Source organism: Mytilus galloprovincialis, chromosome 6 (genome assembly GCF_965363235.1).
Source record: "Mytilus galloprovincialis chromosome 6, xbMytGall1.hap1.1, whole genome shotgun sequence".
In the NCBI taxonomy this organism is placed as follows: Eukaryota; Metazoa; Mollusca; class Bivalvia; order Mytilida; family Mytilidae; genus Mytilus; species Mytilus galloprovincialis.
Window position 1 is genome coordinate 8,477,659 of NC_134843.1, and position 288,358 is coordinate 8,766,016.

At 31.9% G+C, this 288,358-nt stretch overlaps 8 protein-coding genes, 1 long non-coding RNA gene and 1 pseudogene across 13 annotated transcripts in view; 5 read left to right on the plus strand and 5 right to left on the minus strand.

The window, feature by feature from the left end:
- Positions 1-15,624: 15,624 nt before the first annotated feature.
- Positions 15,625-21,112, plus strand: LOC143077975 (uncharacterized). The gene is made up of 4 exons (XM_076253018.1): positions 15,625-15,684; positions 16,471-16,728; positions 17,464-17,682; positions 19,193-21,112. Exons 1-4 carry the CDS (start codon positions 15,627-15,629, stop codon positions 19,981-19,983), a joined length of 1,326 nt encoding a protein of 441 aa, XP_076109133.1. The 5' UTR covers positions 15,625-15,626; the 3' UTR covers positions 19,984-21,112.
- A 3,904-nt stretch (positions 21,113-25,016) lies between these two features.
- LOC143078855 (pre-mRNA-splicing factor ATP-dependent RNA helicase PRP16-like) lies at positions 25,017-132,889 on the minus strand. 2 transcript variants are annotated; one of them, XM_076253862.1, is made up of 26 exons: positions 132,276-132,889; positions 125,079-125,272; positions 124,212-124,367; positions 123,135-123,285; positions 122,323-122,438; positions 121,555-121,769; positions 120,920-121,105; positions 119,345-119,503; positions 118,139-118,291; positions 110,340-110,420; positions 108,855-109,016; positions 108,298-108,444; positions 107,093-107,303; positions 106,709-106,771; positions 104,685-104,840; positions 102,678-102,778; positions 101,830-101,876; positions 97,414-97,576; positions 96,249-96,413; positions 73,044-73,192; positions 47,994-48,048; positions 42,462-42,596; positions 39,960-40,085; positions 27,675-27,770; positions 26,664-26,785; positions 25,017-25,479 (listed from the first exon to the last, which is right to left on the minus strand). In XM_076253862.1, the coding sequence occupies exons 1-26, from the start codon at positions 132,602-132,604 to the stop codon at positions 25,407-25,409; spliced, it is 3,711 nt and encodes a 1,236-aa protein (XP_076109977.1). In that variant the 5' UTR covers positions 132,605-132,889; the 3' UTR covers positions 25,017-25,406. The 2 variants fall into 2 exon arrangements, with proteins under 2 accessions (XP_076109977.1, XP_076109976.1); XM_076253861.1 differs by having other exon boundaries at positions 122,323-122,444.
- LOC143078857 (uncharacterized) lies at positions 75,602-88,910 on the plus strand. Its single transcript, XM_076253868.1, has 2 exons — positions 75,602-75,715; positions 82,408-88,910. Exon 2 carries the CDS (start codon positions 82,411-82,413, stop codon positions 84,184-84,186), a length of 1,776 nt encoding a protein of 591 aa, XP_076109983.1. The 5' UTR covers positions 75,602-75,715; positions 82,408-82,410; the 3' UTR covers positions 84,187-88,910.
- On the minus strand, positions 114,305-116,144 carry LOC143078861 (transcription factor AP-2-alpha pseudogene; annotated as a pseudogene).
- Positions 132,890-133,098: 209 nt separating the features above from the next.
- LOC143078862 (uncharacterized) lies at positions 133,099-147,873 on the plus strand. Its single transcript, XM_076253882.1, has 9 exons — positions 133,099-133,309; positions 135,043-135,169; positions 135,579-135,651; positions 136,910-137,105; positions 137,599-137,670; positions 138,725-138,826; positions 139,231-139,271; positions 143,748-143,886; positions 146,164-147,873. Exons 1-9 carry the CDS (start codon positions 133,133-133,135, stop codon positions 146,272-146,274), a joined length of 1,038 nt encoding a protein of 345 aa, XP_076109997.1. The 5' UTR covers positions 133,099-133,132; the 3' UTR covers positions 146,275-147,873.
- An 8,052-nt stretch (positions 147,874-155,925) lies between these two features.
- LOC143078864 (fucolectin-4-like) lies at positions 155,926-164,928 on the plus strand. The gene is made up of 4 exons (XM_076253885.1): positions 155,926-156,051; positions 159,452-159,697; positions 163,759-164,010; positions 164,691-164,928. Exons 1-4 carry the CDS (start codon positions 156,000-156,002, stop codon positions 164,894-164,896), a joined length of 756 nt encoding a protein of 251 aa, XP_076110000.1. The 5' UTR covers positions 155,926-155,999; the 3' UTR covers positions 164,897-164,928.
- Positions 164,929-168,431: 3,503 nt separating this feature from the next.
- Positions 168,432-192,148, minus strand: LOC143078865 (uncharacterized). Its single transcript, XR_012979286.1, has 3 exons — positions 192,018-192,148; positions 186,728-188,652; positions 168,432-168,840 (listed from the first exon to the last, which is right to left on the minus strand). It is a non-coding gene; the product is annotated as an uncharacterized LOC143078865 (long non-coding RNA).
- A 15,780-nt stretch (positions 192,149-207,928) lies between these two features.
- LOC143078859 (T-cell activation inhibitor, mitochondrial-like) lies at positions 207,929-224,418 on the minus strand. The gene is made up of 9 exons (XM_076253880.1): positions 224,271-224,418; positions 219,477-219,603; positions 218,823-218,937; positions 218,151-218,379; positions 217,444-217,667; positions 212,306-212,397; positions 211,709-211,950; positions 210,733-210,864; positions 207,929-208,791 (listed from the first exon to the last, which is right to left on the minus strand). Exons 1-9 carry the CDS (start codon positions 224,321-224,323, stop codon positions 208,548-208,550), a joined length of 1,458 nt encoding a protein of 485 aa, XP_076109995.1. The 5' UTR covers positions 224,324-224,418; the 3' UTR covers positions 207,929-208,547.
- Positions 224,419-224,455: 37 nt separating this feature from the next.
- On the plus strand, positions 224,456-236,345 carry LOC143078863 (E3 ubiquitin-protein ligase RNF212B-like). Its single transcript, XM_076253883.1, has 16 exons — positions 224,456-224,589; positions 228,228-228,360; positions 228,682-228,743; positions 229,095-229,169; positions 229,723-229,779; positions 230,161-230,228; positions 230,991-231,048; positions 231,368-231,387; positions 232,440-232,477; positions 233,159-233,181; positions 233,567-233,624; positions 234,023-234,045; positions 234,378-234,447; positions 235,263-235,317; positions 235,794-235,856; positions 236,241-236,345. The coding sequence occupies exons 2-15, from the start codon at positions 228,252-228,254 to the stop codon at positions 235,843-235,845; spliced, it is 768 nt and encodes a 255-aa protein (XP_076109998.1). The 5' UTR covers positions 224,456-224,589; positions 228,228-228,251; the 3' UTR covers positions 235,846-235,856; positions 236,241-236,345.
- A 3,432-nt stretch (positions 236,346-239,777) lies between these two features.
- The window catches only part of LOC143078856 (engulfment and cell motility protein 1-like), a 50,966-nt gene continuing 2,385 nt past the window's right edge, over positions 239,778-288,358 (minus strand). The window contains exons 3-23 of one of the 4 annotated variants that reach the window (XM_076253863.1): positions 286,318-286,393; positions 280,961-281,011; positions 276,401-276,570; positions 271,846-271,945; positions 265,000-265,085; positions 264,659-264,730; positions 262,173-262,190; positions 260,621-260,662; positions 257,180-257,252; positions 255,472-255,522; positions 254,667-254,783; positions 253,323-253,433; positions 252,688-252,795; positions 252,156-252,264; positions 251,223-251,359; positions 249,913-250,082; positions 248,987-249,102; positions 248,690-248,791; positions 243,250-243,317; positions 242,224-242,358; positions 239,778-241,538 (exon numbers count right to left, since the gene is read on the minus strand). In XM_076253863.1, the coding sequence (XP_076109978.1) occupies positions 241,383-241,538; positions 242,224-242,358; positions 243,250-243,317; positions 248,690-248,791; positions 248,987-249,102; positions 249,913-250,082; positions 251,223-251,359; positions 252,156-252,264; positions 252,688-252,795; positions 253,323-253,433; positions 254,667-254,783; positions 255,472-255,522; positions 257,180-257,252; positions 260,621-260,662; positions 262,173-262,190; positions 264,659-264,730; positions 265,000-265,085; positions 271,846-271,945; positions 276,401-276,570; positions 280,961-281,011; positions 286,318-286,393 (2,068 nt within the window). In that variant the 3' untranslated portion in view covers positions 239,778-241,382. The remainder of the gene's footprint in view (positions 241,539-242,223; positions 242,359-243,249; positions 243,318-248,689; positions 248,792-248,986; positions 249,103-249,912; positions 250,083-251,222; positions 251,360-252,155; positions 252,265-252,687; positions 252,796-253,322; positions 253,434-254,666; positions 254,784-255,471; positions 255,523-257,179; positions 257,253-260,620; positions 260,663-262,172; positions 262,191-264,658; positions 264,731-264,999; positions 265,086-271,845; positions 271,946-276,400; positions 276,571-280,960; positions 281,012-286,317; positions 286,394-288,358) is intronic. The other 3 variants (XM_076253864.1, XM_076253865.1, XM_076253866.1) reach the window with 3 other exon arrangements.

Genomic DNA, 288,358 nt, shown 5'->3' on the forward strand with positions numbered 1-288,358 from the left:
GTACCACCCTTAAATTATCTTGTTCTTAACATTGGTGTACCAACTTTACATTCATTTTATACTCAATATTGGTGTACCACCTTTACTTTTATTTTATAATCAATATTTGTGTACCACCTTTTCATTTATCTTATACTCATCAATGTTGTAAAACTTCTTAATATGTACTTAATTTTGGTGTACCACTTTAAGTTTGTATTCAAATTTTGGTGTACCACCGTTTCATCTAGTTTGTACTTAACATAACTGTACCACCTTCTGAATTAGTTTGTAGTCAACATTGGTGTTCTACCGTTACATTTTTTTGTACTCAATATCGGTGAATCACCTTTACATTTATCAATATTAGTGAACCAAGTTTATCTCTATTGTGAGCTCAATATTGGTGTACCTGGCACATCTTTATACTTAAACTATATTTAATTTGTTCTCAATATTGGTCTACTACCTTTAAATGTAGTTTGTACTCAATATTAGTGTAACACCTTTACAGCAAGTCTGTACCCAATATCGGTGTTACACCTTTACACTTATCATGTATTCAACATTGGTGTACCAATGGTAAATTTATCTTCTATGCGACATTGGTGTATCGACTTTACATTTATATTGTGTTCACTATTGGTGTAATACTTTTACATTTTATTTGTACTCAACATTGGTGTATCATCTTTACATTTATCCTGTATTCAACATTGGTGTACCAGAGGAACGTTTAATTTATACTCAATATTGGTATACTACCTTTACATGTAGTTTACTCATATTTGTGTAACATCTTTACAGCAAGTGCTTACTCAATATTGATGTAACACCTTTTCATTTATCTTGTATTCAACATTGATGTATCACCTTCACATATTTATCTTGTATTAAACATTGGTGTACCACACTTATCATGTACGCAACATTGGTGTATCCCCTATCCATTTATATTGTGTCGAAAATCAGTATTATTTCTTAACATTAATATTACGTGACCTTTACATCTATCTATTGTCGACCATTGGTATTCTTCTTGTACATTAAATGTGTACCACTTTCAGTATTCTATCTGTACCCCTATTTTGACAATTTTAATTATGTTTTATTCACGCGTTGTAAATATAATGGAATTTGATGCGACTGTCATCCAGGTTAGAGGCTAAGCGATATAAACCCCAGTTCAATCAACGATTTTCTACATTTGAAAATGCCTGTACCAAGTCATGAAAATGGCAGTTGTTGTCCATTTATTTGATGTGTTTTATCATTTGATTTTGCCATTTAATAAGGAACTTTCCGTTTTGAATTTTTCTCGGGGTTCAGTATTTTTATGATTTTCTTTTAATCAACAATTGTTGTTATAAATTCTAAACGGCGGTTCCACAATAAGAGATAAGATCAAGATTGATCGTAAGTTCACTGAATTTTTCATAACTTACGAACAAATTTAGTCGTCAGGTTTTTTTATTTGTTAAACCGGCTCCTGATTCTCACATCAATAAGCATCAAATAGCATTGAGAAACATCTACTGTCAAAGAGCACTTATATAGCGTTTCATTTTTGTGTCCAATAGATGGTTATTAACTTAATCACCTTTTTTGCTAGCTTTGAGAGTTTATTGTGCATTTAGTACACGAAAAAAGCTACGAAGCTGGAAATTATATATTGATGGGCAATTGTGTTAAATTTTTGAATTTGTATATCAAGTAACTTGAACTCGTCAACGAATGTTCGTGGTACTCAAGGATTTTTAACCGAATGTTTGTGAAAAAGTTATCTAAAAGTAAAATTAATTACTTTATATCAGATCGTCTGATTTTTAAATAAATGGAGTAACACTTTAAGAAATAAGGTAATTATTTATTGTTTACTACAAAAATCTACAAATGTGATGCGATGATGCATCATTTCATTCTTTATAAAGTAATATCGCATGTGTTGGATCATTAATTTTACATTAAAAATTTTTTGACATTTTTACCTATTGTGTCTGTTTGCTTTGTTCATGCATCGGTGACAATGTAATGGAATTTTATGAGACTGTCATACAAGTGAGAGGTTTAGCTAGCTATAAAACCAGGTTCAATCAACCATTTTCTATATTTGAAAATGCCTGTACCAAGTCAGGAATATGACAGTTCTTGTCCATTCGTTTTGTTGCGTTTTGTTATTTGATTTTGCCATGTGATTATGAACTTTCCGAATTGATTTTCCTCTGAGTTCAGTATTTTTGTGATTTTACTTTTTAAAATGCAATTAGCTTTTTCTTCAAATCAAACAAAAACAAGAAATGTGAGGCTTCTGCAATCGTTATTGCAGTTTATTTGCCTTCATAACTTTCCTTCTGAAAACCTATTTTGTTCTTAGAAATTTTAGTTTGTAACCTGGATTTGTTCTCTCGCAACCGATTTATGACTTTTGAACACAGGTATACTACTGGTGCCTTTATTTACAGGTGCCGATTTAGATGAGTTTGGAAATATAAATATTGTGAGACTGGACCATTCAGGTCTTTAATTAAAGATTTAAGTCTAAGACCCGGCCACGCCCACTTGTATTTTTGTCCGTCTGATGAATAAAGCCTTTTTTTAACTAATTTTTATAGTTCGTTCTAAAGTTGTACTATTATACCACTGTCCCAGGTTAGGGGGGCTTGGATCCCGCTAACATGTTTAACCCTGCCACATTATGTACGTATGTGTCTGTCTTAAGTTAGGAGCATGTAATTCAGTGGTTGTTGTTTGGTTATTTGTTGCATCCTTGATTTTCGTTCATTTTTTTATATAAATAAGGCCGTTAGTTTTCTCGTTTCAATTGTTTTATATTGTCATTTCGGGACCTTTTAAAGCTGACTATGCGGTATTGGCTTTGCTCATTGTTGAAAGCTGTACGGTGACCTATAGTTGTTAATGTCTGTGTCATTTTGGTCTCTTGTAGAGAGTTGTCTCATTTGCAATCATACCACATTTTTAGCTCACTTGACCCAAAGGGCCAAGTGAGCTTTTCCCATCACTTTGCGTCCGGCGTCCGGCGTCCGGCGTCCGTCGGCGTCCGTCGTCGTTAACTTTTACAAAAATCTTCTCTGAAACCACCGGGCCAAATTTAACCAAACCTGGCCAAAATCATCATTTGGGTATCTAGTTTAAAAATGTGTCCGGTGACCCGGCCAACCAACCAAGATGGCCGCCATGGCTAAAAATAGAACATAGGGGTAAAATGCAGTTTTTTGCTTATTACTCAAAAACCAAAGCATTTAGAGCAAATCTGACGGGGTAATATTGTTCATTAGGTCTAGATCTGTCTGCCCTGAAATTTTCAGATGAATCGGACATTTCGTTGTTGGGTTGCTGTCCCTGAAATGGTAATTTTAAGGAAATTTTGCTGTTTTTGGTTATTATCTTGAATATTATTATAGATAGAGATAAACTGTAAACAGCAATAATGTTCAGCAAAGTAAGATCTACAAATAAATTTACATGACCAAAATGATCAGTTGACCACTTTAGGAGTTATTGCCCTTTATAGTCAATTTTTAACCATTTTTCGTAAATCTTAGTCATCTTTTAGAAAAATCATCTCCTCTGAAACTACTGGGCCAAATTTAACCAAACTTGGCCATAATCATCATTGGGGTATCTTGTTAAAAAAATGTGTCTGATGCCCAACCTAACCAACCAAGATGGCCGCCATGGCTAAAAATAGAACATAGGGGTAAAATGCAGTTTTTGGCTTATAACTCAAAAACAAAAGCATTTAGAGCAAATCTGACATGAGGGTAAAATTGTTCATCAGGTCAAGATCTATCTGCCCTGAAATTTTCAGCTGAATCGGACATTCCGTTGTTGGGTTGCTGCCCCTGAAATGGTAATTTTAAGGAAATTTTGCTGTTTTTGGTTATTATCTTGAATATTATTATAGATAGAGATAAACTGTAAACAGCAATAATGTTCAGCAAAGTAAGATCTACAAATAAGTCAACATGACCAAAATGGTCAGTTGACCACTTTAGGAGTTATTGCCCTTTATAGTCAATTTTTAACCATTTTTCGTAAATCTTAATCTTTTAGAAAAATCTTCTCCTCTGAAACTACTGGGCAAAATTTAACCAAACTCGGCCATAATCATCATTGGGGTATATAGTTTAAAAAATGTGTCCGGTGACCCGCCCAACCAACCAAGATGGCCACCATGGCTAAAAATAGAACATAGGGGTAAAATGCAGTTTTTGGCTTATAACTCAAAAACCAAAGCATTTAGAGCAAATCTGACCGGAGTAAAATTGCTCATCAGGTCAAGATCAATCTGCCCTGAAGTTTTCAGATGAATCGGACATTCCGTTGTTGGGTTGCTGCCCCTGAAATGGTAATTTTTAGGAAATTTACTGTTTTTGGTTATTATCTTGAATATTATTATAGATAGAGATAAACTGTAAACAGCAATAATGTTCAGCAAAGTAAGATCTACAAATAAGTCAACATGACCAAAATGATCAGTTGACCACTTTAGGAGTTATTGCCCTTTATAGTCAATTTTCAACCATTTTTCGTAAATCTTAGTAATCTTTTAGAAAAATCTGTTCCTCTGAAACTACTGGGCCAAATTTAACCAAACTTAGGGTATCTAGTCAAAAAAATGTGTCCGGTAACTCGGCCAACAAACCAAGATGGCCGCCATGGCTTAAAATAGAACATGAGGGTAAAATGCAGTTTTTGGCTTATAACTCAAAAACCAAAGCATTAAGAGCAAATCTGACAGGAAGTAAAATTGTTGATCAGGTCACGATCTATCTGCCCTGGAATTTTCAGATGAATCGGATAATCGGTTGTTAGGTTGCTGCCCCTGAATTGGTAATTTGAGGAAATTTTGCTGTTTTTTTGTTATTATCTTGAATATTATTATAGATAGAGATAACTGTAAACAGCAATAATGTACAGCAAAGTAAGAACTAAAAATAAGTCAGTATGACCAAAATAGTCAATTGACCCCCTAAGGAGTTATTGCCCTTCATAGTCAATTTTTTACAATTTTCTTAAAATTTGAAGATTTTCAATAAATTTTTCCACAGAAAGTACTGTTATAAATAGAGATAATTGTAAGCAGCAAGAATGTTTAGTAAAGTAAGATCTACAAACACATCACTATCACCAAAACACAATTTTGTCATGAATCCATCTGTGCCTCTAGTTTTTTATATAAAACAATTCTATGTTTTATCTTTGCAATTACAAATTGTTAGCTGACATCCAAATTATAATTAGAGATATAAAATAATGGAAATAACTATCCACCAGAAACCAAAGTACGACGAATGCAACAACTATCGGTCACTGTACAGCTTTCAAAAATGTGCAAAACCAATGTTGTACTGTAAGCTAATCATGAGCTATAATAGGCATGATAAAATAGGAGACCTTTTAAAAGAAATGTCTGGATATTTCGAAACAAAACATATTACCTTTATAATGGTCAATTTAGATGTTGGTGTGATTAACTTTTTCCAAAGAAGACATTCTATAATATCGTTATCAATTTAGACCTCAAACTGTTATTTATTCAAATTAATTTAAAAATTGATCAACTATATTGATGAGCTCAGTTGAAGCCAATTAAATTTCCGACACATGGAAGAAAGGACTCTATTGTTAACACTAATCAAAGATAACAGGCATAAAATTAGAACGTAAATGATTTAATCTTACTTTGATAGTTTCAAAGACTGTGACAGTCATTTACCTGTCCTATTGAAATTGATGAAAGCAATTTATCTAAGATAACCAGTGTATGTTTAAATTTGTTGAGAATATCATGTAGTTTGATTTACCGCTTGTTTTTGTTATTGTTCCTTTTTAATTATTCTCTGTGTTTTGAAGATGTGGATTTTTCTCTATTAAGGGTTCGGGCATTATTGTCTATCTACCATTTTGTAGATAATCACCAAGTATACAAATCTCCAAAATGTATGTCTCTTCCACAAACAATGTTCATATTTTAAAAAAGAACTTTGAGGAGATATGTTTTTATAGAAAATCTTTCCCTCGGTTTTAGTTTGTTACCCCGATTTTGTTTTTTGTCCATGGATTTATGAGTTTTGAACAGCGGTATACTACTGTTGTCTTCATTTGACAAATAAAATCAATGAATTTATTCACAAGCTAAAGTTTGCATCTAAAAGCGATTTAGAGCCTGCCACATTGAATGGAATCTGCATCCTTTGGCACTTCCACCATTTTACAATTAGTAACTAACCAAAAGAACTAAAGAATTTCGTCGGAAACTGTAAACCAAATAGTTCTCGCTTTTGATTTTTTTGTTTGCGATTTTCTCGACATGAAGAATAACTCGAATATTAATCGTTGCGAATATGTGAAACGTTTATTTTTCCTTAAATATCAATATCATTGAGAAGATCGCAACATATATCGCCATGAAGTGAAAACATGAAAGCAATGAACACAGAATAAAGTATTCAAAACAATAATTTGGTTTACAGTATCGCACAGCTGTTTTTCTTTGACTCTGAGTTTTTATGGCACCAATGTCAATTTATTTTTCCGTACAATTTATAAATAAAGGCATTTTATAATTTTAAAAAAATTATTAAAGAAAATGTCGTTGTTATAATTGCTAAAGAATATATAACTGTGTGGAACTATCATTAGAAAATTCATAAAGGTTTTTCGCGTAGTTTTTCATGCTCTCCAATTAAACATAATAATGCCCGCCATTTTCAACATAGATTTAAGTCTGCAGTTGCAGTTCATCAATAAGAAAATAACCATTTTTTTCATATGTTAAAACAAGGCGGCTTAAAACAGGATATAACAATAACAATCATTATAGATTATTATATGTTTCTATATTGTTTTATAAATCCAATGCTGTTATATTATAAATTACTATTAATGATAATAGAACCAAACAGAATTATTAAATTCTTATTTGAAAATAAACTTTGCAATCACAAAAGTACTGAATTCATTAAATAAAACTATAATTTCCCTAACAAAGAAATAGAAAAAAAAGATTACATGAAATTCAATGCAGGCATAGAATATTCTGTTTTGTTCTAATGTATAACATATGTGGTTTTGTTGCAATTACATGCTGTATTATAACTTACATTAACCTTTGTATTTCTATAGCTGTTCTATCTGTACTATTACAGAACATGAACAGCGTTTAAATGTCAATCATTCAATTGAATGCTTTTATTAACTTATCATAGATATCAGGATAAAATTTTGTATTTACGCCAGACGCGCGTTTCGTCTTCTAAAGACTCATCAGTGACGCTCGAATCCAAAAACTTTAAAGAGGCCAAATAAAGTACGAAGTTAAAGAGCATTTAACATACTGTGATGTGCCATCATCATTGTTCAAATAATCTTGATTATTGTTTTACAAAAATATCGCGCTTGACTAGCTTCATCGATATTTCAAAATCCCAAAATGAAAACAACGACTACAAATTTAGTACCATGCTTAAGTCTAAACGTGTCATTCGTTCTGTCATAAAAATGAGTCGTATGCAATTCCTTTTTATTCCCCACAAACTGTATTATTTCGTTAAAAAACATCCAATCATTTAAAAAAAGTTTGACGGACTTATTCAGAAAAAAATGATGATTAGCTATGATAAGTTATATAACCCTAACGAGAACAACATTTTTTGACTTTATCTCATCGACATTGAGTTTTTGTTCTACCAAATGCGTTTGAAAATTATTATTGCGTATATTAAAGATATCAAAGATATTTTATGAAATAATTTACAACTCCTGTTAAACAGTTATTAATTTGAAGGTCTTTAAGTTAACACTTATGTTTGGAAATTAAAGATGTATGGTTAACTTTGAAGTGAAACCAACCAAGTAATAAAGCAAAATGAAATGAATTTTTAAAAATCTAGTTACTTGTTAGACTTTTTTAAATTGAATGAGGATCAACAATCAATCAATCTTGCACTCAACATTAGTGTACCCCTTATGTTTATTTTTAACACAACATTAGTGTACATGAATTAAATGTGTCTGGTTCTGAACATGCGCATTCTACCTGTACATTAATTTTGATCTTTACAGTCGATATTCTACATTTATCATTTACTGTAATCTAAATATAACCCGTTCATGTATCTTGTACTGAACATCAATATTCTTTACAATTATTGTACACCTCCTTTAAATTTATCTTATATTCAATAATGGTATAGATTGTACCAGCTTCACATCTAATTTGTACCAATATTGGTGTACTACCGTTAAATTATCTTGTTCTTAACATTGGTGTACCACCTTTACATTTAATGTATACTTAATATTGGTTTACCACCTTTACATTTATTTAATAATCAATATTTGTGTACCACCTTTTCATTTATCTTATACTCAACATTGTTCTACAACTTATTAATTTGTACTCAATATTGGTGTACCACTTTAAAATTAAGTTTGTATTCAAATTTTGGTGTACCGCCGTTTCATCTAGTTTGTACTCAACATAACTGTACCACCTTTTTTATTTAGTTTGTAGTCACCATTGGTGTACCACCGATATATTTTTGTAATCAACATTGTTGTATAACCTTTACATTTATCTCGTTATCAATATTAGTGAACCAAGTTTATCTCTATTGTGAGCTCAATATTGGTGTACCTGGCACATCTTTATTCCTAAACTATATTTAATTTGTTCTCAATATTAGTCTACTACCTTTAAATGTAGTGTGTACTCAATATTAGTGTAACACCTTTACAGCAAGTCTGTACTCAATATCGGTGTTACACCTTTACACTTATCATGTATTCAACATTGGTGTACCAATGGTGAATTTATCTTATACGCAACACTGGTGTATCAACTTGCATTTATATTGTGCTCAATATTGGTGTAAGACCTTTACATGCAGTTTGTAATCAACATTGGTGTGTCACCTTTACATTTATCTTGTATTCAACATTGGTGTACCACCGGAACGTTTACTTTATACTCAATATTGGTATACTACATTTACAGCAAGTTTATACTCAATATTGGTATAGCACCTTTTCATTTATCTTGTATTTAACATAGATGTATCACCTTCACATATTTACCTTGTATTAAACATTGATGTATCACATGTACATTTATCTTGTACGCAACATTGGTGTATCAAATGTACATTTATCTTGTACACAACATTGGTGTATCTCCTTTACATTTGTCGTAAATCACTATGGATTCATCACTATTCGTTGGATACTAATTTTCGTGTATTTCATTGGAACATGGGAACCACGAATTTAATGTTCAACGAAATACACATTATCTTAAGGAATGTATGCAGAATTTGCCAAATCAACGAATTTAGATATACACGAATATGCAAGTTTTCGACAATCCACGAAAATTGGTATCCAAGAAGATAAATAAATCCACAGTATATCTTTACATTAACAGTATGTGACCTTTACATCTATCTATTGTCGACCATCAGTATTCTGTTGTACATTAAATGTGTACCACTTTCAATTTTCTATATGTTCCCCTATTTTGACAATTTTACCTATTATGTATTTTTGTTCAAGCGTTGTAAATATAATGCAATTTGATGCGACTGTCATACAATTGAGAGATTAAGCGAAATAAACCCCAGTCCAATCAACCATTTTCTACATTTGAAAAATGCCTGTACCAAGTAAGGAATATGACAATTGTTGTCCATTCATTTGATGTGTTTTCACATTTGATTATGCCATTTGATTAGGGACTTTCCGTTTTGAATTTTCCTCGGAGTTCAGTATTTTTGTGATTTTACTTTTTAAAATGCAATTATCTTTTTCTTCAAATCAAACAAAAACAAGAAATTGTTGTTATAAATTCCAAAAGTAGGTTCAACAATAAGATATAAGAACAAGCTTGAAACTGAATTGTACACTACTTACGATAAATTTTAGTCGTCAGTTTTTATTTTGTTAAACCGGCTCCAGATTCTCAAATCAATAAGCATCAAATAGCATTGAACAACATCCACTGTCAAAGAGTACTTATATAGCGTTTCATTTTTTTGACCAATGGATAGCAGATAACTTAATTTCCTATATTTGATAGCTTTGAGAGTTTATTGTGCATGAAGTACTAAGAAAAAGCGATTAAACTGAAAAGTATGTATTGGTGAGCAATTGTGTTGAATTTGTATATCAAGTAACTTGCATTCGTCAACTCCGGAATTTTAAACCGAACGTTGTGTAAAAAGTTATCTAAAGGTAAATTAATAACGTTATATCAGATCGTCTAATTGTAGAGTAAATGGAGTAAAACTTTAAGTAATAAGGTAATTATTTATTGTTCACTACAAATATATACAAATGTGATGCGTTCATGCATCATTTCATTCTGTATAAAGTAATGTTGCATGTTTTGGATCGTTACTTTTACATTAAAATGCAATTAACATTTTTTCATATCAAACAGAAACACAAATTTGAGACTTCTACAATCGCTATGGCAGTTTATTTGCCTTCATAATTTTCATTTTGAAAACATATTTTGTTCTTAGTTTGTGACCAAGATTTGTTTTCTCTCAATCGATTTATGACTTTTGAACACAGGAATACTACTGGTGCCTTTATTTACAGATGCCGATTTATATATAACAAAGAAGATATGGTGTGATTGCCCATGAGACAATTGTACACAAGAGATCAAAATGACAAAGACATAAACAAATATAGGTCACCGTACGGCCTTCAACAATGAGCAAAGTCACCTATAAAAGGCCCCAATATGACAATGTAAAACAATTCAAACGAGAAAACTAACGGCGTTATTTATATAAAAAAAAAATGAACGAAAAACAAATATGTAACACATAAACAAACGACAACCACTGAATTACAGGCTCCTGACTTGGGACAGGCACATACATAAATATTGTGGCAGGGTTAAACATGTTAGCGGGATCCCAACCCACCCCCTAACCTGGGACAGTGATATAACAGTACAACATAAGAACGAACTATAAAAATCAGTTGAAAAAGGCTTAACTCATCAGATTAGTTGAGTTTGGAAATATTACATATTGTAAGACTGAACCATTGAGGTCACAGAACAAAAATGATAATTTATGTCTTTAATTATAGATTTTAGTCTAAGTTTTTGAATTATTTTCAAATTCACTTTTTTTGTTTCACTATAGTGAAAAATCAATATCAGCATAAAACAACTAAATGTTTTATCTATATAATTAAAAATTGTTAGCTGACATCCAAATTATAACTAGAGATATAAAATAAGGGATACAACTATCCGACAGAAACCGAAGGACGACGAATGCAACAACTATCGGTCACTGTACAGCTTTTAAAAATGTGCAAAACCAATGTCGTAATGTAAGCTATACTAGGCATGATAGAAAGGGACAACGCCTAGCTAAAAATGATAAAATATGAGACCTTTTGAAAGAAATGTCTAGATATTTCGAATCAATAATTATTAGAGCACCGGAGATCACCCCTAGTTTTTGGTGGGGTTCGTGTTGTTTATTCTTTTGTTTTCTATGTTGTGTCGTGTGTACTATTGTTTGTCTGTTTGTCCTTTTCATTTTTAGCCATGGCGTTGTCAGTTTATTTTCGATTTATGAGTTTGACTGTCCCTTTAGTATCTTTCGTCCCTCTTTTACCTATATCTTGGTCAAGTAAGATGTTGGTGTGATTAAATTTTCCAAAGAAGACATTCTAGATATTCGTTATCAATTTAGACCCCAAACTGTTATTTATTCAAAATAATAATTTAAGAATTGATCAATTATATTGATGAGCTCAGTTGAAGCCAATTAAATTTCCGACACATGGAAGATATGACTCTATTGTTGACACTAATCAAAGATAACAGGAATAAAATGGTATAACATTTTGTCAAATTAGAACTTAAATGATTTAATCATACTTTGATAGTTTCAAGGACTATGACAGTCATTTACCTGTCCTATTGAAATTGCCGAAAGCAATTTATCAAAGATAACCAGTGTATGTTTAAATTTTTTGCGAATATCATGTAGTTTTATTTACCTTTTGCAGATAATCCCCAAGTTTACAAAACTCCAAAATGTGTGTCTTTTCCACAAACAATGTTCATATTCATTTTATTATTTAATTTTTTAACTTTGAGGAGATATGTTTCCATTGAAAATCTTGACAAAGAAAATCAATGAATTGATTCAAAAGAAACTATTTGCAAACTTTTAGAGTTTGACACATTGCATGGAATCTGTATCATTTGGTACTTCTACCATTTTACAATTGATAAAGAACCAAACGAACTAAAGAATTTCGTCGAAAACTGTAAACCAACTTATATGCACCTGCATACGGGGTATATATTTCCCAATTGATACGATATTCCCGTGCTTGCATTTCCTATCATGATTTTCTTGATAGAGGGTTGCTGCTCACAAGAAAGCTATTAAACCAAGAGTTCCAAATAGTGAAGTTGAAATCATCCCTTCCTAAATTTTACGGACGCCATCACGAGTTGGTTGACCGTTATGGAATAACCGTTTCACAAATGATATCGGATATGTTCCTTACGTCGTAACTACAATCCTCTTCCCTTTCATGAATGTGACCTACCGAAATGGACTATTTACCGGCTTTGTAATCACATAAGCAACTCGACAGGTGCCACATGTGGAGCAGGATCTGCTTACCCTTCCGGAGCACCTGCGATCACCCTTAGTTTTTTGGTGGGGTTCGTGTTGTTTATTCTTTAGTTTTCTATGTTGTGTCATGTGTGCTGTTGTTTGTTTGTCTTTTTTCATTTTTAGCCATGGCGTTGTCAATTTGTATTAGATTTATGAGTTTGACTGTTCCTATGGTATCTGTCGCTCGTCTTTTATTCTCGCGTTCGAATTTATTTTTGCGACTTTCGCGATATGAAAAATAACTCGAATATTAATCGTTACGAATATGTGAAACATTTATTTTTCCTTTAATTAGATATATCAAACAGTGAGAAGATCGCATATATCGCCTTGAAATTGACTTTAAAGAAATGAACACAGAATAAATTTATTCAAGAAAATAAGTTTATTTACAGTATCGCAGAGCTGTTTTTCTTTGACTTTTAAATAGTTTTGATGGCACAAATGTCAATTTATTTTTCTGTACAATTTATTATCAAAGTCGTTTTATAATTGAAAAAAAATATATATTAAAGCAACTGGCGTTGGTGTAATTGCTAAAGAATATATAACTGTGTAGAATTATCATTAGAGAATTCATAAAGATTTTTTAATAGCTTTTCTTGCTCGTCAATTAAACATAATAACGCCCGTCATTAACAACACAGATTTAAGTCTGCAATTGAAGTGTTCGTCAATTAGAAAATAATCATTTGTTCATTTGTTAAGACAAGGCGGCTTAAAACAGGATATAACAATAACAATCATTATAGATTATTGTATTTTCCTATTTTTGTTTTTTTATAAATCTAATGTTGTTATATTATAAATTACTACTATTAATGTTAGAACCAAACAGAATTATTAAATTCTAACTTGAAAATAAACAAAAAAAAACCATGATTTCGCAAAAAGCAGGAAGTCATTAAGTAATATTAAAATTGCCCTTACAAAGAACTAGAAAAAATTACATGAAATGTCAATGCAGGCATAGAATATTCTGTTTTGTTCTAATGTATAACATGTGGGGTTTTGCATGCTTTATTATTTATAACTTACACTACCTTTGTATTTCTATAGCTGTTCTATCTGTACTATTACAGAACATGAACAGCGTATAAATGTCAATCGTACTGATAGTTATCAAAGGTACCAGGATTATAATTTAATACTATAGACGCACGTTTCATCTACATAAGACTCAGCAGTGACGCTCAGATCAAAATAGTTATAAAGCCAAACTAGTACAAAGTTGAAAAGCATTGAGGACCCAAAATAACAAAAAAGTTGTGCCAAATACAGCTAAGGTAATCTATTCCTGGGATAAGAAAATCGTTAGTTTTTCGAAAAATTCACTAAATACTGAAACTTGAATGCTTTGCCATACCGTGATGTGCCATCATCATTGTTCCATTACTAATGATTATTGGTTTTTTTAATCGCTCTTAAATAGCTTCATTGATATTTTATGATTTATGAGTTTTGAACAGCGGTATACTACTGTTGCCTTTATTTAACATCCCAAAGTGAAAACAACGATTACAAATTTAGTACCATACTTAAGTCGAAACGTGTCATTCGTTCTGTCATAAAAATGAGTCGTATGCAATTCCATTTTATTCCCCCAAAATTGTATTATTTCGTAAAAAAAGATTCAATAATTTATAAAAATAACTTGACGGACTTATTCAGAATAAAATTTTGATTAGCCATGATAATGTAACCATAACGATAATAGCATTTTTTTTAATTTATCTCATCGGCATTGAGTTATTGTTGTACCAAATGCTTTTGAAAATTATTATTGCGTACATTTAAAAACATTTAAAGATACCAAAGATATTTTATGTAACAATGTACAACTCCTCTTAAACAGTTATTAATTGAAGGTCTTTGAGTTAACACTTATGTTTGGAAATAAAAGATGCGTGGTCAACTTTGAGGTGAAACCAACCTAGCAATAAGACAAAATGAAATGGATTTTTAAACATCTATTTACTGGTTAGACAATGCTTATTTCTTTAAATAGAATGAGGATCTAGGAATCTCTTTTTCTATTGTGTTTTTACTAACGGTTTAGATATCCAATTACCTTATAAATATCTGTTTTATTTCCAATAATTAACCAGATTACATAACTCTATATGCTTAGCTTTACATACTTAGTGTTAAAGGGGAACGCATTTTGTAAAATAAAAAAAGAAAGAAAAAACATCTTTAAAAGATTAATGGGAAAGAACTAAATAATAATTCATTAAATTATAAAATTCAAATTATACTTTTGATGACAAAATAAAGGGATTGAGTACTAAGAAAACAAATTCAATTTCGCAAATTTTAACATTAAGATCCTAGTCCGTAGTTGGGTTTATAGAAATATTTTGTATGTTGTTTTTTTTTCCTTTTAGTAGTGTTGTACTGATATCACATCATTAGTAGATCTATTCCCAAGTTAACTGGCATAACATATAGAATATTCTTTAAACCTCAACAAACGTCTATTTGTCTATTGTTAAACATCTTATATTGACCTCATGATGACTTTTTGCTTTCTGTGCTGTGCAGTCAACTGTAACTTACATCAATCAGTATTTGCAAAGAGAAATTGTCGACATCGACAAAGGTAGTAAGAACAGCAAACATTCTAAACAGAATATCATTTACTGCTATTATATCAACTGTAGCATGATAACATGTTTAGTTCAGCTACATTAAAATAAACTTATCAAGATACCGGGATTGACATTTTGTATTTGCGCCAGACGCGCGGCTCGCCTTCAAAAGACTCATCAATGACGCTCGAATCAAAAATGTTTAAAAGGCTAAATAAAGTACGAAGTTGAAAAGCATTGAGGGCCAAAAATGTCTAAACGTTATGCCAAAAACAACTCAGTACTCTATTCCTGAGGTAGAAAACCCTAGTAAGTATTCAAATGACTGTATGTAATAATGTTATTCTTAAATTTCATTTCAGGTCAGATGACACCGACAAAGTTTGTTCCGATAGTATCATGGCTATTTTGGTTCATTTATCAAGGTATTTCAATATTTCTTCTCCATCATTTTGTTTCATATTGTTTACCAATTATTCAGTACGCATTGCAGTCTAATATTCTTATATGTTGACTTATTCTATTTCACAGTGAATTTAAACGCTAAAATTATTTATACTTTGCCCAAGTTTTGATGTATAGTACATTGTTTTCATTTTGTTTTAAATGTGCAATGAGAATACCATATTATCCTTATCTTAGTATTTCGATTTTACCCTGCTGAGTCGGAAGAAATAGCTAAGTACTTTAAAGTTAAAGAATACTCTGTTAACTAATCTATTAATCTCAAGTATATATGCACTATCTATGATTCTTAATTTGTCGTCGCATATTAGCCTTCTTCTAACAGGAAAAGGTGTATTTTCGGATTCAATACTAACAACACATTCTTTCTTTGTTTTTTCACTTGCAATTTAATACAATGCAATTCATATACTGGTTCTGAAACGATATCTGATAGTCAAATGTTTACATTCTTATCAACTTTTCGAAAACTAAATGTCTTCTGGGTTTTAAAATGTTGGCTTCTGCCATGTTTTGTAATGATGCTTTATTTCGAACCAGACTAAAACAATAGCACATATTTTTCCTAATTGGTCTCTGTCAACATTTTGTAATTTTGTACTTAATGTAGACCAACAAACCAGACTAAAACAATAATACAGTAAAACAAATTAAATCGACAACATTTGCGTTCACTTTTCAACATATCTCAGTGCTATGTAAATCACTGAAACAATACTACTACGTTCTTCTTTGTTTTTTTACAGATTTTGTTTCTGCTAAGTTATGTAATGTTGCTTTATGTAGACCTACAAACCAAACTTCCCTGAAATCAGGCTTCAACTATACGTTGACTTCATCCTGTAATGCTGTGGATGGTATATATGATTCAAATCTGACACATCAATCGTGTATGTATACAGACTGGGATCCAATGCAGAACTTCTTCCCTTCCTGGCAGATCGACTTGGGCGACATCTACAATATAGCACATATTAGCATCACCTTGAGAGAATCCGAACCACGTAAGTAATATAGATATAAGAAGATATGGCATGAGTGCAAATAAGACAACTCTCAATCTAAGTCACAAACATGACATATTCGTAAATATTAAGACGACAATAATAATGTAATATATAAACAATATGTTGGTTTTGCACGGTAAATATTATAGCACAGACCAATGAACGCCTTATTTTGTGAAACCAAAACTAATTTTGCAAAGTTTCTACTGCCGAATGCATGAGAAAGGTGCCGGATCTTATGCTGCAGTCAACCTTCAAATGCTGTACAGTCTACATTATAGTGCTTTAAAATACCCGTGTTAGCATACACAAAACCCATTATGGATAGAAGAGTGGTATGCCGACTGACGTTCGAAGGTCTGTATATTTCAGGGTCTTCACTTGTACTCGATCATCGTGGTGAGCGGTTTTCACAGCTGGCCAACCATGTCCCGAAAGCAGCCGTTGTGAAGTCAGTAAACAGGATCAGAATACACAAGAAACCAAAAGATCTTACTAAAACCAAAATGACGGCCGTCCTTTCCAACTTTTCATCGTTACGCAACAAAATATTAAATCGCTCACCAAACTCCGTCTGGCACCGATCCGAAAGTTTGTTACCAATGGTAATTCTCGGGTGACTCCGCTACTCTCGAGGTACGGAATCGGCCAAGTTTTGACGAATTAGTGCGTTACCAGTCATTCAATGTCGTTAATAACCACCAGTTAGTTACACAATCTGTATCTTTTCAGAATATGTTAAAAATATACTTATCAAGGTTGGGAACAGTTTGACAAGTGCCGGGGAACTAATCAATCCAGTACAATGTGTCGATGTTTATAATCCTCCAACCAACTTAGAAACACCGTTGAAGTTGTTCTGCAACACACCACGAGCAGCAAGATATTTAAGAATAGAAAAAGAAGACAATTTCTTCAGTTGGCTCAGCTTCTGTGAACTGGAAGTTTTTAGTGAGTATATGTTATATTGTAAAAAGGACACGAAAACCCAAATATTGAAAGAATACTCTCACAAACAGAAAGTCTATACATGATGAACAAGTTTGATTACAAAATTTAACAATTTATAACAAGCGATAAGATATGTTAGTTTGCACTTGATGATGTCTACTTATGCATCATGTTAAATAGATCCCAAAACGAATATTATGTAATGGAAATCTAGGCGATAGCAATACACCGGAATGTCCTCATGGTCATTCGCTGTAAAATGGGCAATTCTGAATGAATAATAGTGAAAAATGTATAATTTTAGTGGAAACAGACAACAAAACAAACATTTCCTTGGATACACTATATGTTTTACTATAACCCCTGGAAACTATCAACACATAAAACATTTCCATGGGAATCTATACATTATTATTTTCATCAATAAATAAATTCCCTAGAAAAAAATTAAAAAAAGATTTTTCAGTGGGTTATAAAACATGTTATCCATTTTTAATTTCCCTTGTAAATAAACTCATCATAGATACCAGGACTAAATTTAATATATACGCGCGTTTGGTCTACAAATGACTCATCAGTGACAACGATATATATTTAGCTGTTATCCTTGAATAGTTTCCCAAGGAAATTATTAAACGTCAAAAATATATTTCTGGGAAAGAAAAGATTTTTATCACAGAGAATTTTCCCTAGAAAATCACAATCAAAAACATATTCCCCGGGAAACATGTGTTTTGATATAAAAAAAAAAGAAATAAGGAGATGTGGTATAATTGTAACTGTCCGTCAAAGTTCAAATGAAGTGTATGTGAACCGTATGGTCTTCAACAAGGATGAAAGCCCCTTGCGTATAGTAGACTATGGAAGGCCAAGAAATGGAAAATATGAAACAGTTTAATTAGAAATACTAACGACCTTAGCAATAACAAAACACTTTACAAAAAGAATATGAAAGATATGAACCAACAACAGCCTTTAAATTACAGGCTCCCGAATTGGGAGAATATATATTTTTATTTTTACTGAGGAAAGCTTCTGCTGCAGGCAGACAGCTTCGTGTTTGATATATTAGCTCAATAGATCAGATTCATTAGTGCTAAACAGTCCATGTTGGAAACTATTAGATTAACCGTTTTGAAGTCGGAGGATTTTGGCTTTTCCTCTAATTGATCGGTTGTTTCTTTAAATTTCGAGGTCTTTTTGTCGCATGATTTTCTGCTTTTCTTTATCAGGAATACAACTGGCCAAGTTTCAGTGTCTGTGTTGGAATCTAAGTTTTTTTCATTACAGGTTTGCCATTATTAGTACCATGGCATTTATGTAGTATCCTAGTGACAATGTTCTATATTTTGTAATTTCTTGTATTAATAAAAACACAACTTGGATAGTCTTTGAAGTCCATTAAAACCCTAGATTGATATCGATTTGCCATAAGTGTATGAACTCTATTTACATTACTTTATTGTCATTATTTTGTATTATTAATGATTCATTTATACTACTTAAACAGCGGACATAACAGAAACATATTGTCCAGATCCCCCAAAAGACTGGACATGCCGTGATTTGACGCATACATCAACTTCTCCCAGGTCACAATGTGTTGAAACAAAGCCTACAACACAATCTTCAGAAACAACAACGGAAGTTGTCACAACCAAGGAAACCGTGACTACAACTGTTCCAATTACAACAACAGAGGGTGTCTCAACAACGGAAACAATTACAACTTCAGCTGTTCCAACGACCCCCTCGAAGAGCGTCTCAACCACGGAAACAATTACAACAGCTGTTCCAATGACCCCCTCGAAAGGAGTCGCAACCACGGAAACAATTACATCAGCTGTTCCGACAACTCCATCGAAGGGAGTCGCAACCACGAAAACAATTACATCAGCTGTTCCAAAAACTGTAAACAGTGTTACAACCACAAAATTAGAGGCTACACCAATAAACTCTATTTCAGAGCCTACCAGTGCACCTTCTAATTCAAACAATACATGTTTTTGCCCGTGTAATAGTGGGGGCTTTCTTGTTCTGACAGATGCAGAACTCCAAGAAAAAATAGAAAAAATAATTTCAGAAATAAAAATAGATCCAAAAGGAACGTCGTTGGCAAAACGAAAATTAATAAGTGCTGGTGATAGTAGACCGTCAGCTAAAGCAGTAGGGTCTTTAGGTATTGTTATTTTAGTTGTAATTGCTGGTTTAATACTTATTATGGATTCAGACGTAATTTATAGAAGTATAGAACAATTCATTGCAAAAAGGAAGAAAAATAAAAGTATTGAAGAAAATTAATTAATACGGTTATAATATGTGTATACCGTACAAACACACACATATATATATAGGGCTGTTATTTAGACGAGTTATATACACATAATGTATTTTGATGGATAAAATCTGTCGTCGAGTTGTCACTAGTTCAGACGTACTATATAAATACGAACATAATTTCTTTGGCAACTATTTAGAACGTATATTTGTATAGCTTGTATATGGGTTTGTCTTCTTTAAACATTTCATAATATGACCTGGATATACAAGATCTGAATAGCTTCAAACGCTGTTCAAAACAAGGAAATTCGTGTATCATTTTTTTGTACATTTTGGCAATATACGAATGCATTTAACATTTTTTATGCCCCACCTACGATAGTAGAGGGGCATTATGTTTTCTGGTCTGTGCGTCCGTTCGTTCGTTCGTCCGTTCGTTCGTTCGTTCGTTCGTCCGTCTGTCCCGCTCCAGGTTAAAGTTTTTGGTCAAGGTAGTTTTTGATGAAGTTGAAGTCCAATCGACTTCAAACTTAGTACACATGTTCCCTATGATATGATCTTTCTAATTTTAATGCCAAATTAGAGTTTTTACCCCAATTTCACGGTCCACTGAACATGGAAAATGATAGTGCGAGTGGGGCATTCGTGTACTGAGGACACATTCTTGTTATTTCTTAAGGTAGATTCACTGTATACCGCTATATCTTGGATTGTACAATAGCAGTACACAATCGGTCTAGTTCTTTGCTAAATTCTGCAAATTTAGAGACAAATGTGCAATCTATGTAAAAGACTGTTATTTGTATATAGAGAAAAAGTGTTTTTTTTTTTCATAATCCAGAATTGTTCAACTTAATATACCAAACATTTGTGTTTTTTTGGAATCAATTATCTGAGGCAAAATATAATGATTTTCCACCTTAAACCTAAAAATTCTGGGAATGTTTAGTAATTATAAAAACCATCGAAATATTATATTATGAATATCTATAGAAATGCCTTGTTATAACTATTTTTCTGTTATTCTTCATAATTAAAGGTATTTAAGTAATGACTGTAATATTTGTTTCGGTCAGGCTTTGCAGAAATATCATAATAAATGAGGTGCACACTCAATGAATAACCAGCGTAGCAATTTGATTTCAAAATGAGCATCACATTTAAGACGGGTTCCGCATGAGGAGCAGGATCTGCTTACCCTTCCGGAGCACCTGAGATCACCCCTAGTTTTTGGTGGGGTTCGTGTTGTTTATTCTTTAGTTTTCTATGTTGTGTCATGTGTACTATTGTTTTTCTGTTTGTCTTTTTCATTTTTAGCCATGGCGTTGTCAGTTTGTTTTAGATTTATGAGTTTGACTGTCCCTTTGGTATCTTTCGTCCCTCTTTTAAGGTTATTTCAACAAGACAGAAAAGTATAACAGCTAGTCATTCCTTATAATTTAATTCTAAATTCCAGTTTTACAGAGTATTATGTGTAAGGTCAATCTATTAGTAAATAAAATTAAAATTAGTTTTTTTAATCATTTGAAGGCTGCAATCTGACATGGGATTTGAATCAACCTTGAGATTAATGTACACCTTTTGTTGTTTACATGCTAAACATATGGTAATTTTATATAATATTAATCCATAGCCTTTTCCCTTGGCAATTATGTACTTTGTGGTCACTGTAGATTACTGCATACAGTGTTAGCAATAATTTCACTACAAATACGGATTTCTACATCTTTTTGTTATTATTTCTTGTTACGTCTATGTTATATAAAGACCTACTGTTTAATTTTGTATTTATATTTCGTAATAGATCAAACTTTTTCATTCAGTGTATGTTTACTTGTTTTTGTTTAGATGTCTTTTTGCTCGAGTTAAGCAGGAACATATATACTGTTCCCAGAGTTAAGTCATTTCAATTGATATTTTATAGTTGTAATGTTTCAGGTTAGCGCCTGTAATATTATTTTAACCGCTGCATTTTAAGGCACCTGTCCTAAGTCTTGCAGGTGCTTGATGTTTAGTAGTTGTTGTTTGTTGGTGTGATTCTTAGTTGTTTCTTGTCTCTCGTCCGTATCCCGGTACTCTCGTTTTTTATAGAGTAGACCGTTAGCTTTCCTATTTGAATTGTGTTACACTTGTCATTAATGGGGCCCTTTATACATGTTGTTCGGTGTGAGACAATGCTCCGTATTGAAGGACGTACTTTCACTAATAACTGTTAAATTGAGAATGGAAATGGGGAATGTGCCAAAGAGACAACAACCCGACCTTTTATGCATTGTGACTTGAATGGAGAGTTGTCTCATCGTCACGCATACCACATCTTCTCATTTATATATTGAAGTACAGCATCTAAACTCGCCTTTGTGACTCAGCACAAGTATTTTTATTGTCAAAATTTTTCAAGCCTGTTCATGTCTTTTTGTAAGCAGTAAAGACTTGCACAGCATGAACAAATAAATGAGGAGTAATGTATTTTTCAAATGTTATTGCAAAAAGCTGTTTTAAAATCTTGTTGTTTTCTGTACAAAACGTTGTTCGAGGAGCCAGGAAATCCATATAATCCATTAAAGGCAATGCAAAAATTAATATAATTACTGTGAACGACGTTTCCCTTTGGTATATGTACAAAATCGCACAGACGACACCTGCTGGTCGGACATATAGTTGATCTATTTCATACAGTATTAGAAAATAGACCAAAACACAAAATCTTAACTATAACCATTGAACCATGAAAATGAGGTCAAGGTCAAATGACACCTGCCAGTTGGAAATGTACACCTTACAATCTTTCCATACACCAAATATAGTAAACCTACAAAACCAAATACTGATATTGTAGTAACTCCAATAACATTTATATCATGTCAAGCTAATTAACACTATTTTAACTTTTCTATGTCAACATGGGTGCTGTCCCCAATCTGTAGAATTGTTGGTTTTAATTAGTATGTTAAACATGTAGAATAATACCCGGCATTTTTCTGAAAACATAAAATGGTTTGTTGAAAGAACAAGAGTGCACACACTGAAATGTCTCGCCTTCTTTACTAATCATTGATAGGGAACTTAACATGATCCAAGAAAATGAGGCCAAGGTCATATAAAACACAAAAAATACATGTTCACCTCACAAGCATTCAAGACACTAAATTTAGTTGACCTATTGCTTACAGTTTCTAAGAAACAGACTTAACCAAGAAACTAAACATTGACCAATGAACAATTAAAATGAGGTCAATAGTTATCAAAGGTACCAGGATTATATCATTAATGTCAGATGACCCATGCCAAACAGACATGTACAGCTTACAATTCTTCCATACAACAAATATAGTTGACCTATTGCTTGTAGTATTAGAAAAAACGGACTTAAACTTAAATTATCTTTGACCACTAAACCATGAAAATGAGGTCAAGGTCAGATGACACCTGCCAGCTAGACATGTACGCCTTAAAATAATTCAATATACCAAATATAGTAGATAGAACTATTGCAAACAGTATGAGAAAAACAGACCAAAACACAAAAACTTAATTATAACCACTGAACCTTGAAAATGAGGTCAAGGTCAGATGACATCTGCTAGTTGGACATGTACACCTTACAGTCCTTCAATACACTGAATATACTAGAACTATTGGCGTAATTGCTTATAAATAGTATCTGAGATATGGATTGGACCACCAAAACTTAACCTTATTCACTGATAAGAGGTCGAGAGAAAACTGTCTGACGGGCATGAGGACCTTACAAGGTACACACATACCAAATATAGTTATCCTATTACTCATAATAAGAGAGAAATTATCATTACAAAAAAATCGTACCTTTTTTTTCAAGTAGTCACTGAACCATGAAAATGAGGTCCAGGACAATGGACATGTGACAGACGGAAAAAAGTATGAAGCGTTCAGGTCTTCCATCTTCTTAAATATAAAGCTTTTAAGAAGTTAGCTAACACCGCCGGTGTTGCTGATCACTATCCCTATGTTGACCTTTTAGAACAACAGTTGCAGGCTCAACAAAAATTACATCTTTCTAGGACTCACCTTTGCTCACTGTTGGCAATAGCATTTGTTAGTGTTAGATCTTTAAAACTGTAATCATGCTTTTATTTTGTTTTTATTTGTTGAGCAAAGTAGAACAAATTTTAGAGAAATTCCATAAAATGGATGTTTTAGAAAGTCCTTAATATGGAAGATCCGTTTTTATGGACATGGTACTATTTTTCTATAAAACATATCTTATACGGATGTTTTAGGTATTCAAAATGTCGGTTAAACATCCAAAGCAATTTTACCTGTGATATAAAGATAAGCGTTTTTTTTAACATGGACAGGTGTCTATACAGTATGTCAAGATCTCGAAATCACCACAGTTCTAAAAAGTCAAGTAATGACTTAATCTGGTTCCTAAAGTTCTACCTTAGAAAAATATCTATGTTAATTAAGGAGCTAATATAAATGAGGCCTAGGTCACCAATAGACACCATGGCAACTGTATACAGAATATGGATTATACAGCTCTTCTACCTTCATAACTTTAAGTCAACACCTGATTAACATTTACATTTTGCTTTTAGAGGCAAGATTATAAAATCATCACAACCAAATTTTAAATTGATAAATAAGTATTGCCTACTGTCTCCAAATTTTATAAGTTGAAATGGCAAAGTCTATGTTTTGGTATGGCAGTGATGGATCCAGAGGGAAAGAGGTCCAGGGGATGGAAACCCCCATTTTTATTGGACAATCAATGCATTTGAATGGGGAAATATGGTTGGAACCCACCCTCCCCCTTTATCCTGGGTTTGGAACCCCCCTCTTGAAAATGGCTGGATCTGCCACTGTATGGGAAACCACAAAAATCAATCTGATCGAATAAAAAAAAAAAAGCTTGTGTACAATCTCATGAACTGTAGAAGTTTCTGTGGAAGTTCTGGTTGAATTCTGTCAAGCAATTTCAAAAAGTTGCAGTTTAAGAAAGTTTGACATAGACGCTGAAGTTGAAATACTGCATAAAGGGGGAAATATCAAACAAAACATGTCAGAACTCTTTCATGAAAATATTTCATTAAAATAAAATTAGTTCATATTTTTATACAAATCCCTTCTATGAACAAATAATAGTCAACATTATGACACAATTTATTCTTTACAATACTGTTATTTATATGAATGTTTTCAGTACTGGATCCTGTTTTCAATAAAGTGTATTTTTTGTTAGGTACAGAATTGTAATATCAAATCTGACCATATTTACACTAGATACTGTTCATAGTTGCGCTGTTACAGATTTTCAAAAGTGAAAAACATCTCCATTTTAATCACATTTTTTTTCTAATCTTAGGAGCAGTGAGACAATGATATATACTCCTAGTATGCCTGTTGATCATTTAATGTCATTGGTCCTCCACCATCCATACCCTGACTCAGATTCCAACTCAGATTCCAAACTTTCCACGTCTTGGTGTAGGTGTTCCTGGTTCAGTCCTGCCAGGTGTGGCAATGGTCGTTCTTGAAAGAAAAAAATATAAATGTTATATGGTATACCTCCCAAAATTAATCCATATTTTATAGATTTATTTTCTCGCTTGAGCCTGTACAGTGAAAGTGAGAAAAGCAATTGAGTTGAGATGACCAATGATAATCTATAAATATATTGCCGTGCATAACTCACAGAATGCTTGTTATATCTCCTTATTTTTTAAATTGATAGGATTCATAACAATTCAGAAAAAATCTGCTTTAAAAATATAATCTTAAAAATTTCAAAATTATTTTCTATTTGTGACAAATGAATATCTTCAATATTCATATATTCATTGAAATATAAGAATCAAGCGATGTTTTAACTGATTTCTCCCAATTACACTATTTTACATGGAGTCACTCTTAGATTGTGTTTGTTGAATGGCTTTATAAAATAAATGATAGATGATGATTGCTAAAGCTCCTTTTTTGCACACTGAGGAGTTCAAAAAGGTTTATATACTAAATCATTGTTTATCACTGGTTTAAATATCACAGCATAAACATTTACTAAAACATGAATTGGAAAAAGTAATGACCATGACTGAAATGCACTATCCTTACATTCAAATCACGTAATGAAGGTGTTTTGTTTAATTTTGTAATGGATCACACGACATGATATGAAATGTAAATAATTGATCACAGTAAGTCATTAACAATCGTAGAATTAACTGATTCTGTAGCCTGATAAGCCTGATATATCCAGGATGTTTAGTCATATCATTCTTAAGCTGTACTTTTAACAATTTTGAAAATGACATACAATTTTTTTTTTTTACAAACAAATAATTCTTAATTCTAATTAATATCTATCTACTTTATAGTAAAAGCAGCATGACATAATAGAAGAAAAATTGGACTATTGTTAACTGAGAAATTATTGCATGCATTTATTATTGCCATTTTGTCACATTAGACTAAAATGCAATTTTAAATATTGCGATATTGAGAAAAATCTTGTTAAATCCATATACAAAATTTTTAAATGGGAGTTCAAATTATTGTGATTATAACGCTGTTGCATTTTTCGTAATAATAAAAACATCACAATAGTTTCTGAATTTACAGTAATTTGAGCTTTACTGGTATGACACTTTTATTTGTCAGCATTCCTAAGGTAAACTTCACAGAATAGACAGATGCAGAAGCAAATATTTTGAGCTTACTTTCTAACTGAAGCTGTGGCCTGTTTTTCTTGATGTTCTTTCCTGACTTTAATCAAGTCTTCTGCTCGTCTCATCTCATCCTCCATGGCACTCATTTCATCTATAGCATGTTTCTTTCTTTCCTTAAACCACAGATATCAGTGTAAAATCAAATAGCTCTCACAATAATATAAGTATAGAACACACTTAAGGCTATAGTAAGTTTATAATGGTGCTGCTCTTACAATTATTTTTTCAAATGTTGATTCATATCTTTTTTGGTACTAATTTGGGTGAATTAAAGAAAAAATGAAATTTTTCATGGATATTTCATTTCAAGGTTTTGCCAGATTCCAAAAAAAATCCTGTAGGACATCTATACCAAGGGTCTTGGTTGTTGTGTGGTTTTGGTATATTGTATCACTAGCCTGTCAACACTGAGGTTGTAAGAACCCCACACAAGACAGGTGTGCTTGACTTCAATCTTAATTACCACTTTACATGCCTAAGATCAAGGTTCTTCAATACAAGTAAGAGGTTTAGATAGCTATAAAACCAGGCTTAATTCACCATTTTCTACATAAGAAAATGCCTAAATGCCTGTACCAAGTCAGGAATATGACAGTTGTTTTCCATTTCTTTGATATGTTTGAGTTTTTGAAATTGCCATTTGATTATGGACTTTCCTTTTTTGAATTTTCTGAAGAGTTCAGTATTTTTCTGATTTTACTTACTTCTTCAATGGCCACTCTGGTACATTTTAGATTAGAAGTCTCTTTTTTGTTGAAAATTGCTGATCATTTTTCCTCTTTTGAATAAACAGAATTGAAATCAAATTACAAAGTCAACATGTTGTCAAGATATCATGACATTGTACAGGCACAAAATGTGGGAGGTTAAACCAGTTTTGCATTTACTAAACATATGTACTCAAACCTAAAACTGACAATAAAAAACCACTAAGTACAGCTACTAGAAGGATAGTATGATAATGGTCATTTTTTATGTGATTTTATTGTGTGTGGTATATACCTGTCTGGTTTTACTAGAATCTTTAATACTGTAAAACATGGGACCTAACTCTGCCAACCAATGACCATCCACGGCTGTTACACACTGCATATACTCCTATAAAAATAACAACAAAAACTTATAAACTTTACCACCAACTGTGTGAGGGCTGTATAGCCAGTCAAGGTTGTTAAAAACTTTCATCAACATAATTTTACCAACCATTTACTATATTCAGCTGTGTGACAAACAAGATATAGGAGACAAATACCACTATATATTAGAATGTCCTGCACTGAAAAAAAAAGTATTGTTGTATTGGTAATATTGTGTTAGCATGCTCAAGATGAAATACCTTGCCTGCTTTACTGATTATGACTGAACCTAATGTTAAGTCTTTAATATACAGGTTTAGTACTACAGGTATGGCATTCACTCAATATTATAAATGATCCTTGAAAATGAGAGCAAGGTAAAGACACTTCAATCTTTCCTTTTATTGTGGCATTTTTTTAAAATAAGGTGAGACATTTGATATTTTACCTTTTCGCTTTCAAATAATTGTTTTGAATGGCAATCTGTAATATTAAAGAAACATTCTGTAATTAAATTTATTCTTGAATAATTTCCTCTCAAGGTCAAAACTTGGGGGTAAAATGAGATTTCATACACATGCTTTTTCCTTAATGCTTACGATGTAGACTTCATACAATTTTTATAACATTTATAGTCTCTACTTATCAATCAAAGATAAAAATGTTTCCAGTTCCAATCTTAACAAGCTTGTGTTTTTTTTATAGAACATTTCCTACAATAATTTCAATATTGGAATTGCAATGGAATTTATACCTTGAGGTCTCAAACTTTTTTGTTTATCTTAAATTCAATCATTCAAAATTCTAATTCTTGGCATGCTATGTCTTGCCTACCTGTGCATTTCATGTTAAGGAAAGAGAAAAAAATGTTCAGTGGACCGTAAAATTGGGGACAAACTCTTAGTTCGGCATTAAAAATTAGAAAGATTATATCATAGGAAACATGTGTACTAACTTTCAAGTTGATGTGACTTCATCAAACACTACCTCAACCAAAAACTTTAACCTGAAGAAGGACAGAGGAAAGGACAAACAGGCACAGACCATAAAAAACATAATGCCACTAGAGAGGTGATTAAGGGATCACAGATGCCACTGCTCCCACCAGCTGAGAGATCATGATTTTGTTCAGTGGTCCAAGACATTTCATTTTAATGTTAATTAATTTGAAAAGTTTTGTTTATTTATCTTCTGGAAGTGTAACAATCAGACACACAATACATGAGGATTCCTAGAAATCCGTGACTTTGTAGAGTTTGGTTATAACTAGCTAAAGCATTAAAATCTGTGTTCAAAATGGAATGTACTTTTGTATTAATACAGCTCACCTTGTATAATCAATGATTCAGCACCAAAAAAAAATGTATTACTTCATATTACAGATTTAAGACTTGTCAAAAATTTACCTAATCAAAATGAAAATAAAAAGAATTTCTATATTAGGGATTTAAGCTCAATATCAGACAATAACGTATAAGCCTTTTTCTCAAACCTATCTTGTGTAATAATATTTTTTGTAGCTTTTACATCCTAGAACTGATTAAATTGATATAAAGAATTCCTCTCAACTCATCAAATAAGCGTAAAACCTAATATAAGATTAAAGTGTTTGCATTTCTAATCAAGTAAGGATCGTATTCCCTCAGTGTCTGATACGAACTGTCTCTGATACTTCAATTTATTTTCCACGGAAGTGATACTGTACCGAGTGCATATCTTTCAATCTTAAAACACAAAATGTTGATTTATCTTTTACAGTCAAGCTGCAAAGGGGAAATAAAAATTTGAAGAAAAAAAAATAATTGTTGAAAAATTTCCTTTCTCATGTAATATTCATGAGAACTTATGATTGATATTCCCTCTGGGATACAAACACTGGACTTTTAAAAGAATTAAATTTGTTTTCCTTCCAATGAAAGGATTTCAACATGTTACCAATTCAATTAAGGAAATTAACATAACTAAAATACAATGGCAGTGTCTACACGAAAGAAGAATTCATAATGAATTTCTTAAAAATCAAACACATTAGATTAATTAATAAAAAAAAGTAAATTAATGAATTGCTACAATCAAAATCTTTATTACCACATATTTTTAAAATATCAAGTACACATGAAGCTGAAAATAGATCAAAGACAAAAACAGCCAGGTAGAGTAGAAAGTTTCTTAAACAATGGGGAAATGGTCTATCCTGAAAATTTAGTATAAATATATGGAAATTGAAAATGTAAGGAGGGATCAAAGACTCCAATGGCTTGCTTCACAGAATGTTTCTAAAATGATAAAGAATTGTATATACAAAATATTTAGATATACCAGGCATATGAAATTTAAAATTTGAAAGTCGGGGATAAGGGAAATCATTTATAAAACAAGAATGTGTCCATAGTACACAGATGCCCCATCATTTTCTATGTTCAGTGAAACATAAAAATAGGGTAAAAACTCTTATTTGGCCCTACAATTAGAAAGATCATATCGTAGGAAACATGTGTACTAAGTTTCAAGTTGATTGGACTCCAATATCATTAAAAACTATGTCGACCAAAAACTTTAACCTGAAGCGGAAAAGACTGATGAATGAATGGACCAACAAGAATAATGGACGGACACACAGACAGAAAAACATAATTCCCCTAAGTGGCCCATAAAAATTACTTAAATTTATTGATACATTTCTTCACTGTGAAGCATCATCAATGGATATAGGTACCTTGTACCAAAGATTCAATGGTAGCAAAAAGTACCTTTTTTAATCCCAGTACAAACAAAAATTCATTGCTATTCAGTGTTTTTTTTAAACACAGTGTTGTTTAAGCTTAAATATGATTTACCTTTGTCATACGAAAACTTCAAATGAATATAAAAAAAAGAAAATGTGGTATGATTGCCAATGAGACATCTCTCTACAATAGAACAAAACAACACAGAAATTAACAACTGTAGGTCACTGTACAGCCCTAAACAATGACCATAGGCATAGCCCATACCGCATAGTCAGCTATAAAAGTCCCGGAAATGACAATCAAATGAGAAAACTTACAGCCTTATTTTAATTAATTTATGTACAAAAAATGAACGAAAAAAACAAATATATAACACATAAACAAACAACAATCACTGATTTACAGGCTAGGATAAATATGTTTTTGTCAAGTTTGAACTCCTATCATGCTTCATTGAACTTTGAACAGGTACCACCCTCTGATTTTGAAGATTTGGAGAGAGACAGAGAGACAGCTAATTATGGATCATAATAAGCCCTTAGAATAGTAGTTACATTATAAGAATCACTTTCACAAAACTTTACTTGTCAGCAAAACTTAGAATAAAAGGAAAATAAGAAGAACTTGGCCTTGAATGACTGAAAGTTAATTTTTTCAGGTCATTCAGGGGTAACCTATATCCAGAGGTCATGCTGCACCGAAAACATGTTGAAATTGACATAGTTTTTAGACACAAAAAAATGAGTCAAGGTTTAACCATAATCAAAAAGCAGATTGCTCTGAGGGATACGATTGCCATTGTTTTCATTGACATGTAGCTGGATAATATTAATTTCAAAACTAATTCAACTGTACATGTAAAATGTAATTTACGTAATCTGAATAGTTACAAAATAGCCAATCCCGGTTAAAAGTGTATGAACAATGTACTGAGCCTATTGTGTTTTATTTGTGTACTATCAATTTCAAGTTTACTTTCCGGCACAGCAGTCACTGAGACTCAGAGTGAGAGAAGTATTTCACTTCCTGTCTTATCACCTATTTTCCTACGTTAATTCTAGGAGGAATCCCATTCCTAACTCTTTAAATATTTAATTTCCTTTGGGTCAGTGATCATGACTCCTTTCCGTACACATTCCTCGGTTTAAATTGCGATCGTTTTTTATATAATACGACGTTTATCGACAGAACGCGTTAATTTTTCTCAACGTAATGTTTTCATTCAGAATTCACGGTTCCAGTGACTTCCGGAAGGGAGACAACTCGAATCGATAATATGGAAGACTCCATTTTGCCTGAAGGGGTGTTGAAAACAAACCTTAACGATATGGACTAATTTATTTTAATTTAAATGATGCATATGATTTAAAACTATGCAACAACAATAACCCTCAATAGCAGACATACATAGAAAGGATCCGATGAGTTATAAATTAATCAATCGAGTGGGGAATCCAGAGCAACCATTTAACCTAGTACCCCTTGAAGTCAAGAAAACTATACGCATGCGCATAATTACCTAAACAAACCCTGTAGTAAGAATGTATATTAAACCTAAATGGTTCTCTATTTTATATGGAAGTACAATATCTAATATCAGTTTAATAACGGTGACATATAAGTAAAACTCCACTTCAGTTCTTACATGACAGAAATAGATTTATCAGAATTCGGAGAACTCTCGCATTTTTATCACAACTGGGGTATTCCCTCTGACGTGTTTCTAAATTTATAAAAACACTAAATATAAATACTGCTTGATTCTGATTTTCCGTGTTGTTAAAAACACGCATATAAGTCAAGGGAAATATCAAACATGAAGATTATGAAAAGAACATTATAGGAAAGTTGTTTAAGTTCAATCCCTTTGTTTGTTTTTACCTTTTAAACCAAGACAATCATAAAAATCTGAGATGGTCCTTAATGTTTAGAATAAAACGGTTGACGTGAGGGCATTGTCCTGAGCCACTGGTATAAGTTTACAGATTGCTTGAAAGCAATCGTATCCCAAAAATCAAATAGCATACATTAACTTCTTTACAAATTACTTTTTCAACCTCTTCTGAATTATTCATGATCTCAATCTTTAACCTAAGTTCATTAAACTTTGATGAAATATGTAGGTGTGGTATTGCTTACAATATTGATTTTCCATATGGTTAATTCAAGGTGCATATCTTTCAAAAACCAAAAGATTAACACAGATATTGAGCTACTTCTTGAACTCAAACTTTTCACTACTAATGTAAACCTTTAACTCAAATTTCATAAAAACTCCATAAAGAAGAGAACACTTACATTGTTGTTTTTTCATATTTCAAAGCATTTAACTCAGACAAAAATAATAACCATTTGCTGCTGATTTTCACCTGAGATATTGTTACATAAATTTAATCGAACTCTGATTAAAAATCTTGGCAGGAGTGTTCTAACAATGTGTTGATTTTCTATATACTTTACAATACCAAGATGATTAAATCTAAATTTTCCTAAATTGATCATCAACATTGGTGATATAACATTTGACATGACATAAATTTCATTTAAATCTTATGAAGCAAACACTTCCAATGTATAAGGGAGAACACTAACAATGTAGAAATGAGAAAACTTACTATGTAGAAGTGAGAACGCTATACTTACAATGTAAAAGTGAGAACACTAACAATGTAGAAGTGAGAACACTTTTTATGTAGAAGTGAGAACGCTAAACTTACAATGTAGAAGTGAGAACACTTATGATGTAGACGTGTGAATATGTACAATGAAGAAGTGAGAACACGTACAATGTAGAAGTGAGACCACTTACAATGTAGAAGCGAAAACACTTACAATGTAGAAGTGAAAACAATTACAATGTAGAAGTGAGAACAATTACAATGTAGAAGTGATACCACATACAATGCAGAAGTGAGACAACTTACAATGTAGAAGTGAGAACAATTACAATGTAGAAGTGAGACCACTTACAATGTAGAAGTGAGAACACTTACAATGTAGAAGTGAGAACGCTACACTTACAATGTAGAAGTGAGAACACTTATGATGTAGACGTGTGAACATGTACAATGAAGAAGTGAGAACATGAACAATGTAGAAGTGAGACCACTTACAATGTAGAAGTGAAAACAATTACAATGTAGAAGTGAGACCACTTACAATGTAGAAGTGAGAACACTTACAATGTAGATGTGAGAACACTTATGATATAGATGTGTGAACATGTACAATGAAGAAGTGAGAACACGTACAATGTAGAAGTGAAAACACATACAATGTAGAAGTGACAACACTTACAATGTAGAAGTGAGACCACTTACAATGTAGAAGTGAGAACACTTACAATGTAGAAGTGACAACACTTACAATGTAGAAGTGAGACCACTTACAATGTAGAAGTGAGACCACTTACAATGTAGAAGTGAGAACACTTACAATGTAGAAGTGACAACACTTACAATGTAGAAGTGACAACACTTACAATGTAGAAGTGAGAACACTTACAATGTAGAAGTGACAACACTTACAATGTAGAAGTGACAACACTTACAATGTAGAAGTGAGAACAATTACAATGTAGAAGTGAAAACACTTACAACGTAGAAGTGAGACCACTTACAATGTAGAAGTGAGAACACTTACAATGTAGAAGTGAGAACACTTACAACGTAGAAGTGAGACCACTTACAATGTAGAAGTGAGACCACTTACAATGTAGAAGTGAGAACACTTACAATGTAGAAGTGACAACACTTACAATGTAGAAGTGACAACAATTACAATGTAGAAGTGAAAACACTTACAATGTAGAAGTGAGAACAATTACAATGTAGAAGTGAAAACACTTACAATGTAGAAGTGAGAACACTTACAATGTAGAAGTGAGAACAATTACAATGTAGAAGTGAAAACACTTACAATGTAGAAGTGAGAACACTTACAATGTAGAAGTGAAAACACTTACAATGTAGAAGTGAGAACACTTACAATGTACAAGTGAGAAAACTTACAATGTACAAGTGAGAACACTTACAACGTAGAAGTGAGACCACTTACAATGTAGACGTGAGAACACTTACAATGTAAAAGTGAAAACACCTACAATGTAGAAGTGAGAACACTTACAACGTAGAAGTGAGAACACTTACAATGTAGAAGTGAAAACACCTACAATGTAGAAGTGAGAACAATTACAATGTAGAAGTGAGAACACTTACAATGTAGAAGTGAGACCACTTACAATGTAGATGTGAGAACACTTACAATGTAGAAGTGAGACCACTTACAATGTAGAAGTGAGAACACTTACAATGTAGAAGTGAAAACACTTACAATGTAGAAGTGAGAACACTTACAATGTACAAGTGAGACTTACAAATTAACAATGTAGATGAGAGAACACTTACAATGAGTACGTGAAAATACTTACAATGTAGAAGTGAGAACACGTACAATGTAGACGTGAGAACATGTACGATGTAGACATGAGAACATGTACCATGTAGAAGTGAGACCACTTACAATGTAGAAGTGAGAACACTTACAATGTAGAAGTGGAGGGACAAGCTTCATTTTCATATCCCATAACATCTGACATGTACTAATAGATTATCTATTTCATACAGTATAAGAAAAACAGATAAAAACACAAAAACTTAACTAAAATCAATAAACCATGAAAATGACTTCAAGGTCAGATGACACCTGCCAGTTGGACATGTACACCTTACAGTACTTCCATACACCGAATATACTAGAACTATTGTTTATAGTATCTAATATATGGACTTGACCACCAAACCTTAACATCATTCACTCATCCATGAAATAAGGTCAAGTGAAAACTGTCTGACCGGCATGAGGACCTTGCAAGGTACGCACATACCAAATATAGTTATCCTATTACTCATAATTAGAGAGAAATTCACATTACAAAAAATATTGACTTTTTTTTTCAAGTTGACACTGAACCATGAAAATAAGGTCAAGGACAATGGACATGTGACAGATGGAAACTTCTTAACATAAGGTATCTGTATACAAAGTATGAAGCATCCAGGTCTTCCAACATCTAAAATATAAAGCTTTTAAGAAGTAAGCTAACACCACAGTCACCGTCATCTCCACAAGTTCATTATCCCTGTAGAGCTCAAGCTGGACAAAAACACAAATTGTCCTATTAAATTCAGTATAATTATCTCCCCTGGCTTTTATTGGATTTTTTTCTGTAAATTTTTAGAATTAGATAAATCTGTAGAAAATTACGCTGTACTTGGTTAAATATTTCTAAACCAAAAAAGTATTTTGCAACACGCCCAAAAAGGTTGCTCAGAAAAATCAAAGCGCAAAAGCGCTGTAAAGGCAGTTAATTACAGGTTGTGTGTATTTCTAGTCCAGTTATATCATTATCTTCCATAGAACAGAGGTGGTTTGTAGTATTTAAGATTTAGAGTTCTCTTGTACCTAGTTCACCTATATCTATAGTCTACTGTTTAAAGTATACTTTCTGTACCTCGCCATGAAATGCATTTTTAAGACATAAGAACTTTTCCTTTTTAATGTAAATAAAACAGTTTTTAATTATTGATTATATACACATATTCAATTACTCCTATCCTATGAAAAATAATTCACAAAGATTGACTAGTCTCCGTTCTGTGTGTATTGCTAGAACATCAAGTAACATAATGGTTAATGTACATAGTAACATGTCAACTCTTTGAAGACAGAACTTTTTTAAAATTCTCCCTCCAAGCAAAATTATTTTTCAGTATAAACATGATAAAGTTATCTACCTGTATTAATGACCTAGAGACTCTCAAGAGCCTGTGTCGCTCACCTTGGACGGTCTATGTGCATATCAAACAACAGACACATATAAAATGACAAAATTGTGTTTTTGATGATGGGGATGTGTTTGTAGATCTTTCTTAACTGAACATTCTTGGTGCTACAATTATCTCTATCTATAATAAACATGGCCCAGTATTTACAGTTGAAAATATTTTTTAAAAATTAACAAAAAATACAAAAATTTATGAAAATTGTTAAAAATTGACTATAAAGGGCAATAACTCTTTAAGGGGTCAACTTAAAATTTTGGTCATATTGACTTATTTGTAGATCTTACTTTGCAGAACATTATTGCTGTTTACAGTTTATCTCTATCTATAATAATATTTAAGATAATAACCAAACTCTGCAAAATTTCCTTCAAATTACTAATTTGGGGGCAGCAATCCATCAACGGGTTGTCAGATTTGTCTGAAAATTCCTGGGCAGATAGATCTTCACTGAAGAGACAATTTCACCCTATGTCAGATTTGCCCTAAATGCTTTGGTTTCAGAGTTATAAGCCAAAATCTACATTTTACCTGTATGTTCTATTTTTGGCCATAGTGGCCATCTCGGTTGGTTGACCGGGTCTAACCACACATTTTTTAAATTAGATACCGCAATGATGATTTTGGCTAAGTTTGGTTAAATTTGGCACAGTAGTTTCAGAGAAGATTTTTTGTAAAAGTTTATGGACGACGAAACCAAGTGAGGAGTCAGGTCAGGTGAGCTAAAAAGGAGTTTTTAATCAAGGTAACAATGACATCTGGTGGCCATAAAAGCTGTCTCATTAGCATTTTAACCACTTCCCATATTTGCTTTCAAGACAAAAGAAGAAAATTATTCAATGCAAAAACAAAACTTACTTGTAAATATGAAATTCTCTTTACAGTATGAGTTTTTCTCATTGTTGGAGATTGTACAGTAGTACAGTCCTGTAACTGCTTATACCCATTTCTTATCCCCTTTAGTTTGATAAACTCACAGAATATCATATATTTACATTGTGCCACATCTCCTTATTTTTATATGCATTACAATAACATGAACAATTGTAATTCAAATCTATATATCAAAGCAAAATGAATTTCACTACTTTCATTCATGCATCCTTTGGAAAAATATAAGTTCTAAAATGACACAATATATGCTTATTTATATAAAAATAATATTTAGTTTTCGACTCTTAACAAGTATAAACAAGAATGTGTCCCCAGTACACGAATGCCCCACTCGCACTATCATTTTCCATGTTCAGTGGACCGTGACATTGGGCTAAAAACTCTAATTTGGCATAAAAATTAAAAAGATCATATCATAGGGAACATGTGTACCAAGTTTGAAGTCGATTGGACTTCAACTTCATCAAAAACTACCTTGACCAAAAACTTTAACCTGAAAAGGGACAGACGGACGGACGGACGAACGGACGAACGGACGAACAGACGAACGGACGCACATACCAGAAAACATAATGCCCCCCTACTATCGTAGGTGGGGCATAAAAATGCACAGCTGTGTCATGATTTGTGAAATCTGTGCTGAAAACATAGGCATTTATGGTGTTTGAGTAATTCCATCTGTGAAGCTCAACATTAGCTCGTCAGTTAAAGGTGGACAGTTATAAATCTTTCCTGCAGGATGAATGTACATCTGTTCAGGAAAAGTTAAACCAATTTCACAAATCAAAACTTTCCTCTAGATTTCTCCTACAATATTCATCCAGTTTAGTTCTTTTGATTTAACGGGACACCGTCCTGATTTTTAATTTTGTAAACCATTCAGTCTCTTGCTTACAAATGGTGCATGAAAATAGGATGGGAATGCATGGCAGTAGACAAGTCTCTATAAAGTGGGTATGTGCCCTGAAAAAAGTTTTATAACATTAGCCTTTTTGAAACTTGTGAAAGACTTGTGCAACACACATACCTAAATAACTATAACATAGGTGGAGAGCATCATTCATGTCAATGTTTTGTTCCTGTTTACATTGTCATTGATATTTTTCAAGAAAGCCCGAGGCATAGCTCATGAATTCTTGTCATTACAACCGAAATTTACATAATTACTGCTAAAATAATTATCAGTATAATATATCTCTTGTAGAAAAACCATACAATTGTAGTATTAACCAAATAATGTCAAACAGATGATATTGAATCGTAATCCCAAAAGTTATGACGTCTTGAATTCACCCCCCCTTTTTATTCTAAAACGATAATTGCGGTTGCAAACAGACTTTGGTTTACTTGCATGGCGATTATATAAATAACAGTATATATTTCTTAAAGAAAATAAAGTTTTACCATGAATAGTTTCCTGAACGTAGTCGTTTTCAGTAAAATGTGCCTTGCAAACAACAGCTGATTGATATGGGTTCTACGATTGCATCGCACATGACAATCTACGTTTGAGCCATGGCGTTGATCCAACTTTTCCTTCTTATTAAGTCATTTAGAAATGCAAGTCCTCCTCTTAAATGACACTCAGGTACACACCAACAAGGACTAGGCATCGTTAATTGTGTGATTGTTTTGCAGTGCAAAAACGGAAGTTAAGGACGGAACTGACTGGTCTCACTAATAAGAGACAAGAAGAATTTTAGAGACAAACAGCGACAAGAAGTTTAATTTAGTGACGAAGCGACAATAACTAACAAGGGACAAGCGAATCGTAATTCTCTCACGAGGCTATTCTCATTTGATGTGATAGGGTGAAGCTACACCTATCAAATATGTCCCTATGAAAAAGAAGAATTTCACTGTTAGAAAGGAAATGATATTGCATGGTTTTGATTCAATAAATTCCTTTCTTCTTAATAAAAACATATTTTTATCTATCAATGTACAGTAATATAAAAAATGTTTTATAACCGCCCCTATAATAAAAAATAATGCATGTTTTTTTTAATATCTATGGGGAATAAGTTGTTGCAATGACATTTTTTTTATTTATGTATAGTCGCTATATAGTCTTCTTGACGCTTCTTCTCGCTAAATTAATTATATTGTCGCTTCTTATCGCTATTTTAATTTTATTGTCGCTTCTTATCACTTTTTGATGCTTTCTTGTCTTTAATTAGTGGAACCCTATTCAGGAACGATAATTTCATATTTTACATAACTGAGACCGAAATAACTATAACGTCATACGGCTTCACGTACAGAAATACTTTAAATTGTATATTATGCAATATAATTCACGGTCAGTCGACTTTTAATTATAATATCATATTATATCAACGAGTGAAATGATTTTAAAATATCTTTAGATCGCAAATAGTACTCGAAATTGAACGGACCTCTTTCCACACGGAATTCGAATAATGATAGTTTGTAATCAGATTGACTGCTTATAATGCAAAAGACACATTAATAAACAGATTTTTAAAACGAACAATACACACTGATCGTTTCTTTATTTCCCAATGTAAATGAAAGGAACAAAAACCAATACATACCACAAAAAGTAGAGGAGAAATTTAAACATTTCCGGATCTATTTCTTGCAAAATGACCCCCAGCAAAGATTTGCGTAAGGAAAGATGAACCTCATGACTTGAAAGTCAGGCCTTAAAGCACTGCCTTTAAAAAAACCTCATCTATGTTTAAAAAGAGGCTAGAGTGAAAAGGGACTGTATTTACATACCTTGACAGTCATAACTAGTTCATGGTAGACTATATAATCTGGATTAAATCCCATACCAAACAAGGCACTAGTTGGATGAAGGTGACAGGGCATCCCTGTTCTTACATGCACATATTCTCCTATACCCTGAAATGAAAATGTTAAACTTTTTTAATAAATGTGTTTATCACCATTTTTCTGACACCAAACAGACGTTTAATACTTCCATCATGTACTTTTTTCTTACCCCACCAGTTTAAAATAATAAAATTCTAAAACTACTGTAATAATGTTCATGCTCCAAAGCAGCAAGTAACAAGAGGCTGTCACAACGACAGCAAACCAGATTTATTAATATTTATTTGTGTGCTGGCAATATCACAAGAACCATTACTGATGAATGGTGAAAGTGAAAATCGTCAATATCAAATTTGACCTCCATTTTGTCATCAGTATCAACATCTTAAAATTTGAAAAGCTTAGATTGAATGGTTCATGAGTAAATGCAACAACGTGAATTGAAACGCCATTTCACAATCTTTCAAGAACCATAACTCCTGAACGGTAAAAGTCAAAATCGTCATTATTGAACTTGACCTCTAATTTGCCATCAGTAACAACATATACAAATTTCAAAAGCTTTGGTTGAATGGTTCATGAGAAAATGCACGGACACGACTGGAAACACCATTTTTCAATCTTTCAAGAACCATAACTCCTGAACGGTAAAAGTCAAAATCGTCATTATTGAACTTGGCCTCTATTTTGTCATCAGTAACAACATATTAAAATTTGGGAAGCTTTGGTAAAACAGTTCATGCATAAATGCACGGACACGACTGGAAACACCATTTTTCAATCTTTCAAGAACCACAACTCGTGAACAGTAAAAGTCAAAATCGTCATTATTGAACTTGACCTCCATTTTGTCATCAGTAACAACATATTAAAATTTGGGAAGCTTAGGTAGAACAGTTCATGCGTAAATGCACGGACACGACTGGAAACTCCACTTTTCAATCTTTCAAGAACCATAACTCCTGAACGGTAAAAGTCAAAATCGCCATTATTGAACTTGACCTTAATTTTGTCATCAGTAACAACATATTAAAATTTGGGAAGCTTAGGTAGAACAGTTCATGAGTAAATGCACGGACACGACTGGAAACTCCATTTTTCAATCTTTCAAGAACCATAACTCCTGAACAGTAAAAGTCAAAATCGCCATTATAGAACTTGACCTTCATTAAGTTGTCAGTAACAACATATCAAAATTTTAAAAGCTTTGGTTGAACGGTTCATGAGTTAATGCACGGACAACATTTGATTGCCGCCCGCCCACTCGCCCGCCGTACATCCCCAAATCAATAACAGACATTTTTGTCACAAAAATCTGGTTAACAAATGATAAATACCAGCCCTAACATTTCATGAGATATTATTTTACTTATTTTCATACACATTTGATAATAAAATTGGTCTTATAATCATACAGTTTAAATTCAACAATCTCAGCTGCATAAAACTTGTAATGATGTCATAATTGTGCACTGTGGCCATTCAAATCTTGATTTGACAAAATTTTGGCCGTATTTTAATAGTTTTAAATCAGACAACATTGCCCAGATAAATGGACCATCATATTCATGATTAGACTGTGTATTTCACCTATATACATCTTTTTTATAACAGGGCCTTGTTGGCCCAGTGGTCTAAGTAGTTATACTACTGTATTCACTAGCCAGTTAACACTGAGGTTGTGAGTTCGAACCCCACTCATGTGGGTACACTAGACTCCAATCTTAATTGACTAGAATTGTCAGTTTTCCTATTGAAGTTCAGTGGTTTTCTTCGACAAGCCTGCTCCCTCCACCAATAAAAAATATCTTACTTTTCTAAATTTGAAGTTAACAGAGCCATGAACTATCTCAGAGATATAGAAAAAACTTTTCTGAAAGTCCTCCGATTAGTTTTATACAAAAGCCATATCTATATAAATAGGATATAAAATGTAATATATACAATTATAACAAATGCACTTTAAACATACATAAATTTTAAAAAAAAAAATGTTTTGATTTGAAAATTTCTGGTGGCAAATAAATAAATTTTTCTAATAGTGAAATGCTACATATATCATTGAAACATCACATTTTTTTTATTTTTCAACAACCATTTTTGCTCAATTAAATCATAGAGTAAATTTTATAATTGTAATGCTTGACTTATCTCCCATTTCCCATTAATAAAGTAATAAATCTTAATCACAACTCCTACAAGATCAAAAATAAAATCAATATTGTTTTAACTGACATAAATGAAACAAAATGGTTCACAAAGTGTATAACCATGGGTCAAAATAGGCACTTGTCAGGTGGTCCGAGACCAGTAGAATTTGCATCGTACCCATAGTTTTGTCAGCTGGTGGTCCAGCTGACCAGTAGAAATTGTTGATAAAAATCACTGATTGCATCGCAATCTCGATTTGTTTACAAAAAAATGCTATAATGATATAATACTGACCTTCAGACGAGCTGCTTGGTGGAAGTAAGCAGAACAAATAGTTTTTCTGACCACGTCCCATTCATTACCACATGATATAAGAGGCATTTTTTGTGAATCCATTATTTCTTTTAATTGTTGTCTCACCTCTCTAACCTACATAAAAACAATATACACATGTAAACATGACACTTTGCATATTTGAATTCACATTTGCAATGCAGATGGTTGTATGTATATTTTCTTTTATCAGGTACTATGGGTTCATTTTTATTCGGTGGATACCAATTTTCGTGGTTTTTGTTGGAAAAGGTGAACCACAAATTTAAATGTTCAACAAATCACAAATTTGCTATTGGGTTGAATGCAGACTAGACCACTAAAACAAATATCCTTGAAAATACAGCATTTCCTCAATGGATGATAAACTGATACTCAAGAAAATAAATGAATCCACAGTATTGTGGAGAAAATTTAATAAATACAAAGCTAGACTCAATCATGCTTCAGGTAAATTGAGTAGAGAATATAATTTCTGACATACTTATCTTTGGACGGCTCCTGTTTGACAACTGATCTTTATTAAAAGAGTATCGTTTGTAAATTGTTCTCTATTATGTATTCCCCAAAAATTTCATATTTTGTCTTGAAGCCTCAAAAACAAAGATTTTTAAACATTGACATATGACAAGTGATTGCAATATTTTAATACATATATAACAAGAACGTTTCCTATTCATCAATCAATCTCTTCAGTATAATGTCTCTATCTGATCAACTCATTACAATGGCACACCAGTAACTCATATGAGCTACCCATAGACTGCATGAGTTGGGTCAGTTCAAAATACAAAAGACTTAAAAGAATTATAAAATCACCATGCCATTTACTGACAGTTTCAAAACAATAGTCTATTAGCCAAGTATTAAATTGATTGGCCAATTAGACACTTTTAAACAATATGCTTCCCTTTGCAAATTGAAGGCTGGTTCTGAACTGGACAAAATTGACTGCTCCCCTTTCAAGGAAGGATATGTTAAAAGTGACATAAAAGCATTTGAACCAAAAATAACTATTGAGTTTTAGCTTAAAACAAACATTCTGTGAGTATTGCATGGCAATACATAGTCCCCTACTGGTTAAACATTCATTGTAATGGAACAAAATTTTAACTTTATCTATAACTTGTTATGATGTAAACTCCATAAGATAACAAACAAACCTTCCATTTAGTTCTTCAAACAATTTACTTGGACTTTGTTGGTAGGGGACTAAAAATATGGTTAAATGTTATTAAAAGATTTGAGAGAACTTTAAGATTTAACACATTATTCAAAGATAAATTTGTTTTTTCCAGCAGCTCTCTATTTGTTGTGTTTAATAAACAAATTTTACCCTTCTTAAGTAAAACAAATTGTACAAATGGATACTTAAGTATAGGGTGGATTAGGAAATTGGCAAATACTGTGGATTGGTTTATTTTAGTGGGCCAATTTTGGTGAATCAAGGAAAACTTCCATTTTCTTGGATATTTAAGTTCATGGTTTTGCTTAAGTTTGCATACATACAACCTTACAAAACAATTGTCAATTTAGTTGAACAGTTTGTAATATTTTTATTTAGAAAGACTTCTTCTAAAATTGTGGTTCACTTGTACTCTCTTAATCCATAAATAATGGTATCCAACAAATAATAATGAATCCAAAATAGATTTGGTTTTATAGTTTCAGAACAAATGTAAACCAGATGCTCCACAGGGCGCAGCTTTATAGAACCTCAGAGGTTGAACCCCGAACGGTTGGGGCAAGTATGGACACAACTTTCAAGCTGGATTCAGCTCTAAATTTGGACTGTGATTAAATAGTTGACACAGCATAAGTTTCTGACACAGAATGAATGTGGTCTAATGAAATTAAAATGTTTGTTTTGCCTTTTAGCAATTCCCTATGCTGGTGAATATTAATCCTCTCAAAAAAATTGAAGAAATAGCAATAACTACTCATTTAAATACATCATAAAATATTAAAATGTAAAACAAGTGCTTGTTATCACTGAATGGTAAAGATTGTTTTAATTTATCAGTTGGTAGTAAAAGTGAATATACATTGTATATTGTATAAAACAATGATTTAAGTTGATTCAACTACTATTCTGGACAAAGAAAGATAACTCCAATCAATTGAAAATTTCTTGCTATTGCACAATACTTAATATAATAATTTTGGATCCTGATTTGGACCAACTTGAAAACTGGGCCCATAATCAAAAATCTAAGTACATGTTTAGATTCAGCATATCAAAGAAGCCCAAGAATTCAATTTTTGTTAAAATCAAGTTTAATTTTGGACCCTTTGGACCTTTATGTTGACCAATTTGAAAACGAGACCAAAAATTAAGAATCTACATACACAGTTAGAATCGGCATATCAAAGAACCCCAATTATTCAATTTTTGATGAAATCAAACAAAGTTTAATTTTGGACCCCGATTTGGACCAACTTGAAAACTGGGCCAATAATCAACCAGGTGCTCCGCAGGGCGCAGCTTTATACGACCGCAGAGGTCGAACCCTGAACAGTTGGGGCAAGTATGGACAAAACATTCAAGCATGATACAGCTCTGAATTTGGATTGTGATCAAATTTTTGACATTACATGTTTTTTTTTTTTACACAAAACAAATGCCAAGATTTTACAAATCAATTAAAGATTTCTTCTTCAAACTTTTTAAATCTAAAATTAAATAGTTGACACAGCATAGGTTTCTGACACAGAATGAATGTGGTCTAATGAACTTAAAAGGTTTTTTTTTGCCTTTGAGCAAATCACTATGCTGTTGAATATTAATCCTCTCAAAAAAATGTTTGAAGAAATTTTCTTTTTATTTATGAAATCTGAAATGAGAAAAATTTAACCCCCCCCCCCCCTTTTTTTCACATCCCCGTTTCCCTTTTTCAAAACTGATATCAATTCAAATTTCTAATGGAGTTTGCAACAATAACTACTCATTTAAATACATCATAAAATATTAAGATGTAAAAAAACTGCTTGTTATCACTGAATGGTAAAGATTATTTAAATTTATCAGTTGGTAGTAAAAAGTGTATATACATTGTATATTGTATATAACAAAGATTTAAGTTGATTCTGGACAAAGAAAGATAACTCCAATTAAAAAAAATTCTTGCTATTGCACAAATAGGATATTTCTTGCTTACTATTCTGGACAAAGAAAGATAACTCTAATTAAAAAAAAATTTGCTATTTCACAATATTGTGCAATTAGATATTTCTTGCCATTGCACAATACTGTGCAATTGAAAAGACTTGCTATTGCACAATACTTAATATAATAATTTTAGATCCTGATTTGGACCAACTTGAAAACTGGGCCCATAATTAAAAATCTAAGTACATGTTTAGATTCAGCATATCAAAGAGGCCCAAGAATTCAATTTTTGTTAAAATCAAACTTAGTTTAATTTTGGACCCTTTGGACTTTAATGTAGAATTTGAAATTTGAAAACAGGACCAAAAATGAAGAATCTACATACACAGTTAGATTTGGCATATCAAAGAACCCCAAGGATTCAATTTTTGATGAAATCAAACAAAGTTTAATTTTGGACCCTTTGGACCTTAATGTAGACCAATTTGAAAACTGGACCAAAAAAACTTCAATAATCAAGAATCTAAGTACATTTTTAGATTCAACATATCAAAGAACCCAACCGATTCATTTTTTGTCAAAATCAAACTAAGTTTAATTTTGGACCCTTTGGACCTTAATGTAGACCAATTTGAAAACGGGACCAAAAGTTGAGAATCTACATATACAGTTAGATTCGGCATATCAAAGAACCCCAATTATTCAATTTTGATGAAATCAAACAAAGTTTAATTTTGGACCCTTTGGGCCCCTTTTTCCTAAACTGTTGGGACCAAAACTCCCAAAATCAATACCAACCTTCCTTTTATGGTCATAAGCCTTGTGTTTAAATTTCATAGATTTGTATTTACTTATACTAACATTATAGTGCGAAAACCAAGAAAAATGCTTATTTGGGTCCCTTTTTGGCCCCTAATTCCTAATCTGTTGGGTCCTAAACTCCCAAAATAAATACCAACCTTCCTTTTGTGGTCATAAACATTGTGTTTAAATTTCATAGATTTCCATTTACTTAACCTAAGGTTATTGTGCAAAAACCAAGAAAAATGCTTATTTGGGCCCTTTATTGGCCCCTTATTCCTAAACTATTGAAACCAAAACTCCCAAAATCAATCCCAATCTTTCTTTTGTGGTCATAAACCTTGTGTCAAAATTTCATAGATTTCTATTAACTTAAACTAAAGTTATGGTGCGAAAACCAAGAAAATGCTTATTTGGGCCCTTTTTGGCCCCTTATTCCTAAAATGTTGGGACCAAAACTCCCAAAATCAATACCAACCTTCCTTTTATGGTCATAAACCTTGTGTTAAAATTTCATAGATTTCTATTCACTTTTACTAAAGTTAGAGTGCGAAAACTAAAAGTATTCGGACGCCGGACGACGACGACGACGACGACGACGACGACGACGACGCAGACGCCAACGTGATAGCAATATACGACGAAAATTTTTTCAAAATTTGCGGTCGTATAAAAATCTAAGTACATTTTTAGATTCAGCATATCAAAGAACCCCAAGGATTCAATTTTTGTCAAAATCAAACAAAGTTTAATTTTGGACCCTTTGGACCAATTTGAAAACGGGACCAAAAATTTTATGGTCATAAACCTTGTGTTTAAATTTCATAGATTTCTATTTACTTATACTAAAGTTATGGTGCAAAAACCAAGAAAAATGCTTATTTGGGCCCCTTTTTGGCCCCTAATTCCTAAACTGTTCGGACCTCAACTCCCAAAATCAATCCCAACCTTCCTTTTGTGGTCATAAACCTTGTGTTTAAATTTCATTGATTTCTATTTACTTATACTAAAGTTATAGTGCAAAAACCAAGAATAATGCTTATTTGGGCCCTTTTTTGGCCCCTAATTCCTAAACTGTTGGAACCAAAACTCCCAAAATCAATCCCAACCTTCCTTTTGTGGTCATAAACCTTGTGTCAAAATTTCATAAATTTCTATTTACTTAAACTAAAGTTATAGTGCGAAAACCAAGAAAATGCTTATTTGGGCCCTTTTTGGCCCCTAATTCCTAAAATGTTGGGTTCAAAACTCCCAAAACCAATCCCAACCTTCCTTTTGTGGTCATAAACCTTGTGTTAAAATTTCATAGATTTTTATTCACTTTTACTAAAGTTAGAGTGCGAAAACTAAAAGTATTCGGACGACGACGACGCCAACGTGATAGCAATATACGACGAAAAATTAAAATTTTTGCGGTCGTATAAAAATATGTGTCAGAATAATGTTAAGAAATATACGTTTCATAGTAATAATTAAAATTTTGCTCAGGCTATCACATTTTTAACCTAAATTAATCAGTACTAGTAGAGGTTATTATATTTAATTGTTGCAATAGAAGATTTTTTTATGTGTTGACGACTTACCTTCCTCATAGCTTTGATATGTATAAAATGTTCATTACTCCAAGTGGCTGAGTATCTGAAAGGAAAAATAGGGATTAAAAAGATATAAATATTACCAAAAGCTGTAAGCCAATAAAACATTCTGACCTTTGTTAGTCTTGTGTGTTTTTTAATTTTAGTTCATTATATGTTTTGGAGTTTAGTATGACATCCATTTTCACTGAACTAGTTTTATCTAGGAGTCAGCTGAGGACTGCCTCCGGGGTTCAGGATTTTCTTGCTGAGTTGAAGACCCATTGTCTGCTCTTAAGTAAAGTTGTTGTCTCTTTGTCATGTTCACCATTTCCATTCTCAATTTTTATTGAAACAGGATTTAGTATGTGTAACTTATTAAATTTTGGGGCATGAATGATTGTATTTAATCCAATAAAGCTTTTTTAAAAGTATTTGAATTTATAGTCCTACACTGGTATAAACGTTCTGAAATTAATATATTTTATGTCCTTAAAAAACAAACTATACCAGTATGTAGAATAGGTATCTTATTGTATCTTCAGTGGTCCATGAAAAAAAGTGTTATGTTAAAAAAATCAAAGCACTGTAAGCGCTGTAGGCAGTTAACCAAAAAACCCAAGGCAAACATAATTATGAAAACTGTGGCAATGTTGCTTAAGATTTTTAAAAAAGAACGAACATTAAACATTCATATATCATGTATATTGTACATTTATGTTCATTTAATGAATTACCCATTAAGGCAAATAATTCATATTCAAGGTTTTCAAAAGCAACACAAATATCAAGTATATTTTTTTCATGGTCATGAGTCTGCAGTGGTACAAGTTCGCAATGATTGCAGTTGATAGTTAACGTTGGTATTAGTTGACTGTTAGTAGTTCAAGTTAACTATAGTACAAGCTTGTTTAAGTATGAATGGACTTGCTTCCCTTGAAAAGAAAACTGAGATTGTTTTCTACAGTACAAAAGTTATAAGACCCAAATCAGACAAATGTTTACTACGTACTACAGGGATCAAAGGTGGGGTCTAACTGACCTGCCCATAGTAAATGTAAATGACCCCCACCTTCACCCTAATCCATGATGTCTAAGTTTTGGAACAAAATGGCAGGTAATTATAAAACAGTTGGTCAAACATTTGTGGGCTTGAAAGATATGTTTTCTTAAAAATGAGCCATATCAAAATGAAATTTTTATATGACCAGATATAATTCCAAATATAGTAAATTCTTTAAACCTACTCATTTTTTTCCATCAATAAAATTTTATAATTAACAAGAAATAATTGTAATATAATGCTGTTACGTAGTCTCCCAAATAAAGCTCCCATAATTATTCATTCCCATGGTAGCCTGACATTGGGCAAAGTCTAGTACACATTGGTTAAGTCTAGCAAAGTGATATGCATATGTGACGCCTATGAGATTGACCTTGAATGTCATTCAATCTTTAAGAAATGACAAACAGAAATGAATATGGTTTACGGGTTGGTATCTCAATCTTTTACAAGTTCTCAAAACACACACAAGAGGGGTGGGGTGACCCTAGGGACTACCCCTATATTTCATTTGATTTTTTTTTCACTGTCCCATACATGAATATATATGGTTTAGGGGTGGGGATCTCAACCGTTATCAAGTTTTTAAACAGGAGGGGATGGGGTGACCCCAGTGACTTCCCCTATATTTCATTTGATTTGTTATATGGTCAAATACATGAATATATGTGGTTGAGGGTGGGGATCTCATCTGTTTCCAATTTATCAAACAGGAGGGGTTAGGTTGACCCTAAGGACTCTCCCTATATTTCATTTGATTAGTTCTTTTGTCACATACATGAAGATATATGGTTTAATTAAAAGGTGGGAATCTCGACTGTTTACAAGTTCACAAACAGGAGGGGTGGGGTGACCGCAGCGACTCCCCTATATTTCATTTGATTTAGAGGTGGGGATCTCAACTGTTTCCAAATTCTCAAACAGGAGAGTTGGGGTGACCACAGGGACTCCCCATATTTAATTTGATTTGTTATAGTCCCATACAAGAGTATATATATATATATATGGTTAAAGGGTGAGGATCTAGACTGATTCCAAGTTCTCAAACAGGAGGGTGTACAGTAACCCTAGGGACTCCCTTTATAATTCATTTAATTTATTGTATTGTCCAATACATTAATATATATTTTTTAAGGGTGGGGATCTTGACCTTTTCAAAGTTCACAAACAGGAGGGGTGGGGGACCCAAGGGAATCCCCCAGTATTTCATTTGATTATTTATATTGTCTCATACATGAATATATATGGTTTAGGGGTGGGGATCTGGACTGTTTCCAAGCTCTAAAACAGGAGGGGGTGGTCACCCTAGGGACTTAATTTTCCCCTTTATTTCATTTGTTTAGCTATATAGTCCCATACATTAATGTATATATGTTTGAAGGATTGGGATCTCAACCGTTTCAAAGTTAACAAACAGGAGGGAGTAGAGTGACCCACAGGACTCCAGCTTTATATCATATGATTTGCTTACATTCAGGTATCATATAATCTAGTTGCACTTTTTGTGAAAATAAAGTAAGAAACTTTCATATATTTTAAATGACCCTTCAAAATTGAGAGAGAAAAAAATACCCATTGAAATTGCAGGAAGATGTTTAGACTTTTAAAGCATCTCACATGCATTATCAACATTTATCACTGATAAAGAAAATTTATACTGTCACCAGGAACATATTATTGTTAGATATACTGTTCCCAGCTGTCACATTCTATTGGATTTTGACATTCAAATTTGTCAAAAAGTAATTTTGAGTTTCTGTACAAAATATTTTCTGCTTTTTCTTTCCTTCACATATATCTTTTGGTTTTCAATTCTAGTGTTTATATTTATTTACCATGCATGGATGTATTTTGTCACCTGTATGGAATTTTTTTATTTGATCGCCAAATCCGGAATTATTCTTATACGCTTCCGGAATCGGATCCAATATTGTAATTGGCATCCATTTTGTTTTCAATGTTGTTTTTGTCAGTCAGATACGATTTTACTCGAATTTACAAATTATTTGTCGGCGATTTTCTGTATAAAGCTAGCGGTTGAACAAAATGAACATCGCTGTCATGAATAATAATGATGAAAATAAGTTTTGAGATCGTTTATTTGGAGACTTTGGTAAAAAGGTTTGCAAAGTTATTTATTATTTTCTTTCAAGTGGCATGTCGTAACCAAGTCGAAAGTCCGACTGCAAAAGTGGAAGGTCGCGGACCTCGTATCACCACTAATTTGAACCCCTGTCTACATATTGAAAAGATACGCAAATTTCGTCCTCTAATTTAAAATTGCCGCCAACAGTACGAATTTTACTAGACTACTGACGTAGTTGACTACGTATTGATGACAAACAATATTCCTACGACTTTTGCCATTTGGGAAATCTAAACTACCTGTCTTTAGAAATTTTCGGCGATTAAATATTTCATACATTTGTTCTTTGAAATCTTAGCCAAAAGCTCAGGGGATAATAAGCTACATAAGGATTCCTTATGTGCTCTACTTCCTACGTGCAACTTCAAAACTTTTGGATAAATCGACGATCATTTAAGGTTTTTCTGGTCATATTTTTTGTAATCCAGAATTAAAAGTATTAAAAAACTGTTCAATTAGTTATAAATAACATACTATTCAGCTAGATAATAACAATGGCACGTATTTCAGCATTTATTGGGTAGAACACAAATCTAGGGTGCTCGCATAAGGCAGCTTAACTGCCTAAAAACCTGGAAAAAAGTATTTTAGTCTAGTAACCTATACATTTGTATCAGTATGTAGAATGATAATCTTATACTGTAAATTCAGAATTCATTGCCAGGTTTTTATTAATGCGAAAAATGTGACAGAGTTATGAACGCATATTTTATATGAATTAAACAGGATTTTTCTCAAAATCGTAAAAAATTAAAATCGCAGTAGTATCTTGTGCCCTGAATAAAAGTACTTTGATCCATAAAACTATACAAGTTTGTAGAAAGTGTTTTTTATTGTATCAAAACCCCGACAGATTATTCTCAGATTACTATTACTATGTATATATTAGCACTACACGAAACGGCAGATTTACAACAATTTGGACAGTCATGTAAATGTTTGACAAATGTAACTACTTTTCTGCAAGATATATTTGCGGACCTGCTAATGTATATGTAAATGAATTATTCCTTTGACATTATTTAGGAGGTCGTCAAAGATATGCTAAAGATAATCATTTTATTTCCATAGCTTTAGTCATTCTCCAAAGATATGTAAAGAAATGCCATAGATTTGCATGCACTTTCCAAGATAGGAGATATATGCAAAGTTTAAAATTTGCATAACTGATTTACAGAGGTGTGAGCAGTTTTGAGAGACCGCGGTTTATAAAACATTTACGACCAATGTAAATGCTGACAAATGTTTGTGTTATATTTGCAAACGTTTGTCCGATATCGTTCATGTATGTAAAGAAATGTATTTTATTTACTAATACTTTCCAGTATTAAAGTTATTTTGTTAAATATTGATATTTGCATCATATCTTTACAGACGAATTTAAAGTTTTGAGAGACCGTAGTTTATAAAACATTTACAACCAATGTAAATGCTGTCAAATGTTTGTGTAATATTTGCAAACGTTTGTCGATATCGTTCACGTATGTAAAGAAATGTATTGTATTTACTAATACTTTCCAGTATTGTAGTTATTTTGATAAATATTGATATTTGCAACACATCTTTACAGACGTATGCAAAGTTTTGAGAGACCACGGTTTATAAAACATTTACAACCAATGTAAATGCTGTCAAATGTTTGTGTAATATTTGCAAACGTTTGTTGATATCGTTCATATATGTAAAGAAATGTATTTTATCAACTCCCAAAAAATTAGGAAGTGTCTTATATATTATAAGAAATTTTACGTATTGATGGTTTCAGAGACCGTGAAAATATTTGAATTGATTAAGTAGATATTGTTCTTCCCGAATCCAAACCAGAACTTTTTGAAGTTATGATATTAAAAATGGCAGGTTGCTTTTTAAATGTCGGACCGATGATATTTTTTTCTATTTGAATGGTTAAAAAAATCTTCAAAGCTTTTATCCAGAACCAAGGAAACTATTTAAAACTTGAGTGAGGATTTTTTAAGATCTTGCTGGTATAAAAAAACACAAATGCTGTAAAATGTAGTTATCTTTTCTTACAGCAGGGTTTACAATTCGATATGCTTGTTTGTATCAGAACGGAAACTTTAACTTATACAACGAATTGTAATAGTAAATTGATACTTTTTTTATAGCTTAAAGACACATAATGAATGGGTTGATGGATTGATTTGTGTAAATGTCCAGCTGCAAATGCTACAAGAATCTCAGGTGTAGGGAGAAATGAACTAATATAATAACACTGTACCAAATTGTAAGCAGCATTACTTTATTACTTTTTGTACTTCAAATATGAAAAAAAGACGACGTAATTCAATGACATTATAATTATTAGAATAAACTCTAAACCAAAATAAATAATGATCAAATCGATAAAAGCGGTACGTTTTCTCAACCCAAGGTAAAGTACCAATATTGGTGTGGAAAAAGTTAGTTTAGTTTCTGCTTATTTGTGATCTTTTTTATTTTAATCAAGAGAATAATTGAATTTTTTTTTTTCTTCAATATAACTTAAGCCAAGGCGTGTGTTTTCAATGTTTTGCATGATCGTATAATTTGAAAATACACGAGTATGCACATACATGTACATGTATTTTATCAGAATGATTATGATAACAATTGAAAATGCATAATAATACAATAAAGAAAGAAAGAGCATTAATCAAGTATCCCTCGATAGGTGGTAAATATGTCACTTGTATGTAAATGAATGGATTTTCCCCGACTGTGAAATGGTTCATCTTTTAGCACTACAGGGTTCCTTAAATGGAAAACCGTATGTGTTAATTACCAAAATTGATCTAATAACGCTAATTGGGTATAATAAAATCCAGACGTTCTGAAGAGATTAATAATATAAACATGTACAAATCATGCCAATTATACGCAAGCCAAGAATATGGCAGATAAAGACATCGGGATTATTTTTATAATTAAACATGCAGTTTGTATTCATGAAAATGTGTTAATACTTTGAAAAAGGCAAATAATTTAAAAGTTTACGTGCTAAAAAATTAAAGAAGAAATTAGAACAGTAGCATAATAGACAACTTTCGAGTTCGATGCATTTCCGTCAAAAACTCTGGTTTTAGTGAAGAAGAGGGACGAAAGATACCAAAGGGACAGTCAAACTCATAAATCTAAAACAAACTGACAACGCCATGGCTAAAAATGAAAAAGACAAACAAACAACAGCACACACGACACAACATAGAAAACTAAAGAAAAAACAACACGAACCCCACCAAAAAACTAGGGGTGATCTCAGGTGCTCCGGAAGGGTAAGCAGATCCTGCTCCACATGCGGCACCCGTCATGTTGCTTATGTGATAACAAATCTGGTAAATAGTCTAATTCGGTAGGTCACATTCAGGAAAGGGAAGGGGATTGTAGTTACGACGTAAGGAACATATCCGATATCATTTGTGATACGGTTATTCCATAACGGTCAACCAACTCGTGATGGCGTCCGTAAAATTTACGAAGGGATGATTTCAACTTCGCCATTTGGAACTCTTGGTTTAATAGCTTCCTTGTGAGCAGCAACCCTCTATCAAGAAAATCTTGATAGGAAATGCAAGTACGGGAATATCGTATTTGTGCGTTTAGGGGCATCGTCACTTCCATTCCAATGTTGAGCGAGTGGTTGGAAAACTATAATTCTATATTGTACGAATTATACGACAAATTGAATTCTCAAAATTGACAATCAGCATTGATGTCATTAGGGAATTGTCATTAAGTACCTACAGAACAACCACTATTTCTAGTTTATCCTGCACAATGACGATCACCAAGACGCTTGATGAACGTAAATAGTGCAGGGATACAGGCGACCCCCTCTATCTGGTAAATGACGTCATAAAGGCGCGTATAATTGACGAGTTTTTTCCGGTGACAGATGAACTCGAAAGTGGTCTATTTGTATCTGAATTCTGTTGAGGATAAACACTATTTCATATTTAAAAGTAGAATGTACACCTTTACAAGCTTATTATATAGAAATATGTTGAAATTATATACAGAAAAAGTATTTTAAAACAATTATCTTTTGTATATAAAAACAAGCATTCTCGTTTCTCTGCTTCTCATATATAGCAGATTTAAAAAATTCGATGCAAAGCAAATAATTTAACCTTTAAATTGAATATAATCTCTGTATTTTGTGTTTCAACAAGAATAAACATGACCAACATTAATGGAAAAATCTACATCAATTTCCATAAACTTCCTTCTATTATATTAATCTGATTATACAGTTATATATGAAAATATTTATTCAATTCAGAATAGATATAGAAAATCTTTGTCCTTTTTGTTTTCCAATCTTGACTTTATCCTATTTAAAGATATAATGATCTCAAGAAATATTCCCATGCAGTACATGTATTTGTTCCAATCGAAGGCTCCAAATTTATTTAACATTTTCTTATCAAGATTTACATTTAATTATTTCAAACTTATATAATGTTGTTGATGAATGATGTAAATGTTAATCGCCAATATCGAAATCTACCTTCATTTTGTCATAAGTAACAACATATTAAAATTTGAAAACCTTTGGATGAAAGGTTCGTAGATTATCGAACGGAAACGATTAGATCAGCCCACCTGCTCGTCAGCAGTACAACAATAAATCAATAACGGGACTGGAAATCCGGTAAAAAAATAGCAAGTCATAAATAAATGTAAAATACATCCGGTTTACTGTCATCCGCATCTATATGTCGTATACTTGTTTTAAAACTGGTGTTTGTCTTTGAGTCTCTTATTGTTTTTACTCAATGTCATCAGAAGTGTGTCGGCACTGATCAGTGGCGGATCCAAGGAGAGGGGGGGGGGGGGGGGGTGTTCCAGGGTTGGAACCCACCTTTTTTTTTGCCGATCAATGCATTTGAATGGGAGCATATAGTTGGACACCCCCTTTTACTCTGGGTTGGGACCCCCCCCCCCCCCTTTTTTAAATGGCTGGATCCGACTAACTACGCACGCAACCCCATGGCCAACTATTGTCCTCAGTGTAAGCCAGTATGAGTTATCGCGCATGATTTTGATTTCTTATCCGTCTGATCAGTCTTTTCTGTGTGTGATATCTTATCAAGACAACATGCTGAGTTTGTAAAGACAATGTTGACACTCGTAAATAATTTGACAACCCTAAGTAAACAATATTATAAATGTATGACACTGTAGCATGCTAGGTTCCACGGCTTGAATACGAGTTGTATAAACTGACTTTATTTCCGAAAGATATACAATTTGATTTTACCACGGAAGTTTTATATTGACAATATAATACTTCCATGATTTTACCGAATATCAAACCCACGTGATCAAACCATGCATACAAAATGAAAAGTCGAAAAAGTACAAATATGAGATCATGATTACCAAACATATAAATATATATATATCTTTCGACGTAAACCCGAATATGAGACAGCGTAGAATTTGAATACACATACTCATTGCAACATTCTGCTTTTTTATTAAAAGAATAAATTCAGTTTTTATAAAAAGAATAAATTCAGTCTCTGCTTTTACTCTTATTTTCAGTTACCTCCCAGAATTGTTTGTTTATCAATATTTTCTCTAACTTTTCAGCCATAATTTCTGAGAGACATTTCAAAATTGGCCTTCAACACAAAATTCTTAATAGTACGTTTGCCTGCGACGTTGCAGTTTAATAGTACTTTTTCCAGCGACGATGCAGTTTGTTTATAAATCACAATCGAAAACAAGCTACAGTACATAAACTTATTGTCCTTTAAATAGCTTTAATTTTGCTCTGTGAAAAAAAAGACAAATGTCGTATTAATAATGAATAAGTATAAATGTACAGCTAAATTTTCAATTTTCTTTAAAAATGTCTTCAGTTAAGACAAATAGTTTAACAATGTGAAAAGCAGCGTCATCTATGTAAAATTAATTTGCAGATTTTGGCACTTCTATATCACATTCACTGGCTACCTATAGAACAATAGACAATTTTTTTCAAATTGGATTGTTTTTTAAAGTTTAGATGATCCGAAGTGACAAAGTTTTTCTAAAAAAAGATCAGTTTGCAGGTCATCTTACAATGGACACTCTATCAATACATGTTTCTCAGTTTCAAGAATATTTATACACGCTTCACATGTTCGTTGATGGATGGATAGGTCTCTCACTTACTATAATGATATAGTCTTAGATAAAAGTTACACTTCTTTAATACTTAATTTACTGAAATTTTTAAATTCATGATGCAAAACATTCAATTTGTATTAAATGTATAAATATTTTATGTACAAATAGATTAAACTTTGTTTTGTGACTGGTGAACGATTTACTTGGTAGCACCATTGAAGTACTATATCAATATAATACTTCCATGGACTTAGAATTTTTCTCGCAATCTTCAAACAATGACTGTGCAATAACTCCAGTTTTGGATAAAAAAGGCCCCGGTTCATTAAATTTTCTAAAATACCACATATATACCATTGGAAAGATTATAAAGCAAAGAATATATATCTATGCCAATGAATTTATTTCTAAAAATAGTGAAAGATGTAATCATATATGAAAACTCCTTTGCAAATGTTTTTGGTTTTGAATTGTATGAAGTAATAGGGAATGAACCACTTTTTTAAAAATGAAAATGGCCTTAACTTCTGCTATCCCAATTCAGTTATAAAATATGTCATTAGAAAGCTAAGAAAATGTATTTTCTAATGTGATGCCAATGAAAAAGATATTTATTTTTGTTTACTGTCAGCTAACCAAAATTCAATATTTTCTTTAATAATCTATAGTAAATTTATCGATATCGATTGCGATCAAATTTAGCGCATGCGCACTGCGGGTGCTGATAATAGTTGCATATGACACGTTTACATCATACAGAGTCTCCTGTATTTTGTATTGTATCAGGATGTTGATTTTCTTTTTAATTATCACAACTAACAGAATGTTTAACCTTTCTTGACTGCTGCACAAAATGTGTTTGTCAGACACAACAATTCAAATTGCACTGTATCGTCCTGTAAATGCATAAAATATTTGCCACCGGACTTTGAGCAACCATCTATCAATCAATTCAAATTGTACCTCAATATCAATGTTTACCAAATTACGTTATTCCGTAACGTCACACGTTTTCTGCCAAATTCTAAGCGTATCGGTCAACTTTGAAGCAATGTATATAAAAAAAAAACAAGGACGATGACATAGGTGTTTCTATATATATATATGAATAAGGGGATGTGGTTTGATCGCCAACTCTCCACAAGAGACTAAATGACAATGAAATTTACATCAATAGGTCACTGAACTACCTTCATCAATGAGCAAAGCCCGTATCGCATAAAGTCAGCTATAAAAGGCCCCGAAATGACATAATATTTATGTAAAACAATTCAAACGAGAAAACTTACGAACTAATTTATGTCCAAAATAATGAACGAAAAACAAATATGTTACATAACAACAAACAGAATTACAGGCTACTTGACTCGGGACAGGAACATACACAATGTGGCGAGGTTAAAACTCGTTTAAAGGAGCCAATCCTCCCCTAACCTTGGGCAAAAACTGGATCCCTGTTGTGTTCACTTATCTCATCAGATGAATACAAATTGAATACATCTCAGAAAAACAGAGTGGACATGGAAGGGTACTTATACATCCGAACAACCAAAAGACTTTAAGTACAGATCTTAGACTATTTGCAGTTACTGACAATTAGTTGAAAGCTAATAACAACTATTATTGTATAGCAATATAATATTTCCAACAGAAAGTAACCAAAAGTTAGCGTGCAATAAATTCTAATATTGCACTAGTGCAATAAATCTTCAAAATTCATGACGTCATCAACGACAAAATCTTAGTTTAAACCCTTTTTTACTTTCAAATATTATATTGCTATACAATAAAAGGGTTATTGCATGAATATTGGGGAATATTGTCCCTCGTAGAACATATATTGCACTCGCAAGCTCGTGCAATATAAAATTCTACTCGGGACAATATTCCCCAATATTCATGCAATAACCCTATAATACAAAAAGCATGCATCTTAGATGCATGGATTCAGTATACATCCTGGATATTACGTTAGTTTTTAGTCTTTCTCCGTATAAAAGAACAAAGCCATCTATTGAAAAATATAAAAAAAAATCTCTTGGTATGGATCAATTAATATTTTAAGGGAAAAAATGTCAGGCATAGAAAAGCATCTTCCGGAAAAATATTCAACATTTAAACTACACTGTGGTCAGATTGTTAAGGGATACTTTACTGTATTGTGGAAAAAACAGCTAGATATACATAAAGATGGTAAACTACGAACTTATGTAGCTTTCAAGTGCAACGTCGGTTTTGAAAATTATTTGTCAATAATGCGACATTTGGAGCAAAGGAAATGTATAACTAGATTAAGAATATCTGCTCACAAATTGCAAATTGAATCTGGTAGATACCAGGGTACTCTTCGACAAAACCGAATTTGTCTCAGGTGCACCTCAGGTGAGGTTGAGGGTGAAGTTCATTTTTTATTAAAATGTGACACGCATTTATTAACCAGATGCTCCGAAGGGCGCAGCTTTATACGACTGCAGAGGATGATCCCTGAACAATTAGGGCAAGTATGGACACAACATTCAAGCTGGATTCAGCTCTAAATTTGGATTGTGATTACATAGTTGACACAGCATAGGTTTCTGACACAGAATGAATGTGGTCTAATGAACTTATAATATTTTTTTTGCCTTTGAGCAATTCACTATGCTGTTGAATATTAATCCTCTCAAAAAAATGTTTGAAGAAATTTTCTTTTTATTCATGAAATCTGAAATGAGAAAAATTACCCCCCCCCCCACCATTTTTTTTCACATCCCCCTTTCCCTTTTTCCAAAACTGATCTCAATTCAAATTTCTAATGGAGTTTGCAACAATAACTACTCATTTAAATACATCATAAAATATTAAAATGTAAAAAAAAGTTATCACTGAATGGTAAAGATTGTTTTAATTTATCAGCTAGTAGTAAAAGTGAATATACATTGTATATTGTATAAAACAATGATTTAAGTTGATTCAACTACTATTCTGGACAAAGAAAGATAACTCCAATTGAAATATCAATTATATATATTGTATAAAACAATGATTTAAGTTGATTCAACTACTATTCTGGACAAAGAAAGATAACTACAATTGAAATTGCAATTAGATATTTCTTGCTATTGTGCAATACTGTGCAATTGAAAATATTTGCTATTGCACAATACTGTGCAATTGAAGATTTCTTGCTATTGAGCAATACTGTGCAATTGAAAATTTCTTGCTATTGCACAATACTGTGCAATTGAAGATTTTTTGCTATTACTGAATACTGTGCAATTGAAAATTTCTTGCTTAATTGCACAATACTTAATATAATAATTTTGGATCCTGATTTGAACCAACTTGAAAACTGGGCCCATAATCAAAAATCTAAGTACATGTTTAGATTTAGCATATCAAAAAAGCCCAAGAATTCAATTTTTGATAAAAATCAAACTTAGTTTAATTTTGGACCCTTTGGACTTTAATGTAGACCAATTTGAAAACGGGACCAAAAATTAAGAATCTACATACACAGTTAGATTTGGCATATCAACATGATCAAAGAACCCAAATTATTCAATTTTTGATGAAATCAAACAAAGTTTAATTTTGGACCCCGATTTGGACCAACTTGAATACTGGGCCAATAATAAAAAATCTGAGTACATTTTTAGATTCAGCATATCAAAGAACCCCAAGGATTCAATTTTTGTTAAAATCAAACTAAGTTTAATTTTGGACCCTTTGGACCTTAATGTAGACCAATTTGAAAACAGGACCAAAAATTAAGAATCTACAAACACAGTTAGATTCGGCATATCAAAGAACCCAAATCATTCAATTTTTGATGAAATCAAACAAAGTTCAATTTTGGACCCTTTGGGCCCCTTATTCCTAAACTGTTGGGACCAAAACTCCTAAAATCAAACACAACCTTTCTTTTATGGTCATAAACCTTGTGTTTAAATTTCATAGATTTCTATTTACTTATACTAAAGTTATGGTGCGAAAACCAAGAATAATGCTTATTAAGCCCTTTTTTGGCCCCTAATTCCTAAACTGTTGGAACAAAAATTCCCAAAATCAATCCCAACCTTCCCTTTGTGGTCATAAACCTTGTGTCAAAATTTCATAGATTTCTAGTTACTTAAACTAAAGTTGTGGTGCGAAAACCAAGAAAATGCTTATTTGGGCCCTTTTTGGCCCCTAATTCCTAAAATGTTGGGACCAAAACTCCCAAAATCAATACCAACCTTCCTTTTGTGGTCATAAACCTTGTGTTAAAATTTCATAGATTTCTATTCTCTTTTTCTAAAGTTAGAGTGCGAAAACTAAAAGTATTCGGACGACGACGACACAAGACGACGACGAAAGACGAAGACGCAAGACGACGACGAAAGACGACGACGCAAGACGACGACGCCAACGTGATAGCAGTATACGACGAAAAATTAAAATTTTTGCGGTCGTATAAAAAGAGAGGAATTGATGCAAAATATATTCCAATGTACTATTTGCATTTTATAAATATATAGAAGATACTAAGAATTGAAGGACAACATAATCTACAATAACTAATTTCAATATAACTCTTTAATATGAATTTGGATACCCTGTTAAGCCTGCACAGATCATAAGAAGAATTTCAAATTCTCTGGCACCGTTCCTTGATGATCCTGGCTGGCTGGACCCAGAATCTATAATCCTAAATATATGTTTTTAAAATATTTTTTAAATAATTTAGGAGTTTGACTCATCTGCATTAAGTACAAGTAGGGACTTCCCTTTAAGCACCGACTCTTGGTGCTTTCTGCAGATAAGTCATACTAAATATCCTTTATTAAATAATACTTATTTGCAGTATACCTCATGGTCAAATGTGCGAGTGCTTAAATTGTTTGTTTTTTTTTAATTTTTTTTTTTGATATTTTCTCCCCACAAACTACTAATGCCTCTTGTTGGTCTTTTCAAAGTGAAAATACAATTACCGGGTGCACTTGAGTCACTGATGACTCCGTCAACAAAGTATTCATTGAATAATAATACATTGCTACTTTTATTTTATTATTTTGTTAACACTTGTTATATATCTTGTATTGTCTGTGTATTGCATATGTTATTGTTTATAATAATATTGTCTGTATGCTATATGCCCTCCTGGGGCCCTTATTTGGTTAATAAAAATATTCTATTCTATTCTATCCTATTCTATTCTATATTATAAGTATATAATTGACCAATGTGGAGCTTATTTTCGCAATTCCATAGATTGATTTATATACATATAGTCTACAACACTAGACAAAATATCTGTTTCATTCCGATGTAACTCGATTCAAAGTAAAAGTGTGTGTAAAAAAAATTAGAAATCGGGAGATATGCCATTCAGCATCGTGTTATCTTGATATTAGTACACAGCTGTGGAATTCAAAGAAAAATTGACCACTTGCAGGGGAACACGAAACTGCATTGAAAATGAAAAAAATAAATAGAAAAGAAAAAGAGAGCTAGGCTAACAATTTAAGAATAAAGAATAGTGGGCTTCTAGAATATAAAGAATAGAGAATAACGTGCAAAATTTGTATAGAATAAAGAAAACATGCATGGCGTAAATAATATTAAGAATTAAAGAACACCCACCTCCCTCCTTTTCTAGACCCTCTTTTATCCTATGACTCTTAAAAGAAAGAAGTGCCGTAATTCATAGGAACAAATAGATTTGGAATATATTATTTTCTCTCATTAATTTAAATTACATGACAAAAAAGACACGATTTACAATAAAAGTTACGTTCATATTAAGTTTGATTATCATTATTTACAATAAACAAGATTTATATTTGGATAGTTCATTTTATGACTTTCATTTAACAACAATTAAGTTCTAGGCTTAGGTTATTTTTTACTTTTTCGTTCATGGTATTCATCTGCTGGCGTTGTTGCATGTCTCCTCTCTACTCTGACGTCTTGGGTAGCATTTTTCATTGCTGTACTTTTGTCTTTGTGTTGTTAACATTCAAACTTATTTTTTTGTGTAAATGGTTAATGAAACTTGGTTGATAAAAACGAAGCATTCAGTCTGTCATAAATTAGTTTTGGCACAATCTTAGTGCTAAAGATTATTCTTATCTGCTAAGAGTGTATCTAGTAGCAATCTTAGAAGGATTGACAGTCCTTAAACTCATGTTGCGCTTGCAACCTTTAGAGTACTCTTTATCCTTCTCGGAATGCTCGGTTAATTTTTATTTGATCTACTTGAATCGTCTTTGAATTCTCATAGCATATGATGTGTGTCAACATTCTTTTTTTACTGAAAAATTGTAATAGTGGTCAGGGGCATCCCAATATTTATCTTAGTTGATGAAAATAGCAACTACATTTTTTTTTCGAGCGCACAACTGTTGTACACAAACTAGACCATAGGTTCACCAAACTTAACAAGTTTTACAGCCCCCCCCCCCCCCCCTAAAAGAAAAAACAAAAAACAAAAAAACACACACACAAAAAAATACAATAAAAAAACACTATTGCTAGTACAAATGTATCTGGACAATGACATGCAACCCCCAATGCTAGTTAACACGGGTGCAGTATTAGTCCATAACTTATGTGCATTGATTATAAGTATAGATACAATCGTGAAATGAGTGTGCGTCTCTTGCCAAAAGCAGTTCACTTTAACATTTCTTTTTACATTTGAACACACTATATTTTGGTAGCATTCCTTACAATGACTTTTAATTTATTAACACTTTGAATAGTTATTTGAATATATATAGGCATTTGCATCGATAGATTCTGCCAGATTTGCAACTTGCATAATTAACTAATTAAAAATTATAGTAATTAAATTCTAAAGGTCACGTTTGGTATCCAAAGAACTAAAACTTCAATAGATAAACCTCTAAATTGAAGTTCAACCTGCATAGGTATTACAACATCGTGAACGGAGGAGTTGTATGTAAAAAAAGATGTTGTATGATAGCCAATGGGACGAATACTTTTATCCACCAGGTAGCAAAGCATCCATGATGCAAGTTAAAGATTGTTAAATCAGAAATGTGCCTTGATATATTCATAGACACAGAGGCTTGTCACTTTTTTGTTTTATCTTTTTATTGGAAAATATTCTTTAATATATCAACTTATTTATAGTTTTAAACATTTATCAATGCGATTTAACTATAAAGATAGTTTATGTATTTTGCCCCTCTATCCTTTTTTCCCGCCTGTATGGAAAGCAAGTACAATGATATATGTTTTCGACTCCACTGTTAAAGGACAAATGATACATGTAGTTATTTTAAGACTTTGCGTAAAATATGTCCAAGAAAGAAGTGCTAGATATTGCTTTGTTCAAACACGAATCATATACATTTCCGCTAAAACTATAAGTCTACACTTCGTCTTGTTGTACAGGGTACAATTGCCTTATATCTTTTAAAGATATGTTTTCCATGGTTTTTTTGTAAGATAGGTTTTTGTACCTTCTGTTTGAGTAAGTTACATGTACTTGTATTGTGACTGTCATTTGTTTTTTATGTTGTGTGTATAGTTTATGTTGTGTAGACCTGTAGGTTTTTGAGATGCTGATCCAAGCCTAAAAGATGTTTTATATACTTTTCTTTTGTTTGAAATTTGCCAGAGAGAGATTCAAAAGTTTGAAGAGTAATTGTAATATGTATTTGTCGTTTACAAATCTTCTTGAATTATGTTAAAACAAAATGACTTTGTCACATCGATTCTTGTTTCAATGTTATTTCAATTAAAAAGTGTGCAAAGTATGTTAAATGTAATTATTGCAGAAAAAATTAAAAATTAAAAAAAATTAAAACTTATTTGATCATGACAGAAAAAATACGATTCCTGTCGAAGAACATATGGAAGCTGTAAAATTTTAGGATGGAATAGGCGATAAATGAGATATCGAATGACTGATAGTTTTGCGTATTTAAAAACAACACAATCAAATGACAACGGGAGCATTGTTTTAAGACAATGTATGATGTTATTAATCATAAAGAAATGATAATTGTTTGTGCCTTATATTGATGGATATTGATACTAGCGGTGGTCTTCTATTGATCTTTTCGGACCAGATCTTTCTGTGAAAGGTGATAATTGTCACATTTAACTGCTGATAAACCCCGTTGATCGGAGGAAGGGCGACATCTCGTCGATGGAATGATATTATCTATCGATTTTGTTTGATTTCATTGGTAAATTGTGTGTCAATTATGACACGTGACTCACTGGTTCTTTGTTTGTAGTGTTTAACTTTCATTCTCACACACAAGAAAGTTTTTGCAGAGAGAGCTTCATGAAGCACACAGAGTTCAACATCTCGTGACTGGACTTAACGGATAAGGAAAACAAATATTACAAAACTGAAATATTTGTCAATAGATTTAACGTTTAAGTATGTGTGCAAACTAGCCGATTCTTAAAAAACATTCTCTCAAGATGTGTTTTGTGTCAAATATTATGTGACAACTGTTCTACCGATGAAGGAATATTTCTATTTCAGAAACTTGGACTTTTTATAAAAACTTGATAAATTGATCGATAACCTTCCGACTGGTACCGATTTAAATTTAAAATGAGGCCGCATATCTAATATTGTTCAGGCTTAATTTGTATATATGTATTATAACTATCAGTAACCAGGATATATATATATATATATATATGTAAGACTCAGATCGAGGTCCGGTCTCTAATGGACGTCCGTTCCTCAAATCGACGTCCAAATCTGACGTCACAATAAAATATCCTCCAAATCGACAGCCAATGGTAATGCCTATCTAATCGACGTCCATATTTTGTCTTCTCTAATCAACGTCCAATTTCTAGCTTCTCCAATCAACGTCCGTTTTGGACAATGAATACACAATTGACCCGAAACCGACAGCAGCTGAAGCCTTTAGACCTTTAAACATATAGGTTATATTTTTGATTTTTTTTTTTAAAGATTTATAAAATACTAGACTAAATATATGTAAATAGGTTGTGATATCATTTTCTTTTTTAATTTCAGAGATTACATAAAAATATTATGGAGATGTAGTATGACATGAATCATGTAAACAATTCAAATTAGAAAAATAACGGTCTTATTTATAAAGAAAAATGACAGACATAAACCATCGAAAACCACTGCACTACAGGCCCGTAAAGAGTATGTCGGGGTTAAACATGTGTGTGAGCACTCAACCTAGAACAGTTGTGCAACAGTACAACATAAAACATAATACCAATTTCTTGCGTATATGAGAACAGTTGTGTAACAACACAGCATAAAACATAATGCCAACGTCTTGCGTATATGAGAACAGTTGTGTAACGGCACAACATAAAACACAATGCCATTTACTTGCGTATATGAGAACAGTTGTGTAACGGCACAACATAAAACACAATGCCATTTACTTGCGTATATGAGAACAGTTGTGTAACGGCACAACATAAAACACAATGCCATTTACTTGCGTATATGAGAACAGTTGTGTAACAACACAACATAAAACACAATGCCATTTACTTGCGTATATGAGAACAGTTGTGTAACAACACAACATAAAACACAATGCCATTTACTTGCGTATATGAGAACAGTTGTGTAACGGCACAACATAAAACACGATGCCATTTACTTGCGTATATGAGAACAGTTGTGTAACGGCACAACATAAAACACAATGCCATTTACTTGCGTATATGAGAACAGTTGTGTAACAACACAACATAAAACACAATGCCATTTACTTGCGTATATGAGAACAGTTGTGTAACGGCACAACATAAAACACAATGCCATTTACTTGCGTATATGAGAACAGTTGTGTAACGGCACAACATAAAACACAATGCCATTTACTTGCGTATATGAGAACAGTTGTGTAACAACACAATATAAAACACAATGCTGATTTCTTGCGTATATGTTTCACTCCAGGTGTAAAACTAAAAAATGTGTTAAAAAATATCTTGCCAAGTCCGAATTATAATACTCTTAAAATAAATGGCTATACTTCTTTATTTTGTCTATTGTTGAATATTGAATAATGACATCAAGATATCGTTTGTTTTTCTTTGACGTTACGTTGTTTTCTCCTTGACATACACTTACATGTATGTCATTTATCAACATGAATAGGACTGACACATTACTATGTAGATCGATTCAATTAACGTTTTACCCAAACTTTAATATGCATGATACCTAATTTCGGGTTGAAAGAAATCTATATGGAAAGTATGCATAAATGCTTGAACCCTACAAAACATGTACATGTATAAGTATAAACAATTAGATCCTGAATTCATTATTTATTCATATTGGACATCGATTAAAAACGACTACACTCAATAGGGCGTAGTTTTAGCAATACATGCCGTCACATTGGACGTCGATTAGAGTATCAAAATATTGGACGTCGATTTGCGAATGTCACGTCAGATTTGGACCCAAACTTTTTATGCATGATACCTAATTTGGGTTGAAAGAAATCTATATGGAAAGTATGCATAAATGCTTGAACCCTACAAAACATGTACATGTATAAGTTTTACCCAAACTTTAATATGCATGATACCTAATTTGGGTTGAAAGAAATCTATATGGAAAGTATGCATAAATGCTTGAACCCTACAAAACATGTACATGTATAAGTGTAAACAATTAAATCCTGAATTAATTATTATTCATATTGGACATCGATTAAAGACGACTACACTCAATCGGGCGTAGCTTTAGCAATACATGCCGTCACATTAGACGTCGATTAGAGTATCAAAATATTGGACGTCGATTTGCGAATGTCACGTCAGATTTGGACATCGATTTGAGAATCGGACGTCGATTTGAGAATCGGACGTCGATTTGAGGAACGGACGTCTATTAGAGGCCGGACGTCGATCTGAGTCTAACATATATATAGTACAACTCGTCTTAAACATCAACCCAACAATGTTAGATCTGTAAATTTGCTTTCGCAATTTCAGACGTACTTATATATATATATATAGTATATATGTCTCTGCAGTAACATATATAATACATATTGTGGTATATGTCTCTTTAAAAAAATTATATGTTTTATAAACAGAGTGAATTATGACTCGTGCAATTCCAGAAGTTTCAAAGCGATACTCGAAGGAAACGATCGTTTTATACGAATGAACCATTATAACTTACCGAGAAACAAGATTGATTTTGATGGATAAAGTAATTTACGCAGTACACCAAACAGAGCTCGAGAAGAGATCAAGAACCGATTATGTAGAACCGACATTTTTTTTTTTTATTAAAACGAAATTATTAAAATACATGTATAATAAATGATATTACCAACATGCCAAAACCAATCCCAAAGCAGCTATATTTGTCATATCATAGCTTGACCACTAAAGCTATGGAAATATTTGTCAATATAATCTGCACCTTTCAAATATAGTAGCAAATTAAAAGCAAATATATCTATTTACCATACATTTCTAGCTGTCTGAAATATCTTTCTTTATCATTTCTTTGCATATGTATTCAAAGTTACATATGCCCAATATATTTACACATACATTTCTAGCTGTCTAAAATATCTTTCTTTATCATTTCTTTGCATATGTATTTAAAGTTACATATGCCCAATATATTTACACATGTCATTGATATTATCATTTGACCACATTTCTCAGTTAAACAAATTGTCTGCAAATCTATGTATTTACCATACATTTAGGAATATGTTCAAAGGCTTTTGATATGTTCTGATTTGACATACATTTCAGCCGACAATAAAGACTAACAAAATTATTTCTTTACAATACATTTAACAGGTCTCTGTAGATTAAAGGAAATGATGCTTTACACCCCTCTATAAAGTTCTCATTTTCAATTGGTTTACATACCAGGAAAATGTAGATGCACCTTACACTTTATAACCCATATAAAATCATTTGAATGATGATGCTTTGCTACCTAGACAAAGAAACACATTTGCGGATAAATTTACATCATAGAAAAATACATGACAAAGATTTCCATTTGCAGAGGTATAAAAATACATAAGTTTGCAAAAGTTTTGCGACGGTCATAAATATATATAAATTCTTAACTGCAAAATGGTTTGATTAGGTGTTAATATATTTTATAAACCGCGGTCTCTCATAACCGCCCATAGGAGGTTATAGCGCAAGAAATATTAATATTTACAACATGTAAAGACAAGATAAACTAAATGCAGTGGTTTGTAAATATATGTAAATGTCGGTCTCTGAATACATTTACATAACATTTGCATACCTCTTCAAATCAGGGATTTCGTGTAGTGTAGCATGTAGTATTTCAATTTAACGTCTTGACTGATTAACCCTATAATGTATCTATCTTAACTCAGGTAGTTATAAATAGTCCAAGTAATGATAAGATATGTAACAGCATATAATATGCTATCTTAAGACCTGACCCTATATCTTGTTTTTGTTTTGTTAGAGTTGATAAACATTTTCTATAAACATTCCTCATTTTATACTATCAAGGTTAATATATATTATCTTTGAAGAATTCAAGAATTTAGTTAATTCCAAATTTAGATCATCACACACTTTTGACAAAAAAGTTGAAAGTCATAAACTGAATTCTAAGGTAGGAAGACAGTAAAATGATCCAATAAGTCAAAGCAACTTTTCATTATAAATAGACCTATTTAAATGTTATAAACAAGATAATGGTTTTTAGGTTAAAGTTATATGTATATTAAACATAAGAATTGGATATTTAAAATTAGCATGCAGACGATAAGGTATGGATTAAATTGCAAATCTAAAAAATTGACAATGCAATTTCTCATTGGAACTCCTTTTATGGCTAAAACTGTGCCAATTTTACTATAAAGTTTTGTAAAAAAATAATGTCCTGGAATGGAAAGATCATATGCTCTACTATTTTTTGAAAGGTCAAAACATAGGATAAGTTTGACGTCTTTTCAACATTTATATGCCTTGGACAGCAAGAGTTTAAATTTATATTAAAACTCTTATACCCCTCCGATTATTTTTGAGTCTTCCTGAGAATTCAATTTGCCTGCTATCAACCATTATCGCACTGATGGTAAATTATCATGTTGTGATTGGTTTAATGCCATCACATCGTGACCCCTATGAGACCGTAGGGGGTAGGTAATTTCATAGGGGGTTCATGACATCACGTCTACTGATAATGGTGAAGTCGTCGATAAATGTTGTTTTGATTTTTGTTTATTTTACAACAAAACACAGCAGAAAAAGTCCAGCGCGACATAAATTTGTTATACGGTTAACAACTGACCCCTATGGACCCATAGTGGGTGAATAAAATCCTCTATGGATCCATAGGGGGTCAGTAGCAAACCATATAACTTATATTATTAATTTACTACCATGTATTGGACTTCATATGATGAAAACTGCCTATGCACATGATGCAATATAAGATGTAAACTCGGCCAATACAGAATAACTCGGCCAATATAGATTTTTTTCTGTATTGGCCGAGTTATTCTATATTGGCAGAGTTGACACAAATACAGGATTTCGGAACGTCTCTAGTTTTTATATCGAAAGTCACGATAAACACAAACTGAAAGTAAACAGTTGTTTGGAAGACGCAGTTTTCATTTAGTCATCATAAACATGCTGTAAAGTTTAGTATGGAATATATTTCAGGCTAAAGACGGTCACATTAATTTAAAATGTATTTTGAAAGCAGACGATGGAATTATTTCAGGTTTGGGAAATGAGTAGATTATCACAAAGTTCATTTCTTGGCGACCTCATAATTTCACGATGGTACGAATACTTCCGTTCGCTCTTTTTTTGTAAACTGTCATTTATTTTAAAACCCGAACCAGGCATATGCATTCTATATTTATGCATAACACGTGCAATGGCAGTACCTCCCCAATTACTATCTATGTGTTGCGCCTAAATCAAAACTGTAACACTTCATAGTAACTGGAAAGGGTAAAAAAATTTATCAGAAGAGAAAATGCTGAAGACACCTGGAAACAGCACTAGATCATTATGTATTGCATCTAATAAAAAGAAACTGAGATTTGGATACTTCCACTTAGAGATTTTTCTCTTGAGAAATGAAATTAAAAAAATATTGTTACACTGTAGTTAATCAATAAAGATACTATTACGTGTATTTCTGTATTGGCCTTGTTATTGGTCCTTGGCCAGCTGTATTGGCCTTCGGCTTCGCCTCAGGCCAATACAGCAAGCCTCAGACCAATAACAAGGCCAATTCAGAAATATTTACTTAATAATATCATAGTATTGTACTGGTAAAATCTCAAGTTGTGTCTCTATGAGATGAAACATGGAGATCAAATCTGGGAACCAGTGAGCAAACAAAAATATCTTACCAAAAGAGGGGTGATTTGTGAATCAGTCGTATTTACAAAGTGCATGCTGTAGATATCTAATAATTTTTACTGGATTGATTCTGTTGGGGGTCAATATGTGTGATGTGGATCCCTCAACCTTACAACAATAAAAACAGCAATTGACTAACCATCCTTATTAACCCTTTTAAAATCATTAAATTTTTTTAATGGGACAAGAGCAAGGGGTCAAGTGGTCATAGGTTGAGGTAGATTGTCAATAGTGGAAAAATTAAGAGGTGTGGAGCTGAAAAACAAATCTTAATCTAAAGTCACTGTGACATATCATATACTGATAAAAAATGAAAAGGTTGTGACTTTTATCTGATTACATCAAAGTCAACAATTTGAATTTAATTCACATTATATTTTTAAATTTCTTGTTATTTTGTAAGCAGAAAGTCAATGAATTCATCCAAATGTTAAAACCAAAATAAGTAGAAACATATTAAAAAATACTTTGGATCAAGTTTGTTACTGTAATAAAATTGATAATCATCTGCAAAAAACACACATGGGTCATACAAAAAGGTCAACAAACTATATCAAAATAAAATTTCATCTGTATTTTAGCATAATTATAATTTTAAGTTTTGTTTAACATTATAATTTTTCTTGGTACATTTGTAGTTATATGGGGGTAGGACCTTTATTGCAAATGGGACTCTGGGATGGGGTGTTTTTAAGTTCAGGCTTACAAGATTGACCTTTTGTGATCCAGGAATTCTTTTTTTGAATTTCGAGACGTCAGGATTTAAATTTCTTTTAATTCAGGAACTCAGGATTTCATGTTTTTAAGCCAGGGATTTCGGGATCAGAACCCCTCCGACCCCCCCCCCCCCCCCCCCTTATATTAAAGTGACTGAATTTTGCTTAAAATTTTATAAAGGGACAATTTTAGTTAATGTATCACTGCATAACTTGTACTATTTGGTAGTTCCCTAATTAGGGGTGGCTGTAATATTTACAAAACAGCGAATAATAAAACACTTCACTAACATCTGCTCAAACAGTCTTATGAATTTTAAAAAGAAGATCTATATCTGTAGTTTAGTAAAATAACAGAGATTGCAACCCATTCTGTTACTCAGGGAAAATTTTCAAGATATTACCACACAAGTTTGTGGGTTCTACCCAAACATGGGTCAGGTGAAACTGACTCAAATCTTAATTGACTAGTATTGTCAGTTTTCTGTCAAAGGTCATGGTTCCCTCTTGGCACTCTGGCTTACTCTACCAACAAGAAGTTACAACCACAAAACAGCCAATAGTGTTAAAAGTGGCATTAAACAACAATCAATCAATCACAGAAAGTCAAATGAATTTCTTTTTTATATAATACCAACCCATTCTTTTTCCACTGATGATAAACATTAAGTAGAGTAAGATGATCACTTTCAGGGACCTGGAACTTCTCCCTAGCATTGTCTGAATCTTCTTCTCTCCCCTTAGGTCTGTAGAATATGGCAGGAACTGATAACATAGAAACTATTATCTAAAAATCAAAATTGTAGTCATTAATGAAGTCCCTGTAGTTAAACTGAAAAGTTGTCTCTAACTTGTACTCTAAGCATGGTAAAAGAGGAACTAATTGAGTCTTTGGACCTATAACCTATAGACTAAATTTATACCTGAAATATGATAATTTTTCCCTTTGTTTTCTATTAATACATTTATTATGATAATCAAGTTGAAGTTTCTAGTGTTATCAAGAACATTTTAGAGATCATAGTCAACAATAGTTCACAAGTATTAAATAAGACCATTTCAATAACTAATCATGTGAGGATTTTTTTTTTTCTTTTTTTTTGTGTGCAAAAAAAATATGAATTTTTAAGCATATAAATATATAAGGTCATCTTATAGGGAGAATGTGTCCATGGGACACAAATGATGCCTCCCTTGCATATAACATTAAAAAGAGACATAACTGGAGAACTTTTAAAGTGATGCCACCCAAATTCAAACTTGATCTGTGTTTATGATTATATAAGCGTTGTGTATAAGTTTCATAACATTAGGTTGAGGCAAACTAAGGTTAAAGAATGGGACATACATACAGATATGAATACGTATGAATGGACAATGGTACCACTTAATGCCCCCTCTGCTGTGGTGGGGACATAAAAAGTTCAGCACTCAATCAAAAGCTGAAAGACTTAAGTCGTTCTGCAACATTTCAAGCAAGCGAGACAAAATACAATTGAAAATATCAAATAATTATCAGTATATAAGTTTGCATTGTCATCTTACGGTACATTATACCAAACACCTTATTAAAGTCACTTTATTTTGACTTGATTATACAAATCATAAAAGTACTTTGTTGTACATGTTTAATAAAAAGGAAGGATACAATCATGATACAGAGTCACATCATCATAATATTTGAATTAGACTGTAAAAACATCCAGAAGGTCCCTCAATTTTCTTTTGAAAATATTGTTGCGAAAAACTTCATTAAAATAGATGTGTACATTTAATATGTTATAGTTGCATTTTTTTTTTTTTTTTTTAATTTCTTCAAATAGTGATCAACCAAGCACAAGCAACAAGTGCTGAGATATTCATTTTTTTTATCAGAATTCAGTGGTCATTATTATAAGGAGAAATTATTTTGGTCAACGATCGTTGAAGGTTACTTTATGTACACATCTCCTTTTATTTCTATTTCTATACATAATTATAAAGGGAGTATCTTTTGAAAATAGATGACAATGGTAGACTTAATCTTATTTTTATTACAATTCTAATATGTAAAATGAGATGGGTGATTGAGACTGAATTTTAATAAACAGATATAAAGGCAGTGTATCTTCTAATAATAAACTTAATATCAATATACATTTCATGAGTGTCATTAATGTCCCCATCTGAACTCAAATCATTCTTCAACATAAAATTATTATTCATGTATGCAAAATAAGACTGAAAAGTGGGGGGAGGGGGAGGGAAAGGGCGAACTTCAGAAAGTGATAGCCACAAAAATACCCCCAAAAAACTAAAGTGTCTAACGTAAGATGTTAGTTGATGTTCTCTTTCATGTTCATTTTATATTTTCAACAACTTTCTTTTCTGTCAAAAAGATTTGCTCCCACACCTTTGCATTCTATTCAGTTTTATGACTTATAGTGGGCCAACAGAAAAAAACATAAAACACTTAATTATAATGTGCATGCTTTGCAAATACAGATAGAAAACATCACAATGTATGAGGCATTATGGCATAAGCTTATATATTAGGGCCTTTCCTTATGCAACTATACAGGAACCTAAATAAGATCAAAATGTAAAAGATGGGAAATTAATATGTTAATTAGTTAATTAGGGAACAAATGAGAGGATAGAATTCCAAAAACCCATTTTTAACTCCAAACAAAATAGTTATCAGACAAATGAACGACAATAAAACCATTATGAGTTCAAATTATTGATATATATTCTTTCATGGATTTATTATCATGACTTCTGAGCAGGGTATTTAAATCTTATACTTTTAATAAGCTAGATCTTTCACTATAAGATATCTTATATTATAATGTATTATTATGTTTTTATTTTTCTTTTTAATCCTCGGCTAGAGGTAAACATACTTCATTCATAAAGGTCAAATTTAAATATCTTTGTGCACACCTCCCCCTTTACTGGAATCCACCCCAATATGCACACCTCCCTTTTTTTGAAAATTAAGTGCGTCAGAATTTTGCACTAACCTTGAAGAGGTTTAAACAGGGAAACCTAGAATTTTATAAAATAAAACAGAAATCTCAAGTTTAAATAATCATAAAAAGGATAACTTAGTATGATTTAAAAAGGAAGGCTATTCCATTTTTTAACTGTAATATATTTTTTAAGAAAATTTTATTTTGAAAATCTGTTTGACAGAACCTAAGGAGCCTCAATTTGTATTTTCCAGTATTATGAGAGATTGAAGATTGATAATTGTCCAGAAGCCATATCTAACATCTGATACAGTGTCTATCTACACTCAATCTTAACAAGGATTCACACAAATAAGGTACAGTTATTTTAAATCAATATTATACAAATTATAATTTAATTTGTACGGACTGAAATATAAAAAAATTAAAAAGTCTTTCTTGTGATATGATAACACATCATTGAAAAGTTTTACAAAAATGGTATTCTAATAAAAAATTAATTTAAATCAATTTTAGATTTCATGTAAGGAAAAAAACAATCTTATCCCCTAAAAACGGCTGTGCGCCTTATTAAAACAATGCGCTTTTTATTCGGGAATATACAGTATTTATTCCACACCATTTTCTGCTTCCTGAAATATTTTTGAAAACTAAGGAATAAAAAAAATCAGACAAAAAACAAATTGACAATCAATAAATTATCATTTCATTTTATTAGATTTAGTTTTTTATAATCAGCAGTACACTAGGGTTGATCCGAAGGTTAATGTGGAAAAAAAACAACACCCTTTTCATGCAAATTGTTTATCTTATTGGGTTACAGACAGATATTCATATGGTCGGGTTGTTGTCTCTTTGACACATTCCCAATTTCCAATTTTATAGAACAATAGAAATTAACAGTAGAAAACAAAAGAAATTTAAGCTGACAGTACAAGGTTTTCAGGTTAATCTAGGAAAAGTAATGAATATTTTACACATTAGAAAACCCTTGCGTGTAACAGGGAGGCCATTAATGTTTGCCATTTGCACTTTGAAAGATAAAAACCATTACTTTATATATACAAATAATAATTCTATGTCATGAAAACTAGAAAGGCTGCAATTACTCTTTACATAAGATTTAAGTGGAAAGAATACAGACATTGTGAAGAGAACAGAGAATACACAAATCTTTTCAGTGGATTTTACAGTAACTATGGATTGTCATATATAAAACAAAATGATGTAATGTCCCTTGTTACTTCACATAGTTAGGTAGTTATCATAATAATGATCATTTATGGAATATCAAATATGTATCTCAATACCTTGTTACTTATCTTAGACAGTACAATTTTTGTCACATCTTATAGTTTAAGGAATTTCTCACTTTCCACACATTAGTTCACAAATTTGATATAAATATATTGATTGAAAATTTTGCATTAATTTTGTTTGAGTGTGGGTGTTTTCTCGATTGATTAATATAATACAAATATGAAAATAAGGTGGCATGGAATTATTGTCAATGAGACGTTAATCTTCCAAAGTCCAAATGATGATAATGGTGTAAGTTCACCCTAGGGCCTTCAACAATGAGTATTACCCACACCGTACATTAAGCAGGTTAACTTACAAAAAGAAAAGATACTACAGTAATATTGTAATGATTTTAAAACTCTCAGTCTTAAAAAATATTTTACTAAGGAAGTCAACTTCAGAACAAAATTTTTCAACTTTCACAAAAGTTTTTTTCATACTTTTCAAAATCTAATATTACTTGATATTTTAAAGTGTTGGACAGTTGGACAGTTGTTCAGAGTTTTGTTAATCACATTGCAAATTTCCTTTGTCTTAAAACCATCTTATTTAGAATTTGGTGCATTTTTTAACAGTAGGAGTTTGAAGTACTAAAAAATAAATTTTCTGTGGATTATACAAAGCCTGTACAGATAAATAAAAACTTCATTTTAGAATACTGTTCATTGATTATTAATCGTTGGATATCAATTTCCGTGGGTTTTGTGGGTACAGGTGAACCATGAATACAAATGTTCAACAAATAACATATTTTCAATATGCGTAGATTGTATAGAGAGATTGTCAAAACCATGAAATATAATATCAAGGAAGATTCAAGTTTTCAGCAATGCACGAAAATTGATACCCACGAAAATAACTGAATCCACACTACTGCTACTGACATTTTTTTTGAAAAATCTTGTACTGAGTCAGGGTTTATATTGAAATAAATATTACCCTATCTTCTTATTTTCATATTTACTCGCCTTGTATTTATGAATCTTTTGCTTTCCAAAACACTGGATGTGGATATTTGAAAAGAAGTTTGAAGATAAACTCATATTTAAATGCTTTCCAAACAGAGCAGTTAACTTGTAAACCAAAAATCGTTATCATTATCCTCATATAAACTTTCCAGTAAATATTCTATACTTGTAAGAAAATCATGACCGTTATCCTCATATAAACTTTATCATTAAGTATTCTGTTAATGTAGATATTTGGTATGATAATTTACCAAATTAACATATATTTAACACCTACAACTATGTACTCGATTTAACTAGCCAGTGGGTATTATTATCTTACTTATCATCTGACTGTTAACGACATTCAAATGAATAGATATCAAATGTATTAATCTGCTAGTATGTCTATCCATAAATTAAAATTAAAATAACTTTCAAACTGGAAAATGGTGCCAAATCTCAAACATCAAATTTTTGTTTCAACATATCTCAAAATTACCATGATAGCATTTATTGATGAATAGATATAAGAAGATGTGGTATGAGTGACAATGAGACAACTCTCTCATCCAAGTCACAATTTGTAAAAGTAAAACATTATATATAGGTGAAAGAACTTCACATGTCTTCAACATGGAGCCTAGCTCACACTGAAAAGCAAGCTATAAAGGTTCCTTAAAATAACCTGTATGATTCCCCCTTCAGGTAGAGCTTTTAAGTGATGTTTCACATCCCAATTTTATGATAATATCATTTATAAAGCTAGCAAGTTTAGAAATTGTCCTTTAAATCTTTCTATTTTACTTTATAGAGATATTAATAAAGGTTATAATCATACTGTTGTTGTTCAATGACCATTGCTGATACTGTTTTGGATAAATATCATTAGATAATTTATTTAAAATGTTTCTTTTTATGGTTTGTATTGAAAATCTACATAGTATGTTCTTGACATCACACCCAATTTTGTCTATCTATGCTGTTTATGACATTGCTGTGTGAAATTTTCTATAAAATACAGGTACCCATATTAGAGTGTAGGACAGCATGATTTCATATCAGCAGTACTTTGACCTAGCATTAGATGTTTATTCTAAAAATAAGGAGATGTGGTATGATTACCATTGAGACAACTATTCACAAAATTTTTAATAAAGTGGATGTAAGCTATTATAGGCAGATATTATTGTATGTTTTTTTATGCACCTTTAGTTAGTTAACTGAATATAATTTAAATGGGTTGAGATAAAGAAAAAAAACAAACAAAAAAAAACTAGTTTAAACCAACCACTTATCATTTATTTGAGTATTCTAGTTTAAAAATTCACACCAGTATTTTGCATTTAATTAACCTTGAATAAGAATGAAAAAGCAATAAATAAAAAAAAATAATTCAGATTGTCATATAAACAAGGATCTAAATTAAGGTTGTCATTAGGTTACAGGAATTAAACTGGCATTCTAGCATAAAAATGATGCATTTATTAATAAGCAGATAAATGAAAGTCAAAAGTTTTATTGAAATTCGATGCGCTTTATTTAAGAATTGAATGCTTCTTTTAGTAACTTCATTGGGGTGTACAAGCGCTGAGCGGAGAACATTTTGTATGAAGCATGGAAGCACTTCAGAATTATTCTAAAAATGTGCGCGATCAATGCTTTTACAACCCTATGAAGTTACAAAAAGAAGCATTCAATACCTATAATTACATTTTTTAGCGAGGATCATGAAAACACGATTTTTATCAAGTTTTTATTTAATTTACTTGTGCACTTTATTGTGGGACCTCATGTCATCATAAATGGGAAATTTTATTGTGTAATAAAGTTAATTGAGGAATAACGCGAGATTGCAGTTAGTCAACCAGAATAACATATCATAATTAAGGAATGACTGTAATATGTTTTCTGTCTATGAAGAAATAACATTAAAAATGTGGTGCACACTGAATAACGCGCGTAGCGGGTTATTTAACAGCGTGCACCACATTTTTTATGTTATTTCGAATAGACAGAAAAAATATTACAGTCATTTCTTATAATTTAATCCTAAATTCCATTTTAAACCGTAGATAACCTTGAAAAAACGTTGATGACGTCACAGTCACATGACTAAATTATGTCTATGGGCTCATAACAAAATACCGTCAGCCAATCAGAAGACGTGTTACATCCAAAATTAAATTATTGAAACATACATCTAAAGAAATTATTTACAAATAACTTTTTTAATGAAGTATTGGACAGGAACCTAAGGCTACACCAAGAATATAGTACATAATAATCTCAAAATAGCAGACAAATTATGGCAAAAAGGCCAATATCTTTTGAAATACCAGGCTATAGGTTGCACTTTGTAAATACAGCTGTTTCTGACAACACGCCTCTTTTGGGGAGAAATAGAATATTCATAGAAAATTAATTTTGTTTACATACTGGTTCCCAGTTATGCTCTCTGTGTTCTATATCGCAGAGACAGAACTGGGGAATGTTACCAGTAAATAAACACGTGCATATTGTTTACATTGAAATCTGTGGTAACCTTTCATTCGAGGTAGGGGTAGTTAAGAAAATTAGTGTAAGTTTCAACTCTGAGAAGTTCGGGGCATATAAACGTTGAAAATATGCCGCACAGCCCTATATTTTGACCTTTGAAAAAAATTGTGGTGCAAATGAACTTTCAATTCTAGGATAAGATTTTTTTCAAAACTTCATAGTAAAAGTGGTACAGTTTTAGCTGTAAAAGGAGTTCCTATGGGAAATTGCATTGTCAATATTTACAGAAATGCAACCTATATAGGGTGAAAAAGGGGAACATTCAGAATTTAACCAAATTTGCTTTATTTCACAGATTTTAAAGAAATTAACTCAAATATGAAGTTTTATAAATATTTAATGAAGATTGATAGAATCCTGGGCCTTAGATATGATGACTCAGCATAAATTCACAGTTTACAGTATGCATAGTTTACTTAAAGTCCTGGATACAAAATTAATTCATAACATTTGCATATTTGTAAGTTAAATTGTTAAAAAGTGCTTATATTTACTCTTCGCAGTCATTGAAACTCATAGATCCTTCCTGAATATTATTTATGGAGTATTTGTGTCCTTTTGATAACCCAAAATTAAGCCGCAACACCTAATTCTTCTTTTTTGTCACCACGGCATAACAAATACAAGCTAGAAAAACAAAAATATCTCAAGAAAACTTACAATAGTGTGTTCTATCCTGAATATGTACTAAATATTTCAAATTGCTAGAAACAGCAGATTGATTTAGGAAATTTGAGGCCCAAGGGGCAAAAAACATAGAAAATTGCCGACCCCCTGGGTCATAAAACAAATAATTTAACTTGTAAATGCTATGATTTTCTGATTTTAAAGTTCTTGATATAGAAACAATAACTATGTTTGGAAGTTATGCAAAAATCAGATGTTAGCAGTCATCTCTACAACATTTTAAGTGAATTTATATCTCAGACTGGTATCTGCAAACATACAACTATTGCAAATATGGCTTTGTTTGAACACTTCTAGTATATATAGTAGCTAAATTGTGTCAGATATATGGTTACAGATGATACTGTTGTGACAAGAATTCTAAATTGACCATTTGAGGCAGAAAATGTGTTCTTTAATTGACAAATAGGCATACAGTAAGATGTGGACTGGAGACAGAGGCTGGATTGGATACTTTATATAATCTTGAATGTTGTGATGATTGACTGCTAAACATTACATTTATAATATTCTGATATGCTTTCAATATGTTATCAAAACAGTTTTTAACAGGTTTTAGGCATTTTTTATCAGAAAATATGTAAATAGGGTAAGCTGGCAATAATTAAAGTCTTGTTTTCAAATTCTTTAAAAAAATGCAACAGGGGAGGGGGTATAAAATGTATAGTAAAGAAAAACTTAGAGTATACACAGTGATTTCTTTAAGACTATAATTCTGATAAATGAGTCATAATGTGAGAAAAACTGATTTTAGAGAGTTTTCTATTTGAATAAATGTCTGTATAGGTTGCACTTTGTAAATACAGCTGTTTCTGACAACACGCCTCTTTTGGGGAGAAATAGAATATTCATAGAAAATTAATTTTGTTTACATACTGGTTCCCAGTTATGCTCTCTGTGTTCCATATCGCAGAGACAGAACTGGGGAATGTTACCAGTAAATAAACACGTGCATATTGTTTACATTGAAATCTGTGGTAATCTTTCATTCGAGGTAGGGGTAGTTAAGAAAATTAGTGTAAGTTTCAACTCTGAGAAGTTCGGGGCATATAAACGTTGAAAATATGCCGCACAGCCCTATATTTTGACCTTTGAAAAAAATTGTGGTGCAAATGAACTTTCAATTCTAGGATAAGATTTTTTTCAAAACTTCATAGTAAAAGTGGTACAGTTTTAGCTGTAAAAGGAGTTCCTATGGGAAATTGCATTGTCAATATTTACAGAAATGCAACCTATAGATCCCCATGTATTTCACACCTTTGGTTTTCAAAACTTGTGGCTCTGAGAGCTCATAATAAAGAGTAATCCAGAACAATGTTTCAAACTTATTGGTTTAGCTCATTGTTGACGGCAGTAACTGACCTAAGGTTCTAGTACTACTTTATTTCGTCTATGGTGGTGAGATGTCTCATACGCAATTATACCACTTTTTCTTTAACATTTTTACACCAACATATTTCACAGTAAGATTTTGATTTCAATTTTTGAAATTAAAGAATAAATCAGAAATGTAAATACGATTTTCTAATGTCTCGACTGCTTTATTCTTTCAGATAATGTATGTACAGTTTCTAATGTTGTTATGTGTTGTGTCCTGCATAGCAACAACCAATCAAATATGTTCTGAATATCTATCTAACAGCTGCTTCTGTGTAAATGACAATGCCGAAAATATTCGTTGCATCTTTAACACAACTGATGCATTACAAATCCTAAACAATTCTATGATGATAGAAACTGTGATGAATTTGACAAAATTAGATATCTCGGGAAACAATCTGAGTGCTCTGCCAACTTCTTTCTTTAATGGAATTCATACTATCCGTGAACTTGATCTCAGTGAAAACAACTTCAAAAATTTACCCACATTCCTTCCTCTAGAAATTGGCACGAACATTAAGAAATTGAACGTATCATCTAATCACCTTACAGATATAGATGATTTTACTTTTTCTACATTGCATCTACTAGAAATACTTGACATTTCTTACAACGAGCTAACAGAGGTTAAAGACAATACATTTGTAAATAACAGGTATCTATGGTGTTTAAATCTGTCAAATAACAAACTGCAATCACTCTCAGCAACAACATTCAATGGACTGGAAAATTCTGTCCGAGACTTGGACATTAGTGAAAACAACCTATCCATCCTTCATTCGGAAACCTTCATGAACTTGCATGATCTGAAATCATTGAAGCTTGCATACAATCAGTACACCGAAAAAATCTCAAATCTGCTCATTCCACATCATGTTGTTCTACTAGATCTGAGTTATTCTGGAATACAGCATATAAATGACTGCCAGGTTGAGGGACTTATTGACCTTGAATATATAAATCTCCATGGTAACCCCTTAACCTGTTCTTGTCATTTGAGCTGGCTCCATCAACGTTTACTTCACAACCAGGAAATGGACAGTATCCATACAATTCATTCACATGAAATCAATGATTGGACATGTAAAACAACAGAGGGGGCTACAATCAATGTGACTGATCTTAACATTCAATGCTCAGGTCACTACTTCCTTAATCCACCAGAACACTGCACGAAATCAAAAGATCCAGATACTGATTTCGGGGAAGAGAAAATAATAGATAAGCTGAAATTAAAGACGGAAAAAGAAGATGATGGAGTTTCTGTTACATGGAGAAGTTACAACCATTCAAACTTTTATGGCTACGACATCACAATATTCAACGAAGACGGAAACAAAATTTACCATTCACCAACTCTCCATCAATCTGCAACAAAGTATTCAGCACAATCTTCTGAACTCAGAAATGGAAAATATCAAGTATGCCTTAACATACTTCAAAATGAAACACATAGCGTAGGTCGCGTTTGTAATGAAATTTCTTATTTAGACTTACAAATTATAGTAGGCATCTTAGCAGGTGTTATATTTTTAATTCCATGCATTGTTGCACTCGCATACATTATATGTTTAGATAAAAAAAGATTTCTATTATACGATGAATTGTCTGTGTCAACAGAAGAAAAGGACAAAGACAAAAAGACAGCAGAAAAATCAGAAAAAACTAAGTCAAAACAAAATACTGCAAAATGGAGCAAAAACCAAAAAGATTCACTTAAAGTACCCACAATAAAAGTATTTGACTACACAAAAAGTGATGACCACACTCTTCCTGCAGTGAGAAGTACTGACCGAATTTTACCTGACGATGATGTCAGTATTGAACCTGATGGTGACTCAGGAAGTAGCGCTGGAATTCGTATTGATATTCCTAGTGATAACGAAGAACCGGGGGTTGCAAACCAAGGTTATACAGAAGACGCTGCTGGAGGATGTGACATTAAACTCTAGACAATATAATGGCATATCTTATCATGCAGACGTCAGATATCATGAATATTCATCATTGTTGCTTCAACTTGACAGTTAAATGTAATGTAAATATTCCTTTTGTATGAAATATTATATAAGATATGTGTAGACAATGAATAAACCGAACAATGACAATCTGCCTGAAAACCACAATTAGAACTCTTTCATGTGCCATTTATTTATTTTTTAGAGATAATTCAACTTTTAAACATAAATTCTTGACATTTTTAACATATTTAGTTTATGACATCAGTCGAAATATTGCATATTATTATAAACTACTGATAGGTCAATCCATATTAAAATGAATAGGTTTGAATATCAATGTCTTTAATAATGATATAGATTATAGATAATAGTTGTATACTGAATTCCTTAAAACAGTGAAAAAATGATAGTAATGAAAATGATGCCTGTGAAATTATCAGTTTTTATTTAACTGGAAAATCAATGTAATTCCATGAACCAATGTTATAATCCATTCTATTGCATAGCATATAATATTTCCCACAGAAAGTAACCAAAAGTTGGCAGCAATAAATTCCGATATTGCACTAGTGCAATAAATCTTCAAAATTCATAACGTCATCAACGACAAAATCTTAGTTTAAACCTATTTTTACTTTCAAATATTATATTGCTATACAATAAAAGGTTATTGCATGAATATTGGGGGATTTTGTCCCTCGTAAGCTCGTGCAATATAAAATTCTACTCGAGACAATATTTCCCAATATTCATGCAATAACTCTATAATACAAAGCTATCATATTGTAAATACATATGTAGGACTCTAAAGTGCTATAGGGACGCTAAAGTACGATGGTCACGCTAAAGTGCGATGGTATACGCTAAAGTGCGATGCCTCCATACGCTAAAGTCTGATGGTCCGCGAAAGTATAGACGTAAGAAACGTAGTTTGATTATGACGTTAGCAGTCATTTATACAAATCAAAAATGATCATGCCAGAAGAAAAATTACAAATATTTGATTGAGAACTTTTGAACCAAATGTCAATAACTTAATTAATTTAAACCGAACTGTGCTTTGTCAGGTAGAGAAAATGTGTTTTATTTCAGTAGCTGGTAGAAGAACTTGTATCCTGCTGTAGTCGACCGTTTTACTTAAAAGCCTAATAGATACAAGTAGTATTCGCATAGATATCCTGTATGCTGCTTTTATTCGAAGCGAACGGATACATTGAGTCATTGTTTATGTTGCAGTTTATTTTGCGGTCCCTGTTAAAATGTTGTAGCTTTGATTGAAAATATACGTCGGCAAAGTAAAGGTACATGTTTTAATGCGTAAATTATAAATTGTTCATTGCAGGAAAATATAACATGGATGTGTAGTCACTACAAAAATGGAGAAAATTAAGCTCGGCAAACATCGTCGTTCTCTCTCATTTAAATCAAAGCGTAAACAAATAAATGCTACATATTCCGACAAAAATTGAAATTTATATTTGTAATTTACAAGGACGATTGTAAAAAACAGGGGAGGGGTCTAAAAAATTATAGACTAAAAAGTGTAAATGGCAAGCTACACCTATTATCACAATATTTAATACGCCCGAATTCTTAAAACTTAATTTACAAAAATATAGTATTTTGTGACACCTAAATTACCTTTATATCAATTATTACGTGGACGGTCTTTTAGGATCATTCACTTAAGACTACTGTTAAATTATAATGACTATCATATATGGTATACCTTAAAGTACTAGATTTTGCATATATATAAGGACTATTTTTACATTGAATATTCTTAAACGTTTTTTAAAGCCCCTGAACCTTACCCTAATAGCCCTATTGGTCCATCGCACTTTAGCGTGATATACCATCATACTTTAGTGAACAAACAATCATCGCACATTAGCGTGAGACACCATCGTACTTTAGCGTAGACCATCGCACTTTAGCATGACCATCGCACTTTAGAGTACAATCCCACTTTAGAGTACAATCCCACTTTAGAGTCCTACACTTATATAAATGAGTTATTTTTCAATATAAAATTTAATGTATAGTTATTGCATCATGTGAATGTACAAAATATAATAACATGATTAGTAAATACACCACCAATTCATTTCATGATGGCAGAATCTCTGATGAATGGTATTTTTATTTAATGTAACTGGTAACTACATTTTATTTGTATAAATGACCTCCGTGAGCGAATCCAGAGGGAGGGTTCAGGGAGTTGGGACCCCCTTTTTTTCAAGATCAATGCATTTGAATAGATGCATATATTTGGAACCTCAAATTCTCATAATTAAAAAATCTGATATTACAAATTCGCCTTTTTATCTAAAAATTTACAACACCAAGTCATTGTTTCTATGTGCAGTTTGTCTCAACAGCAAGTTACAGCTTGTTTTTTGCCATCTCATCATTGTACTAGTTTACGTACCATACATAATTTAAGTACATAAAGTGACTCATAATTCAAATTTTTACTATAAAGTCTAAATAGTTTGTTATATTTTACCATTACTCAACATACTAAATCTCTAAAGATTCTGTCCAGAGGCAATTCAAAATGGAAATTATTATCTATAAACAAGAAATCGTCTCAAGCTGTGTCTATGCATTTACATAAGTTGATATATTTTACTTTTTTGTTGGTTTTTTTTTTGGACCTTCAGGCGTGATAAAAAAAATAGATCATGATCAATTATTGAAATTTTAATTATTTTCTAATGTATTAACACATTGTAGTAACACTTATGAAATGATATAGTGTGATAATGGTAATCATGACCTTGACTTCTTTTAAACTGATTTTTACTATGTATACTGCTGGGTTTTTTTTTTGTCTGTTCAAGTCAGTAACCTCTTGCATTTATATGTTTCAAAGTACTACACATTTTTGTCAAGGGGTCAGCAGTCCAAGTGCGGGCTTTTCTGCTGTTTTACAGACGCATTGGTGGCCTTGCAGGCTGTTTTCTCTCTTTGGTCTGGTTGTTGTCTCTTTGACAAATTCCTTGTTTTAATGAGTTAAATGGTATAATTTATCTTTGGCAACTTCATTTTTTAAATGGTAACTGTTTATATGATGTTTTTTTTTTATCAATGAGCACAATGAGCAGACAGTTTCAACTAAAAAGGATATTCTACATACATTTGGCATAAAATTCTCCCTGCTTTAGAAAATATGAACTACAATTAATTTTAGGACTATTTTAGCCCCATGAAAATCATATCTTGGCTTTTGTTAAAGTCTTTTACTCACAAAAACTGGCTGAAAATTCAAATATTACTAATGGCCTATTAAAACAACCTCATGATTCTTTTTATGCTGTCACAGCCGACCGTGCAAGGGCTGGATAGCCAGTCAAGGTGGTTTAAAACTTCCATCTTCGTTGCTGTCACGTTAATAGTTTTATAGTCTATAAAATTTTTTTTGGGACTTCACAAATATCTGTTAACAATTTGCTTTAAAGTATTTTATGTCCTTTTTTGGCAAAAGTGGGAAAAAAGGATACAACTATTTTTTATCATTTTCAAATGAATATTTTTATGTGCACGTGACATTTGGCACAGTCACTGTTTATTTATGTTTATTTATGTTTTTAAAGTTATTTGACCTAAAAATTACATTCATATCTTTGCCTCAAGAGGAGTTTTATCAAAGAGATTCACAACAATATTGACTAATAAAATAATCTGTTACTACACCTTATAGCTACTATTTATTACACAGACATCATTAGAGGTCATTATAGTAGGTATATACTTATACATTTTATATAAATAAAAAGAGGTAAACCACAAGTAACAGTGCGGTGAACTTATCATCTGTGCTGATAACAGACTTACTGTCTATACATTAAGCAAAGAGGGCACAGTTTAACAATGTGATTATGTGTGCCTTAGTTTTATCCTGTTGGTTAGATTCATATCAGCATATTCTTGCTATTATTTTAATATTACATCATTTCTAAATATAAACAAGTTCAGGATCATGGCAAGCTTTCATATACTTGATTCCCATCATCTCCTATACAAGTAAATGACCTTCACCCATTTATTCCAAAAATCCTGATGAACCTTTTGTCTTATTATGATCGACATTTAGTCTAATTGATATACCCTTGTCTGACTTAAAATGAGCTTCAAGTAATTTTCAGAGCTTCAAGTAATTTTCATTTTAGAAACATGACTTTTGGGAACTCTAAATGAAACTTTGATTTTCAAGGTCAAACGATTTTTACTCACAATGCCCAAATTCTTTTCCTCTAGTACACTGAATGTTATGACTATCCGATAGAAATTCAGAGATAGAATAAAATTTAATACATGGTGTTGTGAATGTGATATGCAACATGTATGCATCATCATAATATTTTTGGAAACTCTAAATGAAACTTTATTTTTCAAGGTCAAACAATTCTGACTCACTAAGCCCTAAGACTGTTCTTCCAGTACACTGAATGTTATGTCTATCAGATACACATCAGGAAATAGAATAAATGTCAATTATATTGTGTTGTGAATGTGGTATGCTACATGTGTGCATTATTATAATATTGTTGGCAACTCTAAATAAAACTTCTTTTCAAGGTCAAACAATTTTGAATCACAAAACCCTGATAAGATTTTTCTCCATTACACTGAATGTTATATCTTTGTGAGCATCCTATTTATATTATTATTTTTCATTTAATAACCAATATAAAAAAATATGCAATAAATTTATAAGCAGTTGTGTCATTTTTTAAGATGGTGCCAATAAAATCATTTATAGGAAAAACAAGAGTGCACACACTGAAATGTCTCGCCTTCTTTACTAATCATTGATTTTATGTTGATAGTCCTAAATGTAAAGCTTTATTACAACTGTCACATAAACTTAACATTAACCAAGAAAACCAAACATTGATCAATGAACCATGAAAATGATGTCAAGGTCAGATAAACATGATAAACCATGCCAGGCAAGGTCAAGGTCAAGGTCAAATAAAATCTGCGCGGCTGACAAATAGATCATAAAACATATACACACACCAAATATAGTTGGCCTATTGCTTTTTGTATTAGAAAAATAGACCAAACCTCAAAAACTTAACTTTGACCACTGAACCATTAAAATGAGGTCAAGGTCAGATGACACCTACCAGCTAGACATGTACATCTTACTATCATTCCATACACCAAATATAATAGACCAATTGCATACAGTATAAGCAAAACAGACCAAAACACAAACACTTAACTTTGACCGCTGAACCATGAAAATGAGGTCAAGGTCAGATGACACATGCCAGTTGGACATGTACACCTTACAGTCCTTCCATACACCAAATATACTAGACCTATTGCTTATAGTATCTGAGATATGGACTTGACCACCAAAACTTAACCTTGTTCACTGATCCATGAAATAAGGTCGAGGTCAGGTGAAAACTGTCTGACGGGCATGAGGACCTTGCAAGGTACGCACATACCAAATATAGTTATCCTACTACTTATAATAAGAGAGAACTTAACATTACAAAAAATTTTAACTTTTTTTTCAAGTAGTCACTGAACCATGAAAACATGAGGCCTCCATTTACAAAGTATGAAGCATCCAGGTCTTCTACCTTCTAAAATATAAAGCTTTTAAGAAGTGAGCTAACACCGCCGCCGACGCCGCCGGATCACTATCCCTATGTCAAGCTCTCTGCAACTAAAGTCGCAGGCTCGACAAAAAACAGACCAAAACACAAAAACTTAACACTGAGCAATGAACTGTGAGAATGAGGTCAAGGTCAAATAAAATCTGCGCGGCTGACATATAGATCATAAAATATTTAAATACACCAAATATAGTTGGCCTATTGCTTATAGTATCTGAGATATGGACTTGACCACCAAAATTTAACCTTGTTCACTGATCCATGAAATGAGGTTGAGGTCAGGTGAAAACTGTCTGACGGGCATGAGGACCTTGCAAGGTACGCACATACCAAATATAGTTATCCTACTACTTATAATAAGAGAGAACTTAACATTACAAAAAATTTTAAATGAGGTCAAGGACATTGGACATGTGACTGACGGAAACTTCGTAACATGAGGCCTCCATATACAAAGTATGAAGCATCCATGTCTTCCACCTTCTAAAATATAAAGCTTTTAAGAAGTGAGCTAGTGGGGGGGGGGGGGGGGCTGGTCATTTTGAAATCAAAAATATAAAATTTCTTGACCCCCCCCCTCCCAAATATTTCACTATTTTTATTTAATCCCCCCAGTAAAACATTTAAGAAATTTGATCCCCCTCTATTTACGTACGAAAATTTTAACATAAAAAAACACTTGTAATTTCACAAAAATATTGAAAATGAAAACATATTTGAGGGAAAATTGTCTTGAAATAGGGCTCTTCCATAAGGCCTTTTCCATGAAATAAGTAGGTAGAGCAAGCCAGTGCTTTTAGTAGTTTTTTCTGACTATTTTTTTCTAATTTCCTATATTGTGCTATAAAAGAAAACTTGATCCTAAGTAACTCAAAAAATAACTTTTTGAAACAGTAACAACACATTATTTATTAAGAGGAATCTATTATATGAACGCTGCTTAAACTTAAGCTTTACGTAAGGCCTTATTGAAATCTCAATTGAGGCGCTAAAATTTTATAATGATAGCTCATGCTTTCAGTTTGAACTATTCAATTACTCATTTATTGTCATATTAATTTCATTCATAAATGTGTGATAATAACCTTAAAATTTTGATCTATTAGCCTAAAAAGTACAAATTTTAAGGGAGTAAGAGGTATAAATGGACCTAAAGGGATCTGTTATGAAATAAAAGGATACATTGTGGTGTTCTTCATGTCAGAATCATTATCAATGTGTATCCATATTCACATGCAGAGTAGATAATATTTAATAATTTATAGAATTTATTGCTCACTCAGAACACTATGTTTTTTCATAATGTGGCGTGATTTGTATGTTTGGACAAAATTTTGCTCAAATCGCTGTAGATTTCATTTTGATTTCTACTTAATTTCTCTCAAACTAATAAGCTAATTAAACTAGAGGCTCTAAAGAGCCTGTGTCGCTCACCTTGGTATATGTGAATATTAAACAAAAGAAACAGATGGATTCATGACAAAATTGTGTTTTGGTGATGGTGATGTGTTTGTACATCTTACTTTACTGAACATTCTTGCTGCTTACAATTATCTCTATCTATAATGAACTTGGCCCAATGAAAATTGTTAAAAATTGACTATAAAGGACATTAACTCCTTAGGGGGTCAATTGACCATTTCAGTCATGTTGACTTATTTGTAAATCTTACTTTGCTGAACATTATTGCTTTTTACAGGTTATCTCTATCTATAATAGTATTCAAGATAATAACCAAAAACAGCAAAATTTCCTTAAAATTACAAATTTAGGGCAGCAACCCAACAACGGGTTGTCCGATTCATCTGAAAATTTACGGCCAGATAGATCTTGACCTAATAAACAATTTTATCCTCTTCAGATTTGTTCTAAATGCTTTGGTTCTTGAGTTATAAGCCAAAAACTGCATTTTACCCCTATGTTCTATTTTTAGCTGTGGTGGCCATCTTGGTTAAATGGCCGGGTCATTGGACACATTTTTCAAACTAAATACCCCAATGATGATTGTCGACAAGTTTGGATTAATTTGGCCCAGTAGTTTCACAGGAGAAGATTTTTGTAAAAGATTACTAAGATTTAAGAAAAATGGTTAAAATTGACTATAAAGGGCAATAACTCCTAAAGGGGTCAACTGACCATTTCGGTCATGTTGACTTATTTGTAAATCTTACTTTGCTGAATATTTTTGCTGTTTACAGTTTATCTCTATCTATAATAATATTCAAGATAATAACCAAAAACAGTAAAATTTCCATAAAATTACCAATTCAGGGGCAGCAACCCAACAACGGGTTGTCCGATTCATCTGAAAATTTCAGGGCAGATAGATTTTGACCTAATGAACGATTAAACCTCCGTTAGATTTGCTCTAAATGCTTTGGTTCTTTAGTTATAAGCCAAAAACTGCATTTTACCCCTATGTTCTATTTTCAGCCATGGCGGCCATCTTGGTTGGTTGGCCAGGTCATCAGACACATTTTTTAAACTAGATACCCCAATGATGATTGTGGACAAGTTTGGATTAATTTGGGCCAGTAGTTTCAGAGGAGAAGATTTTTGTAAAAGATTACTAAGATTTACGAAAAATGGTTCAAAATTGACTATAAAGGGCAATAACTCCTAAAGGGGTCAACTGACCATTTCGGTCATGTTGACTTATTTGTAAATCTTACTTTGCTGAACATTTTTGCTGTTTACAGTTTATCTCTATCTATAATAATATTCAAGATAATAACCAAAAACAGTAAAATTTCCATGAAATTACCAATTCAGGGGCAGCAACCCAACAACGGGTTGTCCGATTCATCTGAAAATTTCAGGGCAAATAGATCTTGACCTGATGAACGATTTAACCCCTTCAGATTTGCTGTTAATGCTTTGGTTTTTGAGTTAAAAGCCAAAAAACCGCATTTTACCCCTATGTTCTATTTTTAGCCCTGGTGGCCATCTTGGTTGGTTGCCCGGGTCACCGGACACATTTTTTAAACTAGATACCCCAATGATGATTGTGGCCAAGTTTGGTTAAATTTGGCTCAGTAGTTTCAGAGGAGAAGATTTTTGTAAAAGATAACGATGGACGACGATGACGACGACGGACGACGGACGCCAAGTGATGAGAAAAGCTCACTTGGCCCTTTGGGCCAGGTGAGCTAAAAAAAGGCTTGGCAGTAAAGCTTGTTAATTTAGTGATCAAGAGAGTGAAATACATGTATAACGACTGAATTATTTGGATAATGAAGCTGCAGCTTCCTACATCACCAAAGTCTTGTGATGTCTTCCTTTAATAATTGTATATGAATGGTTAAAAATATCTTTTGATTTGACTTAATTGTATATGAATGGTTAAAAATATCTTTTGATTTGACTTAATTGTATATGAATGGTTAAAAATATATTTTGATTTGACTGTTGTAATGTTCTTCTAGATATTTTGTTTCTTGACTTATTTACAGATCAAAATTTGTCCTTATTTTCATGTGTTAAAAAACTAATTTTAATTTATAAAAAAAATTGAACCCCCCTTTTACACATACAGAAAACAAGAATGTGTCCACAGTACACGGATGCCCCACTCACACTATCATTTTCTATGTTTAAAGGACTGTGAAATTGGAATAAATTCTCTAATTTGGCATTAAAATTAGAATGATCTTATCAAAGGGAACATGTATACTAAGTTTCAAGTTGATTGGACTTCTACTTTATCAAAAACTACCTTGACCAAAAACTTTAACCTGAAATTTGCACTATCATTTTCTATGTTCAGTGAACCGTAAAATTGGGGTCAAAACTCTAATTTGGCATTTAAATTAGAAAGATCATATCATAGGGCACATGTATACTAAGTTTCAAGTTGATTGGACTTCAACTTCATCAAAAACTACCTTGACCAAAAACTTTAACCTGAAATTTGCACTATCATTTTCTATGTTCAGTGAACCGTAAAATTGGGGTCAAAACTCTAATTTGGCATTTAAATTAGAAAGATCATATCATAGGGCACATGTATACTAAGTTTCAAGTTGATTGGACTTCAACTTCATCAAAAACTACCTTGACCAAAAACTTTAACCTGAAGCCAAAAACTTTAACCTGAAATTTGCACTATCATTTTCTATGTTCAGTGAACCGTAAAATTGGGGTCAAAACTCTAATTTGGCATTTAAATTAGAAAGATCATATCATAGGGCACATGTATACTAAGTTTCAAGTTGATTGGACTTCAACTTCATCAAAAACTACCTTGACCAAAAACTTTAACCTGAAGCCAAAAACTTTAACCTGAAATTTGCACTATCATTTTCTATCAGTGAACCGTAAAATTGGGGTCAAAACTCTAATTTGGCATTTAAATTAGAAAGATCATATCATAGGGCACATGTGTACTAAGTTTCAAGTTGATTGGATTTCAACTTCATCAAAAACTACCTCGACCAAAAACTTTAACCTGAAGCGGGACAGACGGACGAACGGACGAACGAACAGACGGACGAACGGACGCACAGACCAGAAAACATAATGCCCATAAATGGGGCATAAAAACTTGATCCCCCCTGTATTTTGACCAGCCCCCCTCCCAGATAAAAAATGATAAGTCCCTAAGTATGGAAACATCATAACCTAAGGCATCTGTAAGCTAGACATGAAGCTTCCAGTACCCTTTGAAACATAAAGCTTTTTAAAAACAGTTTATGCCACTGAATTTATAAAAAAAAATTGAACCCCCTTTTACACATACAGAAAAAAACTTGATCCCCCTGTATTTTGACCAGCCCCCCTCCCAGATAAAAAATGATAAGTCCCTAAGTACGGAAACATCACAACCTAAGGAATCTGTAAGCTAGACATGAAGCTTCCAGTACCCTTTGAAACATAAAGCTTTTTAAAAACAGTTTATGCCACTGCCATATTGTAATCCCTATGGGTGGTATTCTAGGCAGGCGAAATAATGGACATACACAAACAGAAACTTCTTAAATTAGGTATCTGAATACAAGGTATGAAGCCTTTAAGTCATTTACACTAAGAAATATCTATACTATTAAACATGAAGACCTCATTTTGTGTGTCAGTTCTCTTCCTTCCACAATAAATTAATCATCATGCCTCTGTGTCCTATCGGTACCATGCATAGTCGCCTTTGTCATCTATTCTTATGATTATTCAGATTGAGTTATTTTGGAAAAAAAAACAAAAAAAAAAGGCATCCTGATATTGTTTCTGTCATCAGACCGACTTTTAGTCATAGATAAGACTTCTGTATGTATGTGTGTATGTACGTAGATCTCTCCCCTTACGGAGCACCCTTCGAGAGCTGCGAGGGTACAGTGGAATACGTGTACACTTCCTATCGGGATTAATGGAGATGTGTCACTAACGTATTTACAATGTTCAATATTTAGAAGGACAATTCCAACCCAACACCATTTTGCACATGATTTCATTAGAACTAGGAGAGAATACAATTATTTTTGCGTTTATCTACAAGTATACTATGATTATACTACTATAATATAAAGAGACTCTCTATACAATTATAGCAGTGACCGCCGTGGAGAAAAAAAACTTGGAATTAATAGTTACATGTATGATATACATATGTTTATAGTATACAGAAGGCTTCAAACCACAATTATTTCACTTTGTTTGTGGTCTTGGAATCTAGTTCCCCATTATTATATGGGGTCATGCTTCCTAAGTACATGTATTCTGTCTACTGTTGAAATGTTTACTATTTAAGGGGTCATATCAGTTGCATACATATTGAAATAAGTGAAACATGTGGAAAACGGTCGTATAAAAATTATTGTTGAAAGTGAAAGAAGTGACTGATTTGGCCAAAATGAGAAGATCAAATCCTACCATTAGCATTTGAACAGGGAGGGCTCTCAAAATTAAAAGCACTGATGGATTGTCCTAGAAGCATATTTTATGAGAATAATAATGGTCTATAAGCAGTAACCTTTATTTCATGTTTGAAGTTGCTATTTTCAAAAATTTATTTGAATTTACCAAAAATGCATTGTAGCAAAGGGGAAGAATAATTGTTGTCTGAGGGCAGAAACGCGAAAATAATGGAATTTAACAGAAAGTAAACAAAGACCAACTTTGGAAAAAAATGGAGAAGGCTTTTAATACCTTTTCAGAAAATCTCCAGACATAAAATCTTTTACAAAAATTCATCCTACAACAGTTTACAAGCTGTAAATGCCTGTTATTTCTCGGGTGTGTTCTAGTAAAATTATTCAAACCTTTACACTGGATTACTTACCAATATTTCATCACTACACTGCATCTCAAGGGAGACAATAAACATTTTAGACATGACTGGATCTACTTACCAATATTTCAGCACTACACTGCATCTCAAGGGATCCAATCAAAATTTTAGACATGGCTGGATCTACTTACCAATATTTCAGCACTACACTGCATCTCAAGGGAGACAATCAACATTTTAGACATGGCTGGATCTAATGGAAATTCTACCATTTGTCGACCCATTGGTGTAAGACATCCTGTGTTATCTATGGCCCCTAATATCCATAACTGATACATGGAATTTAATATGTTGTCCTACAATATAAATCTGACAGAATTAATTACAATCTTTCAATTTTTATGCCCCACCTACGATAGTAGAGGGGCATTATGTTTTCTGGTCTGTGGCTCCGTTCGTCCGTCCGTCCGTCTGTCTGTGGTTCCGTTCGTCCGTCCAGGTTAAAGTTTTTGGTCAAGGTAGTTTTTGATGAAGCTGAAGTCCAATCAACTTGAAACTTAGTACACTTGTTGCTTAGAGATGATCTTTCTAATTTTTAAGCCAAATTAGACTTTTGACCACAATTTCACGGTCCACTGAACATACAAAATGAAAGTGGGAGTTTCAGGTTAAAGTTTTTGGTCAAGGTAGTTTTTGATGAAGCTGAAGTCCGATCAACTTGAACCTTAGTACACTTGTTGCTTATGATATGATCTTTCTAATTTTAATGCCAAATTAGATAATTACCCAATTTCACGGTCCATGGAACATGGAAAAGGATAGTGCGAGTGGGGCATCTGTGTACTTTGGACACATTCTTGTTTTCTCATCTTTCTTTTTTCTTAACTTTAGGACAATGCTTTAAGAAATTTAGATACCAATTATTTTTACAGATCTACTGAACACATTTTTGCCTCATTCAAAAAGTAAAAGATATATTCTAAAAACACATCAGTAATGTAATATACTAAATACAAAAGCAAGTATCTTAGCTCTCTAAAGTAGGTCATTGTGACCCAAATGTTGTAGAACATTGATGAAATTTACAGATGAAAATAATTTTAATATGCAACCATAGCTTTACATCAAATGGACCTAACTGCAAACTTTAAATTAGTTTCAATTATAAATGAAAAACAACCCAAATGTCAAAATAGGACAAATTTCATATTTCAACTTAAAATTGTAATTACAACAACTGCTTAATGTTTGATGTGTTCTTATTTCAAGCCAGAGTTTAGATTTCCTAGAAATTGCCAATTTTTTACCTGAGCCAGAGCTTTGCATTACCTAATATCAAATTAACCAAGTTATTACCTGTGGGGGAGGGTCCATGAAATGAAATTTTAACAGATCTTGGACCCCTAGTGACTTCAGTAATAATACAACGTTAGCTAAGTTGGTTCTCTGCATCTCTGGTATGGTTGTAATTAACATTTCATCTTTATATTGTCTCTGTGTATATAGTCTGTAACAGTGGCTGAAAATAGGAAACAAAAATATTTAGTTTCTGACTTGTATTTATCAAATTCATACTCATTTAAAAAAACAATGCTGTTTTATGTTTTAATGTTTTTTTTGGTATATATTCAGTATTTAGGGCTCCCTTTGTTCAACATTGAAATTTACAAAACAGAAACGACAGAGATGCAGAGACAGATGCCTGAATAGTCCATTTGCCATTACCGATTTGATTTTGTTACACACTTTTTAAACAAATTACTTCCCCTTTATTGATCAAAGACTGGTTCTAAATTGGACAAAATTGGCTTTTGCCCAGGCAAAGCAAGATCAGCTGAAAATGATATATTGGCATTTTTACAAAATTTTAGTGCAAAATAACTATTGTTATCAGAAGTATTTAGCTTAACAACAAATTAAATGTGATTGTAAGAATTGAAACTAGAGGCTCTAAAGAGCCTGTGTCGCTCACCTTGGTCTATGTGCATATTAAACAAAGGACACAAATGGATTCATGACAAAATTGTATTTTGGTGATGGTGATGTGTTTGAAGTTCTTACTTTACTGAACATTCTTGCTTCTAACAATTATATCTGTAATGAACTTTGCCCATTAGGAACAGAGAAAAATATTTGGTAAAAATTTACATAAATTTACCAAATTAATGAAAATTGTTAAAAATTGACTATAAAGGGCAATAACTCCTTAAGGGGTCAATTGACCATTTAGGTCATGTGGACTTATTTGTAGATCTTACTTTGATGAACATTATCGCTGTTTACAGTTTATAGCTATCTATAATAGTATTCAAGATAATAACCAAAAACAGCAAAATTTCTTTAAAAATTACCAATTGGAGGGCAGCAACCCAACAACCGGTTGTCCAATTCATTTGAATATTTCAGGGCAGATATATATTGACTTGATTAACAATTTAACTCCTTGTCAGATTTCCTCTAAATGATTTGGGTTTCAGAGTTAAAAGCAAAAAACTACATTTTACCCCTGTTCTATTTTTAGCCGTGGTGGCCATCTTGGTTGGATGGCCAGGTCATCGGACACATTTTTCAAACAAGGTACCTCAAAGATGATTGTGGCCAAGTTTGAATTAATTTGGCCCAGTTGTTTCAGAAGAGAAGATTTTTGTAAAAGATAACTAAGATTTACGAAAAATGATTAAAAATTGACTATAAAGGGCAATAACTCCTTAAGGGGTCAACTGACCATTTCGGTCATGTTGACTTATTTGTAAATCTAACTTTGCTGAACATTATTCCTGTTTACAGTTTATCTCTATCTATAATAATATTCAAGATAATAACCAAAAACGGCAAAAATTTCATCAAAATTACCAATTCAGGGGCAGCAACCCAACAACAGGTTGACCGATTCATCTGAAAATTTCAGGGCAGATAGATCTTGACCTGATAAACATTTTTACCCCACATCAGATTTCCTCTAAATGCTTTGGTTTTTGAGTTATAAGCCAAAAACTGCATTTTACCCCTATGTTCTATTTTTAGCCGTGGCGGCCATCTTGGTTGGTTAACCGGGTCACGCCACACATTTTTTAAACTAGATACCCCAAAGATGATTGTGGCCAAGTTTGGATTAATTTGGCCAAGTAGTTTCAGAGGAGAAGATTTTTGTAAAAGATTACTTATATTTATGAAAAATGGTTAAAAATTGACTATAAAGGGCAATAACTCCTAAACGGGTCAACTGACCATTTCGGTCATGTTGACTTATTTGTAAATCTAACTTTGCCGAACATTATTGCTGTTTACAGTTTATCTCTATCTATAATAATATTCAAGATAATAACCAAAAACAGCAAAATTTCCTCAAAATGACCAATTCAGGGGCAGCAACCCAACAACGGGTTGACCGATTCATCTGAAAATTTCAGGGCAGATAGATCTTGACCTAATCAACATATTTACCCCATGTCAGATTTCCTCTAAATGCTTTGGTTTTTGAGTTATAAGCCAAAAACTGCATTTTACCACTATGTTCTATTTTTAGCCGTGGCGGCCATCTTGGTTGGTTGACCGGGTCACGCCACACATTTTTTAAACTAGATACCCCAAAGATGATTGTGGCCAAGTTTGGATTAATTTGGCCCAGTAGTTTCAGAGGAGAAGATTTTTGTAAAAGATTACTTATATTTATGAAAAATGGTTAAAAATTGACTATAAAGGGCAATAACTCCTAAAGGGGTCAACTGACCATTTCGGTCATGTTGACTTATTTGTAAATCTAACTTTGCCGAACATTATTGCTGTTTACAGTTTATCTCTATCTATAATAATATTCAAGATAATAACCAAAAACAGCAAAATTTCCTCAAAATGACCAATTCAGGAGCAGCAACCCAACAACGGGTTGACCGATTCATCTGAAAATTTCAGGGCAGATAGATCTTGACCTGATCAACATATTTACCCCATGTCAGATTTCCTCTAAATGCTTTGGTTTTTGAGTTATAAGCCAAAAACTGCATTTTACCCCTATGTTCTATTTTTAGCCATGGCGGCCATCTTGGTTGGTTGGCCGGGTCACCGGACACATTTTTTAAACTAGATACCCCAATGATGATTGTGGCCAAGTTTGGTTTAATTTGGCCCAGTAGTTTCAGAGGAGAAGATTTTTGTAAAATTTAACGACGACGGACGCAGGACGACGACGGACGCAGGACGACGGACGCCGGACGCAAAGTGATGGGAAAAGCTCACTTGGCCCTTCGGGCCAGGTGAGCTAAAAATTAGAGGTTAAACACATAACACACAGATAAATTGGCTCTTTCTGCCAGCTCTCCATAGTCAATAAAAATTGATGTCCCTCCTAGGGCAGACAACTTAAAATTACAGGAATTGATAAACAGACTTTTTCCACACAGAAAAAATTTACAATAAGCATATTTCTTGGGTTCACAATATCTGCCTAAATACACAGATAAAAGGTGCACTAGATCTGATCTGGTTACTCCTCTTGGTCTTTAGTTAAGCATTAGCTACTATCCCTTTCCTCCATCATGACGCCTTATGACGCCACCCCCTTTTCTCGATAATGACGCCTTTTGACGCCTGTGTAGTGCCTCAGTTGAAACGTCTTACCTATGAAAAAACTTTATCAGACTTAAAAAAAATTGTATCTAATATAAAAAAGATATTCATGAGAATATCTGTCTAGATTTTCATTAAAAGTTTTTGTTTTCACAATGCATTAATACTTTAAAACTGATGATTTTTTTTTTATTGAAAAAATCCAATGAGATTCAAGTATGTAAACAAAAATAACACAGAGGAAAGGAATTATGTAGGCAAACATTTGGTACCTGTGGTAAGTTTTTTATTGTAAAAAAAGTTTTTGGACTTAATCTGAAAGTCAGATCTCACCCCTGGTTACAAACCTGGCCTCACGGTCATAAAACTTTCGAGCATGATTTGTGTACTCAGACTCAAAAATCAACCAATCAAATTGCTGGATTTCATGTTTCGAGCATGACTTTTGTGCTCAAGAGCACTGAGCAAAGTTATGCCTTTAAGGCCAGATCTTATTCTGCAAGTCCTTCTTGGTCTATGCTCGAATTACATTAATGAAGAATGTGTCAATGCGACACAGACAATGCCCCTGCTTGCATATCATATAAAGATATAAAGGGAAACTATGAAGAACAATAAAAGTGATGCTACCCAAATTTGTACTTGATCTGTGTTGAATGGTAAAAAGTATTGTGTTTAAGTTTCATAACTTTTGGTTCTGGCAAACTAAAGATAGAGAATGCAAATGAAAAATTCAGCAATTTTTCCAATTGTTACAGTAAAAGCAACACCACAAATTGCCACTGTGATCTATATTTTGTGGTAATGAGTAATGTGTATAAGTTTCATAATCTTTAGTTGGAGAACTGAAACCAATTTGTAAAGGGGCATAACTCATAAACGGTTAAAGTGATACCTCGATAATTCAAATTTGATCTGTATTTTGTGATAATAAGCATTGTGTATAACATTCATTACATTTGGTTGAGGCAAACTAAAGTTAGAGAACGGAAACCAACTTTGGAATGTACAGGACGTAGGTACGTACAAGGGACAGACAAGGGTAAAACTAAATGCCCCCTCTGCTACAGCTGAGGCATAAAAATGTTCTCTTGGCCTTTTCAATAATGACAATTAATGATAAATCAAATACCTTAATCATCAAAGGCCATTTTTCTCAATTTCTTTTGATAACTAATTACTTGGTCTGTTATTAAACTAACTTACCCTGGACCTGTTCTCCCAGCCCTTCCAGATCTCTGGTTAGCATTTGCCTGTAAAAATGAACAAAATACACAGAGCTACTAATATTAACATTTAACGATACCATCTGATCACAATCTAAAAGTTGGTATTGGAAAGAGGAGAGTTTAATACTTTTATAGTTTAACTTTACTGAAAATCAAAATATATGTTCATTCATAAAGGTACTAAATCACCAGACTGACTCTTTTAATCCATTGGTCCATTTATCTTCCAAGTTTTATTCTAAAGAACTAGTTTTCTGCTCAATTTATGCAAATTGAAATATATATGCCTTACAATGTACTTGTGAGGAAGACAGAAGAAACTTTTAGAAATGATATAAACATAGGTTAAAAGTAGGTTAAAAAATAGGTTTCAATTATAAAATAATGGGAGATAACTGTTGTTAGATTTCGGACTAAAAACCAAGTTCTTGCACAAAATCTATCTTGCTCTAAGATTCTTTTCATGTGTGATATTGTCTTCAGTTTAACCTATAGATTTGATATCTTGTTTCCTGCATTAGTAGCACAGATGAACGTATGAAGAAATATCAACAAAACAAAATGGTTTAAAAGTGAAGTTGTCTCCCTTGCTCAGAATTGCCCTGATAGAAAATATAAATTTGAGAAGACATCTATTTGAGCAGTTTTGCCTAGGAACCAAATGCAAGACAAATGTATTTCCTATGAAGCGACAGTATCAAAGGTGTTGTTGATTTATCATGTGTACCTATATTTCTTTAATTAGTAAATTTCTTTGCACAACTTCAATTAAAAGATAATAAATTCATTCATTCCAGATCTATGTTTTTAAGGTAAATTACCTACCTGACTAATTGGGAAGACTTGTAGAGAATCCATACCAATCTTTGGATTAAACACCTTTAGTTTACAGTATCCAGCATCAACAACAAAAAATATACCATCCACTGTAAAACAGTTTGTATCAATGTTAATCTTAATATATCATCAAGAGATCTGGTATTATTATCAATGGTATAAGAATCCATCAGATATCAAAGGACAAGGATAATAACAACTGGGTCAATATCCCTAATGGACCTTGAAATGAAAAACACAGATTTATGACTCTCATTAACAAGAATGTGTCCAAAGTACACGGATGCCCCACTCAATCATTTTCCATGTTCCATGGACCGTGAAATAGGGTAAAAATCTAATTTGGCATTAAAATTAGAAAGATCATATCATAGGGCACATGTATACTAAGTTTCAAGTTGATTGGACTTCAACTTCATCAAAAACTACCTTGACCAAAAACTTTAACCTGAAGCCAAAAACTTTAACCTGAAATTTGCACTATCATTTTCTATGTTCAGTGAACCGTAAAATTGGGGTCAAAACTCTAATTTGGCATTTAAATTAGAAAGATCATATCATAGGGCACATGTATACTAAGTTTCAAGTTGATTGGACTTCAACTTCATCAAAAACTACCTTGACCAAAAACTTTAACCTGAAGCCAAAAACTTTAACCTGAAATTTGCACTATCATTTTCTATGTTCAGTGAACCGTAAAATTGGGGTCAAAACTCTAATTTGGCATTTAAATTAGAAAGATCATATCATAGGGCACATGTATACTAAGTTTCAAGTTGACTGGACTTCAACTTCATCAAAAACTACCTTGACCAAAAACTTTAACCTGAAGCCAAAAACTTTAACCTGAAATTTGCACTATCATTTTCTATGTTCAGTGAACCGTAAAATTGGGGTCAAATCTCTAATTTGGCATTAAAATTAGAAAGATCATATCATAGGGAACATGTGTACCAAGTTTGAAGTCGATTGGACTTCAACTTCATCAAAAACTACCTCGACCAAAAACTTTAACCTGAAGCGGGACAGACGGACGAACGAACGGACGAACGAACGGACGAACGAACGGACGAACGGACGCACAGACCAGAAAACATAATGCCCCTCTACTATCGTAGGTGGGGCATAAAAATTCGTCTGCCATACAATTGTGGGAACTGTAGTTTTAAAAAATTGAAATAAATGAACTAGGACTGGTGTTTTATAAAGGTCATGTGATGTGAAAAAAAGTATACAAAATAAACCTGAACAAATAATTACAAAGGACATATTTGCAATGATTTTTATGGTCAGAATTTTAGGATTATTTCCTGAGGAGAGTGACATTTTTCACTATCATTCAGGATTGGGCACTTGACAAACCAAACAAAAATTGCACAACACATGTGCAAGTCTGTCAGCTTCAAAATGAGCTATCATACATATCAATGTTTACGATATGGCCTGAGCAACAGAAGAAAACATTAACATTACCGCCTATGGAGAATCTATTACTCATATTGCCCCAACCGAAGGTCTTAAACAAAAAACAATGTTACTATAAAATATAAGATAATCATCAAAAAGTACTGTGGATTCAGATATTTTCATGTGTGTCAATTTTAATGGATTGACGGAAAATTTTATTTTCGTAGATAGTTCATTTTGTGGTTTTGCCAAAGTCTACAACGTCTACATATAAGCCTATAGAAAATTTGTCCTCTGTTGAACATTTTAATTTGAAGTTCACCTTTACCCACAAAAATTAGGCCATTTGTTTTCATATTTTTTCATGATAGGACCTTTTAAAATGTACCATTCAGTAGGGTTTGCACATTGTTGAAGGCCATACAGTGACATATGGTTGCTCACACTCACATAATTTTTCTCTGGTAGGAAACTGTCTCAACTGCAATCGTAACATATCTCCTTATTTTACTAAAGCAGTATATTCATGATATTTAATAGATGTTTTCAAAGACATAAAAATAATTTTCTACTTTATGACAAAGTTACCTGTTAATGATGTTTCTGCAATATTAGTAGCTACTATACACTTCCTCATACCACCAGGAGCTTTCTCAAATATCTTGGCTTGTAAGTCACTAGGTAACTGGGAATAAATAGGCAGGATGGCTAATGGTGGGGCATCATCTAGTTCTTCTAGTCTTTCTGTAAAATATAACAGATTATGTAAATTAAACATGCTGGATGGCTATTGGCATGATTGGTGTTCATATTTATTCAGTTTAACCATGAAAATTAAGGTCACCTTGGGACGACAGAAAACTGACCTTATAAGAGGTGTGACCTTTAAATTCAGGTTGAAACTGCATAGGCATAACTACAGTAGGATAAGAAGAGTGTAACCAGCTGACAAAAAAGTTTTTCATTTAACACAGGTGACCTTTATAGCAGGTTTAACTTTATTTAGATACTTCTCGATATTTTTGTTTTGGTGTATTCAATCCCGTATACAACTTGATAAAATAAGAACATGATTGGTTAAATGAATTCCAAAAAAAACAAAGGAAACTCAAATTTATGGGAAGGGAAAATCATGATTGAGCAACAACTTACTTTTTATCTTATTTGCATAACCCCCCCTTTTTTTCAATTATAAAATTATGGTGTTCCAGGGGTTGGAATGGTGGAACCCTTTTTCAAATTTGTTTGATCTGCGCCTGTTTATTTAAATTAATTTACAATCTACTTAAATAAGGGGAAACAATTGACTAAGGAACGAAACATGCAAATAAACAGCTGCGCCATGAGCGCATGATACGCCCGACGTCTTGTGTGGAAGTTTTATGCAATAATCATAAATAGTTTCTGAAAAAGCTTTAAGCAATAACCATTTATTGTTTTTGAGATACGGCGCGACATGTAAAAAAAAACCTCCCCTTTTTTACAAAATACTCAATAACTCAAAAATAAAATTTTGAGTCATCACCAAAAAGTATACAGATCTTAAGATTAATATAACAAAGAAGTGTGTAAAGTTTTAAGCAATAATCATAAATCGTTTTTGAGATACGGCACGACATGTAAAAAACCCCTCCCCCTTTTTTACAAAATACTCAATAACTCAAAAATGAAATTTTGAATCATCACCAAAAAGTATACAGATCTTAAGATTAATATAACAAAGAAGTGTGTAAAGTTTTAAGCAATAATCATAAATCGTTTTTGAGATACGGCACGACATGTAAAAAACCCCTCCCCTTTTTTACAAAATACTCAATAACTCAAAAATGAAATTTTGAATCATCACCAAAAAGTATACAGATCTTTAGATTAATATAACAAAGAAGTGTGTAAAGTTTTAAGCAATAATCATAAATCGTTTTTGAGATACGACGCGACATGTAAAAAACCCTCCCTCTTTTTTACAAAATACTCAAAAACTCAAAAATGAAATTTTGAATCATCACCAAAAAGTATACAGATCTTTAGATTAATATAACAAAGAAGTGTGTAAAGTTTTAAGCAATAATCATAAATCGTTTTTGAGATACGACGCGACATGTAAAAAACCCTCCCCCTTTTTTACAAAATACTCAAAAACTCAAAAATGAAATTTTGAATCATCACCAAAAAGTATACAGATAGTCAGATTAATATAACTAAGAAGTGTGTAAAGTTTTAAGCAATAATCAAGAAATGTTTTTGAGATACGGTGCGACATGTGAAAAAAAACACACCCCTGTTTTAGTAACAAAGTGCCGTAACTCAAAAAGTTTAAATCTTATTTTCACCAAAAAGTATACAGATCATTTGACCATCATAAGAAACAACTATATTAAGTTTCATGAAATTTGGATAAGTCGTTCTCAAGTTACGGTGCGACATGTTTACGCCGGACAGACGAACAGACGGACAGACGGACGGACAGACAGACAGACTGACAGATGGACGGACACCGGACATTTGTATACCATAATACGTCCCGTCAAAATTTTGACGGGCGTATAAAAATTGAACAAAAGGTGATGTTGCGTAAATGATGATTAGACCATAGCAGCCCAGTTATTACATACCTGCCAATATTTCACATGTGACTTCAATATCTTCCTGTCCTGGCATGAAAACCAATATATCACCTATAACACAATGGAAAGTCAATAAAGTATGGAGAATGAAAATTGATAAAACTTAACTTTTATTCTTATCATTTCATTCTGATAAATCTATTAAACCCAAAAGTTTGTTGTCTTCCAGCTTATAGGGCTTTGAATTCATAAATCACTTCTATACTTTATTCTTAATTTATGGCAAATTTATTTAGTAAAAAAAGTGTATCTTAATTTCTAAGGGTACTTCTGTGCTAAACATGCTAAATATAGAGTATCTATTTTCTGCACGCTGATATTTAAAATTATCTTTTCACAAATATCAATGTGTTTGATAGGTTTGATACTTACCATCCAGACCCATTAAATGTATCTGTAATGATTGTTTAATAGCGGCATCCACATAGTCCTCAACAGTGTTCCTACTGAAGAATATCTCCACTGGGAATGTCCGCCCAGGGATAATAAATTCTGGAACATTACCAAAGAATTTGGCAAACTTTGTGGAATCCATTGTGGCTGAGGTGACAATTAGTTTTAGATCAGTTCTCCTTGCAACCACCTGAAATGAAGTAAAAATTACAACATGGTATATTGGTAGTTACAAAAGGGGTACCAACCTATCTTTGACATCCTGCCAACAAAGTGGACAACATTAAAAATTTTAAATATACATAAATTGTGAAGATTAAGTATGTACTTAGGTGATTTTAGGTGAAATTAAATTGATACTATAAGCTTGGAGAGTATCTATCAGTTAAGGATCAAAATAAGCTAAAAAATATTAATAGGTCATTGAGCTCTTTTTCGAGATATTTGATTTATATAATATGGTTGGAAAAGGCTGACTCTGACTTTTACCTTATATCTTAATTGGTATTATTTGGGTCTCAAATCAAAAGAAAGAAAATCAAGAATCTGCTTAAATTTTGTCAAATGTCCTTTTATAAACTATTTGGTCTAATCATATTAAAAGATAAATAGGTGTTATGGGGCAAAATATTTTACCTTGTATCTAATGGAAAAACACCAAGGAGTCTGAACATCTGACACAAATTTCAAAACCTCACCTAAGTATATCCTTAAGCTTTTTCATAACTCACCATTTAAACCAAAAACCATACACATTGTAACTAATTTTAATGGAAACATGTCTTTGTGAATACCAATTTATGCAGGAAAAGATCCTTGAAATACTGGACCTAAAACTTTTCTTATCATACATATTTCATATGATGAATAAGGTGTATAATATGATGAATAAGGTGTATAACATGCACGTCCTTGGTTGTTACACAAAATATATGCAAACGAATATATCTTTATGAATAGGGGTACCAGTCATGATTGTTTACCATGCATACAGTTAAGCGTGAACAGTGTTGTACACAAAACCAGCTGTTCTTTTATTTTGTTTTGGGGTTGTTTTATATCATTGACATAAACCCAAAATCTTTTTATATTTAAATTGTTTCAGTATATAGTTTGTTTGCTAAAAAAATATTCTCATTTTCAGATAACTCTAAATCAAAATTTTGTGACAATGTTGAACTAACCTCTCGTAATAAACCAAATAATACATCTGTATTTAATGATCTTTCGTGAGCTTCGTCCATAATGATTGCACTGTAGTTATCCAGGTCCTGCTCTCGTAACGATTCTCTCAGTAATATTCCATCTGTCATATACTTTATCACAGTATTCTGAAACATTATTTTACATGATATTATATGTTTTGGCAATATTTACAGTCAAACCCCATTTACAAGTATATAATAATAAAGTGTCTAACATATCTTGGAAGCCAATAACTGAATCAGAAACATATAATATCAAAATGAGGCAAATCACACTGAAGTGTTCCTGACATTTAAAAACCAGAACAGTTTACTTAAAAGCTATTCAACTGTACCTAACATACATAAAACATTCTACGCTAAAACAATGCTGGGAAATATCTGTTGATATGCATAAATTACTACTCATTAATTATAACATTTCTAAAATGCAAGCTATGTCACTAAAAAATATATTTAAAGAATCTACTCATTAATAATTGAAGTAATACTGATTAAAAGCCATCAATCTTCAGGAAAACGGATTCAATTTTTACCTCTGAAGTGCAGTCCTCAAATCTAATGGCATAACCAACATCATCTCCAAGTTTGACTTGCATTTCTTCTGATACTCTCTTAGCTACAGACATGGCTGCCACTCTCCTAGGCTGGGTACATCCCACCATACCACATTTGGTATAACCATCTTCATGTAGGTACTGTAATATAAGGTAAACAACAAAAGATTGAAGGAAACATATGCACATCCTTCTTAAGGTGGTACCTAACACTACAGGGAGATAACTCTGTAAAGTCAGCTAAACGTTTTAATTACGTTGTGTTGTAAAAGAAATTTTAAGCTTCTCAATGATCAAAATTGATGTTTGTTAAACTGCTATATAACCAGTGTAATTTTTCTGACAAAACGGTTGGTTCAAAATTTTAAAAATTTTTATATTTTTGTTAAAGGGTCAAAGTAAATATTTTGACAAAATTTTATGAAAATTAAACGAGCCAAATTAATTTTAGTGAAAGTGTTGGGTACCACCTTAATATTTCACAAAGAGTTGATATACAATCAGAATTCTTTTCAGTACAATATTATTTATTTTTTTGGCGTTTTACATGATCTTATATCTTTGTTAAATGTGAAAAAAATTGAATTTGAAGTTCACATTTAATTAACTCGATAAAGAATAATAGCTATTTATAAAATGGGACAGTTGAACTTATATACCTTGACGAACAGGAAATAATTCTGTGGAAAGCTTTCATTTGTTTTGAAATAAAACATTAATTCAACATTTTCAAAACAAATGAAAGTACATGCACCAGCATTATCAGATATTGAACAATATTACCCTTTGATTTCATCTGTTAGTAAGCTCAAATTTTTTAATAATATAGTCTGTTTATTTAAATTTGTGACTTTTGAAATTACTTTTCAGTGTTTTTTAAAGTTTTTTTCTGTGCTTAGTATCGATCTGACGAGTCAAGCCTATTTCAACTGATTTCCATAGTTTGTTCTTATGTTGTGCTTTTACACCATCGTCCCAGGTCAGGAGAGGTTTGGGGCCAACAAACATGGTCAACCTCTCCACATTCTGTAGTTTCCTGTCCCAAGTCAGTGGTTGTCCTATGTTGTGGCAAATCATATTTGATTTTCTTTAATTGTTAAATCAACCATTAGTTTTCTTGTTGGAATTAATTTACATTTTTTTAGCCTTTTATAGCTTGCAATGCCATATGTGTTTTACTTTTTGTTAAAGGCAGTACAGTGATGCCTAGTTATGATGACTTCAATGACATTGAGTCTCTGGTGGATTTCTATCTCATTGGCAATCACACATCAAGTTCTTAGTTTTATTTTAGGGTTTGAGTACATTTTTTATTTCCTGCATAGTGTTTTTTCTTTGTCTCAGATGGCATTTTCTGATGAACAACAATTTCCTGGTTTATGACTGTTTGTATACAGTTGTATGATGTGGAAATATTTCACCATAGTCAGCTGATTGTCTAGTTTTAACTAACGCTTTAGCTACCTGTGTAAGCTGTGTGGTCTTTCCAGAACCAGTTTCTCCAACTATGATCACAATACTGTTGTCTCTAATCACATTAAGTAACTGAAAATTAATGAAGTAAAATTTAAGAATATGAAACATTGTTATGGCAGAAAGTATCTATTAAGGTGGTACCCAACACCTTGACTAAAACAAATTTGGCTCGTTTATTTTTCATAAAATTTTGACAAAGTATTTACTTTGACCCTTTGACAAAAATATAAAATTTGAAAAAAATTGAACCAACCAATTTATCACAAAAATTTCATTGGTTATATAGCAGTTTGACTAACACTAGTTTTGATCATCAAGAAGCTTATTATTCCCTTAATAAACAGCTGCACCATGAGCGCATGATACGCCCGACGTCTTGTGTGGAAGTTTTATGCAATAATCATAAATAGTTTCTGAGAAAGTTTTAAGCAATTACCATTTATTGCTTTTGAGACACGGCGGGACATGTGAAACCCCCCAACCTCCACCCTGTTTTTTTTTACAAATATCACTAAAATAAAATTTTGAATCAAACCAAAAAGTATACAGATCTTAAGATTAATATAACAAAGAAGTGTGTACAGTTTCAAGCAATAATCATAAATTGTTTTTGCGATACGGCGCGACATGTAAAAAAGACCCTTCCTTTTTTTACAAAATACGCAATAACTCAAAAATGAAATTTTGAATCATCACCAAAAAGTAAACAGATCTTTAGATTAATATAACAAAGAAGTGTGTAAAGTTTTAAGCAATAATCATTAATCATTTTTGAGATACAGCGCGACATGTAAAAAACCCTCCCCCTTTTTTACAAAATACTCAATAACTCAAAAATGAAATTTTGAATCATCACCAAAAAGTATACAGATATTAAGATTAATATAACTAAGAAGTGTGTAAAGTTTCAAGCAATAATCAAGAATCGTTTTTGAGATACGGTGCGACATGTGAAAAAAAACACACCACTGTTTTAGTTACAAAGTGCCGTAACTCAAAAAGTTTAAATCTTATTTTCACCAAAAAGTATACAGATCATTTGACCATCATAAAAAACACCTATATTAAGTTTCATGAAATTTAAATAAGTCGTTCTCAAGTTACGGTGCGACATGTTTACGCCGGACAGACAGACAGACGGACAGACAGACGGACGGACACTGGACATTTGTATACCATAATACGTCCCGTCAAAATTTTGACGGGCGTAGAAAAACACAACGTAATTTAAACGTTTATCTGATTTTACAGAGTTATCTCCCTGTAGTGTTAGGTATCACCTTAAAAGAAAACTTGGGTATTATGCTGGGCTTTTGGAAGAAAGTATTTTTTACTAAAGAAATGATATTTACTTTCCTTTTTCTTTTACAAAATGTATAAACTAGATATTAATTTGTGTTCTAAACTTCAATATACTGTGGATTCATTTATTTTTTGTGGGTATCAATTTTCGTGGATTGAGGAAAACTTGCATTTTCGTGGATATTTGATTTCGTTGTTTTGCATATCACTACATACAAAGCCTATAGAAAATGTGTAATTTGTTGAACATTTGAATTCATTGTAACATGTATCAACAAAACCCACTAAAATTGGTATCCAAAGAAAAATAATGGATCCACGGTAGGTATTACTCATTGCTACTGGTAATTATATAATAATCAATGTTTATAAGAAAGAGCTGAATCAAGTTTTAAGTCATATTCGTGTTAAAAATCAAAATATATTCCAATGTGGAGAATAAGGATAATTAAACAACATCTTTGTTAAAATTTCTATCAACTACAAGAATGTTTTCGTTGACGTCTTTGTTAGATTAGGCACCTTTGTCACATTGGCAATCATTCCACAACTCCTTATTTTTATATACCGGTAGTTTCATCATATAAATTCTACCTAAATTATAAACATTTTTATTTGTATGCAAACCAGATGTACTGAACTTGTATTATAAACTACTATGAAGAATAAAAGGGAGATTGTTAGCCAAAAAAAATGAGAATGAAAATGGGGAATGTGTCAAAGCGACAACAACCCGACCATAGAGCAGAAACAGCCAAAGGCCACCAATGGGTCTTCAATGTAGTGAGAAACTCCCGCACCCGGAGTCATCCTTCTTTCTCACTTGGACACATAAGAGCATAACCAAGCATATTTGACAAAGAGAATTAAATTGATGGACTGGACAAAATCAGTTTCTCAGCCATCAGGCCATATGGTCACATAATAGTCACACTTCAAGATTGACCTTGACCTTGTATATATTATTGTATACCATATAGTATTACTGTGATACTAGTAAATCGTAATTCAATTAACATGTGTGAAGAAGTATTTTACTTATAAACAAATATCAATTTGTTCAATTTCCTTGAGTTTCAAAAGAACTGCAAACAGATGGTATAGATTATTTCCTATTGAAAAGGGAAAAAACAAACAATTAAAAATTCAGAACAATTAATTATTAGTTGTGAAGAAGAAATGTGTTCAAAGTTAAATGTTGTGATGTTTTTGTAGTAAATTAGCACATCTGTTCTCTTTCAAATAATGATAGTTTAGTTTAAACATATTTTATTGTTCCAAAAAGAGACAAATGGATTAGACACAAGTTTTTCAACTTAGTAACGTCTTCTCAAATAATGATGCAAATTCTGTTAAATATTTAAGCATTGCCAATAACCTATTTCAAAACATAAACTGAAAGGCAGACAATAAAGATATACATTGATGATATAACAATCTTCCTTAATTTTTATGTCACTTGTGTATATTAACAAAAGGCAACATCAATGTTTGAAGGTCTAAGAAGCTGAGTATAGGAATTCCTTCTAGTTCCTTCAACTTTGAAGGGCCACCAATATTTTTCAGAAAGAGTTAACCTTTATTTTACATACAAGGCATCAAAACGTCAAAGAGTATAAGACAGAACAAAATGTTCACGATTTGTTTCTTTGGCATATGTTTCTTTTAAAGGTATCTCCATTAGTTCGAAGGGCAACTACCGGTATATGTTCTATGTAATTATGGTCCTTTAATTAAAGGGGTGACTATCCCTTAAAGATATCACTCTTCAGGCTATGTCCTCAGGGAAATAACCTTTGAGAGTGCACAATTAAGGTTATTCTTCTTTTCTAAGGGACATAATTATTTGTAGTTATTTATAAAAGAGTAGCGCTTTTAGTAGTAAAGTTGGTTTAACATCATAAATAATTAAGTTTCTTGCACAAACGTTTTTGGCCAACAAAGTATAAATTAATGTTTTTTGGGTTTTTAATGGTTTTTAAAGTAGTCAAATCTATTCAGCATGTTGAAATATGTTTTTGAAAAGATTATGTTAAAATAATTCAGCTAGAACAAAGGTTAGTTAGAGGTGAATATTGTAACAATAAAACAGAATTGCCCAATTGGTTGACATACGAATGGTTCTTTGTAATATTCTAATTCTGTTTTCCTTTTTATTTTCTGTTTTTTTATTTGAGCACCTGTATTTTAATGAGGAAAAGGTAAAACCATGCCATGTTTTATTTTCTAAGTTGATGGTAGATGAATTTGGCTATTCTTTTTAGTTATCTTTTGACATTTTGCTCTTTTAAATATTTAGAGCAGACATATTTCATAACTGTATTCTATATTTAAGTATACTGTCATTGGTGACATTGTTTTAAGTGGTTTTTTTCTGATTTTACAGCATAAAAATTAAAATTGTTTGAAATTTCACATGTTTATTTTGTTTGCTTTTAAATATCTTTTTTGTTGTTCTGTTCTACTTGTTTTTGGGGTTGTTTTTTTTTTGTTTCTTAGCAATATCTACACATACAAGGACATTTCTACATATTTACTCTTATTTCTTCTGTTCTGATTGATGCCATTCTTACTTCAAACTTGTTGCTTATTGACATTCTCAAATTTTAGGATTTAACCTTTCAACCACAACAGAACAGTCAAAACATAAATTTGATTTAAAAAACTTTAATTATATTAGTAACATATTATCTACATTTGAAAACAAGTTATACAATGTGCATGTTAAATAAACAAAACAAAAACTCATGATTCACATGAATGAAAAAGTCAAACCTTTTGCAATGTCATTAAACATAAAACAAAATATCATAAGTTCATAATATCAAGTACACAACAAAGTAATTAGTGAAAATTTGAACTTATCTGAGTTCTGTTATAAATTTCAGCACCAACTATGCCACTTAAAATCCTCAATCATATTATAAATCCTAAATCTAAAATCACAATGATGAATTTTAACACAGTCCTATGGATTTCTCAACTATGCTCATAAAAACCAGAGCACTTACACAATATACAAGCACTTAAACAAAACAATGTCATTACTATTTCACACAATGTTCTTTATTTCTTGTCATTGTCACCACTCTGTGATAATCCTTTATCCATCATCTTTAGCATCTCATTCAGGTAACTGTTGACTGCTGTCAGTGATGCTACAATAGCAGGAGATCCAAAGCCATGTGTTATCAAACTGAAGTGTGTTAAATGTTTCTGTATTCCAGGCTCCAGAATAGGTTGAGGTCTTGTGTTACCTAATGGTGAACGATCTTGGTTAAGTAAATCCATAAACTCCTTCAGAATTTGTTTAGTAGCTAGTACCATGTTTTTCCTTGCAATGATCTCCTGAGGGTCGTTTCGATTATATTGACGAACATTGTACTCTGCAACTTGATGAGAAGGAAATTCTGTCTCACATAAGAATCCATAATCACGAGCTAACCGTACTGCTTCACCTTCCACAAGAGATGTCATGAGTGTAACATTAGCTGCCTTCCTTCTACCAGCTTGTAAAGATAGTCCTATTTGGTCAAGTTTGCATCTGAGGGTACGTCCTCCATCCTTTGACTTAGCTCTTCGTAGAACACCACCTAGTAATGAAGCATTCAAACATTCAGGGGGAGACAATCTTCTCTGAATTTCAGCCACAGTAACTTTGTATTTTGATGTAGAACTGAGAAGTGATAAACGTCCTGGTACAGCACAGAACACATCAGCTGGTGAAGCAATTCCAGCCACTAGAACATCTCTTCTATTGTCAACTGGACGAATTGATTTATGCAAGATACCTATATTAACATCATCACTACATCCATCATCACTTCCATCTTGGCAAACATCAATGGGCATGACTTCTTGGTTGTGTTGGTGCTGTATAAACTGAGTGGTTTGGTCAGGGTATCCCTGGTAGACAGGCATTATAGCAGCAGGTCTGTGTATCTCACCATGTTCCATCCTAGGAGCTTCTGCTGGTACGGCCAGTCCCTGCATGTGATGATGAAGTGGTTCTTCTTTGTATCGAAGGCCATTGTGTACTGGTGGAAACCCTGGATGGAAGCCACCGATTGGAGGATACACATCAGGATTGAAGCTTGGATGGAATTCTAGTCCTGGTTGATGTAAGTTGCTGGGTGGTGGAAAGTAAGGCAGAGAGAATTCTGATGCTCCAGCATGAAGATATCTGGGTGGTGGTACACCATTAGCTGCTATTGAGGTAACAAGCTGTTCTAATCCCTCATCAGAACGGTTCTGATTCTGACCCTGGTAGTCACCACCATTGTACATGTTTCCTTGCTCAGTATTCATCTTACAAACTGATAAAGGTGTTTTTTTTCAAAATCTCCAAATTTCACAATATTTCAAACAGAACAGTAAAAGTATATATCAATGTCAAAGTTCAACTTCCAAATGAATGCCAACAATATATGTTATTACTGTATATGTGATCACTGTAGTTGTAGACTTAATTGGTATGAAAACAAGATATGATCTGGTATGGGTCTAATGGGAGACTATATACTATGTCTGGGAGAGGATTTCTCACCTCTGTGTAAACAGAGGAAATCTCAATATCAAGTTTGAGGAATACTACAACTTTCTCATTGTGTGTCTGATAATTAGATTATTTAATTGTTGTGCAATTACAGGTTTGTAATTAACTAATTACACCTGTACTCAGATAAACAACAATGTGACAGGTAGGAAAGGATAATTACATTGTCAACATAATAAGATTGAATAATTGGATTGTATAAGGTGATAAAATGTTTTGAGACAAGAAAATATTAACTCAATTAAATGAAGAAAGAGTTTCTTTAACTAGAATATTAATTTCTTGGGATGTATTTGTTTGGATTAAAAAGTAAGTTATTTCTGACAACCTTGTGAGAATCTTAAACTCTGTATTTACCTTTAACATGTTTAATAAGTTTATCTTATTTATTCAATAAATTTTATTTTTTATTTATTTAATACATATTACTAGTCTTTTATTTAATTTATATTATATTCTATCCTTTTTTTACAGATATTTTATATGAAAAATGTCAATATACAATAAACACTTAATTTGCATGATTTATTTTAACTGGATTATGTTATCTATTTATCTAAAATCCCATTTACATTACATTTCTTAAAAATTGTCCATTAAAAAAGTAAAATTGAAAGTGATAATTAAAATGTAAAAAAATATACATGAAAGGCAAAGTGATTTCTTTCAAAAATCATTTTACTAGCTTAATGGTTATAATAAGTATGTTATCACTTTCTTGCTTTTATAAATTTGAAGAAAGAGAGTTTATTTATTTTCTTCTTTTCAATAGAAGATTTGAAATTAATGCTACCAACAACAAAAAATACATATGCAGGCTAAATCACCATCAATACCATTGTGATATTTTTTATTTTGTTTTTAAGCCTTTTTGGAATAAAATGTAAATAAAAACTTTATAAGAAGTACAAAATTATTAATTTAAAAACAGACAAATATAACTTACTAATTTGACCAGATGTGTAAAACCTAAGTTTTTATTACATTTATCTAACTTAAGAGACCATTTATCCTTTTAATAACTTTATTAATTAATCCATAAGAAAAAGGATTTACAATGATAACCAAATTATTCTTTGCCCAAATACATTGTACCTAACTATGAACTTCATCTGACTAACAATAAATTAAGAGATGCCTACAATAGCCTAATCCCACTGATGACAGAGAATACTATAAACATATGAAGCTCTGGTCTTAAGGTATGTCTACCTCTTAAGGCTTTTCAAGAATCTTTCAGTTGAAAAATTGAAATAATCATACTGAAGATTTGAGGCAATTTTAAGATATTTATATAGATAGTGTATTTACTGCTAAAAAAAATATTCACAGGCTTTTTGGATAAAAAATTAGTATGTCAGGAAGGGCACTGCTTGCAGAATTTTGTAAAAGATGTATAGAATTTTGTAAAAGATGTATAGAATTTTGTAAAAAATAGAATTTTGTAAAAGATATAGAATTTTGTGAAAGATACAGATATAAATAATTGATACCAGTAGAAGCAAAGCATAAAATTTCATTGGGTATCAAATTTTGAAAATTTTGACAGCAGGTAAATAATTCAGTATATTTTTGAGGAAATAGAACAATCCTTGTTTTCAAAATTCCAATAGGGAATCCCTATTGAAATAGATCAAGTTTTGTTAAATTCAGAATTGACTATACATTTTTCATGTATTTTGACAGCCATTCAAAAGTGGTGGCCAACAGATAATATTTGACAAAAAAAAAGCAATCTGATATTCTACCTACATCTACATTTTTATTCAAAAAAAGATGTTGCTTAAAATTTGAGATAAACAAAAACTTTTTTTTTCTCTCTCTCCCATTTTCACAAAAATCAATTTTTTTCTCAAGGACTTTAATTGTAGTTTGAACTATACATATTTAAATTTTTTTTAAATGTAAAAAAAAAATATGTCTGACATACCTCATTTCTTACGGCAAATATTGGAAGATACTGTCGTTGTTCCATTAACGATTTCTTCTTTGAGAAATCACTGATAGCTTCACTATCTTTCATGATATCAGCAAACTTCTGATCTTTTTTATAATCATAATCACCAGATTCTGTAACTTCTTCCTATTGATAAAATCATAATAAAAAAATTTTCAAACTTTTGATCTTTTTCATTATCAAAATCACCAGATTCTGTAACCTCTTCCTATTGATAAAATCATAATAAAACATTTTTCAAACTTTTGATCTTTTTCATTATCAAAATCACCAGATTCAGTAACTTTTTCCTATTGATATAATCATAATAAAACATTTTTCAATTACAACATGATTGGCAATACTAAGAAAAACATTCTTTGGTACTATTTGGAAGTATCTTAGCGCAGTGGAATACAATGAAATATTTCATTTATTTCTTTATTCTTATTCATAAAAGTATTTCACTTGTTTTAAATTATTTTCTTTTAACAGCAATATGCTTTTTCAAAATAATGTCACATAATGATTATAAGTTATTGTTGTCCGATTACGAAAAGATATAACAATTTTTTTTAAAGTCCTTGGTGTTGAAATTTCTTAATGAAGATATATGAGTTGACAAAACAATAAAAGTACACAGATGCCTCACTCGCAGTTTCATTTTCTTTGTTCAGTGGACCGTAAAATTGGAGTAAAATCTCTAATTTGGCATTAAAATCAGAAATATCATATCATAGGGAACATGTGTACTAAGTTTCAAGTTGATTGGCTTCAACTTTATTGATCAAACACTTTAACCTGAAGAGGGACAGACGGACGAACAGACAGACAAATGAATGAAGGAGGCGCAGACCAGATAATATAATGCCCATAAATGGGGCATAATAATGGGGCACAAAAACAATTTCCTTGTTTCTATTATCCTTATTGTCCTCCTTTTTGACCCCAATTATCTCCCCTTATTTCCACTTACCTTATCGTCCACCTTTTTGACCCCCATTATCTCCCCTTATTTCCACTTCCCTTATCATCCTCCCTTTTGACCCCCATGATCTCCCCTACCTTAGTACCAGCTAACTCCCAATGTTTCCCCTTACCTTATCGTCCTCCTTTTTGACTCCCATGATCACCCCTTATTTCCCCTTACCTTATCGTCCTCCTTTTTGACCCCCATGATCACCCCTTATTTCCCCTTACCTTATCGTCCTCCTTTTTGACCCCCATGATCTCCCCTATCTTGGTACCAGCTAACTCCCAATGTTTCTGTTGAGCTTTCTTCCTTTCTTTTTGTTCTCTATGGGTTCTGACTACAGCACAGCCTTTCTTTGAGACAATGGCCATATCTGATGTAGGGTCCTACAGAAAAGTATTTTTTATTTTATCTCCAAACATCGATCAATTAATTCACAAACATATAAGGTCAGAAATGATTTACATGGTTAAGGTATATGTATCAGTAATTATTATCACAAAAAATCTTACATTAAAAATAAGGTAAACAATCCTGATATACATAGTTCACCAAGCTAAAAAAAATCATAAAGTTTCCACATTTCCCAGTGTCTTGTCTACTTTTGCTGTTTATTGCAGACTCAACAAAAATGAGGAAAAAAATCAATAAAAATATTCCTCTTGATACTATCTTTGATTGTTTGAAGCTGCTGTCCATATTTGGAAAAAATCAAAGTTAGTTGATGAATCTAATTAATGTTTTAAAAACTTGAACTGCAGACTGTATGTAATGATAACTGGAAGAAAAACTAAGTCCATTTATAAGTAAAATACAGATTAACAGGTACAAAATTAAAAAAAAAAAATCCTTCTAGATACTAGCTTTTGATCATAAACAAGCTTCTGTCCAAGTTTGGTACACATCCAGGATAGTACAAAATTTACATTTGGATACTATCTTAGGACCATAAACAAGCTTCTGTCTAAGTTTGGTGGATATTCAGGATAGTTTATGAAAGTTATTATAATTTCAAAACTTTAACCACAGAGTGAATATTAGTGGACGACGCCGACAACGCCGCCGCCGCCGCCAGAATGTTGGATCGCTATGTCTCGCTTTTTTAGACTAAAGTCGATGGCTTGACAAAATGTAGTTCCTTCTAGTATTTAGTCCAGTGATTTATGATAATAGGTATAAGTTTTGGTCTAGCTGTTACCTTACAATAGTTTTTACTGGAATTTTTGCTAAAATTTTATTGATCATTTTGGTTCAGTGATCAGCCACTAATTAATCATCAAGTAAGCCAGATCTTCTCAACATATACTTTGAATCAGTGTAAGTCAGGATAATTTAGTGTACTTTTCTTTTTTTTTTTAAATGTGTTCAAATGTACAGAAAAGGATTTTAACTTAATCAGAGAAACAAACCCATGCTGTTGAAATTATACTCTGATTTTGAGATAGATTCATTTTGCTTACCGTCCAGTGGCAAATTTTTAATGTATATTCTGGATGCTGTTCTTCCATTGCATGAAGTGCTGCAATTACAACATTTTCTTATTCTTCTTTGATGAGATTGTTTAAATCATTTATGAGTACCCAATACTTTGTGTGTTCGTAGGTGCTGGTAATGTCTATTTACAATAAATATAATAAAGTCAAAAATACAGTACATGCTGTATAGCTGATGCAAGATATAATATTCCATCATTTAAGCAGAGGCTTGAAAGTTTCCATAGTGGTGCTTTTCACTGTTGAGTCCATTCTATTTTCTATGTTCTGTTATATTTTAGACTGTTACTTTATACAATAATTTCTAACCTTTACTGGAACAACAGGTTCTGGTTGCTTAGTAAATACAATTCTACCATCCAGAAACGGTGGAACTAGATTGTGTACCAGTAAATGAACCCTGGCTTCATTTTCTTCTTCAAAGTCCTCATCATAATCTGTTTTAGTAACTACACCTGACCGCAGCATTCTGTTAGTCTCCCACATTTCATTATCCTAAAAGTATAGATCTGTTGTTGTATGAGTACTGTCAACAACAACAAAACATTACATAGTAAAAGAGTGGGCTGAGTTTCTGATGTGGTCTAAAAGATTCGAAAGTCTAAATGATGTTGAGTTCTATACTGTAGGGTAAACATTTTTTTTAAATTGTTCAAAATCTCTGTGCTTTTTAACAAACTGTAGAAGTAGTTTATTTATTCATGTTTCAACTGCATTAATTTTATGTGTCATCATGGGTTCTAAGGAATGTTCCTGATTTAAGCATGTAGGGGGATGGTAAGCCCAACAACCCATAGCATAAAACTTTCATTTTACCATTTCTTACAGTTCGTAAAAAAATCTAAAGAAAATGCAGTAGCACCCTCATATGCCATTAAAGCTGGAAGAGCAATAAAGCTATTTGTTTTAAGCTATGCTTTAACTCAAATTCAAACAAAATTTACTTTGTGTATCTGCCTTTGCTTTGCTGACATTCTGTTCTTCTTCTTTTTCTTCATTTCTTCTTCTTTCCTCTTTGTATATTCATCTGATGTTCCAGAGAATGGATTGTGTTCATCATCATATCCCTCATCTAAACCATACCACTCACGATCTAAACGTTTTTGTTCATCTTCCCATTCCAGACGATCCTCTTCAGATTTAAATGGCTCATGTTTACCTATAATATTTATATATCACAATAAACACAATGCATAAAATAAATTATCCTACTTTTTGAAAATCCTAAAAATACACAACTTAAGAATCTTAGTGTTAGAAAATGCTAAACCATCAGACTAATTTATTTTTTTTAAATCTAAATAGAAAATCAAAAGAAAAATAAGGGTCTTCCCCTTTATTAACAAGAAAATAATGAAATACATAGCAATAATCATTGGTAGTTTTATCTACAGAAAATAATTTCTATTTAAAATCTTAAATTCTGCATATCTGAACGATTAAGAAATCTTGATCAATTATCAAGTTAGATTAAAGTTTATTAATATTTGACAATGAACAGCAACATTGGTGTTGATGTTGGAAGTTTTTCAAAAGAATTTTTCAATTTTACATCCCAGTATAAAAATGAGTAAACAAAAACTTCATAAGAAATAAATTTGCTACCTAGGTGTTATCACTGGTGAAAAATCTGTACACCCTTGATTACACCAAAATAACTAAAAGTATATGTCAGGAAGAAAATTTTTCATAAGGTTTAATTATACATGTACCATTTTCATCTGTATCCCTTGGAGTATATTGTATCTTCTTCTTATCACTGGCCCATGTGTTATATTTATAGGTAGGTGTTGGCAAGGGCGTCTCGTCTGATCTTTTCTTGTCTCTCCTGAAACTTAAAATCAAGTTACTGTTGTAGGTTTTGATAGATGTGTGGTATAAATTATTGAGACAGCAAACCAACAACACAATTAAACAGAGAAGACATTCTTAGTACTGGAGATACATTTACATAGATTTTGAGAGAACTGTCCGTAATATAAATATTGACAAATCTTTAAGTTTTAACCCAATAAGTAACTTGTGATACAGTTAAAAAGATAAATTAAATTTTAAAGTATGTCTATGAAAAAAGTAAACTTGATTGCATTTTCAATTTGAAATGAAAAAAGAATTGCAATATAATATTTCATAGCATATTATTTCTAATGAAAGAAATAAAAAATATTTTGCACTAAAATAATTTAGTGAAATAAATGGATACTACCAATATACTATATATACAGGTAGTAGTTTCTTTGTTGATTAGCAACTTATCAATAGATAAGAAATCATCAAACAATGATGAATAGCGATCAGAACGTTTTGCTTCATTAAGACAGATAGTCATATATTGAATGTTATAAATATATTTACCAAAACTTTTGAATTCCTGCACTTTCCAGTAAATTTCTTTTGTCACAATACTCATGTACATCACAGTAAGAATTGATTGTTCAATTACATCAATTATGACAATTGACCTCTGGTCATCTTGTATAATTTATTCATATAAAACCAAAAGAGATTGGGGTATTAATCTTACCTTCTATCCGATTTCCAATCCCTGGATGATCTGTAACTCCTCTCACTGTCATCATCACGTCTGGACGGTGATGGCGTGGGGACATCCCAGGTAGATCTCTTTAGGGGCGTAATATCCTCATCATCTTCCCAATTAGATCTGGATGGGGTGTCTTCATAATAAGAATGAATCATTATGAAATATATTTCACAAATTACTAAAAAAATATAATATTAAAATAGGAGATTTTTTATACAATGCAGGGTTCTCCTACAAACTCCATAGCATCACACTTAAGCAGTATAGAATCACATTATCATGATACTAAAAGAACCTTCAGAGAATGCTGCAATATAAATATTTTCTACTCGCTGACAACCTTAATGTAACTTAAGATAAAAAAAACATAACAAAATAACAAAAAAACTACTCATTTCTATTTTCATATTTTTCCTTTATGGATTTTTTATTTATATTTTGATTTCAACTCCAGTCTGCACAGTTAGCCACTAGTTTGATGCCCCAGACTAGTAAAATTTCTTTTGGACTAGTGAGTTTTTTGCAAAACATTGTTTGGACAAATAAGAAAAATGTCTTAATATTGGTCTTCAGACTAGTAGTTGAAAAAGGTTTTGGTGCAGACTGCAACTCCAAATCTTAATTATGCTGTTCTTGTTTTCCTATAGTCAACTATATTACTGTCAGCAGTTAGTATTTTTGATGTAAAACAATTTTCAACTTAGTTTGAAGAAACTTTAAATGATTATTTTCATTAAGCATGTTAAGAAATAAAGCAGAATTGTCAATGCTTGTATTCAAAGGTTATATCAATTCAAGCAAACCAGGGATGTTGTTTTACTTCTGCCAATGTAGCATGAATCAATCAATTTTCAATGAAATATAGAATGATATAAATGAGCAAGTGGGCACTTCACTCTAAAGTCTCAAATATCTTCTTGTCAAGATTCAATTAGATAACTTATTTCTCCCTATGTAGTGTGAGTTTGTAATTATATTTTTAAAAGTAGTCATAAAGACGTCCCATTACTTAGACCTACTAACCATGGAGGTTTTTATTAAAAAGTCTATTGACAATACCTTTGACATGAATATTTGGTGTAGCTGGACTGTCTTTAAATCTAGGTGTTTCCGACCATTCTCTGTGACTACTCCCTCTACGACTACTCCTTTCAGAACTATGTCTTCTTTCAGAATCTCTCCGATCTCTTTTGTCATAATCTCTATCCCTTCTGTCTAAAATATTCAATTTTCTAAATTATACATTCTGAAATGCTGAGTTAATTCTCTTGTGATAACCTTTATAATTTTTTTTTTTTTGCTTAGTCATCTATGCTGAGTCTTTGTAGGCAGACAATCGTTTATTGAGTGTCTAAATGGTTAACTTGTCCACCTGTCAACTGTTTAACAAAATGTGATTTGGACCTCATCATGCTCATCACACCGTTCTTTTAAAAGAAAATTTGCAAGGAACTTTATCAAGTTTATATCTGAAGACTCCAGTACGAGTTGACCCAGAAACTTGTCTGTCTATAAAACTGAGCTTAAGGTGGTACCTTACACTACCATGACTACAGGGATATAAATCTGTAAAAAACAGTTAAACGTTTTAATCACGTTGTATTGTTAAGGAAATATTATGCCTCTCGATGATCAACATAAGTGTTTGTCACACTGCTATATAACCAATGAAATTTTTCTGATAAAGTGGTTGGTTCAATTTTTTGGAAATTTTGAAATTTTTATTAAAAGGTTAAAGTTAACATTTTTTCAAAATTTTATGAAAATTATAAACGAGCCAAATTAAAATTAGTCAAGGTGTTGGGTACCACCTTAATGGAGAGTTTCTATAATCAGTTTAAACAGAGGATTTTTAAAGTTTACTGCAGATGATGAGAAGCACCAAATGGGCCATGTTTACAATCATAAATATATGATAATACAAACGTCTATTTTCATCTCTGTCTCTGTTTTTTCTTCTATCTTTGTCTTTTCTATTTTTCTCCTTTTTCTCTCTTTCTTTAGATGACATGTAAACTCCTCTCTCTTTTTCTTTGTGCCTTTTATGCTGTCTTTCTTTAGCTTCTTTGCTAACACCTCCAGGATGAGAAGGTGTTTCTATTCTTGGTGGTCTATAATTTCTATAAAAAAACATGCATAAAAAACATTTACTTTTACAAATGTACTTTCATTATTTCATAACAGTATTTTCAATCCAGGGAAATTCAGAAATTATTACCTGCATTCATTATTACCATTTTTGAAAAATGTGAATGAAGAAATTAATTATGTATAAACATGATAAAATAAGTTTTTAATATATGAATTAATTCATAAACTACAGGCAACTACATACCAAAACTTAGGCAATATAGGAAAGGTGTACTGACATAAGTAGTCTCTAAACACATTAGCTCCATGGAGCTTTCGTTAGTAGAAGCCATATTAACTATGTGTATCAGTGAGAAAAATGTAAAAGCATAAAAATATAGTATATACCAATACACATAATTAACAGCGCCTGGTGATGTTTGATAGCCTGACCGGTTTCGGTCCATAAAGGACCTTCATCAGAGGCAGAATGGTGGATTAATGTTTGCACCCTATTTATATAGATATGGTAACCGGCGGTTGAGTTAACCAGCGGTTGAGTTAACCGGCGGTTGTGTTAACCGGCGGTTGAGTTGATTGGCGGTTGAGTTGACCGGCGGTTGAGTTAACCGGTGGTTGAGTTAACCGGCGGTTGAGTTTACCGGCGGTTGAGTTAACCGGTGAAAAATCCCAGTGGGATTTTCCATGGTTACAATTATCTATATTTAGCTAATGTTCATGTTACAGTAAACTTTTTGACATGTTACGGTAAACATTTTTACACTATATGGTAAACATGTGACCTGATGATATAACCATATTTGGGCTTTAGTATTGGATAAAGGGTGTTTCAATAATTTAAGAAGTACATAGTAATCATTTAGTCTTGATCTTTGGCTTATGATCCACCTAAATATCAAGTCTTGGAATAGTATTTCATGGTAGTTATGTGATCTTAATATTTGGCTTATGATACACCTAAATATCAAGTCTTGAAATAGTACTTCCTAGTAGTCATGCAGTCTTGACCTCAGGCTTATGATACACCTGTATATCAAGTCTTGAAATAGTAATTCATGGTAGTCATGCAGTCTTGATCTTTTGCTTATGATACACCTAAATATCAAGTCTAATAATAGTATTTCATGGTAGTCATGCAGTCTTGACGTTTTAGCTTGTGATACACCAAAACATCAAGTCAAAACTATTACCCCCCCCCCTTAACCAAACAAAATTTGGTTTAGGGGGGGGGGGGGTTCTTATTGAGAATGCTTCATTTAAGCCTTTAGTACTCCTTTCAAGATCAAAGGTAGATGAATATTAATCCTCAGTGTTAAAAAGTTTTCAACACCTTAAGTTTGTAATGTAGGTATTACATATATACATCAATTTCAGGTAATCGCTAGGCTTACGCTTAGAGCTCCTATGCCAGTGAAAAATCAATAGGCAATATAGGAAAGGTGTACTGACATAAGTAGTCTCTAAACACATTAGCTCCATGGAGCTTTCGTTAGTAGAAGCCATATTAACTATGTGTATCAGTGAGAAAAATGTAAAAGCATAAAAATATAGTATATACCAATACACATAATTAACAGCGCCTGGTGATGTTTGATAGCCTGACCGGTTTCGGTCCATAAAGGACCTTCATCAGAGGCAGAATGGTGGATTAATGTTTGCACCCTATTTATATAGATATGGTAACCGGCGGTTGAGTTAACCAGCGGTTGAGTTAACCGGCGGTTGTGTTAACCGGCGGTTGAGTTGATTGGCGGTTGAGTTGACCGGCGGTTGAGTTAACCGGTGGTTGAGTTAACCGGCGGTTGAGTTTACCGGCGGTTGAGTTAACCGGTGAAAAATCCCAGTGGGATTTTCCATGGTTACAATTATCTATATTTAGCTAATGTTCATGTTACAGTAAACTTTTTGACATGTTACGGTAAACATTTTTACACTATATGGTAAACATGTGACCTGATGATATAACCATATTTGGGCTTTAGTATTGGATAAAGGGTGTTTCAATAATTTAAGAAGTACATAGTAATCATTTAGTCTTGATCTTTGGCTTATGATCCACCTAAATATCAAGTCTTGGAATAGTATTTCATGGTAGTTATGTGATCTTAATATTTGGCTTATGATACACCTAAATATCAAGTCTTGAAATAGTACTTCCTAGTAGTCATGCAGTCTTGACCTCAGGCTTATGATACACCTGTATATCAAGTCTTGAAATAGTAATTCATGGTAGTCATGCAGTCTTGATCTTTTGCTTATGATACACCTAAATATCAAGTCTAATAATAGTATTTCATGGTAGTCATGCAGTCTTGACGTTTTAGCTTGTGATACACCAAAACATCAAGTCAAAACTATTACCCCCCCCCCCTTAACCAAACAAAATTTGGTTTAGGGGGGGGGGGGGTTCTTATTGAGAATGCTTCATTTAAGCCTTTAGTACTCCTTTCAAGATCAAAGGTAGATGAATATTAATCCTCAGTGTTAAAAAGTTTTCAACACCTTAAGTTTGTAATGTAGGTATTACATATATACATCAATTTCAGGTAATCGCTAGGCTTACGCTTAGAGCTCCTATGCCAGTGAAAAATCAATAGGCAATATAGGAAAGGTGTACTGACATAAGTAGTCTCTAAACACATTAGCTCCATGGAGCTTTCGTTAGTAGAAGCCATATTAACTATGTGTATCAGTGAGAAAAATGTAAAAGCATAAAAATATAGTATATACCAATACACATAATTAACAGCGCCTGGTGATGTTTGATAGCCTGACCGGTTTCGGTCCATAAAGGACCTTCATCAGAGGCAGAATGGTGGATTAATGTTTGCACCCTATTTATATAGATATGGTAACCGGCGGTTGAGTTAACCAGCGGTTGAGTTAACCGGCGGTTGTGTTAACCGGCGGTTGAGTTGATTGGCGGTTGAGTTGACCGGCGGTTGAGTTAACCGGTGGTTGAGTTAACCGGCGGTTGAGTTTACCGGCGGTTGAGTTAACCGGTGAAAAATCCCAGTGGGATTTTCCATGGTTACAATTATCTATATTTAGCTAATGTTCATGTTACAGTAAACTTTTTGACATGTTACGGTAAACATTTTTACACTATATGGTAAACATGTGACCTGATGATATAACCATATTTGGGCTTTAGTATTGGATAAAGGGTGTTTCAATAATTTAAGAAGTACATAGTAATCATTTAGTCTTGATCTTTGGCTTATGATCCACCTAAATATCAAGTCTTGGAATAGTATTTCATGGTAGTTATGTGATCTTAATATTTGGCTTATGATACACCTAAATATCAAGTCTTGAAATAGTACTTCCTAGTAGTCATGCAGTCTTGACCTCAGGCTTATGATACACCTGTATATCAAGTCTTGAAATAGTAATTCATGGTAGTCATGCAGTCTTGATCTTTTGCTTATGATACACCTAAATATCAAGTCTAATAATAGTATTTCATGGTAGTCATGCAGTCTTGACGTTTTAGCTTGTGATACACCAAAACATCAAGTCAAAACTATTACCCCCCCCCCCTTAACCAAACAAAATTTGGTTTAGGGGGGGGGGGGGTTCTTATTGAGAATGCTTCATTTAAGCCTTTAGTACTCCTTTCAAGATCAAAGGTAGATGAATATTAATCCTCAGTGTTAAAAAGTTTTCAACACCTTAAGTTTGTAATGTAGGTATTACATATATACATCAATTTCAGGTAATCGCTAGGCTTACGCTTAGAGCTCCTATGCCAGTGAAAAATCAATAGGCAATACTAAAGCCCAAATATGGTTATATCATCAGGTCACATGTTTACCATATAGTGTAAAAATGTTTACCGTAACATGTCAAAAAGTTTACTGTAACATGAACATTAGCTAAATATAGATAATTGTAACCATGGAAAATCCCACTGGGATTTTTCACCGGTTAACTCAACCGCCGGTAAACTCAACCGCCGGTTAACTCAACCACCGGTTAACTCAACCGCCGGTCAACTCAACCGCCAATCAACTCAACCGCCGGTTAACACAACCGCCGGTTAACTCAACCGCTGGTTAACTCAACCGCCGGTTACCATATCTATATAAATAGGGTGCAAACATTAATCCACCATTCTGCCTCTGATGAAGGTCCTTTATGGACCGAAACCGGTCAGGCTATCAAACATCACCAGGCGCTGTTAATTATGTGTATTGGTATATACTATATTTTTATGCTTTTACATACCAAAACTTACTTGTCCGAATCAAATTGTAACTTGTCCAAAAAAAATCTTAATAATAACCTTTTTTGTATTTTAAGTTAATTCAATGAACAAAATAAAGTAAAACAATAGAACAGAATTTGACTTATTTCTTTTGAAATACTTTTCAAAAATATGAGTCAAGAACAACTGAATCTAGTCATGTCACAGGACTTAGGTTCTAGTTTTTATCAATGCCAAAGTCTGACCAGACTTTGCACATGAGGCACCATCTGATAGGCCTGTCAATATATACACTCATTTGATTTGTATCCTGTTTTTTTATGTTGAAAAAAGTTAATTCAAATTTATGCAATCAATAAACTAGAGGATCTTACGAGCCTGTGTCGCTCACCTTGATCTATGTGCATATTAAACAAAGAACACAGATGGATTCATGACAAAATTGTGTTTTGGTGATCATGATGTGTTTGAAGTTCTTACTTTACTGAACGTTCTTGCTACTAACAATTATCTTTATCTTTTTCTTGCTACTAACAATTATCTTTATCTATAATGAACTTTGCCCATTAGTAACAGACAATGACAGAGGAAATTATTTTGTAAAAATTTACAAAAATTTACCAAATTAATGAAAAATTGGTAAAAATTTACTATAAAGGGCAGTAACTCCTTAAGGGGTCAACTGACCATTTTGGTCATGTTGACTTATTTGTAGTTCTTACTTTGCTGAACATTATTGCTGTTTACAGTTTATCTCTATCAATAATAGTATTCAAGATAATAACCAAAAACGGCAAAATTTCTTTGAAAATTACCAATTGGGGGGCAGCAACCCAAACAACCAGTTGTCCAATTCATCTGAGAATTTCAGGGCAGATAGATATTGACTTAATAAACAATTTAACCCTGTCAGATTTGCTCTAAATGCTTTTGTTTCAGAGTTATAAGCCAAAATCTACATTTTACCCCTATGTTCTATTTTTAGCCATGGCGGCCATCTTGGTTGGTTGGCTAGGTCACCGCACAAATTTTTAAAACTAAATACCCCAATGATGATTGTGGCCAAGTTTGGTTAAATTTGGCCCTGTAGTTTCAGAGGAGAAGATTTTTGTAAAAGATACAAAAATTTATGAAAAATTGGTAAAAAAATGACTATAAAGGGCAATAACTCCTTAAGGGGTCAACTGACCATTTTGGTCATGTTGACTTATTTGTAGATCGTACTTTGCTGAACATTAATGCTGTTTACAGTTTATCTCTATCTATAATAGTATTCAAGATAATAACCAAAAACGGCAAAATTTCTTTGAAAATTACCAATTGGGGGGCAGCAACCCAACAACCGGTTGTCTGATTCATCTGAAAATTTCAGAGCAGATAGATCTTCACTTGATTAACAATTTAACCCCCATGTCAGATTTGCTCTAAATGCTTTGGTTTCAGAGTTATAAGCCAAAATCTATATTTTACCCCTATGTTCTATTTTTAGACATGGCGGCCATCTTGGTTGGTTGCCCGGTCACGGGACACAATTTTTAAACTAGATACCCCAATGATGATTGTGGCCAAGTTTGGTTAAATTTGCCCAGTAGTTTCAGAGGAGAAGATTTTTGTAAAAGTTAACGACGACGGACGACGACGACTACGGACGACGAACGCCAAGTGATGAGAAAAGCTCACTTGGCCCTTTGTGCCAGGTGAGCTAAAAAAAAAGATAAGGTATGATTGCTAATCAGACAACTCTCTGCAAGAGACCAAATGACACAGAAATTAACAACTGTAGGTCACCAAGTATTGTTTTTTCTACATATGGTCAAATATGATTTTGTAAATCTTATGGTCAATAAATTCATTTCTACTTTTAAAATAATTTTGTTAAAAAAATTACTGGTATGGTAATTATTATAATGCAACAGAAAATTGTAGGGAAACAAGGTCTTGGTCCCGAACTGTCTATTAATCATGTCTCATACAGTGCCAAACTGTCTATTAAAATTGGGGCTGAATGTCTTAATTCCAAGCTGGTGACGAACTGTCTTGTAAAGTTACCTCATCTACAAAGCGCATACTGATTTGGTCCATTGGATCAGAATAGTATGCCTTTTACCTGTCAAATAGTACCTGACAAAGAACCAGTTTTTATTGTCGATTGCAAGTAAACATGTCAAATTAATACATGTACCGGTACTTGTTTTTATCTTCTTTTTTTTTGTTTTTTGTTTACAACTACTTTGTTCATCAAAGTTTGATTAAATTGATTTTTTCTGCAAAATAATTTTACTTGTCGACAAGGTTGATATAGCTTTAACTTGACCGACCTTTTTTTACTCTGGTAACAGACAATAGGGCAAGCGTTATTGTCAAGACCTGAACTATAAATAACAATCATGACAATTTGTATTTTTTTAAATATGTGAGTGCTAGCTATATAGATAGTTTATTCTTACAAATTCATAAATTCTTCAGACTTTATTTCACGTCTTGGTTATCAATATTTGGGCAAAGAATTTAGGGTTAATATACACAACCAGAATAACTAAAGGAAAACTTTGAAAACTATCAGAAAAGTGTGCATTTCCCTGCCTTTAAAAAATACAATTTCAAACTATCAAAATAATAAAGAATAGATAACTTGTTTTATGCATATATAAGCATGTTTTAAATATGATGATACAGGATAAATATAAAAGTCGTAAAGAAATCTTGCTAAAGGATTAGCTGATGGTGACTGAGTGACCCTGTCTCCTTTATGAGATTACCCTGCCTTATACTATCATCCTCTATTATCTTATTCGATTTTGATGTGTGTAAATTAAACCCACCTTTCTTTACGACTTTTATGCTTTGACAATTTATTATCTTCTTCATCACTACTTGAGTCACTACTATCACTTTCATCTTTGCTGTCTGTATATGATGTCACCTTTGATCTTTTTGTTGTATTTTCACTTTTGATATCTAATTTCCTTTTTTCTGCTGCCAATTTATCAAGTCCCAATAGCGATACCTTGGGAAGTGATGGTTTCTTGAATTGAAAGTCTCCATGTTCTGATTTCTTTTTCATTATAACAAGTCCACCCTTTTCTTTGCCCGATGAACCCTCCAATCTGTGTAATTCAGGATCGTCATCTGGATCTACGAAACTTGTCATTGTGAAATTAATTTTTTTTACACCTGCACTGTAGAAGTAAGAGGCATGATTTACAATTACTTGTACAAATCAAACATCATCAGATCATGTGGTTTTGCTAAATATTTTAGATGTTTTATGACTTGACACGTGTTTATCCTTATTACACTGGGGAAGTATTAATTGGAAATATATCTCATAGGCATATTTAGCAGGTTTTATCTAACAACACCAACTTTGAAACATAAATAGTAAATCATGCAAAAAACGTTTTGAAACTTTAACCGGAAACACTCTCCAATTTAAGAAACCACGAAAATGATAAGGTGCGATCGAAAAAATTTCTGTAAATATCATAAATATTCAATGTTTATTATTTTTTTCCTTTATCGTAGAATTATTGAGAGTATTCATATCAGAATATTTTAAAGCATATACCTACATAGTCTTTCAATATCTTAATAATGGAATAAAGAAACATTTCTTTTATATTTACAAATAGATGTTTTTCGAACACACCTTAAAAGTTAGCAACAAGAAAGCGTCAATATGGCGGACACCTTGCTAGTCCGTGCATTGAAAGGGAAACCAAAAACGTTGAATTTGTGTAATAAGAAACTTGACAAGGTTCCAAGGGCCATTGGAAAATTAGACTGTGTTGTACACTTGCAGTTGAGAGGGAATAAATTGAAGGATTTACCTATAGAACTTAGCCATTTGTTTCAGGTTGATATTTCCCATAAAATATAATTTTAAATTTTGTAAACAAATTTGTTATCAGAGTTAATGTTTCTTATTCAGGTGTAACAACTCAGAAAAGAAATTAGCATATCCATACTGAGTATTAATGTAAATGAAAAATATCGGCTCAGTTTGTCGAGAATATGAGGTATCAGGTCCGTTCGCGCCCAATATACTTTCGCACCCTACACGTTCGCACCTCGCACGTTTGCACTCTACACGTTCGCGCCCAATTTTAATTCAAATTCCAGTTGAATAATTGGAAAATCATGATTGTTGTTTTTAATTGCTTTCGTGTAAATACTGAATGTATTTATAGCTTGGTATGAGTAAACATTTGAAGATTTTAAATGAAAAACACAAAAGATAATTGTTTTTAACAGCTTGGTCCCTTTGATCTGAAACAATGAAACAATAAAATATAGCAATACACTATTATAACCAAAACATGATAAAATTTATTCAACACACAAAAAATAAAAACGTAGTCAGAATCTCACTTCATTTTGAAACAAGTCATTGAATAAAGTTATAGCAATACACAAACCAAAACATGATTAAGAGTTATTCAACACAAAATAAAACGTTGACAGAATCCCACTTTATATAGAAAGGAATATTTTTTTTTTAACAATACACTATCCAAAACATTTCAACACAAAAGAAAAATGCTGTCTCACTTTATTCTGAGACAATGAAAACAATTATACTTATAAGAATAATACTTGCCAAAACTTGATTACAAAGTTATTAAACACAAAACCAATTAAAATTGGGCGTGAACATGTAGGGTGCGAACGGTTTTTGGGTGGGAACATGTAGGGTGCGAAAGTGAAAGGGGGCGAACATGAGTGGGTGCGAACGTGAATGGGCGCGAACGGACCCGGATTCAGAATATGATAACACATGTGCACTCGTGCAGCATTTATCTGTTCAGCCACCATAGTGTTAATTAACAGCTACTTATTTATTGTGTGGCATCGCAGTATTAACATTTGAGGTCAAGTTCCTATTAATATAATTGGTCAATTTCATGGTGAATTGTAGTATTTGTAATATGTTTGTAAGATTCATCAAATTAATAAACGGGGTTGGAGTTATTGTCAATGTGACAATGACCCCAACCTGTTCCTTTCTGTGCTGAGATTAAGATGGAATGGCAGACCAGTTTACTCCCAGTAATTCAAAGAATAACGGGAGAGTATTTACTCCTTTTTTGACAAGATTTTATGAAAATGACAACTTGGACCTTTAATTTGAATCTGATTAAATTCAATTTTTATGACTAAGTAAAAAAAAATTTATTCTATAAGTCAAAAAAATAGGTAACACTCAAAATGTAAAAGTGGAAAATTAAGATGCTATTTATCTCCCCTGAAACAGGTACATTTGTATGTTATGGCCTTACAGTTTATCTTTTGTATTATGTTTTAGGTATCAGATACTAATTTGTAATACAAATGTACCATCTATGTACCAATACAATGCATCAGATAATTCCCTTTCCTTAATTAGAATATTATAATATGATAGGGAACCGAGGTTTTACAAAGACACATCTTGAGCTGTTTTTAATGAATAAGCTATACAGGCTGACCAAAGGTCAGTAGACATTAAGCAATCTGTAACATCATATAGCATATGTATTGTGACAAGACCTGTTCTTTCTTATTTTAATAAGGCCACATGTAATAACAAAATATCTTTTTGTTTTATAGTTACAGATACTGAACTGTGGAAACAATGAACTTGAAGACTTACCAGAAGTTTTGGAGTATCTCACTATGTTGGAGAAATTACATCTGTTTAACAATAACCTAAAGAATCTGAACCCCAAAGTCCTAAGTATGTATTGTTCATCTTTTTAAAGTGTTCTTTACTGATTATCAAGTTTTATATGATATAATTGATATGTAATGTAAGTCTTAACAATACTGTTGTTGAAGAGTGCTACTGTACATGTTTAGTAAATAAGGGTAAGATTGTTGCAAATTTATGTTCTAGTGTTTACATGATTGCTTATTGTAATGTTTTTTAATGTGTTAAACCTGCATTAGATTGTACAGAATTTGTCTGAACATGTTCGAAAATTATGCAATAAATTTCTTCTATTAACTTTCGATACTTTGTTACTCATGTTAGCATTTTTACATATATATGTGTATATTACGTGAAGTAGCTTATGGTACATGTTGTGTATAATTTATTCAGTTAATGTATATATTCTTGATATTGATTGTTAGTTTGTTTTCAGCACATCTGAGAAACTTGACATTCTTGAATATAAATAATAATCAACTCAAGACTTTTCCACCAGAAATATGCAGGTAGGTAAAAAAGATTAATCTATTGTTAATATTTAAAAGAGTGTACACACTAAAATTCCATTTTTGCATAAATAAAATTTAATAGTTAAATTGGTGGGGAAGGGGGAATGTTTCTGACATTCACTTATTGCACTTAGAAGGTTTAAAACATATGGTATTACAATAATGTTAATATTCACAGAAATTTTAATGTACCATGTTGACTTATTTGTAGATAAAAATCTTGTCTTGAACTAACATTTATTGGGATGCCATTAATTCAAATTTCAGTTTTGTTAAGCTTCATACAAAAGAAAAGACCAAAAAGTTATAAGATTGTACTATGGGCTTGCATGTTAATTCAGTTGGTTAAACGTGTGACTTTTAATACAATAATATGTCGGTCATGATTCCCTTACAATTTAATTGTTTTGGTTTTATTTAAATGGACACTTTTGATGAACAGTTTCATTGCCATTATCAAAAATCCAAAATGCACCTGACCAAATCAAACTTTCTTAATACATTTGTAACTGAGAAGTTTTGCATTACCTCCCCTTATTTTACTGCAAAATTAACAATAAAGCTCTTATTTCCACTTGTACTTCGAAATTTTATACAATTAGCTCTGAAGCAATGAATCGTGTAAGTTAAACGGCCTGTACTAGTCCATTTGAAAAGATATGAATTGAATTTTTGCCAAAATAGTTAGACAAAATTGAATTGTCAAAGAAATTTTAAGGTAAGAAAATGTTTAAGATGACAAATTTTGATGAGAGAAGAATCAGCTTCATTTTCAAGACATCTTGTCTACTCTATACTATATATTTATCAACCCCTGCTTTAATTATTGTACCCCACTTTGAAAAAGTCAGGGTATACTGTTTTACCTCTGTCTGTCCGTCTGTCCCATGAATATTTTTCGTGGCATCTTTATCAGGAACTACAATACCATGATTTCTGAAATTTGGTTTCAGGGTTTATTCAAGTCAGCTATACCATGTGATGTGTTTTCAGATTCATCACTCAACAACTTCCTGTTTACCAAACACTTGTATCATTTTAAATATGATAGCCAAGTTGAAAATTTTCATCACATTTTTTTCATTAATTACAATACCATAGTTTCTGAAATTTGGTTTCAGGGTTTATATAAGTCAGCTATACCGTGTGATGTGTTTTCAGATTTATCACTAATCAACTTCCTGTTAACCAAAATATTTGGACAAGGGTATCATCAGTGAGCGGTAACTCACAGTTTCATTTTTTTTTTTTTTAGATTGTCCAGTTTACAGCATTTAAGTTGTACTAACAACCAATTGACAGAGTTACCAGTTGAAATGTGTGCTTTAATTAGACTTGAGGAATTCCATGTAGCTGGGAACCAGTTAACAAGCCTTCCATTAGAGTTTGGATTTCTGGTGAATTTAGAAAAATTATATCTACAGAAGAACAAAATAAGAGAATTACCAGAGGTATTAGTTTCTAAAATATCTAAAGCTATTAGCTTAAACTTTGACTTGTAAAGATATGCAATTTTGTTTTTTATTTTTACTTAAAAACAAAATTTGAGTACAGGTTTCAAAAGAAAATATAGTGTGATGGGGATTCTTGTTTTTTTTAAATGTGGATAAACTATAATTGTAAAGAAAAGAACATTCTTTATGGAGGGTGGTAAAGGGATATTTTCGTGCAAAGTGTTTTGCCATTTATATTTCACGTGCAGCTGTTCTTTATTCACTGTGTTTCATGAAATCGGTGAAAAGATCAACGTGCAAGACATTTCTAATTGTTTGTTCAACTTGAAATGGCAATTCTATTTTGTGTTCTTCCGTGCAGATACTCCCCCTTTACGCCCCTCTTTATGTGTAGTGATACTTTAAAAGCAGCTTTTACATTAAATTTTGACTTCTTTGATTTATTAACAATACAGCATAATAGATGTAACATGTATTTTTGTATTTGTAGAGTTTGGGGAAATGCTATAAGTTAAGAACATTAGACATTGCAGCAAATGAATTGAGAATATTTCCTACAGAGGTAACCATTTAAAATGTCTTAATATGTTAATATCTTGTTTCACATGTGAATGTGATGGAGTGTTTTTAAATAAAGCATATATATTGTATTGTATTGTATTGTAAAGTGAACAGTTTTAGAATATACATACTAATATAGTTATGTGGGAACAAAGTACATAAAGTTAATATCAACACTTGATATAAGCAGTGCTTTTTTTAAATGATTTAATTGTAGGTTTGTCTAGTGACCTTTTTTAATTCCACTGATTAATATAAAGGGGGCGTTTAATCTGAATTACCCATCTGAATTTATGAAACTAGTGTGGTTGTGTTGTTGAGTTGCTGTCTCATTGAATTTATCACCAACATATTTTATATATAAGGTTGATATATGTCCACTTAACATATTTGAATACCTTATATTAGTGTTTTTTTTTATTTTGTTTAATTTTAAGCTAAAATGTTTAAAGCCCTGTTATATATATGATACTTCAAAAATGAACATGCCAAAATATGCTATGCATCGCCATGCAACATAATTAAGTTCATAAAAATGAATAAAAGGGGGCAAGATGAGATAATAAAATTAACACAATCACAACAGTAGTGATAAAACTCTTAAAATGCAAAAGATCTCATCTTTACAGTGAAAACTTCAAAATGTTCTTATTTATAGATACTGTTTAGTATTACTCATTTGATCATGTCTCTAAATTTGAGTTACATAATAGCAGGACTGCCCTTTACAGTGTCAAACGGTCCTTTTCGGCTATGGTTAGTGTCAAATTGGTTAAAATTTTACTGTGATTCTTCAAAACATCCTTATCTTGATTCTTCAGAGGCCTCAAATAGTTATTGTTGCTTTTTTATTTTTTTTACGTGATTCTTCAAAATTAGTTGAAGTGTTATTGTCTTAATGAAAGTGTACATTTGATTGTTGTGCACCAAAAATTACTTGTTGTTTGTCAGGTATTTTTACCGTCATTCATCATGAAGGTACCCACATTACAACCCTCATATATATTATTTAATCTATGTTTAAGTTTACATAAGTTAAATATATATATTTACAGTTAGCATCGTTACCTTTAAAAGAATTATTTTGTGAAGCCAACCCATTGTTACAGCATATTCCAGTCCACTCAGTACAGGAAGAAGAAGTTCTGTCATTAAAGGTAGGTAACCTCCTCAATCAGGTGGTACATAACACTACTGGGAGATAACTATGTAAAATCATATGAACGCTTTAATCACAGTCTAATGTGAAGAAAACATGAAGCTTCTCAATGATCAAAATAAGTGTTTGTCAAACTGCTATATATCCAACCAATTTTTTCCGATAATGTGTCTGGTTCGAGTATTTTTAAATTTGGATATTTTTGTCAAAGGTTCAAGGTAGAAATTTTGTACCACCTTAATACATTAGTTTCATAGGTTATATATATGAAAGTAATAAAGGTTTTAACATCTTGTTTGTACATGTATTGAAAATAGAACTTTAGATTTAATAAGAATCATTACTTATAGAGTCAACTTTGAGTCAATATGCACTGAATCAAATATTTACTGTGCTTTTCAGGAAATGACAGCAAGATATGTGATGAGAGAACTTAAAGACAGGTAATAGAACAGACCAGTAACAATTATCATGTAGTAACTAATTTGATCTAAGACATCAGGACACTTTATACTTTGACCATTTATGGTCTGTCTCTACACTTATTAAACCCCTATAGAGCTAGAGATTTAGTTAATGGCTATCTCTTGAACAAACAAGTCAATAAAATTGAGAATGGAAATGGGGGATGTGTCAAAGAGACAACAACCTGACCATAGAGCAGACAGCAGTCAAAGGCCACCACTGGGTCTTCAAAAAAAAAAATGAAAAAAATAGCATTTGCAGAAAAAACACTATTTAGTTAAAAAAATGCATATTTAGTTGGAATACTAGTGTTGAATATTAAAAAAATAACTTTTAATACACATCACTTTAATAAAGAATTCATATTAAAAACTTCTACAGAAGATAAGGAGAATAGCTCACCACAAAGAATCAAAAGAAAATACTGTAAATTCATTGATATTCATTGGATACAAATTTTTGTAGATTTTGTGATTAAGTTAACTGTGCATTGAAGTGTTCAACTGTGTAAAGGTTTTCTATAGTCTTGTTTGTAGACATTGGCAAAACCACAAATTCAAACATTTTCTAATTTACAATTTAACAAAAATTGGTACCCACGAAGAAAAAAAATGAATCAACAGAATAAATATAACTTTTTGATATCTGCATATACTTCTTGTTTAAGAACAAGAAATTGAACTAAAGACCTTATCTATAATGATAATCATTATGGATTGGTTTAATGAAAATATGAAATTATATATATTCAGGTTTTTTTTTAGTATAACTATTTATCATGTTCATTAAGCTTTTAAATTCTCTTATTTTAAGAACTAACACGATTTCCAGGTAACTTTGCTTGAAGAAAATAAGTCAATGTAGATGTTGTATGATATTTTCATAACTATTGAAAAAACTTAATTAATGTCGTCACTATTTTTATAGGAATTATCTTTAGTAGATGTTGTAACCTGATCTTTGTTTTTTTAAGATAATTTTATTTATACATATTTGAGAGAATTCCTAATTTCCATGGCACGTAGTGTAACGAGAATTAATTGTCTTCTCACATAGTAGTTTGAAGCCGTATGAATTTTTTGGGCAGGAAAAATTATTGTGTTTAATAATAGGTGTATATATGGTCATTTCTAGCCCTGCCTTACTTGAGTGAACATCAATTTTTATAACATGTACATTAAGAAACGTTTTTTTAAATATTTTGTATATAAGTATGTTCAAATTAGCATTAAAGTTAAAACTTTTTGTTATATATAGGTGATATGGCTATACAAACGTAATCGGATTTGGTTATTTCAGATTCTTTTCTGTCTTCAAATTATTTTCATTTAGCCGCAGTCTTTTGACTGATAGCAGATTTTTTCGCATTTAAATGTTTTCTTATATGTTTTTTGAACATTCTTATATCAAGTGCGGTCAAACACTTGGGGTTTCGCCTGGCATTGACAAAGGACACAGGTTTCTAAAAGTAGTTTTTCCTGGACGGCTACGAAACAATTAGATATAAGTAGAAGATATTAGAAGTCATTATGGTTACCACAATTTTTAATGTGTATTGATGTGACATGTTTGTACATATTTGTTTAATAAAATCGGCAGCTCAGAAAATACACAAGCAGCAAACATAATACTGTATCATACTTTCATCACTGAAGTTTTTCTGTCATGAAAATTGCAGCAGATGTGACATTAATTTTTGCTTCAGCAGAGACAAAATTCTCAGAAGCCATATAATAGTTTTACATTTACTGTGTTCAGTAGGCTGCCTTATTTCATTATGTTGTTATAGAGCCAAGAACATAAGTATTTTTGTAAAGAACATTGATCCTGATTTCCTTTTTTAATCTTAATTAGATAGCAACAAATGGTTGATTTTGGTAAGCATCTTTTTTCCTGGTTTCAAACTGTATTAAAAGTAAAAACATTAATAGCATAAACTATATCTTTTAGCTTTTATAAATGTATGAGAACATTTAATAAATACAATTTGTGCATACTTCAAGAAACTAGTATTAATTTACATGTTTTTGTCAAGCCGGCAACTTTAGTTGCAGAAAGCTCGACATAGGGATAGTGATCCGGCGGCGGCGTGGCGGCGGCATCGTTAGCTAACTTCTTAAAAGCTTTATATTTTAGAAAGTGGAAGACATGGATGCTTCATACTTTGTATATGGATGCCTCATGTTACAAAGTTTCTGTCAGTCACATGTCCAATGTCCTTGACCTCATTTTCATGGTTCAGTGACTACTTGAAAAAAAAGTTAAGATTTTTTGGTAATGTTCAATTCTCTCTTATTATAAGTAATAGGATAACTATATTTGGTATGTGCGTACCTTGCAAGGTCCTCATGCCCATCAGACAGTTTTCACTTGACTTCGACCTCATTTCATGGATCAGTGAACAAGGTTAAGTTTTGGTGGTCAAGTCCATATCTCAGATACTATAAGCAATAGGTCTTGTATATTCGGTGTATGGAAGGACTGTAAGGTGTACATGTCCAACTGGCAGGTGTCATCTGACCTTGACATCAATTTCATGGTTCAGTGGTTATAGTTAAGTTCTTGTGTTTTGGTCTGTTTTTCTCATACTGTATGCAATAGGTCTACTATATTTGATTTATGGAATGATTGTAAGGTGTACATGTCTAGCTGGCAGGTTTCATCTGACCTTGACCTCATTTTCATGGTTCAGTGGTCAAAGTTAAGTTTTTGAGTTTTGGTCTTTTTTTCTAATACTATATGCAATAGGTCAACTATATTTGATGTATGGAAATGTTTTATGATCTATTTGTCAGCCCCGCAGGTTTTATTTGACCTCGACCTCCTTTTCAAGGTTCATTGCTCAGTGTTAACTTTTTGTGTTTTGGTCTGTTTTTGTCGAGCCTGCAACTTTTGTTGCAGAAAGCTCGACATAGGGATAGTGATCCGGCGGCGGTGGCGGTGTTAGCTAACTTCTTAAAAGCTTTATATTTTAGAAGGTGGAAGACCTGGATGCTTCATACTTTGTATATAGATGCTTCATGTTACGAGGTTTCCGTCAGTCACATGTCCAATGTCCTTGACCTCATTTTCATGGTTCAGTGACCACTTGAAAAAAAAGTTCAAATTTTTTGTAATGTTGAATTCTCTCTTATTATAAGTAATAGGATAACTATATTTGATATGTGCGTACCTTGCAAGGTCCTCATGTCTGTCAGACAGTTTTCACTTGACCTCGACCTCATTTCATGGATCAGTGAACAAGGTTAAGTTTTGGTGGTCAAGTCCATATCTCAGATACTATAAGCAATAGGGCTAGTATATTCAGTGTATGGAAGGACTGTAAGGTGTACATCTCCAACTGGCAGGTGTCATCTGACCTTGACCTCATTTTCATGGTTCAGTGGTTATAGTTAAATTTTTGCGTTTTGGTCTGTTTTTCTCATACTATATGCAATAGGTCTACTATATTTGTTGTATGGAACGATTGTAAGGTGTACATGTCTATCAGGCAGATGTCATGTGACCTTGACCTCATTTTCATGGTTCAGTGGTCAAAGTTAAATTTTTGTGTTTTGGTCTGTTTTTCTCATACTATATGCAATAGGTCTACTATATTTGTTGTATTGAACGATTGTAAGGTGTACATGTCTAACGGGCAGATGTCATGTGACCTTGACCTCATTTTTATGGTTCAGTGGTCAAAGTTAAGTTTTTGAGTTTTGGTCTTTTTATCTAATACTATATGCCATAGGTCAACTGTATTTGGTGTATGGAAATATTTTATGATCTTTATGTTAGTCGCACAGGTTTTATTTGACCGTGACCTCATTTTCACGGTTCATTGCACAGTGTTCAGGTTTTGTGTTTTGGTCTATTTTTCTTAAACTATAAGTAATGGGTCAACTATATATGTTGTAAAGAAGCATTGTTAGCTGTACATGTCTGCCTGGCATGGTTCATCTGACCTTGACCTCATTTTCAAGGTTCATTGGTCTATGTTTAGTTATCTTGGTTAATGTTAAGTTTATGTGACAATTGTTATAAAGCTTAGCTTTATACTTAGGACTATCAACATAATATCAATGATTAGTATAGAAGGCGAGACATTTCAGCGTGTGCACTCTTGTTTTAAACTACAAGCAATAGGTCAACTATATTTGTTGTATGGAAGAATTGTTAGCTGCACATGTCTGTCTGGCATCATTCGTCTTACCTTGACCTCACTTTCATATGGTTCATTGCTTAATGTTTAGTTTTCTTGATTAATGATAAGTTTATGTGACAGTTGTAATCATGGTAATAAAACTGTATATTTAGGACTATCAACATAATATCAATGATTAGTAAAGAAGGTGAGACATTTCAGCATGTGCGCTCTTGTTTTTAACTTAGTACTGTTTTGTTATCCAGGCAATTGACTTCTGTCATACTTTGTAAAAATATATTTCATATTTTATATTATTATTTTTTAGGTGGTCTTATTTACGGAAAGCCATTCGACATTACCCCCAAATAAAAGATATGTTGGCCCAGGCCAGTAAATGTGCTGTGTGTGGTGAATCATTCCTCAATACTTGGTTAGAATGTGTCAGATTTGTGGATGCTCAAGGGGTAAGAATTGATTGTCCAATCAAAAGCCTGCATTTTGTAAAGTGTAATATGTTTATATCTGGCTTGTAATTATCTAATTGTATATTATAAATACAACCTAGTTCTGGTCTAAATAAAATGTTATAATCATGATTTAAGATGTCCCTAAAAATTCGTTCCTTTAGTTATAACTTTCACACACTTATTCCATTGCAAAGAGAATCTTTGTCAGAAGTTATTTCTGAGTTTTGTTATAACTATAGCTTAAAAAAAACAAACACATATTAAACTGTTGTTAGAGAAATAGGTTAAGCTGGGAAGCAAAATTTGATAGCTAGTAGTATATGATTATTACTGGATTTCTGTTTCCTAGAAAGATTAAAAAATCATCATAAATACAATGTTTTCTGGATATGCTGTGGATTCATTGGTTTTTAGTGGGGACCAATTTCTGTGAATAGACTACTTTCACATTACAGACTTTTGACTTTGGATTATATGATTTTTTAGCTCACCGGGGCCCAGATGCCCTATGTGAGCTTATGCCATTACTTGGCGTCCTTTGTTGTCCATTGTCTGTCGTCGTAAATTATTTCAAAAATCTTCTCCTCTGAAACTACTTGACCAAATACCTTCAAATTTTATCTAAATGTTCTTGTTTATAAATTGTATCCGAAGTTTTGATTCATTGACAAACATGGCCACCATGGCTAAAAATAGAACAAAGGGGTCAAATGCAGTTTTTGGCTTATATCTCAAAAACTAAAGCTTTTAGAGCAAATCTGACAAGGGGTTAACTTGTTTAATTGGTCATAATCTACATGCCCTGAAATTATCAGAAGAATCGAACAACCCATTGTTTGGTAACTGCCAATGAACTGGTAGTTTAAACGAAGTTTTGCAGTTTTTTGTTATTATCTTGAATATTATTATAGATAGATATAAACTGTAACGTGACGGTACCCAAATTGCACCTATTTTGACAGTTTTTTCATCTACGTTTTTTTATGATAAAGACAAAAATGTCCATTCTGTGTTTATTTTGTAGCCGTATCCTTCTTTATTATAAAGGTACACCAATTTGATTTTTATTCCATATGGAATCATAGAAAAATTGGTCTAAACTGACCTCCAAACCATCAATGATTTTGAAATGATGAGTACCCAAATTGCATCCATGCTTAAATTCACATCGTCAAAAGTCTAATAACAGAGCTTTTGTTTAATTTCTTCAAATATTTTGAACAATTGAATATTAGTCCATGCTTACTCTTCATTATTTTTTAAACGGATACTTGTAACATATTGTATTTGCTCATTTTAAAAAGATGACGTTTTGATGACGTCGCATAGCGACGTTTCAGTACATTTTGCTTTTTCAGTAAATACTTCATCTGTTGATAAATACTGTGAACGTTTTGTCCATATCTAAATAGTTTTACCTATGTTGAAAGATGTGTTTAGTATCAAATCATAAAAATACAAATTGTTAAGTCTCTAGGAAATCTTGTAAGATTTTCGCTGCTAGTTTTGCTAAATAGGTGCAATTTGGGTACTCGGTGCAATTTGGGTACCGTTACGTTAAGCAGCAATTATGTTCAGCAAAGTAAGATCTACAAAAAAGTTTTAATGACTAAAATTGTCAATTGACCCCTTAAGGAGTTATTGCCCTTTAAAGACAATTTTACACAATTTGTTCATCAAGTTTGCTAACATTTAAAAATCTTCTCCTCTGAAATACAGGTGAGCGATTCAGACTCTTGAGAGCCTCTTGTTTGACAGGTAACCTAATCTGTAGTAAGACATCCTAGTACTCTGTCAAGTAAGAGCAACCAGTCACTTTTTATTGACAGAGTATCAGGATGTCCAACCACAGAAAAGGTAACCTGTTGAAAACATATAAACTGGAGTATGGAAATAGTCTATGGTAGACAAATTGTAATTTCCTATTGATTTGATTTGGTGATTTTTCAAAATCTGAATACAGATCTAAACAAAATGTATACATCCTTGAATAGTTAGATTTATTAAACAACATATACCCATAAAATCTGTGAAAATTGGTACCCCAGGAATAATAATGAATCCATAGTAATTAACAATTCTTTGGGAATACCATTGCTCTACATGATAATTGCTGCATTTATTGTTGATTGAATAATTAGGAAAAAATATCAGAAATACAGGTATACTTGATCGATATGATTACCTACAGGTATTTCTTCAGAATACTATTACTGGTTTTTTATCATTTTACAAATAAAACAAAATAATGATACAGGTCATTTTTAATTTCAGGACCTTAAGCTGAACAACTTAAATGGACTAGTGCCTGTTCGAGCTCTTCTGTGTTCATACAAATGTTTTAATTCTGCTGGACATGACTATTATGGGGTAGCATTTCCCTAACCCTGATGATATGTATTGTTATGCTCTTTTTATACTGAAATGCCTGTATTTATTAAGCAGAACTGTGATATTTCATTATGCCATTATTTTGCACTGCTGACAATTTTTTTATTAACATTTTCTTGAGTTTAATTTATGTGTATGGTCCACTTTTGTCCTCAGAAATCTCAAAATATTGGAGGCTATCTACTCTCGGTCATTACAGATTTTTACTGAAATGTTATAAATTCGTTTAGGAGGTAGTTTTAAAAATACATAGAGGTGAATCTGTTACCTTGTAGTAATATTGCTTAGGAAGATGAAAAAAAATGTTCCAAATAAGAATTTGATTTATACTGTGGATTTGGAAATATTGTAGGTTACAAATTTTCATGGATTTTGTGGGTAATCAGGTATTTAAATGTTCAACGAATTACACTTTTTTTTAAAGGCATGAACCCAGACTTTGCCAAAACCACGAAAGTAAATATCCACGAACATGCAAGTTTTCCTCAATCCACGAAAGTTGATACCCACAAAAATAAAAAAAATCCACAGTATTAGGGGAGATACCTCAATTTGTTTAATTGATGGGTGACTGAATTTGAACAAAAAATATTTTTCAGTTTTAGAAAGAAAATATTGATTTTTGTTCTTAAACTATTCAATGAAACCTGTCTCCTCTAATAACATGTATTACATTTGAAGCATCAAGTTTTGTTTAAGTTTACAAAATTAGGATTTAAATAACCTACAAAGCAAGGGATTTGCTTTCCATTTAGCTTTATAACTTCATCTAAAGTTATCATAGATAAAAACAAGTATTATATTTATATAACAGACATTATATTTTAAATGTATGGAGTGTTCATTTATGCGAAAAATTCTCATCATATCTTTACTATTACTTAATTGTTCAGCAATTATCATTCATACTATCTAATTTTTTATAGCACATTAGCTCGATCACCAGCAATCTATTCTAAAATTGATAAGAGTTTTGATATTTATTTCTGTTCTATGAACTGCAAAATATAGGTTAAAATTGAGAATTAGCATATATTTATTTTTAAATTCAGATCATAAACATGTGTATTAACTTATAAGTTTGATGTGACCACAACTTCATAGTAGTTTATTTTGATCAAAAACTTTGAACTTATACAGGGGAAAAAAAGCCCACATACTTGAAAACATAATGACCATCTACTATTGTGCTCTTTTTTAAAAATGTACAAAATTTACAGGTATAGATAAATTCGTTAGGGAGCAACAAAATGCTGAATGTCTATCTTATAAAGTTTTGAATAATTTCTTGAAGATGATTTGAGGGTGCCCTGTGAATCTTCAGATAATCAAAAAATTGTATATGAAGCATTTTTAATGATTATATAACATTGCAATAATTAAAAACTTGCATTTTCTTGTTTTTCTCTCAGAAATATTTTACTATAATAGCACATAAATGAATCTTGCATTGTTGTTGAAAATATTACCATTCATTAGTCTTTTTACACATATATATTGAGATTTTTTTTGTATCAAATGTTTTCTTTTTTATGTTGAATCGTTGTACATGTATTATAAAGATATATGAACTGTTAATAAAAGTGATCTGTTTCTTTTGCATTATTAATGTTTAATGAAATTCTGTTAACACATGCCATTCCATGGTGGAATGAGCACGCAGGTTTCTATTGGCAAATCCTTTGTTATGGTACTTGGGTGTGTATAAAAGTTGGTGTATTGTAAAATTCTGCATCACTGTAAAAACATGTTGGTTTTAAAAAGTTGTCCAGTTTTATTCATATGTCCTTTTGAACAGGTCCTGTCTAGTTTGTTAAAGAAGATATAAGAACAAAGATGTAATCCCACCTAAAAATGAATTCATATATAATTAATTCAGTAAATTAAAAACTTCAAACTTCAAACACTGCCAACAGTACTGCAAAATGAAAGTTCCAGGGGTCGGATAAAGTGTATAACATAAATTTATTTATGGATCTGAATTGTAACAATGAAAAATTGAAACTGAAAACACCTGAAACATTATTACAATACTGTGTTGGACTGATAACTGGACAATGTAATGTGCGAGAGTTGAAGATTTCAAGGTTCATGTTTTATTTAAATGCACTTTTAATTTCCATGTATTTTTTTACATTCAATATAACAATCTTTCACTGATTAAGATTTTTTAGTCCAAACTTTGTTAGAGATTTCAAACAATGAAATCCAAAATATTTTCTCCACTACCAAATTGTAGGTAAAAAGAATAACCAAGGTAAAAAAAAAATTAAAAGAACACAAGAATATGTCCATAGTACACACATGCCCCACTCCAATTATCATTTTCTATGTTCAGTGGACTGAAATTGAGGTCAAAAATATAATTAGACATTCAAGTTAGAAAGATCATTGTCAGTTTATTTTCAATCTAGTATCTTTCGTCCCTCTTTCATTAGGAACATATGTACAAAGTTTCAAGTTGATTGGCCTTCAACTTCATTAAAAACTACCTTGACCAAAAACTTTAACCTGAAGCTGGACAGACAGACAAAAGAACGAATGGACACATATACCAGAAAACATAATGCCCCTCTACTATCGTAGATAGGGCATACAAAACATGTTGTTAGGTTAGGTTAAGTGAAAAAAATATAGACCGTATTTGTAGCATCATTGTTGACTCTAAGGTATGGATGATCAATTATTCATCAACTGGTCAAATTTACAATCAGGTTTAACCAAAGGTATAGGCTAAGGAGATAACATGTACTCAAGTTGAAGTAGAATAAATGAGGAAAATGTCAATGGGACAAAGATGATGCCCCTGCTTGTATATAATGTTATAAAGGGACATAACTCGAGAACCATACGAGTGACCCTTTCTTAGCTTTTATTTGATCAGAGTTTTGTGGTAATAAACATTGTTTATAAGTTTCATAACATTTTGTTGAGGCAATTCAAGTTGTAGAACAGAAATGGAAAATTCAGCAATGTTTCTGTATGTAAAGGGGTATAACTATTACTAAGCATTGTGATAAGATTCATGACATTTTGTTGGGACAAACTAAAGAAGAATTCAGCAGTTATTCCGTTTGTAAAGGGCATACCTCTTGAACAGTAAAAGTGACGCTGTCAAAATTCAAACTTGATCTAAGTTTTGTTGTAATAAGTATTGTGTATAAGATTGATAACATTTTGTTGAGGAAAATTAAAGGTGAGAATGGAAATCAATATTGGGACGTAAAAACATACAGGCAGACGGACATATAAAATAACAAGGGTAAAACTTAATGCCCCCTCTGCCATTACAATGGCAGACAAAATACTGATCATTACGTGTTTACAGAATATCTGGTTTTTTTTACATAATACTTTTTTTAATCAGCAGCATCATAAAATACATTTTGAAGTTTTTAGTGAGTTGAAACGATGAACTTAAAAAGCTACATACTGTGTCCTGCGCCAACCTGATATTTCAAAATTACAGTTGTACATTTTAATAAGTTTTTAATAACCAAAGCAATATTGTTATGCCCCACCTACGATAGTAGAGGGGCATTATGTTTTCTGGTCTGCGCGTCCGTTCGTTCGTCCATTCGTTCCTTCGTCTGTCCTGCTTCAGGTTAAAGTTTTTGGTCAAGGTAGTTTTCGATGAGGTTGAAGTCCAATTAACTTGAAACGTATCAATGACGTCATGCGTCTTGTCTTCTTATACAAAATTTAATTCTGGTATCTATGATGAGTTTATTTTCTATTCACCTGTTGGAACAAAGAAAGCTTATGAATACATATTTTGGGTCATCAATGCTCTTCAACTTCGTACTTGTTTGGCTTTATAACTATTTTGATCTGAGCGTCACTGATGAGTCTTACGTAGACGAAACGCGCGTCTGGCGTACTAAATTATAATCCTGGTACCTTTGATAATTATTGGTAAAGTACTTTCGATTCTATTTTAGTACTTTTAATTCAAGAGGAACAATGGACATGCACAAGTACAAGACACAAGTTTTTCGTTAATGTCTCTCAACGTATTTACATGACAAAATGAAAACGTTATGAATTCTAGAATTCCTTGTTTTTTCCCGTTTCACCTGTATTGTTTTTCTGAATGTAGTGTAGTGCCTCGAAATATAGAGAAAACATTGAGAGATAATCGTTGTTTTAATATTCTTGAATGTTCAACATGCAGCAATAAGCTAAGTAAACATTGTTCACAGTTATATTTCGGATGACACAATAATCAACATGAGAAGCTAAGTACTAGTATATGGATTGTTCATATACTTAGCTAACATGTGAATGAAATCAGTTGATCATAGTGCAGAAAAATATACAAGAAAACTATAAATAAAGAAAATACAATTTACATTGTTCGGTAATCTTAAAATTGATACAAATCAGTTTTACCAAAAAGGAAACAAAACAGGTAAAGAATTTGAACTTGTTTTAATATCTTATATGTTTTCTCGCTACAAACTACTGTCAGATTGGATTGCATTGTTATTCCATCCAATGAACTGTACAATAAATAAAACGAGCTCGACATGGTATCCACTTTTCAATAACACTCTCTACATTCATTATTAGCTAGACCAAAACCTATAACAGAAATGCAAATAGTTATCAAAGGTACCAGGATTATAATTTAGTACGCCAGACGACGCGCATTTCGTCTACACAAGACTCGTCACTCTCATATCAAAATATTTTTTAAAGCCAAACAAATAGTTGAAAAGCATTGAGGATCCAAAATTCCAAAAAGTTGTGCCAAATACGGCTAAGGTTATCTATACCTGGGAAAAGAAAATCCTTAGTTTTTCGAAAAATTCTAAGTTTTGTAAACAGGAAATATATAGATAAAGGCAACAGTAGTATACCGCTGTTTAAAACTCGTAAATCGATGGACAAAAAACAAAATCGGGGTAACAAACTAAAACTGAGGGAAACACATTAAATATAAGAGGAGAACAACCACACAACATTAAAATGTAACACACACAGAAACGGACTAAGCATTAGACAAAATCCGATTAGAATAACAAATATAACATCAAAACCAAATACATGAATTTGGGGTAGAAAAGTACCGTGATACGTCTTATAGTAATGTGAATTCACACTAAAAAAAATGACCACATTATTGATATTCATGTCAACACCGAAGTGTTGACTACTGGGCTGGTGATACCCTCGGGGACGAAACAGTAATGAACAACAAAGCAACAGACAAAAGGAAACACAGAGCCGGCTCAGTATCAGAAATAGGCACGAGGGATAGGACACTTTTTTTTTCTTTTTACACTGACATTTTCCAACGTGAGGGAATAATCATATTGTTTTGCCACGTTCAGTCATAAACCTTTAAATTATCAGGATGTTTTTCCCAGTCTTAAAATAGTATAAACATAAGTAGTGAAATCCGATTGATATGAACGTGCAGCTTATGTTGATGCTTTAAGAAGGATATCAAACCGATCATCGTTATGTAAACTAGGAGTAAGTGCTTATAACCTTACAATTAAAGGAAGGCATTTAAAAGTGCCCAGAAATATTTGCAAAAGTTACAAATTAAAAATGAAAAACACCTTTTACTACATTGTAAAGTATATTCCAATATCAGAAAGACTTCTGAATTCAAAATGTTCAAAATTACCAAAAACAAGTATAAATGCTGTGTGCGATAAATATAAAATTATTCTTATACTTAATACTAGTAACAAATATTACATGGCACTAAAACTTTCTTCTTCTTTCGTAACAATTTATTTCTATTCGAGAAGGACTATGCAATAGATTTTCATTATACTACCAATTTTATTCATTTAGTCATTACCATTTATTGGGAATACGCTTGTGCCAATAACATATTGTCTATTGTCTATAATGTCTATTGTCTATTGACTATTGCCTATTGTCTATTGCCTATTGACTATTGTCTATTGTCTATTGACTATTGAATGATGTCCTGTTGAAATATGCACGTTTATCCCGAAAGCAAAAAAACAGCTCGATGAAAACAGAAAAGATACATTCTTGAATACAAACAACATATTTCTGAAGATTCACTAGATATCAAGCTTAGTACCATTAAAGCGTAAATATTGACCGGGTCGTGTAAACCATGTGCCATGTGTTGTGAAGTATTACAGATAAAACAGCCAGGATTAGAAGAAACAGACAATAAATTACTATAAAAAGACACAAAAGAAAACATACTAGGCGACAAACACTGAACTCTTGGAATTTTATTTGCACTCAAAGTACAGGAGACCCCAGGAGCGGTTAGCACATAACACAGGTCAATCGTAGAGGTGATGCCATGCACTTTTTATTCGTGTTGTAGAATATTGAATTAGAAGATATGGAGATGTTTGCTTGATACGTTATAAATATTTTCCAATTTCATTTGAATTGATTCAGAATGTACACATATTGCATCAGCTATGTATCTAAAAATTTAATTTTCGTGTTGGATGTTTTCACTGTTTACATGTTCTGTTAGACATAAAGCCACATATATATTGTTTCATGTCTTAAAATGTATACCAAAACTACAAAACTGCGAGACAAATTCAAAAAGGCAAAGTCTATAAAACTGACAAAATCATACGATATCAACCAAAAAGTAAAATCACAAAAATACTGAACTCCGAGGAAAATTCAAAACGGAAAGTCCCTAATCAAATGGCAAAATTAAAAGCTCAAACAAATCAAACGAATGGATAAGAACTGTCACATTGCTGACTTGGTACAGGCATTTTCTAATGTAGAAAAAAAGAGACATTTTATATTTTTTATATGACAAAATCATATAGGTAGAATTTAATTTTAGTTGAAAGCTCCTGCTTAAGTATTACATCCGACTTCCTACTTCAGACAATCATCAAAGACTCTATATCAACAGGATCGAGATACATGTACAACCCATTTTAGGCTGTTGTGTCCGAACGGATCATTGCCACTGTAGTTCTCTAAATAGCATACGCTATATTGGACAAGGACTTCAACATTGATTATTTCAAACAGTTTTTGCTATAATGTGATAAAATTGAGTATTTTAAATATTTTGTTATGAACCTCTACGATTGATCTGTATAATGTGCTAATTATAACCGCCCATGAGGTCCCGTGTGGTTTAAGTGCAAATAAAGTTCTAAGAACTCAATTGTTCTTTATAATTGCATTTTATATTGCACTTCTTCAACTGTAAATGAACTCAGAAGAGATTCCAACAGCACAATCTGCTGTGCATCTGGGTATTGAAAGAAATAATTCATCAAAGTTTGGCACAAAGAATGTTAGCAACGCAAGGATCAGTGCTGCAAGAAAAGCAACATATGCGTTAATGGGAGCTGGCCTCCACGGTCTGAACGGGTTAAACCCCACTGTATCCATCCATATTATCCGTATATTTATAATTCCAAGACTTATACATGGACTTGAAGTAGTTAGATTAATGATTAGTGATATAAAAGCTCTGTCATCTTATTTCAAACAACTATTAAAACGTATTCAGCATCTACCAGAAAGAACAGCTGATTCAGCAACTTATCTTCTGTCTGGCCAGATGCCAATAGAAGCAGAAATTGATAAAAGAACTTTAACTTTATTCGGAAATATTATAAGAAATCCAAATACAGTGGAGTTTAAACTAGCACAGAGACAGTTAGCTATCAAGGACAGAAACTCAAAAAGCTGGTTTACTTATGTGCAACAGATAAATATAATCTTCCCTCTTCATCAGTACTTCTACAAGAACCACCAGGAAAATTCTCATGGAAAAACTTAGTATCAAAAGCTATAAAAACATATTGGACTAACAAAATACATTCGGAAGCCCGTGAAAAATCATCTCTACAATATATAAACTTTGAACAATTAACCTTTGATAATCCACATCTTGTATGGAAAAGTGCAAAATTTGAGCATTTTCTCAATCCAGAGGGCAGGTATCAAATGCAGACTTATGTTAGACACTTATTTACTTCAAATCCATAAACAAAAATTTAATAAGTATGAAGTAGACTCAACCTGTTTATTATGTCATAATGGTCTTGAGGATAGGAAACATTTTCTAATTCAATGTGTCGCTCTTGACAGTATAAGAAGTCCATTCTTGAAAATACTACATGAAAAACCACTGAGGTAGTAAGAGATGTGAAACTCGCTGATGCAATTTTTGAACAGCCAGATGAGTTGTTGTCTTTGATTCTTGACTGTACATGGTATCAAGTAATCCCTCCATCTCGACAAGAAGAATTTGAGGCCGTGAGCAGAGGCATGTGCTTTGCATTAAACATTGAGAGAAGTGATAGGATTAAGACATTACAATAACTGTGGTCATAGCAGAAGTGCAATATAGTGTCACAGGGTGACAGGAACATTCATTATCTAATTACAAAATATATAGTGAGAGTAGACATGCAAAAAGTAAAATCACAAAAATACTGAACTTAGAGGAAGATCAATTTGGAAAGTCCATAATCACATGGCAAAATCAAATAACAAAACGCATCAAAAACGAATGGACAAAAACTGTCATATTCCTGACTTGGTACAGGCATTTTCAAATGTAGAAAATGGTGGATTAAACCTGGTTTTATAGCGCTAACCCTCTCACTTAGTGTCACAGGGTGACAGGAACATTTATGCTTTACTGTATAGTGAGAGTATACATAGGGTTACCGTGAGAGTGATGGAGGATTAATGATCTCATTAGAGGAATTAAATAATAATAATTTTAATTCTAGGATCTATATCTTATTTTATAAATAAGTATCTCCCCAGACGATTATATGGTGTTTCAGTCCATAATTGAAGAACAGTAGTGGACGTATTACGTTGTATTAACAGCGGTTCTCCAAGATAGTGGAGGAATACTACAAAAACAGAACAGAACATGCATCGTTGACAATGTTATGGAATTTGATGCGACTGTCATACAAGTGAGAGGTTTAGCTAGCTATAAAACCAGGTTCAATCCACCATTTTCTACATTAGAAAATGCCTGTACCAAGTCAGGAATATGACAGTTGTTATCCATTCGTTTGCTGGTTTGGACTTTTGATTTTGCCTTTTGATTTTGGATTTTCCTTTTTGAATTTTCCTCGGAGTTCAGTATTTTTGTGTTTTTACTTTTTACACTGACACACCGCGTCATCGTGGGATAACTATTAATTACAGGTCAAGGACGCATTTATCTAAAATATAATGTGATAAGCAACATTGTGAAGTTTCTTAATCACAATACAAAATAATCATTTCTAAATGTAAACACTATTACCTTTTCATTGTAAACTTCATATAAAAAATAACAAAATAAAAAAAAACGCTGTATGCCAGTTCGTTCATCTCGAAAGGTGTCAATCAATTCTACAATAGGTAGTAGTACGTATTTTGAATAAGATATTAGTAAACATAATTTGAATTTTCAATTGTTATAGAGACAAACATCTTTTCTGCACACTCAATATAATTACGTATTGGTTTTGATAGAAACATCTTATTTATTATTTACTTTAAATCATTATAAGTTTCGTTAATGCAATAGATTTTATTCTTATTAGTGTAATATATTGATGGTTATACGGTAGCCAACGTCTTAGAAAATACCCGTCTTTATACATCATTACTTGAGAACGCATGTTCATAGATCAGTTTTTTGTATAGGTAATATTGTGTTTGCGAAAATTGAATTGGCGTCTTTTGATAATAAAACAGAACTTATTAAAAGGATGATACTTAAGTGTTGGATAATAATTGTGAACATTGTCGTGCAAAGTTTGGGTAAGTATTTCAATATTAAAACTTTAGAATTAGTTTCGTTCCTCGATATAAATACGTGAAAAATACAGTACAATCTGATATTTAAAAGAAAAGGACAAACTTATTTAAATGTTAACTTTTTTTACATATCGCAACTAATTCAATTCTCCACTCTATCATGTGCTGCCTCACTACAAACAGATCAGAGTCTAAAAAGACCATATGTTGTGCTTGACCAGCTAAGTCTGATTCTATACTTGATAATCTTGGTAAAGTCTGAAATGATATCGACCAGACTTGACCTTTAGATTTAATCTAGACTGGTCAGAATCTGCCAAACTAACTGAATTATATTTGGATTTTACATAATTCCAGGTAATTTAATTGGTGGTTTGATTCATTGCTGTCAAATAAAAAGAATTTATCTAAAGGTAAAGAAAAAGCTAGATTTTTAAGTTTGGAATAATTCAGAAACTAGTGTCTTTTTCATTTTTAGCCATGGCGTTGTCAGTTTGTTTTAGATTTATGAGTTTGACTGTCCCTTTGGTATCTTTCGTCCCTCTTTTAGTTATTTCTATGAAAAAAAAATCAAATCAACTTGGGTTTTCATAAACGTTACAGTTTTCTAAATTATACATTGAGCTTAGAGAACGCCAGGTTGTTTGATAGTTTGATTTATTGCTGTATCATTCAATGAGTAAATTGATAGGTTTAAAAATCCAGAATTTTCAGTTAAGACTAAATTCAGATAGTCACCTTTAATTTTTTTCATAACTTTTTCAACTTGGATTTTTTATAAAACTAAAGAGTTATCTCAAGTATATTAATTCGAAGAGCGGTATTCTACTGCTGCATTTATATATTTATATTACAAAATGCATTGTTGTTTGTTATTTTTTGTTTTTTATTGTCAGATTTAATGATTTATTTAAGGTGGTAGACCTTGGTTCAGGGAGATAACTCTTTAAATCAGTTATGTGTTTGTTAAAGTCAAGTTTCATCAATGTTTTTCAAGCATTTACCTGAAACAGATTGGAAATAATCTATGTAACCTAGAAGCTTAGAATATATTTATGAAAACAGTTGACACAAACGTACTGATGATTTTAAGAGTTATTTCCCTTAACCTAGGTCTACCTCCTTAAGAGGTAAAAAACATTAGAAATTTTCAGATAAATTCAGAAAAATACCTTATAAACGGAATATTTAAATTTGACAGAAATAGATCAAATTACCAATTCACCTGGTATTTTTTTTAAGATTGATGTACAATTGAGGTAGCTGAAGTTTTTGTTTGAAAGGTTATAAAATTGTTAAAGGTGACTATCTGAATTTAATCTGAACTAAAATTTATAGCCTTTTCTTACCTACAAATAAAATCATATAATTTTAAAGAAATAAATCAAACTACCGAACAAACTAGGTTTTGAGTTTTGAACAGCGGTATACTATTGTTGCCTTTATTTAAAGGCCAAGAATGGTCAAAATTATTAAATACTGAATCAGAATTATTAAGTAAAGTCGAGACCAAAATCGAGTTAAGTACAAATAAGTACTGTCGAGATTGCTTATTAAGTAAAATATGTGCTCTACTTTACTGGTCGAGCACAAAATATGGTCTTTTCAGACTCTGAGCTGTTTGTAGTGCTTCCTTCAGAGAACAAAATAACTGTTGATAGGCAAAATGATGAAGTTCACTCAAAAATCGTTTCACTTACACGAAGCTAATGTTCCTTTTACTGAATTCATACACTTCTCTTGATAATGATTTGTTTGGTTTAGGTATAACACTGAAGAGTATTCTGGGTTTAAAGTGTATATATGTTAAACGTCTTAGTCCTCCCCTTGATAGTTTTGATCTCCATTACTTCTTAAATAACGGTATGATATATAAAAAAGAAAGGACAATGATAAAATGTCTACAAGACATGTAAATGAAAAAGAAATATATATAAATTGCATTTAACAAATATTCAGCAACATGAAGAATCCCTGGTCCTCAGTTGCATTGACTATTTAAAAAGAAAACTAGACTTTGAACCATATATTCAGTCTCGGGTATTTTTTTGTAAGTAAAGCTCGTTAAGTCGGTTTTTTAGAGACAAGTTCAGAAAAGCAATTGTTCCTTCCTTTTTTGGCAGGATTGGACATAATTGTTTCAATAGTATGAGTGTGCGGGCGGAAGGTGAAAGTGTGTACCTACATTGTGAAATCCACCTCTGCTACAGATATCAACCCAGAACGGCGAAACATCATAGGAAAATTAAACATATGTTAAAGCTGTGCAACTGCTATTATGGAAATGTTTGAGAGTACATTTTTTTTTCTGACTTTGGAACTTAGTGTTTTTTAACAGAATTTATAAAATACTTCTAAAGTTTTTTACCAAAATTCCTGAAATTTCACAGGAAGATTGTACGAATGTCCAGATGATATGCACCTCTCACTTTCAATATTATTTTGAAGAGGTTTTTATTTGTAAAGGAACATACATTCAACTTTAAAAAAATCATGAAAATTGGTCAAAGCATTTTTTAGTTATTTTCCGACATGTGGACGACGGCAGGTTGGGCGGACGGACAAAGGAATAACATAATACTTCCCGTTAACCTATTATAAAATGCAATTATTTATTAATGAAAGATTTTAGATAGATTTTCGATGGTTTCCCTTAAACGAAACAAAGAGAGAAAATTTATATTCCATAAATATTTTTAGTTTACTAATCAGAATACTAGAATACTAGTAAACATTTCAGACATGGTAAAGGATGATTCAGGTGCTTTACAGAAAGAAATAAGACGCATGCAATCTTATGAAATGCGAAGAAAAGTTGTATCGAATTTATCTCTGTAGTAGCAAGAATGATATGTATCTCCAACAATAAATATTGATATGGTAAAGGATGGTTCAAATGCTTTACAGAAAGAAATAAGACGCAATCTTATGAAATGCGAAGAAAAGTTGTATTGAACTTCGATGCAGTAAAACAAAGGAACATCGTGTCGTAACTCAGACTATACTTTAACGAATTAATCCCCAATACTAACAAATGTAGTGATCGAACAAAACCTGTATCATTAAAGCTAAAGTCTATTATATATACCTTAAGATAACAAGAAGAAAATAAAAGCAAGATTGATGCTGGACCTGTTATTTATTCATGACAATAGAGTCCTAGTATATGTTCAATACCACTGTTTTAAATCCTGCAGATGGAATCATTATTCAACAATGAATCTCTATAGTGTATAAGCGATGTATTTTTATTACGATGAAATGTAAAACTTAGAAGAAGAAAAATATCAATTGAATTCATGAATTTTATCATTAATATATAATTATTTATATACATGCCTTTAGAATGTCGTTTTTTTTTAATTCTGATTGTGAGTTCTTGTGTTTTAATCATTTAAAACAGCATTAAGGGAGAACATAGCCCTTAACAAGGATACTTTGCAAAGCTCGACTACAATGGGAGAAGCCAATCGACAAGCAAAATCTTCTCTTGCTAACGATGGTAGCAGTGAACAAAACTATAGAGCTCCAGGCGGACCATTTTGCAGTCACACGCTACCGGACGAGGCAAATTATTGGTGGGCACTTGATCTTGGACAAGAGTATAACATTAACACTATGACAATATACAATAGAAAGGACTGTTGTGGTGAGTGATGTCTGCATAATGATAAATAATAAGAAAACGTGGTTTCATTGACAATGAGACAAATGTCCATCAAAGTTCAAAGGAAGTGTAGGTGAGCAATGAGAGGCAACCATAGGGCTTCAACAATGAGAACAACCCATACCATTTAGTCGTTAATAAAAAAAAACAGACAATAAAACATATGAAACTAATCAATTGAGAAACTAACAGTATACTTTATATCAAACCATTAAATTACGAAAAACAAATATGATAGACATGAACCATCGACAACCCATGAACTATAGGCTCCAGACTCAAGAGAGGCACTTTAAGAATGTGATGGGGTTAAACATTTTTTTCTAAAATTTTCCCTCGAGCATAACTGAAGAGACGTTGGTTGTCGAAATGCGCATCTGGTGCAGAAAAAAAGTTATCATTTTTGTTATTACTACCACTGGGTCGATGTCTCTGCTGGTTGAATAATAGACCCCGAGGGTATCACCAGCCGTCAGTAGCCAGTTCTTTGTATTCAGTTTTATTGAAATTTCCCGTTACAAAATTGTTTAAAATTAAGGAATGTTTCTCCTTCGTGTAAAGCTATGATTCCTTTGTCAGCTTTAGCTATACTTTTTTGTCTATTTAGGTTTACAGCGCAGCCGCTTCAACTTTTCAATAAGTTATGGATTTTCAAATTTTTTGGCCTCGAACATCACTTAAGAGACATTGATTGTCGAAATGGGCAACTGGTGCATATAAAAATGAATTGGTATCATTTTTGTTATTTTAATAAGCGAAAGATTGATTTTAATATTACTTCTGCATTCTAGTCTTACTAAAATGATGGTTTGTCATTTTAATTTTAATTATGGCATTTATCATTCGTAAATGGTTCTACACACCCTGAAACTATCACGACTTTTGTCCCTGGCATCGATCTGTTTTATGTTGTTGTTACATTGGTCAATATAATCATTTATCGGTCACCCCACTGTTTTTATCAGCTCTTATTAGAGGTTTCCCGATATTGTGTGTACTCGAGTATACCTTCAATAAACCGTTGCAAGCAACCGTTACAACGAAGTTTCAACGGTTAGTAATTAAGATTTATTTCCCCTGAAATTGCACTGGAAAAAAATCCTTAATATAAAGCACATTTATAGTTTATCTAATGTTGGCCTGATGTATCTAAATATACGTAAAGCATAGATAAGTTTGCATTTCTTAGGGGTATGCTTTTAGAAAACATAGTAGACATAGTAGAATAAGAACTACTTCAACATATAAAATTGACCTCATTGAAACGGTATAATGTTTTACTTAAATAAAAAAAAAACTGTTCTACTATATTACCCAATAACATTAGCATGTGGGTGACTTCATAATAGACAGAAAAATAAAATACAAAGGAATAAGTTAAGGCACCTAAAACAAGCGACTGGTGAAAAATAATGTTTTTTTCAATTCTGGAACCTTTAAAATTGAGAATGGAAATAGGGAATGTGTTAAAGAGACAACAACCCGACCATAGAACAGACAAAACCAGAAGGTCACCAATAGGTCTTCAATGCCGGTCTTCAATGCCGGTCTTCAATGCCGCGAGAGAAAATCCTGCACCCGGAGGCGTCATTCAGCTGGCCCCTAAACAAATATATATATTAGTTCAGTGATAATAGACGTCATACTAAACTCCAAATTATATACAAGAAACTAAAATTAAAAATCACACTAAAGTTACAAAGGCCAGGGGCTCCTGACTTGGGACAGGCGAAAAAATGCGGCGGGGTTAAACATGTTTTTTGAGATCTCAATCCACCTCCTATACCTCAAGAGCACTGCATTTTTATATCAAAAACTTAGTCTTGCGTGCACAATTTTATCATTTTTTACGCAAACATATCGTATAATCGTCATTTTTTCCCTCTCTGTCTGTTTTGATGTAAAAATATGGCAGCTACTTATTTGCCGTATTAAGCAATTAAAACAAAGTTAACTTCTTTTCAATTTGGACAAATTTTGGAAAAAAAGTATATGTACATAAGTTTTAAAATGCAAACTATCCGTTTAGTTATAAAAACATATGCATCATTTTTTTTTAATTTGAGGGTTCATGACTTTGAAAAAAACAATACGAAATAATATCAGTAAACTAATTACTTCTGTTAAAATAATTAGTAAAAGGAATTCTTTCCATTCTGTAGGAATTTCATATTTTAGGTTATTTTAGTTATTCAAATTCATTATCTATTACACCGTTCTTATATTTTTCTGCATTTTGGCAATTTAACGAATTACGAATAAAATAAAAGATACACTTATAATAAAATATTCAATAAACACAAGTGTCAATACAATTTTATTTAATATAAGTGTATGACAATTATTCTAGTCAATAAAAATCAGGAAAAAAGTGAATACTGATTTTTCAATATTTTTTAATCTACTTTCTAGAAAGCATTTCTATAATAAAAAAATATCGAAAAATTCCCTTTTCTCTCTGAAATGAAATCTCAGCTCCCTCATCCTCTCAGAAAAAAAAATCTTCTACTGCAATGATTGAAGTAGATTCCTTGAATGATAGAACTAGTTTCAAAATTATGCATGAGTTCAACTAAATATAATAGGAAAATTACGCGATTTTGACACGTTAACAAATATAACCAACACCATTATCTTGTGTTTTAGAAAGTAGTTTATAGTTATTATTTTGATTATTCCAAAGTCTGTTAGAAAACAATTTTTTTTCTATAAATACACAAAACATTAACAATACATGTACCTATAACAAACAGAAATGCAAATTTATATTTAGAATATGACGGCCGTGTCAACTGAGTTTGTTTAAGGTTTGTTTGATTCATGCACTTGTTCATAACTAAGTTATCGCATGAAAAATCCTAAACAATTTGTTCAAGAAACGTGGAGATCGTTATCAAATAAATCGTTAAACCAGTTTTTTAGTAATACACATTTCAAATCTTTTAATCTTATCATGATGAAGAAATTTTTTTCGTGCATTAAATGAGACTTCCAAAACAGCACCCAACGGTTGTGTTACGTACCAACCGTACCTGATACGTAGCAAATCGGGAAACCTCTAATATTAAGAGTAGAACTAAACATATAGAGAAAACTACAAAGCTATAAAACATTGTCTTACCTTTCCGGATCACTTTTGATCACTCCCGGTGTTTGTCTTTTGGCCTAGGTATTGTCTGTTTGTCTTGAAATTCTGATTATTATTGTTTGCCTTCGTCCTCCGATTTTCTATCAATGGCATAAGAGCGGACATGCCACAAAAAAGACAGATCAAATTGAATTTTCAATAAAGGAATCCCTAAAGTGTAGCGATACGTTTTCCTGATTTAATTTGTATTGAAACATACTAATAGGGGAACACAACATTGAACACCTTCATATGTTCAAATTCCTCAGTATATCTACAAAACCAACCTTCTTAGCCTTAGGTATGTAATGTGTAAGTACTTAATACCAATGTATCGGCTGTAATTATCATATCAGAAAGTTGCATTGAACTGTCAATTGTTTTTTTTTTTTTTTTATTTTCGACAAAATAGATAAATTCTGTTACTACGAAATATATAATCACATTTTAGACAGAAGCTTAATATGTGTTTACACATCTTATTTCGAACTTTCTATGAACAAACAATCCTCCAATGCTACAATAGCATTGTCGGTGTTATGCCACGAATGAGCAATTGGATTAGACTATTAACTGCTACTGTAAATATTTATCATAAATATTGTACTAATTTAACATTTTAATTGGGTGTATTTTAGATAAGGACATGCTACTATTTTTTTTAGAGCAAATTAGACAAGATGAGATAAGAGAAGAATTTTTCATCTAATCAAGAACCCATTAAAGACATCATTTTACAACAATATTATGCACAATATGATTGAGGAAAAAAAAGAAAAAACAAGAACCTTTCATAATAGTATCATGTTATGGACAGATTCAGAGTTTAACACATCATGTCTCAAATATCGATATATAAAACAATAGTATTTTCTCCTATTTTTGAAACATTATATGGAAATGTGTACAATTTCAGGTGATCGTTTGGCAGATTTCTTTATATACATCTACAACCAACAAATCAACACATGGACAAATTTTGACGATGAACAAGGCCAGCTCTGTTTCTATCATAATGGAGCGGCTCCAGCTGTACTAAGTATTGCCTGCAATAGGATTATCCCTGGCAGATTTGTTAAAATATTTAAGGAGTATCAGTATTTCCCCAACACGGACGCACTAACTCTGTGTGAAGTTGAAATATTTACTGATCACACTCCAGATGAAGGTATTGTTTAACTCCGTTCTAAACTTCCTTTATTTTATTTTGATACTAGTTTAAATTATCTTTGCTACCTGAATTTTCAAATTTAATTCAAATATATTACTTATTACTTACACAACTAGAGGCTCCAAAGAGGCTGTGTCGTTCAATAATGGCAACTTTTTGGTAGAAATCATCATTAAAAGATCTTAAAAGACAATCACTCTATAACGAGTAACTGACAATTTCAGTCATGTTAACATAGTTGTAGATCTTGTCCAGCCGATCTTATTTGTTTTTTTAAAGTTTCTGTCTATCGCTTAAATATTCTAAGATAATAGTCGAATAAGGTTAAAATATCATTATTTAAGGACATCTTAACTCTTATATATGGAATTGGCTGACAATTTTTGTCATATTGACTTATTTGTGCGTCCTGTTTTATAATTTCTATCTATGTATTATAGTGTTTAAGATAAAGGACTAAAAGCGAGAGAAAAGATAAAATCATCAACAAAGGGAATAACTCCAGTAAAATGATGACAGATGGTTTATTGAGCTTTTTGTCTAAATTAACTTTCTCCCAACACCGTTAGTTTTAAAAGAGGGTCACGTCTATCATGTATTTTCAAACGCAATATTTTGTTGAATTAAGAACTTGTGTACTGACACATAGAATAAATTCTATTTTGACATTATCACAGGAATATTCTGCAAGCAGATAAACAAACAGGCAATGTTGAGTCTTCAAACGAATTTGGAAAATGCAACACGAATACGGTGTGCACATTTCTGTAAAGATTCTGATAACTGTCTAGGATTTCAGATGGCGAATGGTGGACAATGCTCTCTGTTTCAAACAAGTATGCAAGTACATGGTATTAATGATGAGTATTATGAACGATGCTGAACAATACATCCACCGTAGCTATGTTAAGTAATTATTCATGAGCCCCAAGTTCTCATCGGTATAACTAAACTGTGTGTTTGAATGAAGAAATGTTTTGCAAGACGATAATATTTGGCCTTGTTAAAAAGAAAACAAATTGCTACGCTTAATGGAACTGCATTTGTGTGTGAGTGATGAAGCAAAACACTTTTTTTTCAATACAAACAATTCAAATGTTAACGATGAAACGAATAAAAATCAGATTATCATATACTAAGTGCATTTATCTGCATATGATAGTGATTAAGATTAAAAGATAATGCTGACTGATGTACCCTTATTTTTGACATTTTTACCTACTATGTTCGTTTAATTTTTCCACATATTGTTGTCAAGATAATGTAATATTATGCGACTGTCATATAAGAAAGAGATTTAGATAGCTATAAAACCAGGTTTAATCCACCATCTTCAACATAAAAAATGCCTATACCAAGTCAGGAATATGACAGTTGTTATCCACTTGTTTGAGCTTTTTATTTCCGAATTGGATAAGGGATTTTCTGTGTTTGATTTTTCTATGGAGTTCGGTGTTTATGTTATTTTACTTTTTATTCACCAAAATGGTTTTGATAAAGGCTTAAATTAGCGGATTTTTTTATTGAAATACATCCGAGAATGTGTACTATTTTTCAAGTTAAAACACGTTCGCTTTTCAAAAACAAAATGGGAAATATAGATGTTCATGATTCATGATCTTAAAATGTCCTGTACCAAGTCAGAAAAATTGATATCCTCTAGTTCGTTTCTGTGTGTGTTGATTTGTCGTTTTTTTGTTGCAATTCAGTGTTTCTGTTATTTTGTTGTTTTCATCTTATAGTTGATGTGTTTTCCTTTGTTTTAGTTTGTAACCCGGATTTGTTTTCTCTCTTTCGATTTATGACTTTCAAACAGCGGTATACTACGGTTGCCTTTATCTAACTGGAAACTTGTAAGTTCAAATGTACTGTTCTATACTGACACATGCTTCAACATATTGTTGAGGTGTTCAACATTTTATTCTTACGTCAAAAGATTTAGTTTAAGTTTAATTCACTTTACAGAAAAAGTCGATGAAACAATAGTATTTATGCTAAATAACAATAACCCAGAAGGCATTCCATAAATTTTCGTTTTCTCTTTTTTTTGTAAGGAATGTATGAAACGGATTTATCCATAGGTCATAAACGAACGATTTGGTCTATGGATTTACAACAATTTGAACTGTAAAGCCATTAGAATATTGTAAATTCCTTTCGACATCGACACTAGCGTATTTCGTATTTTAATTTGTTTTATCACTGAACTATGTATAATATTAATTAGTGAGAGACTATTATCCTGTTGTTTTATAATTGTAATTCAAATTTAAAGTGACTTTATTCTAATATCAATCTCTTATTGAAATATTGCCCAAAAAATTAGCTAATATGCATTTACATACTCAGAATATTGAAACTGCTTTTGTGTAGAAACTATATCAATTTCAAATATAAACAATTAAAGCCTGTATTGCACTAGTATCATCTTCGCTTACAGAAGGTTACGATCTACTTCTCTCCTTTCTGTCAAATTCCTCCCATGGTACAGGAATTTCCTTATGTAGAAAATAGTGGACAAAAACTTGGTTTTACAGTTAGCTAAACCTTTCACTTGTATGACACTCATATAGATTTCCTTTATTTTGGCAACAATTTGTGAGCTGCTATCATAATTTGGTAAACGTTTGTAGCATGTGCATGATAAGAGAGAACATGATTAAACTTTATCCTTAGGGTTCAATGTTCAAACGTGTGGTTATTATAAACGTCTTGTTTGAGCCCATTTCAGTTATAAAGGATATTTTAAGAATCTCCAAATAAGTCCTCTGACTCGGTTTCAATGGAGCTCAGATGCACACTGACACGTCAAAATCAGGCGCTGCATGTGGTGATTATGCTTTTGCCAATTAAGACATTTTAAAAAATCAACCAACGAAAAACTGCCACCAAAAGATAAAGGCCCATGTTTGATTCACTAGTCTATGCAATATAATCATTTTCATAACACCGTGGGTAAGACCATTTCTTGGCGCGCTTATGTTATCATTTGACATGGTCAGATCAGGTGATTGTCTGTAGCCAACTTGTCGTACGGTATCGTTCGTGTTATAGATATTAAAGGTCAAAGGTTATTAACGCATCAATCAAATAATACGAATGACTAGCAGATCCACTAGAAGGCATCTGACAGAATAAGTGAGCGAAAAATCACAGTTATCAATAGCCGATGACAAACATGTTAAAGGTAAAGCTCGGGATTACATACTGTTTTCGGTATATCTGCAGATACTTATACATCAACGTATGTGATATGATTAATATGTCTTTAAATGACCAACCTCTATTATAACAAACATTCGTATTGCCACGCTGTTATGAAAATGAGTATATGTTGTCTCAACGAAGAAAGCATTGTGATTCTCAAAAATGAAAGCACACATTATCGAAACTTATATTTGAATAAAATTGAGAAAGGAAATGGGGAATGTGTCAAAGCGACAGCAACCCGACCATAGAGCAGACAACAGCCGAAGGCCATCAGTGGGTCTTCAATGTAGCGAGAAACTCCCGTACCCATTAAATCAACCATTGAAACTTTAAATAATATCTGTATATTGATATGAATTAATGTTGTTTTTACAGAAGATTTTATGTCATTTAAAAAGCATAATATATACATGCACATATGTTTAAACATATTGGGCATTGAATCAGCATTTACATATAATTGAATTTTGGATGTAACGTGTCTTCTGATTGACTGAAGTCGTTTTGTTTATCAGCCCATAGACATAATTGTGTCATGTGACCGTGATGTCATTAAATTTTTTCATGATTTACTCCGGTTTAAAGTGGAATTAAGAAATAGATTGTAAGAAATGACTGTAATATTTTTTCTGCCTATTCGAAATAACATAAAAAATATGGTGCACATATACGCGCGTTATTCAGTGTGCACCACATTTTTTATGTTATTTCTTCATAGACAGAAACAAGAATGTGTTCCAAGTACATGGATGCCCCACTCGCACTATCATTTTCTATGTTCAGTGAACCGTGCAATTGGGGTTAAAACTCTAATTTGGCATTAAAATTAAAAAGATCATATCATAAGGAACATGTAAAAGTTTCAAGTTCATTGGACTCCAACTTCATGAAAAAAACTACCTTGACCAAAAACTTTAACCTAAAGCGGGACGAACGAACGGACGAACGGACGGACGGGCGAACGAACGGACGAACGAACGGACGGACGAACAAACGGACGAACGAACGGACGGACGAACGAACGGACCCACAGACCAGAAAACATAATGCCCCTCTACTATCGTAGGTGGGGCATAAACATATTACAGTCATTCCTTAAATAACCACAGACGATGGATTACAGATGAAAATCAACTGTTAAACTATGCAGATTGAATTCTCCCAAGCACATTTACACTGTCAGATTTAATTACTAAACATCTACAATGTCGGTAAATGTTTCCAAATAAATATTTATTCGTGAATTTTACACCATTTAGCAAAATGACTTGACCTGTTTGTGAAAGTGTTGAACTTTTGTTCACCAAGTCGTGATTTTGCTCTTCTAACTACTTCTTCCGGTTCATGAATATTACATCCGGTGTAATCGTGAACGAATATGTCTTGATCTGCAAGTTTGAAAATGAAATCTTCCTCTACTATGGTCCTAGTTCTAATGACCCCAGCATAGTTGTAATGTACCACCGAACATTTGATTGTTTCCGGGTATTCTACCTTGACAACAACGCCTTCGTGAGACATGCTGCAATACGTGAAATCAATCACATCTCCAGGGGAAATATTTGCCATCTCTGTAGCTCTTTTATATGACAGTGTCTTTAACTCAGTTTTCCCAGTCTAAAACATAACAAAATAGACAACACTGTTAGTTAACTATAACACGCTTCCTTTGACGATATAAAAATGTTAAACAATACACGAGGAGTTCCGGTGTCCACGGGAAACAGATGATGTCCCCGCTTGCATATAACGTTATAAAGTGGACTGTAAAAATGATGCTACCCAATTTGTATTTGATCTGAGTTTTTTACTAATAAGCATACACTCTATCGCTATTTGTCCGCCATTACTGGATATCACACAGGTTCCCGTAAAATTTTGACGTCATAAAACAAAATATCTGACGCCACAATGGAAAAGTGATTGTTGTATGCGTCAAAAGTTCAAGCCGCCGGGTCAGCCGGGATTAGCGATAAGGTGTATTGTGTATACGTTTCATAACATTTAGCAGAGATTTTCAATTTGTAATGGGCATAACTCTAGAACCGTAAAAGTCACGCCACCAAAATCCAAGCTTGATCTCTGTTTTGTGGTTAAAAATAGTACACAAAACAAAAACATTGAAAGCTAAAGACTATACAACACCAACTCCACCAAAAACTTGGGAATGTCTCAGGTGTTCTGGAAGGGTTAGCAGATTCTGCTCCACATGTGGCACCTGTCGTATTACAAGCTCGGTAATAATTCTAATTCAGTATTCGTGAAAAGGGTAAAAAGTTAAATCACAAAACAGAGATCAAGCTTGGATTTTGGTGGCTTGACTTTCACGGTTCTAGAGCTATGCCCATTTCGAATTGAAAATCTCTGCTAAATGTTATGAAACGGAGTTCAGTATTTTTGTGTTTTTACTTTTTACCCTTTTCACGAATGTGACCTACTGAATTAGACTTATTACCGAGCTTGTAATACGACAGGTGCCACATGTGGAGCAGAATCTGCTCACCCTTCCAGAACACCTGAGACAAACCCATGTTTTTTGTGGGGTTCGTGTTGTATAGTCTTTAGTTTTCATTGTTTTTGTTTTGTGTACTATTGTGTGTGTCTTGGTCATTTTCCTTTTCAGCCATGGTTTTGTCTATTTATGTTCGACATATGAGTTAGAATATCACGTGAGTATCTTTCAACTCTCTTTTATAGTCATTCACCTTAATTGTAATAAAATTGTTAAAAACTGGTAAAAGTCATATAACTAGTTTCATAATTTTGGTATGTATAGTGGGTAGATTATCTTGTCATTTTGACATTTTAAATTTCTACTATATTGTCTGTGCCTATTTTTAGTCCGTTTGGTTGTGTGGTGCTTAAACCGTGCTTTAGTACTAATATGATTTATAACATAAAATCAATTTTCTTCAAATCTGCGTTGAAAAGGTTAAATAAATATGTATAAAAAACAACAGACACAAGTTGGTTCCTTTTTCCTTTTTCCTTTTTCGATATTCAAATTTTGAAAAATATTACAAGTCCAAACTGAATTAATTTTTTTTCCCTTCAAAATTTTTTTTCCTTCAAAATTTTTTTTCCTCAAATTTTTTTTTGTTCCTCAAAATTTTGTTTTCCCTCAAAATTTTGTTTCCTCAAAAAAAATTTGTCCTCAATTTTTTTTTTCTCAAAATTTTTTTTCCTCAAATTTTTTTTTTTCCTCAAAATATTTTTCCTCAAAAAGTTTTTCTTCTAATTTTTTTTTCATTTCCTTATTCGTTTTCTTTTTCCTTTTTCGATTATCATCCTTGTTCGATTTCCATTTCCTTATTCGATTTTCATTTCCTTATTCGATTTTCTTTTCCTTATTCGGTTTCTTCTTCCTTTTTCAATATTCATTTCCTTTTTCGGTTTCTATTTCCTTATTCGGTTTCTATTTCCTTATTGGATTTTCATTTCCTTATTCGATTTTCATTTCCTTATTCAATTTTCATTTCCTTATTCGGTTTCTTTTTCCTTTTTCAATATTCATTTCCTTATTTGGTTTCTATTTCCTTATTCAGTTTCTATTTCCTTATTGAATTTTCATTTTCTTTTTCGATTTCCATTTCCTTATTCGATTTTCATTTCCTTATTCGGTTTCTTTTTCCTTTTTCAATATTCATTTCCTTTTTCGGTTTCTATTTCATTATTCAGTTTCTATTTCCTAATTGGATTTTCGTTTCCTTATTCGATTTCCATTTCCTTATTCGATTTTCATTTCCTAATTCGGTTTCTTTTTCCTTTTTCAATATTCATTTCCTTTTTCGGTTTCTAGTTCCTTATTCGGTTTCTATTTCCTTATTGGATTTTCATTTCCTTATTCAATTTCCATTTCCTTATTCGGTTTCTTTTTCCTTATTCGGTTCCTTTTTCCTTATTCGGTTTCTTTTTCCTTTTTCAATATTCATTACCTTTTTCGGTTTCTATTTCGTTATTCGGTTTCTATTTCCTTTTTCGATTTTCATTTCCTTATTCGATTTTCATTTCCTTATTCGATTTTCTTTTCCTTATTCGGTTTCTTCTTCCTTTTTCAATATTCATTTCCTTTTTCGGTTTCTATTTCCTTATTCGGTTTCTATTTCCTTATTGGATTTTCATTTCCTTATTGGATTTTTATTTCCTTATTCAATTTTCATTTCCTTATTCGGTTTCTTTTTCCTTTTTCAATATTCATTTCCTTATTCGGTTTCTATTTCCTTATTCAGTTTCTATTTCCTTGTTGGATTTTCATTTCCTTATTCGATTTCCATTTCCTTATTCGATTTTCATTTCCTTATTCGGTTTCTTTTTCCTTTTTCAATATTCATTTCCTTTTTCGGTTTCTATTTCCTTATTCAGTTTCTATTTCCTAATTGGATTTTCGTTTCCTTATTCGATTTCCATTTCCTTATTCGATTTTCATTTCCTTATTCGGTTTCTTTTTCCTTTTTCAATATTCATTTCCTTTTTCGGTTTCTATTTCCTTATTCAGTTTCTATTTCCTAATTGGATTTTCGTTTACTTATTCGATTTCCATTTCCTTATTCGATTTTCATTTCCTAATTCGGTTTCTATTTCCTTTTTCAATATTCATTTCCTTTTTCGGTTTCTAGTTCCTTATTCGGTTTCTATTTCCTTATTGGATTTTCATTTCCTTATTCAATTTCCATTTCCTTATTCGATTTCTTTTTCCTTATTCGGTTCCTTTTTCCTTATTCGGTTTCTTTTTCCTTTTTCAATATTCATTACCTTTTTCGGTTTCTATTTCCTTATTTGGTTTCTATTTCCTTTTTCAATTTTCAATTCCTTATTCGGTTTCCATTTCCTTTTTCGATATTCAAATTTTGAAAAATATTAAAGTCCAAACTGAATTTTTTTTTTCCTTCAAAATTTTTTTTCCTCAAATTTTTTTTTTCTCAAATTTTTTTTTCCTCAAAATTTTTTTTTCCTCAATTTTTTTTTCCTAAAATTTTTTTTTCCCTCAAAATATTTTTCCTCGAAAAGTTTTTCTTCAAAATTTTTTTTCGTTTCCTTATTCGTTTTCTTTTTCCATTTTCGATTATCATTCCTTATTCGGTTTCTTTTCCTTATTCGATTTTCATTTCCTTATTCGGTTTCTATTTCCTTATTCAGTTTCCATTTCCTTTTTCGATATTCAAATTTTAAAAAAATATTACAATTCCAAACTGAATATTTTTTTCTTCCAAATTTTTTTTTTCTCAAATTTTTTTTCAGAAGACTTTTTTTCGTTTCCTTATTCGTTTTCTTTTTCCTTTTTCGATTTTCATTTCCTTATTCGGTTTCGATTTCCTTTTTCGATATTCAAATTTTGAAAAACTGAAGTGGCTGCTATTTTGATCGGCTGCTAATAGGCTTTAATTTGGTGTATAATATGAGCAGATGGGTTAAGGCAGTCCGTTCAATTATTCAAAATAAGCCATTTCTCAAAGTTCATGCGTATTTTGATATTTAAGTCCGTCGGTACTCTTCTACTAGAGGTTTCCCGATTTGCTACGTATCTGGTACGGTTGGTACGTAACTCAACGGTTGTTGCTGTTTTGGAGAAATCATTTAATGAATGAGGTCATTTCATTCATCATGATAACATCAAAAGAATTGAAATGCATATCAGCAAAAAAACTAGCTTCACGTTTTATTTGATAACGATTTCAACGTTTCTAGAACACTTTTGTTTATGATTCCCTATGAAATTATTTAGTGGTACATAAGAGAATGAATCAAACAGACCTTAAACGAACTGAGTTGACATGACTTTAATATTCTAAATATATATTTGCGTTTGTGATTGGTATTGGTATTATTCTTTTGTTTCTTATCTATATTCGTTAACGTGTCAAATTTGTGTTAATTTCATTGTATAATTATTTCTTGCATGATTTTGAAATTAGACATTAAATATTAAACAATAAATTTCAGTCGTTTCATCAAAAGATTTTGTTTTGATGATTGGAAACCTGAGATTTTGCATTGAGTGAGAAAAGGACACTCTTCTCATGTTTTTATTTTATCAACAACTTGAGACTTTTTTTCTTGAAATGCATTCCAAATAAAAGTAACTGACAATTTATTGATAAATAAGACATATTTGCCTATTCTGTCGTCGATGAAAAACACCAATATAAAAAGGAAGATATGACATAATTGCCAATGAGACAACTCTCCACCACAGGCACTTGTCTGAGGCAAGTGCATGTGTTCTCAACATGAGACCAAATGACACAGAAATAAACAACTATAATAGACCACCGTACGGCCTTCAACATTGAACAAAGCCCATCCCGCATAGTCCGCTTTAAAAGTCTCCGAAATGTCAAGTGCTAACAAATTTCAAACAAGAAAACTGACGGCCTAATTTATGTACAAAATATGAACGAAAAACAAATATGTAACACAGCAACAAACGAGAACCACTGAATTAATTTACAGTTTCCTGACTTGGGATAGGCATATATACATACATAATGTGGCGGCGTTAAACATGTAACTTTGACAGTGGTGTAACAGTACAACATAGAGCGAACTATAAAAATCAGTTGAAAAAGACTTAAGCCTGACTTAACTCAGATCATGAGATACAAATAGAAATACACCTTGCTAAAACACAGAGTGTACGTGGCCTGGTACATATCTGAGAGTTTTTCCAGTTATTAACAGCTAGTTCAAAGCCAAAAACAAATAATAAACGAAATCATGCATCCTAGACTAAATAATTAATCATCATAGAATTAAAAAGACTAGAATAATTATTAATTAAATTGTACTGACATTGTATTCTTTAAATATCTTATAAACGATCTTTTAATTGAAGCTTTCCTTCCACCTTTATTGGTTAAATATCGCATACGTGTGTATTACGATTTATTTTGAAAATGCTGAAAATATATTGATTGATTGATTGTTGGTTTCTCAACGTTCAGTGGCAAATATTTCATGAATATTCAGGACGAGAACAATTTAACAATAAATACAATAGGTAGGTCTCGTAATAATTGAGGCCATCCGGGATGATGATCAGGGAAATTTTGACTGCCACAGGAAGATGAGGGTATATTGGATAGGGACATGCATTTTGCCTTGCATTAGGTAACCTACGAACCCCTCAAAGAGTTGTTGTAAGGGTTCTTAACGTACAAAGAGCATGACTTTCTCTTAACACGAGGCATCGGACTTAATCTATCTTAAATATGTATTTGTTTCTAATAAAATGCATAGTTTCAGCTTTCGCGTATGCAGTACGCATATGTTGTACTATGTTTAAGTGGAAACTCACAATTGGTTAATTAATAGACCTTCACAGTCCTTGTATCACAGTTGTAATACAACATCTAGAAGTTTTCAACGGCCTTGACTGGCTATTAAAACATCCAAATGTTGTATTAGAATTGTGAATTTATAAGACCTTCACAGTCCTTGTTACACATTTGTATTAAAAAAGGTTTTGTATTTATGTTTATCATAATATACATTTTCAATAAGGCCGATTTTATATGTTAAAATAGCTCTTATTCTATCATGGTTTTGAAAGTCTACTTCAAAAAATTGCCAACTTATTCAATTTAAACTGTTGTATCTGTATAACAGGCGATTATTTGAAAAAAATATGAAAATATTTTATTTTTAGCTTGTTTATGTCTGTGCAATTTCAAGGGAAATAAATCTTAATCACAAACCGTTCGTTGCAACGGTTACTACTTGCAACGGTTGTTTGAAAGCATAATCGAGTACACACAATGTCGTTTGTTATGAACGTTGCGAAATATATTGATTATATACTTTTTGTTCCTCTCTTAATACGCTTTCGAATGAGGTATACAGTTTATCTGTAAATACGGGCTGAAGTGTCACAGCAGTCCATTCAATTATTCAAAATATCCATTTCATTATTCAAAATTGGCTATTTCCTAATTTTCACGCGTGTTTTGGCATTTAGGTCCTCCGTAACCCCTCTAATGGTCATTGCCGCACATATTGTTTATTATCAGTGTATTTCTCTATCAATAAGCTTTTTATTGGTGTATAATTTTTATCGTAATTATGAGCTGACGGGTTGCAGCAGTCCGTTCCATTATACAAAATAAGCTATTTCTCAATGTTCACGCGTATTTCGATATTAAGTCCGTCGGTACTCCTCTTATGTGCGTTGCGGAACATATTGACTATATACCTTTTGCTCCTCTCTTAATAAGCTTACGAATGAGTTATAAGGTTTATCTATTATTCGGGGCTGAAGGGTAACAGCAGTCCATTCAAATATTCAAAATATCCATTTCATTATTCAAAATTGGCTATTCCTTAATTTTCACGCGTGTTTTGTCATTTAGGTCCTCCGTGACCCCTCTAATGGTCATTGCTGCACAATCAACTTGTTATATCTTTAATCAGAGGATGAAGAATAGCAAAGGTCCAGAGAAAATAAAAAAAGACAACGTAGAGTATCTTAATTTTGATATATATATATATGTTTTGGTATTCAGGTTGTTCATACATGGAATTTCTGTTAAAAATAGTTAAGAAAAAGCCATAAGTTTATATCCTCCGAAACTAAATAAATAAATGATATTAAAGATTTACAGAGTGTTTTTTTATAATAATTTGAATGATCGTTTGATAACACTAAAATGACGAATTTAAAAATACGGAATTTAGCTACAGTGTCAGTTATTTTTATTTCACTATTCACCGCTCCAACTTGAATAATGAAACCTAAACTATTTCATCATTCATTACTTAACATTGAATAGTGAATAGTGAACTAGTTCATTATTCATTATTGAATTTTGAATAATGAATAATGGACGTACTTCAGCGCGGTAAAAATGACAAGTATGATGGATTTTTTTCTGTGCCCGGTAAAAAGACCACCTACATAATGTAGTGTTCTAGTACTTCCCAGATCTATGGACAAACCGACAGGCAGGACGGAACACTCTTAGTTAATCATATGTACATACCACCTAAAACTTCATTTTTGAAGGATTATATATATACATACAACCTCTAGTAACTTACCCTTTATTTCACTTTAAATGTGTCTCGTTTTATACTAATGTATAAGTGAAATAGTCGGGCAATCCATGACAGATTTTGCCAAGTAGCCTTTGCCAGCTGTTCATATTAAATTGTTCATATTGCCTCGCATATGTGTGTCTTCTATGCCACATACAACTGTGACGATTTGACTTTAGCAAACAATTCTGCTCAAACCGGTGCTAGGGACTGTCTTTCAACTTTCATTGAAACGAGCATGATTTCTCTGTGTAAAAGATCTCAATGTATTTGTCAAGAGAACAGCAATAAAGACGCTGTTTCTTTACTGCAAATGTATTGTGTATATGTCTTGATTTTGATGTCGGGCAAACTTATGAAAGAAAACGGAAACACAAAAATCAGTATTTTTTTTTTAATTTGTTAAGGCGCATAACCCTAGAATGGTATAAATGACGCCACCAAAATTCAAATGTGATCTGTATTTTGTTGTAATACGGATTGTGTATAAGTTTCTTAACATTTTGTTGAGGCAAACTCAAGATAAAAGAACAAAAACTAATTTTTTGACGTACGGACATACACACAGACAAAGCTGGAAAAACTTAATGCCCCCTCCACTATAAGTCATATTTCATTGAATAACCCGATGTTTTCATCACTTAGTCACGATACTTGCTATCTATATCCTATTCTTTTTTTATTTATATAAAGTTCCGGAAAAAATTTCCCTAACCGATATTAATCAGAGTCTTTTAAATAACTAGAAGGAATTCCGATCTATATATAGAAAATTATTGACCTGGCTACTGAGGTTGTCATTTGTCGCTTCTGTAAAAGGAGTAAAAAACGGGGCATGTAATATCAAACTCGGGAATACGCTGGCATTTCATAATCTATCATGTATTGTTACGTAGGGACATTTGTTCTTACGAAACAGCTTATAAATGCACATCTTATACAGGGGCAGATCCAGCCATTTTAAAAAGGGAGCGGGTTCCAACTATATGTCCCTATTCAAATGCATTGATCGGCCGAAAAAAGGAGGTTCCAGCCCCCGAAACCCCCTTCTGGATCCGCCACTGTTACAACATTTTGATGTCTCATATAGACTTTCCAGTTCGTTTTTCATTGTATACTAGAAAGATCTCATTTTTGTCTGAATTGGTGAACCCTTTTTAACGATAAAGAGTAATAAGGAAATGAAAATTGAATAAGGAAATAGAAACTGAATAAAGAAATAGAAACCCAATAAGGAAATGGAAATCTAATATTATAACAATGAAATAAAAACCCAATAAGGAAATAGTAACCGAACAAGGAATGAAAATCGAATAAGGAAAAAGTTACCGAATAAGAAAATGAAAATTGAATTAGGAAATAGAAACCAAATAAGAAAATAGAAACCGAATAAGTAAAAAGTTACCGAATAAGGAAATGAAAATCGAATAAGGAAAAAGAAACCGAATAAGGAATGTTATTACATTGGTTGCAATGAATGACATTGATTTCCCAGTTAAATAAAAACCGATAAACGTGGTTATTTCACTCTCTGACGTCATACAATAAGTACCGATTATCAGGTTATCTGCATGTTGATATCGTAAAATATCAGCTGCGAGACATAATATGAAGCTTTTTGTCGAGTGAGCGTAGCGAACGAGATCAACTAGCCTTCATATAATGTCAAGCAGCTGATATTTTACAATATCAATATGCAGATAATCTGATAATCGATTTATCGGGCTATATTTGCGTGTTTCGGAAGTGTTTTCTTTGTTTCACCAGCACACAAAAGATGACTTGATAAGTTCGGGTCAAAGTTATTAACGTCGGTTCAAACATTATGAAGTCGCTGATATGTCAGGGTCAAAGTTATTAAGGCCGGGTCAACGTATTTGACGTCACAAAGACATGATACGGAATAATATTATTAATTTGTATATTTTAACAAATTTGATTCGTTTAGGGATAGTCACATGTTAAACTATATTTTCGAAGGTAGAGAGAAAACGGCGGATAGCAAAAAGCATATTGTACGGCAAAAAGCATATTGCACGGTTATTTTTAGAAAATATAAAAACCGATAAACTTTGTGACGTCATGTATTGAATTTCAGGATATTGTTAAACGATCTTAACGTTTTGAAACAGATGATATCTGTGATCGATTATTTGACGGAAAAAATCTTCAAATACTTAAGATGACAAACAAACAAAAAAAAAGCAATTGAAATAACAACTAATATTTTGTATTGTTAAGGAGACAATATGATATCTATAAAATTCCAACAAGATCAAATGACGATTTTGATACAAATATGGTCGGAAATTAATAATATAACAAATATAGCCTTTGTATGAGGTCAATACAGGATATATCGACCCAAAGAAGTATATCGACCTCGGACTACGTTCTCAGTCAATATACTTCTTTCAGGTCAATATATCCTTTTATCATATGTTTAGTAGTAAATACAGTAGTTTTGCATGTTTGATAAATAGCCTGCTGTTTAATCCGTATCGCGCAACTTTGGTGCGCACCCTTTATCGCATACCCTTTATCACACCCCTACTTTTTATTTTTTTTATTTTTTTACATAAAGTCAGTTTTGGATATTTTTTTTGCTTATGAAAAATTTTCCTCAAAATTTTGTTTAATGACGTCATTGTTTGGTATGTGACGTCACGAACGTCGTTTTCATATTGTATGTGACGTCACGAACGTCGTTTTCATATTGTATGTGACGTCACGAACGTCAAGTTTTCATATTTTTGGCACACTAAATGCAACTATAAAAAATACAAAAATAAACAAAGTATTTTTAAAACAACAGCACGCAAATTGTAAGGTAACCAAGGTGCTTCGGATTAGTAATTGAGCAGTTCTTTTAAGGCCTTTGAAACAAGACAGAAGTAGAACTGAAGGTAACCCAGTGGAACAGAAAACAGTTCATATAATACTCTTCTGTTGAAACATATGATAAAGCGTATAATACATGGCAAAATCCGTATCATATTTCGTATCATCCCGAGACATCAATATCAGCTCGTTTAAGGTAACACGATACCGAATGGCATATCTCCCGATTTCCAAATTTTTTGGCATACGTGTACTTTGAATCGAGTTACATCGGAATATGTAATAAAAAATGGGGGTCACCATTTTTGTTTTTTGGGAATTTTCATAGGAAAACGTCAATTTTGGCGACAAATTTACCTAGGTATATAGGGGAAATGCCTTTTTTTCGGCTTACCTTTTTAGATTTTCGAATGGATGGCTATTTTCTTATATACGGAGAAAAACAAAAAACTAACATAATATCCAGGATTGCATAGTGAATCCATACACGTATAGAAACTCATATGTCACCATCCTTGTTTTTGAAATAAATGGCTTCAAAGTTGATCGATAGGCCTAGAATTTGACCAAAAACGTGTGACGTTATGGTGTACGGAATATAACGTTATTCCTTCTCAGAGAAATGGAGAAAAAAATATGTGTCGGGATCTGAATGAGTATATTTTATTTTCATTTCCCCTGTCGACTGTCGTAAAGTTCCTAGTAATGCAATATACAATTCTACTGAATCAGATATAATTTTATTTCGTCCTGCACATGGAATTTCACTCATATGAATTAATATTTATATCGTCTGATTTTCACATCAAACGAGCATAATTATACTTGAAACTTGCGTGAACAGGTTCCATGTGAATCTTATGATAATAGTTTATGCATAAATCACCGGAATTTTGTACACGTTAAATTCACGTAAATATTTGAAATAAAATTATTCAAATAATATCTTTGTTCTAAAATTTGATTGAAACCATAAAAAATACCTTCAGATTTTTGTTAAGTTTACGTGAAAATTAAATGAAACATTTCACGTGAGATTCATCCGAATTACTGATTTTTAACTCCATCATATTAGACAATGGTGGTACGTACTGCATTCCGTGATGCAGAAATATAGTATTTAAAAAAATTTGATTCATTTAACAGTTTTTTAATTGCTCGGTTTGATGGTTGTTTAACGTTCAGTGGCTAATAGTTCATGCATGTTCGGGACGATACAATACAATTTTGAAAACAGTTGTTTATAAAAGACACATTTGATGCACCAGTCAAAAAAGGTTAAACATTCTGTTATTTGTGAAAATTATGAGGAAAAATAATGATCCTGATAAAATACACATTCCAAACAATAAAATAACAAAACTCCAAGAAAAATTCAAAACGAAAAAATCCCTTATCAAATGACGAAATCAAAAGCTGAAAAACATCAAAAGAATGATAAACAGCTGTCATATTCTTGACTTGGTACATACAATACATGTAGTATAGTGTACTCTGCGTAGTGTAAATGTGTTACTTGTTTGCTCAGCAAGTCGGACAAACCTTGCAAACTGTTAACCCGAATAATTCAGTCGTTATATTCCGCTTACTACATTAAGTAAGTAGGAGAGATCGATTACGGGGAGGGACTGAATTATTCGGGTTAGCAAACTATGCAAAATTTCACAAATTTCAACATTCGGTCATTTGTGAAAAATTATTTACATAACAAATCTTGAGATCATATATGCATTCTTTATATAAGTAAAACAACTGCATGTTCAATTAGTTTTGCGTAACTGTTCAATTTTGGTCTTCCTCGCGGTTTGCGTTTAAACTTTGTCGAATTTTTTGAAAAAATTAGAGGCACTGATTTAAATTTTAACAACTAAAGTTCCAAATGACGGGTGTAAATTGTAGGATTGATTGCTTTGATTATTGGTTGGTTAACGTCCAGTGGAAAATATTTCATGCATGGTCAGGACGAGAACAAGTTAACAATAAATACAATAGGTAGGTTTTGCAATAGAGGCAGGGCATCCGCGATGATGGTCGGGAAAATTTTAACTGACGCTATATATGTATATATATACTTAAAATAAAATAAAATACTTGTATACTTGTTCTAAAAACTAATTTTAAGAAAGAAACTTTCCGGGCCTTTTCCGACGCCTAGTATGCGAGCAAGATGGCTCTCAGAGCCCTAAAAGGTAACTTTGTTAATTTTCTTTCAGTCGTTTTATCTCCCAACTTGTACATGTACATTATTTAAGAATTGAATGCTTCTTTTTGTAAATTTATTGGGGTGTAAAAGCGTTGACCGAAGTACATTTTGTATGAAGCGCGGAAGCGCTTCATTCTAAAAATGTACGCACGGTCAACGCTTTTACAACCCTATAAAGTTACAAAAAGAAGCATTCAATACTTATAATTACATTTTTTAGCTATGATTATGAAAACACGAATTTTATATATTTTATTATTTAATTCACCTGTGCACTTTATTGTTGGAGCACGTGTTATCATGAATGAAAAGTTGTATTGAGCAATGCAACTGCTTACGGAATAACACGTGATGTGCAGTTAGCCAATCAGAATAAAATATTATAATGAAACATACATCTAATGTAATTATTTCCAACTCAAAACTAAAAAAAACACCGAATACCCATGCAAGCGTAAATTAACACGAATATAAAATCTAAATGATTTCAAGATCTAGCCTTTTTTACAGTCTCTTGCCGTTTGAATAATAAAAAGTCAGTCGTTTGCATGTAAATTTCGAGAAAAAAAATTATAATGGAATCAGGGAACACGGAACCGGTCTGACTACAGCCAGCCTCAACTATCAACTTGCATTTGTAGACGCAAGTGGATACTCGGGGCTGGCTTTATTCAGACTGTAACGGAACCTGAATTTTGTTATTTTATTTCTGCCGAATCAAGTGCCCATGTATTTCTCAGCCTTCGTTAACTTTCTAATGCTTCATTCCGATGTTGCTGTCCGTCCTGAGTAGACCTGGTTTATACGATTACAAAGCTGGCACTGAATTTTAAAATATTTCCAAAACTATATCGAATTTACTCTGTACAGACCAATGAATTTCAGAGACTGTTTACACATGGAACACAGGAAAAGTTATTCGGCTAAATAACCACTTTTTTACATTCCATACACACAAACTATTTTCTGTATGATTTTCAACGTCTGCTTGTATTGTGCTTTTCCCCTAATTATATCCGTATTCTCATCCAAATAAATTTCAATTTTGTCCGAGCGGTTTTTTTGATGACCATTTTAAAACGAATTAATAGTTGTAAAATTCCGCGTTTTTTTCACACATCATCCTAAGCTTCTATAAATTAGATTTCTACTTTCAAAACAAAATTTCATGGGGATACGGCGTGAATCATGAATAAGTACTTATTGCAAAAATAAACCAAGGTTTACTTTTATAAATTGTTATTTAGATGGAGAGTTGTCTCATTGGCACTCACACCACATATCTATACCAAGAATAAAAATAAAGTGATAAAACTGTGTCTGTTATGCCTAAGAACATATATAGATAAAGCGTGCAGATGCTTAAATATCAAAGAAACAGAATATTTAAAAGTAAAGTAATACTTTTTAAAGATTAACAACGAGCAGAATGATTGCCGGAAAACGATAAAACAATCTATGTCAAATAACCGCTACGTATTGCATCAAAACGCTCGGCACTCTGCATCTAGGGAAAGTTACCGTTAAAAATGTCACACAAGGCCCGCTGTATTGGCTTATATGTGTGAACGTTATTCGATAACGTCAGGAACGATAACTCATGGCGTAACGTCATTCGGTATCGTGTTACCTTAATCCATGCGTCGTTCGGTCACGCGTTGTCTTATTTTTGATATACAAATACGGCGATTAGTTATACTATAAATAATCGAAAAAGGAAAAAGAAAACGAATAAGGAAACGAAAAAAACTTTTTGAGGAAAAATATTTTGAGGAAAAAAATATTTTGAGGAAAAAAAATTTTGAGGAAAAAAAAATTGAGGAAAAAAAATTTTGAGGAAAAAAAAATTTGAGGAAAAAAAAAAAATTGAGGAAACAAATTTTTGAGGAAACAAAATTTTGAAGGAGAAAAAAAAAATCAGTTTGGACTTGTAAAATTTTTCAAAATTTGAATATCGAAAAAGGAAATGGAAACTGAATAAGGAAATGAAAATCGAAAAAGGAAATAGAAACCGAAAAAGGAAATGAATATTGGAAAAGGAAAAAGAAACCGAATAAGGAAATGAAAATCGTATAAGGAAATGAAAATCGAATAAGGAAACGAAAATCCAATAATGAAATAGAAACCAAATAAGGAAATAGAAACCAAATAAGGAAATAGAAACCAAATAAGGAAATAGAAACCGAATAAGGAAACAGAAACCGAAAAAGGAAATAAATATTGAAAAAGGAAAAAGAAACCGAATAAGGAAAAAGAAACATAAGGAAATTGAAATTGAATAAGGAAATGAAAATCCAATAAGGAAATAGAAACTGAATAAGGAACTAGAAACCGAAAAAGGAAATGAATATTGAAAAAGGAAAAAGAAACCGCATAAGGAAAAAGAAACCGAATAAGGAAAAAGAAACCGAATAAGGAAAATGAAACCGAATAAGGAAATTGAAATTGAATAAGGAAATGAAAATCCAATAAGGAAATAGAAACTGAATAAGGAACTAGAAACCAAAAAAGGAAATGAATATTGAAAAAGGAAAAAGAAACCGAATTAGGAAATGAAAATCGAATAAGGAAATGGAAATCAAATACGGAAACGAAAATCCAATTAGGAAATAGAAACCGAATAAGGAAAAAGAAACCGAATAAGGAAATGAAAATCGAATAAGGAAATGGAAATCGAATAAGGAAATGAAAATCCAATAAGGAAATAGAAACTGAATAAGGAAATAGAAACCGAATAAGGAAATGAATATTGAAAAAGGAAAAAGAAACCGAATAAGGAAATGAAAATTGAATAAGGAAATGGAAATCGAATAAGGAAATGAAAATCCAATAAGGAAATAGAAACCGAAAAGGAAATAGAAACCGAAAAAGGAAATGAATATTGAAAAAGGAAGAAGAAACCGAATAGGGAAAAGAAAATCAAATAAGGAAGTGAAAATCGACTAAGGAAATGGAAATCGAATAAGGATGATAATCGAAAAAGGAAAAAGAAAACGAATAAGGAAATGAAAAAAAAATTAGAAGAAAAACTTTTTGAGGAAAAATATTTTGAGGAAAAAAAAATATTTGAGGAAAAAAAATTTTGAGGGAAAAAAAATGAGGAAAAAAAATTTTGAGCCAAAAAAATTTTGAGGAAAAAAAAATTTTGAGAAAAAAAAAATTGGAGGAAAAAAAAATTTTGAGGAAAAAAAAATTTTGAGGAAAAAAAAATTTTGAGGAAAAAAAAAAATTTGAGGAAAAAAAAATTTTGATGAAAAAAAATTTTGAGGAAAAAAAAATTTGAAGGAAAAAAAAAATTCAGTTTGGACTTGTAATATTTTTCAAAATTTGAATATCGAAAAAGGAAATGGAAACCGAATAAGGAAATGAAAATCGAAAAAGGTTATAGAAACCGAATAACGAAATAGAAACCGAAAAAGGAAATGAAAATTGAAAAAAGAAAAAGAAACCGAATAAGGAAAAAGAAACCGAATAAGGAAAAAGAAACTGAATAAGGAAATGGAAATTGAATAAGGAAATGAAAATCCAATAAGGAAATAGAAACCGAATAAGGAACTAGAAACCGAAAAAGGAAATGAATATTGAAAAAGGAAAAAGAAACCGAATAAGGAAATGAAAATCAAATAAGGAAATGGAAATCGAATAAGGAAATGAAAATCCAATAAGGAAATAGAAACTAAATAAGGAAATAGAAACCAAATAAGGAAATGAATATTGAAAAAGGAAAAAGAAACCGAATAAGGAAATGAAAATTGAATAAGGAAATGGAAATCGAATAAGGAAATAGGAACCGAAAAAGGAAATGGAAATTGAATAAGGAAACAAAAATCCAATTAGGAAATAGAACCCGAATAAGAAAATAGAAACCGAAAAAGGAAATGAATATTGAAAAAGGAAAAAGAAACCGAATAAGGAAATGAAAATCGAATAAGGAAATGGAAATGGAATAATGGAAATGAAAATCCAATAAGGAAATAGAAACTGAATAAGGAAATAGAAACCGAATAAGGAAATGAATATTGAAAAAGGAAAAAGAAACCGAATAAGGAAATGAAAATTGAATAAGGAAATGGAAATCGAATAAGGAAATGAAAATCCAATAAGGAAATAGAAACCGAATAAGGAAAAAGAAACCGAATAAGGAAATGGAAATTGAATAAGGAAACAAAAATCCAATTAGGAAATAGAACCCGAATAAGGAAATAGAAACCGAAAAAGGAAATGAATATTGAAAAAGGAAAAAGAAACCGAATAAGGAAATGAAAATCGAATAAGGAAATGGAAATCGAATAAGGAAATGGAAATCGAATAAGGAAATGAAAATCCAATAAGGAAATAGAAACTGAATAAGGAAATAGAAACCGAATAAGGAAATGAATATTGAAAAAGGAAAAAGAAACCGAATAAGGAAATGAAAATTGAATAAGGAAATGGAAATCGAATAAGGAAATGAAAATCCAATAAGGAAATAGAAATCGAATAAGGAAATAGGAACCGAAAAAGGAAATGAATATTGAAAAAGGAAGAAGAAACCGAATAAGGAAAAGAAAATCGAATAAGGAAATGAAAATCGAATAAGGAAATGGAAATCAAATAAGGATGATAATCGAAAAAGGAAAAGAAAACGAATAAGGAAATGACAAAAAAATTTGAAGAAAAACTTTTTGAGGAAAAATATTTTGAGGAAAAAAAAAAATTTGAGGAAAAAAAAATTTGAGGAAAAAAAAATTTGAGGAAATAAAAATTGAGGAAAAAAAAATTGAGGAAAACAAATTTTGAGGAAAAAAAAATTTTCAGGAAAAAAAAATTTGAGGAAAAAAAATTTTGAGGAAAAAAAAATTTTGAGGAAAAAAAATTTTGAAGGAAAAAAAAAATTCAGTTTGGACTTGTAATATTTTCAAAATTTGAATATCGAAAAAGGAAAAAGGAAAAAGGAACCAACTTGTGTCTGGTATAAAAAACTAGTAATTTCTTTTTGTCTTATATCTTCTAACATATGCATGTTCTTATAATTCATTGACTTTTAAAGTTTTAAGTATAAAAAAGAAGATGTGGTATGATTGCCAATAAGACACCTCTCCACAAGAGAATAAAATGAAACAGAAAATTAACAACTTCAGGTCACCGTTCATCCTTCAACAATGAGCAAAGCCCATACTGCATAGTCAGCTATAAAAGGCCCCGAGAGGTCTGAGCATTACTGTTAAAGTAAAATCCGTTGGATGCAAAAAATTATGAAGTATTACTTTCATTTACGAATTGTCTTCTCTTAATTAATACAATAGAATAAATTATTATCTTTAATAGGTAGTTCGGCTGTTTTCTGTTCTTTGGTCGAGTTGTTGTCTTTGACACATTCCTCATTTCCATCTTTAATTTTATTCTCGTCAGTTAACCTTTTTTTTAAATATTAATATTTCTATATCCTACCTTGCAGTGTCTTGACATATGACTAGATCTGTTCGAAAAAGTGGAGAACCTCTGATCCCCAACCCTGTCTAATGCTCTCTTAACTACTTCTTGCGACCGAAAAGGTTTTTCCTGGCTGAAATCGTACACGTAAACATAATCTTTTTTCAAATCAAAGAAGACTTCTTCTTTGACAACAGTTCGAGTGCCAAACAAACCTGGATAGTTAAAATGAACAAGCGTCAATTTTACTTCGTGTAAATCGTTGGTTTTATAAGGGGAAACACTTGTTACAACACCCTCATGATTCAACCCAATATAAGGGAAGGTAATGACATCTCCATTCCGAATCATGTTACATCGTTTCACCACTGGTTTTGGTATCTTTGATGCTGGTTGTATCAGAGGCACTATTGCGTCCATAACAAATGAAGAAACACTCGGTAAAGCAACAGCAATAGCCGCATTTACAGCGAAATAAAAACAGGAAACATGAACCATCATTGATATTCCAATACTTATTAAACAAAATATGAGTGACACCGTCATTTTTTTGTGTTCCTTCTCGTAGCATTTTAAACACATCAATCCTTTCTTTAACTTATCCTTTAATGTTGCCAGTCTGTCGACCATGGAAAGTAAGCTAGCTATAACAGTAATATGAGCAAATCCTCTTATGACTGGTTGTATTCCTTGACAAAATTTTATTGCACCTTTTAGAAATAGCTTTAATAGCCATGAAATGGTATATTTCACGTTATTCCCAAATGACGATACTTGGTTACTAAATTTTGAACCAGTCGCAATTTCATTTGATTTTTCTTCACAGTTATTTCCTAATAAATAGTACGATTCAGCATGTCCATCGTGTTCAAATTTGTCGGCCATTTTATTTGCCCTTTCCAAGATCTGTTCAGTTGTAAATGGGCGCGACTGGTACCGCACAATTTCAATCTCCTCCGTCTCCATGTCGTATTCTTTTGTCTCTCGTAATACTGTAAACTTTTGTGTATCTTTCTGAAAATGAATCAATGTCATTTTGCCGACTCTTTGGTTCTGTTCAGCATCAACGTCAGTAACGATTGCATGGTGGTTATAAACATTCACACCACCGATTCTTTTATGGAATCTAATGTGATCTCCAGGACTGATCTGTGTAATCCGATGAACTTTTTCATACGTCACACATTCTTCACATGTAGGGCCTAGGGTCTCAATATACTCGTCATCAATTTGCCCAAGATTAGTAATATCAGAAATATCGATTTGTTCAAATTCTAGCAAAAATTCTTCACTGTCTAGGACTTCGTTCGTTAAGCTGTTTAGATCCGACTGAGAGAATATAAAGTCATTCCTTATTTGTTCGTCAACAAATAAGTTTGCTTGTTCTGATTTAAGTATACTTTGCAGCTCATTTTCACTGTCTTTGAAATGGGACAGCAGATTTGTAAAGGATGAACTTTCATCTTCATCTAGCGGAATTGCACTTCCTGCTGGTAATATTTGACGAAGCAATGCCATCTACAAGAAATTTTAAAAATGTTTCATTCGTTTTCGTAATGGTAAAATTTTAAGCTCGAGGATAGATAATAGGTGTTGTCCTAGATTTTGGAAAATACATTCCGTTTGACCGCTTTTCTAATGTTTTTGCTGAAGTTGTTTTCTTGTTGTTTTACAGTATAGCACTAATTTTTATAGTTTCTGCCCAAAACACATTAAAATCGTTGTGCAAGGGTAATTATTGGCAGAATTTTTCCAGTTTTGTTGACTTAATTGTTGAAATTTGTTGTGTTAATAGCTTTAATTTTCTCTTTCGTCTTTTGTTTTTACCCCAAAAAAGGTAAAATCGTCAAAACGGTCATTCATATAAGGAGTCGACTGACGATTTCGACCACGTTGAAGTTCTGTCCTGATGCTTATTTCATCTTGTCAATGTTTTTCTCTATCTTTAAATAAAAATTGTTAAGATAATATAAAAAAAATCACTCAAGGCTAATTACTATAAAGTGTCGGCTGACGATTTTTGTCATGGTTGCTTATTTGATATATTATCTTGCAGATCATTAATTGTTGCCTTTTAAAGTTCATCTTTATCTTATACATATTACAAAAAATTAGCAAAATAAAAATAAAATAAAAAATCAGATGATAAATATTAAGGGTAATAACTTCTGTAGATAGTCGTCTGGCAGTTTTTGACAAGATGGACAAAAAGATATAGGTGTTGATAAAAGATGGACGAAAGATACTAGAGGGAGAGTCAAACTCATAAATAGAAAATAAACTGACAATGCCATGGCAAAAATAAAAAGACAAACAGACAAATAATAGTACAGAAGACCAAGGATTTGTATAGTTCTAACTATACAAATCCTTGAGAAGACACAACATGAAAAAAAAACTAAAGACTTTAATCTGCACATTCAAGATTTTATCACTCAATAATGGACACTCGAGGGGCATACATTTAAAAATACAACAATATCGCAATGAATATTAAAGCAAAATAATTAAGAAAGGATAGATTATGTTAACTGTGCCATTTTCTGGAGGATAAAACAACACTTCCTCCTTGGATATAAAATTAACTTAACACTAGGGATAAGATATTTGAAAACTAATAATTAAAAAAAAAACAAGTTTTCTAAAAATTAATTCACTTATTTTTAATGCATTTTTTATATCTTCCATAGTCATTAACCCTATATATAAGTATATCAAGACAGGACAGTTAAAAAAGGATGGAATTTCTTTCTGTCTAGATGAAAACTTGTTTCAAACTGTGTAGGTTTTTCTTATTTTGAATGCGAGAAATATCTTGATCTTTTTCCAGACTTCACAAAAATAATATTAACTATATATTATTCCATGATTGTGTGATTCAATATATTGTTAATCTCTTTTTGTACAAATATACAGCACTACCAAGGTACTTTTAATAACTTGTTATGTTATAATAATCACTTTGTGAAATTGTGGTTTTTTAAATGTAAATTTTTTAAATTGTGAACATATTTTAAGGTCTTTCATTTAATATACACTGCACATTTTTAACATGTAAACATATCTATTGTATATTTCCTCAACATATGTACCTTTGTAATATTGTATAATGTCTATGTTCTTCTGTGTATCTTTGTATTTACAGAGGTTTATCAGAATAAAGTATATATTAATTTTTGAAAAAAAAGACCAGGAGAGCATGATGTCAGGTATTTAATTGAACACATTCACGTCACGTAATAATTTTCCAGATTTTTTAAATATCAAAGTTTTGGTTTGTTTAAATTTACATTTAAGCACCAGTCATCACATGACTGATGTAGTCTACTGCGCTTGTTTTGAAAGACCGAGAGCAGAATGTGATAGTAAACTACCGTCATGTGCATACATTAGACAATCAATTCTAAGTTTATTTTAAAAAATGAACATGATGAATCGGATGAAAAATCTGGAAGGCTATTTATAAAGATTTGTTATATATATAAGTGCTCAGTTCATCCCCTCGCCCTTTTTGCCTGACACAAAAACTTAAGCCGAACGGTTCAGTAAGCTCATCTGCTATCTTAACAGATAATTTTGATTTAGTTAGCATATATTTGAACAAATTGTGAAATAACAGTTGCTTTAATGAGTTATATATATATATATATATAGCAGTATGAATAACTGTGCCGAATGCATTTTGAAGATCTACAAGACAGTGACATTCATTTTTGAGAAATACCTATCTCTAAATCTTCGAAAACTAGCATATGATCTCATGTCCTGGTATGTGATTCTTTGGAAAAAATACAATTTGAACAGGATGGAAAGAGTTGTGTTTCTCCAGAAAGTTATCTAATTTGCCATGGCGTTGTCAGTTTATTTCGATTTATGAGTTTGACTGTCCCTTTGGTATCTTTCGTCCCTCTTTTGTTATTAAGAACAAAATATAAAGTAATAATGAAAATCACAAAAATACTGAACTCCGAGGAAAATTCAAAACGGAAAGTCCTGATCAAACAGAAAAATCAAATGATGAAACACATCAAACGAATGGACAACAACTGTTATATTCCTGACTTAGTACAGGCATTTTTAAATGTAGAATATGGTGGATTGAACCTGGTTTTATAGCGCTAAATCTCTCACTTGTATGACAGTCGCATCAAATTCCATTATATTTACAATGATGCGTGAACAAAAAAGAAATAATAGGTAAAATTGTCAAAATAAGGGTACAGCAGTCATCAACGCGTCACAATCTGAATCAGAACAAAAACAAAAACAAATATTTACAAAGAAGCACAAAAAAAGCATATATATATGAAATTAAACAACCACATTCATTGCTTACTTATTTTTGTATTTTAAATCAACCCTTAAAGGATTGAAATATTTGAAGTCCTGAATGGATAAATTGCTTAGAGGCTCTGCGAACGCAATAACCCTGTTGTTTGGTGGTTTTGATAGATATCCAGTTTTTTTGGCATTGGAGTCATATACCATTTTATCCATTTAGTCGGGTATTTTCAGACTGATACAATTCAATGAAATAAAAAAAAAACAAATAGGGGATGTTAAAATGTTGACCTTCTTTAAGCATGTCATTAGTTATAAGTTGTAGACATCAAGCCTCGTTATTAGAACTTGGAATCATCGGATTTAATTTTTAAACTTGATACCCAATAATGATTGTGATCAAGTTTGGTTCAAATTTGCGAAGTAACTCAGAGAAGAGTTTTGTTAAAGTTAACGGACGACGGACACAGCGAAAGCAATATCCCATACAGTTATTCTATTGTGTGTAGATTATACCATAGGAACTTGGGTATCCCGTTTACTTCAGCGAGCATTCATATATTCTCTATTCTTATTTTTTAAATTTTTTCCTTACTTTATCTTTGCCCCATCATAAAATAAATCTCTGCAGATTGGGTTATTTTGGCAGTAATACAAGTTGTTGGGAAGGTATTATGACGCCTTATTGGAGATTAAGACGAGACCTTTTTAATTATTCAGAGGATTAAGAAAAACTTTTTACTGAGTTGCAATAATTGTCCAATTTTTCGGATTCCACAACCGAAAGAAATAATAGAAAGTTAATCAATTTCAAATATATAACAACTTCTAAATCATGTTATAATATAGGTCGCAGAAGTCGTGTAGCAAAAACATTGTGATTTAAAGTATTGTAAGTGCATGTGTAATCTTGAGTACTTAGGAGAACCGACACTTCCTTATATCAAGGTTTCAAGGCAAAATGAAAGTAGATTTTGTATTTCTGTTAATGTGTTTTCTTTTTATCAATTTTTGATAATAGACTTACCAAAGATTCTCCTAAAGTTAAAACAAAAATCCAATGCGTCAAAATATTTGCTTCGGATTGGGCTTTAGGGTGAAAATGCGTCTATTTCCATATATGCACTGAATACTTTTCGTGACGTTATAAGAGGTTAATCAATGTTCCGGCTACAATTATTTAAATTTTTAAAAATAGTCACCGTTTATTGTGTGCTAGCCTTTTTAAAGGTCATTCTTTTGTATTATTGTTTTTAACGCATTGACGTTAAGCACGATATTGCGTCCCAATTGGTAACGTCAAAATTTGACGTTTTACGTCGGTAATCGAGTATACTTTGTTCGTTTTGTTTGTAGTTTATAGTTTAAACATATTTTATTGTTCCAAATCATTTTTGATCGATATGGATACTTCAAAGTCTTGAATATGTATGAAATATTTCCTACTGGTAGTTACGCAAGCAAATATAAACAATATAAAATAGGTATATAGTTGAGAAAATAGTGCCTATAGTATATTATATAATGCGTTGGTCATCCGTTTAAATTTAAGAAGAGAGGGAAGGGAGGAAGTAATTCATGTTGCTTAAATAACATAGTTTTTGTGTTTTGTGCTTTTATCTTTTTTCAAATGTTGTTTTTTTTTATTTGGAAGGGGGAGGGCCGGGTGTGTGTGATTATAAGTGAAAGTTTTTTTTAATGAAAAAGACTTCTATTGTTTACAACGGAATAATTAAATCAAGAAAGAAAATGATTGCGTGAAAAAAATAATTATATTCATCTGATAAGTTTACAAGCTATGTATAATATCGAGGTGTAACTCCTCAGGTACAACAATTTTACTGTCACCTTCAATCTCAGCACAAATGAACCGTATTGCAGATGAATAACACATTGCAGGTTTACGCTTTACAAGTTTGTAAATAAATGGTTGATCTTTTATCCTTTCGTAATATAGCCCTTTTACAACTTTTGATTTTTTGTTAAAAGAACAACCCCAGTCATCTGAAATATTTTTTTTTAAAATGTGTGGTATTTTTGACACTTTTAAGAGATAATACTCATAATCGACATCGTCGGCCAAAACAGCAATTATCATGTCCTTTTCAACAATGTCTTCAATTGTATTATCATTTGTATTGCATTCGACTTCATTTATCTCGGAATTGGAGTTATCATTTTGGATCATTTTCACTCTTTTCGAATCTCCTATAAATTGCGTTTTATCACACTCGTTGATGGCCCCATTTAAACAACTATCACAGCAATAGCATGATAAATGCCGGACAAGAAGATCTGTAGAATGTTTTGTTGCTATGATTTGGTGTATCTTGCGATTTTGATCCACGGGTTTAAAGCTTATATTTTGGAAACGAGGAATTTCATCAATGTATTTAAATAGGCGTTTTTTAAATATTCCACTCTGTGGAATCTGGAGATTTTTTTGTGCAAAATCATGAAGATCACGTGCCGTCTGAATTTTTGTTTTACCCCGGAGCACGGCGTAGTCCGCTTGATTCTTTAGAAAACCACCGGCAGCATCGTGTGGACCTTTGCCATGCGAGGTTTCAAAATAGTTTCTTATCAAAACATCGTATCCTAGATCGGACCTATGTCTACACACATCGCCCATACAGTTTCGGCTCTTATACTGGGCACTGCAACCGTCGGTAAACTCATGCATAATCTTGATTTCAGCAGAAATGGATTTTAAATATTTTGAAATGAGGGTTTGGACATATCTAGTATAGTGACGGTCATGATCCAAGTCTGGACTAATGACAAAAAATTGTTCACTTACAATTACTGGTGAATCTAGTGTACTGTCGATTCCGTCTACCTCAAGAATAGCATGTCTGTTTAAAATTGTTACGTGGACGCTTACCTCTGTTCTCTGAAAGTAGGCTGACTGGATTTCAGTACGTTCGGAACAGCGGTAGTTCTCAGAGAAATCGTGTATGCAAATTGCGTGATTATTTGGGAGGTTTTGGACAATGTTTCTATATTGTTCACTTTGCCAGTTAGCTCTATTTTGATGAGCCGGAAAAGTTTCAAGAAGCAATTTAAAATGGTTAAACATTTCGCCAGGTTTTGTTTTTTTACTAACTAACATGAGTTTTGTTCTTGTTTTTCTTCCTTTTATGTTTATTTCAGTGTATTCAAATTTTTCCCACTTAATGTCAGGAGCATTTTCAGAAGTATCTAGTTCATTGTCGTAGAAGGACAGTTTTTCGACTCCACATTCCTTGCAAGACCGATTTAAACACTTTGCTTCCGGTGTAGTCTTATTGCATAAAGTATCAGCACATATATCATTTAAATGTTCAAAAACTGGTAAATTCTCTTGGGTCAAGTCAATAATTGCATTCAAATTTTTCCGAAATTCCATACATTTCTTGAAAAGAATTTGTACCTCTATATGCTGCCGACAACAACATGTATTGCGATGTTTTTCTTTGACTGGCATCACGAAAAACGGCTTATAACTTTCAAATAAACGTTGTGATATTTTGAAATCTGGGTATTTTGCTTTAAACTCTAAAAATACTTCAGTTTGGGTTTTTTCGAGCAGTTGAATTTGATGTGAAACATATTCACGTGGCCCTATCCGTGAGCGTTTCACGTCTGTCTTGTTGGGACTAGTGCGCGAAACCATAGGAGATATCCAGAAATCATAAGCCTTTTTCTTTGTTATATCGGGAGTAATGTCAGATCTGGTTTTTCTCTTGGTGAATTCGTAACAAGATTTTTCTGATCTTAAAACAGAAGTGCGAATTCTTTTACCACCAGTAAGTCGCCGCGGGTGCAATCCTAACTTACGCGCTGCTTTGCTTTTTTCTCCTTTTGAAATTTTTTCCCCGCTGACCGAAGCCGATATTACATGCATAGCATTACGTGCATCATAATTTCTTTTCTGTTTTGTTTCATGTATAAATCCCTTTATGTTTTCTAAGACCTTTTCAGAGAGAGATGGACTCTGCTGTTTTAAAAATTGTTTTGCTGTTGGTGACACACACATATAGTGCTTGAGTATAGCTTGCTTTTTACTTGGAGATGCTGGTAGAGCGTCCTTAAGCCTTTTAAGTGCCCTGCATTTGGCCATCTTATTTTTAAATATTGCATTTGGAATATCGTCATTTTGAGTATGTTGTTGTCTAACATTTTGTGTTTTGTCTCGTGACCGACGTTTGTATTGATTCAGTTCTTCTTTCTGTTCTTTCATTTTCTGTCTTTGATTTCTTTTATATAAAGCGCTTTTGGAAACCTCACTTTTCGGACTTCTGATTCGGCTTGTGTTGTATTTTTCTTTATATTTATTGTAACTTTTATTTTTCTGCTCTTTTCTTTTTAGTTTCTTCATCTCTTTACAATGTTTAATTCTCTCAGTCTCGGACAAGAAATTCTTCTGTTCTGCAATTAATATTTTACCTATTTATTGACAAATTACCATATGTTTTTTTTTTTTTATTTAAGATAATTATTCATTTTTTATTTGATTATAACTACTAATATATATTGCAGTTCTTAACGTGGTTTCTATACTATGATACTATGATTCTATTTGTTTTCGAAATTTGTAATTTGGTTATTTTGTTTTGTCCTCTGATCTTAAAACATGAAATCGAACCGTACTTGTTATTTAAAATAAAATAATGAAATATCATTCATATATCATATGATAATACGAACTGCTTTCAATTTCGATGGCCTAGGAGGGTGATTTGTCTAATGAGTCCATATAAAGTGATAAAAAGCCTGGCGACTTTAAGATACGCTCGTGGCGAGATTTGTTCGACTCCGATCCTAATCGGTTATTGCAAATATTTTAACTTAAGGTCGCCTGATGTCCGGCTTCTCCTACCTATGATGACAGGTCAATAGAATACAACAAATGTCGCTTATACATGAAGTGGTGTTTAATACCAAAACAAAGAACAAATTTATAGAAATAAGGCGACCTTAAGTTAAAATATTTGCAATAACCGATTAGGATCGGAGTCGAACAAATTTGAAAACACATATATATATATATAGCGTCCTGAATCAAAAACGTTCAAAACGTAAGAAAATCGTTCAGTGGACAAACTTGCAAGACATTTGTTTTGTTAAAAAACGAAGTCATTTCGACTTAACAGCTTATCAACAAGTATGTTATCGTATTGTGGGTTAAAAGCACAATTACGTATAAGCACTATTTTCTATGCTACAAATTGAGTATTTAATATAATGACGTTGAAACTGACAGTGTTTTGGTAAAAAGCGGCGAAATTGGACATTGGACAATCTTGCAAGACATTTTCCCGAAGCCAATGCGTTTTTATTTGTGGTGCGAGTGCTGTAAAATTCCGGATTTGAAATGGTCTATGTAAGCACATTTTTAGGAATAATTCATAAAAACTAAATTTTATATCATTTGATATTTTAAAAAGCGATAACTTTTGATAACTTACCATTTGTGGAAACCTGACCATGGCGAGGATTATTCATTTTTGAAAAAATCAGCTTTGACCGTTCCATCAACACAAAAAACAGCAATGACGTCATAAATTATATATGACGTTTATCATTCATGCGAATTTTCGCGGATTTTAAAATCTTTCTTAGACCACAAAAATTCCCGCAAAAGTTAACTTGCGAATAATTTGTTACGTCTGACACGCATATTTTTGACGTTTTAGCAATATTTGTATCATTATTTGTAACTATTATGAAAAGTTAAAGATTTTTTTTTTATATTTTTGGAAACAGTAATACCTGCCTAATCTATGGATATGAATTTCATAAAGCTGAACTATCTAGATTTCACAGAAAAGCTTTTTATCAAACTGCTCTGTCGCGTTTCACGGCATTGACGCAATAACGTGCTTAACGTCATTATATTCTGGTACCACGTTATAGATGTCGATATATATATATATTAATATTAATTCTTACTTTTTGGGTTATGTTTATTTTTGTTTGATGTTTGCCTCATTATCCTTTATTATGTAAATCTCATGCAAACTGTTCATAACAGTTTGGTTATTTCGAATATCTTGCTTCTTGGTGGCCTATGTTAAATAAAGAGATATGGTATGCATGGCGTTGGGACAATGTTACTATCCGAAAAACGACGGTTAAAGGAGGGTGTAGGGCCTTCAACTAGTCTTCCAACTGATATGTACTAGTAGTTATGCTTTATATAAAAAAATTCGTTAATCTATCTAAAAAACTAACTTACGAAGAAAACTTGATAATTTGGTTGACGCATCCTCATCCATACCAGCCGGAAAAGCACATTTATGTCTCGCTTTCTTATACTTAATTCCCCCTCAGACGAGAAAAAAATCGTGATTTGTCAGCTGTTGCAAGCAGAGGAATCTGTGATCAATAGATGATCTAGTTTCTATCTTAAATAACACATACTTATTTATCCTAGGTCAAAATTTGTTATTTGTACAAAATGTTTACCCACGATTAAAGCTTGTTTCCCTTCCTATATATTTAGCCTCAAATTATAAAGAAAAGTGATGTGATATGAAACTCAAAAAATCTCTTTGTTGCTATATTTGGAATACTAATATAGAAAAGTGCTCTCGGTCAGTTAACTTTATGTCTTTGTCATAGGAATGATAATTTCAACAAAGCAATTACAAAATAGATATATAAAGACAGTTACATAAACTGTTGGCATAGAGATATGTCATACCTGAATGTAATGTTGATGGTGAAATGAAAATAATGAAATTAAAAATGAAATCCTTTATACGGTAATGAACCGCTGTTTAAAGTTTACGCCTTCGACAATTCATTCTGTATCGAAAACAGCAAACCTTTATTACGCATTCGACAATTCATTCTCTATCGGAAACAGCAAAACTTTATTACGCCTTCACCAATTCATTCTCTATTGGAAACAGTAAACCTTTATCATGCCTTCAGCAATTCATTCTCTATCGGAAACAGCAAACCTTTATCACGCCTTCACCAATTCATTCTCTATAGGAAACAGCACACCTTTATCACGCCTTCACCATTTCATTGTCTATCGAAAACAAAACACCTTTACTATGCCTTCACCAATTCATTCTCTATCGGACACAGCACACCTTTATCACGCCTTCACCAATTCATTATCTATCAGTAAAGCACACTTGTATCACGCATTCACATTTTCATTCTCTATCGGAAACAGAACACCTTTATCACACCTTCAGCAAATTCATTCTCTATTGGAAACAGCAAACCTTTATCACGCCTTCACCAATTCATTCTCTATCGGTAAAGCACACTTGTATCACGCAGTTATCAATTCATTCTCTATCGGAAACAGCACACTTTTATTACGGATTCAGCAATTCATTCTCTATCGGAAACAGCAAACCTTTATAACGCATTCAGCAAATTCATTCTCGATCGGAAACAAAACACCTTTATCACGCCTTCACCTATTCATTCTCTATCAGTAAAGCACACTTGTATCACGCATTTATCAATTCATTCTCTATCGGAAACAGCACAATTTTATCATGCCTTCGACAATTCATTCTCTTTCTGAAACAGCAATCCTTTATCATGCCTTCACCAGTTCATTCTCTATCGGAAATAGCAAACCTTTATCCTGCCTTCACCAGTTCATTCTCTATCGGAAACAGCAAACCTTTATCATGCTTTCACAAATTCATTCTCTATCGGAAACATAAAACCTTCATCATGCTTTCACCAATTCATTCTCCAAAGGAAACAGTACACCTTCAACACGCCTTCACTAATTCATTCTCTATCGGAAACAGCAAACCTTCATCATGCTTTCACAAATTCATTCTCTATAGGAAACAGCACAACTTCATCACGCCTTCACTAATTCATTCTCTTTTGGAAACAGAAAACCTTCATCATTCTTTCACCAATTCATTCTCTATCGGAAACAACACACTTTTATTACGCATTCAGCAAATTCATTCTCGATCGGAAACAGAACACCTTTATCACGCCTTCACCAATTCATTCTCTATCGGTAAAGCACACTTGTATCACGCATTCATCAATTCATTCTCTATCGGAAACAGCACACTTTTATCATGCCTTCACCAATTCATTCTCTATCAAAAACAGCAAACCTTTATCATGCTTTCACAAATTCATTCTCCAAAGGAAACAGTACACCTTCAACACGCCTTCACTAATTCATTCTCTATTGGAAACAGAAAACCTTCATCATGCTTTCACCAATTCATTCTCCAAAGGAAACAGTACACCTTCAACACGCCTTCACTAATTCATTCTCTATCGGAAACAGCAAACCTTCATCATGCTTTCACAAATTCATTCTCCAAAGGAAACAGTACACCTTTAACACGCCTTCACTAATTCATTCTCTATCGGAAACAGCAAACCTTCATCATGCTTTCACAAATTCATTCTCTATAGGAAACAGTACAACTTCATCACGCTGTCAAAATTTCATTCTCTTTTGGAAACAGAAAACCTTCATCATTCTTTCACCAATTTTTATAAATTTTCTGTTTACAAAACTTTGAATTTTTCGAAATACTAAGGATTTTCTTACCCCAGGAGTAGATTACCTTAGCCGTATTTGGCACAACTTTTTGGAATTTTCGATCCTCAATGCTCTTCAACTTTGTATTTATTTGGCTTTTTAACTATTTTGATCTGAGCGTCACTGATGAGTCTTATGTAGACGAAACGCGCGTCTGGCGTATAAAATTATAATCCTGGTACTTTTGATAACTATTTCACCAATTCATTCTCTATCGGAAACAGCACACTTTTATTACGCATTCAGCAAATTCATTCTCGATCGGAAACAGAACACCTTTATCGCGCCTTCACCAATTCATTCTCTATCGGTAAAGCACACTTGTATCACGCATTCATCAATTCATTCCCTATCGGAAACAGCACACTTTTATCATGCCTTCACCAATTCATTCTCTATCGGAAACAGCAAACCTTTATCCTGCCTTCACCAGTTCATTCTCTATCGGAAACAGCAAACCTTCATCATGCTTTCACAAATTCATTCTCCAAAGGAAACAGTACACCTTCAACACGCCTTCACTACTAGTAATTCATTCTCTATCGGAAACATAAAACCTTCATCATGCTTTCACCAATTCATTCTCCAAAGGAAATAGTACACCTTCAACATGCCTTCACTAATTCATTCTCTATCGGAATTACCAAACCTTCATCATGCTTTCACAAATTCATTCTCTATAAGAAACAGCACAACTTCATCACGCCTTCACTAATTCATTCTCTTTTGGAAACAGAAAACCTTCATCATGCTTTCACCAATTCATTCTCTATCAGAAACAGCACAACTTTAACACGTCTTCGTCAATTCATTCTCTATCGGAATCAGCAAACCTTTATCACGCCTTCACCAGTTCATTCTCTATCGGAAACAGAACACCTTTATCACACCTTCACCAATTCATTCTCTATCGGAAACAGAACACCTTTATTACGCCTCCACCAATTCATTCTCTATCGGAAACAACACACCTTTACCACGCCTTCACCAATCCATTCTCTATTGGAAACAGCAAACCTTTATCACGCCTTTGCAAATTCTCTCCCTAACGGAAACAGCACATTTTTACCATGCATTCATCAATACGTTTTCTTTTGGAAACAGCACATTTTTACCATGCCATTACCAATACATTTTCTTTTGGAAACAGCGCATTTTAAAATGCCTTCACCAATACATTTTCTTTTGGAAACAGCACATTTTTACCATGCTTTCACAAATACATTTTCTTTTGGAATCAGCACACCTCTACCATGCCTTCCCAGTTCATTCTCTATCGGAAACAGCACACCTTTACCATGCCTTCACCAATTCATTCTCTATCGGAAATAGAACACCTTTATCACACCTTCACCAATTCATTCTCTATTGGAAACAGCAAACCTTTATCACGTCTTCACCAATTCATTCTTTATCGGTAAAGCACACTTGTATTACGCATTTACCAATTCATTCCCTATCGGAAACAGCACACTTTTATTACGGATTCAGCAATTCATTCTCTATCGGAAACAGCAAACCTTTATAACGCATTCAGCAAATTCATTCTCGATCGGAAACAGAACACCTTTATCATGCTTTGACAAATTCATTCTCTATCGGAAACAGAAAACCTTCATCATGCTTTCACCAATTCATTCTCCAAAGGAAACAGTACACCTTCAACACGCCTTCACTAATTCATTCTCTATCGGAAACATCAAACCTTCATCATGCTTTCACAAATTCATTCTCTATAGGAAACAGTACAACTGCATCACGCCTTCACCAATTCATTCTCTATTGGAAACAGAAAACCTTTATCACACCTTCACCAATTCATTCTCTATTGGAAACAGCAAACCTTTATCACGACTTCACCAATTCATTCTCTATTGGTAAAGCACACTTGTATCACGCATTTATCAATTCATTCTCTATCGGAAACAGCACACTTTTATCATGCCTTCACCAATTCATTCTCTCTCGGAAACAGCAAACCTTTATCATACCTTCACCAATTCATTCTCTATCGGAAACAGCAATCCTTTATCATGCTTTTACAAATTCATTCTCTATCGAAAACAGAAAACCTTCATCATGCTTTCACCAATTCATTCTCCAAAGGAAACAGTACACCTTCAACACGCCTTCACTAATTCATTCTCTATCGGAAACAGCAAACCTTCATCATGCTTTCACAAATTCATTCTCTATAGGAAACAGTACAACTGCATCACGCCTTCACTAATTCATTCTCTTTTGGAAACAGAAAACCTTCATCATGCTTTCACCAATTCATTCTCTATCGGAAACAGCACACCTTTAACACGTCTTCATCAATTCATTCTCTATCGGAATCAGCAAACCTTTATCACGCCTTCACCAGTTCTTTCTCTATCGGAAACAGAACACCTTTATCACACCTTCACCAATTCATTCTCTATCGGAAACAGAACACCTTTATTACGCCTCCACCAATTCATTCTCTATCGGAAACAACACACCTTTACCACGCCTTCACCAATCCATTCTCTATTGGAAACAGCAAACCTTTATCACGCCTTCGCCAATTCATTCCCTATCGGAAACAGCACATTTTTACCATGCCTTCATCAATACGTTTTCTTTTGGAAACAGCACATTTTTACCATGCCATCACCAATACATTTTCTTTTGGAAACAGCGAATTTTAAAACGCCTTCACCAATACATTTTCTTTTGGAAACAGCACATTTTTACCATGCTTTCACAAATACATTTTCTTTTGGAATCAGCACACCTCTACCATGCCTTCCCAGTTCATTCTCTATCGGAAACAGCACACCTTTACCATGCCTTCACCAATTCATTCTCTATCGGAAATAGAACACCTTTATCATGCCTTATCAATTCATTCTCTATCGGAATCAACACACCTTTCCCATGCCTTTATCAATTAATTCTCTATCGGAAACAGCACGCCTTTCCCATGCCCTCACCAGTTCATTCGCTTTTGGTCATTCCTTCACCAGTTCATTGAGGCGAAACAGGACTGGTTATTCAGTTAGAAAGACTTCATGACAAAGTCTCAAAGATAAAGGTTTCACTACAAGTATTACAAAAATTTAACATTTTAAAATATCTATGGCAATGGAATCAAGATCGGATAATCATGTCAGACAGACATGCACATCTTACAATGGTTATTCAATATACCGAACAGTGTAGATATATTGCTAATGGTAATTGAAAAACAGACCAAACCACAAAACTTTACATTGACCGGCAATGAATCATTAAAATGAGGTCAAGGTCACACAAATCAGACAGACATGCACACCTAAATACAATCTTTCGAAATCCCTACACCCATTATAGTTGACCATAGTTTTTGAAAAAACCAATGAACCTTAAAAGGAGGTTAATTATATTAAAGTCTAACTCTTGAAATATTTGACTTTTGCCGCAGCAAGACAAAAATGTTCTATATTCAAATTTTGATTTCACTTACTCCAACTGGAATTGTCCCATTTGGAACCAGATTTGACTCTGTGATTACTATTCAGCAATTGCTGTGTTGATTATTTTTGTTGAGTCTGCGACTTCTGTCTCAAAGAACTCGACAAAGTGAAGTGTTCTGTCCGTAGCTTTGACATTAACAAACACCTTAAAAGTTTTATATTTCAAAAGGTAGAAGACCAGGATCTTTTATACTTTATATAGATGCCCGAGATTATGAAATTTTCGTCTGTCATATTTTCATTGTCCTTGTCTTCATTTTCATGGTTCAGTGACTACTTGGAAAAAAAGAGATTTATAGTTTTCTTATTTTCTCTCTTATCATGAGTGATATGATAACCATATTTCGTATGTGAGTACCTTGCAAGGTCCTCATACCTGTCACATAGTTGTCACTGGACTTCGATCTTATTTGATGGTTAAGTTAACAAGGATAAATTTTTATGGCCAATCCATATACTATAAGCAACAGGTCTACTATATTTGGTGTATAGAATGACTGTAAGGTGTACATGTCAAACTGGCAAGTGTCATCTGAAATTGATCTAATTTCATGGTTCAGTGGTTCTAGTTCAGTTTTTGTGTTATGACCCAAAACAAAATCGTACTGTATGCAGTAGCTACTATATTTTGTGTATGCAGTGATTGTAAGGTGGACATTATCCAACTGGCAGATGTTATCTGACCTTCACCTCATATTTATGTTTCAGTGGTTAAAGTTATTTTTTGCGTTTTGGTCTGTTTTTCTAATACTGTATACAAAAGGGTCAATTATATTTGGTGTATGAAAATATTTTATGATGTACATGTCAGTGTCATGATTTATTTGACCTTGACCCGATATTAACAGTTCATTACTCAATACGAATTTCCGTGTTAAGTTTGTTTCTAAGATACCATATGCAAAAGGTCAACTATATTTAGAGCATGTAAAATAGTAAGGTGTGCATGTCTGTCTGGCAGGGTTCATCTGACCTTGGCCTCATTTTAATGATTCATTGGTTAATGTTAAGTTTTCCTGAATAATTGTGTTTCTTAGATGAGCAACATGTCAACTATATTTAAAGTATCTTTGGTCATGGAATGATTGTAAGGTGAATATGTATTTTTAGTTTAGTTTTTTTTTAAATTTTGCTGTTATATAAAAATGAAAAATAATTTGTAAAATTTGACATATAAGGGCAATAACTTCTGAAACAAGTTGTCTTATAGTTTAGATGTAGTTTAGATACAGCTCAACATTCTGAACATCTTTGCCCCTGTCAGATTTCCTCTTGTAATGGCTTTCAAAATAATAGGCAAACATTGCATTTTCCCCCTATGTTCTATTTTTCGCCATGTCAGGCATCTTGGTTGGCAGGTAGGGTCAATTGGACACATTTTTTACACTAAATAACCCAATGATGATTGTGGCTAAGTTTTGTTAAATTTTGTTCAGTAATTTCAGAGAAGATTTTTGTTAAAGTTAATGAAGACAGACAACAACAACAACGGAAGATCAGCAATGAGAAAAGCCAGATTGGCCCTTCAGCCCAGGTGAGCTAAAATTAGTAGATGTTCCAGAGGTTAGAAATTGGCTTTTGTACACAGCAATGCAGATGATATAAATATAGCAAAGTCTGATAAATGCTGTCAATAGGTCTGTTTTTTTCATGAATAAATACAGCTGTTACAGTGAGTTGACTGTTAGTGTTGCTCTCCACCAATTGCAACTCATTCAAAATTTTGACCAAATTGCAATTTGTTTTATTAAACCAAATTGTTCAATTGGTCAGAATATTGAACAAATTGTTCAGTCAAAACGTGAAAGTGCAAGGTGATAAAATAAAATATACTTACAATCCTATAAGACTTTAACTCCACTTTAATGATGCTGTGACAAAATTAGTTTATCAGTTTGTATAGTTATATTATAGTCATTTCCATGATGAAGAGGAACTGTTTATTTTGAATTGCTATAAAATTGTCTAAACTAAGCTTTCATATAGTTTTTCTTTCTAAAAGTATTCTATATTTATAACAAGAATGTGTCCCCAGTACACGAATGCCCCACTCGCACTATCATTTTCTATGTTCAGTGGACCGTGAAATTGGGGTAAACCCTCTAATTTGGCATTAAAATTAAAAAGATCATATCATAGGGAACATGTATACTAAGTTTGAAGTCGATTGGACTTCAACTTCATCAAAAACTACCTTGACCAAAAACTTTAACCTGAAGCGGGACAGACGGACGAACGGACGGACGGACGAACGAACGGACGAACGAACAGACGGACGAACGAACGGACGCACAGACCAGAAAACATAATGCCCCTCTACTATCGTAGGTGGGGCATAAAAATCAAATATCATTTTAAATAAAACATCATATATTCAGTAAAATATGTGTGAAATAACAATATGCTATTGATAAGTTTTCAGGGGAGATAACCTAAAATATTATTCTTTTGAATAAAGACTTTTTGAAAGAAAAGTTATTATCTCCCCCATGGAAACTTCCTACAAACATATATTTCAATTTTACACATATTTTACTGAATATGAAATGTTTTAATTCACATAATGTCTGATTCTTACAAATATAGAATACTTTTAGAAAGAAAAACCATATGAAAGCTTAGTTTGGACAATTTAATAGCAATTCAAAATAAACAGTCCCCCTTCAGCATGGAAATGAATATAATATAACTATACAAACTGATAAACTAATTTTGTCACAACATCATTAAAGTGGAGTTAAAGTCTTAAAGGATTGTAAGTATGTTTTATTTTATCACCTTGCACTTTCATGCCTTGGCTGTGGTTTTCTACAGCAGTTGGTTCAAATTTCTGACCAGTTGAACAATTTAATTTTATAAAACAAATTGCAATTTGGTCAAAATTTTAAATGAGTTGCAATTGGTGGAGAGCAACACTAACAGTCAACTCACTGTAATTATCAATTGACATGTTAAAGCTTACATAAAGCTGTAACAAATTGAGGTTGTAGAAAATTAAGCTATGCAATCCAAAACACATCTTTGCTAGCCAAGGGTTACAATCCACTTCCCTCCTCCCTACCCTTGTCAGATTAAGCCAACATTTGTGATAACAATGTTGCGCCATCTATTGGTAGATTAAAGTAAAACCCATACCGAATACATTATTCTTGACCAATGGTAGCATTTGAACTCTTCAATTTAGAGGTAAAACAAGGTAGCCTCTAGATTCTGCACACTTGGTAAAGCAGGAAACGAAAATATATGTTGACATTCATGCATTTGTGGAAGAAACATACACAGGAACTTCTATTAGTTAATTAAAAACATCCAAATGTCATTAAATATAGTTGTATGGTTAGGGATGTAAAAACATGGTGCACAATAAGCACATGGCAATTGTTTACATACTCTTTCTAAATTTAAACATGATCATGTTATAGGCGCTTTTTGATTGGATGCAGCATGTTTTGACGTCAACCAATGAAAATCATTACCTTGTGTCTCCAAAATTCTATCACAATCTGCCAATGGTGGAGAGGAGGGAAGTGGATCATAACCCTTGGCTAGTGAAGATGTCCAAAACAGTGGAACAAGGCAATCTACGTCCAATATATAATAGACCTAAAAAGGTTTTACATTTCACATTTTATTTTTAAAAATAAAGAAGTACAATGCCCTACATGGTAGTAAACAAACAATCAAATAATAAAACAAAATCAACAAATAAATCATACTAAAATATGTTTGGCAAAAAAATTCAAATCTTCAAATAATGCTAATCTAAGATAAACATATATAAAGTATACAAGTAAACAAAACGTATATGCTGTAACACTGGCCATCCTGCCTAAGTTCACTAGTGAGTATATCAGTATAAACAATAATGCCAATACTGACTGAAAATACCTTTTATGGTATGGTATTTACAACCAGAGTATTCAAAATTTACAATATTCTATATTCTTGAAAATTTAATGGGGACTTATTTTGAGGTTTTTTATATAGACTTTAAAATCTTGATTCTACAACCTTCAGTCTCAACAGATTTACAGATAAAATGAAGAAAATACAGATATGGATTGACTATCATTAAATTTGACTCTTGTCTCTACTTTGAATTTATTCAATGGAAATTGTTTCATGCATTGTTATTAAAAAAACTCTTTTTTTTTCTAAAACTGCATGTTATTTAAGCTTTATAGAATGGAATTGATAAAAGTAAAGTGTATGCCAGTACAACTTGTTCCATAGATGATTACTGATTGTGATACAAAAAATAAATAAATTGTTCACAGCTAATTGGTAAATCAATAAATATTCATGCAAGTTGGATAATAAGATGTATATATCTTTCAACAAATGTCCAGTCTTGAAACTTGAAAAATCTCTGCTTAACATAAGCAGAATATGGTTTAAAGGTTTGATCAACTTTTCAACACTTATCAGGTCTAAAATAAGGGTACATGTTCAAATAAATAAATTGTTCTGATTAGTAATTTTATCCAGATTGAAAATATAAATCAAAAAGGTTTGGTTACTGTATCTAATTTTTGACTCATACATTAGTATTTTGCATAAATTTATATGTAGTTTACAATAAAAAAAATTTACCTAGCGTATGTCAACAATTTATGCTATTCCATTATGCATCTTCATGAAATGCAATAACAATTTACTGTGGATTCATTTATTTTAGTGGGTTCCAATTTTGGTGGATTGTAGAAATCTTCCATTTTCGGGGATATTTGATTTTGTGTTTTTTCCAAAGTCTGCACAAATTCCTATACAAAATATGTCATTCGTTGGATATTTGAATTTGTGGATCCTAGGCTCCAATAAAACTTAGTATCCAAGGAATTATAATGAATCCACAGTATTTGTATTCTGACAGGATTAAACTAAAGCAGTGAGGCAAGATACCAGGCAAGCAGTGAGGCAAGATACCAGGCATGCCTTCCAGTTTTCAGTCTTATTTTCTGGGATAATTCTGAGTAAATTACCGTTTACAAAATAACTGATTAATGTTTTCCATCTGATTACGAAAATATACAAGGTTAAACAAATTGTATCCTTTTATCACTAACAGAAACCTTGTATGATTTGATCAAATTCAAGTTGTGATAGGATTCCTTGTTCTTGGACACTCAATAACTGCCTTTATTGGCCAAATTAAAACATTAAAAACTGATACCTGCTTTATTTAGCTGCCTATTTTTTTTAGTTTTTTTTATTGCCCTGATAATAGGCTGTTCAAATTTATTACACAAATCAAAATATCTGACCATTTATAAAGTGGTCATCATGTTTTTTTACTTAAGGTATATAAATTAAATTCAATAGAAACATTCAATTTTCTACACTCTTAAATACCAGGTACAAAATACAAATTCATATTGGTATAAAATCACCAGAAAATAATATTTATGTACTATGTGTACTATGGTATGGCAAAAGTATAAAAAAAAAAAAAAAGAAGGTTTTTAATCTACACACAATTAAAATGACGGGTATAAAATAAAATTCATATTTGAACAAAAACACTGCAACTAAACATTTATGATATATCACTCGTCCAGTTCCATGGTATGGTCATTTCCCCATCATGCATCAGTGCATAGTAATGAGCTATATTTAACTTAGAATTGTGTAGTCCAGACTGTAGAAAGATTTGATCATACAATAACCTCTCACAACAATGAATCATTTTATGAGGTGATACATTTTCTTCTTTCTTCAGTGATAACAACTGAAACTCTTCTATACAAAGTTTTTTATACATCTTTTCCATCCCACCTTGTCTGAAAAAAAAAAAATAATACACAAATCTTAAACAAACAAGAGTGCACACGCTGAAATGTCTCGCCTTCTATACTAATCATCGATATTATGTTGATAGTCTTAAGTATAAATCTAAGCTTTATTACAACTGTCACATAAACTTTACATTAACCAAGATAACTAAACAAAGACCAATGAACCTTGAAAAAGAGGTCCAGGTCAGATGAACCATGCCAGGCAGACAGGTACAGCTAACAATGCTTCTATACAACATATATAGTTGACACATTACTTATAGTTTAAGAAAAATAGACCAAAACACAAAAACTTAACACTGTGCAATGAACCGTGAAAATGAGGTCACGGTTAAATAAAACCTGCTCGACTGACATAAAGATCATAAAATATTTCCATACACCAAATATAGTTGACCTATGGCATATAGCATTACATAAAAAGACCAAAACTCAAAAACTTAACTTTGACCACTGAACCATGAAAATGAGGTCAAGGTCACATGACATCTGCCCGCTAGACATGTACACTTAACAATCATTCCATACAACAAATATAGTAGACCTATTGCATATGGTATGAGAAAAACAGACCAAAACACAAAAATATAACTATAACCACTGAACCATGAAAATGAGGTCAAGGTCAGATGACACCTGCCAGTTGGACATGTACACCTTACAGTCCTTCCATACACCGAATATACTAGCCCTATTGCTTATAGTATCTGAGATATGGACTTGACCACCAAAACTTAACCTTGTTCACTGATCCATGAAATGAGGTCGAGGTCAAGTGAAAACTGTCTGACGGGCATGAGGACCTTGCAAGGTACGCATACATCAAATATAGTTATCCTATTACTTATAATAAGAGAGAATTCAACATTACAAAAAATTTGAACTCTTTTTTTCAAGTGGTCACTGAACCATGAAAATGAGGTCAAGGACATTGGACATGTGACTGACGGAAACTTCGTAACATGAAGCATCTATATACAAAGTATGAAGCATCCAGGTCTTCCACCTTCTAAAATATAAAGCTTTTAAGAAGTGAGCTAACGCCGCCGCCGTAGCCGCCGCCGGATCACTATCCCTATGTCGAGCTTTCTGCAACAAAAGTTGCAGGCTCGACAATAAAAATTAAAAGAAGAGCCAGACATGGAAATATGCAAGAATAAATGTACTAGTTCAAACCTATTGACATTTGTTTTTCTTTTAAACTTTAAGCCATTTTATTTCTGTGTTGTCAGTTGAGAATAGAAAAATTTTACTTTATTAACCTGGTTCACCTATAAGCTTGAAATCCACAAAATTTGCATTTCCAAGAATGATAATGCTCATTGTTGAAGGCTGTATATATTGAATTAAGGTTGTTTGAAATCTTGTTGTGGTAAGATGTCTCATTGGCAGTCATACTAGGTCTCCTTTCCAATTTTTTTTTAATAAAAACTAAAATAAAACTTTATACCTTGTATACATAATATTTATGTATTATTGTCATTTTGTTTATTTTCTTTGGTTACATCTTCTGACATCAGACTCAGACTTCTCTTGAACTGAATTTTAATGTGTGTATTGTTATGTGTTAACTTTTCTGCATTGGCTAGAGGTACAGGGGAGGGTTGATATCTCATAAACATGTTTAACCCTGCCGCATTTTTGCGCCTGTCCCAAGTCAGGAGCCTCTGGCCTTTGTTAGTCTTGTTTTATCTTAACTTTTAGTTTCTTGTGTACAATTTGGAGTTTAGTATGGCATTCATTATCACTGAACATGTATATATATTTGTTTAGGGGCCATCTGAAGGACGCCTCCGGGTGCGGGAATTTCTCGCTGCATTGAAGACCTGTTGGTGACCTTCTGCTGTTGTCTGCTCTATGGTCGGGTTGTTGTCTCTTTGACACATTCCCCATTTCCATTCTCAATTTTTATATTATGTGACTTACAATGACATATCCTGTAGTATCATATAGGCCTTGTCTTTATTTTCGGCTATGAATTTAACCAACACTATTCCAGGTATAGAGGAAGGGGTCACAAACTTTCCATTAGATGATAATGTCATTGGTGCTGATCCTCTGTTAAATACAACAATCTATCATAAATCACAATAGTCAATAAGCAGTATGCCAATATCAATCAATTTTGTTTGAAGATGCTGTCTTTATTTAAGGGCCATATAGCCTGACAAGAGCTGTATTTTCTTCAAACATATTGAAATAAAATAATTCTGCAGTTATTTGGATATCAAATATATATGTATAAATCATTTTGGGGCCTTGTATAGCTGACTATGCGGTATGGGCTTTGCTCATTGTTGAAGGCCATACAGTGACCTATAGTTGTTAATTTGTGTGTCATTTTGGTCTCTTGTGGAGAGTTGTCTCATTTGCAATCATACCACATCTTCTTGTAATACTTACTTGTGCAGCATATACATTTATAGGGGAGGAAATAATATTGTTAAAGTAAATTGTTAGATTCCCCAGCATCAAGACCCCTCTGTTTTAAAATTACATTTTACTTGATTATGTATAAAATTATTTGTACAACTTTTCATAAACTATTTGCAGATGATTTTTTTTAATACTGTAAATTCATTTATTTTCATGGGTATCAATTTTTGTGGATTGAGGAAATGTTGCATTTTCAAGGAAATTTGATTTCGTGGTTTTGTCGAAGTCTGTACACAACCCAATAGCAAATTTGTGATTAGTTGAGCAATTAAATTAGTGGTTCAACTGTTCCAACAGAAACCACAAAAATTGGTATCCACCGAATAATAATGAATCCACAGTATTAGATAATATAAGTAAATTGTACATAGACAGCAAAAAATGCATTTTTTCTAAAATCATGAAAACTGAATCAATAAGGATTATTTTAACGAATTGTTACACAAAATAAATCTGCTACACTTACTCTTCTACAACAAGTTCAAGGTGAGATAAATCTTCTCCATTGAAATATCTATCAACATCACCCTGACAATTCCGTAAACAATTGAGAATTTTATTGAGAATCAGTTCATATTCTGTTGCCATCATAATCTGCTTCTTCTTTCTGCGATCAATTTTAATATTTCCTAGAAGTTCTGATAATCTTTTCTCCATATAGGGTAATCTTTCTAAAACTGCATCATAAGCTGGCACATAGGACAAAAACTTAAAAAAAAGATATTGTATAGTTATTCCTTTAAATCATACTGAACATTTCTGAGGTCTTTTGGCTTGCAAACATCAATAAATAAATTTTATCATAATAAATTACTAGAATACAAAAGGAAATTAACTATTTTGCTAGGTTTGTTTTTTTGAATAGTTTCAAATTTTTGTTGTCCATGTATGTTATAACTGATTATATGTATGAGTTTTTTAATTGTTGAAGCCATATAATGACCTGTAATTGCAAACTTCCATATGTACATCATTTGTATGCTGGTCGATAATTGTCTCATTGGCAATATTACCACTTCTCCTTCTTTTTATATCTAATAAAAATTTAAGATACAAAACTCACAGTCATCCAATCTGTATCACAGTCAGCACTGCTAAGTACAACTTCACCATATAAACTGACACCAGGTTTGTTACCAAATACTAAACTTCTACCTATAAAACATGTAGTAATACTAAATACAACGTCTCCATATAAACTGACAGCAGGCTTGTTACCAAATACCAAACTTCTACCTATAAAACATGTAGTAATACTTAATACAACTTCACCATATAAACTGACACCAGGTTTGTTACCAAATACTAAACTTCTACCTATAAAACATGTAGTAATACTTAATACAACTTCTCCATATAAACTGACACCAGGCTTGTTACCAAATACTAAACTTCTACCTATAAAACATGTAGTAATACTTAATACAACTTCTCCATATAAACTGACACCAGGTTTGTTACCAAATACTAAACTTCTACCTATAAAACATGTAGTAATACTTAATACAACGTCACCATATAAACTGACACCAGGCTTGTTACCAAATACTAAACTTCTACCTATAAAACATGTAGTAATACTAAATACAACTTCTCCATATAAACTGACAGCAGGCTTGTTACCAAATACTAAACTTCTACCTATAAAACATGTAGTAATACTTAATACATCTTCTCCATATAAACTGACACCAGGCTTGTTACCAAATACTAAACTTCTACCTATAAAACATGTAGTAATACTTAATACAACGTCTCCATATAAACTGACACCAGGCTTGTTACCAAATACTAAACTTCTACCTATAAAACATGTAGTAATACTTAATACAACGTCTCCATATAAACTGACACCAGGTTTGTTACCAAATACTAAACTTCTACCTATAAAACATGTAGTAATACTTAATACAACTTCTCCATATAAACTGACACCAGGCTTGTTACCAAATACTAAACTTCTACCTATAAAACATGTAGTAATACTTAATACAACGTCTCCATATAAACTGACACCAGGCTTGTTACCAAATACTAAACTTCTACCTATAAAACATGTAGTAATACTTAATACAACGTCTCCATATAAACTGACACCAGGTTTGTTACCAAATACTAAACTTCTACCTATAAAACATGTAGTAATACTAAATACAACGTCTCCATATAAACTGACACCAGGCTTGTTACCAAATACTAAACTTCTACCTATAAAACATGTAGTAATACTTAATACAACGTCTCCATATAAACTGACACCAGGCTTGTTACCAAATACTAAACTTCTACCTATAAAACATGTAGTAATACTTAATACAACGTCTCCATATAAACTGACACCAGGTTTGTTACCAAATACTAAACTTCTACCTATAAAACATGTAGTAGTACTTAATACAACTTCTCCATATAAACTGACACCAGGCTTGTTACCAAATACTAAACTTCTACCTATAAAACATGTAGTAATACTAAATACAACGTCTCCATATAAACTGACACCAGGCTTGTTACCAAATACTAAACTTCTACCTATAAAACATGTAGTAATACTTAATACAACTTCTCCATATAAACTGACAGCAGGCTTGTTACCAAATACTAAACTTCTACCTATAAAACATGTAGTATTACTTAATACAACTTCTCCATATAAACTGACAGCAGGCTTGTTACCAAATACTAAACTTCTACCTATAAAACATGTAGTAATACTTAATACAACTTCTCCATATAAACTGACAGCAGGCTTGTTACCAAATACTAAACTTCTACCTATAAAACATGTAGTAATACTTAATACAACTTCTCCATATAAACTGACAGCAGGCTTGTTACCAAATACTAAACTTCTACCTATAAAACATGTAGTTATACTAAATACAACGTCTCCATATAAACTGACACCAGGTTTGTTACCAAATACTAAACTTCTACCTATAAAACATGTAGTAATACTTAATACAACTTCTCCATATAAACTGACACCAGGCTTGTTACCAAATACTAAACTTCTACCTATAAAACATGTAGTAATACTTAATACAACGTCTCCATATAAACTGACACCAGGTTTGTTACCAAATACTAAACTTCTACCTATAAAACATGTAGTAATACTAAATACAACGTCTCCATATAAACTGACACCAGGCTTGTTACCAAATACCAAACTTCTACCTATAAAACATGTAGCCATACTTAATACAACTTCTCCATATAAACTGACAGCAGGCTTGTTACCAAATACTAAACTTCTACCTATAAAACATGTAGTAATACTTAATACAACGTCTCCATATAAACTGACACCAGGCTTGTTACCAAATACTAAACTTCTACCTATAAAACATGTAGTAATACTTAATACAACTTCTCCATATAAACTGACAGCAGGCTTGTTACCAAATACTAAACTTCTACCTATAAAACATGTAGTAATACTAAATACAACGTCTCCATATAAACTGACACCAGGTTTGTTACCAAATACTAAACTTCTACCTATAAAACATGTAGTAATACTTAATACAACGTCTCCATATAAACTGACACCAGGCTTGTTACCAAATACTAAACTTCTACCTATAAAACATGTAGTATTACTTAATACAACTTCTCCATATAAACTGACACCAGGTTTGTTACCAAATACTAAACTTCTACCTATAAAACATGTAGTAATACTTAATACAACTTCTCCATATAAACTGACAGCAGGCTTGTTACCAAATACTAAACTTCTACCTATAAAACATGTAGTAATACTTAATACAACGTCTCCATATAAACTGACACCAGGCTTGTTACCAAATACTAAACTTCTACCTATAAAACATGTAGTAATACTAAATACAACTTCACCATATAAACTGACACCAGGCTTGTTACCAAATACTAAACTTCTACCTATAAAACATGTAGTAATACTTAATACAACTTCTCCATATAAACTGACAGCAGGCTTGTTACCAAATACTAAACTTCTACCTATAAAACATGTAGTAATACTTAATACAACGTCTCCATATAAACTGACACCAGGCTTGTTACCAAATACTAAACTTCTACCTATAAAACATGTAGTTATACTAAATACAACTTCACCATATAAACTGACACCAGGCTTGTTACCAAATACTAAACTTCTACCTATAAAACATGTAGTAATACTTAATACAACTTCTCCATATAAACTGACACCAGGCTTGTTACCAAATACTAAACTTCTACCTATAAAACATGTAGTAATACTAAATACAACTTCTCCATATAAACTGACACCAGGTTTGTTACCAAATACTAAACTTCTACCTATAAAACATGTAGTTATACTAAATACAACGTCTCCATATAAACTGACAGCAGGCTTGTTACCAAATACTAAACTTCTACCTATAAAACATGTAGTATTACTTAATACAACTTCTCCATATAAACTGACACCAGGTTTGTTACCAAATACTAAACTTCTACCTATAAAACATGTAGTAATACTTAATACAACTTCTCCATATAAACTGACAGCAGGCTTGTTACCAAATACTAAACTTCTACCTATAAAACATGTAGTAATACTTAATACAACGTCTCCATATAAACTGACAGCAGGCTTGTTACCAAATACTAAACTTCTACCTATAAAACATGTAGTAATACTAAATACAACGTCTCCATATAAACTGACACCAGGTTTGTTACCAAATACTAAACTTCTACCTATAAAACATGTAGTAATACTTAATACAACGTCTCCATATAAACTGACACCAGGCTTGTTACCAAATACTAAACTTCTACCTATAAAACATGTAGTATTACTTAATACAACTTCTCCATATAAACTGACACCAGGTTTGTTACCAAATACTAAACTTCTACCTATAAAACATGTAGTAATACTTAATACAACTTCTCCATATAAACTGACAGCAGGCTTGTTACCAAATACTAAACTTCTACCTATAAAACATGTAGTAATACTTAATACAACGTCTCCATATAAAATGACACCAGGCTTGTTACCAAATACTAAACTTCTACCTATAAAACATGTAGTAATACTAAATACAACTTCACCATATAAACTGACACCAGGCTTGTTACCAAATACTAAACTTCTACCTATAAAACATGTAGTAATACTTAATACAACTTCTCCATATAAACTGACAGCAGGCTTGTTACCAAATACTAAACTTCTACCTATAAAACATGTAGTAATACTTAATACAACGTCTCCATATAAACTGACACCAGGCTTGTTACCAAATACTAAACTTCTACCTATAAAACATGTAGTTATACTAAATACAACTTCACCATATAAACTGACACCAGGCTTGTTACCAAATACTAAACTTCTACCTATAAAACATGTAGTAATACTTAATACAACTTCTCCATATAAACTGACACCAGGCTTGTTACCAAATACTAAACTTCTACCTATAAAACATGTAGTAATACTAAATACAACTTCTCCATATAAACTGACACCAGGTTTGTTACCAAATACTAAACTTCTACCTATAAAACATGTAGTTATACTAAATACAAAGTCTCCATATAAACTGACAGCAGGCTTGTTACCAAATACTAAACTTCTACCTATAAAACATGTAGTAATACTTAATACAACTTCACCATATAAACTGACACCAGGCTTGTTACCAAATACCAAACTTCTACCTATAAAACATGTAGCCATACTTAATACAATTTCTCTGTTTAGACCAACATCAGATATATTTTTCAAATACTAAACTGTTATGTTCATAAGAAGTCGCAATTCTCAATAGTATTTCTCTTTATAAAACAACATCAGATATTTTATTCCAATACTTAAAACTCATTCTACAATTATTAAAAAAGATGATGTTGTATGATTGCCAATGTGACAACTCTCCACAAGAGACAAAAATGACACAGAAATTAACAACTGTAGGTCACTGTATGGTCTTCAACAATGAGCAAAGCCCATACCGCATAAGTCCACTATAAAAGGCCCCAAAATGACAATATAAAACAATTCAAATGAGAAAACTAACATCCTAATTTATGTACCAAAAATGAACGAAAAACAAATATGTAACACATAAACAAACGACAACCACTGAATTATAGGCTCCTGAACCAATTAGATTTAAATACTTTGAAATATATACAGCGTTTGTGCATGGAAAATTAATTCATTTTTACCTTTTAAAATATTCTTGACTTCTTTTGGATGGTTATGACAAAATCTAGAAAATGAGCGAAGACATCCCATATAATGATTGATTTCCCAATCACTGTACCAATTTATATCTTCCAATCCAACAAAATCTATCAGTTCTTCGTAAAGTTCATTTATCTGTTCCTGTATCTTCTGACTAGATTCTAATTTTAATTTGGCATCTGGCCCTTTTTTCTGTAACCATGAGCTAAAATAAAACAATAGAACATATTTTTTATGTTTTATAAAACTTGTATGCAGTAATTATAGATCATATGCAGAGTTCATGGTAACCCTTCTAGTTGTATTCAAGACACACAATTTCAAACTTAGAGGCTATTTTATTAGTATTGTGGGTCCCAGCATGCATAATTTTTTTCTCAAACAAGTACAATTCAAATATACCAATTATTATTTACCGGTATGCCAAATCTGTAACATTGGTTGATCTTTATTAAACCTGTTATTTGAAAAGCCGTAATAAACAATGATTTATTTTTTTGGTGCTTGCACATGCAATGGGTAAACCAATAGTATGTATGATTATATCTCTACCCTAGATTGATCATTGTAAAGCTTTCTTACCAGATATGAGTTAAATAATCTTTTCAAGTATGTCCTTATCATCTCCTTTTAGAGTTATATGTAGCAGATCTGAATTAATGCACTTATTTGATGTTATTCAACTTACATCAAAGTACCTGTATGTAGTTTACTAGTGGCCTGGTAATACTCATCATGTGGGTTCTGTTTACCAGTAAAATGATAATAGGATGAATCCCATCTAATTTTAGTGGTAGCTGATCCCCTTGGAATGGTATCCAGATAATCTAATGGAAGAGCTACAGACTCCAGTACTGTTGTCACTGTGGATCTGACATCTCCTGACAGTAACTTCATGTTCACATACTTGTATTTATCTATTTTATATGTTACAATTCATGTATGAAGTTAAAAATATAGCAAAATTCTCAAATAATAGTTACAAATACAAATGAACTTTGCCACAACAGAAATAGGTATTAAGTGTTTCCAATGAAATTTTTGAGTGTACTGTTACAGAATTTACATAAGAGACTACATTATTACATATAATATACTGAATATTTGAAAGAATATCATATTGAGGATTCATTTATATTTGTGGATGTCAATTTTCGTGGATTGAGAGAAAAAAATCTTTCTCATGGATTTCCTAACTAGTTTAGAAAGATTTTGCATGCATTCTTATGTAAATTTTGTAATTCATTAAACATTTGTGATATCTTTGGTTGCCCTGTACCAATGAAATCCACAAAAATTGGTATCAAGGAATAATAATGAATTAATCGTATGTTGTTACAATATATTTATTTGACATTACCATTTTGTTGTTTTCCTCTTACATAAAAGTTGATATCAGTTGGCTTTGCTTTCCCTGTTTTATGAAGGTCAGTTATATACTCGTGTAACTTCTTTAGGGATTCTTCATTTACTTTCTACAATTAATCAGAAATATGGTTTAATGCTTCTTTGTTAGGCTTTAAATGAGTTCTGCTCTGAAACAACATGAACAAAGTAAATTTTATATATATATATATAACTAAGACATGCTAATAAAGCAAATTCAAGTTCATCTATCTCACCTTCAAGATGTCGAAACATAATTTTTCATTTTCTGACTTGCACAATTTTCTGTTCTATCTTTTTTGAGAAATTCCATTGACTATAAAATATTTTAATTACATTCTAAATAATAATGTAATAAATGACTGTTTGCTATATTATCTCCCCTTCGAATTGTTGGACTGAAATGATTTGACTTTTAACACATCTTTATACAGTGTTCAGCTGCATGTATGTGATTATTTGAGTGTTAGACATTGCTGTTTAGGGGGGTTTAAGATATTCCATTTCTCATTATGACATCATCATTTTGGTACTCTTCTAGTCACTGCAAACAATAATACAATTCCCTCAGCATATAAAATGACTTATCTTAAGCATCAAGATATCAAAAACTATCTCAAGTACTTACCCTTTCTACTGGAAACTGTCCATAAAAATCTGGATGTACTGCCAGATAAAATGGTCTCAATGCTGTTGCTGTTTCACTGACTGTCAAATGTCTTTTTAAAATCTTCAGAATTTCCAAACTTGTTGTTCTACAAATAACAAATATGATTTAGTTATCTATTGATAGGGACAGTGCCTAATTAAACATAAAGCTTCCAAAAAACAAAACAAAAGTGCCCCATTAAGGTTTATATTTTCTAAAACATTTATGCAATGAATTTGAATTTTATCTACATGTACATGTATCTAGGGCATGCTATGTCTTAAAACTTTTCCAGATGCATAGGTTTGCCTGTATTCTGAGAAATTTTTGAGGTGAAAACATAGCAACTTTAGCCAAAGGATGAACCTTAACTTATGGTAGCAATACACAGTTAGGAAAAAAACTTAAAATTGACACTCATAATTTTTAAACGCCCTCTTTCCCCTCCTGTCTAACAAGGAAGGCTTTATATGTGTGTTATGCATGTATATACTTATAGAAAGAGAATCGTCCATAGATTTGATTTCTAATGGTCATAAGGGTGAAATATAATCCCTCTTGGGTGTAACCATGGCAACAATCTGCATTTCTTAGATACAAAATATAGCAAAAAAGGGGGGTGAACATGTCACAAAAGTCTCCAAAATTTGGTCTATTGGAAAATTTCAATCAATTACAGTGATACCTTTCCTGAATCCATAGGTTTATATCTATCAAGTGGTCCAAAAAAAATCATATGCATTTCTGCTTGTTTTTCCATAAAATTGAATTGAAAAGATTGAGCGCAAAATCTTTGTTGATAAACACTACGATAATTTATGGACCTATGAACGGTACGGATAAGAAAATACGGACTGTCAATCATATAAATGGCCTATAAAACATGTTAAAAACAATCTAATTGTTCATATAAACCCACTAAAAAGGCTATATTATTCATCAATTATCTAAAAATCAATTTTATTGTACAAAAACTTTCATATTTAAAAAATTCACAGGGGCCATAATGCGAAACTAAACTCCTCACTGTGTATTGCTACCTTAAGGATTAAAATTTTTTTCCCAATTCCATTTTAAATGGATTTCTGTTTTCTACTAGCTAAAACGACCAAATTGGCCTGCTAGTTTTGAAAATCGGTTCAGAAATGAATATTTTATGAAGGTTAGCAGTTGACACTGAAATGCAACAAAAAAGTGATTTTATGAAACATGCCATGTCAAAGTGCATTTTCTCCTTTTTTAGTCAAATTTCTAAAACTGTACCTTCTAAGCCTGTCTTTTCTTGTTTAAAAAACTTAAATTAACCTTAACAGTAAACAAATGTTACAAGTTAAAGCTATTTTAAAGCTCTAGAATGTCAATTTTGTTGTGTATTACCATACCAAAGCCTTGGTTAAAATTTAAGTAAATACTGAATTCATTTATAACAGCAGAAAAAAATTTAGGCTTAATTCATGCTAAATTGGGACTTTATACTTGCTAAAATAATAAATTTGATTTAGACGCATGAAGAAATATAAAGCGTCCCCTTCTAAGGTTTCTACATAACGCGCAATCTTCTTTTCCAAGGGGTAGCCAATAAAGTATCAATTTATGACGGAACCAAGTCTTTGTGTCAAAATGTCTATATTGGTTGCTAAGGACAATAAACAACAAAACTAACATATATTGTCATTCTAAAGGTTGTTTCTCCCTCAGAATTGTATCTATAACCTAATTATCAATAGATTTGTGGTATGATTTGTCTAAAAAAAAAGCAATTCTTTGCTTTGTCAAATGCCATAAGGTAGCAATACACAGTTAGGAAAAAAACTTAAAATTGACACTCATAATTTTTAAACACCCTCTTTCCCCTCTTGTCTAACAAAGAAGGCTTTATATGTGTGTTATGCATGTATATACTTATAGAAAGAGAATCGTCCATAGATTTGATTTCTAATGGTCATAAGGGTGAAATATAATCCCTCTTGGGTGTAACCATGGCAACAATCTGCATTTCTTAGATACAAAATATAGCAAAAAAGGGGGGTGAACATGTCACAAAAGTCTCCAAAATTTGGTCTATTGGAAAATTTCAATCAATTACAGTGATACCTTTCCTGAATCCATAGGTTTATATCTATCAAGTGGTCCAAAAAAAATCATATGCATTTCTGCTTGTTTTTCCATAAAATTGAATTGAAAAGATTGAGCGCAAAATCTTTGTTGATAAACACTACGATAATTTATGGACCTATGAACGGTACGGATAAGAAAATACGGACTGTCAATCATATAAATGGCCTATAAAACATGTTAAAAACAATCTAAATGTTCATATAAACCCACTAAGAAGGCTATATTATTCATCAATTATCTAAAAATCAATTTTATTGTACAAAAACTTTCATATTTAAAAAATTCACAGGGGCCATAATGCGAAACTAAATTCTAACTGTGTATTGCTACCTATGGTTAAAAAATGTTTAGGGGAAGGGTTTGGCTCCAACAAACTTTAAGCTTAACCCAGCCACATTCTGAATCATAATGTGCCTTTCGCAAGTCAGGAGCCTGTTATTTTGTGTTTGTTGTTGAATTGTATATCATGTTTATTTTTTCATTCATTGTTTTGGACATAAATCAGGCCATTAGTTTTCTTGATTGAATTTTTTTACATTTGTCTTTTCATGGCCTTTTATAGCTATAATGTACATACATATATATATTATGCAATATGAGTGGTGCTCATTGTTGAATGCCTGTATGGTGACCCATAGTTATGATAGTTATAAATTTCTAAGTCATTTGGGCTGGTGTCAGTGGCGGATCCAGAACTTTTCCTAAGGGGGGGCCCGCTGACTGACCTAAGAGGGGGCCCGCTCCAGTCATGCTTCAATGATTCCCTATATAATCAACCAAATTTTTCCAACAAAAATAGGGGGGCCCAGGCCCCCCAGGGCCCCCCTGGATCCGCCTATGGGTGTTGTCACCATATTTTCTTAATTCTATATTTGTAAGTACTGCTTTATCTCCTTTTTTCAACTGCAGTGCAGCAATACAATATTATTGTTTTCAAAAACATGATAAATGACTTGTGTTTGAATCGGTTAGTTGGCTGAAAACTCTTGTAAGTCTCTTGGTCTGGGAACACAGTTAATGTCCTTGATTTTCGTTGTCCATGAATAAAGTCCCTTGTGTGAACATTGTGTTACTTGCAATTTTTTTTATATCCCTTCTAAATTTATTTTTTCATGTGTTATGCCTAAAATAGCTAGTAGGGTGATGAAATTACACTGTAAAATAATTTGGGTCATGATGACATGAATTTCAAATTAAAGGTCCAGCTGTAGAGGTTAAGAATTAGCATCAATTTTGGAAGCTGTTAAAAGATTTCAAGACCCATATTTAACATAAAAATTGTCTATATTTTAGTCTTTAGTCTTTAGTAAGTGTCAACTTGACACTATAAACTCTCTGTATTTTTGATCGCTCTGGTAATTTTATAGACACTGGCTACGGTTACATGGAAATGTAACAATAATAAAAATATTATTGTTACATTGGAGACTAAATGCCGGAATGCATGGTTGGGTAAGGATCTGTTTAATTACGAATGTAACAATAATTATTAATGCTACGGTTACATAGCGTTATTGTTACATGAAAAACAGCAATGCACGATGGGACTAGTAATATGTACTAGATAATAAAAAATGAAGACATTTATTTTATATTTGCAATACATGTACATACATTTATTACATACAATTTATTTACTGTAATTTTTTTATTTACAATGACAATTTCTACAAATCAAGTAAGTGGTTTTTAAAGTCCGACACATTTTTTATGAACGAAATTGCGTCCTCCACGGTTACGTGTACATACAGAAGTTCTTAGTATTTAAGTTACAGTTAGCAAACTTTGCTTTTGATGTATCAATTTGGGTCAAGTTGTATAGCTGTATGAAATTTATGTCTTGATTTTGTTTAAGTTTCGCCGGTTTAAAACGCATCCCAAAGTTTTTCACCCTAAACAAAATTGGTTCAAAGTATAATGACAGTAATAAGAGTAGGTGTGCAGTTAAATACTTTAAAAAAGAAAAACCATTGAACTATATGTTTCGCCTTTGACACTCCTAATCTTGAGTATTATCTTTAAGAACATCAAAAACATTAATACGTAAAACTATTCAAGTTAAACACCATTTGATTGTTGAATAATAATATTTAATATTTATCAGTATTACAAGTATTGTTTAGTACATATGAAAGAATTAAGCAACACAACTATAGAAGATTTAAGTTTAATAAATCTAGCGTACATTGCTGTTTTTCATGTAACAATAACGTAATGTAACCATAGCCTCAGTAATTATTGTTACATTCGTAATTAATCGGTTCCTCACCCAACTTTGCATTTCGGTAATTAGTCTCCAATGTAACAATAATATTTTTATTATTGTTACATTTCCATGTAACCGTAGCCAGTGCCTTGTTAATTTTATATCGCTATTGTATAAAACTAATTAGTACGTTTATGAAGTTTTCTATTTAATTTCTCCCAAAAGTAGTACAACACACTGTAAATATATTATTGAGAAAGTGCAGATTGGATTTTTAAAATTTTAATTCATTGTCTAAAAATAATGCACTTTGAAATAAATTATTGTGGTCCCAGACCTCTTGCCAAACCACAGGCACAGGGTTACGCAAGAACATCATTTGCAAGTAACTTGAACTACGGACGAGTTTTGCATGCGTTGGCAGATTTAAATTTTTTGTATCTTTGTACCTTTTACAGATGTCGTGTGTTGCTGTCAATAAACGTGTGCTTAATATTTTCATTTTATCTATAGTTTGCTATCTTTTGCGTTTTGGATTCTAACAGTACCATTGTTGACATTTTCTGTTACACTTATCTCCCTTGTTACGCAGATCGACACCGCATCTGTTCCCGGTGTTGACTTATCTAAAAAAATAATATACATCACGTGACAAAAAGTTCTAGAGCGCCCAGACTACAAAAAGTGCAAGATATGTTTAAGGGTTTATTATTATAATGAATACCAGAGGTCACAAAATACCATCATACTGACATTTATACATGAAAGGTTATTCAACATACAAGAATTCAACTAAACTTAGATAAATGAAACAGAACTTTGACAGCATGTTGAATGTCATGAATCAATACATGAATGTGACTCAATCACAGGCACTTGTTTCTTCTTATGGTATCCAGTTATCCATCAGATTTTTGATGATTACTAACTGCTGCGCATGCGTAGGATAATAATTAATAAATATTTACAAAATAAGAGTGCCAAAAAAATAAACAAATACTAACATGACATGCGGTTAAAACTATTTACATAACTACTAGGTTTACTGTTCTATATTGTAGAGAACGGTAGGTGTCAACTGTTCTCTAAAAATATTTAGAATGGGAGAAAGTACTACCTTTGGAGGTAGTACATTCCATTGTGTAAATAGTATACGGGAAAAATGAATATTTGTAACAATCTTTAAATGTAAGTATGTGTCTGTAAGTTTGTGGATGAAATTGTCGGGTTCTATTGTCTGTTGGTATGAGTAATGTTGATGGTACAGCGACAATTTGGTGAACAATTTCATAAAACATTATAAGTCTTGTTTTAAGTCTGCGTTGTTGTAAAGTAGGCCAATTTAAAGTATTGAGCATGTCTGTAACGCTACTGGTGTTGTGATAACGATTACAGGCATATCTAGCAGCTCGACGTTGAACCATCTCAAGTTTATTGCATTGTTCAGCAGTATGAGGGTTCCAAACCGAACAAGCATATTCTAGTTTAGGTCGGACAAGTGCTAGATATGCTTGAGACTTTATGTTTGTAATGGATGTTTTCAGATTTCTTTTTAGAAAGCCTAGGCTTTTATTAGCATTACCAATGATGTTATTTGAATGCTGTGTCCATTTTAAGTCTGATTGCAGTGTTACTCCAAGGTATTTTGCAGAGGAGACAGATTCTAGAGTGTGGCCGTGAAGAATGTAGTCGTGTTTGATGGTATTTTTCTTGTTTGAGGCAGTGAGAACTGTACATTTGTCTGGATGGAAAGCCATCAGCCAGTCTTCTTCCCACTTTGCGGCAGCATCAAGATCTTCCTGAAGGCTATCACAATCTTCTTGAGATTTGATGCTTTTGTATATGATGCTGTCGTCAGCGAACAGTCTGAGTTTACTGGATTTCAAATATTCTGGTAGGTCGTTAATATATACCAAGAATAGAACTGGACCCAGAACTGTTCCCTGTGGGTCACCAGAAGTAACTGGAGCAATGTCTGATGACTCTCCATCCAGGACAACTGTTTGTGTGCGGTTTGATAAGAAGGCAGAGATCCAGTTAAGTGTTTCATTTTGAATACCGTAGAAATGTAGTTTATATAAGAGTCTTTGATGTGGGACTTTGTCAAAGGCTTTGGCAAAGTCCATAATCACAAGGTCTGTTTGGGTGTAATTGTCTGAATTTGAAGCTAGTTCTTGTATGAAAGATAGAAGTTGTGTTTCACATGATCTAGAGTGTCTGAAGCCGTGCTGAAGGTCGTATAATAGATTGTTTTTTTCTAGGTGGTTAATTAGGTGTTTAGTAATGACATGTTCCATTAGTTTGCAACTGATACAAGTGAGAGAGATTGGTCTGTAGTTGACTGCGTTGTATTTTTCCCCTTTTTTGTATGCTGGTGCGACATTTGCATGTTTCCAGTCGGATGGTATACAGCCAGTTGTAAGTGATTTTTGGAAAATAATGGTGAGGATTGGTGCCGTAATGTTTTGAAGTTGTTTTAGTACTCTGCCGCTGATGTTATCTGGGCCAGTGGCTTTGTGCGGATTGATGTTGTGTAAGAGTTTTTGTATGCCAGGTGTGGTAATTGTGAGTGATGGTATGACTGGATGGGGACTTGGCCCTTTATCAGGCATATTATCTGTTGTTTCAGTGGTAAAGACTGATTGAAACTGCTCATTTAAAATGTTGGCTTTTTGTTTTGTATCAGTTGTTAATTGGCCCTCTTTTTTTAGGGGAGAAACTCCACTATTGTCAGTTCGGATTGATTTAATATAGGAAAAGAGTTTCTTTGGTTTTGATTGGTTGCTGTAACTTAGGTCTGGGTCATTTGTTGGAAGGTCAAGGATCATTTTTTCTATATATGTACAATATGCACGTCTCTGTTCGTGTTGAACTTGTTGTTTTAGTTTTTTATATTTTACTATATGCTTTTTGTCCTTTTTCATTTTAGAGTACAATTTATTCTTTTTATTTATCATTTTTCTGAGTTTGTTGTGCACCCAGGGAAGTCGATGTTTATACGTTAACATTTTATGTGGGATGTTTGTATCTATTGATTTTGTGATATTGTTTTTAAATAAATCCCACATTTCATTAATAGTACTATTGTTGTTATTGTTCATAATAGTAAGCTCTTCTAGTGTTTTTTGTAGATCTGCTTCTATATTTTCCCAGTTTGCTTTGTTATATTTTAGTATTTTTCTGGGATGTTGTCTAACTTTTCGAAGCCAAGTGTCTGTTTCTATGTCGACCTTCCTATGGATAGAAACAAGTGCCTGTAGACTCAATTCATTTCAACCTAGTATTATTACTATCAGTGTAAGATCTTCCATCTTTAAATCAATGTGTTGGAATGTTATGTATTCCATCGATAACAATGACTATTAGAATAGTGTAATTTTTTAATAAGATGGTACCTAATAGTTTTTGGCGCAGACCAAGGATTTGTATAGTGAGACTAACTATACAAATCCTTGCGTAAATACTCAGACCATTTTCAAATTTGTGCATGTTCCCATACATATGATCAAATTGTTAGTCTATCGTCACATCGTTAAAACGTGCAAGTGCATTAAAATATCAATATGGCGTATACAAACGCATCGTGACAATGTGCTTGTTCCTATTATGAAAAGAACTCATACACGGATACATCCAAGAAGCCGTCAAAATATTTTTCATACGAGGATAGTTAAACCCTCCAAGGACAGAATCAAGTGCATGTGGCAGTGACATAAGAAAATAATTTGTTTATAAAATGTCTTTTTATATTTTTTTGCATTGACACTCTGGAGACACCTGTTGAAATAACTGACCGAAAAGAATATCGCGGAAATTCCCCGTGCTATTTTTAGATCAATTCGCAGAAACTTGTTTAATTTTAAACGCAACAGCAATATTTCCTCAGTGATAACACGAAATCACTATGCAACCGAAACGGCAATGGAACTTTGCCTCTCTCCTACTGTATTATGGAGTGAGAAGTCACTTCTTCCTCTCCAAAATCCTAGATTAGGCACTGAACACTGATGCTGAATTCAGTGACAATGAAGACTACAGGAATGATTTTTTTAGGGTCATGTATCAGGAAGGTTTGATTGAAGAATTGAGATTATCTACCAAATTTATATTGTTTTTTTTTGTCATTATTATGGCTCAACACGTAAAATAATTTGAGTAAAATAATTGGGCTACCAATATGCATTTTGGGCCTGTGAAGTAATTTTTACACTCGCCCAAAAAAAAATTTTCAGGCCAGACTTGGCCTGGCCCGACGGTCCTACACTGATAGCGTCATTTTCGTGTTTTATCTTTTGTTTTTTGGTTTAATAAATCATCCTTTTTGTTTTTTTTTAAATTATTATCATTTTCAACAACACATCTGAGGACATCAAACAAATGACTGCAAAATTTCATTTGCTTTGCAGGATTAGATAAAAGTAAATGCAGTAATGACAGATTGGTTACATTGTAATACCTGTTTCCGACAGCCTGGTGAGGGTATTGGTTTTAGTCTGACAAACTGTGGTCACATATACTGTGAAAAATGTTCAAGAGTTGGTATGTTTATATATATAAATCAGAAGATATTGTCATTTCTGACACAAAAAACAATTTTTCAATAAGATCATTAGATTTCAACAATATTTGTGGCTAGGGTTTTTACAACTCATATTGCATGTCTTTTACATTTTCATTAAATATGATTTTAACCATAACAAGGTGTTGCCCATTCAGTTGAATCAAGAATTATTCATATTGTCATGTCAACAATAAAAGTGTATTTGAAACTTTAAAATCATCTGAAAATAGCATTGACTACTTTTCAAATATATTTACTGTTATTCATTAGACTTAAAATCTTATTTTATTTGCTAACAGCATGCAATGAAAGATGTTCTATGTGTGGAAGTGTATGTGATAAGATCACTCTCTCAGGCAGAGTAAGTATGGGTATAATATGTCTAGAAAATCTCAAAATATACTTGATCATCACTTTATTGCTCTGATTATCAATGATCTCCCCTTAGCTGTTATATTATCTTTCAACGCATCAATAATTATATTCAAGTTTTCTTGCAGAATTTGAAAACAAAAAAATTCTAACATATTGTCTAAATAACATCATATAGAGATATTATATTATGTCTCAATGTAGTTTTACAGTAACTGTCATAGAAAAAATAAACTAAATATTTTTTGAGTATTTCTTTTCTTAAATAATTCATCTGTTTTCCCCTGCAGAATCATAGAATGTCAGAAGGTCAGGAAACATACATCACTTAATATTTCAGATGAAACCTGATGTAGAAATGTTTTTTACAAGCCCAACAGATATGCACAAAAAAGACTCCAAAAAGTTCTACCAGGTAAAGCAAATAAATATATACTTACATAATCAAAGGAAGACAGGGCCTGTAACTGTAGATTATTGCTCAAAACATAGAAGCAGGATGTCTGAGGATATCCATATTTATAAATTAATAAGGACAAGATAGAAAACAAAATTTAAAAATACAAAAGAAGTGGCTATCAAATTTAAAAAGTCAACAATACCAACTAATCATAAGGGTGTGAAACTTTTGTTTTAATTATATTGTATCTGACAGATGTCCTGATTATCTATTGTAACATATTCTTTTTCAGCATGAAGAAATATTTCTTGCATCATCAGCTCTCATCATGATATACTATTTCCATTGAAAGAAATATTTTGTTTGCATATAAGAAAACACTAGTTTATATTGAAAGTATTTTAAATACACCAATAATAAATTAAAGACATGTGCTTTCATCTAGTAGACAAGCACACATATAACTTTAATGCAGCTTTACATGTATGAAATATTTATCATTGTATTTTAAAAAAGTTTGTAGCAAATCAGTAGTCTGTATCAATTCTTTTCCTACATAATATTATAGGTGATGGAGTTTCAAGACAGTCACAGAAGAAGATTTGTAAATCACTTGAAAGATAAGGTACATACTTGTCCTGTATCAAAATACCAAAAGTGTGGAATTAAAAAAAAGGGCCAGTCTAGACAATACCAACTATTATTATTAGTTGTAGTAGTAAAGTACTTTGCAAAGTTAAGGTTGTTTTTTCTTGTAGGGACAGTAATCTAAATGAGACCTTAAGACAATGATTTATCACTTAGTGAATTATGATAAAATTATTTGAAAATAGAGGGTTTTGTTAAAACTTTTTAATTTTGCATGCCTCGATGTGTTTCCTACTCAACCCTTCCCTTCATATTGGAAATTCTTGTTTACTAGCACTTTTATAAAGGTGGTTCTGTTAACAATTGTATTAAGATTTCTTGAGTTGTACTCTTATGTGTTTATCCTATGATTTTTCAGATAGCTAAAATGGAAAAATTTATACAAAATGCACAGAGGATTATTTCACAATATCAAGATATGGAAAGGTATTATATCATGTCATTATTTATACCTCATTCATACTGTAAAATAAAATTATAATGGACCAGTCACAAAAGAGGGACGAAAGATACCACAGGGACCGTCAAACTCATAAATCGACAATAAACTGACAACACCATGGCTAAAAATGTAAAAGAGAAACAGACAAACCATAGAACACATGACACAACATAGAAAACTAAAGAATAAGCAACACGAACCCCAACAAAATCTAGGGGTGATCTCAGGTGCTCCGGAAGGGTAAGCACAAAATATGTGACAAAATGTTTTTTTAGAAGAACAAAATATTATACACAACAAAATAGAAGAGATCATCATAAGCACAACCACTTGATATAAATTGTAAAACACAGAAGTGTAAAAAAAAAAGCACAACAAAGATTCATCAAATCTATATAAGCTTGTAAATAAATTATGAATAAGACATGAGTGTGAAGTAGGTTATTATTATGAAAATTTTTGTAATTTAAAGTTGTCATTACTAGAAATCAATCTTGATAAAAATATTTCTATAATTTGTGTGTCTGATTTTCATGGAAGGCCTAGTATCATGAACCTTTGAGCCTTCCACATATTACAAGGCTTTCTTAGTGATACAGCTGTGTCTGTGTTGATACCACAAATACTAATTGTCATTTTGTGATCATTGATTTCATTAATATTTCTCATGAAAAAATTACTATTAAATTTTTCATAATTTGTACCAGTGAAACATTTTAAAAGTATTTGAAAAAAATCTGTTTCAGAGAATTATCAAAAACAAAAGAGGAGAATTTATACCTAAAGAGACTAATGACTGAAAAGGTGAGCAAAACTCTTGCATGCATCATATATATGTCAAAAAATTGCATTCATTAAAATGACAAATAAAAACCAGAGTTTTTGTCCAGCATCATATACATTCAGCATTTTAAAATGTTTGGAAATGTATGATAGTACTCCTGTCCTGAGTATTGAGTACGCATACAGTTATTTAATCTTATCAATATATTATAAGTAAACAATGACTTGAGTGTATTAATAATGATATATTAAATAATAATCAAAGTTGAAACATATAACTGTGATTGATTGACTTTTTTTTTATTATCAAGGGAAATAACTCTTTTGTTTTTAATTTCAGGGTTTATCTGGACATGGAAGGTAAGTGATTTACATGTAATAAATATTTACAGAATAACTAATCGAAGAATTCAAATAAAGAAAAATATTCAACAAGTGACCGAACAACACATTAATTCCTGAATGTGTGTAGCCCATGAGTTAATTATCATTGTTGTTCAGTCAGGAGTTAAATATTTTCAGATATTTTAGTTCTTTGGTTACTGTAAACAGGGAAATTTTCGCGGCAGTTTAATTTTCGCTATTTTCGCAGTAAGACTTGTAATGCGAAAATTTTAAGGAAAACTCTATTCCTGAGATGAAGATCGTATAAATATATGATTAGTATATGTACCATCTCAAGCTAGTGGACATTAAGGATATTGTTATATAAACAGCACCAGTTACAAATATGTTAATGACACCTGTCAATCAGTTATAAAAGTATTACCTCATTGATTGTGCTACACAGATTAAACATATCAAACGATCCTGACAGCATTTAATTCACTCTTAAATGGGTCTTCTTTTCTGTTATTGTGTATGTGTTTTTACAAACAGACAAGACACAACTTTTAATCTCTTTTAACAGTAATTAACCGAAAACAAAAGATTTCTGATTGATTTGATCACTTGAGTTACTATACATGTAAAGCTGTTCACTTTTTATATCCTGTAGATAAAAAATATTTATAAAGGCTAAATGGAAATCGCGAATTCAAAACGTTGCGAATTAAGTTTGTGTACGTAAAACGCGAAATAAAGACGGTGCGAAAATTTCTCAGTTTACAGTTTCTATCTTTGTATTACATTGACAATGGGCATTTTAAAAAAAATAAAGTTTGAAATGTATGGTACTATATCTGTTATTATGCATTCACCATTTGCTTTCATGCAACCTTATTTACAACACCTGACAACACCTTTTCTTGTATGACGTCAGAGGAGGGAAATAACTGTGAATTTATATTTCTCAGTGAAATCACATTGCAACCAATGTACAATGTAATAATTTATTTAAATCTTCTATTTATTGCTCTAAGATAACAGTTTCTTTTATGCAGTTCAGATGGTAAATGTGTTTGTTTTTTTAGGCAAATGACTCCAGGAAAGTACAGTCCAGTATCTAGAGGTATGAGTTAAGATGACCATATGCTCTGATAATATCTGGAATAATGTAATGTGACTTCATCATACCTGCCAACTTTTCAAAATTCCCATGTGGGTTTTACCTGCAAGATGGCTTTTTCAGTCTTAAAAACTTCTAGGGGGCCTTCATATGTATCTTAATGTTGTTTTCTAGCTTCTTCATACTTTTCAAAGCATATAGTCATTGTAAAATTAACTATTTTGTTTAAAATTGTGGACAAAATTGCTATTTCAAAATTTCATTTGGGAGCTTTCATGGGAGAAATCCCCCACAAATAGTGACAGTTGGCAGGAATGAAGTTCATTAGGATTGTTTTGTATTTCTTCTGATGGAACAAATGCTTTCATTGTTTTTGGTTTTTTTTATTTCAATGAGAGTCTCTTCTCGTAATTTTTGTTCCCCAACAAAGTAGATTGTATTAAAAGTGCTTTTAACTAGTAATAGCTGCACCAAAAAATATATGGGTGGGTGATTTTATACAATGAAAAAGGAACCAATCTTAAAATTATATATTTTATATGGTAAAACTTTTTGAAAGGGTCTTTCCTGAGTAGCATGCTTGCTTTAATGGAACAGTCCTAAGTTTTTTCAAGATGTTTTCAGAATTAAAAGAAATCAATTTATTTAAATTGATTTTCTTTGATACCATTTTATTCATTGCAGGCTCACCAGGCTTTATGCAGTCTGTAAGTAAAATCCTAAAATCATAGCATTAAATACTCCTCTCTCCAGCAATTTGTGATTACTAAATAATATGTTGTCATTTTGTAGATGATATTGGTAATTTATAGCTATCTTAAGCCAGTTAAAATAAGGTTTTTAGTGGTTTTCTTGCAATTTTTACACCAAAACTTTCATAAATATTCATTCAAATATATATGGGTATATCCGTATAATCTCAACTTTATTAAAGTATTTACTTGGAATCATTTTATTTGACCGTAAAAGGCCCTATTCAAAAGTTATTAATATTTTCAATGGTTAATTTATCTTAAATAGGAATGAAATCTTTATGTCAATTCCGCTTATGAAATAAGAAAGAAATCTTATATCTTATTCAATATTTCTTAGTTCCAATCATCCAGTAGTTCAGGAAAAGTATCATGTACACCACCTAGTGGCAGAAGGGGTAAGTTCTTGTTTATTGTAACATATTATAACAGCTAAAGGGAGATAATAACATTTAATGTGATTGTCTAACCACTTGTTATGATTTCATAGGTGTGATAAAAGGTAAAGGCAGATTTTAAGATGGACAAATAGATATTTACAAACTTTCTTATAAGGAAAATTTTTCTCAATGAACATGCTGTACAGGGGCATCATTTAATAGGAAAGATTACGGAAAAAAAACAAACATTTTGGCCTTACAAGAATAAGCAAACTAACCATAATGATAATAATGCAAAAAAATAAACAACTTCTTATCTTTCATGTGTGAAACTGTAATAATAAGATAGCATGTTTTATAATTGTTTTCAAAGTCGGGATCTTACATTTATACATCTATACATTATTTATTTCCAGGTTCACCAGCCTTCTATCAACAGGTAAGTAATATATATATCAAATATGTCCACAGTATGATTGATTTGTTGATAGGTGTTTCCTTATGACATCACCTAAATGATTTAACAGTAAAAATTCAAATTGGATTGACAAAATTTTTTTTCTTTAATTTTTGTGAATTGACTGTGCCAAATACGACCAAAAGCTTAAAATAAAATCAACATTTATCCAACTGGATGCAGTCAATTCTTGGTTTTAAATAATTTTTGACCTTGGTGTTAAATTTTAAGTAAGACTGGATTGGATACATCTATTTCAATGCAAAATTATTATTTGTAAAGACTGATATCAGAGATACAGACATTTATTTCAGAGTTCCACTCATAGCTCAATAGCTCCAGGAAGATTATCTGTTCGTACACCTCCATCAGGAGGGAAAATAGGTAAGTCATTGTCAGTATTAATTGTCAAATATTGAGAATCATATTTACACTCAAGGTTTTTATACTATCAGTATAATGTCAATACACTAATCAAATTTAATAAACAGAGTTAAAGTAATTATGGGCCTGTCTACTTAGTACTTAAATTGAGGCAATATAGTGTTGAAGGCTGTACGGTGACCTATAGTTGTTAATGTCTGTGTCATTTTGGTCTTTTGTGGATAGTTGTCTCATTGGCAATCATACCACATCTTCTTTTTTATATTACCCTATCCATCATTTCAGAAACAGTTATATCAACTCTTTTTTCTAATGTTTTCATATATTAAGCTTTGAGCATGCAAGTTTACTATGATGAGTTACAGATCAAGTTTATATTTGGTTCTGTACCCCTAATTTTTGCCGAAATAACTGGCTGTGTGAAAAGTTTAAATTCTAAAAATGGCTTCAAGCTTAATTTTGCGGGCAGGGCTATTCATGTTTTTCCGACACATCAAGTTTGATCTTGAATTCCATCAAGCAAAGTTGACCAAAGATGGATTGGACTGTTTTGCTTTTTATTATATACAAGAGATGCACACAATATCAATATCAAAATATTTTTTTTACTGCTGCACAGTATTTTTTTATTATTATTTATTTGATCAAATATGTTTTAAGATTAGAAATATTGTTTTTATAACATTTTTAGAGAAATGAGCAAAATAATTGTCTTAAATACTTTCCCTTTATTTAGTTACTTTTAAAAGACATTTATTTATAGAGTTAGTATGATGCTGCCACTGAAGAAAAATTAATTACTCATTTTTATTCAGGTACAGTGCCTGGGACACCTCAGTCAGCATCAATACCAATACCCCATACACCTAAGTAAGTACCAATAGAGTTTGTAAAGGATTTTTTTTTCTATCGATAAGAACTATTCCATTTATGTATGTAAAAGGGTAGGATAGGAAGGGACTTTCCAAATATCTCTACAACCAAGAACCATTTTTTAGATATTTTGCATAATGGTAATCGACGCATACTGAAAAAGACCCATGACCCACATTCAATAATTAAACTTCCCTACCTACCCTCCTATATACATTTTAATGGAATAGCCATAACCAACTATCTACAAATTCAGGCATTAATAGAAAGCAACTTTAAAACAATTAAGTGAAGTAGTAACCTTTCAACCTGTCAGATATCATTTTCAATAGTTATATCTGTTGAAAGTTTTAAAACAGATAATTAGGTAAAGGAAACAATCTTTTAAAAAGAAGTCATTATTTCCTCTGATGAAATTTTTCAAAACTGTCATTTGTTGGTATAAATATTAAAATGATTTTTTATTTTTCTAGGTCAGTACCTCATCCAATATCACTTAAAGATTGGCAGTTAACACCAGATTGAAAATACCCTAGGTAAACATGTAACTGAATAAGCAGCTAAAATATAAACCCTCCTCCCCTGAAAAAAATGTAATAAACAAAACAAAAGCAACAAAAAAGTGTATAAAAACAGGATATGAAAGTTATGGTGTTATAACAGAGTATAATTGATAAAAAAAGGTATTTTGATTCATCAGATTTTATTAAAACAGCTTCTCATGCTGTTGGACACTGAAGGGAAACAAAACACACATTAACACAGTTCCTAAATTCTTACAGAGATATTAAAAACTAACTGAAATGTTATTTGGAAAGTTTTGTCGTAACATTACAGAAATTTCATTTTCAATGTCATATAAGCATTTAAAAAAAATCAACAGTATTTCTTTTCTCTCATTGCTTCTTTTTGTTTTATAGGTTCCTTAGAGCATTTACACAGCGATGACAGATTTTAAACTTTTGCAATATTTTAAATATATTATGTTTACATGACATGTACTTCTCAAAAAATTGTTAAATTGATCACATTATTTATTTTTCTTTATACATGGTTTCACTAACCATTTTATATCATGAAGCTGGATTTTGTGACTGAGTCTTCAGAAGGGTTCAATGAAGCCATTCAACATTTCTATATAGATATAACAGCCTTTCACCGTAAACAGAAAGGAATGATTTATTTCTTCTATATTGATCACCACCTATTAACATACTTACACTACAGTAAAATTTATGTTCCGATTGTTCATCAAAAACACATCTCATTGAAGAAAATTAAATGCATGTTAGGGTACAGTGACATATAGTTGTTAATTTCTGTGTGGTTTGGTCTCTTCTGAAGAGTTGTCCCATTGGCAATCATACCACATCTTCTTTTATATATGTAAATGTTTTAAAAGTTACTATAAAACAGATGATTGTCTAATAACTGCTTAAACTATGATTCATATACAAACCCATTTGTAAGGGGTTGTCTTGTCTGTGATTGCTGCTCTCAGTGTATAAGTGTACTTAAATAGTTAATGATGTTTAAACAATACTTTAACCACAGACTTAACATAAAGGTTAAAGCTGAAGACAGAATCTATGATCGCTATGTCTCACTTTCATCACATAAGTAAGATGTGGTAAGATTGCCTATGAGTCAACTATCCACCAGATTCCATATTATGTGGATGTTAGCAACTATATGTCACAATGCAGCCTTCAACAACAAGCAAAACACAAAGGCCCTTAAACAACAGATGGGAAACAACTGAATGGGAAAACCAACAGCCCAATATATTGTTAAACAATATCTTAAAAAGAAACATGACAAGACAGAAATAAAGCACTGAATAATTGCCTCATTAGTCAGAATGTGGCATGGTCAAATGCATACCAAATACCAATGTCAGCATTTCTTAAAACATACTACTATAAAAAACAACAACAAAAAAACAGTTAAACAATGTAACAATCATTGATATTATGTTGATAGTCCTAAATATAAAGTTATTACAACTGTCACAAAAACTTAACATTAACCAAGAAAACTAAACATTGACCAATGTACCATGAAAATGAGGTCAAGGTCAGATGAACAATGCCAGAAAAACATGTACAGCTAACAATTCTTCCATACAACACATATAGTTGACCTATTGCTTAAAGTTTAAGAAAAAGACCAACACACAAAAAATTAACACTGAGCAATGAACCATGAAATGGGGTCAAGGTAAAAAAAAAAACTGTGCGACTGACAGAAAATATTTCCATACTCCAAATATAGTGACCTATTGCAGAGTATTAGAAAAAAAACCCAAAAAACTCAAGGTCAGATGACACCTGCCAGCTAGACATGTAAACTTTACAATCATTACATACACCAAATATAATAGACCTATTGCATACAGTAAAAGAAAAACAGACCAAAACACAAAAAAACTTTACTATAACCACTGAACCATAAAAAATGAGGTCAAAGTCAGATGACACCTGTCAGTTAAACATGTACACCTTTGAGTCCTTCTGTACACGGATTATATACTAGACCTATTGCTTATAATATCTGAGATATGGACCACCACCAAAACTTAACCTTGTTCACTGATCCATGAAATGAGGTTGAGGTCAAGTGAAAACTGTCGGACGTGCATGAGGACCTTGCAAGGTACGCACATACCAAATATAGTTATCCTATTACTTATAAGAGAAAATTTAACATTACAAAAATTCTTAACTTTTTTTAAAGTAGTCGCTGAACCATGAAAATAAACTGGATCCCCATGTGTAAGACTGCTGTTGGCACATCAAATATAAATGGTCTGGATTACTTATATTTGGAGCCTTATATTCTTATTGATTGACTCATTTTTGGTTTTTAAAAGCTACTTTTGGGCTGTTTTGTGGCAGCCAGTTTTCTATTGGTGGAGGAAGCATAAGTGCCCAGAGAACACCACAGACCTTCCATAGGAAAACTGGCTATTCTAGTCAATTAAGAATGCAGTCGAGTGCACCTGCACAAGTACAGTAGTAGAACTACTTAAACCTTATGGCCACTGAGGCCACTATATATTCTTTTTGAGAATGAAACTTTAATGTATATATACTTCTCAGTGCTTTAGCATATATATATATATATATATATATATTAGTGTTGTCAACGGTTAACCGGTTAACCGCTTAACCATTCGAACGACCGAATACCGAATACCAAAAACGCTAACCGGTTAACCGGACTTTTTTTCAATTTTAATAGTTTTGATATGAATTTATATTAAAACCATTAAATAGTTCTTTCTTTAAAAATTGTCGTCGTAGTAATTAATTTGACGGATCAAAGGTCCAGTATATTAATTGCTATTGTTAATATAAAATTAATTAGAAGTTGTCTTTCAGCTCTAAGCAAAAGCTTAAGGAAACATCATTAGTAACATGTTTTTTTAACAGTAATTTTTAATCAGTAATACGATTAAATTTTACAATTTACTTAATTATTTCATTTTTAATCTTATATTGTGTAGACCTACATCTGAATGTACAATCTCCGTCGTGCAAGTCTTTGTCATACTTTAAACTAAATTATAACTCAAAAACTGTAAAAAGCAAACCAACGTGAATGTAATCAATGTATACTTGATGGTACAAACATCATTAGTAACATGTTTTTTTAACAGTAATTTTTAATCAGTAATACGATTAAATTTTACAATTTACTTAATTATTTCATTTTTAATCTTATATTGTGTAGACCTACATCTGAATGTACAATCTCCGTCGTGCAAGTCTTTGTCATACTTTAAACTAAATTATAACTCAAAAACTGTAAAAAGCAAACCAACGTGAATGTAATCAATGTATACTTGATGGTACAAATATCAGGATTAATCAATTTAAATTGAAACACCTCACATTATTTTTGGAGACAAGACAAAATGAAAGAATCACCGGTTTCAGACATATTAAATTCTACGAGATCATGACATGTTTTTTTTTTCACTCTGAAGTTAGTAAAAACGCCATAGTTGGTATCGTGAATTTGATTATTAAAAGTCAAACTTCGCTGGGAATCTTCACAGACAAGCCTTATAATACCAAAGGACAAACTTCAATTCATCGTATTATAAAAACGAAAATGTATGGAAGGTAGCCACATTGACACTCATATCACATCTTCTTATACCGATGTGTAGGGTACTATTGATAAGGCTTTCAAACATCAACTTAAACTACCGGTTAACCGGTTAATCGGTCGAACGATTATACGAGTAACCGGTTAGGCAAAAGTGTACGATTTGACAACACTAATATATATATATATATATATGTTTAATTAGATGCTGATAATGCTGGCATCATAAAAACATATATCTTGCTCATCAGCAATATGTACATCAATGACCAGAAAATTCTCTAATGGGTGTTGACAATGGCAACATTTTTAAGTTTGTATAAGGGTAGAAACAAACTAACTAACATTTTGTACTTGTGTATTTAAACAGTTACTGAATAATATACATAATGTCATGTTGATACACTATATCATACTTAACAAACAGAGTAAAACATGATAAACGGTAAATGTAAATGGTTAGCTTCAAAGAAGATGATAGACTTTGAGAACTGGTTTCAAAAGACAGATCAACATGTACAGTAAAAATATGTTGTGCAGCAAAAATGTATAGAACTATTGGTATTTTTGTTAGAGAAATCAATACTAATGATTTCTTGCCACTTTAAATATAAAGGTGGTACCCAACTTTTTCACTAAAATTAATTTGGCTCATTTAATTTTCATAAAATTTTGACAAAGTATTTACTTTGACCCTTTGACAAAAATATAAAAATTTCAAAAAATTTGAACCAACCGTTTTATTAGAAAAAATACACTGGTTATATAGCAGTTTGACAAACAATTATTTTGATCACTGAGAAGCTTAATATTCCCTTACCAACACAACGTAATTAAAACGTTTAGCTGATTTTACAGAGTTATCTCCCTGTAGTGTTATGTACCACCTTAAATTCTTTAACTTGGCAAACTACCAGGTAATTGGTAATACAAAAACTACTTGTTCAATTACCACTAAGCAGCAACTTTTTTTTAACCACATTCAACTTAGAATATCTAAAAAATATATTGCACAACAAATTATGAAAGTAAATATTAAATTCTTTCATACACAAAATGGTATAAAACATTCAGATTTGAGATAAATTGTCTTTTTAATAAGACAATATATATAAGATCTTAAATGAATTTATACACACAACATATAATAATATGTATTAGTGGTCCCTAATATTTATGAAACAAAATATATTTACATGTTAAAAAGACATAGCACCAGTCAAAATAATTTTCAGCAGTATAAAAAGCAGCTATATATATTTTCACTTTTTTCCGACCGTGCAAGGGCTGTATAGCCAGTCAAGGTCGTTAAAATCTTCAATTTGTTGTATACTGAAAATGACTTATCAAAAAGATGAGATTACTATCAAGTAGTCAAGTACATATAAATAAGTGACAGAATATTGTCAGTAAAAAATGAAAATGACAATGAATAAAGCATAAAATATGTTACAACATATATTGTAGGAATTAGAAACTTTAAAATTTTAATAAGGTTGAAAGCAGCTGTTATTTAAATACTACAGAAATCTGTTTCCTTTTTTAATATTGGTTTTCATAGTTCTGGTTTTGCTCAAATAAAAAAAAGAATGGTTATTTATTTGGCTATATAATTTTCATCCTGTGTTTGCATTTTTAAAGCAAAGGTACTATATATTAAGTGGCACTATTCTTATTCCTTTGGCATTAGAAAGATTTTGGTTTTGTTATATGGACAGACTCCAGCATTGAAGACTTGAAACTGTTGTACATTTGATTATAAACTATTTTTATTCCCAGTTGGCAAGCACGTTACAACTTATTATAACTGAAACCATGATATTATTTGACACAGATTTAAATTTAAAAAAAAAATCTTTCTTGTGCAAGATCTTTTGGAAGCAGAAGCACTTTTCTCTTATCAAAAGTATATAAAAGTTATTTTTCTGGTCAAAGTATTGGTTTGACTAAAAGTTTGTATAAACAAAATCAAAGTTATTTGGTTCTGGTGGTATTTGTGGCGGTTCAGAAGGTATTGTTATTCCTTCAATGTCAAGCAGGTGAATCTTTGTCTCCATGTTCAGTAAAAGTTCCAAATCTTTATTTTTCTGACTACTATCCATCTATAAGAATACAAAACACAAGAATCTTACAACTAATACATAATTATTATGAATTAATGACAACATGTTACATTGAAGTTTGATAATTGGATTGAGACGCTGTCAGCAGCTATGTGTTATTTAGAATAAAATACTCAATATGACAAGAACTTTAATATTGCCCAATGACAAAAATATCAGCACCTGAACTTTTTGGTGATGTAGGGAAAACAAAAAAGCAAATATAGTACATATTGCTATGTGTTTCTTTATTGTACTTTAGCTAGAGGTATGTGTTTTATCTTGCCACATTTGTGTGCATGTCTCAAGTCAGGAGCCTCTGGCCTTTGTTAATCTTGTATGTTTTTTATTTTCTAGTTCAATTATATGTTTTGGAGTTCAGTGTGACGTCTATTTTACTGAACTAGTACACAATTTTAATTTTGGGGCCAGCTGAGGACCACCTCTGGGTGCTGTATTTTCTCGTAGCTTTGAAAACCCATTGGTGGCTGTGGGCTAATGTCTACTTTTTGATTGGGTTGTTGTCTCTTTGACATATTCCCCATTTCCATTCTCAATTTTAACATCCATACCTTAAGTGCATCATACCAAAATATTTTTTTTTATTTAATGATTGCAAGTTGGAAATAAAATAACACAAGAGGTACTTATACCATAATATTTCAGTATTTAACCTCTAACATACCTCATTTCCTAATAATACATTTAAACCATCCACCCACATATCTAATTCTGTCTCATCTTTGGCAACAAAACAAAAATTCTCAGGGTTCTCACTGGAGGAGGGTTGGGGCTGTATAGCAAAGTAAAGGTTGATTGCCTGAAATATAGAATGAACTAATTAAGAAATATAAACATAGTAATTTTTATAACCAAGCTAGTATATAGTGATCCTTAATCGAGTCAATCAGTTCATTCATAGTAAAAATTATTCTTTCATAAAGCATTTCCATAAAACTTATAGATTACTTTGTATATGTGCTAGTATATTGTATTGATAACTCTAAAAATGATATAAACAATAATACGTAAGTGCACCTCTTATTTTCTTTATTGGTTAATAGATATAAGAAGATGTGGTATGAGTGCCAATAAGACAACTCTCTATCCAAGTCACAATTTATGAAAGTAAACCATTATAAGTCAAGGTATATGGTCTTCAACACAGAGCCTAGGCTAGTTTGTTTTTGGAAGTTTCAAATTTCAACACCCTGTATTTTCATTTCTATATATAGGCTGAATCCTTATGTCATGTATTATTTCATCAATAAAATATACTTTATCATTTTTGGCTGATTGTACTATAATGAGACTAACATGTACTATAATGAGACTAACATCATATATTTTCAGTAAGTGTGCAATTCATACAAATGCTGGTTTTTTTAATGGCCAAAAGATGCATCATTTGATTGTTATGCTTTCATTTGCTGACCCATAATTTCTGTGTCACTCAATTTATTAACATGTAAAGAAAACATGTCCAGAAAGGAATGACCAAGTATAATCTGAAAATAAGACCACAATATTTGTCCCAAAAATAACATTATTGTATTTATAAACCATTATTTAAGTTTTAACACATTTTGGCCATTGACCTTCTTATGTCTTAGATAATGGTTTATTACTACAATAATGTAATATATTTTCCCTACTGGAATTTTTGAAACAAGAGCAAAAATAGCAGCAAAAAGAAGCTGAGTTTACTTACACCTTTGGCTTTCTTTGCATGTTGGCAATCCTTTCCCACAAGTACACTCTTCATTTCACTTATTGTCACTGAAAATAATTATAGAATACTACTAATCGAAGAATTCAAATAGAGAAAAATATTCAACAAGTGACTGAACAACACATTAATTCACAAATGCGCATAGCGCATGAGTTAATTATCAGTGTTGTTCCGTCACGAGTTGAATATTTTTTGATATTTGAATTCTATAATTAGTTATTATTTTTATTACATTGGCAAATGGCTTTTTTTAAAGAAATTAATGTAAAACATGTTTTAAAGGAACTATATCTTTTTTCTACGCATTCACAATATGTTTTGCCCGCGTTATCGACGTCTTGACAATGCCTATTGTTGTATGACGTCAGAGAGGGAAATAACCACGTTTATTTCACATGTGAAATTATCAGATTTTATTTAACTGGGAAATCAATGTAATTCATTGCAACTAATGTAATAATACATTGTAATTCTATTTATAAAAAGAAATGGATCAAAAACTCATATAGTCAAGTGGCAATGAACATTTGCTAAACAAAAGGGACTGTTCCAAAAAAATTGTCAGGAGTTCAGCTGACTCAGTGATGTCATAGATATAAGAAGATGTAGAATGAGTGCCAAGGCGACAACTCTCCATCCAAGTCACAATTTGTATAGGTAAACAATGACTGGTCAAAGTATGGACGACAATACGCAGCCTTGGCTCACACCTATCAACAAGCTATAAAGGGCTGCAGACGTAACCATTATAAAGTCATTTAAAGAGAAAAAGCAATGGTCTAATCTGTATAAAAGACGAGAAATGAGAAATACTTCAAACCACATTAACAAACGTCATGTATAACATTAAAAGGAAAAATGCTTTAATTAAACACAATGAGAGTGTTGACCATAGAGAAATAGGTTTTCCAACTCCTAAGAATTGGAATTCGCTTTGTATCACCTCTTGTTATCTAATATAAGTACTTTATTATACACTGTCCCAGAATAGGCGAAAGGTTGGTGCCTTCAAATGAGTTTAATCATGCACTTTCTGTATGTGTCTGTTCTAAGTCAGGAGCCTATAATTCAGTGGTTTTCATTTATTGCTTTGTAACATTTGTATTCTTATATGCATGCTTATATTGGTGATTTTGAATCTGTTCAAAGTTTTGATTTTTCTACCCTGTATACCACATTGCCTCACATTCTCATTAAGAAAAAATTCACACACCTAATTAAATGGGCATTTAAAAAGTCAGAATGTGAATATATATGTTCAAACTCTTTTAGGTCATTTTTTAGTAGCAATAAACAAATAAACTATGTCAATTGGACATGCTTTGATACTATATATGCCCTTGAATTTTTACTAGATAACATTTTTGTTCGCTTTGGGGATTCCGTATATCGTCAGATTATCGGAATTCCAATGGGGACTAACTGTGCACCACTTATTGTGGACCTGTTTTTGTATTGCTATGAGTTACAATTTATGACAAAAATAAGCAAAGACCCATCAAAACAACATCTGATAAACAAATTTAATAATACTTTTAGATATTTGGATGATATTTTGGCTCTCAATAATGACGATTTCAGTATGTATATTAAAGAAATTTATCCTGTTGAACTTACTTTAAATAAAGCTAATACTAAAAATGACCACTGCCCCTTCCTCGATCTTGATATCTATATCACTAACGGAAAGCTGAATACTAAAATTTATGATAAAAGAGATGATTTTTCATTTCCTATCGTTAATTATCCATTTTTAGATGGTGACGTTCCCTTGTCACCATCTTACGGTGTTTATATATCTCAACTTGTACAATTCGCTCGTGTATGTAACAATGTTTTAGATTTTAACGAGAGAAATTTATGTATTACTGAAAAATTATTACACCAGGGTTTTCGATATCACGAACTAGTCAAAACATTTACTAAATTTTATCATCGGTATAAGGACATCATTCGTAAATATAGCTCAACATGCAGACACCTTATACGTTCAGGTATTTCACATCCAATTTTTTATGGAAATATTCTTTATAAAGCACAAAGGTGTCAGTATTCACCTCAAAAACTAACAAAACCTTTGAATAGACTTATTAAGAAGGGATATAGTTACGATACTGTTGTCAGGTCATTAAAGATTGCATATTTTGGCGATAATATTGATTCACTTATAGGGTCTTTGCATCGGAACTAAACACATTTATTCAAAAACCAGTTGTTGGCATGACACTGGTTATATTCTTCTCATATATGTTATGATGGTATGATACTAAACCCCTAACGGGAAGGATTGTGCCTGATGTTCATATGATGAAATCATAATCTTTTAGTCAATCTAATTGAAGTCTGGAGCTGGCATGTCAGTTAACTGCTAGTAGTCTGTTGTTATTTATGTATTATTGTCATTTTGTTTATTTTCTTTGGTTACATCTTCTGACATCAGACTTGGACTTCTCTTGAACTGAATTTTAATGTGCGTATTGTTATGCGGTTACTTTTCTATATTGGCTAGAGGTATAGGAGAGGGTTGTGGTCTCACAAACATGTTTAACCCCGCCGCATTTTTGCGCCTGTCCCAGGTCAGGAGCCTCTAGTCTTTGTTAGTCTTGTATTATTTTAATTTTAGTTTCTTGTGTACAATTTGGAAATTAGTATGGCGTTCATTATCACTGAACTAGTATATATTTGTTTAGGGGCCAGCTGAAGGACGCCTCCAGGTGCGGGAATTTCTCGCTACATTGAAGACCTGTTGGTGACCTTCCGCTGTTGTTTTTTTTCTATGGTCGGGTTGTTGCCTCTTTGGCACATTCCCCATTTCCATTCTCAATTTTATTGACTAAATTACCATAAGCTTGCCAGAACCATTCAAATTACTCAGGAAAAAAATCGTATAAATTATATATTCTAACATGACGTCCTTCAAAAGCTTTTTGAGTACACACCCGTTGTACAATATGAATATATTGCCAGGGCTGGTCTGATCGTACTCCCACGTCATATGCTTTTTTATGAATGATGTACCCGACATCATAGACCGATGACGTAAGAATATAAGCATTTTACGGGAACATACACGCTTTTACGAGGTATGTCCAAGACCCGATGTTAATTCGAAATCGATACAAGACTTTTCATATGTATGTTGTTATGTTCACATGTCCTGAAGCCTTTGTTTTGAATGTTGATATCGAATCGATATCGAGAAGCATTCCATGTCCCTAAACCTCTGTCTTTGCATACATGTCCAAGACCAAACAAGATGTCGATATCGTTTATATCGACAATGTCTACAAAATATTGAATCATTATCGACAAATGAATACACCATGACTAAACATACTGTCGATATCGACAATTTCGGTACGATACAGACGAATGAAGATAGCATGAAAATACATATTGTTGATAACATCGATGTCAACAATAACAACACGGTATCGAAAAATTCTGAATTAAAAAATGTATGAACAAACAAGACATCGATATCATCGATTTCGACAACATCTATACGATATTGATTCGATATCGACATAGAAAGTTTTAAACCACTCCTGATGATATATGGTATATGGATACACATTAAAGGAGAAAAAAAACATAATCTTAAAAGAAGTGTTGACAACTTAGGACTATCTTAGAAGAAGGACAAACAGAGAACAAAAAACAAACCTGGTAATAAATAAGACATACAAGGACAAACAACAACATTTGACATTGAAACCAAAAACAAAGAAAAACGCAGACCCCGATATACTTGGGCTACTATACCATAAATTCTTATTGTGTTAACATCTATGAATGACTGAATGTCAAGTTAAGATTTTTTAAATGATCTCTTAAATGCATTGCAAACATAGACGAAAATCGTATGTTAAACTGGATTTAAAAAGAAAATTTACGGATTAACTTCAACTGGAGGGTGAAAAACGCTAAACGAGCAAAATAAATTTGAAATATTTAAAAATGAATTGAAATTTTGACACAATTGATATTTTGTCTATGATGTTGTTTTATGCAAATTTCTGTGTTGATTATTAAGTTATAAAACTACATCCTATAAGATATTGAACACTATGAAGATCTTCATTAGACAATGCATGAGGGTAATTTGATTATAATTGATTGTATCATCCAAAAGGGGGACTATGTGCGTTTACGTTTTTTTCCTCCTGTTGAAGTCAATCTGTAAATTTTCTTTTTAAATCCAGTTTACATACGATTTTTATCTATGTTGGCAATGCAATTAAGAGATCATGTAAAATATCTTAACTTTACATTCATCCATACATAGATGTTAACGCAATAAGAATTTATGGTATAGTAGCCCAAGTATATCGGGGTCTGCGTTTTTCTTTGTTTTTGGTTTCAATGTCAAATGTTGTTGTTTGTCCTTGTATGTCTTATTTATTACCAGGTTTGTTTTTTGTTCTCTGTTTGTCCTTCTTCTAAGATAGTCCTAAGTTGTCAACACTTCTTTAAAGATTATGTTTTTTTCTTCTTTAATGTGTATCCATATACCATATATCATCAGGAGAGGTTTAAAATTTTCTATGTCAATATCGAATCAATATCGTATCGCTGGTGTCGATATCTATGATATCGAGGTCTTGTTTGTTCATACATTTTTTAATTCATAATTTTTCGATATCGATTCGATATTGTGTTGTTATTGTCTATATTGATGATAATGACAGTATTTATTTTCATGCTATCTTCATTTGTCGATATCATATCGAAATTGTTGATATCGAAAGTGAGTTTTGTCACGGTGTATTCGTTTGTCAATATCGATTCGATCTTGTTTGGTCTTGGACATGTATGTCTTTTCCACCAATTTAATAGTGGGTTTATTTATGAGAACGGTAGATGTTTGCCTCCACCTAAAGCGCTTTGATCCAAAAGAATTGCTGTATTTGTCTTAAAGAATCGAAATAATTTATGGGGGCTTGAATATATCGTGATTTTACCACAGGTTGTCCCTTTATGCTGATATTTAACCCCTTGCAATCGCTCAGGGTAAAATATTTGTCATAAATAATCCATCAATATTTTACAAAAAGATTCTACTTTTGTTGTAAATTCGAGAAAATCGAACACAAACGCATTTTCAAACGTCAGTCTGTGTTATGATAATATGTTAAAAATATAGACTAGTAACTGTAAGTGTTCGAAATGCCCTTCCACTGTTAGTTCGGTATAATAAAACAATTGTGGCCCCTTAGATTCAATGAAAATCCAAAATTGTCAATCCTCAAAAGTTATTTCACTTCGGGCTGCGCCCTCAATGAAATAACCTTCTCGTGTTGACAATTTTGGATATTCACCTTTTCAACGGGCCATAATTGTATAATATACAAACAAAGCACACGAGTTACCAAAGTCTTGCTTTCATGCACTGGGAAATTAGCTCTAAAACACTTACGTTTATTGGTGAGATCATCCAGTGCCACTTCACTATTCTCTGAACAGTCAGCGTACAGGAATGATTTAGAGTTAGGTGCAAGTCTCCAAAACCAATACTTATCTGTAATTATATAATTCGTGAACAAAGAATTAATATATGAGATTTATTTGTACCAGCTTTTTAAGATCAGGACCGAAAAACAAGCTTTCTATGCTTTTCTCCTCTTTTCAGCAAGTATGAATTAATTTTATGTTGCCAACACTGTACATGCATCAGAAATTAATATGTCATGTAACTTAAATGTTTTCAGCTTACCTCTAATTTTCCCTTTGTAGTTAAATTTTTGAAAATTTGTCCCTTCCATGAGAAAATTAATTCTTTGCTGTTTGATTAAGTTTAACATGTCTGGTGTAATGTGTTGTCTAAGTTCACTGAAATAGAATAATATCACATTAAATAAATTGTAATTTATGCATTAATTATTTATGAATGTACATTGTACTCATCATAGACATCAAATTTAATTTTTATTATTGCAAAAAATAATTATAGGATAAGTTTTGCAAAAATACAAAAATGCAATTTCAAATTTTGTTTGCCTTGTTTGTATGCACCATTTTCTGTAATTGCAATAATTAAGGATGTTTGCTACTCTGTTTTAGACTTTCTGTCTGATATTCAGAATCTTCTACATGTGTTTTAAAATACTTACTTGCATTGATAGTGGTACTTTTACCACTATCTTTAGACAATAGACAGCTTTGCAATGTACCTAAAGATTTATAACAAAACAAGAATGTGAGGCCACACTTAGACTTATAGTTTTAGAACTAACATAATTGGTTTAAGGCTAATGATATATAATATGTACAACTCACACCACCTTTTCACTGAGGCAACACTTAGAATAATAGTTATAGAACTAACATAATAGTTTTAGCCTGTGGACAGGCTAGTGATATAATAGATGTACAACTCACAACACCCTTCCACTAAGACTTAAAATACCATATAGCAGGTTATTTTTGTGGGATGTAAATTTTCCCTTATTTTTTAGGATAAAACAAAATCGCCAAAATAAATTTCTCCAAATTAAGAGTGTATATGCAAAGGTATTGATAAAGTTTTGAATATACCAAATAATAACCGCCAAAAAATTTTGTATACCCTTTTTAATAAAAATCCAAAAATTTACACCTACGAAAAATAAGCCGATATACAGTAATAGTTTAAGAACTAACATGATAGGTTTAGCCTGAGATTCCCAGTCTTCCTTTTTCTGTCGATCTTCTGCCCAGAGTTTCAGAATGTCTTGGTATGTTAGTGTCTGAAGACGAGTTTTTAACACTTCAAATGACCTTGGTTGTACTTGCAATGCTCTAGTTATTTGTTCTTTCACTACACCAAGTACCTGAAAAGAAAAAATATGTAAAAAAATTTGCACATGTCTAATTTTACACAGTAGACATTTTACCAAAAAAATCACCCTATGAAAACATTTCCCTTTTCATTCAAATTCTTGTAAAAGGTCATGAAATGGGATAAATGAAGAAGATTCAACTGTCCCTTATATGTCCAAAGCATGAGCAGTATCCATCGCAAATGATTGGGTTGTTATTACTAGGGTACGTGATTTGAAAGATTACATAAATAGTAATAACTCTTGTATTAAAAATTTATTTAGCATGCTTTAGTAAACATCTTCTTGAATGCTAGTATAAAATGTTCATTGAATTCTAACAAAATTAGGGAAGACTGCATTCTCCCATGAGATATAAGCTAAAACAGGACACAGATCTTAAAGAAGTATGGTGCACATCTTCAATGTAAATACATCCTAGAACATTTTAAAATTAATTGCTTACAAAAAAAACCCAAAAGGATGCAAATGTTAAGGGAAAATCATTAAAACATCATAAAAACAACATTAACACACTATCATATTAAAATATGTAAAGGAATATGTTCGGTAAGGTCCTAAAATGGCCCCCTTTTTTGGCGTAAATTTCAAATTTGGATTTAATAACATATATCATAATAAATTATAGCTAATACAGTGACTAGAAAGGAAATAAGCAATTTTGTTGAAAATTTTACGTTTCTGCGTTTCATTATGACGTCACAATTTGAACTCATATTCATTTTTCACGAAAAAATCAATGAAAATGGGTAAATTTCCATAGATTATTGAATAAGAAACATAGAGCGCATATGTCGACAACAAAGATCTTTTAAATGATGTTTGTGAAGACATTTCACGTCTTATTTGAATATTAAGTTTGTCTACGCTTGTGCTCTGTGTTTCCTGGTCCTTAATTTGGTTGAAATCAAGCTGATTTTGTCAAATTTCACCAAAATCCCTTATCTTGACCTTTTTGGAATGTAAAAATCAACGTGTTAGAATTAAACTTTGACAAAAATAGTTCTGTTTAACTTTCTCACATGTCTTTAAGGCAACTTAAACCATTTGTTGTCTTGTAACTATGAACTTTATATTTGGGGCCAAATATGGCCATTACCGAACTTACTCCTTTGATCAAGTTTTATCTACCTTAGGAAAATCTTCCTCTGAGGCTCTCATTTCTCTCCATGTTTTATTAAGAAGCTGTATACATATACAAAATAATTTCTCAAATGGTTTGTCATCATTGAAAAACATAGGGTAATAGGTTTTCCCATCGTCAGAAGCTATAAAAAATAAAGTGTCAAATATTTCACTAATAGATACAAGACATGTTCCTATTAAAAATACATTGTACCTGGGGACTTTGAAAATGTAGTAACAACTTAAAGAGGCAAATATAAAGTTTCATTCAAATTTCTATTGTTCTTCACACCTATCTTGTGTATGGATTTCAAAGTGCCTTTCCTAATTCCTGTGTATGCTCTCATGGAACAGCCCTAGCAAGATTTACATACAAAGTCATGCAAAGTATACCCCACTTATTATTAGACAATGGCAAATTATTCCATGCTCAGTGCTCATGCATAAGGCCCTATAATTATTGACATCCTCATCCTTTGGTTTTTGGTAGACAATTGTCCTATTGGTAATCAGATCGCATTTCTTTTATATCTTCATATAATAAAATTTCAAAGTTTTGAGTTTTTAGGCATTTCACAGGTAGTCAATGCCTAGATCTGATAATTGATACAATAGTTTAATTCAATATTATCAAGTTTTTGATCAAATACTAAATAATTCTTTTAAACAAGACGAGACCTTAAACCTATTTACCCCAAAAATTTATGCTTATTCCCCTTTCCTATAGCTTCAATGTGTAAATATTAATATCAATCAAGACAAGGATATTCCAGAAACATTTAGTTTGGAACAAATAGACTTATATACAGTATAAAGCAATCACATTATGCTTTTAAATTTATTTTTTAAGTTTACCATACAAAATTTATCCTATGACTGCCATCTGTAAAATAGTAAATCCTCATTTGTATCTGTTTCCACAATAATGAGATGACTTACGCGGTTCTCCTATTTTGAGTATATCACACAGGACTCTTGTTAACATTATACTGGAACGTATAAATGGACAGTCATGTTTATCTTCTCTACAGGAATTTTCCAACACCACCTACAAATGAAATCAGATAATACCTGTATAATAGATTAAAGAGCTTTTTCTGCAATGATATCTATCCTTAACTAATTATTTCACTATATATGTATATATGAAACAAGTCTAAACTCTCAATGTCTAATTTTCTCTCCAATAAAGTATGATTTATCCAAACATGTGAGTTGTTGAAACTGAACTCAGCCAAGATATTCATATTTTTAACCTTTGTGTAAAAACATGATTACATTTTATGTCATGCATCAATACAATATATCACTCCTTTTCAATTACAATACATAAAATTCCCCTTTTTCTTCAAAAAGTCTTATGAATTAAACATGTTAGAGGTAAATAACCCCTTAGAATGTAGATTTGTTGCTACTTCATTAAAAATACTTTCAAATGCATGTATATAAGAAAAGAACTTAAGATTATTACCTTTATATAATTTTCTGACTGGTTTTGAGCAAAATAATGAACATTGTCTAATGCCAGGATTCCTGGGGGAGTATGCCTTACAAAATCCTGTGCTGGGTGGGAGGAGTCCTGTAAAATAATTTAGACATTTCTAAATATTTCTGTAATAAGTGTAGTTTATGATGTCTCTAAATAACTTTACTGTTAATTCAGAAATTATTGTTTTGTTTTTATTAATATGAAAATAATTTGCATTCCTAATTTCAGTAGTCATTTTCCTTCATTAATTTTTGTCAATTACATTAATTAGGTTTCACATTTTTGCCAAAGGATTTACAATAATAAATGCACACATTCTATGAAATTTACAGTACTAAAAATATCAACCATTGAACATTATCATTTACTGATGCTATAACCACATAATCTGAAAAAATTGTCTTTCAAATAAAGAATTAAAAAAAATTTTAGTATTAAAATGTGTATATTTTAAACTGATAATTTACAATATAATTAAGTAAGTAAATTATTTATCATAGTGACATGTGTTTTTCACAAAATATTATATAATACAGTGAGATATAAAAACAATAATTAGAACACTGGACCCTGAATCTGATTTTGAGTGCAGTTTTTTTAAGTTCATTATAATTAACCTCAAATCCCAATTTCTTATAGACATTAGATTTTCTATTTCCTAATTGATTAGAATCTGCTTCTATATCCAGTACAGGTTTTCTCAGGGTTTCAATGATCGATGTGACAGACTGTAATAAAAAAGAGAGATATGTATAGTAACTCAAAACCTGCAAACATTGGCTATAAATATAGCAAGTATATAAAGAGAAAGCATATAAAAGTTTCTTCACATGGCTATGCAAATTTATTGTTACTTGAAGTGTGTCTAGAAATTATCTAATTTATTAACGAGTAAACTAAGACCTTACTAACAAAATAACATAATTTATATACAAAACCTGCAAACATTGGCTATATATATAGCTAGTATATAAAGAGAAAGCATATAAAAGTTGAAGTTACTTCACTTGGCTATGGTAATCTAAAGTTATTTGAAGTGTGTCCAGAAATTATCCAATCAATTAGTGAGTAAACAAAGACTTTCCTAACAAAAGACAGTAATTTATATACAAACATTGACAAGTACCTAAGAGAAAGCATCTACACAAGACTTTACCAATAAATCAATGTAGATGTCATAAAAAATTTTGACTACTTCAAGAACTAGCAGAGATATTATTAAATATAAAACCCTTTAGGTTACCTTTGCCAGTCTTCACAATAGAAGAATTGAACTGAAGTCTTTATCAACCAATTTATAACAGATATGTACAAAAATCTTAACTATTAAAAGTAAATATTCACTAAGTATTTAATACTAACCTGAATAAATTTCAATAAATCTAATTTTAACAAAATCAATATTATAATGTTTTATGAATGAATGCAATGCTTAAGAGCTATCCTCCACCAAACCACATGTATCAAATAAATAAAATGAAATAATAAAACTTGAAAACAAAGTTCTCTGCATTCTTTTATATCATGGGTACCAATTCTGCTTACCCTTCAGGTGCACCTGAGATCACTCCCAGCTTTTGGTGGAGTTTGTGGGGTTCAGTCTTTAGTTTTCTATGTTGTGTTTTGTGTACTATTGTTTGTCTATTGGTCTTTTTCTTTTTTAGCCATGGCATTGTCTGTTGTTTATTTTCGACATATGACTTTAAAATAGTTTAAATGTACCTTTGGTATCCCTGCTCCTCTTTTCCTAAAGACTACTTTTAATGTGTTGAATATTTTAATTCATGCATATTTCCTCTGTGTATCCAACAAATAAATATGAAAACGTGAAGTCAAAACTAATTTTCCTACTTTCTGTTTTCACTTTATATAGACCTTCCCTGTTTCAGTTTAAAACCATTTTTAATGTTTGACTGTGTCATGCCTTCTCCTTGCCATTATATATAACCCTGTAGATTTACCTGTGAATTAGGATCAGCCGCTGTCAACATTTTTTCCTCGTACATATTTAATAACAATGTCTGCAGTTTATACAGCTGATGAGCCATCTCTGATCCAAGTTTACCTCCAAACACAGACTAAAAAATATTGGTGAGAAAAGAAATCAACTATTAGTTACTTTTTTGGGGAAAAGGGGGTGGTGGGGTTTCATATAATAAACTAATAACTACATAAATAAGGCCGTTAGTTTTCTTGTTTGAATTGATTTACATAGTCCTTTTGGAGCCCTTTATAGCTGACTATGCGGTATGGGCTTTGCTCATTGTTGAAGGCCGTATGGTGACCTATAGTTGTTAATTTCTTTGTCATTTTGGTCTCTTGTGGAGAGTTGTCTCATTGGCAATCATACCACATCTTCTTTTTTATAATCACTTTTTAATTTAAGTTGTTTTCAAATAAAAGATTTGCATACAAATGGTGGCCTGTGTAAAAGATTTTTCAAAGAAACCAAGAAATAATATTATGTATTAGATTTACATAAATTTATGATTTTAGTGAAGAACAGTCATCTGGTGGGAGGGGGACATACTGTATTTTGACCTCATTTTAAAATTTATCCCATAATAATTTTTCCATATCATGACCTTTATGACAGGGATGACTGACCTTGACATGACTTGGGGTTAGTAAAAACATTCAGGTTTTCCTTTTTCTATACCAGCAGAAATATAGTATGGTGACAGAAATACATAATTATTACATACAAGCATTTAACAAAAAGGCTAATTGAACATACAAAATATATGAAAAATATAATATACATACAGTCATCAACACATTTCTGAAAGTTCGGCTCTGCACACTGTCTGCTAATTTCTGGAATAATACAAAATATTTACTTTATAAGCAACAATCAAGAATAAACTCATAAACCAATACTTCATGTTTTGCAAGATTAAAAACTGTCAATTGAATTATCAACTGCATCGATCAGACAAACTGCCCTTAGATGGCAAGAGTACATTAGTTGGATAAAAATATGTGCTTGTAAAAATCCAAGAAAAGTAATCTGAATGTATCTAAGGACTGTGAATGTACTTTTCCTTAGGATGCAAATACTTATCTTTGACCACTTTGAATATAAACACCTTCCATAAGTTCCATATCAATTACAACAAGAGGCTGTCACAACGACAGCAAACCGGATTTATTAATATTTATTTGTGTCCTGGCAATATCACAAGAACCATTACTGATGAATGGTGAAAGTGAAAATCGTCAATATCAAATTTGACCTCCATTTTGTCATCAGTATCAACATATTAAAATTTGAAAAGCTTAGATTGAATGGTTCATGAGTAAATGCAACAACGTGAATGGAAACGCCATTTTACAATCTTTCAAGAACCATAACGCCTGAACGGTAAAAGTCAAAATTGTCATTATTGAACTTGACCTCTATTTTGTCATCAGTAACAACATATAAAAATTTCAAAAGCTTTGGTTGAATGGTTCATGAGAAAATGCACGGACATGACTGGAAACACCATTTTTCAATCTTTCAAGAACCATAACTCCTGAACGGTGAAAGTCAAAATCGTCATTATTTAACTTGACCTCCATTTTGTCATCAGTTACAACATATAAAAATTTGGGAAGCTTTGGTAGAACAGTTCATGCGTAAATGCACGGACACAACTGGAAACTCCATTTTTCAATCTTTCAAGAACCATAACTCCTGAACGGTAAAGGTCAAAATCGTCATTATTGAACTTGACCTCCATTTTGTCATCAGTAACAACATATTAAAATTTGGGAAGCTTTGGTAGAACAGTTCATGCGTAAATGCACGGACACGACTGAAAACTCCATTTTTCAATCTTTCAAGAACCATAACTCCTGAACGGTAAAAGTCAAAATCGCCATTATTGAACTTGACCTTCATTTAGTTGTCAGTAACAACATATTAAAATTTTAAAAGCTTTGGCTGAACGGTTCATAAGTTAATGCACGGACAACATTTGATTGCCGACCGCCCGACTACCCGGCCGCCCGGCCGCCCGCGGTACATCCCCAAATCAATAACCGACATTTTTGTCACAAAAATCCGGTTAAAAAGAAAGCATTATAATTTTATTGTCTAGATTAATTAGTGAGTACATGTACATAATGAATAACTCACTATTCATGATAGTTTTTTTTAAAGTGGAAACATTTACCCATGGTTGCCCTACCTACTAATTTTTTAGGATATGCCTGAAATTGTATTTTTCACTATAATTACGATCTGTTCTTTCACATGATTCAATCGTTTTTCATGGTAATGCCAATCATTTTACCACAAAGAGAAAGCTGTGAATTTTACAATAAGAATGATAAGAGCTTTTAATACAATACACAAGTACACAGTACTTTGTGCTAGAGATGTCTGTTGTCATTGGGTTGCTGTCTTATTAAGTTTTTCTCGTCCCTCTGCCCCCCCTACACACACCCATTTTCACTTTTATTGATTTTGAGTATTATTTTTACCCACCTTTCTCTTCTCTGGTCCAGCCTTTATAAACAATGCATTTAACAAAGCTATGGCATTCTTCTGTACTTCATTACTGTAAATAAAGATGTATATTACTTCTTTATTCAAAAAAAAGCTCAATTATTTTTATTTACAATATATTTACATGTATCCTTAACACTTTTGTTTTTCTAAATTCATTATGCAAAACTAAATACACTGGTTTTTGCACACAAATATTAAATATTTTAATAGAATGGCATTATATAATTCACTTGCTACCTTATCTAATGTTTTTCATCCCATTTTATTTTAACGAAATTCATCTCATTTCAGTGAATCATCTTAAATGACTAATAAATTTATTTCATGAAATTTCATATTTCATTTATTACTCGACATGATAAGGAATTACATTACTCTTATAAAATTACATGTTTATATCAGTAAACAGAATTCAAATTTGCTCCTTTTCCAAACTAAGTTAAGATTTACCTAGTCCCAGTCAAGTAAGCTTTTGTTACAAGTTCACACATCGTTGTCAATATAATGGAATTTGATGCGACTGTCATACAAGTGAGATGTTTAGCTAGCTATAAAACTAAGTTTAATCCACCATTTTTCTACATAAGAAAACACCTGTACCAAGTCAGGAGTATGACATTTGTTATTCATTCATTTGAATTGATTGAGCTTTTGGTTTTGCATTTGATTATAGGGACTTTCCTTTTATGAATTTTCCTCGGAGTTTAGTATTTGTGTGATTCTACTTTTTCCATGACTTGAATTACCAACAATGACAACTTTAACTCCTAAATTAGGCAGTAAACAAATATAATAATGATTATATGGTTAACCTATCAAACAAGCAAATTTAACTTTACTAAAAACTTGCGGTACCCATTCAAATAAATATCTTAAACAAAACTGGGATCATAACTTCTAAGACTTTCTGTAATATAACTGAATGACAGTTTGACATTACATTTAACATGTATCTCCAATTTTTGTTTTCACACATAAAGCTGTCAATTATATTCTTGCTACAATTTTACTCCAAGCTTTAGCAATAAGAAAATGCACTGATTCAAAGAGAAAACAGAATATTTTACTGATTTAAAGCTTACAGAATATAATCATTCTTATTTCAAAAAATTACTAATATTTGAATGACCTATATATTGTTTTCAAAATTATTTTACAGGTTATAAGAATCTCTAGGCAGTAGATGTGAAATCCTAAGATTTTTTTTGCTCATGCAATTGAAAACATTTTGACATAAGCCAAATTTTTTGGGGGAAATATTATCTCATTATGATTTAGACAATCTCACAATAGGGAACTCTTGAGTCAGCTGAAAACTTTCAAATCTGTAGAGACTATGTTTGTACTTTTTCCTCGCTATATCAAATTATAATTTGTATTCTTTTATTATTAATCTCTCCAAGAGTGTTTGTGAGAGGAATTTGATGACACCAAAACTCAAGTAAATACATATATTTTTATATAATACTGTTAAGAAGCATCTATGTCAATTCTACCAGAAAAGAAACAAGAACAGATCAAAAGACCTTTCACAATGATATGAAAGCATGCTTGTCAGGTTACTGAAGATGGCAAAATGAATTATTTCCCTGTAAATCTGATTTATGTAGCTATTTGCGATCTATAGAAGTTTATATACACAATTCTTTTTTTCTAAAAGTAAAGTTCCTTAGACGAGGGTTAACCATGAGATAAAATCATGCTTAGTTTGAAATAGCATGGTTTTATAAGAAAACAATGGTCTTTTATATCACAGATTTGAATAGTGAGATACAAATCCTTGTTGAAAAGTAGAAAGAGTATTTGGACATAACATTTGCTGAGACTGCAAGTTTTTAACATGGATAAAAAATATACAAATCAGTTCTAAAATATATATAACATTTTATTCTTTTTTCTTCAATATAAACTGTCATTTCTAATTCCACTACTGGACATACATTTTACTATTATTGTCATGTTCAGATGTAGAGCAGCAATAAAAGTTCTGTATAATCATACTAGAAAACTTATTTAAGTTAACCAAAAAATACATACCAGACTATCATTAAAAACATAAAGAAAAATGTACTGGTAACCAAAATACTTGTAAAAATGAGAAACTCCATCAAATTCAACACATAACCTGCTTCAAAATGTATACAATCTGATGCATAATATCAACTGCATATAGTATTAATACACATCAATCATACATTTATATCCTACAAGTTCAAACTAACAAATAATTGGTTAACAAAGAAATAATTCAACTGAATTTTTCACAATGGGATAATCTATGTGTTGTGCAAATAGAGTACAAAAAAGTAATATAAAATGGGTGTGCTTAACCCAAAAAAACTTAAAATTATGTGTAAAGAATAAGTGTGCATGTATAAATATCATTCTTTTTGTGTCTTTAATTGTGTGAGTTTTGAGGGTATTTGTAACTTTATAAGGTAAAGTTGGAAATTTTCATTTATATCATGATCAAGATAAGTTTAAAAATCATTGACTATATGACAATAACTGATAAAATATCTCAACTAATGTTGGCTGCAAAAATAATTCCAAAACTAAACATGATAAAACCCTAATGCTAGCAAGAAATGGCTTTTTTCAATATTTGCAAAGAAATGACAGAACTGGCAACACTACTGAAGAATACAATTACTATTAAGTCTAGATCACATTTTAATACAAAAAACTTTTGGAAATAAAAAAAAAAATTCTCCAAATAAGTTATGTACAGGGTAACTAATAATCCACAGCAATATATGAATTTAAAACATGCAAAAGTATGGATAATCTATTATAAATGAGAGTAATCTTTTAATCAGGTCACTTTCATAAAATTTTAACTGAACACAAAAAAAAGAAGTTTAGTAAATATAAACCTAAAAATAAATAGAATAATTATTCCATGACAATTAGAAAAATTGTAACTAATATTTTTTTAATCTAAAACAGTAGAAATGATACTCTACTTTAAATGGGATAAAAAAAATCATGAACTGGGCAGAATATAACTTCAGTCATGAAAAGTATTTCTTTTTTTAAACAAAGATGCACTTCTGCACATTTTTTTTAAAAAGTGCCAATTTAATAGACTGGGGGAAAAATACTCCTTAATGGAAAATTCATATTACAGATAACATGATATATTTTTAAATTTTATTTAATTCAATTTTTCAATTCTTTTAGCAATCAATTATTAACAGTGTCAGTGTGGAGTACATGACAAACCTTAACGAGTCAACTTTAAAGGGAGATAATATTCTTACCATCAAAATTTAAAGGGAGATAATATTTTTACCATTAAAATTCCAATTGAAAGAAAATAGGTTGGGTTTTTATTCTGAACATTTAAATAATGAGTATGCTAATACAATTGATTAAGATGAAATTCATGTGATCTAGACTGGGTTCTATACAGACCTTGGAGAACTTATTTTTTCTGGTTTTCTAACATCTACCTTCCTGTTACAATTATACAAAACTGTCATTTGTAATTTTTTTTGAACTGTGCTAAATCAAAAAGAGTACACTCACCAGCTTCAATGATCATAATTGAATGTTATGCTAAGTATAATACACTATCAATAAAAGCGAGGTCAAGGACAGATGAACCCTATCTGACAAACATACTCACCTTGTAATTGTTTTATAAAGAAAATAAAGTTGGTGTATTGCTTATAGTATCTGAGAAACTGATCTCAATAGGAAAAGTTATCATTGAACAATGAACAAAGACAATGAGGTCAAGGTTAGATGTAAATAACCCCAGCCAGATGTATATGTATGCCTAACAATTATACTATACAGCAACTATTGTTGAGCTACTGCATACAGTATCTGCAAAATGGATAGAAACATTGATCACTGAACCATAAAAATAAGGTCAAGGTGAGATAAGCCCTGCCAGATGGACATGTAAATGTGAACTTGTACACCTTATAATTGTTCTATACACAGAATAAAGTAACACCCATTACATTTGGTGCCTATGCCAAGTCAGCTTATCTAAAGCATGTTGTTAGATGCTGTTTCTCTTTATTTGGATGTATAGGAGTTGAGTTTTTTTGCAAGAATCTGGTGTTGGTGTTTGGTTAGGACTGTTGAAGGCTGTATGATGACCTATAGTTCTTTACATCCTGGTAATTTGGTCTGCTGGATAGTTGACTTATTGGCTATCAAACCACATATCAGTTTTATACTACCCGTAATAGCAGATCTTAATGTTGATCAATTAACCTTTAAAATCGATGTCAAGTGAACCCTGTCTGACAGACAATTCTCCTTCCCCTTATTAATAAGCCTGACAAATACTTTTTCTGCATTTATAGCATAACAAATTGAACATAAGTATGCATGCCTTATTTAACTTGACAAAAGGCTTTTCAACTCTAGTCTTTAGCAGTTGGTCAGTGCAAAAACTAAGCTATTCAATATGTGATATTACTATTTTCAAAATGTCAAATTACGATGATGTTATTTTTTGTGTCAAAAACTAAAAGTTTGCTTGGTGCTATTTTAATGCATTTCAATGCCTGTCGAAGCATTGTATTGTAGTATTTTGTATTATTGAGATTTGACTGAAAACACAAAACTTCCTACAACATGTAACACAATATATGCTAATACTGGATATGCATAGCCTAGCTGATTTCTAGATATTCCTTACCCATGCATAGTGCCAGTCTATTTTTAGGCTACTCGTTGATCGGGGTATTTCTTATACATGCACTTTACCACTCTATTTTTAGACTACCTTTGTTGCAGATTATATAGATACACATAATTTACTCTCAAAGCAATACGTTTTTGTCTCTATACCACACCTACATATGTTTTCTCAATGCAATCTATCGTCACCTGTCCATAATCTGACCTAGGACTTGAATATATATGATATACAAGGGTTTTGACAGGCAGCTAGTATTTTTTACCCATGTTAGACAAGCTAACAGCCAGATAGAAATGTACAAACCTCTGTGCAAGAATAATTCTGAAACCATAAGGCTCATATATAAAAACCAAAATAAATGGAATTATCACGTACATCGGAATATTTTCATGTGTCTTATTTTCCTGGATAATTTTTTCAAAAGAGAAATTCCCCCAAGTAGAACATTCACTGTTCATTTGAATGTGTGGCACAAGGCTGAAGACAGTGAATATTTAACTGTCCCATCTTAAGCCCAATCCCCCAAACAAAACAAGACGCGAAAATAACCCTATATACGCTACTAGATAGATTATTTAAAATCATGCTGGAAAATAAATACAAGAATAAAATAATTATAAACAAACAAAATGGAATTAATATAAAAGCATTCAATAAGCTAGTAATATCAATGAATAGATGTTTATTATATTAGAACAAAATAAGAGACTGAGACTAAGGAATGGAAGGATTTAAGATAATAATTAAAATTGAATGACATATTGAGGAAAGTTAAAAATTAGCAATGTATGCAATTCTAAAAACTTGAATATATTAAAGGTAAAAGTAAATATAAAATTATGCTTATCACTGAGATAAAAACATTAAGTCTTGAGTACTCTTTCAGTACCAAAAATAAAATTTCAATTGAAATTTATATGATCAAAGAGAGACATTAACCCTGAATATTTCATAATTCCTAATAGTTTTCAATGGGACCAATATATTTTTCATTTTTTTTCTGTTTGAAATTCAACAAATTATAAAAGAACCATATGCTCTGCAGGGTGCAGCTTTATACGACCGCATAGGTTGAACCCTGAACAGTTGGGGCAAGTATGGACACAACATTTAAGCTTGATATAGCTCTGAATTTGGATTGTGATTAAATAGTTGACACAACATAGGTTTCTGACACAGAATGAATGTGGTTTAAGAACTTAAACTAAAAAACTTTAAAATTTTAAATTGGACATTTACCTATTATGGTCCAATATTCAAAATCTAAATACATGGTTAGATTCAGCATACCATAGAACCCCAAGAATTCTATTTTTTGATGAAATCAAATAATGTTCAATTTTAGACCCTTTAGACCTCAATGTGGACCAAATTGATAACCGTGCCCAAATATTAAAAATCTAAATACATGGTTAGATTCAGCATATTGAAGAACCCCATATATTCAAGTTTTGTTGAAATCAAACAAAGTTTAATTTTGGACCCCGATTTGAACCAACTTAAAAACTGGGCCCATAATCAAAAATCTAAGTACATGTTTAGATTCAGCATATCAAAGAAGCCCAAGAATTCAATTTTTGTTAAAATCAAATTAAGTTTAATTTTGGACCCTTTGGACCTTAATGTAGACCAATTTGAAAACAGGATCAAAAATTAAGAATCTAAATACACAGTTAGATTTGGCATATCAAAGAACCCCAATAATTCATTTTTTGATGAAATCAAACAAAGTTTAATTTTGGACCCTTTTAGACCCTAATTCCTAAACTGTTGGGATCAACACTACAAAAATCAATGAAAACCTTCCTTTTGTGGTCATAAACCTTGTGTTAAAATTTCATAGATTTCTATTTACTTATACTAAAGTTATTGTGCAAAAACCAAGAAAAATGCTTATTTGGGACCTTTTTTTGGCCCCTAATTCCTAAACTGTTGGGACCAAAACTCCCAAAATCAATCCCAACCTTCCTTTTGTGGTCATAAACTTTATGTTAAAATTTCATAGATTTTTGTTTACTTATACTAAAGTTATTGTGCGAAAAACCAAGAAAAATGCTTATTTTGGGCCTTTTTGGCCCCTAATTCCTAAACTGTTGGGACCAAAACTCCCAAAATCAATCCAACCTTCCTTTTATGGTCATAAACCTTATGTTTTAATTTCATAGATTTCTATTTACTTATACTTAAGTTATAGTGCAAAAACCAAATGTCTTCGGACAACAAAGACGCCAACGTCATACCAATATGCGACCAAAAAATTTTCAATTTTTGCGGTCGTATAAAAAAAGCTTTTCATTAATCTTCTGAAAATATGACAGTAATTCTGAAAGTTTACAATGTTTATTCATGTATGAACATCTTCGTTATACCCATATACATCTAGCCTAAACTGAAGAAGGAGTGGCATGATAAATCAGGTTGGTTATATATGGTTAAATTTTTCATACCTTTCAAAATTATATCAATTTTATTGAAAAATGACCAGTTTGATATATATGATAAAATTGGAGCCAAGGCCTAAACAAAGGAAAATGCCAAATAAATATTAGTACCTGACAAGCTAATGTCTTATCAAAACCTGAAGGATCTTAGATTTATAATACTTTGAATTTTTTCAATTTTCAAGGGTAAAAAAAAACTCTTCTTTTCAGGAAGTTTGTTTGGAATCAAAGAAAAAGTTTGTAAAGGGGTTATATATAGCTGTAATTTATTTATTCCAACACCAGAAAGATATTATATGAGCTCATAAGTAAGCTATTAATTAAACCAGTCCCTATCTGGTACACTACCTTTGTAAATGTGTCTGTATCTTTTCTGGAGTCATATGCTGCTCTATCACTGGATGTTTTGTAATGTCACTGCTGAAAAAAGTGTTCAGAAAATATTTATATATATTTTGACTTAAATCATATATTTCAAACAAACATTATGAATTCCTAGGGAAGATAGTACAAACCACAAAGTCATTGATTATCATTTTTCTAAAAAAAAGTTTCTTTGTCACTATAACAATTTTCAAAATAATAGACAAAAAATTTAATCAAAGCATTATAGCACTAGAAAAAGCATTTTCCATATATCTAAAGGAAGTGTTAAAATCTAGATGTTTCTTTTAAACTGTTTCTCATACCAATGTAACACAACATTCTCCAGAATTTCTAAAGCTGACTGCAGTGGGCTGATTCCTGATTTTGGACTAATGATGCAATCTACTATCTGTCAAATAAATAATACACCAATTCAGAGTTCCAGTAAAATATAGTAGTTAAGAAAGCATTTCTTGAATAAATGCTAGAAAAATGTGATTGATTTGTTTAATTCTCAAACCCAACATTAGTCATTTCTAATTACGATTTTTTCTCAAAAGCATACCGTCATATTAACTATTGACATTTTGTAACCAAGGATACGGGTGTCATTCAGTTTATCGAGAGAAATGATTGTGAAAGAATATCTAACGGTGGTCAAGTATTGCGAGACCATCGTGAAAGCTCTGGTACCAGATTGTGAAAGAAATTTAATCGAGAAAACATATTAAATGTCAGTAAATAATCTAATTTTATTACTGTCATTAGGGACGACATCAAAAGATCGATGTAGGATAAAAAACTTAAATCAAATAGTTTGGGGGTGGGGGGTTAAAATTCTGCAAGTTTTGTATATCAAAAATAAATTTTACATATATCCCTATTGGTAAATCAATTTTTCCCAAATTAAGTTAAGAGGGGGGGGGGGGGGGGGGTCAGTGAAAAAACTATGTGAATTAAGTTTTTTGTCCTACATTGAACTTTTGATGTTGTCCCTTATCCAATCACCTTTGTGGTATTTAAATACTTATTGCCTGACCAGTATAAAAAATTGTTAGCACAATTTGTCCATTTAAATTGTACAATAGGTATTGTGAGAACTCATCAACAGGTGGTCATTTAACTACCCAGTAAAAAATCTTCACTTTTCCTTAAAGGTAAAATTTAAATGACTGATAACTAGCTTGCTTTCCTCATGTATCATGACCAATGTCCTGGATAGACTATTCTATTTATATATGGGACATTTTAAGCCATTTCTTTTTGTGTCTCTAAATAGTCAAGATGGAAATGTCAATCAGTGAATTTAGTTTATAAAAAAAGTAGATATGGACCATAATTTGGTATTCGGCCTTTGGTTTCTTTTTGTATCCTTTTTTATAAGTTCTAAAACTTTAACTTTTATTCTATGGGTTGTGTTGGTGTTAGAATAGTATTAATGGAACAATTGAGTTTATCAAGAAAAAATTAATACATTTTGATTCACTGTTTACGTGACAGGAAACCAAACAGGAAACCAATCTTTAATTTCTTTATTTTGCACAATATATTTCAAAAGACATAAATGAACACCATTACTAGTGTTACTTGCTTCATGTTAATATTTAAAATCTATTTTCAATGTTAAATTAAAGTTTTTTTTAAACGCGACAGGAAACCATAAGAAACCGAAAGCATTTTTTTAGTTTTATTTTATTTTTTTTAGTTTTATTTTATTGCAAAATCTGCTTAAAATAATCTGAACAGTATACTTTTTCTTAAAATCCATCTTAAATGTAACAGTATTATAAAACTCCTAAATATGTGCTTGTTTTGAAAACAATTAGTACAATTTATTCAGAAATTTCCATATTTTCTTCATTGATACAGGATACCATAATCGTTGTATCTTGATGTTTTAGCCAAAAAAATGTATTTATATTTGGTTTTGAAATTCCAGTTATATACAATTTATTCCAAATCATTGGCAATGTAAAATTCTTTAAATCCAGTAAAGAAAAAAACTTTTAACTTGTAATTAAAATCTTTAAAATAGGCACCATGTGATATTTGTGACCTGTACACCATCTACATGGTTTCCACATTTTAACCTACTTTAGTGGGCTAAAATCAATAAAGTACTTCCTTTCAAGTCATGCATGGTAAAAGTTTACTTCTCCTTTGACAAGTTTATTGCGTTTCTGAAAAGTGTTTGCAGAACATGAATAAAAAAAAATAATTAAAAATTGTGACAAAGATACCAACTTTGTACATTCCAAGTGTAACGGTATATTAACATGTATTTTTTATTAAATTATCTTTATTCACCTAAAATATCCAGTAATATTTACTGCTGAAGCAAAATCAATCCAACGAGCATCGGCACAATGATAAGAGACGTAATGTCGATTGAATTTTCCAAGGACCCTTTACATCGTTATCCGGAAACGAAGTGTGTTATAACGTCTGTCAAATCTGAAATCGATTTTGTCAAGTCATTGGGCATTTATTTTCACACAAGATCGTATGTAACATTATGAACATAGGAAAAATAATAGACCCCCAGGGCAATCTCTTTGAAAATTGTATTTTCCTTTTTTAAACAAGACGAAACAAGTCTACAGATTATGTTTGCTAACATCCCGTTGGAAACAAAAACAATGTTTAGACCTAGTATTTCATATATCCGGCCGTAAGGGCGTGATCACATGTTAGTCACATGTTTCACGTATGACCGGAAATGATTAGAACTTAACGACAAAAACAATTTTAATAAAAAAAAGGAAATAACTGGACTTCTGTTTCGTGTGAAATGTAACGCATAACAATAACGTCATTTTCTAACTTAATTATTACGAAGAACAAAACTAGAATGTAAATCATCTCTGATTTACCTGTTTGAACATCTCGCAAGAGTTCATATTTGCATATTGTTATAAAGAATTCTATTACAACAAAGCAGATTACATCATCTAAAATTTGCGTTACGAAATCGGAAACCAAAGTAACGCTAGTGTTCTTACACCTGCTACAGAAATACTTATAGTTCTCGGCATTTTCTTCTGACTATTCTTATTGGTCGATGTTCTTTATTATTTGAAAGCAAAAGTTACGAATTTGCCGGTGAGGATTATCTATCAATCAGTCAGCGTTATGCACTTCGGAAGCGAAAAGTAACGCGAGAAACGACACAAAAATACGGTCGTATAATCTTTGAAATTTGTTAATTTCAATTTTTTTTCTAGGGAAGAGTAGCATACACTTGTATGTTGATAAAAATAAAGGCATCTTTAGATGTAGTTACAACTTTTCTTACAGTAATACACATTTTTATCACTTTTCTATCGTTATAGGAAACGAGCCCAATAGCAAATTATGGTCCATATATGTTTGCTTCATGGCGTTTTTAATGTGGGATGTATTTTAAGTTTCTGATTCCTGATATGGAATTAAAGTGTTTGTGAAATGGATTTTTTTGGATAGCCCATCTAATTGTGAATAATTCTACAAGATGAGTTATGTGTGGCTTGGTGTTTTCTAATGGATATATTTTCATGTTATATTACGATTCCTGAAATGGAATAGTAGTGATGCTAAGTTTCATTTAATATTCAGGATCTACTTCAATTGGAATTACTGTTAAAAATTTATTTTCAATATATCAAAAAAAGTACAAATGGCTTAGTGAATAGAAATTTCAGTGCTTTATTCTTTATTATGAAAGTGGATTTACCAGCAATGATTTATTTGTGATTGTAAGCAAAATAAATAAATTTACAATAGATATCTTTTTTAGAAAGAACAAATAGTGTATTAAATGTAAAATGTCCCATGCCTAAATAGAATAGTCCATTCAGGACATTGGACATGAGGAAAGCAAGCTATAGTGTGTGATAACATTGTGTGAGGGAATTCGACGTTTGCTGTACCACTGTTCACTCCAGTGCAATTTATGACAATACCACTGCATCAATCAGAATTATTTTTTTTGCAGTGTTTTAAGAAATGATTTTGCTTTGTTGTAGCGTATTATTTGTGAAACATTCAATGTTTTAAAAAGGCGAATTTTCTTTATAAAGTCAATGATTATGTTGACTTTTGAAGGCCAAACTTTCTACAGCCTTAAATACGCTAATGAAAGATCCAAAATCTATACCAATACATAACGACATGTTTATGAAATTATAACAAATCTATTGGTTAACAAATTTTTACTCGTTATTGCAAAATAATGAACTTAATATATCTGACATTTTCTCCCTACCCAGTTTACCCCTATACATTTTTATGATGTGGACTGGTCATTGTTATTGAATCGTAGGCAATTTGATTGGATTAAGTTGTTATTAGTTTACCTTCAAACTTGTTTATGCTTTTCATACATGACTATTGATTAATTAGAACGTGCATGAATGTGTACGGTAACTAAAATGACCTTCAAACTGGACACTGGACGAGTCAATATTATGTTTTATCAATGAAAGTTAAGGTATGAAAGGTAAGAATTGCCACTTATTCAATTTTCACAAAATTTTCGGAATATACAGTTGAAAGGTTATTTTTTAAAAGCCTATTGTGAAGAGTAAAAAGAAAGTTTACAAATAATACGTTTTGTTCCATTAAACAAGTCATTTTCGTAAGAGAAATACCGAAATATATTTTACGCACGACTACGGCAGGTAAAATTATTATTTATCATAATAAAAAAAAGCATTTTTCAGTCTCATTTGAATATGTTGATAACAATTAATCTCAAACTTAAGAAGTAAGTAACTAAAGTCAAAATATGTCCGATCTGCCTATTTCTGCACATCAAAAGTCAATCCGATCGTTTTAAAGTCAATTTCGTCTACCTCACAAAATCTTGTTAGGCACTATAGCTATCATTCATTTAAATTAGCTCTGTCAAAAACAAACCAGGTAAATGTACAGGTAGTTAAATGACCACCTGTTGATAATAGCTCTCACAATACCTATCGTACAATTTAAATGGACAAATTGTATTGACAATTTTTTAACCTGGTCAGGCAATAGGTAATTCACCACCACAAAGGTTATTCCATAATCACAGTAATTACACGGACAAATTTCATATGTTCCGACAAAGTTTCAAAGTCAATAGAGCATAACTGAAGAGGCGGGGCCAAATAATCTCCATGGTAATAAGTTGTTCCAAAACTAATACAACTGCATACCAAATATCCTTATCACAAACTGATACATTAATGACGCCTACACCGTCATTGTCGCCCCTGGAAACTGTATATCTATGTCTCGCTTTTTGACTCTGTCAAGCGGGACAAAAATGTTCTTATTTAAGATGTTACCAAATTCGAAAATTTCATTTCTGCCTTTGTATACAGACATGAGAAGAATTGGGAACTATATGTCAGTGTGTATAGAATTAGTTCCTGATTTAGAGTTAAATGTAACATCTTTCTGTTGTGGAGGCTGGTGCCTTGGGTAAGAATTGGAACAATTCCAATCTTTCCAATCAAAGAGCTGAAGAGCTCTGAGGGAAAAGACGGCCATTGTTTCAATTTTTAAGGGGGTATCTTTTGATAGTCTACATACAAAGAATGAGCAAAAGAACAGCTAGAACATATAGAAAGGCTAACAATAATGAAACTAATTGTTGTTTATTGTTATTTCATTTCCTTAGTCAAGAATTCATCATAGAGACAATTTGGACCAATGAGATCTGCACCTTCTAAATCAAAACATTTGATTAAAGTTGGGAGTTAATTATCTAAAATTCAATTGAATTTAACAACTACTACAATATATTTTAGAATTTTAATTATGTACAACTGAACGGCAGGCTAAGACCATTCTCAATTTTTTGTGACAGTATTCTCAAGAAAGTGAGGACTGAAAAATCTATTCAGTTTTAATTTTCCATTGATAAATTTCCCAGTTACAACTCTCATCACAGGGATACATGTACTTATAAAATCAAATATGATTGATATAAGCTGTGTGAAGTTTGTTTCCAGATCCCACATTTTGATATATCTGTAAAATTCATGAATAAATAGCTTTAAACTACAAAAAGCAATATTTAAAAAAAAAATTTAAAAAAAATGACCACTACGATAATTATGTTGGTACGCAAAATTATTTTTTAATTGATGACTACTTATCATATATATACTTAATGTGACATTTTTAGTGTTCAGATACATTAACTTTCATTTTAGTGGGTAATTACTCATCAATTGAGGTGCTCCTTAATTGGAGAAAGATTCTAAAAACATAACTTTACAGAAAGAATGAAAACTGCAGTTGCTCTCCCCAATCTCAATAGGTATAAACTACAAAAAGCAACATTTAATTTTTTTTATTTTTTTTTTTTAACCATTTCAATAATTATGTTGGTACACAAAATTTTTTTTATATAGAAGACTACTTATCATATCCTAAATGCCACATTTTAAGTGTTCAGAAACATTTACTTTGATTTTAGTGTATAATTACTCATCAATGGAGGTGCTCCTGAATTGGAGGAAGATTCTAAAAACAGAACTTTACAGAAACAATGAAAACTGTCGTTTCTCTCCCCAATCTCATGTATCCCCATTGACATTGTTTACCGCGAAAGTTGACCTACAAATTATTTGATTATAGCCTCAGATTAAAGCATTGCATGTTGGTGTGTGAATGATCTACACTACAGCAAGTTTACATTTAACAAATACGGATTTTAAATTAGTACACAAATACTGCGACTGGTTTTTATAATGAATAAAGGATATCCCTGTGTGGCATTCCAACAATGACGTCATTAGGTTAGATATATTTAGAATATTTCGTAATACTGATTTTTCCAGACTGTAAAAGAAACGTATATAGTGTAAGGGAAAGCTTAATATACGATAATTTCACGAGAAACAGAAGGGAAATGTGTAAAAAATGTATTTAAAGTCAATCTGTTCTGCTTGTCATCAATTTCAGTATTTTGAGGGGGTTTCCAAACTATCAAAACAAAATGATTGACGTGAGGGAATGATACTCTGGCCAACCCCATTAGGGAATTGACGGCTTGAAGCCGTCTTTCCCCAAAAATGGTACATCAAACTTTCATTGTCATGCTTACAATTATCTATCATGAACCTGCATGGACTACATTTAATTAAAGAATATCTTATATGTCTGCTAGACTTCTAAATACAGAAAATTAAATTACCCACCCTTTTAGTAAAATCTGGCACTATTATATCCCAGTCGACAACACCATGTTCCATTAAGGCCATAAAAGACTTCAGCTGATACGCCATTGGATCTCCTTGGCTGGAATATAAATATTTTTTTAATAATTGTTGTTACATTTGTATAATAAACCAGATGCTCCGCAGGGCGCAGCTTTATACGACCGCAGAGGTTGAACCCTGAACGGTTGGGGCAAGTATGGACACAACATTCAAGCTGGATTCAGCTCTAAATTTGGATTGTGATTAAATAGTTGACACTGCATAGGTTTCTGACACAGAATGAATGTGGTCTTATGAACCTAAAATATTTTTTTTGCCTTTGAGCAATTCACTATGCTGTTGAATATTAATCCTCTCAAAAAAATGTTTGAAGAAATTTTTTTTATTTATGAAATCTGAAATGAGAAAATTTTTTATTTCACTTCCCCCTTTCCCTTGTCCCAAAACTGATCTCAATTCAAATTTCTAATGGAGTTTGCAACAATAACTACTCATTTAAATACATCATAAAATATTAAAATGTAAAATAAAGTGCTTGTTATTATCACTGAATGGTAAAGATTGTTTTAATTTATCAGGTGGTAGTAAAAGTGAATATACATTGTATATTGTATAAAACAATGATTTAAGTAGATTCAACTACTTTTTTTTAGATATTTCTTGCTATTGCGCAATACTGTGCAATTGAAAATATTTGCTATTGCACAATACTGTGCAATTGAAGATTTCTTGCTATTGCGCAATAGGTTAAAAGGAAGTAAATATAGATCGCTGGCGTCACCTAGATTTTACATCCAAGATAATAGGTAGAAGTAAATTTATTTTCTGCTGCCTTGGTAATTAGAAATTAAAATTGAAATAGTGAGAAATGAGTGTTGGCCATTGGAGTAGAAATAGCGAGAAATTTAGAGAAAACTCTCTAAGACTAGCAAGATTTTCTGTGCCAAATTAAGCAAGGGGTGTTCTTCATTCATACTATTTCGACATTTCAGGAACCGTTGAGTACCCTTAAAAAATGCCATTTTTGTATCAAAAAAGCTGTGGCACCATATGTGTTTGACCATTGCAATTACACCCAAAGGTGTTGATAATTCAGAATTCGAAATTTTTTTTAATGGATCTTTGATAGTGAAAAGGCAGGACCAAATAAGGCTACCATTGTCGCCTATGTAAATAATTACTTCTTTGTAACCAATACTGTGCAATTGAAAATTTCTTGCTATTGCACAATACTGTTGCAATTAAAGATTTCTTGCTTTTGCTGAATACTGTGCAATTGAAAATTTCTTGCTATTGCACAATACTTAATATGATAATTTTGGATCCTGATTTGAACCAACTTGAAAAAAATCAAAAATCTAAGTGTATGTTCAGATTCAGCATATCAAAGAAGCCCAAGAATTCAATTTTTGTTAAAATCAAACTTAGTTTAATTTTGGACCCTTTGGACTTTAATGTAGACCAATTTGAAAACGGGACCAAAAATTAAGAATCTACATACACAGTTAGATTTGGCATATATCAAAGAACCCCAATTATTCAATTTTTGATGAAATCAAACATAGTTTAAAATTTGGACCCCGATTTGGACCAATTTAAAAACTGGGCCAATAATCAAAAATCTAAGTACATTTTTAGATTCAGCATATCAAAGAACCCCAAGGATTCAATTTTTGTTACAGTGACTTGACTGTTAGTGTTGCTATTCAGCAATTGCAACTCATTCAAAATTTTGACCAAATTGCAATTTGTTTTATTAAACCAAATTGTTCAACTGGTCAAAATATTGAACAAATTGTTCAACCAAAATGTGAAAGTGCAAGGTGATAAAATAAAACATACTTACAATCCCATAAGACTTTAACTCCACTTTAATGATGTTGTGACAAATAAATAGGTATATTATATATATTTATGTGCTCTACGTGTAGTTATTTTTAGACGCGTAGTACCTATTGTAAGAACCGGTTTAGATTTCGCGGGTAGTATATAAGTAAAGGAGCACGTTTTTCAGTTATCGAGGTTAGGCGGTGACCACTACGTTGATAACTACTACAGTGTAGACATATTTACAGTAGTGTAGAATTGTTATGTAGTTCAGAGATCAATTGGATGATTGTGTATTAATTATGATATTTGTTTATTTTTAGATATTCTGTAAGGCCAGTGTACCATGAAATTTTTTATTTAGTGGACGTTACGCATTTGCATTCAGTGAATCCAATGTTTTGGTGGACAATGAAAATTAATGATGATTTAGTTTGTATAAATAAATGTTTAATAAAATGGACATGGTCACCGTGCTGGACAAAATCAGAAATGTGGTTTTTTTTTATTTTATGACAAAATGATATAGTATACAGTTTGGGTTTGAAGAAGGTTTTAGAAAATAAGTAGCGATGTGCACATAAATACTTTATGTTCGTTTGAACAAGTGAATTAGAACATAAAGTCATTTCCATGGTGAAAGGACAGTCATTATTTTGAATTGCTATAAAAATGTCCAAACTAAGCTTTCATATAGTTTTTCTTTCTAAAAGTATTCTATATTCTTAAGGATCAGATATCATTTTAAATAAAACATCATATATTCAGTAAAATATGTGTGAAATAACAATATGCTCTTGATAAGTTTCCATGGGGAGATAACCTAAAATATTATTCTTTTGAATAAAGACTTTTTGAAAGAAAAAATGATTTTCTCCCCATGGACACTTCCTACAAACATATTGCAATTTTACACATATTTAACTGAATATGAAATGTTTTAATTCACATTATGTCTGATTCTTATGAATATAGAATACTTTTAGAAAGAAAAACTATATGAAAGCTTAGTTTGGACATTTTTATAGCAATTCAAAATAATAACAGTTCCTTCAGCATGGAAACGACTATAATATACCTATACAAACTGATAAACTGATTTTGTCACAACATCATTAAAGTGGAGTTAAAGTCTTATAGGATTTTAAGTATGTTTTATTTTATCACCTTGCACTTTCACTACTTGACTGTGGTTTTCTATAGCAGTTAGTTCAAATTTCTGACCAGTTGAACAATTTGATTTTATAAAACAAATTGCAATTTGGTCAGAATTTTGAATAAGTTGCAATTTGTGGATAGCAACACTTACAGTCAAGTCACTGTAAAATCAAATTAAGTTTAATTTTGGACCCTTTGGACCTTAATGTAGACTAATTTGAAAAGGGGACCAAAAATTAAGAATCTACATACACAGTTAGATTTAGCATATCAAAGAACCCGAATTATTCAATTTTTGATGAAATCAAACAAAGTTCAATTTTGGACCCTTTGGGCCCCTTATTCCTAAACTGTTGGGACACAAACTCCCAAAATCAAACCCAACCTTCCTTTTATGGTCATAAACCTTGTGTTTAAATTTCATAGATTTCTATTTACTTATACTAAAGTTATGGTGCGAAAACCAAGAATAATGCTTATTTGGGCCCCTTTTTGGCCCCAAATTCCTAAACTGTTGGGACCTCAATTCCCAAAATCAATCCCAACCTTCCTTTTGTGGTCATAAACCTTGTGTTTAAATTTCATTGATTTCTATTTACTTATACTAAAGTTATAGTGCGAAAACCAAGGAAATGCTTATTTGGGCCCTTTTTGGCCCCTAATTCCTAAAATGTTGGGACCAAAACTCCCAAAATCAATCCCAACCTTCCTTTTGTGGTCATAAACCTTGTGTTAAAATTTCATAGATTTCTATTCACTTTTACTAAAGTTAGAGTGCGAAAAACAAAAGTATTCGGATGACGACGACGACGCCGCCACCGACGACGACGCCAACGTGATACCAATATACGACCAAAAATTTTTTAATTTTTCCGGTCGTATAAAAATATGGAAATAATGGAAAACTTCATTTGTACTGTCATAACACTGTACCAGGTAAACTGCTTATGTTCTGACGCCACAGTTAGAATTGATGTTCAATGACTCCATATACACCAAGAAAAAAAGCTAACTCATTCATAAAAAACCACACAAGGTCATACTAGAATGTTACATTAACTATAGGTAACAAAGATTTGTTTCCTCTGTATGCTATTTTGATAGTATAATGCAAATGTTAAAATTCTAACTTGTAAACTATGTCTGGGTTTGAAAGTCAATAGACATTGGCTGAGGGGGCAGGTCAATATTAACTCCATGGAAATTAGATCAATGCTGAAACAACTGCCAACCAATTATTATTGACCTACCCTAAATGGTTCCTTTCTAACTGACTTAATCACAATTTTAAACATGTAGGCTAAATATGATTGATTCATTAATTGTTGTTTGCATACCAGTAATCCCCAGGAACAAATTTTCAGGATGAGAACAAATTAACAAATATTTCAACAAAGAAGATTCTCTATGGTAGGAATTTTTACTGCAACAATTATGGATGTCCCAACCAAGGTGCTGGAAATAGCGTGCCTAAGAGCTTTACCTCCTTGAATTCTTTGATACAACACAATATGTTAATAGTTTTCTAACTGCCATAGATTTGACTTACTTTTTTCCATCAATGACATACTTTATAATCAGCATATGACCTTGCATGTTGATGAACTCATGAGCAAATGTACTATCTGTAGCTAGTTTCTGTAGTTTTTTTAAAGATTCTAATCTCAATTCCGGGTTAGTACCTGTTAAGTTTGCATATAAATCTCTGGCACTTTTTTCCTTTAGAAAAAAATTTACAATGTATAGATTACATTCACTTTATAAATGCTTTAAAATAGAAAATTAAAAAAATGTGAATCTAACATCCTAAAACAAGGAGCTGACCAGGTTTGAATAAATTGGCAGGAAACAATAAATCAAAGTGCTGGATAGCACCTCTGGAAAGTTAGCAACTGTAGCTGTTTATTATTTCAAAAAGGTTATAGACGTGTATTATTTCAAATATGTATTTAATCACAGCTTTGATATTTTTAACAAAACCATTGTCTCTTCAGGAATTATAAAAAAATAGTTTTTCATGTTTGTCATATAAAATTGTAATATTTTCTATTGCAACCTTAAACTGTAGACCTAAAATAATGAAATATATACAGAAAGCTCTGTTAATTTCTTTATGTGCCCATGCCATGTCAAGGGCCTGTGATTTTAGTATTTTTTTCTTGATGTAGGTCTTTTATATTTGTTTTTAGTCAATTGAATTGTTCCTGATTAACCCATTAGTTTTCTTGTTTGAATTGTTCCACATGTTTCATATCAGACCCTTTTATAGCTCACTATATGGTGTAAGTTTTTCTCATTGTTGACAACCGTATGGTGACCTATAGTTTTTAATATATCTTCCTCCTTTGAACTCTTTGGGATGGCAATGGTTCATTTGCTACAACATTTTTTTTCTTTTTCAAATAAGACAGTTACATGTAACTTAATTCAATACAACTGTAATGAAATTGAATGTATATTAAAGGCTTTGATCAATAAATATGGAATGTGTCCATGGGACACAAATGATGCCCCTGCCTGCATTTAAAGTTTTAAAGGGTCACAAGTTCACAACGCCAGAACTATAAAAGTGAAGATACCAAATTATTTACTTGATCTGAGTTTTAGGGTAATAAGCATAAAACTATACACGACCAAATACGGTAAAAGTATTGAGTATAAGCTTCATAACATTTGGTTGAGCGAACTACAGTTAGATAACAGAAACGAAAAAAAATCAGCATTTTTTTTTACATTTCTAAAGGGCATAACTCTAGAACGGTATAACTGACGCCACCAAAATTCAAATTTGATCAGCGTTTTGTGGTAATGAGCATTGTGTATAAGTTTCATAACATTTGATTAAGACAAACTAAAGTTAGAGAACGGAAACTAAAAATTCTAGCAACTTTTCCATTTGTTAAGTAGCATAACTCTAGAATATAACCAGATGCTCCGCAGGGCACAGCTTTATACGACTGCAGAGGTTGAACCCTGAACGGTTAGGGCAAGTATGGACACAATATTCAAGCTGGATTCAGCTCTAAATTTGGATTGTGATTAAATAGTTGACACAGCATAGGTTTCTCATACAAAATGAATGTGGTCTTATAAACTTAAAATTTGTTTTTTGCCTTTGAGCAATTCACTATGCTGTTGAATATTATCCTCTCAAAAAAATGTTTGAAGAAATTTTCTTTTTATTTATGAAATCTGAAATGAGAAAAATTGATCTCAATTCAAATTAATAATGGAGTTTGCAACTATAACTACTCATTTAAAACATCATAAAATATTAAAATGTAAAAAAGTGCTTGTTATCACTGAATGGTAAAGATTGTTTTAATTTATCAGTTGGTAGTAAAAGTGAATATACATTGTATATTGTATAAAACAATGATTTATGTTGATTCAACTACTATTCTGGACAAAGAAAGATAACTCCAATTGAAAATTTCTTGCTATTGCGCAATATTGTGCAATTAGATATACCTTGCTATTGCGCAATACTGTGCAGTTGAAAATACTTGCTATTGCACAATACTGTGCAATTGAAGATTTCTTGCTATTGCGCAATGCTGTGCAATTGAAAATTCCTTGCTATTGCACAATACTGTGAAATTGAAGATTTCTTGCTATTGCTGAATACTGTGCAATTGAAAATTTCTTGCTATTGCACAATACTTAATATAATAATTTTGGATCCTGATTTGGACCAACTTTAAAACTGGGCCCATAATCAAAAATCTAAGTACATGTTTAGATTCAGCATATCAAAGAAGCCCAAGAATTCAATTTTTGTTAAAATCAAACTTAGTTTAATTTTGGACCCTTTGGACTTTAATGTAGACCAATTTGAAAATGGGACAAAAAATTAAGAATCTACATACACAGTTAGATTTGGCATATCAAAGAACCCCAATTATTCAGTTTTTGATAAAATCAAACAAAGATTTTAATAGATTTCTATTAACTTAAACTAAAGTTATGGTGAGAAAACCAAGAAAATGCTTGTTTGGGCCCTTTTTGGCCCCTAATTCCTAAACTGGTGGGACCAAAACTTCTAAAATCAATCCCAACCTTCCTTTTGTGGTCATAAACCTTGTGTTTAAATTTCATAGATTTCTATTTACTTAAACTAAAGTTATAGTGTGAAAAGTATTTGGACGACAACAACGACGACGAAGCTGACGCCAACGTGATACCAATATACGACCAAAAAATTTTCTATTTTTGCAGTCGTATAAAAATGAGGCCACCGAAAAATACAAACTTGACCTGTGTTTTGTGGTAATAAGCATTGAATGCCATAAAAGTTTCATACAATTTCGTTCAGGCAAACTTAAGTGATAGAACATGAACCAATTTTAGTATGTGTTTACGTACGTATAAGTAATAAAAGGGACTTGCATACTTACAGAAGAACAAGGGTAAAACCTAATATGGTGGGGACATAACAATAGCAGTATGAATACAGAAATAAAAAGTTTATATACACTAGATTCATAGCGGTGCTTATAACCCTGTAACACATTTTAGTTGCTGCTGTACATATGAAATTTAGCATTGAGGCAATAACATTTGAGATTTTTGGTTTTCAGCCATTCATTTGACATACTATTAATCAATTTAATATAATCAGGGTAATCATTGCTTCTGTGTTAGGATAACACATTGTTAATAATAGGTCAATCTTAAAGAATCATAGTCCCACAGGAATAAAGTGTGAGGATAAAAAGTTCTGAATCCGCCACTGCATTGTTTAAAAGCACTAAGAAAGTCATTTTGCTAGTACATGGAAAAATGTTATTTTTAGTCAAGTAAATTATTTCAACAGCACTTGTCTTGATACACTGAGCTATTCTAAGAAGAAAATTTCTGATGTAAGTTTGATCAACTTGAGCATGCTGAAAGAGTGAAGGTCCGTATATCCACAATGGAATGTGAAACAGCTAGTATTTAAATAACAGAATTAAAAGTTTTCATAAATGTTTTTTGCATCAAAATCTTCCGATCAATGTTTCAACAAAAACTATGCACTTTTCTATCAAAGCTGGTATTAACCTTAACTCATCCTAGGTGTGAAATATTAGCCATAATTATGATTATCAAGTATTTAATTTTCTGTCATCTGTGTATTGTTCAATCAAACCATTATCACTTGCCAATTACCTGTATCCAACGGCTTGGTCAAAATATAAACCTGGTGCATTTCAGTCGATCATACTGGATTTTTTGGATTCACTCAGGCTTTTACTAATTCAATAACAATTACATTTGACTCACATTTGTGAATATCATACGTAGTAAAAGTCGCGTGGGAAAATGTTCATTCATGAAATATTCCTGAATTAAACGCTGTCTCACATAGATTTCTTTTGATTTTCTCTTAAGCACATGGCAGATCTCCGAAGTAGTGTTTGTGATACTAATTTTAAATAACGTTACATTCATCTGAATTTCCAGTGAACATTCATTCCCTTTTTTATTCATGCTGCAATCTTTTCAAAAGAGTTGTAACTCAAATTTTCAAAAGCATCTTCCTAAATTTAGTATTCAAACACTAGTACTACATTATCTTGGAGCAGAACATTTGAGATAGTCTGGCACTTCCGGTTTGAGGCCAATGCCTTAAGAAAGTGTTGCTATAGCAAACTTAACAAAAATATACGTCTTTACAGAATCTAGAGGACTATGGGTAATCTCATTGTTCATACATCAAAATGAAAATAATGTCATGTCATTGGTTGAATTTCAATTGTTTAGAACATTTTAACCAATCACAACGTTTTGGTGTATGCTTTTAAAAATATTACCCAGAATGCATTAGAATCTGAAAGGGCAAAATTTACAAATAAACAATCGAAAAATATAGACATTGAGAAAACAAATATTTTAAAAGGTTTGGTCATTTTTATTGTAACTTATATAATCTTAAAATGAATAAGTTTTAATATATGTATATGCATGTATTAAGCAACATTTATGATGAAGAGAGTATTTGTCTTTTGTTAATCTGGTTCATTAAATCTGGTTCTTATTTTAGGTCAAGCACAAAGGCAACCTGATGACATTAACAACAGTGTAGTATAAAGATATAAATACAATTAAAATGAAAATTTAAACTTACAGGTGACCAAGTTAAACTTAAAACATTGCCGTTCTGTAGTTCTATACGGTTCTGAAAATAAAATAAACATATATATAAATCTAGAGTATCATGCGATTTTCCTCAAAAATAAAGATAGGTAAATTGTTTAAAGATGAATGAGGCTTTTGTTTCACTCTCTGAAATTGTTTCACATTATGTCATGCAGGGACCCTTTAATGTATTCAACAGGTCAGGGTATGAGTTTCATTCATTGTTGAACACCATTAATCACCAACAGACCAATAGATGACCATAGATCCTTGTCTTTTGATCCTTGGAAACTGAGTATACCTAATTCCAATTTCTTGGAAAAACAACCACACAAAAATTAGCTAATCTTTTAATTATTAGTAAAGCCTATTTGTTTCTATGTTCAACCTGCAATATTTAAAAAATAAAAGAAAATTTGGAATTCAAAAAGCCAATAAAAAAATCACTTATTACACAAAATTTACATTGTTAAGAATTTTTTTTGCAAACAAAGTATTCATATATAACTTAGATCATTCTTCCTGCTTAACCTCAGTCCCAATAACACAAGCTTGTAAAATTGCTGTCAACATTGTTAAATCATCTCTACTAAGGCCAACAGCATGCACATAACTAAAATTTACAAAATTAAGCTCTGGGCCTGTAGATTCGAACGTTTATCTTGAAGACTGTAAGATCAAGAAAATTTGTTTCTTACAATAATTCCAAAGTTCTCATGCATACCAGTTTAGTGATATTATATTAAATTTCGCTTAACTAAACTTCTGTACAGCAAACTTAAAATTCCCTCATAAAAATCTAATTACTTACTGTATAACTCTAGTACAAATATTAGTACATGAAATACAAAAATTCCATTAATTAATCTTAAAATTGAGAATGGAAATAGGGAATGTGTCAAAGAGACAACAACCCGACCAAAGAGTAGAAAAACAGCTGGAGCCACCAATGGGTCTTCAACACAGCAAGAAAATCTGGCACCTGACAGGAGGCGGCTTCAGCTGGCTTCTATACAATAAACTGTTATTGCTTTTTTGATAATTTTGATTATGCAAATGTTGACATTAAAAAGCAATACCATATTTCATTAGTTAGGCAAATATTCAAAGTCAACGAACCATGACTGAGGTACATGGCTAAACAATCTCCATGTAAATGAGATGTGCCAATGCTAATACAACTGCATACCAAATATCATTGACTTATTATAAGTTGTTCCCTTGAAATAAACCTAAACACAAACATTAACTTGTAAACTATGTAAAAGTGTCAAAGTCAATGAACCATGAAGAGGGGGTGGAGCTATAAAATCTCCATGGAAACAATACTTAAACATGTTATAAATGCCAATAAATTTGCATACCAAATATCATTGACGTAACATTAGCAGTTCATCTCTAAAATGATCTAATCACAAACTAATACATGTAAACTAAGCAAAAGTTTCAAGTCGATAGACCTTGACTGGGGTATTCTCAAAGGAAACGAAATGTGCTAATGGTTATACAACTGAATACCAATAAACATTGGCCTACCACAAATGGTTCCCCTTTAACTGACCTAATCTCAAACTACTACATGTTCACCAAGCAAAATTTTCAAAGTCAATAGACCATGACTATGGGGGCGGAGTCAAATAATCTCCATGGAAAATGAGATGTGCCAATGCTAATACAACTGCATACCAAATATGATTGACCTACAACTTGTCGCTCACCACAAACTATACCTTATCACAAACTAATATATTGTTGACACCGCCTTTGTTGCAACCGGAAACACTGCATACCTATGTCTTGTTTTTTTACTCTGTCAAGTGAGACAACTAGAGGCTCTCAAGAGCCTGTGTCGCTCACCTGTTACTGTATTTACTGATGTTGGCCATCTTGGTTGGCAGGCAGGGTCATTAGACACTTTTTTAAAATAGATACCCTAGTAATGATTGTGGCCAAGTTTGGTTAAATTTGGCCCATAGTTTTAGAAAAGAAGATTTTTGTACAAGTTACAACCAGGTGCTCCGCAGGGCGCAGCTTTATACGACCGCAGAGGTGGAACCCTGAACAGTTGGGGCAAGTATGGACAAAACATTCAAGCGTGATACAGCTCTGAATTTGGATTGCGATCAAATTTTTGACATTACATGGTTTTTTTTTACACAAAACAAATGTCAAGATTTTACAAATCAATTAAAGATTTCTTCTTCAAACTTATTTAAATCTAAAATTAAATAGTTGACACAGCATAGGTTTCTGACACAGAATGAATGTGGTCTAATGAACTTAAAAAATTTTTTTTGCCTTTAAGCAATTCACTATGCTGTTGAATATTAATCCTCTCAAAAAAATGTTTGAAGAAATTTTCTTTTTATTTACGAAATCTGAAATGAGAAAAATTTAACCCCCCCCCCCCATTTTTTTTTTCACATCCCTGTTTCCCTTTTTCCAAAACTGATATCAATTCAAATTTCTAATGGAGTTTGCAACAATAACTAATCTTTTAAATACATCATAAAATATTAAAATGTAAAATAAAGTGCTTGTTATCACTGAATGGTAAAGATTGGTTGGTAGTAAAAGTGAATATACATTGTTTATTGTATAAAACAATAAAAAAAACTTCATCAGCAACATGTTATATTGGCAAATTTCCAATGAAGTTATTTACATAAAGTTATTGGCAAATAAAAATAGAAAATGACATCATAGTCATGTCTGGCAAATGTCCAACATACATTATCTAAAAACATTTTAGATAAGATAAGGAAAAAAAACTTCATCAGCAACATTTTATATTGGCAAATTTCCAATGAAGTTATTTACATAAAGTTATTGGCAAATAAAAATAGAAAATGACATCATAGTCATGTCTGGCAAATTTCCAACATATATTATCAACTACTATTCTATACAAAGAAAGATAACTCCAATTGAAAATTAATTGCTATTGCACAATATTGTGCAATTAGATATTTCTTGCTATTGTGCAATACTGTGCAATTGAAAATTTCTTGTTATTGCACAATACTTGATATGGAATCCTGATTTGGACCAACTTGAAAACTGGGCCCATAATCAAAAATCAAAGTACATGTTTAGATAAAGCATATCAAAAAAGCCAAAGAATTCAATTTTTATTAAAATCAAACTTAGTTTAATTTTGGACCCTTTGGTATTTAATGTAGACCAATTTGAAAACTGGACCAAAAATTAAGAATCTACATACACAGTTAGATTTGGCATATCAAAGAACCCATTTATTCAATTTTTGATGAAATCAAACAAAGTTTAATTTTGGACCCCCATTTGGACCGACTTGAAAACTAGGCCAATAATTAAAAATCTAAGTACATTTTTAAATTCAGCATATCAAAGAACCCCAAGGATTCAATTTTTGTTAAAATCAAACTAAGTTTAATTTTGGACCCTTTGGACCTTAATGTAGACCAATTTGAAAACGGGATCAAAAATTAAGAATCTACATACATAGTTAGATTCGGCATATCAAAGAACCCCAATTATTCAATTTTTAATGAAATCACACAAAGTTCAATTTTGGACCCTTTGGGCCCCTTATTCCTAAACTGTTGGGACCAAAACTCCCAAAATCAAACCCAACCTTCCTTTTATGGTCATAAACCTTGTGTTTAAATTTCATAGATTTCTATTTACTTATACTAAAGTTATGGTGCAAAAACCAAAAATAATGCTTATTTTGGACCCTTTTTGGCCCCTAATTCATAAACTGTTGTGACCTCAACTCCAAAAATCAATCCCAACCTTCCTTTTGTGGTCATAAACCTTGTGTTTAAATTTCATTGATTTCTATTTACTTATACTAAAGTTATTGTGCGAAAACCAAGAATAATGCTTATATGGGCCCTTTTTTGGCCCTTAATTCCTAAACTGTTGGAACCAAAACTCCCAAAAGCAATCCCAACCTTCCTTTTGTGGTCATAAACCTTGTGTTAAAATTTCATTGATTTCTATTCACTTTTACTAAAGTTAGAGTGCGAAAACTAAAAGTATTCGGACGACGACGACGACGCCAACGTGATAGCAATATACGACCAAAAAATTAAAATTTTTGCGGTCGTATAAAAATGATGAAAAGTTGTTCAATATTGACTATAAAAGACAATCACTCCTTAAGGAGTTCTCTGACAATTTTGGTCATGTTGACTTTTTTGTAGATCTTACTTTGCTGAACATTATTGCTGTTTACAGTTTATCTCTATCTATAATAGTATTCAAGATAATAACCAAAAACTGCAAAATTTCCTTAAAATTACCAATTCAGGGGCAGCAACCCAACAACCAGTTGTCTGATCCATCTGAAAATTTCAGGGCAGATAGATCTTGACCTGATAAACAATTAAATCCTGTCAGATTTGCTCTAAATGCTTTGGTTTTTGAGTTATAAGCCAAAAACTGCATTTTACCCCTATGTTCTATTTTTAGCCGTGGCGGCCATCTTGGTTGGATGGCCGGGTCACCGGACACATTTTTTTAACTAGATACCCCAAAGATGATTGTTGCCAAGTTTGTTTAAATTTGGCACAGTAGTTTTAGAGGAGAAGATTTTTGTAAAAGATTACTAAGATTTACGAAAAATGGTTAAAAATTGACTATAAAGGGCAATAACTCCTAAAGGGGTCAACTGACCATTTCGGTCATGTTGACTTATTTGTAGATCTTACTTTGCTGAACATTATTGCTGTTTACAGTTTACCTCTATCTATAATAATATTCAAGATAATAACCAAAAACTGCAAAATTTCCTTAAAATTACCAATTCAGGGGCAGCAACCTAACAACAGGTTGTCTGATTCATCTGAAAATTTCAGGGCAGATAGATCTTAACCTGATAAACAATTAAATCCTGTCAGATTTGCTCTAAATGCTTTGGTTTTTGAGTTATAAGCCAAAAACTGCATTTTACCCCTGTGTTCTATTTTTAGCCGTGGCGGCCATCTTGATTTGATGGTCAGGTCATCGGACACATTTTTTAAACTAGATACCCCAAGGATGATTGTGGCCAAGTTTGGTTAAATTTGGCTAAGTAGTTTCAGAGGAGAAGATTTTTGTAAAAGTTTACGGACGACGGACGACGGACGCAAAGTGATGAGAAAAGCTCACTTGACCTTTCAGGTCAGGTGAGCTAAAAATGTGTACTAGTTCAGTGAAAATGGATGTCAAACTAAACTCCAAAACATATAAATGAACTAAAATTAAAAATCACAGAAGACTTGCATGATGGTCAGTTGTTTAAGATTAGCAATGATAAATGCATTTTCTAAACTATAAATAGTGACAAATAAGCCAATCTATATCTAATTGTGTAGATACCCTTTCTGTGATATAAACTTGTCTGTTTGGTTCTGTAAACTGTAATGCATAATCTGCTGCATTTGCCAAGTCCCATCTGTAATACACCATAAATTTTAAAATAAAAAAAAACTCAATATGTCTTATATTGTATAACAACAAAAAACTAAATAAACTGTATGTTGTACAACAGCAATAAACTCAATATACTGTATATAGTAAAATATTGATTGATGGCATATTGCTTCAAACGTCAAAGGTAAATAATATATATATATATACCTTTACAGGGTGATGAAATTTCTTTCAATTCAGTATTTATACCCTGATTTAAAGTCATATGAAACTTCAAATTAAAAAAAATGAAGCATATGTTTTTATAACTAAATAGCTAGTTATTATTATAAAACTTATGTACATATACTTTTTCTCAAGAAAATTCTATAATTTGTCAAAATTTAGAAGATTTTCTTTGTTTTAATTGTTTGCTTCCAGAAAAAAAAATCGCCAATACTTTTCCCAGTTGCAGTGAATTCAGCGTGACCTTTCTCGTAAAAATTTGGTGATTGCAGTACGCATTTATTTGTCATCAAAATGTGCTCAATATCCATGCTTCTGAGTTGATTGTTTACTAAGATGAAAATCTGTAAACTACTGCTTCAAAACACAACAATTAATTAGCTGCCATATTTTCACATCATAACAGAACGAGAATTTTTTTTTTGATGATTTAAGATATGGATTCGTAACAAATGATACCAGGTGCTCCGCAGGGCGCAGCTTTATACGACCGCAGAGGTCGAACCCTGAACAGTTGGGGCAAGTATGGACAAAACATTCAAGCGTGATACAGCTCTGAATTTGGATTGTGATCAAATTTTTGACATTATATGGGTTTTTTACACAAAACAAATGTCAAGATTTTACAAATCAATTAAAGATTTCTTCTTCAAACTTATTTAAATCTAAAATTAAATAGTTGACACAGCATAGGTTTCTGACACAGAATGAATGTGGTCTAATGAACTTAAAAATTTTTTTTTTGCCTTTGAGCAATTCACTATGCTGTTGAATATTAATCCTCTCAAAAGACCATCATACTAAGCCTGATTTTAAATGTTCTAGCTCACAGGGTAATATGATAGACATATTATCCTCCCTACACATATTATTCTCACTCTGAGTCACCTACAACTGTAGTCTTTGCTCTAACTCCTAAATACAACATGCCTGGAGAAAAGCATGTCGCTTATTACAATGTCTTTAAATGGAACTGGTAGTAGATTGACCTCCCAATCTCTTGCCATCACATGTAGTATACACATGGAGAAAATATCATATTTAAGGCAATACAATTTTTTTTCATTAGATCATAGAGCAGATTTGCTGACTGACCAGAGCCTAGAAATGCTGAATCTATTTTAGAAAATTTAAGTGAAAAAGGCAATATGAGTTGATCCATACCCGCCAACTGTCACTATTTGCTGGGGATTTCCCCCATGGAGGCTCCCAAGTGGAAATTTTGTAAGAGCAATTTTGTCCACTATTTTAAAGAAAACAATTAATTTCACAATGGCTATGAGCTTGTTAAAGCATGAAGAAACCAAAAAACCACATTAGAATATATTTGAAGGCCCCCTTGAAGGTTTTGTAGGACTATAAGAACCATCGTTCACGTAAAACCCCCATGGGCATTTTGAAAAGTTGGCAGGTATAGTTGATCTTCAATTATACATTTAACTTTATAAAAGAAACATCATATGGATTTTATTTGTAAACTTCTGACTTTTTATAAACTGACTAATATGATCATGTTATACCATCTATATAATGTATATCATCATTAGAACTGATTAAAGATCCATGACACAAATGAACACTATTTCAATTAGCAGGCTATATATACATTCATTCTGACAGGGGTATTACTTGTACAAGTCATCTTTATTTACTTGAAGAAGTAAAACAAAATTATACTTATACATGTACAAGTTAATAATAATCTTTGATAATCTCCCCTAAATTTTCTCAAAAAGTGAATTATTTTTACAATCCACCAAAA

Excerpts from the sequence above, each read along its gene's own strand:
- LOC143078859 (XM_076253880.1), bottom strand. The coding sequence starts at position 224,323 with ATGAAAATATTAAGCACACGTTTATTGACAGCAACACACGACATCTGT. Across the intron at positions 218,938-219,476 it reads GACAGTTTCCAGTAGAAAGG|AAAGTAAATGAAGAATCCCT; the intron begins GTAAGTACTTGA and ends GATTAATTGTAG. Across the intron at positions 211,951-212,305 it reads GTGATACAGATTGGATGACT|TTTTTGTCCTATGTGCCAGC; the intron begins GTGAGTTTTGTA and ends CTTTTTTTTAAG.
- LOC143078862 (XM_076253882.1), top strand. The coding sequence starts at position 133,133 with ATGGCGGACACCTTGCTAGTCCGTGCATTGAAAGGGAAACCAAAAACG. Across the intron at positions 135,170-135,578 it reads TCTGAACCCCAAAGTCCTAA|CACATCTGAGAAACTTGACA; the intron begins GTATGTATTGTT and ends GTTTGTTTTCAG. Across the intron at positions 138,827-139,230 it reads AAGAAGTTCTGTCATTAAAG|GAAATGACAGCAAGATATGT; the intron begins GTAGGTAACCTC and ends TGTGCTTTTCAG.
- LOC143078864 (XM_076253885.1), top strand. The coding sequence starts at position 156,000 with ATGATACTTAAGTGTTGGATAATAATTGTGAACATTGTCGTGCAAAGT. Across the intron at positions 156,052-159,451 it reads CATTGTCGTGCAAAGTTTGG|CATTAAGGGAGAACATAGCC; the intron begins GTAAGTATTTCA and ends CATTTAAAACAG. Across the intron at positions 164,011-164,690 it reads TGATCACACTCCAGATGAAG|GAATATTCTGCAAGCAGATA; the intron begins GTATTGTTTAAC and ends ACATTATCACAG.
- LOC143077975 (XM_076253018.1), top strand. The coding sequence starts at position 15,627 with ATGACACCGACAAAGTTTGTTCCGATAGTATCATGGCTATTTTGGTTC. Across the intron at positions 15,685-16,470 it reads ATTTTGGTTCATTTATCAAG|ATTTTGTTTCTGCTAAGTTA; the intron begins GTATTTCAATAT and ends GTTTTTTTACAG. Across the intron at positions 16,729-17,463 it reads CTTGAGAGAATCCGAACCAC|AATATGTTAAAAATATACTT; the intron begins GTAAGTAATATA and ends GTATCTTTTCAG.
- LOC143078855 (XM_076253861.1), bottom strand. The coding sequence starts at position 132,604 with ATGACAAGTTTCGTAGATCCAGATGACGATCCTGAATTACACAGATTG. Across the intron at positions 124,368-125,078 it reads AGACAGAGATGAAAATAGAC|ACAGAAGGGATAGAGATTAT; the intron begins GTTTGTATTATC and ends TGAATATTTTAG. Across the intron at positions 121,106-121,554 it reads AGCAAAGGCAGATACACAAA|GATAATGAAATGTGGGAGAC; the intron begins GTAAATTTTGTT and ends CTATACTTTTAG.
- LOC143078857 (XM_076253868.1), top strand. The coding sequence starts at position 82,411 with ATGTATGTACAGTTTCTAATGTTGTTATGTGTTGTGTCCTGCATAGCA.
- LOC143078863 (XM_076253883.1), top strand. The coding sequence starts at position 228,252 with ATGACAGATTGGTTACATTGTAATACCTGTTTCCGACAGCCTGGTGAG. Across the intron at positions 228,361-228,681 it reads TGAAAAATGTTCAAGAGTTG|CATGCAATGAAAGATGTTCT; the intron begins GTATGTTTATAT and ends ATTTGCTAACAG. Across the intron at positions 230,229-230,990 it reads CAATATCAAGATATGGAAAG|AGAATTATCAAAAACAAAAG; the intron begins GTATTATATCAT and ends AATCTGTTTCAG.